Below are 282,493 nucleotides of genomic sequence, written 5' to 3'. Positions count from 1 at the left end.
AAGCATTCTGGCGCTGGATTATCTTATCAGTCATGTGTCGATTCTTCGGATACACGCTGAGGATATTTTATCTTCAAAGCATTATTTCTTTATACCTTGCAGTGTTTCTACGAAAGGATCGAGACCCCGGCAACACAAAGGCACCGTAAAAAATTGTGATTAAATCAGTTATTCAGATAACTTTACTTTGCTAGGAAAATTCGGTCCTAGCTCGCATGATTAATTCCCTCTGCACCGTTTCTACGAAGTTCTGATATTTACCCGCTGTATTCTTCCAATAAAAATTGGCGAGGAAATGATCGCTTCTTTGTTAAAACTCGCAAAACAGCGTAGATTCCGGCAGTAGACATAACTGCTGTGCGGTCGGGAGTCTGCGGCCCATCCGAACTATATATGGGAATGGAAGAAGTCTCAAATTCACAGAAAGGGTTCCCTCTCTGGTCCAGCAGCGAGGGTGTTTTTTCTTCATCGTCCTCTCTCCCCCCCCCCCCCGCTTGCCCCGCCCGCCAATGTTGCTGCGGAGGCTGGTGTGGGGATCCGTTGACCCAATTAACAGTCCCATGTCCAGCATCGCAGTCGCCTCCTCTGGCCTTGCCTTAAACTGCCTCGCTCCGCCGCGTGATTAACGGCCGGAGTTCGCCCCGAGGAGTGTCGCCGTGACGCAATCGAGTTTTCTCTCCCTCCCTCCCTCTCTCTCTCTCGCACTCTTCCACTTCTGCGTTTGGAGTTGGCCGAGAGTCTCACTTCCGAAAATTTGGTGTTTTTATAATTTTTTTCTTTTTTTTTCGTTTGGAGGGGAAGTTTGGGAGAGGAATCGGAAGCGTGCGGGGTCAAAAACCGCTTGCATTGATTCCTGGATCGCAATATCATGGGAAATCCAGGAACAAATTATAGTGGGAATTATGTGTCGAGAATGGAAAATATGTATTAAAATATTTGCATGAGGGACATCGGGCAACATTTTCCGCTAAAATCACACAGCAATAGTAGCAGTAGTAGTCAATTAGGGAAGGCGACGGACGGCCGAGGTCATTTGAGCCAGGAGGGATAGGTGGGTAATCTGGTTGGGGTAGGATGATCTGAGGGTGGAAAGAAACCTGGCGTTGGGATGAGCCTACTCTTGGCGTAAGGCGCCACAGTTTAACTGTCAACTCCGACGCACTCACTCAAAATGCTCTCTTTATATAGCACCCCAAACACGGTTCGGGATGCAACTGAAAAATACGGCCACCACCGGGGTTCGAACCTGTACACTCGGGGTGAGAGGCGAGTACATTTAGCCATTGTACCGTCCCGATCCCTTCAATCAACAACTGTTTAAAAAACAAAATATAACTCTTTATCAAGAGTGGAGTCGGGTTTTTGGAGTGGAATCATGATATTTCCGGAATACTCAATAAATATTGAGGAGATTTATATGCCATAATATTTCGCATTTCTGATTTTTTTTGGGATTATCTGAATTAAAAAAATTCTTTTCCTATTCATTGATGCATTAAAATAATTTGATAAAATGTATTTCAATTTTGAAATATGAAACCTAAGCTTTCGAAGCTTGTTTTTCGATGATGCCCTGTATTATTCGTCCGGCCTTACTCGAGAGTCGAAAGAAAAAAATGAAATGAAATCACATAATTCTTTAATGCCAGTCTGACCAGAATTGATTGCAGTTCATAAAAATAATATTTTTTGCCGAAAGGCGCTTCTGACTTATGAATTTTAGATGAATTAAAAATTAAGCAGTGAGATGTGTCCTCTGATGTGTAAATATGAAACATTTTTCATAAGTCTAAGATCATTTTTCTATGACTTAAAGGTGAGGAAATCAAACTGGCGGCCCTTTAATAGTTTTCCTCGCCCTTCCTGAAAACAAAACCATGCTTGTCAATTATTATGTAAAAATATTTAAATAAGTTAGAAAATGACGGAGATGAGTTGTTTAATAATGCCCATGTTGTCATAGATAAAAAATAGAAGTAAACACAAAAGTTTCATGTATAACTGTGTGCACTGGTTTATTGATTCATCAATGCCCGATGTAAATATTGGCAGACGGTCCAAAATCTAAATGTTAATAGAAAGAGTACCTTGAATGGAATTTTATTTTCTCCGATTCCCCATCCCTTGTTCTGGTATTTTAACACTCGGGTGGCTTATGTCAGCTGAAGTTGACTAAAAAATAGTTTAAGGTAATTAAAAATACAGCACTATTTCTTAAAGTAGTTTTATTATCTTATGCAGAAATGCCAAACAGTACTACATTATTTGAAAGCATCCAGTACTTAATACTTTACTTTTGAATTTGTACAAGAATTGAACTACGCTAGTCAATGGCTGAAGTGACCGAATCCCAGTATAGCTCCCGTTTTACCAAATCACCAGATAAATACAGGGAGTTCCGTTATATGAAACCATTTCAATGGGTAGCCAAGAAATCACAGTAGTTTAACATGGCATATTTCAAATAACACAGTTTCTGGCGTAGCATGGTGGAAATCCTTCAGGATGAAAGAAGACACTTTGCTTTTCCAAGTAGAAAATTGGTATTACGACCTAGGTTTCGTTACGGCGTTATATCTTCATGTGATCTGAAGATGTTACGCTGTAACCTAGGTCGTAATGAAAATACTCTACGCTGAAAAGCAAAGCGTCTTCTTTCATCATGGAATTTTTCTGATACAACATTATTCAAAAGTAAAATTCGAGTTTTAACGCAACATATTTATCACATAAACGACGACGACGCCTCAAGTGCTACTGCTATATTGCACGTGAACCTACTACACCTTACATATATTTTCTTGGAGTAAAACTCTAAGGAAAGAATGTTAATACGCAACACGAGAGTGGGAATTATTTATTGAGCACAATAGAAAGTGTTAATCCAAATGATGCGTTACACTGTTCGTTACTGGTATCCTGATCCGCACCCTTATTTTATTCAAATGCTCAAGTGTAAATATGGACAATGTTTTGACTCGCGATGGTTTATTTATATATTTGACGCGCAGCATTAATTCCCGAATGAAATCCTAAGGCAAGGGTGGGATGTTACGCTTTAATATTAATGCGATCAACAGTTTTGTAATGCTCATTAAAACCACATTTTTATCGAGTTTCCTCCTAATTATTTATTATTCTTTAATATTTGTCCATTCATCCATTCTGGCTGTTGACGGTGTTAATTAATTTCGTGTCAACACAGTAAATTTTACCAAAGTTTTCACTTCAATTCTCATTCATAATTTTAAATAAATTAATTAGTGCCCGGGGCTGACAAAATTTGACATGGATTTAATAATTGAAACCCTCGGATATGTAAGTGTCGAAAGGGAATCCTGGAAGATTTTGACGACCATGGCATGTCTCATATATAATATTAAGTGCTAAATGTTATCGTCCTTTCAATTCAACAATTTCAGAGTGTACAAATCATTCAACTTGACCGGGAAAGGCGAATGATTCTTACACTCTGAAATTGTTGCATTGAAATGCACATTAGAGGATGGCTCCGTTAAAAGTTACTCTTGCGGCATCTCCCGCAGTTTATTATGGTCCTGTTAAGGCATTATAATTTTCGACTACTTCCGATGGCTCTTTGCTCTGACTCATCATAAATCATCATCATATCCTTTAAAACCCTTTTATGAATAGGCATTATTTTTGTAAATTTGTAACTGGTAAATAATGCCATTAAAGCTGAATTAGTAACCTCCTCTTTTCCTAACAGAGCACCCTGTAAAACCCCTCAAAATACTAGCAATTGCCGATTTTTAAAAGCAGAATAATGTAAGAAGAGGTGGTAGTGCAATAATTTCTGCATGATATTTACAAAGCAAATCAATATACATGTTATAGTAAGCGTTTGGGGACAGATTCGACCAAGAAAAGACATACGAAATTGATTATAGGGATATCTGAAACTTCTCTGCCCATTACTAACTAATTCTCATACTCATTAACGAAGGAAATGCAAATTGATATGAACGATGAAGTGGAAATACATTGATATTGACGAAAAAAGTCCACAATTAAATGATTTTGGTTCCATAATTGCTTGATTGAAAACAATGGGGATAGACTCGAGCTTATAAGTGATTTATATAGATATATATATATATATATATATATATATTTATTTATTTATATATATATATAAACACGGATGTAGATTTGTAGAATATACATCCGTGTTTTTATATATTTGTGCGTCGCCGAAGAGCGTTCCATTTCGAAGATTTTATATATATATATATATATATATATATAACACAGATGTAGATTTTTAGAATATAGAGACACAAAGATGATGAAGACGACAGCCGTGCTGTCGAAACGTAAATAACAAATTGTGAGTGTCCTTTCTTTGTGTCTCTATATTCTAAAAATCTACATCTGTGTTTTTTATATATTTGTGTGTCGCCGAAGAGCGTTCCATTTCGAAGATATTTTATATATATATATATACAAAACATAAATGAAATTAAATTTTATGTGATTTCAACAGAAACTTAACTTTCATCCGTACTTTACTTTCTTTCCCGCGTTGTAACTTATTAAACTTCGGCAAATGGTGCAGTTTTGTCGCCTGAAGACAAGGGTGAGGAAGCGATTTGGCTCCAGGGATACTAGAGAGAAGTCACCTTCTTTGGTGCAAAGGAGAGAGACATGTTCCCCATCACATGGTTGCCGTGACTCATAATCCACCGGTGGAGGTTGGACACATTTCGTGTTCATAACTATTATCGGAGTGGGTAATCTGGCCCGCGGACGGGAGTAGGATGACAGTTTCCTCAGTCCCTGCTATTTATTTTTGTCGGCCGACTGCCTCACAGCATAATATCATAAAAGATATGCGAGGCAGGATAATGATTTTTTTAAAGCTCGAATTGGGCCTGTATTGGTTGACCACAGCCGATAGTATGCTAATAACCTTTGCTTATAGTTTTATCGAATCAGTTCCCTGCTACATTTTTGATCGAATTACTTCACCATTGAAAAATTTAAGTCCCAAGTTCAATCGATTCATTGCACTACCCGAATTTCCATATGGTGCAAGCATTTGATTCGAAAAGAAGCCAATGAAAAACAAAATGAAAGCCAAAAAAAAATGTTGCTATATAATTGATGGACGTCACCTGAAGATGACGTTGAACGTCGAAACCCGGGTCGTTTCGTTTTACATTTTCTGTGGAATGACAAAGTTACTATTTTTTCATTCCCAAGATTTTTTTGCTTCGAATGAGAGATGAAGTACATTTAATATTTGTCACGACCATAATTATCAAATTTCATGAAGGGCAACTGATCCCGAGAAGTAATTAATATCAGTTTACTGATGTCTATAAAGAGGCAGTATATTTATGCGTGTTTTTTAAATTATTATTTCTCCTTACTGCTCCAACTGCGGATTTTTTTTTCGACGCACGTTCTCTGACGATCGTCGGAAGCAAGATTTCAACACACAATAGAAATCATTTCGTTTCGCGTTTGGATTTTCGGGTGCGACCCCATCGCATGCGACGACGGCGCTCAGTCGCACCCGGCGTCCTCGTCTCCTTCTCCCGGGTGACTGCAATCCGAGACGGCGTTGACCGAACCGTGGACCTCCTTCCACAGCCCCCCACGCTCTTCCAGACCGTCGATCGCCATTCCCCTCGTCTCCGGAAGCAGTGCCGCCACGTACACTGCCCCGCCCGCCGAGAACATCGACATGAGGCACAGGCAGCCGGCCAGGCCCAAAGGAATAACGAGCCACGCGAAAAGCCTCAGGGTCACGAAGGCGAAGACGTAGGCCATCGCCGACAGGATCCCGAACCCGATGCCCCTGGTCCTGGCGGGGAGGAGCTCCGGGGGCAGCGCCCAGGGGAGCGGAAGGAGTCCCAGGGCCGCAGAGAACGCGTACGTGAGCAGGGCCGCCGTGGGGATCCACGCGTGCCAGGGGAGGTCGGTGAAGGAGACGACCTCCGTGGGGCCCGTGAGGTTATAGGAAGGCCCGTAGTCTCCAGAGGAATGGTTCCCATCGTTCGCCGTCGGCGTGGGTTGGCTGCCGTTGATGAGGTGCTGCCAGAAGGTGAAGTGCTTGCTGGGGTGCGGCAGCTCCGGAGTCGGTGACATCGTGTACACGTAGATGGCCAGCACTGCCATGCTGATGCACATGGCGGTGGCTGAGAAGATGGCCGCTGGTCGTCGTCCCAACCTGGAGAGGATGTAAATGGTGTGTTGGCGCACTTTAGCCAAGATTTGTTCCCTTTGGAGGGACACAGATAACCGATTAAATAAAATCTAAACGCCGAGCACGAAGCCTCTCGCGGTCATCGATACTCCAGAGGCTTTCACTTGGTGCCCACGAAGAGTTACTTAAAGGCAAATCATTCAAGGATCAAATACGTAAGGATCAGCTACGCAGTCGACATAAGTACGGCGGTGTAAATGAGTTCTGAAGATTACTTTGTTTAAGTCGGACTCCTCAAAAAGATCTTCAAAAGATAAGTGGAAAGAGAAGATAAGATCGGGCGATGAAGATCGTTTAATTCTAGCACACGTTCTAGATTGCATTTCGAAATGGTGTTCAAAATGGGGATTATCATTAAACCATAATAAATGTTCGGTGGTAAATTTCTTTAAAAGATCAAAGGGATTTGATTGTATACAAATTAGCTGGAGTTGACCTAGAAGTAGTTGATACGGTAAAATACCTAGGTGTTGCATTCACTGAAGACAACTTGGAGGACTCACATACGTAAAGTCTGCAGGAAATTATATAAAAAATTGGGATTTATTACACGCATTGTCAGCAGAAGTGACTGCAAGGTCAAGGAACGGTGTTACCACGCTCTTGTAAGGCCTCATTTAGAATACACATGTAACGTGTGGGATCCGAGTGAAAAATGCCTCATTTGGGAAATTGAGAAGGTTCAACGCCGGAAGCCCGTTTTGTTAAAAAATCTTACGATAGAACGCAAAGCGTCGCTGAAATGCCTCTGGAGTTGGGGTGGGAATCATTAGAAGAAAGACGATTCAATGCAAGATTGAAATTATTAAATAAATTCAGATCCGCATGTTTCAGCACCGAGGTCTCGCAAATTATCCGCACTCCAACGGTCGACTCCAATTGGTCGCTTGTGTCATGCATATAAAATTCGGGAAATATATGCCAGAACTAGCGGACTCAAGGACTCATTCTTCCCACGGACAATACGGGATTCCAACTGCAGGGTTATAGATAGCAAAAATTCAACTTGCTACCCTCAGCTTATAGGGGAATAATTAATACTTCTGCTCAATTGCTTGCACTTTCACTAACCTCGTTTCTTTTGCTGTCCAAACCCTTCCTTTCCGCATGACCGCATTGGAATGCCTTTAAATAATGAAGTGCTCTTCACAGTATTGCTTGCTCTACTTTGTTTGTTTTTAAGTTTTCCCTTCCATCCTTCGTGTCTCTCTCTGTGGGGGGGACCCTCCCGCTACCTGCAGCGTTGGGTCACATTCCCTACCTGTGTCCTTGGGGGAGGAGACCGTTGTATGTTGCATGTCCCTGTGGTAGTGGAATTTCGCCTTCTTACTTTTCAAATTCTAGCTTGCACGTGATTGGATAAATTTCTTACTGCATCCTAAGGTGCTATTATTTGTTGGATGATGTGGTATGCATATATTGGTGTATATGTATTGTAGTATGCATGAATATACGTATAATTTGCATGCATACGACACTATGGGTGTAGGTTAGCATAAATATGTTGATTTTTTGTACGTGGCTCTTCTAGGGATGTTAACCTAACGCTCCCCGCAGCCCTTGGCCACTTAGCCACACGCCCTTGCTGCGGGGCATTATGTAGATATAGACGGATAGGTAGAAAAACAAAAGAGAACAGCCCGCTTTTCGACGCTATACTTGTCCTCACATGATTATTTATGCGTGACTTTTGAGAATTAATAGAGAAAATTCTGGTTAATCATTGTACGTTTTTCCAAGGAAAAACTTCAAAAATCTTCATTCAATTAATAATTGGTTGAAAGTCAACTTAAAAATAGGTTTGAAGAACTTTGGGATAAATGTTGAACAAACAAATAATAACACTTTTCCTCAAGATATTGATTAATACACGACCGGCTGCAATGCACCACATCATAATCAGGTGATAATGGCGTAGTACTTGGAAAGAGGGCGTGTTTGAAATCAATATCAAGTGAAAAAGTTTTATTGTTCACTGATTATTATGATCGAATACCACCTCATCACGCCTGAAAATATGCAAATTGCACATAAGTGCAGGTCAGGTGACTCAGAAAGTTATCGGTTGGATTGTACATATCATGGTTAGGTGCAGATTTAGGAGCAGTGTGATCAATTCGCACAGTTTCCCGGGAGCAGATTGCGGGCTCTGAACACAATATATTAGGTATAAAGTGTAGTATCCGAAATTAGTCCGTCGAGGAAAATATTGAGTACTTGTACATCAAAAAAGGGATATTGAAAGCCGAAAGAAAAGAAACTATGTGAACCATTAATGGGAAAAGGACAAGGAAACCATGGATCATGGATGAGATGATTAGAAAGATAGATGAGAGAAGAAAATGGAAGAATGTAAACATTGAGATAGGCAAAATGAAGAACGAAGTGGTGTAAAATAGTGGATGTCTTTTCGAATACGATGTTCACCTGTCGATGAAGATGCAGACGAGGGATATCCCAAGGAGGGAGCACGCCCCAATGAGGATGGCAGTCATGCCACTGTTGATGATGGCGCCCTTGATCCCGGAGGCCGCAGCTATCTCCACGGCGTTGAAAGTCACCACGTAGATGCCGGAGGTCTGCTGGAAGAGGAACAGCCCGGCCAGGATGAGCAGCGGCCGCAGGGTCTTTGGCTCCAGGAGGAGACGGATTGATTCCATGACACCCTCAGCGCCCTGCAAACAGATTAAATATACGTATATGCGCATAAACATACACGAGCCATTATGAAAGTTGTGCGCAAGATTTTATTGTGACGCGACTATCCATGGCAGCGTGGTAAAATCGATTGGGAAATGTGGTCGGGGGCGTATGCCCTTCCAACGCAGCTGGTCGCCAATTTGGTCTGAGCAGTTTGAGAGGAAAGCCGTGCCTCCGAGTGAAGTGTGTTTTTCGACTTCGCATCACGCCGCGTTGGAGGGTCTGGCCACACGCCTCATGTCCCCAGTCACACGTCCTTCATCATTACCAACTTCCTGGTCCTGGTCCACCAGCCCCCTTAGGGTCCCCACTTGGCTCCGAGGGACTTTTATTTGTTTCCCCGATCGAAGAGAGAGTTGTTAGGAAATCATTGGGAGACCGTGGATTGAACATCCAAAAGCATTTTACTCCTGAGAGACATTCCCGTCGAGGAATTTCAGGGTGCATTCCAGGCGGTGCAAGCACGTCTGTGCAAGTGCACTGATTCAGGGGGAGAGTTATTATTATTAGGTAATCTACCGGTTAAGGTCGGTTTTTGGATGGACATAATTACTAATTAAATAATTTGTGACCCCTAGCAAAACACAACATCCCTCTCTGCATCAGGTCCCTCTTCAGCTCTGAGTACTTTCTTCCTCCCTTCATCCCGTCCAACATCCCTATCCCGTTCCTTCCCTTTCCTCGTTTGCCTAACATTCTCCCCTCAATTACAGTCTTCAACATCCCGCTGCCGGTCAACTTCATCCACTTTTCCTGCCTCCATTGGATTTCTCCCAACAAACCCCTCTCTTCGCCCACCATACCAAGTACTTCCTCGTTTGTTTTCTTCTCTGTCCATTTCACCATCTCAATTCTTCTCCACACCCACATTTCAAAAGCCTCCAGTCTGCGTCTGTCCTTCTGCTTCAATGACCACGTTTCCGCGCCGTACATTGCTACGCTCCATATCAAAGATTTTGCGAGTATTTTCTTGACATCCTTACTCAACGTCCCCGTCATCAACTCCTTCCTCCTTGTGAAAGCCTCTTTGCCTAGCGCAATTCTTCTCCTTACGTCCCCACTACCTTGACCGTGTTGGTCCAAAACACTTCCGATATACGTAAACTGTTCTACCTGCTCTAGTTTTTACCCTCCTATTCTAAAGTTAAGCTTAGTCTTTTTCTTTCTAGAAAATCGCATAATCTTTGTTTTATTAATATTGATTCTCATCCCTTACCTGTCGCACTGAATATCCAATTCACTAAGCAATGCTTGCAACCCCTTGGCTGACTGACAAACTAAAGCTTGGTCATCAGGAAACCTAACTGATTTTACGGATTCCCCGCCCACTTTCATTCCTACCTCCAGTTATTCCCACGCCTCTTCGTTCATTTCCTCTGCATTCAGGTTGAACAACAGCGATGATAATGGGCAACCCTGCCTTACACCTCTTCCCAACACTGCCCAACCTGACTCCCCGTTCCCCACTCGCACCTGAGCAGTCTGAGACATGTACGGGTTGCGGATTATCCTCCTTTACCTCCAATCTATTCCTATTTTCTGTGATACAGTCATTAGTTTTTCCCAATTCACTCTATCAAATGCTTTTTCGAAATCTACGAAACAGGCATATACCTACTGGTTGTGTCCTATATTCCTCTCGATTAAAAATCTCATTACTGCAATGGCATCACGCGTGCCTCTCCCCTTTCTAAACCCAAACTGATCATCCCCTAAGTAATCATTTGCCCTACACTCTATCCTTTTGTTTATGATCTAAGGACAACTTTAGCTGCGTGGGATATCAAACTAATTGTCCTATAGTCCTCACATGGTGTAGCCTTTACCTTTCTCGGAATAGGAAATAAAACTGATCTCACAAAGTCTTCCGGGCAGATTCCTTCCTCATAAATACTAGCAGCCCATATAGCCTCTTACTCCCACATTTTCCTAAGCATTTTAAAAGTTCCGCGGGAATGTTATCCACCCCCACGGCCTTATTTAGTTTCATCTCCCTTCATGCCAATTCTATCTCATCGTCTAGTATGCCTGGACCTAAGCTGTCTTCCTCTACGTCATTTTCTTTTTCAATGTCTAACTTTGTTGGTCTGAGTTCTTTACTATACAGTTCTTCTATATACTCCTTCCATCTCTCTTGGATCTTTCCTGCGTCAACTATTACCTTACCCGCCTTATGTCTAACTGTTAGCATAGCTCTTCCTTTCTTACTTCCCGATAACGATTTAACTTTGCTGTACAGCGGACCGATTTCACCCTTCCTCTGCAGATTTTCCATACCCTCGCACTGCGTCTTCCACTATGCTTCTTTTGCTTTATTTGTTGCCCGCCTCAATTTATTGTTTAATTCTTTGTACATCATTTTGCCTAACTCTGTATTTACATTCTTCGATTTTCTCCGCTCATCCATCTTTATAATCATCTCATCCGTGATCCATTGTTTCCTAATCCTTTTATCGTTAACGGTTCCAATAGTGTCTTTTGCGGCTTTCGATACTCCTTTCTTGATACTTTCCCGTTTATCTTCGATAGTACTTAGCTCTTTACCATCCTCCATGATTTTCTCTACCGCCTGTTTGTACTCCTTCCTTTTCAAACCATTCAATGCTTCTACATTTCATTTTCTAACCCTGCCTTATCTTTTTGAAACGCACTCTACATTTCATAGCAACTAAATTGTGGTCAGAGTCCGCATCAGCTCCCGGGAAGCTGTACGAGTTAATCACTATTCCTAAACCTGTGTCTAATCAGGATATAATCTAGCTGATACCTTTCTGAGTCACCTGGCATTTTCCATGTATACATGCGTCTTTTGTGGTGTCTAAACCAAGTGTTGGTGACGACTAGCCTCTGTCTCCTACAGAACTCAACTGCTTTCTCCCCGCGGTCATTCCTTGTGGCTAAACCGTAGTCCCCGACTTCGTCACCATCTCTTCCTTCGCCTACCGTCGCATTCCAATCCCCCATCACTATCAAATGTTTCCTTGCAGGAACACACGCAATTATGCCCTCTAACTGATCGTATATCTTATCGACCTCTTCTTCCTTATGGTTGCTCGGTGGCATATATACCTGAATAATAACCAAGTTCGTCGGTTCTGCTTTTATTTCTACTAGTAGTATTCTATCCGTTACCTGATCTATGTTGACAGTGCTTCTTCCTACCTCTTCATTTAATACTATGTCAACCCATCGTTGGCTCTCGTCCCCGCCGCTGTATATTATTCTATAATTATCACTCCAGTAATCCCCGCTATCCTTCCATCTCACCTCGCATAGACCTAAAATATCTATATTTCCTCTTTCCATCTCTCGCTTAACATTCTCCAATTTCCCTGTCCTCATCATTGTCCTAACATTCCACGTTCCTATTCTAACTAATGTGGTCTTCTTCTCCTGCATATTCTGTCCTGCTGCTGCCGGGTTTCCCTTGCAAGGGTTTCGCGGGATGACGACCGCGGAAGCCTTGCCACCCCCTTGCCGGACACGACACACGGCCAATTGGGCCGAGCCCCGTAGTTTCCAGGACTCAAAATCTCTGCATTGTCCATCATGTTAATTTTGGGAATGATAATTGAGGTGGTTTTCCGTTGCCTTCCTCAATAGTGTTTTTAACGTGACACCATCACTTACTGGCCGCCCCACTGGGGTCAGACGCCATTGCAGCCGCCTCACTGAGGAACAGACGCTGCGTGGACTACCTTTCGTCTGGCTCCTAACCTTCGACCTATCTGGCATGGGTGACCCTACCAGGAGCAATAATTATTACTCCCGCCAGCACAGCCTTAGGGGTCATCGGAACGCGCTAGCCCTTCTACCACGTCCGGGTTGTAGTCCGGGGATGGCACAGGGAGAGTATTTTAAAGAATTTTAAGCCTTTGTACAAGCACATAAATCAATTATCCATTTTCCCTTGAAAATATGCATTGCTTTTACAGTGGTCCCTGTACATGCGACATGTCATGTCGCCATACTAGATGAACATTTGTTGTTAAATGTAGCTTTGTATAGATCAGAAACATGGTCTTTTTGGAAAGCGTTATTGTTGTGTGTTTCTGAGGAGGAAGGAAGAGGATGGGCCGAGAGAAAAAAGCGGAAAGAAGTGATGGGAAATGTAAAAGAGAGGAAGTTGTCGATGGAAACGCGAAGGAGTTGGGGAAAGAGGATTGGTTGGGTGATAAAAGGTGAGATATGGAAGTATGTTAACCAAGTAAGGATGGAGAGAGAAAAGGAGAAGGCGTTTTAGACGGAGGCAAAAGGTATAAAAAGTAAACCCACAAAGCCTTGCAGTCACTCCGACGGGCAGACGTACATTATTGAGAGTATAAAACTTAAAAAAGTTACTGTGGCCTTGAAATCAATGACTCAGATAATTGCCAAAGGCTTCAAAGATAGTACGACCTATGGCAATCATTATTTGATGAGCGTTTAAAATATGTTAATCGGGCATCTGTATTTCCGTTAAGAGTATATTTTTTCCACGAAAACAACCTGCCCCATACTTCGTCCCTAGAGAAGTAAAAACGGAATACTTCCTCTCTCAGCTGATCTTAAAAAGAGGGAAATTATTTTACACGTACATTATGCGTTCGGTTATCTCTTTTCTCTCCAAATGGTTTTTAGGACTCGTAAAAGGGTATCGAACTGTAGTGAAGAAATGCCGTCATATGTTTAAGTAAAATGAGAATGCACATGGAATATGACTTTTGGAGCGGCCGTTACGGTTTCCATAAATTTGACACGGGATCATCAAATGCAAAAGCGGCAGTAGGTTTAAAGCTGCGGAAAGTCGATGCAATCAGAGTGAAGAGCTTCCTCCGATGGAATGGAGAAAACCTTCGCGTCATGGAACCATGGGAGTACTCACGGCCGGGGTCTCCGGGGCCCCTTTCCCACCCTGGCGATCACCGGACGCCGTCTTCAGCCCGAGTCGGTAGCAAACCCAATCGGCGTCGCCGTGCCGGCCCTTGGACCGCAGCCAGACGGGGCTCTCGGGCAGGAGCATCGCCGAGAGGAGGGCGACGAGGCCGGTGATGATGGCCCCGAAGGCGGCGATCATCCTCCAGCCGGACGCCACGTTCCCCAGGAAGTACACGAGCAGGATGCCGATGGAGATGAAGAGGGAGTTCATGCAGAGCACGGAGCCCCGGAAGCGGGGAGCGGTGGTCTCGCAGACGAGCACGGACGCGGGCGTGGAAGCCATCCCGATGGCGATGCCGTTGAAGGCGCGTCCCAGGATCATCTGCGAGACGACGGCCGCGGAGGAGTGCCCCGCGGCCCCGGCCGGGGTCATCGTGGGCACCGTGGCCAGCAGGATCCAGCCGACGATGCCAGGAACGGCGATCGACAGGAGAGACGCCTTCCGGCCGATCATGTCGATCAGATAGCCCGCGATGACGCATCCAAACGGAGTCGTCGCCATGGTGATGCTCACTGCAAATTAGACGGTGGAAAAAATACTGTCAACCTGTCAGCATGCATGCGTAACCTTAAAGGAAGAAGGCCAGTAAGGTCGGGAAAATGCCGGAATTTTTACGCACACTCTTAAATGATGTTCGAGAAGAAAATGGAATAAACGTTTGAGCTATTTGGCAATGCCGGGTGTTTAATGACCGAATCAAGAATTAGATATTTGCATCAGAAATTATTTATGAGAACTGAGTTCCTTTTGGTCGCGAGACAGCTTGGGGTTTGCATATAGGGCCACCACGCGCGTTCGGCCCTGGCAAAGGTGGGAACAATGGTGGTACCGGTGCCAGTGATGCCAGTGGCATGCAAAGGGTTCCCCAGCCCCAAAAATCAGCAGAAAAATTCCTAAGAGAAATATCTGGGGAAATGGCAGCATATTCATTGGTGAAATAGGGAAAATACGGGATTAGGAAACCATAATACGAGAAGCCTCCGCGTAATAATGAAACTCCATTGACAACGTAACTAACTACGTACCTTACGACGCAAGGACCATGAGCTGCTCAGGTTTTCAATAATAAATAGTAAAGCATAGATAAAAATGTATCACATATTATTGTCAGTCTTCAATACGAAAGCAATCAAATTTTGAAATGATATGTCATGGACTATATTTATTGATAAGAAGACAAATTAAGAATAATTGTTTAAGTAAAATACTAATTGAAAATAACACTTCCATTAGACCTAACGTGAATAAATTACATTAGGATCATCTGAAATGCGTCTTCAAAGAAACTTGGCTTCATTATGCGAATGGCTGGGAACAATTCCAATTACAAAGCTTGGGAAAGTTGCTTTGTCGTTAAACCGCCACTAAAACACGTGTCGAGCATTAAAACCTATGCGCATAAGGACCATATTACGATATTTCACAAGACTACATTAATGCTTAAGTTCATTGGGAAAACTGCCCCTTTTGTTGAAAATCTTTGTAAGCAAACTGAAAGCTCCAACTGTTCCGGGAAATCCTGAAATGAGAGCCATTGGAAACAAGATGATTACACACCCGGCGTGGACAAATAGATGGGTACGAATCCTATCATTCTAATGCAGATATAGAATAATTCTAGACGCAGACTCGATTTCATCAATTCCCAGTGATTAAGCATTCACCGATGCACGCTGCCTTGGTGGTTTATCGAGTAAATGCTCAATGAACTTAAACTTTAATGTAGTTATATCCGGCGTTGATTTCATTGCGATTGGCTTTCTGTGACATGAAAGTCTTTGTGCTAATATTAGCGGTTGTGCCGCGTATTTCGAAAAGTAGAGGAGAAGAAATTTGAAGCCGCAAAAACTGGCCGGGAATTAAAAAAAAAATAAAAAGGCCTGTGAGATCTTTAATAGAATTTGTATCCTGATATGGCCTCTGCCTCAATTAGGGAAAAACTAACGAGGGAAAAGGTGGGAAGGATGTGTTGGCTGTTCAGTCTTGAGGAGTTGTAAAAATGAGACCTATGAAGTATAGCATTTTTATTGGTGAATTCTAAAGACTTCACGATGCTTAGGAATATAATGAACGGGTATCATTGAAGCACAGTTTAGCCGTCTTATTTCTTTGGAACAGCCATTTAAGGGCACAGCGAATTCTCTCTTTGAGCAGAAGTCCTGTAAAGTTTCTTGAGATGAGGTAGCGTCAGTCGAGATGCTAATATTGCGGCCAACGGAGGTATTAAGACATTGTGTAATGAGAGTAAATTGTAAAACACGTGAATGTGCCGTGGAGTATGCCATCCTGGAAAACTATGGATAATTTCGATGTAAAAAACGCGTTTACGTCAATTACTGTGGGTAAAACCTTTGAAATCTATAACGGAAGATACATTTTATAAATCAACTGTTGATTCAGTTTCTTCAAACGAATTTTTTTCATTATTGAAAGTTTTCATTTATCAAAACTTTTTTATTTGATAAAAAATCTATATAGAGATAGACAGTGTGGCGATGATGTCACCTCTCTCCCCTTTGCCAGCAGAAATTTAAATGAATGACCTAGAAGAAAAGATCTTATAATTCAACATCGTAAAGAGTAAATTTTATTGTTGGAGATATTGTACGTGTATGTAGATTTCATTCTGTGCACACAGGAATTTATTTTACTATGGAGAAAGAGAACTTGAGTACCATTATTTATTTGAGCCTAGCTATTCTAAAGAAATACACCTGTATTTACTACATGTTTGAGATTTTAGGAAACCAACGGTCAGAGAATGTCATCCCAGTGAATTATATAAACGCAGCTTTTCAAATACTAGCTATCTTTCGTCGTTTTATTAATAGTTACATCAATTCCTCTATCCAAAAGTGTATAAACGAGATATCGTATTTAAGATCTAAAACGATCATATTGGATATTTTAGTGCCCTGCAAGCTACCTCTTCGGTGTATGGCAGGGGGTGAATACACGCCAGAATAATTTTGATCCAAATATGACCCTACCGCGGTCGGATAACGTTATTCTGATCCCTTATCGTTTGTGGAAAAAATGGCATTTTAAATTATCTGTCTCACCCTTAATCTCTCTAATTTTATTCACATGATCTCTCTTACCGTAGTATGATAGGGGTAATAATACATTTTCAGCATCACTGCTAAAGGAAGTACTTCCAATTTATGCAAGAGATTTAGTCTATAATTTAACCTTCGCTCCGTGAGTGATTCCCATTGATGTATATACTCGTGTGTGCATATACAGGTATATTTATATAATACTTGTACATATATATATATACCATACATGTGCACGAGTATATATATATATATATATATATATATATATATATATATATATATAAAATATCTTCGAAATGGAACGCTCTTCGGCGACGCACAAATATGTAAAAACACAGATTTAGATTTTTAGAATATAGAAACACAAAGAAAGGATACTCACAATTTGTTATTTGACGTTTCGACAGCACGGCTGTCGTCTTCAGAATCAAATCAAACGTCAAATAACAAATTGTGAGTGTCCTTTCTTTGTGTTTCTATATTCTAAAAATCTAAATCTGTGTTTATATATATATGTATATATATATATAATATATATATATATTATATATATAATATATATATTATATATATAATATATATATAATATATATATAATATATATATATTATATATATATTATATTATATTATATATATATATATTATACGAGGGTCATCCGGAAAGTAGTACCCGTTCGTGCCGCATGAAGTGCTGACGACGCGAGTAGCCGCTGGACGAGGTCAGATAGCTTCAGTGGCTTGTCTGCCTTCTCTGAGCCAAGTTGCGTGACGCTAGCATTGCCTGTGTTGTTTCTGTGATTGTTTACAATGTTTAAAAAAATTGAGAACGCCGCCAGTTGTGAAGTGAGGGCAGTGATTAAATTCCTCAATGCAAGAAACGTTCGCCCATGTGATATTCATCGCCAATTAAAGGAGGTGTATGGAGACAATGTAATGGACGAGTCGTCTGTTCGGCGGTGGTGTCGCAACTTCAACATGGGGAGGGGGAACACACACGACGATGAGCGTTCGGAGAGACCGTCTGTCATTACAGACCAACTGGTGAGCTCAGTTGACGAATTCGTGAGGAACGATCGGCGCGTCACAATTGATGACATCTGTGAGCATTTTCCCAATGTTTCTCGAACAATTGTTCATGAAATTGTTAAACACCATCTGCATTATGCAAAAATTTGTGCAAGATGGGTCCCTCGCGTATCTCAATGAGCTGGCGGCGAAGGACTATGCAGCAGGAATACAGAAACTTGTCACACGTTATGACAAATGCCTTAATTTGCTTGGAGATTATGTTGAGAAGTAGTTTAAAGTATCCTCTTTCAAATAAAATTTTTTATGTTTGTTAATATTTACTTTTGTCTTTTTATTTCACGAACGGGTACTACTTTCCGGATGACCCTCGTATTATTTATATATATATATATATATATATATATATATATATATATATATATAAACATGCATGGTTGTAAATATGTTGGTTGTTATATAACTTATAAAGAATGTCGTAATGAGCTGCTCAATCAGTTCACTAAAACATCTAATGGCTAAGCAATGTTACTATGACAGCCATATTCTATCATGAAAACTTCAGTTCACTTCTAAGAATGTCCGTCTGGGCGGTCAAGTGAACAGGGCGTTCTGATATTTGAGCAGAGTCTTTTCAAGATTCAAACCGGATTGAGACGCCGTCGTGCGTCAACACTGCCGTCCACGGGGTGCTATCACACGGGACTTCGAGACTTCATCCACTCTCCAGTACTCTTCATAACACAACGAACCAATCATTCAGAGTATTTTCTCGGAGGTCTGTGTAATAGTTTTGTTTTTGGACACCGTAGAAATAATTTCCCTGTGCATTCTGATTTTTTTTCATTAGCGTCAAGTATGTACTCGCTCATTTTTTTGTGACTGCAATAGTAAATTCTTTATCGCTACTGAAATTATTATTCCAGAATATAATTTAAGAAAAAATTGGCCAATGCCCTGGAAATCCAACAAATATATCTTTTGAGAACCTTGGCTAACCCGGGAATGTCTCAATGAATGAATAGAGTACATCTCGTTTAAGAATTCAGTCACGATCTGGTGGAAACAAGAGTTCAGTTTTTAGTCAAGCGACTGCAGTTCAACGCTAAATTCTTATGCAATTTTCTACTGAATAGCTGTCGTTCTTTGCAAAATGTCAAACCACTCATCATTCAAACTTCATCCTTGTGACCTAATGCGGCTCTTCTAACGCGAGAGAAGGCCTAACCATAATTCCCTGCGTGGGAATAAATCTGAGATGGTAGGCGTAAAAAAAATACCTATACATCTTTTCGCCGGGAAAACGGAGATACCGATATTTTTGACCATCGATACACAATTAAATCGCGTGACTGATAAGCACTGCGAAGTAAATCGGAGCATCCTGGCCACCTCATTTATCGGTGGCTTTTATTCAATGTACAGAATGAATTGGAGGCAGACGCATGGAATAAAGAAATAGTTCACAGAATATCCGCAGACAATTTAGCAGAAATTTTCATGCCACAGATAATTACGAGTATGTAATGGTGTCTTAATTATTGACAGTTTAATTATTGTGACCTACCGCTTTACATATAGGAAGCTGTTTTTCAGGGACTATATTTAGGAACAGGCCTGTCTTTTATAGCCATACTTTATCGCCTCATACATTGTACTGTATTGTATTGATCCCAATCCACGGTATTTCCTAGGACTACGTATTGAATCATTTCTTGAATACGAATCCGCATTCATTTCTGCCAGTGTCAGTCGGGTGTCTCCATCGCGTCTAAGATATCCCCAATAATCGCGGCATTGTTTTTAGTGCGTATTTCAGTATGTGAATTTCCCGCTGTTGTTTATCCATATGCGTGTACACAAAGGCAAATGTTAATGTGTATTAAATTTGGGAACGTTTTACTCAATCATGTTCTTATTATTTATTTGTATTTGCTAACGTCAATTTCACGGATGTGATTGCTAAAGGCTTGTGTAAATACAGTTGTCGAGTCAATCAAAAGGGAAATAAAACTAGGTAGGGTAACTAAATCATATTATTTCAAGAATATCCAAGGAAGAAAAAATATTCTCATATTTATGAATCCATCATTGATAATCCTACAAAAAATTTTGATATGCATGTTTTATTGCAATAATAAAGGTACCTGGAATTCATAACCATTTTTGATAATGATCAAAACTCTGAAGGTAATTATTTATACTATTAGCCATGATCTGTCAGGTGAAAATACATCTAGCAAAGACAAGCCAATATTCTATAAATCACTGACTTACATGGAAAAAATGTATCCTCAAACTCCATTCTAATTTATACCCTGACTCTTTTTGCTCTACATCCATCCTGTATTTGTTTAATTCTATCCAGAGTGCCCATTGCTTCACACCCCCTCCCTACATTTCCAATAATTACACTGTCTTGGCTGACTGGTTGACTGTGGTCGATCATCCTAAAATATAGCCGCAGTTATCTCTCCGTTAATGCGTGTACCACACGGCATACATGTACTCGAATTTCAAGGCATAGGTGGTAATGTACAGTTCCATCTTACTCTCCGGGACTACACTGCCCATCCCTATTCTCCAGTCCAAAGCAAACGTCTGCTTCTGAGACATGCCAAGGCTTCCAATAAGTAGTCTGACTTTCCTGTCTAGTCCTTTATGTTCTGGGAAATGTTCATTAATCGTGTCAAGATTGCTTTGCCCAGCGTCTTCTCAACATTCACAAAGCATACGAATACATTTTTGCTATACTCTATATTCCTCTCTGCTAGTGACCTCATTACTGTTGCATCACGCTTACCTTTCTAAACTCGGACATATCTTATCCTCATGTTACATTTATTTATTTCGCATTAATCCGAAAACAGCAATTTGGCCATTACATTGGTCTTTTTACAATTATAGCACTAAGCATGTGTATAAAATTGAAAAAAATACGAACACCCAAGCCCTAGTGGGAGGAGAAGCCACCTAGATGGGAATCGAAACCGCAGCCTCTGGGTTGGCAGGCGAGGACGTTGCCCTGCCGCCAACGGGGCCCGCGAGTAATATTATCCTTAGAAATTTGTCCTCTTTTCCATTCTGTTTTTAGATGACTCTAAATTCTAACTAACCTGCTCACGAAATTGAATTTACTCGGCCCTATATTCCTTACATACGGATGCTTTTCCTTTTTTGGGAATTGAATTAATGCACATTTAACGAATTAGCCCAGTAGCAACATTTTTCGACCACGAATTACCCCATTAGAAAATCTTTCTCGCACATTTTCCGAAACTCTCGAGTAGTCTGCGTGGATGTCATCTCTCTCCGCGGCCTGGTATGGCCACATATCTATTTATTACTCTTCCAACACACACTTAAGTATTTTTGTCCCCAAGCAGTCATTATCAACACAATTCTCCCTTTCTATTTCCGAACCCACTTGCGTAATACCTCTACCACGTAGTTCCTCTGGGCATTCTTTTCATTTTGTCAGATTCCTCTCCGCTTCGATTAGTCGTTGTAATACCTTTTTAATAATTTATAATAATCTTTACCTTGAATTTCCAATGGTGTAAATAAGTTTTTCATACTCACATTCTGGTATTCCCTCCACCGTTCACCCTGCCTCTCTCTGTCTTCACTCTGCGCATGCGCGCTCCTAGTCTTCCACTGCGTTCCCTTCATTTTTATTTCATTTACCTCTCATCACTTTGCTGTTACTAATGGCGAAAGTTAAATGTATCTGAAATCAAACCAATTATGACTCATGCTGACTTCTTCTTCTGGATAATTTATTCTAAAATTGACCCTAGCTTTGGTTTTTTGAAGAACTCATTCGTATTCCTTCAATTTCATTTATGAAACCGCACGTGTACCGGGCAGCAGTGCATACATGCCTTTCAAACATGTGCAGGATGGCAGCATATAAGGTTGTCAGATGTTAAATGTCGACGTCAAAAATTTAATCAGCTCTCTAATGAGGTCTGTACGTATTATTATTATTATTAGGTAATCTACCAGTTAAGGTAGGTTTTTGATGACACAGCTACAAAGTAAATATTTTGTAATTCCTAACAAAACACAAAATTCAGCATCCTACTCTACATCAGGTCCCTCTTCATTTCTGAATACTTTCTTCCTCCCTTCATCCCGTCCAACATCCCTATCCTGTTCCTTCCCTTTCCTCGTTTACCCAACATTCTCCCCCCTATCACAGTCTTCAACATCCCACTGCCGGTCAATACGCCCCTCCATCCACTTTTCCTGCCTCCATAGGATTTCTCCCAACAAACCCATCTCTTCGCCACCATACCAAGTACTTCCTCATTTGGTTTCTTCTCCGTCCATTTCACCTTCTCCATTCTTCTCCACGCTTACATTTCAAAAGCCCCCAATCTATGTTTATCCTCCTGCTTTAATGACCACGTTTCCGCGCCGTACATAGCTACGCTCCATATCCATGTTTTTACGCGTCTTTTCTTAACATCCTTACTCAGCGTCCCTGTCATTAACTCCCTCCTCCTCGTGAAAGCCTCTTTGTCTAGCGCAATTCTTCTCCTTACGTCCCTACTACTTTGATACCGTGTTGGTCCAAAACACTTCCGAGATACATATCGGGCCCATTCCCTGTGTCGGGAATTAAAAATAAACCGAGTAAAAACATAGGATTATAATAAAACTATTAAAATTTTTTTTTGTAAAAATATAAATATTATTATATATTCCCTTATGTTTTTACAGTATACTGACGCGCACTCCTCGATCGTGCGTCATGTAATACAATAAACGAATACCTCGGCACTGATTGTTCGGTATACTCGGTCTGAAATACGTTCAATCAATACAATCAATCCGTTGGCTTTCGACCTGGTATTATTTGAACTTGATAACCTCTGTCACAAATATAATATTCAATATATAGAGCAAAAAGAAACATTCTTTGCTGTTGAATGCATTTATTTTTCACTTACGTCTCTGTTGAGATGCGTAGATCACGTGACCAAATCTTTATTTTTTTTCCGGCCGTGAAGTTCGATATCTAATAATTATTAAAATCTCTGAGAATGAAAAGGAAAATATTCGCGGTGCACGTGGATTTCATGATTTAAGTTATCCACTTTCGGGTCCAAATAAATAAGTTCAAAAGTGTTTCACCGCGACACACATCTTTCTTTCCGTACTTTGGTTGCGTCATTTAAAATTACGAGGATAAACATATATGATTGTCTCGCATTGCAAGCATTTCTGAATCAATTGACAATCGAGCGTCGAAATGGTCTCTGCGCCTTCAATTTGAAATCCTGGCACGTGGCGCCCGCCATTGAAATGTGAAGAGGAGGACACGCACATGGCCATGCACATCCCGTGACCGCGCGCCTCCCAGACATCCCGTGACGCTGCCTTTTTGCTGAATCATTCATTTTGGAAACTAGCCAAAATGTGGATGTTAATTAAATGCTGGTAGTCGCTCAATGATTATTCACGATAAAAGCATGGGCGATGGGGTGAAGATGAATGAATGAATGAATTAGACACCCTCAACAGACGGTACGTATGAGAGGAGAGAGCGCCACGCTGGTTGGGTCATTTTAAGAGTTTGGATTAGAATCGATCACCAGACGGAAAGAGAAAGGTATAGTGGACCAAATATTGGAAATCTCATGAATAGACAATCATGTGTGGAGAGGTGCATGAACATGTCAAAGGGGAAAGCGGTATCCAAGGGCCGCATTGATGAAATTTTGAGGGTAGAAATGGAAACTTTGCACTTCCACATAAATATTAAATACGTCACACGACCGTGGTTTCGATTCAGGTTACGATGTGCAGCATCGAAACCACGGTCGTGTGACGTATTTATTATTTATGTGGAAGTGCAAAGTTTCCATTTCTACCCTCGTCGTTCAAGGAATTCCACGAAGTTAAGCCTGAAACCGTTAAGGAGTCCAGAGAGTAAGTTTTCCGTCATGACTTTTGCTTGCTGGCTTTTTTGACTTCCCAAACACCAAAAGGAAACCGCGAGAAGGCTATGTGGTAAACATTTTCGTTAATTGACGTTCTCGGTAGATTTGGCGTCGGTTAGTGCACACTCCCCTTCGTCAAGGGTTCATGCTCTCTCAACCTCCCTGCGTTAACCTCTGGTCGCCTCTTCCTCGCGAGGGCATTGTCTTGCACCTTATCGCGCCGACCGTCGCTTACGCAATAGGGTCATGCTTGGTGCATTTGTTTTGAAGTCCGTTTTGCCCTGACCATTGCGTGAAGCGAGACATGCTAAATTTGTATCATTCTTGACTACTCTTAATTTTTCAAGCTACGGGTGAGAAGTATGAAATATTTTCAAATTGGTCATCCCACAGCAATTAAGAGACATTCTCTACCAGCCGTTAAATCTGGTGGTGGTTGAAAAGAGCCATACTGTACGAATAGTGATTATTTTGGACTGCAGAAAAAGTATCCATAATGTACTAAAAATTAATGAATTGCCTTTTTAATCAATTTTCTGATGTTTTTCACCAAATACAAGAGTGCATAAAAGCCATTTAAGTTTAGAAGTTCACGCGGGCTTCATGAACGCTAATGTTAAATGTTGAGTTTCCCTGGACCCCTCTTCCTCTTTTAATTTCGATCTTCGTACACCTGTTCTGCCCTCTGTCATCAAGCTCCCTCAAGCAATAAATATTTCTTAATACAGCCATCATATGTACTGTTGTTTTGGTACCATCTTTGCATGTTATTCGTTAGCATTCAATATATTTTTCATGGCAAAGGAGAAGAAATCAACGTGCTCCGGTGTGCAGATGACATCGCAGTGGTGGCGGAAACGCGAGAGGACCTGCAAGCAAATCTAAGAGCTATGGACCAAGCACTGAGGGAAATATGATATGAACATCAACAAGAAGAAAATGGAAATCCTTGTGTGCGGGAGGAAAAAGCTGAATGCAGATATCACAATTCGAGGATTGAAACTAGAGCAAGGGGAATCCTTCATCTACCTGGGCAGCAGCATAACATGGGATGGTAGAAGTTCGGCCGACATCAAGCGAAGAATAGCCCAAGCTAAGAACGCAATCATGAAGAAGAGGAAGCAATTACTATGCTCCAAGTACCTAAGGCTGGAAACAAGGAAGCAGTTCGTCAAGACTTTCGTGTGGAGCATGGCGCTCTATGATTCTGAGACTAGGAACGTTGGAAAAGTGGACCAGCGAAGAATAGAAGCCTTTGAAACACGGTGATGGAGGAGAATGCTGAAGATTAAATGGACAGACAAAGAGAGAAACGAGGAATAATATATAAAAGAGCAGAAGAGGATAGGACCATATGTAGAACTCTACGACAAATAAGAAATGGATGGATTGGACACACATTGAGGCACAATGGATTAATTAGGAATATAATAGAAGGAGAAATAGAAGGGAAGATTCCACGAGGAAGACCAAGAGGCAAGTACATAGGACAAATTAAGAAGGACGTAAAACAGAGAAGGTATCAGTGGTTGAGGGAATTGACATTAAATAGAGTAAATGGAGGGCTGTAGTAAACCAATCCTAGGATTGAAATACTGATAGATAGAGAGATAGTCGTATTTACTTTGGGACGAGATTGAAACTATGGAGTATATTATACCACTTAACCCCTCGTCACTTATTTACAATATTAAACTTTAAATAAAATACACAAATTGTACATAAATATCAATGAAATTAATACATGTAATATCTTAGGATTAACATACAGCAAAGACAATACATTAGTAGGGTAGAGATTTCATGTCGCAATAAGCCTCACGAGGCGTTAAATTTACCCACAAAATTAACTCCCTGTGCCGCTGGCGGATTTTCGGGTGAATTGAAAACCCCAAACTTGATGCAGCGAGGGAGAAGAAGGGAGGAGTGCTCAGAAGAATCGCCGGGATCCCAACTCGAGATCCCAGGCAGTCTTAGTCTTTTACTCTATCCACTAAGCTAACTCTTCAACGGACATGTGAATGCTATTCACTTATTAAATAACAGTTTCGTCGGAAACTATCGACAGCAATCTAAAGGTAATAGTAGGTTTTTGGCGGATCCAAAGACCAAGTCTCGCCAAAACCTCCGAGAAATGGTCTCCACTACGGGATGCGACACACACGTCCCTTCATTCCGTCCAGCGTCACCTCTCCCCCCCCTCACTTCCCCCTCCTCTGTTTTTATCCTCTCCTTCTCCAAATATTTCTCGTGCCCACTCATCCATCTTACCTTCTTCGTCCGAAAGTTACAAATGTCTAAGCTACAGGTATGCTTGCAGCTAAATATATTCGAAGATGGCCTTGCTTTAAAGGTTCCTTTGCCATTTTTCAATGCCCCACCAATTCAACCTTTACAATGCCGTACCATGACTTTGTGTTCTTCCCAACCTTGATTCCAATCCTTTCCACCCTACTTGTCTCTCTCTCTCCTCCTCCGTCTGCCCTTGCTCCTCCGCTTCCTCTGCCACTCCTTGCAGTAATCGAGAGACTTACGCACCCCTCTCGCGTCCCGAACATCCGAGGGCAGAGTCGCAAGCACTCGGATGCGGAACATCCCAGGCCGGATTACGTCTTGCCTACCTATAAACATACGGATTTTTTTACATTTTCGTGGATAATTCCGTAAGCTAATTCCTTATGTTAATTTTATTACTTCATAAATTCAATCAAATTGAATAATGAAATTACCTAAATCACGAACGACTTGTTAGAACGGTGACGATTGAGAATCGAACAAGGTAAATTTATCGATGTTGTAGCAAGGAGTAACGGTTTTTTTGTCAGACGAAGACGGAGAGAGGGCGTAGATATTTATTTATTATCATTTCAGGCTTTATGTCCTTCGCAATTAGGTAATTTTCCTGGTGGCAACGGTCAAGTTTGGTCAATTGTCACTCTTACAATGGACACACATACGCACACAAGAAGAACAGATGAGAGACAAAAAGCACTTATGTGCAATGACCCTTAGAGATTACCATCCGCATCTTTGCCATTACACATTGGCTAGGTTCACACCATACGAGTAAATACTACGCACCGTATATGTGAGGAGGTGAAAACAAAGCAAGGGAGTTTTTAGTGTCATCGAAATGGCAACAAATCGAAGCGACTTACATTATTATTGATTCAATCAATTTTCAGAAGCTTAATGGATTTTAGAGGGTGTTATTTAGAAATTCGTTGTCAAACTATGCTCGTGTATAGGTGAGTGGCGAGGTGAACTTCGGATGTCTTTGACCCGTGCTAACAGATTGATGCGAGCCGATAGATTCTGCTCGCGCCGGTTTGGACGGTTCGATTCGATTCGCACCAAGTGGGCGATCGAAGTGTATGAGAGTGGCGGAAGCTCCAATCCACGCTCTCTGCCGGAAGTAATTTCGGAGGTTGACTAGTTGGCTTCTCGACTTACCTCATTCGGTGTCACATTGCTGACCTCGGCCGTCAAACATTTGATTGTGATTATAACCAGGAATATTGTTTTACAAGTATGGTTTGCACGTATTGGTAGGTGCAGGTATAGTATTTGTATGCATTGTATGTGTGTATGTTGTATGCTTGGTGTTATAGGTGTTGATTAATGAGTCAACTAATTATTATTGTGTTGCTGTATGTTAGTCATAAAATATTATATGTATCAATTTCATTGCCATTTATGTACAATTTGTGCAATTTATCTTAAAGTTTAATATTTTAAATGTGTGACGAGGAGTTAGGTGGTAAGAGAGACTCCATAGTCTCAATCTTGCCCCAAAATGAAGGCGAATATCTATCTATCTATCTACACTGAAATGCTTTGTACTTTTAGTTTATTGATATGGATAATACTCGTAAATAATTCCACGAAGTGAAGCCTGACACAGTAAAATGTATCTATCTATCCATCTACAGGGCACTCATTTCACGGCCACGGATTAAAAGTTGATGGTACTTGTATACTTACTAACTTCGCCAGAGTAAAAAACTGGAACTACTTTTGAATGTTTGAAGTTGAGCTAAATTCGGACGTGTGAAGGAGGTCCCCATAATTCAGTCTCTTCCTTCTCAGATCTACGTCTAATTGTGGAATTCCTACCAATCGTGGATCTAATGCACGTAGCTTTCAGTGTTCTACTGAAGCGCGAGCCAAGAAAGTGTAAGTGAATATCCTCAGTTAGACTATGGGCATAAAGAGTTGGCGCGGTTAATTCTAACTAAAGATGGGGACTCGATGACATTATATGAATAATAAATTCAAGCAAATTCGTCTTTGGTCATAACAGTGGAATGAAAAGAAACTATATGTTAAATTGTTCTGTTCTAAGATGGTCCCTAAATTCGACCCGTGATAAAATTAAAATACAAACCGATAGCAGTTAACCGAGTTTCATTTTGAAATCCAGCGAATAAATTTATTGTAGCTATTACCTTTTTTAAGCATTATGCACACGTTTTCCTATATAAAAATGTTTGCAAACTAAGAAGAATTTAGTTATCTTAGGAAATGCTTGTTCGTATGGCGTATAATGATAAGATATTTTTAGCGTTGTCGCGGCCTTCTAATAGTAATATATTTTATAGGTATAGCGCAATAGGTCGTGATTTGTCAGGCAAAGTATTACGACCGCTTAGTGATCATTCGAAACACTGCTATCTCACAGCGCGGAACTTTCCGTTGTGTTAAGATGAAGTTTCTCCTTAGTATAAGGACTTGGAAATCTTTAAACGAAACGTATTTGAGTGACAGGAAACCGCCGCGAAGTTTCAGCGACCATAGTCTTCCAATTTTTCTCGTTAATATTGTCTTCCTGGAAAAATGCCTCATTTGATGCCTCCGCTCTGCTGGCTGCATTTGCCATTTGCATCTTTTGCGATAGCTAGGTGTTCTGTGCACCACATGATAGTGTTTCACTTCACGTTTATATCCATTACTCCGTCACATACCAAGGCCAAATGGCAAAGAAATTATTGGGAATGCTGTTGGAATCCCGGTTTTGATTGAACGCCAACATTTTGTTGCCATGCGATGCTTGTCCAAGTTCACTTTGTTTCTCCAGTCCCCCATTAACTGGCTGTTGACATTCATGCCACAGGACTTGGTACCTATTACGAGGATTATTCCTATATTTTATTTTATCACTCTACTATAACTGAATTTTATTTCCAGGAATTCTCGGGACTCAACGAAAGTATATTCTTGGCCAAATAAACCTCATTGCTTTCCCCTTCATGATAGTTTACTGCGAGTGTTGCCAAAATCATTGTAACACATTCAATGATGGAATTATATAGGTCAAAATAACGTCAGTGAAAGTTCTGGCAATCGATTATTTTTCTAGCCCCGCTGAATATTTTAGACACTTGCATTTTGTTTCTCATGTCGTCTTCGTTTTGCCGATGAATTTCTAAACGCACCCGCCGTTTCTTCGTTTACCGCGGTAGGCCTTGAACCACCAATCCGTTTACGTCATTTGTTATATAACATGAGAAGAAATGTAAACCCTTCGATCGAAGCATATTAGATTAGAGAGAATCTCACATTTAAAGATATAATCTCATGTTAATTGAGAAATTCTTCAGAGAGGGATCACCAACGAATTTCCTAGCAGCGCCTTCAATCAATGATTTTGCAATGCGTACATTCGTCCGCTCATTCCTCGGAGTTTTGACGGCATATCCATTGCTGCGGATCAATAAACTTTCAAAACAAATGAGCTCATCCGTGCGTCATAAACGTTTCATACCAACTAAAAATTATTTTGTCACTTGGGCGCTTGAATTGAAAACCAGATACTTTGAAGGTAAAATTTCCATTTCTCTCTATTCGCGACTCTTACAGTGATGCTAAAAATGCATAGTTAGGTAAATATTGGGATGTAAGTGGGGACCATATCTAATTGATCGCGGTACCACTTTTGATCTATTTTGATTTATTTTTTCTTTATAATCTTCGACTTGGTTCATTCTTTTTTCCTCCGTACCGTTGTCGATCAGGAAGAATTTAAAGAACTTTGCAATTAAGATAAACTGAAGTCACGCTAAGAGTATAGAATCAAAATAGTATTTCTATATGATATAATAATATACTATTTTTCATTGAAACATAAATACTTCATCCTAAGCAAAAAAAAAAGAAATTTAGGAAGTAGAAATATCTTATAAAAATGAATGCCTTATTCGACGGCCTTTGCCTGACTCGCCCAAAGTCTCTTAATTATGGGGAAGACGTATTGTGTCTATTTGCGATCATGATTCCAGTCTAATACTTTGGCCTCTTTAATTATAAGGGAAGTCGAATGATTTTTCTGTACTCATGAATACACGCCATATAAAATTCTACGTAGTATATGTGCGTAGTATAGTACGTAGTATGTTTGTAACGTTTAAAAGATAATTTATTCTAAAACTTCTTCATATCCGTTGAAAATTGGTCAAAATAATTCCAATATTATCCTAGGGTGATATTTATTTCTGAATCAAAGTAATGTCATGATCGACTGTCGCTAAGGTCGCTTATCTTCTTACAGACTTGGGCCGGTGACGGCTTGAGTTAAACGATGGTGCTTAGGGTCGCGCCCGAATGACTCCGCCGATGAGGAAACTTGAGGAAAATTGAATTCAAAGTATGAGATGGTGAAGTTAAGTGGAGCAGTTATTAATAGCCGTTGTTACTAGGTGTACGCTATATTGGGATTTCGGTGATGTGCTGCGCTTTTTTTGGTGTTTCTCTATCAATTGAAGAGTGAGAGAGAAAGGGGGCTCTAATTGCTGATGCGTACTGAAGGACGGGATAGGGGCGAAGTACTTATGTGTATCAGGTATAAAATGAATGTATTAGGTCTAAAATGAATATAATGTGTGGCAAATGTTTTATTTTAATATAATTTGTTGGGGCATTCAGTGAATTATTAGTCGATGCTAAGAATTGTAGAACTGTTTTGTCCATGGATCCATCAAATTCAACCTCAATCGGTAAATTACTGCTTTTGGTGAATATTACTTCGACTTTTTTTCAATGGTTAATTGAAACGCTGTATAATCGAGTCAAAATTATGACTAATGAATGTTAGTTTGTAGGTTCATTATCGGGCAGAAATTGATTGAGAGATATTAATGAGAATAGAACAAATTGACAATCAGGAAATTAAATTTTGAAGTATGGCATAAGTTTAACAGGTACTTTATTTAAACGATCCTGGCGTCATGAATGTTCTCCGCCTCACTATTAAGAACTCATCTCGTTCAAATTGTCTTTCCTGTTTGGAGGAGAGAGCAGGGTTCCTTTCTGTGCGGTGGGCTTAATTATAATTTGTCTAGTTTTAATTACAGCAATTAGTGCTCATGGAAAAGAGAGTATGGAGCCCATCATGGTGAAGCGAAGCTTTTTGCCTTTCTTTTTTTTGGCGATTTTTTCTTCAAGCTTTTCTAGCATGTTCGTCGACTTGACCTATTACAACATACAAACGAAAAGGGAGAATACTATATTTTGCGTTAAGAGATTTATTTATCTGAGATTGCTGAAAATTGGAGATTTATCGAGCTTGAAACAACGTAAAGGACAATGACTTTCACCTAAGCACCTTTAAGGAAGCATATACTCTTCATTACCTCATCCCATGGCTCATAAACAAATTGATACGGGTAAAAGTCAAAGGCGTTGGTGAAAAGCTTCAGGATTTGGTGAAAAAGCTGGCACTGCGAATTAATTACTAGTTCATACTACTGGAATAGCTCCATGTTCTCACTGTACGTGTGCTGCATAACACATTGACACCGTGTCAAGGTATCGAAATTGAGAATTTTTTAAATTTAGAAATTTTCACAATCGAGTTTCTGTGGAAATCAACAGCAAAAAAATGAAAAGATTTTGAGGTCATTTTGCAGTAAATTGTAAATGTTTCTTTGTGCCCTTTAGTGATATCATTTGACGCTGATTTATTGAATGATCTGCGCCTGATGCTTTCAATCTTAATTAAGAAACATAAATCAAAGGCTAATTATAACCCTTCACTGTGGGTTTCGTTTGCATTCTGGAACACTCCGGACATCACTGACTTTTTTATTGTCTGTTCCACAAAACCTTGAAAGCATTAGTTTGAAATTTTAACTGGTCAACAAATCGCATTACCGTTGTAAATAATCGTCGCCATTGAGCTCCTAGAAAACTCCTACTAACGAAGTAATAATATTGGATAATTTTAAAACAAAACTCTGTTCAACATGAAAAATAAGCTTTATTGCGACCTAGTTTTCACTGCTCTGCAGTGTCATCAGTCAAAGAAGTTGAATTCACGCAGGTATTATATATGGCTTGGGGGTGGGTTGGAGAGGGATGGGTTGGGTGTAAAGGGAGGACACCATCCACGATCGGCCTTCGGAAGTTAGGGACAGAGTGAGGGGGTGGGATGGGGTGGAAATGGCAAAGTGACCCGTCAATATAGGAATGTTTTTCCCGAAAACCAACTGACATCCTTTTCGCTCACTCCTGTCGGAGAGACAAAGTTTATTTTGAAAATTACGGGTATTCTAAGAGTGAAGGAACTGACTGAAATGGCGAATGAAAATTTCGCTGAACGGACGGTGTCGGTGATTTTTCCGGTTTGCCAAGAAGGACCTCCAAGTGAAAAGCCTGGAATGTTGGCAAACATTTCAATTAAGCCAAAGTGCAGGGAATTCCAGTGCAGGCGATACGCTTCTTTCATGATATCTCCTCCACAAATACGTCGGTGAAAAAATTGATAAAGTAAAAGAAATGTTGGTCAATAACCGCAAATTAACCATCAGAGAAATAGCGGAGGACTTGAACATTGCCTATGGATCCGCCCAAGACATTGTGGTTAATGATTTGGGTTTCCGTCGTGTAGCAGCAAAGTTGGTGCCAAAAGACCTCAATTTCATGCAAAAAAGAGACCGTGTTGACGTCGCAAAAGACATGATTTGCGAGGCTGAATCCGATTCATCCACATTCATCAAAAGGATCATTACTGGAGACGAGACGTGGGTTTATGAGTACGACACGCAATCCAGACATCAGGCAAGTGAATGGCGTTCACCAAATGAGCCGAGACCAAAAAAACCACGTCGTTTTCAGTCAAAAAAGAAGGCAATGCTGACGGTTTTCATGGATTACAACGGTGTAGTGCATCATGAATTTTTGCCAGAAGGCCAGACAGTAAACAAAGAGTATTATTTGGGCGTTATGAGACGTTTGCGTGAAGAAATTCGCCGAAAGAGACCAGAAATGTGGGCAGAAAACTCGTGGATTTTGCACCATGATAACGCACCGTCGCACAGTGCTATCATTATTCGTAATTTTTTGACGAAAAATGCAACAAATACCATCCAACAGCCACCGAATTCACCTGATTTGGCTCCCTGTGACTTCTTTCTGTTCAATCGAGTTAAAAAACCATTACGGGGAACGCGTTTTAGCAGCCGAGAGGAAGTAATGGAAAAATCGCAGGAAGCACTGATGGACATACCGAAAACCGACCGTAACTTTTGCAAATGTCAAGTTATGACACTAAGATTTAAAGGGAATATCAACAACAGATGTACCAATTTAACAAAAAAAAACAGAACTCAAATCGGAACGATGGGAGTGCCACACGGTGGTTATTCCGGGAACTTTTTGATCAAGGTAGTATATGGCTTGGGGGTGGGTTGGAGAGGGATGGGTTGGGTGTAAAGGGAGGACACCATCCACGATCGGCCTTCGGAAGTTAGGGACAGAGTGAGGGGGTGGGATGGGGTGGAAATGGCAAAGTGACCCGTCAATATAGGAATGTTTTTCCCGAAAACCAACTGACATCCTTTTCGCTCACTCCTGTCGGAGAGACAAAGTTTATTTTGAAAATTACGGGTATTCTAAGAGTGAAGGAACTGACTGAAATGGCGAATGAAAATTTCGCTGAACGGACGGTGTCGGTGATTTTTCCGGTTTGCCAAGAAGGACCTCCAAGTGAAAAGCCTGGAATGTTGGCAAACATTTCAATTAGGCCATAGTGCAGGGAATTCCAGTGCAGGCGATACGCTTCTTTCATGATATCTCCTCCACAAATACGCCTGAGGATAAAAAATAGGACAATTTTAGCCAGGTGGTAAATTCTGATCCTGCAATATTGTTCGATCAAAATGTTATAACTTCCTACCTTAAACACCTTATATGCGTCAACCCACGATTTTCGTTTCTTGTTGGAATTTGTTCTTCAAGGCGAGAGACAAGGTCGGTGCAATAAATCATTTGCCTTTGCCGGGGCTCACCTAACCACCAGTAGTGTAATTAATTGCAGTTATTTTGATTTTATTCTCCGACACTCGAAATGAATGGGCCTGTCATGGAACATTTAAAACAATCGACTAATGCGTTTCCTATTTCCATGTTGGTACTCTCTATATCCATTCTCAGTATTCGCATGTCGAAATACCCAACAATTTTCGTCATAATTTTAAAAATTAGCAAGTTTTCGGCTCATCAAATCAATACTTCATATCTAAGTTAAGCTCTTACATTTAACTCCCTTCTCTTACGTGGGGTCGTGGCGAGAGGTTTCTCATTTTTATAAACTCCATTTTGGCAGAAAAATAATGGAAAACATACATATAATTAGAGAAGTGAATGAGTTGGAATATGACGGCTCTTCTAATGTCGCTCTGCAAACTTTCCCCACCAAATCAGTTGTCAATTTATTGATTTTCCCCCCTTCCCTTTGGCGTCAAAAATAAGTTGAAATAGCCGTAGCCAGCGTGGTCAACCACGAATTGGAGAAGCCGGGAGAAAGGAGGTGGATGGGAGGAGGCTGGGGCTTCAGTGGGAGGCGTTGTCGCTTTCTTGTATTTAATGGCTGTAAATGGCACAGGTTTCGATTCTGTATTTTGAATGCGAAAGGATAAAAATTTTATTTCGCTAACGTAATCGTTGGTAGGCGCGATATAGCGGTTAGAGAACGATGCTACCTCGCACTTGCTCGTGAACCCGATGACGAGTGTGCGCCCATGGGATCCGACCGAAGAAAGTTCAACTCGGGAAGGTTCAACGCAAAGCAGTATTGTTCGCCACAACCGGAATGCGAAACAATGAAAAACTTTCCCGCTGTGCTTCGAGAACTGGATTGCGATGAGTGAGGGAAATGAAGAGTTCTTGCTGGGGTGAAATTATTTCATTATAATGTCACCACTGGTTGTTCTGGATGTGCTTGAGGGTAAATATGTGAGAGATTAATGAATGAGTAAGGCAGGCGTACGAGATATAAATGCATGCCTTCTTCTCCCACCCACCCACATATCAGTGTTGCTGGCCGAGAGCCCAATGGCCTGCAGGGAGCACGAAGTAGCTTCCGCGAGGCAAAGGAGAGAATTAATTGTGATTCGTGCGCACGACGAATGTGATTTGTTCGATAAGAAGTAATGGAAGAATGTTTACACATTTAATGTGAACGGATAAATGGCTGAGCAAGTGGATAATTTTATATCTAAATGGGCCAATTGCTTTACCATTTAATGTTTGAGAAAAATGAGAGGATGAATGAGAATAGTGAAAGAAATGCGAAAGCCACAAGAAAGCTGGTTGACAGTATGAGATGCACATAGAACAGTGATTGATTACCAGCCCGATGCGGCAAAAATTGCAATGTATCAAAGTTGACTCCTCACAACATTATTTTTTGGAAACGAAACTTGAGTTGATCACGGCGCCTACTGAACGGAGGGAGCATGGGACGCATGAGGAGTTTTTGGAGGAAATTGGAGTTGGAGGGCGAGGAAGGGTTGTGGGTCGTGCGTTGACTGGATGCACTGGTAATATATGAAGGACAAAAGAATTGCACTTCTAGGGTTTGATCATTATTGAGAGAATCGATCCCAGTCTCGCTAAAGAGAAAATGAGAAGAGAAAATATTGTCCCAGGGGAAGTGGATGACCTCATAATGTCTTTGGTTAATGTGGTCGAAGAAAATCTACAAGATGAAAAATTCTACAAGTCTAGGTAGTCGGAGAGGACATATGACACATTTGATGAATGTGACAGAGCCGAAAGAAGTATTCATGGATAGGCCACTTTAGAAGAAATGAAGGAAAAGGATGAAGTCTTCAGAGTTCACTTTCAATGAGACCTTTTAGGGCGCTTATGTGAAGGAAGGATGAATGATGGAGGACGTGCATACATGAAATTATTTAGAAAGAATGGAGAGAAAGGGTTTGCGTCTGAAATACAGTCGACCATAAAAGAAGTGCTTGCTTCGAAATATTAGCGAATGAGATGTAGAGTAAGGATAATATAATAGCTAATGGGGTAGGTTCAAGGATGATATTTTCCTAAAACAATTATTAGGGGACCTTTAATGCCAAAGATTTGCTACGGAAACATCTGAAAAGACCCCACTGCCAGTCCAAGCCAGAAAAAATCCCTTTCCCACTTGACGTTACTTCTCATTTGTGGCGGGATCCAAGTTATACACGTAGATGTAGATGTTGCCAGCCAAAGATTTCTTCCTGTTTGAGTTTGCATGGCGTGGAGAGTAAAGAGAAAGACCTTTGCCAATGGAAGGTTAAGAAAATAACTGCACCTTCGACTACTTACCCTTTTCTGGTCCTTACGACCAGAAACAGGAAAATCTGCACAAAAGAAAATAGCTTCTGAGAAACCAATGGCAGTCCGTGTTGGAAGCATTATTTGGATGGCTAACCTTAAATGGGTTCTTGCTTCGTACGTATCTCAGCCGCGCTTCTTCACTTACTCTGCTGCCGTGAAGTTTCCTATGCGAACGTGAGCTCCCATAGAAGGGAGGAGAGGTTCGTTCCACACGGGAAAGGACTCGACAAAGAAGTCGAGCCTCAACAAACGACAGAGATTATGACGTCAGGGCGAAAAAGTCGGGAACTCTGATGTCACAACCTTGGTATTTTGCAAGGACCGATGATCCAAGAGTCTGTCCCGAATAATCGCCGAGATAACGTGCCCGGAGGAATGTTTGCCGCAGAATTCTGCGCCCATTTTTCCGAAGGTGGGAGGCCATAAGTGATGTACTCACTGAACCAGGCTGACTCGTCATTGGTGAGCGATACGTTCCTCGCGGATTCCTTCAAATCTGGCAGGAAGAGAGATTCTGTGGCGTTGTTGATCTCTTCGCTAGTGTTAAAATCAGCCAAGTGAAGGGGCGTGGGGCCCACTCTGGGTTTGGGCGAATGCGGCCGGAGCGAAGGGAGGGCCACGGCCGAGAACCCCATGCTCATTCCCGGCGCCAAGGACGACAGCCCCGCAGCGAAGGCCAGCAGAATCTAGGGAGATGGGTGGAATCCATTAGAATTGGGCTCGGGAAACATTGAACGAAAGAAAAGACCAAATAATGGGACAGAAAATGTTTCTGAAAGAACAATGATTATGTAAATGCACATAAGCCGCACGTATTTACCGCCTCTAGGGACTTGCACCAACGGGTATTTCGAGATCCGTGCAGATTGCATTCGCCGAAAGATGTCTGAAAAAACCACAGTTATTCGCCCAAAGGCTAGAGTGATAGGTGAGGAGTAGAGTCCACCATGTAATAAGTCCAACGGCGTGTGAAATTCACACATCAGGGTAGAGAGGACCAGTGACGTCATATCCCAATAACTGTATATTTAGGAGACATCTGAAATATGCATGTGCGTGCTCAATGTTGATCGGAGTAATCTTAAAGGGGCGGAGGGTAAATGGCTCATTTAATACTAAGCAATTAGAACTGAGCTCAGGAAACAATAAAAATATGACCAAATAATGTAACAAAAAAGGAAAAACAAAGAAAAAAACAAAAAATATATCGTCAATTGAATCTCTGAAAAAAGGCATACTCTCATAGCTTTTGCTATTTTAATTTCTAAATATGTCTACCATACCCGTAAAAGTTTTTTCTGAGGAATATTTGAGAGTAAAAGTTTAAAACTATTGAGTTAATTTTAACTCAATGTTGAAGGTTAAACCGAGCTTTATCGGAAATAAAGTGTAGAAATGCATAGTTATTGAGTGAAGCACCTATACGTCTGGGCACTTAACACACAAAAATCAGCAATCGCTATTGACACATACGAATACACACGTTGATTAAATATTGATAGAAGCAATATAAATTAGAGGATTGAGGCAAAGTTTTCTGGTTGCTAAATGTATTTGACAAATGCGAGTGAGCAGCAAATAGTTTTTGCTTCCAGCGCCCCGAGGAAGGCGGCAATGATATCCAGTGTCCTGATCATGCAATTGCGTCAAGGCCGAGTAGAAGGAGTTAAGAAGCATGGTCTTAGTGCCGGTTCTTCTAGACATTTCTTGTTTTCACGTCATCATTGAGTCGCGAATATCTTATTCATCGTCATATAAACTTGTCAAAAAATACTTAAGCATACGCATGCATTATAACAGACCGAGTATTTTTTGACGCCATTCTTTCGTAAATAAGATTTGGGAATTCTCCGTTCATTGTATTATCAGCCACGGTAATTAATCTTGAGGTAGGCGTGGTGCTCTCACGTCCATACGCCCCAATATGTGCGGGTGCAATTCCCAAGTGTGGGTGGGGGAAGAGTTCCCGTCCCCCTGTCTCAGAAATACTTGTGTTTTTTTTAAAATTAAACCTTTTGGTTGAAGTTTGAGGTATCAAAAGTCGTCGAAAAGCGAATTCGACGCTTCCTGTTCTCTGCTACACCCTTTTTTCTTCGACGCTTCCCTTTCACCTTTCATTCCATGGCATATGAACATCATATTGCATCCACTGCGTCCTTCGAAACGCTCAATGGCTTTCGAACTTTCGAAAGCCATTGACATTTAACGATTATTTTCGGTGCTAAGCGCACAATTTTTCAAAAATGTATGGCTGCATGGAGTAAGCCTGATAATTGTGGTAAGTAACGAATAATTTGAAACTGGAACGTGAGGTCACTTCGGATTTCCTGAACATTGGAGAACCTGAGCGTGAAAATTCGAAGAATTGGCCATATATGTTGGTAATTCGTGAATGAAATGACTCGTGAAAGGACGGAGCGGTAGAAAAGGGTCCATAACACAAAGGAACCCTGTGAAAGGGAATGCAGGATCGGGAATAACACTTGGGGAGACATTTAGAGCGTCCTGTGAAGCGTTGCCTACGGATGGTCGTGGTTGAAAGAGCAACGCAGCCCGCGAACACCTAAGTGGTTCAGGCGCACTTAGAATTCCTACGACGGACCACGAAGAGGAGGAAATAGGAAGTGGTCTGCGGAAGCATCACGGGAATAAAAACAAATACAAACGAAAAAAGACATTAAAAACCCCTGGGAATCGACACGTTAGAGTATAGCCAAGACAAAAACCTTGGAAAATATAGATTGAAAAACGGAGAGAAGTAGAAAACGTCTGATGAAGTTTCGTAACCAACAGGAAAAGTGGCACGATTCGCCTGAAAACAGTCGAGGAAGAATATATGCGAGGCATATAACCAAGAGGCAGAAGAATATTATAATTTGAACTCATTTCACCGAAGCAAATGGTGACCATATGAAGATTTTGAAATTCCTCCTTAAAGCCAAGGGAAGAAGTTGTCGGTAGAAATATGGTCATCAAGAAGTCACGGGCCATGGAGGATAAAGGGCAACTAATTGTACATCTACATCTACTTAATACCCCGCAAGCCGCCGCAGGGGCGTGTGGCGGGGGGTGTTAGGACACCACCCGTAATTTAGAAAAGAAAAATAACCGCATGCAAAAACCACAAATTCATACATCCGCATACAAAACATGGCATACATTCATGCAAGAACACTTACACCCCACACACATGCAAACACTCAAATTACCAACTAACATACACATGCACCTCAAAGTATACCTAACAGCTTTGCAGTGTTTAACTTTGCTCCGACTTGTGTAGAGAGAACAAGAACTGAGTGGAAGCATAAAAGATGTTATGCATCGCAAATTGTGCAATTATTAGCAAAACAATAAAGGCCGAAGAATTATGATTGAAGTATTACAATAGATCATGATTTGGAAAGGCTGAAGCCGTCTGAGGGACAATAAGAACACTTTAACTGAACAGTGTAATGTAAAATTCGCGCTGAGATAGAACGGGAAATTTTTCATTGAATATTACGAAATAGTGAAGAGATGGTAAGAATGCAAGGAGAAAATTTACCATGGAAGTGACCTCAGTGCAAAATATTTGAAGTTGAAGAAGACGGCGATGAGGCAGCTCAGGATCTGCGCATGTGTTAATATCGATTTTTGTTTCCAAAATTATTTCGTGGAGAGTAAGCTCTTACTAATTTGTGCACGATCATTTGTGGTCTATGGATAACAGAAATTGCACCATTGCACATTAAGAAGAACACATTTATCCCTATTTCCAAAAAAAGGGAAAGTAAATCTGAAAACTTTCGATCCACAAGCATGGCGACATTGTATCGAAGATGATCTTGGCTAGGATTGTTTACAGGAGAATGGAATGTTGAATGGCTGACTTCTGCGATGAAGACCAGTTTGGATAAAGGAAAAGTAGAAGGAAAGAAAAGTAAGGCAACAAGGCCCTAGGCTACATAGGGTGAAAACAAAAAGGGGCCCAACAAGGTAAAAGTTCGGGTGCAACTCGGGCATTTTTTTTATTTTTAGAAAGGCGAATATCTATACATTTTTAACGTGCTGTCCTACCCCAGCAGTTCTGATTGATCCCTTTTGACCCATGACCTTTTTGCCTTGGGGGAGAATAACGAAAATACTAGCTCTCTTAACGACACATTGTCGGAAGCCCCATTATTGCTAGGAGAAATGACCTCAAGTTCAAGGACAAATGGTCGAGAATCGCCCAATATTATTATTAGTGGACGACCAAAGAAATAAAAATGCTAATTAATCGTATAAAAACCGTTTCAACGTTCGGCGGAAACAATTATTACAGTATCCTCCGAAATAAAACCGCAAAATTCGTCAGGTTGTCCGACTCGCACCCAGCAATGTATCAAGATGCCCAATGACAATTTGGAAAAGAGGAAGGGGCAACAGTATTGGGTGCGATGAAGGTATTCGTCTTAAGAAAAGTGAAAGTGGAAGAACTGCAGAAGGAGACCCCAGATATGAGGTGTATGGATCGAATAAGGACATCTAAGAGAATAAATATTCAAACGGAGTCTGCCATGTGGACTTTAGGGGCTCTGATTGCTCTCACAACATCGGCTGCAAACGTATTCACTTCTGAAAGGCTTCAGTGTTTTGAGTTGGCATCAATGTGGAATGAATATCCTTGAAATATTATTAACACGTGGATAACTGCTTGCACCCGAGGCTGTGCTCGTTGTAAGTAGATATTCAAACTAGATTATGACATCCCATATTCTATTTCCTCCACCTGCGCGTGTTCGTTTTTTTCATTTGCCTGTCAATCAGTCACATTCATCGAAGGAAATCCCTTTCGTAGATCTCCATGTATTTGTGTGTTTTTCTATTTGACTTTCATTTTAGCTACGTTTACCACTATCACCGCGTGTCTAGTTATGGTAGATTCGTCGTCAATATACTCGCAATCGGATAAGAATGCCAGGGCTCACAGGAATAAATTATAAACCTTGAGGGGGGAGTAAAACGTTTGTGGTAAAAGAATTTGTCTAAGCAATGCATTGAAAATAAATTCATATAGCTTAGGTGAATTTTAGAGCTCTAAAGCAGATTAAACTACTGTTATCGTAGTTGCATTTCTTTTGACTTGATTGAAAATGTGTGGGTATGAATTATTTTAAATGATTTTTTCAATCTATTAATTTTATCAATTTAATCCTCATTTATTTTTATCATAGATTATGTATTCAACTAGATTATTGATGAATAGCTGCCATGTGATTGTTATAAGCAGCGAAGCGAGAGAAATATGGTGAAAGAAGACTGGTTTTACGATAAAGATAAGATTATTCTTCTTTGCGCAAATGTAAAGTATTAGAATTTTATTTGAATAGAATATGTGATGTGAAGTAGGAACATTATGCGCATTGATTCCCTCGGTAGAAATGCACGCGAATGACTTGAGAGGACAATTGAAATTAAAGAGCAATAAAATGCGTGGTGAGAATCGCCAAGTTTCTCTCCATGTCACGACGAAGAGGTAAATTTATAGTCCCCGAGTTAGGAAACAGCTGAGGAAAACTATTTCTAATTTCCACGATATCAATCGTCTTCCCCCAGTAAAAGAAGGCATAAAAACGATTAACTGAAACCTAATCTGAGCATTAAGGATGCGATGAAAGGGCTAAATGAGCGTTGGAGACTAGGAAATGAGCAAAAAGGGGAAAAATCAGTGAGCTGGCGGAGCCACGGAAAAGGGGCGCACGCAGTCAAATCAGACGACATGGTCTGTGGTCAGAAAGCGAGAGGTTTTTAGGAGAAGGAAAGAAAAAGCAATGAAATGAAGTCTTGGCAATAGTGTATATTTTAAGACAAAATCGCCTTATTAAAACAAAAAAGGCGAGAAATAAGAGAAAAGAAAATGATGCGGAGACTCGCAGTTGATCTCATAGGGTCTAACGCTCAATATTCATGACAAATACTTAACAATTCCGTCTTATTTATGCTTCAAATCTGGATCCCTGGGTCCATCTCTACAGCCCCTTTACAGCCGGACGTGATGGTTTCTCTCCCAAGCCAACGCCCCAGAACAGGCCCCAGTATGACAAAAGGGGGTGAGGTATTTAATTCCGGTCGAGTACCGATTAATGTCCCTCCCCCTGATTCATTGTCCCAACACAACCCACACCGTCAGGAATAATCAGTGTATTAGGATGCTTGAGCCCAATTGTGCAATGTATATTAAGGAGAGGTTTTGGCAAGGAATAGCTGAGACCCTATGTAGAGCTTGTTTATACGACAAAATTATCGTTTCATATACAATATTTATGACGTTCAAGTACTGTAAAGAATAATGAGAGAGTTAAAATAATTTTACAAACATATATACACAAGGGCGATTCAAAAAGTAATGTCTGCTATTTTTTTCATGAAAAATCAAATTTACTCTCAACTTTGTGTACATCGTCAGAAAGGCTGAGCATTTAGCTATTTCTCTACTTCGTCGCCTTGACGATCAACCAGTTTTTGCATCCTTGTAAGCAGCTTTTTAGTACCGGCGTCGTACCTTTCTCCCACCGCGTCACGAAGCCAACTGACGATTACCTAATATATTATATACTATATAATGCGTGGCAAATGTTTTATTTTAATATAATTTGTTGGGGCATTCAGTGAATTATTAGTCGATGCTAAGAATTGTAGAACTGTTTTGTCCATGGATCCATCAAATTCAACCTCAATCGGTAAATTACTGCTTTTGGTGAATATTACTTCGACTTTTTTTCAATGGTTAATTGAAACGCTGTATAATCGAGTCAAAATTATGACTAATGAATGTTAGTTTGTAGGTTCATTATCGGGCAGAAATTGATTGAGAGATATTAATGAGAATAGAACAAATTGACAATCAGGAAATTAAATTTTGAAGTATGGCATAAGTTTAACAGGTACTTTATTTAAACGATCCTGGCGTCATGAATGTTCTCCGCCTCACTATTAAGAACTCATCTCGTTCAAATTGTCTTTCCTGTTTGGAGGAGAGAGCAGGGTTCCTTTCTGTGCGGTGGGCTTAATTATAATTTGTCTAGTTTTAATTACAGCAATTAGTGCTCATGGAAAAGAGAGTATGGAGCCCATCATGGTGAAGCGAAGCTTTTTGCCTTTCTTTTTTTTGGCGATTTTTTCTTCAAGCTTTTCTAGCATGCTCGTCGACTTGACCTATTACAACATACAAACGAAAAGGGAGAATACTATATTTTGCGTTAAGAGATTTATTTATCTGAGATTGCTGAAAATTGGAGATTTATCGAGCTTGAAACAACGTGAAGGACAATGACTTTCACCTAAGCACCTTTAAGGAAGCATATACTCTTCATTACCTCATCCCATGGCTCATAAACAAATTGATACGGGTAAAAGTCAAAGGCGTTGGTGAAAAGCTTCAGGATTTGGTGAAAAAGCTGGCACTGCGAATTAATTACTAGTTCATACTACTGGAATAGCTCCATGTTCTCACTGTACGTGTGCTGCATAACACATTGACACCGTGTCAAGGTATCGAAATTGAGAATTTTTTAAATTTAGAAATTTTCACAATCGAGTTTCTGTGGAAATCAACAGCAAAAAAATGAAAAGATTTTGAGGTCATTTTGCAGTAAATTGTAAATGTTTCTTTGTGCCCTTTAGTGATATCATTTGACGCTGATTTATTGAATGATCTGCGCCTGATGCTTTCAATCTTAATTAAGAAACATAAATCAAAGGCTAATTATAACCCTTCACTGTGGGTTTCGTTTGCATTCTGGAACACTCCGGACATCACTGACTTTTTTATTGTCTGTTCCACAAAACCTTGAAAGCATTAGTTTGAAATTTTAACTGGTCAACAAATCGCATTACCGTTGTAAATAATCGTCGCCATTGAGCTCCTAGAAAACTCCTACTAACGAAGTAATAATATTGGATAATTTTAAAACAAAACTCTGTTCAACATGAAAAATAAGCTTTATTGCGACCTAGTTTTCACTGCTCTGCAGTGTCATCAGTCAAAGAAGTTGAATTCACGCAGGTATTATATATGGCTTGGGGGTGGGTTGGAGAGGGATGGGTTGGGTGTAAAGGGAGGACACCATCCACGATCGGCCTTCGGAAGTTAGGGACAGAGTGAGGGGGTGGGATGGGGTGGAAATGGCAAAGTGACCCGTCAATATAGGAATGTTTTTCCCGAAAACCAACTGACATCCTTTTCGCTCACTCCTGTCGGAGAGACAAAGTTTATTTTGAAAATTACGGGTATTCTAAGAGTGAAGGAACTGACTGAAATGGCGAATGAAAATTTCGCTGAACGGACGGTGTCGGTGATTTTTCCGGTTTGCCAAGAAGGACCTCCAAGTGAAAAGCCTGGAATGTTGGCAAACATTTCAATTAAGCCAAAGTGCAGGGAATTCCAGTGCAGGCGATACGCTTCTTTCATGATATCTCCTCCACAAATACGTCGGTGAAAAAATTGATAAAGTAAAAGAAATGTTGGTCAATAACCGCAAATTAACCATCAGAGAAATAGCGGAGGACTTGAACATTGCCTATGGATCCGCCCAAGACATTGTGGTTAATGATTTGGGTTTCCGTCGTGTAGCAGCAAAGTTGGTGCCAAAAGACCTCAATTTCATGCAAAAAAGAGACCGTGTTGACGTCGCAAAAGACATGATTTGCGAGGCTGAATCCGATCCCACATTCATCAAAAGGATCATTACTGGAGACGAGACGTGGGTTTATGAGTACGACACGCAATCCAGACATCAGGCAAGTGAATGGCGTTCACCAAATGAGCCGAGACCAAAAAAACCACGTCGTTTTCAGTCAAAAAAGAAGGCAATGCTGACGGTTTTCATGGATTACAACGGTGTAGTGCATCATGAATTTTTGCCAGAAGGCCAGACAGTAAACAAAGAGTATTATTTGGGCGTTATGAGACGTTTGCGTGAAGCAATTCGCCGAAAGAGACCAGAAATGTGGGCAGAAAACTCGTGGATTTTGCACCATGATAACGCACCGTCGCACAGTGCTATCATTATTCGTAATTTTTTGACGAAAAATGCAACAAATACCATCCAACAGCCACCGAATTCACCTGATTTGGCTCCCTGTGACTTCTTTCTGTTCAATCGAGTTAAAAAACCATTACGGGGAACGCGTTTTAGCAGCCGAGAGGAAGTAATGGAAAAATCGCAGGAAGCACTGATGGACATACCGAAAACCGAATATAAAAAATGTTTCGAGGATTGGATCAAGCGCTGGCATAAGTGTGTTGCAGTAGATGGGGATTACTTTGAAGGGGACAATATAGATTTAGATGAATAAACTTGTATTTTTAATTTTCTGAATAAATTCCGGGAAATTTTTGATCAAGGTATATATATAGCAAGTTATGCTTTCAAATTCGTTGTCAACCACGGTAAAAAGCCATTTCAATGGAAGTAAACGACCGAAATCGCCGCTCAAACTCACATCTGAATGAAAACAGATTAATTAACGAGCCCCTGGTGGTTCCCTCGACGATCACAGTTTCACTCGTGCTGTCTCCTCCATCATTCTTTGACCAAAAACCTCAAGTGTTGTTATTCACCTTAAATAAACCAAGCATATCGCTCACATTACTCATAATATCATTGAAGTCTAAAATGAATGCCGTGGCGAAGCAGAATTTTTTCACAATATCTCGCCCGTGATACAGTTACCATATCATCATGGGACGGTGGCCCACCAATTTCACTTGGATCAACCAGATCAATAGACACTAGTTTGCACGAAATAACACCATTACTACCTCACTCCTTCTCTCCTTTCTTCTTCGGAGATTCAGAAATGAATCCTGATCCAGGTTCCTTAGCTTTTGCGCGTGAGAAGACCGAAAGTTTCTTTCTTCTCATTTCAATTTGATGTATTACTATTCATGATTGAAAATCTTTAGTCCTGAGATAAGACACAAGATTAGGTAGACATCAGATTCTTTGGTACATATACCCAATGCTTTGGTAGCGAAGTGATATTAAATTTTAAAAATCAGCTTTCCGAATCTGCGGAACTATGTTATGAACGTAATTAGATGTTTCGTTCTTCATTGATTAGTATAATGTTAAGAAAGATTAGCGGATTTGAAATTAAAACGAGCGCAGTCCTTCCTTAGCTGTAATGAAGTAAAGTTGAACCCAATAATGAGTGCTGGCAAGGGAGGGGTCGTAAGACTGTAGCTGAAATATTATGATGTGCGGGAATGTTAAAGGTCTCCGGGGCGCTGACCCCCCTCTTCGTTCTGGATGGATGGATGGTAACTCGATGCCATGAACGTATCTGGCTGGCCAACTGGCCTCCGTCGGACGCGCGCCCGCGTCGGCAAGGACGTCGTGGGCCGACACCCCCAGACGTTGCTTGCTTCTGCTGGGTATGCCGTGATTCCGATCTTCCTCGTCCGACGTCCGTCCCCGCGTGAAAGTAAATAGTGATAGCAAATGATATTTAATGCCGAATTTTGGACGTATAATTCGCCTTAGTAATAGTTCAATCATCAGGAAATAGAATGTACGCCGTCTGGAATTCATTTGAAATATATATTTAACCTTGCAATCGATGTGAACTCAAATTTCATAGCTCATATTGGCTCATAGGAAAAGAAAGAAAATAGAAGCGTAAAAATGTGAACACATGTTCATTGGGAGTAGCCCTTATGCTGTTTATGAAGGACTCGGAGAAATCTTCTAAAAAGTTTCAACCGTGTTCGTTTCGTAACACCGCAACAGCATTCAATTTCCTTCAGTATATATCAGCGGAGTAAATTAAACTTAATACGTAATCGCATTAAGGCATGGTCGTAAAAGCAGTCCGTGCATCTGTTTTGTTGCTGCCACTTGCACCACAAAGGCGGTCTCTTCGGGTTTACGATGCCAATGCACGCTCGACTCGAAACGGGAAAATTTATTGACCCGGCCGGCCTACTGTGGTCCAGCGGCCGGGACTACTTTGAATGCCGGGAGGAGAGCGAAGGAGCAGAGATGGAAGGAGGCGTCCTTGAGGAAAGATAACTAAATGGCTCACACACCTACGGTGTCCCCCATAGCTACTCCGGCTCAGGTCAGCTGATCGGTTCGTGGAAATGGGCTGCGAGGGAGGAAGAGAAGTAGCAGCAGAGATAAGGAACAACAAAGGAAGATTCGCGACGAGCAAATGACGCAAGGAGTCGCCATGAAGGAGTGAGGAGGTCGACTGGGAATGGGATAGTAGATCTGCTACCAGTGCAAGCATATGGGTCGAACACATTTGATGGCAATGAGAACGACCAAATTAATGAATGCATAAAAATTGTCGATATTTTTTTAATGCAATTTTGCGGCAGGTATGTTCGGACGTCGTGGACGACACCATTTCTATGTCGGGGCAAGTTGGGCGCGCGGGGAAATTACCGAATGAGATCGATTCGTTTACTACGAGCGTTTTCTCCCGATGTCCTCAGACAGGAGGGAAACCCCGTGGCTGTTCCTCTCCTTTTTGCAATATCCCGCGCACCTGAAGCAGAACTCTCCGTTAGATGTCTATGGAATCACATGGTTTCCACTGCTCTCGAGTAGCTTCCGCGAGTGTACGGAGGCGAAGGCCACGAGATGGGAGGCTTGACTGCCATGGACACCTTTTATCTCCAAACGCTCGGATTTCAAAGCACCGCGTTACGCAGGAGCAGGTTTTTAAAAACTGTTGCACGAAACTTTAATCGCTTGAACATTTCATTCACTTATTACTGCTACAACTTCTTAAAATAAAGGATCTATAAATGAAATTTAATTGCTAAAATACCAAAGAAACTGCGGGAGATGCCACAACGGTCACTTTTTACAGAGTCATATGCTAATGTGCATTTCAATGCAACAATTTCAGAGTGTAAAAATCATTCGCCTTTTTACACTCTGAAATTGTTGCATTGAAATGCAAATTTAGCGGATGACTCCGTTAAAAATTACTGTTGTGCCATCTCCCGCAGTTTCTTTGGAACTTGTATAAGGTATAAACACCATAAGTGTTTAAAAGTTGGCTTTAACCTCGTGGACTGTGGCGCGTCTCGCACGACTACGAATGCCTGTGACATTGTATGTATGGTATTTCTTCCCAACATCTTGTTCCTTTAAAGCACCCAAAATTTCAAAGTTTAAGAGGACGCCTCGATAGCTTAACTGGCTAAAGTACTTGAGCGGAAATTGAGGGATCCGGGTTTGTATCCCGGTCAAGGTGAATGATTTTTACCCTGTGAAATTGTTGCATCACAATTGGTGAAATGTAACAGCAATATTTTTATTGACAACATACTAATATAGATTGAAAAATTATGTCCACCATATTCAGCTATTTGAAATTAGTATTCAGCGTAAAAATTAATTTAATTAACGTTGTGAAATATCTCTAAATTCTTTGGTGGAAGTTATTCCAAAAAAAGTGGTTTATTTCATCATTTTTCCATCGAAGCATTTTTTTCGGTGTAGATGGGCGGCGGGTAGCAGTGGATTAATTACCATTTGAAGCTGCTGTCAAATGGATCGAAAGGGGTTTTTGGACTGATATCGCTCCGGAAAAGAAGAGGTCCTGATCATGCGAATTGTCGCGATGCATGATTTCGAAGATTTCCATGCCCTCCCTCTCCGTACTTCGTGTTCAGAAAGGGATTAAGGCGCAGAGCGCGGGGTGCTTCCTCTATTACCCACGCCTTCATGACATACTCCTCCCGATATAATTATTTTATAGTATCGAGAAAATATGCATTTCGCAAAATGAAGAGGAGGAATAAAACAGGCGGGAAGGCATTCCTCCAATATCAAATGAATCGAGTCCTCAAAATATAGCTTCGAGACCAAGTGATACAGCTTCAGGCGCAACATGGTGGAAATCCTTCATGATGAAAGAACACACTTTTATTCCACATAGAATTTTTTAATTACGACCTAAATGGTCGGTCACGACATGAACATGTTGCGCTGTAACGATACCTAGGTCGTAATAATTTTTTCTTAATTCTGTTTGGGAAAGCAAACTGTCTTCTTTCATCAAGCCCAATTGTGTTCAATTTTTGTGCTGGTCATATTTATTTATTTTATTTATTTATTTATCGACTTAATTGGGCGAGGTTGGGACTAATAGTCCCTTCTTCCAACTAACCCTACATTACAGACATTTGACGACAATCACACACAACCAAGCCCTAGATGGAGGGAAATCCACCTAGGTGGGAATCGAACCCACGACCTCTGGGTTGGTAGGCCGAGGACGTTACCCCGCCGCCACCGGGGCCGGCATAGTGGTGATATTGAATTATTATTTTAATATCAAGACGGTGACGCTCATTCTTTTTACCGTCCCCGGTGGCGGCGGGGTAACGTCTTCGCCTGTCAACCAAGAGGTCGTGGGTTCGATTCCTGCCTAAGTAGGTTGTCCTCCACTCAATTAGTCTACCTCCACTCAGGATTTTGGTGTTTGCAATTGTTTCTATTATTACATATATATCATTGTTAAAAGTACAATGTAAATGCCAAAGTGCTGTTTAATGCGAAATAAAATAAGAGTGAGATGGAAGGGCGAGGGTGAGAGGATTTTCGTGACGGGGATGAAGGAATGAAAGGCAGGCGACGTGACTTCACAGAAATCGAAGCCAAAGATGAAGAAAAGCTGTCCAAGGAGATCCGCTTGGAATTCTCCTCCTCGGTGGACACTACCTCTAGCGAGGTTCCAAGTGGACATGAAGGATCGATCCAATGGAGACCTTGGAAGCCGAAATCCAATCGCTCCACCCTGCCCGGCCTTATCGCTCCCCTCCGCACCCTCGCCAATCCAATCCACTGCTTCCCACAATCCATTTCGCCATTTATTCCGAAGGCAAAGAAACAATTAAGCATTAGAGTCGACTCGGAGCGCAATCTAAACATTAAACTCAAGCATATAAATTTATCGCAAATAATTGGCTGTTGTTTGAAAATATTTTGCCACCCTCCTCCTCCAATTCTAGTTTCTTGAAACGCATCTAATATTTGGCATTCAAAAATGAAATTTACAAAATATTAATTTTTGAAACAAATTAAATAAGTTCAAGGAAGCAAACAAGATTTGCGAAGATTTTATATTCCTAAGCTGAAATATGAAGGAAGCAGGATATGAACTAGCGCGGAGAGCACAAAAGTACCAGTCTTCAATGATATTATTAATTTTAAATTATTTTCATATTTAAAAAATATCTTAATAAACTATTACTATATATACTGCCTAAATAAATAACATGTTTTCAATGCTAATTCTATTTTTATTAAATGGATGAGATCACTTATGATTATAATATATCCAGGGTGAATGTCAAGAATGAATTTCGGAAAGCGTTAAGGGAATACGAAAGGAAAAGGTAAGCGGAAACTTTGAAAGAGAATCTTAAAACATTTCGGTCATACGTCAGAGAAGTTCAGGGATATAAGTCAACTGTCAATTCACTCAAAAATGATGAAGCCGAAAGAGTAACCAGCAGTTTGGAAGGAGCTAACATATGAAATTCCTTCTTTCAAAGCGTCTTCACTAATATCTCAGAGGACACCCCCGATAGCTTACCAAATCGTGCCGATCAACCGATGCCCAAAATTGGAATCTCATATAATGGAATAGAACGTTTACTGAAAAATATTAAGCCTAATAAATCCTCCGGGCCCAATGAAATACCCGCTCGTATTTTTGAGGATCTAGTTTCCGGAATTGCCCCATATCTAGAAATAATATTTAAGAAGTCGCTGGTGGATCAAACATTTCCCAGAGATTGGAAAATGGCTAACGTAATGCCAATATTTAAAAGCAGAGGCAAGGAGAAATCGAGTAATAAAAGATCTATTTCCCTCATATCCATTTCGTGCAAGGTTATGGAACAAATAGTCGCTATTTCGAGCGAAAGAAACCTCGATAATCAGAAGTTATTGATGAACAATCAGCACGGTTTTCGAAAAGGAAGATTCTGCGAGAGACAACTTGCGCTTTTTGTTCATGAAATTCTTATTTCGGTAGTTAGCAATGTTCCAGTAGACGCGATTTCTCTAGATTTTAAGAAAGCCTTTGACAAAGTACCTCATAGTAAACTACTCACAAAGCTAGAAGCATATGGAATAGATAATAATATCCGGGGTAGGACTTCTTGAATGGTCGGGTTCAAAGAGTAGTCATAGATAAAGTTAATTCAAATTCAATAGAAGTTACTTCAGGTGTTCCCCAGGGAAGTGTCATCGGACCTATTTTATTCCTACTTTACGTTAACGACATTGACTCCGTAGTTACTACTAAGATACGTTTACTTGCCGACGATGAAGTGATTTACCGAGACGTCCGAGATCCGAGGATACAGGAGCGCTGTCAGATGACCTTAATGCGACACAATGCTGGTGCGACACTTGGTAATTAGCATTGAACTGAAAAAAGTGCGTATTCATAAATTTTTGGAAAAAAAGCAATGCCCTCCCGAACGCCCACTGCATAGGGAACACCGAAATGGAATGTCTAGACTCAATTTAATACCTAGGCGTTACCCTCACTCACGATCTCTCCTGAGTGAAACACGTACGAGAAATATGTGGACAAGCTAATAAAAAATTAGGATTTATTAAAAAGAGATTACTTGGTAAATATGATGAAAAGATCGTAGAGAAATGCTATCTTTCGTTGGTCAGGCCTCATTCAGAATATGCTGCTTGTGTATGGGATTCTCGCGAAGTTGGATTAATTACGGAATTGAATCACATGCAGCGCAGAGGAGCTAAATTTGTAAAACATTTTAATGGTAAAATTATTAGTGCATCCAAAATATTACGCTTTCACGCTTTTATTTCCTGTTAAATGAGAAGGGGGATGGAAGGTTTGCGATTGACGAGGAAGTTCGTTGGCTTTTTGTGCGCCAGCTACTCGTAGATTTTAACCTGTCGGCACTAGTGCTTCACTACCTGTCACGTATTTCCATTTGAATGACAACGATATAGACCATAGGTTACTCACCTTTTTAATGTATTTTTACCCAAGTTGTTCTTAAAAGCACAGCGGCCAAGTGAACGTCGCTATATTCATAAGCATCGCGTGTACACTGTCTGGACGTACATCCCACATTTCATACAGATTTTTTACATGATTTCCGAATGGGGTTAAGATTTAGATTCGTAACTAGATGGGTGCCCAACCTCTCTTGACCTTGGAGCACGAATCATCTCTTAAGTCCAATGGAAGTGACCTTTCACAACTGGTCTGTGATGGCAAATTAGACCTATCATTCGGAGGGACGTCATGACTTTGCTTTGAATGTTATTACTACTGACCTTCTACATTGGTGCATAATTCCGATTTATTTTATGAAGAATCATAATTATTGTAAAATATGTGTCGGCGACTGCTTTGTCATGTCCTTGGAAACATTAACTCATCGACTGTCATTCATTGTGGCTGATGGAAAGGCCACATACCCTTTAACTGTGTAAAAGACGCAGGCAAAGCGAAATGTCATTATTCGCGTATTGAAATGAATTCGTCCCGAAAAAATAAATCGAAAACTATCAGACAAGCGCCAAAACTAATCGATGCTTTTAAAGTCAAGGTCGTGGTTAATGCAAGTCATGTTGCAGCAGCCAATTAAATCACGTGCTTCAGCTTTTTACCTTGAGGGACGTGAAGTTGAGTCATTGCTTTGGGACAAAATCCTGCGAAGTTTAAAACGTGAGTATAATCACTTTAAAACACGTAGACCAGCAAATAATTCCTGATATAATTTACCTCGGATCTACTTTTGTGCATTTATTATTACTCTGTGCCCCGGTGCTTAGTTGCGCCAATTCGAACGCAATGACGACGCTGCCCTTGCTCGGTACGCACGTCAAATGCCCCGCGCTATCAAGGCCAGAGAAATAAGTGCCAACATGACGCTCCATTGCACTCTCTCCTGCTATGTACTTCAGATATGAACATTGAACATGAGTTGGTGTGATAAATACATGGAATGACGACATTCATAGTAGCACAGCGGGGTTATTCTTGCAAAAATTTAAGATGGAACGAAAAGAAAGAAAACGTTGCGGCTCCACGACACGCAGTCAATTTGCCAGACTGTCGGAAGACAAGCAGTTTGCTCTGGAAAGGAAATGAAATTATACTTGACGTGGTAACTCTATTCACGGGAATTAGGGATTTAACATGAATGAATAATAGAATATTCTCGTCCAAAATAAGTGTTTTCACCATCTGTTTTTGAATAATCAATATCGTATTAATTATTATTACAATGAAATCCTAATTTCCTAACTTGTAATAATAAAAATAAGCAGTATTGCATTTATTTTGACTGGTGTTACGGGCGGGGTCATGCAGCTTATTTCCTCCTTTTGCGTTTGATTGAATAATGTGTAAATGAGTGGCCGAGGCACAGTATGCAATGGCATTTGGAGTCGCAACCACAACCACGGTTAGTCGCTACATGGAATTAAATAAGGCTCTGCCTGCCTCTGAGTGCTTCGAATTTCTGAAATTGAACATTTTCCGCTTCGGGGCGTTTGCGAAGAGGTTGGCGGAATTATGTGGACATCAAAAGACCATAAATAGAACATAAATATGGGATTGAACACGTATGACTCTGATCCTATGCATTGCTATACGTACCATTATAAATTGGTAACATTGACGTACGTGGTCTATTCATCTAAATAAATAAATTGAATTAGTAAATAAGCATTTGCAAAGAGATCGGGGTTGATGACGTGCACCTAATTAGTAAGGGTTTAAAGAAACGGGCAGTGAAAACTTAAATATGGAAGAGCATTTTACATGGCTCAGAAACCTGGTCTTTGAGGCCGGAGAGGATAAAAGTTTGAGATTCGGGTGTGAAGAAGAAAAAATATAAAATGGAAAGAAAACAAAATATGAAGTTGTTGGGTACGAGAGAACGCCTTTGGGAGAAATTAGAAAAAGGTAGGGAAAGTAGTTTCAAGGGATACAGGATATTTTTTGTTACTTTAGTTGGGGCTTGCGAGTAGAGTAGTTCATAGTGCATGGATCCATCAAAAACCAACTATAAACCGGTATTCTTCTACTAATAATAATCTAGCAAGGTTTCCCATGCTCACATGTGGTCATTTGTGTGGATGGTTGCTACCCTGCATCACTGTGATTTCACCGCAGTGAAGTAATGAAGCTTTATGCTTTTTTGATGAAAATCATTTACTCATGACGAACTCATTGCCAGCGACACTTTCATTTGCTAAGGACTCGTTGCGGTCACTACCCTCTCTTTTTCTCTCCATCAAGTGATTGTAGTTTTTAGGGGAGGCGACCGACATTTGCTGAGGTCATTTGCGCCATTAGCGGTGGCCAGGGAAGGGCCAAGGGTGAAGAGAAACCCGGCGTCGGCATTGACCTACTCTCATCGAAAGGCGCCGAGGGGCCACACAGTTTAACGTCCCATCCGACGGACGGCGTACTCACTCAAAGTGCCCTCCGCAAAACACCTCAAGTGTCGGGATCGGGATACCACTGAAAATATATGTTTTCTCCAGGATTCGAACCCGTGCCCTCTCGGTGGGAAGCCAGTGCGTTAGCCACCGCACTATCCCTATCTCCCCTCTCCTTTAAGATGCTAATTTTTAAGAGCTTTATACAGATTTAAATGACCGGTCACATGGAATGCCAAAGGAAGCAAGAGCAGTTTCTTTTTACGAATAAAATCCCCTCCCTAATGGGTGGCGATGACGCTGAGAAAAAGACCCGTAATTTGGGTCCTCTTATCAGGAGTCGCGATTCTTTTCCGCGCACAGTACTCCGGTTCCGCGTTGTTTCCGTGTGGAGATCGCGTGTGCCCCCGTGGAACCCTCGGGCGCCTGTCGTCAAGGTCGCGGATGCTGAACGTCTACTGCCCCTCCTTACTCTTCCTCGCCCTCGTCTCTACCATATCCTAGATACTCGCTTATGGTAAACACTCGTAATAAAAGCCCATAACTCGCGAGACCACTCGCACTGACTGCGGCAAAGCGGACATTCTAGGTTTTGTAAAAACATCCAGAGAATTGCCAGTACTCCTGCGAGCTGATTGAACGCGTGCTCGCGGATTAAGAGATGAAAGGAACCATTCCTGATCGAGGCTCACGTTGCCGTCTTCATCTGAATATCCGTTGCAGGATGGCAAGTGGGTTGGTTCACTGTTAGGATACCCGGTCTTATTCTGTGATTACGACTGAATGCTATGCGATTTGCGACGGATATCATTCACATTCTATGAACGCATGAAAATGATGAGCTGACCCTTAATACGCTTGCTGTCGCAGTTTGCGTTTCACAACAGCGCCCCCTCCTCAAACGCTCGCCATGATCCGCACATCATTCGTACGACATGGCCATCAGGCTTTCACTCGGACTATTCTCGAGGAGGGAAAATTACAAATTTGACGAACTCTCGCGAAAATTCTGCATGCCCCTCATGGATATGATTTTGCATTTGTTTTTTACTACCTTTTAAGTCGAAAAATGTTTAATATTATGTTTTTTAAAGTTTAAAAGCCTCTCGTCGAAACGAAACGTATCCCTGAGGAAAACATTTCAAAGTCAACTTCTCAGTTTATATTTAATGAAGTAACAATCGCTGAGATTTTGTGTCGTCAACAAGTGATGTGTTCTCCAAGGTTAACCACGTGATTTGCTCGCCGTCGCCATTAGTTATTAGCATTATCTGTAATGATATCACATGCCTAGCACAAACTCAACTTTTCTCTCGTTTAAATGAGAGGAGGAGGAAGTACCTTGCGAAATTACTGACCGCAATGTTTTCTGTAAAATTAAAAGGCGGATTAGCGTACTTAATATTGCATGTACCATGTTTAAGAGTGACAACGGTGTTCTTTGCTTAAAAAAACTCTGAAATTTGGGTTATTCTAGTTTTACGCTGGACGAATCATAGAAGAATACTCAGTTTAACTTTATTCGAATTAAACTCGTTACACATGTATTAATAATTTAAGAAAATGACTCATATTTCCACGACGAGAGCGAAATGCGAACGCCACGGCATATGGTATAAAGTACGTAGTTATTCCCTGGAGTGGTTTTTAATTGCAAATCTAATGGCATGGTGCAAAGGTAGCAGGCATTTGTTGGACTCTACTGCAAGAGAAGCAAAATCCCAAATCAGGAAACTAATTCCATGGACTGGTAGGTAGTTATTGGTTCGTAGAGGTTTCCTTGGTTTGAGCGGCTTTGGCTCTCAATGCCTCATGCCATTGTGTGGTGGAATGAGACCTCGCCTGCTGTCGAATCAAGTGAATGTCTAGGAGATGTTCACCCACCCAACAATGTCGCCCTTTCACTTTGCGTCTCGTCGAACAAGCACAAGACACGGAAGAAATCGATCTTCTCTTGAGGGAATCGGTTTTTTTTGGAGTACCGCCGGACCGTGAGCTCGACTGGGCTTTTTCCTTCCGTAAAGATGAAATTAAAATGCGGTTCAAATATTGATCCTACCCGTAAGCAGGATCTCATGCCAACGCAAACACTGTTCTTGTCCCACCATGTCAATAATCAGAGAATACCTCTGTCCTTACTCATAGGCTTTGAATATCTTAACATCTTCTATTCACGTAAACTACATTTACTGAAACCAAAAAAAGGATTATTTTTTCCACATTTTCCGATATTTTAAAGGGTCTGGTTATAAAACTGCCGAAAATACTTGTGCATAACCTATGCATATTTTACGGTCCTTAAAAGGGCAAGTTGACGCGATAGGTAAATGTGGATAGCTGATAGTGAGTCAGCGCTTGTCCCAGAAAGTTAATATTTATGTATCAGTTAATAAGCGCAATTCCCAGCTACGCCTATACACGTTGAGCGCAACGTAAACTCACAAAGTACATTATATCCATCGCGGTCTGTTGAAGAACTCAAGATTACACCCAAACCTCAAAATATGTTCCAGGAAATTTCATGTTACCCCTAAAATAGAGGCAGAACTTTAACGAAAACGTAAAAAATAATAGCTAATAATTTTATTAAACCTTATCAGAAATAGAGTTATGTCCATATTAAAACAATCAAAAATATTATTTCGGTTTTCTCTACTTTACTTTGTCAGTATGAATTCATAATTTGAATAATGGACCACGAAGTAACTGACATTTAAGTTTTTCTGTTTATATTTTTGTTTATATGACTCCAAAGTTTTCCGCGCCGCAATTTACAAATATGTTATAAGGACACACAGACCAATAATTTATTATTTTTCGACTGCCTTAATGCCGCGTCTAACTTTAAGAGAGTTAATTAGTGTAAGCTATACTACTCATGCGCTGAGACGCACCCATATACGATTTTTCGCCAAATTGATTAGAGTTAATTAAATTTAATTATATTTTTCTAACAGCGCCCTCATCATCAATCTTTAGCTTTACTGCATACGAAAGGCAAGTCCTTCATCGAGAGAAATACTTGTACAAGAGTCTTGCGGTGACTGCTCAGTCACAGATTCAAATCACTCATATCCATATTCGTGCTTCAGTGACTAAGGCAAAGGTATAAATGCTGTTACGTCTTTCTTCTTATGCATCAATTATCTGTCATTTATTATTAGCGATCAAGTAAAAAAACTGCGTTTCCAGCCAACATATTTATACTACTGATATGGCGTCATATTTTTTTGCGTTTGAATGAAGTATTTTTCGTCGCTCAACTGGAAGGAAATCCACAATGCTGACACGGGAATCAGATTCTCCCTCCTTCCTTCTGTGGCCTCGGTTCTCCCACCCGATTGCATTCCTGTGCACGGATTACCACGCCAAGTTTCGATTGCCAATCAGCCATTAAATAGAAAAATCTTGCGAATGGGATGTGTCGCACTCAATATTGGCGTGGCACCCGAGAGAGGCAGGGCCAGGGGCGTAGTAATCGAGGGGGGGGAGGAGGAAGGAGAGGAGGGAGGAGAGGAGGAAGGAGGGAGGGCCTATCCTAAAAAGCCAATATATGACCCTGGGAGCAAATATATTAAGAAACCCGGCATGTAAAATCATTGGGAAACAGCTAAAGAGAACGAATACCTTTAAATACCTCGGCATACACATAGACGATAAACTTACCTTCCAACCTCACGTGAACTACACTTGCTCGAATGTTAAGACTATCTTTGGTGCCATAAGAAGGCTTTGCCGTTGTACATATGGCCTCAAACCGATGGAAAACATTTATGAGGGAGTAGTAATACCCATAGTCACTTATGGGTGCGAAATTCGGACCCACAGAGTCAATCTCGCAAGATTCGAGAGAAAGCTAAAGGAGACACAGCGTGCCTGCTTGATAGCGATGTGCAACAGCTAGTCCACCGTGAGCTGCGACGCACTCTGTATAGTGGCTGCAACTCCACCTCTAAAATACCGAATTTGGGAAAGAATTGCTCTAAACAAATGGAGGAAAAAATTAAATATAGAGTATTTCAACTTCTCGTTAGATGCAGAAAATGCAGTACAAAGATCAAGATTGAAAAGACTACTGAGACAGGAAACACATAGAGAATGGAACGACGAATGGAACAGAACAGAAAAGGGAGGGAAAACGCATCGTATATTTCCGAACATAGATGACCGGATAAAATTAAATATTAAACACTCCTCAGCAAGCACACAAGTATTAACTGGACATGGGAACTTCAACTCCTACTTACAATTCATAGGTAAATGTTTTACCCCTCTGTGTAACTGTGGGAAAGAAGACACAGCAGAACATAGAGTGGAGGATAGTGTATTCTATGAGACAGAGCGACAACTCTTATGGAACAGTATGGAAGAGAAGCTAAGAAGCATTAGAGAAATGATTACATTCTGCGTAAAGAACAACAATAAGCTGCTTGAAAAATTTGCAATAAGAAAACCGGCAAATACTGAACCACAACAAGTGAACGAACTGAAAAATATTCTTTGCAAAATATAGCAATGTATTCTCCCATTTGTCTATTGTGTGATTTTTTTTTCTTAAATTGTTTATCATTAGTTTAACTCCTAACATATATAAGCACCTATGGATGTTAAAATGTTAGAATAACTTATGTTGTTTCCTTATGTCTGGTTATTGTTTGTAAAAAGGGGAACTAAGATTCAAAGGAATCCCCAACTAACTGAAGTAAAATAAAAGTGGACCCAGGAAACCATTGGTCAAATGGGTCCAAAAATAAAAAAAATTGGATCTTCGCTGATATTTTTCCCTTCAAGACCAAGTTTTCGAGCTAAATAGAACTACGCACCTTGACGCAGTTCTCCCTATCTTCTCATTGCGTCTCACCTCGCAGCCCTGGTGATTAACCCCCGCATCTTTTCAAAAGCGTCTTTATATAATACCATTCATCTTTCCCATGTCTTTAATACTTTGCCTATCGCCATCTAAAACACTTCCTGAATATGTGAAACGTACCAACTTTCCTCGTAGTAGTTGTATTTAGGGGAGGCGACCGACAGCTGAGGTCATTTGCGCCAAAGGGGATGGACGGGGAAGGATGAAGGGTGGAGAGAAACCCGGCGTCGGCATTAGCCTTCTCTTTACGAAAGGCGCCAAGGGGTCCGCAGCTTAACGTCCAATCCGACGGACGGCGTACTCACTCATCGCCCTCCACAAAGCACCTCAAGTAGGGATCGAGATACCACTGAAAAATATTCAACACCGCTGGGATTTGAACCCAGGCCCTCTGGGTGGGAAGCCAGTACGATAGCCACCGCACCAATCCCGAACCCCTTCTCTCCTCGTCTACTCTCTCCAGCTTTATCATTTAACTTTTCCCAGTTTTCAATTTAACACTTCAAAGTTAAGTGTCGGATGTTTCTCAACAAATACCGTGTACTACATCTTGGATTTCCTCTTACTTGCCTTAGAGCATTACCTTCTTCAGCTCTTGTCTGCCTTCATTCCATCCAGACTGTCTTCTCTCTTCCTTCATCCATCCAACTTGCCCAACGCACTCCCTTATAATACGCTCTTTCATAATTCTCTACCTCTCGTTTCTTCCATCGGCTCCTGCTTCCTTCTTTCAGTATCACAGAGCTATTTCTTTTCTTCTTCTGAAGAATGATCTGGTATTTTCCCGGCGAATAATCTTGGAAAATTTTCTTCTTCTGTTTAAAGCGTCATCGTTGGTTTGCCTCTATGTCCAACTCATTTTATGATTTCTCCTCCTTACTCACATCCCAAAACTCTCCGATTTACATTCATAGATTAATTCTCTTGCCTAAAAAGCCAAGGTTTCGATTCAAATAGCGCTACGCTCCACGTAATAGCCTCGTAACATCTAGGTGTTTTGACAAATATCGCGACCGTGTAAAATCTAATACATTTCTAAACTAATACAAGAAAACTGGAATATTCTTGGAGACTAAACCATGAACAGACAGCTAATAGTACATCATTTTGCAAGTAAGTGTCTTCAGAATTAATGCTAGGAAAATCCACGAATTTCGAAGAGTAGAAATATTGGCGATAGTTGCGTTCGGGGAAATATTTTATTTTACTTTCAGTTTTCACGCATGAAAATATCCACGGCAGTATTCCCGCCCGCTGAGTCCATATTTAAGTGGCAGCGCAGGTGGGGCGGCGGGTGTTAGACAGGGGTGGGAGACAGGGTTGTCCATTATCACCTGCGTTTTTCTGCGGGGGAAAAGGTAAGAGAGGCAAGGGGGGGGAAGGCATGAAGGTTGGTGGAAGTAATTTCCATTCGCGGATGGATTATCGGGCTCCATTTGGTCAGTCAAGGGCAATCAATCATTGCGAGCGCATTGCAGAATCAGTGTGACTGGTAAGAAATGAAGGTCAATATACATAGCGAAGGTAATGAGGTTATCAAGGAATCGGAATGCTAAACTCTTCATTAAATTTGAAGGCTTCAACTAGAGATGCTAAAAGAGTTCACCCATTCGGAAGTATTTGAGCCGAAGGAGGGCAAAGTTGTAAAGGCATTAAAAAAGTAATGCCAGTCTATTGTGCCGTCCAAATATTATACTACTCGTGTGAGTATTTCTATATCATCGATATAGATATATATATATATATATATATATATATATATATATATATATATATATATATTCCCTCCCCGGACTACAACCTTGACGTGGTGGAAGGGCTTGTGCGTCCCGATGACCCCTAGAGCTGTGCTGGGGGGAGGAATAATAATTGCTCCTGGTAGGGTCACCCATGCCAGATAGGTCGAAGGTTAGGAGCCAGACGAAAGGTAGTCCACGCAGCGTCTGTTCCTCAGTGAGGCGGCTGCAATGGCGTCTGACGCCAGTGGAGCGGCCAGTAAGTGATGGTGTCACGTTAAAAACACTATTGAGGAGGGTAACGGGAAACCACCTCAATTATCATTCCCAAGATAAATATGATGGCCATTAGATAGAATATGAGTCCTGGCAACTACAGGGCTCGGCCCAATGAGGAGAGGGAAATTGGAGAATGTTAAGCGAGAGATAGAAAGGAGCAAAATAGATATTTTAGGTCTTGCGAGGTGAGATGGATGGGTAGCGGGGATTACTGGAGTGATAATTATAGAATAATATACAGCGGCGGGGACGGGAGCCAACGAGGGGTTGCCATAGTACTCAATGAAGAGGTGGGAAGAAGCGTAGTCAACATAGAGCAGGTAACGGATAGGTTATTACTAGTAGAGATAAAAGCAGAACCGACGAACATTGTTATTTTTCAGGTATACATGCCACGGAGCAACCATAAGGAAGAAGAGGTCGATAGGACATACGATCAGTTAGAGGACATGATCGCGTGTGTTCCTGCAGGGAAACATTTGATAGTGATGAGGGATTGGAATGCGACGGTAGGCGAAGGAAGAGATGGTGATGAGGGGGGCGACTACGGTTTAGGCACGAGGAATGACCGCGGGGAGAAAGCAGTTGAGTTCTGCAGGAGACAGGGGTTAGTCATCACCAACACTTGGTTTAGACACCACAAAAGACGCAGGTATACATGAAAAATGCCAGGTGACTCAGGAAGATATCAGCTAGATTATATCCTGGTTAGACACAGGTTTAGGAACAGAGTGATAAATTCCCACAGTTTCCCGGGAGCGGATGCGGACTCAGACCACAATTTAGTTGTTATGAAATGTAGCGTACGTTTCAAAAAGATAAGGCAGGGGCGGCGAGTTAGAAAATGGAATGTAGAAGCATTAAATGGGTTGAAAAGGAAGGAATACAAACAGGCGGTAGAGAAAATCATGGACGATGGTAAAGGGCTTAGTACTATCGAAGAAAAATGGGAAAGTATCACGAAAGGGTTATCGAAAGCCGCAAAAGATACTATTGGAACCCTTAACGCGAAAAGGACTAGGAAACAATGCATCACGAATGAAATGATTAAAAAGATGGATGAGAGGAGAAAATGGAAGAATGTACACACAGACATAGGCGAAATGAAGTACAAAGAGTTAAACAAAGAACTGAGGCGGGCAACAAATAGGGCAAGGGAAGCATGGTGGAAGACGCAGTGCGAGGATATGGAAAGCTTGCAGAGGAAGGGTGAAATTGGTGCGCTGTACATCAACGTTAAATCGTTATCGGGAAGTAAGAAAGGAAGATCTATGCTAACAATTAGAGATAAGGCGGGTAAGATAATAGTTGACGCAGGAAAGATCCAGGAGAGATGGAAGGAATATATAGAAGAACTGTATAGTAAAGAACGTAGACCAACAAAGTTAGGCATTGAAAAAAAATATGACGGAGAGAAAGATGGCTTAGGTCCAGGCATACTCGACGATGAGATATAAAGGGTATTAAGGGAGATGGAGCTAAATAAGGCCGTGGGGGTGGATAACATTCCTGCGGAATTACTGAAATATTTAGGAAAATGTGGGAGGAAGAGGCTATATGAGCTGATGCGTAGTATCTATGAGGAAGGAATCTGGCCGGAGGACTTTGCGAGATCATTGCTAGTCCCAATTCCGAAGAAGGTAAATGCTACATCATGTGAGGAATACAGGACCATGCGTTTAAGATCCCACGCAGCTAAATTTATTCTAAGGATCATAAACAAAAAGATAGAGAGTAGGGCAAATGATTACTTAGGGGATTATCAGTTTGGGTTTAGGAAGGGGAGAGGTACGCGTGATGCCATTGCAATAATGAGATTATTCATCGAGAGGATTATAGAAACCAACCAGGAGGTATTCGCCTGTTTCGTAGATTTCGAAAAAGCGTTCAATAGAGTGAATTGGGAAAAACTACTGAGCATATTTATAATAAATTTCTATCAATACTGAGCATATTGCAGAAAATAGGAATAGATTGGAGGGAAAGGAGGCTAATCCGCAACCTGTATATGTCTCAGACTGCTCAGGTGCGGGTGGGGAACGGGGAGTCCGGATGGGCAGTGTTAGGAAGAGGTGTAATGAAGGGTTGCCCATTATCACCGTTGCTGTTCAACCTGTATGCAGAGGAAATGATCAAAGAGGCATGGGAAGAACTGGAGGTAGGAATGAAAGTGGGTCGGGAATTCGTAAAATCTGTTAGGTTTGCTGATGACCCAGCTCATATTCGTCAGTCAGCCAAGTGGTTGCAAGCATTTCTGAGTGAATTGGAAATTCAGTGCGACAGGTATGGAATGAGAATCAATATTAATAAAACAAAGGTTATGCGATTTTCTAGAAAGAGAAAGGCTAAGCTAAACATTAAAATACGAGGGCAAAAACTAGAGCAGGTAGAACAGTTTGCGTATCTCGGAAGTGTTTTGGTCCAACACGGTCAAAGTAGTAGGGACGTAAGGAGAAGAATTGCGCTAGGCAAAGAGGCTTTCACAAGGAGGGAGTTGATGACAGGGACGTTGAGTAAGGATGTTAAGAAAAGACTCGCAAAAACTTTGATATGGAGTGTAGCTATGTGCGGCGCGGAAACGTGGTCAATGAAGTAGGAGGATAGACATAGACTGGAGGCTTTTGAAATGTGGGTGTGGAGAAGAATGGAGAAGGTGAAATGGACGGAGAAGAAACCAAATGAGGAAGTACTTGGTATGGTGGCGAAGAGATGGGTTTGTTGGGAGAAATCCAATGGAGGCAGGAAAAGTGGATAAAGGGGGTATTGACCGGCAGCGGGATGTTGAAGACTGTAATTGAGGGTAGAATGTTAGGCAAACGAGGAAAGGGAAGGAACAGGATAGGGATGTTGGACGGGATGAAGGGAGGAAGAAGGTACTCAGATATGAAGAGGGACCTGATATAGAGTAGGATGATGGATTTTGTATTTTGTTAGGAAGCGCAAAATATTTATCTAGTAGCTGTGGCAATCCAAAAACCTACCTTAACCGGTAGATTACCTAATAAAATAAAAGATAATAAATTCAAGAGACATCGTTTCAATTTCTTCAAGGGATTTAATCTATTCTCGGAATTTGTCATTTTTTTTCAGCCAGAATGCCGATCCACGGTAACCCTCCACTCTTCACTCTCGAATTTTAATCTAATATATCCTGACAGCTCCCTCCCTGTAACATCATCATCATTGGTCATATATGCCGTGGTTGGCAGGGCTCACCTTTGCCATGTTATCCTTTCCTGTGCCCCTGTCTTCATTTCCACATGCCCTCTTCCGCATCGCCCGTCATTCCCACCCCCCTCCTCTTGCCTGACCCTTCCACCTTCCTCCCTTCAAGAAGCATCCCCTTCTTAGCACGAGTCCAAGCCGGTTCGTTTTCCACTTTCTATGATTTCCAGACGTCTTCTCTCTTCGCCATCCCTCCTCATTTCCCCTTCATTCCTCCTCACCCAGTTTGTCCATTATATATTCCGCACTCACACCTCAAACGCCTATAGCCATTCCCAGTTCCTTTTTAACACAGTCCAGGTTCCTCAGCCGGATAACATAAGACTCCATTCATAACACTAGATGAAAATGTTGCTCTGTCCAATATCAATTTTGCTATATGTCACCTTTCTCTTCCTGTTGAAAGTTTCCTTGGCTTTCGCTATCCTGATTTAATATCCCATTCACTCCTCCAGCTTTTCGTTATCTCCCTGTATCACCTTCCTCTTAATAAGATCTATGTATATATTTGCCCTTTGAGCGCCCTCATAGGACACTTTCTTATATTATGTTCTGAATGCATTCAAACACACGCACACCCAAGTACTTGAAGGCAAAATGGATATCCTTGCCATTACGGTCGCAGGCACTCAGCGGCGTCACAGACAGCAGCTGGCTTCGTCAGCAGATTAAACACAGAGCGGAAAATGAGAACTTAAGGATTAGAAGCGCGAGAACACAGAATTTAGGTAAGTTTTAGTTCATTTTCTGTGTGATCCTGCCGCGTCCTGCGTCTTCACAACTTCTTATGTGTACTTAATATGCACTTCATTTCACATACACTTCAATTGGAAAAAAGTACTATTTTAAATCATTATAAGTTTAAAATAAAGGTTAGGATCATTATTTGATCGATTCGACTTTCATCTTTTTTCCTAAATAATAATGATTTTGTCACACAAATCATATTTTGATTTTCGATCCTTGGATTAAAAAAGGAATATAAAAACGGAAGATATAAACAAGGCTTTAAATAAGCCGCCATAATACTGATCTACACTCTGTATGCCGAACTCATTTATGTGTTTCAGATGGAAGAAAATTACTAATCGGTGCCAAATGCCAGTTCCTTCGAAGAATATTTGAGGAGTAGTTTGATGCACTAGTGTTCATACCGTGGCCATACTAATGGTTTGTGAAGGAAGAGCATAGAACGAGGAAATCAGATTTCTCCTCGGCCTTTTCTGGTTTTCTTTAATTCGGAGACACTGTAGTCACGTGAAAACTTTAATTATTTATATCGCACTGATTACCAGTCTATTGCAAGGAAATTGTCCGTTGCCATGGTTCTCGGCCACTGGCTCGATTTGAGTCCACCCATCGTCATCACTTTCTTCTCCATCCTGACTTCCTTTGGTTTAGTTCACATCAACTTTCTTTACCTGTGGACTCTGCATTTAACATTGTAACTTCACATCCAGGCAGGATGTGAAGTTACGATTGATCGCCGTGGCTATGCCCCCCCGCTTAGTTTTAAAATAGAGTTGTTTCATTTGGCTGAATGATGTGATTTCGGTGCTTCTGCCTCGCAGTATTTTTAATTTCATCCTGATCATTGGATAAATTCAAGTTTAATATTTTCCAGTCCGACTTTACCGGGGTATGGAAAATCTCAGCAAAAAGAAAAGTGAATACGTTTTTTCTTCCTCCCGTATTATTTCCGCATTCAAACCGGGAAGCGATCTTCAGGAAATGTAGACATGCTATTGAAAACAAATCAAATCGATTCAGATTATCAGAGTGATAGATTAATAGTATTAATTAGAAAAGAGGCTACAAAGAAGTATTGCATGATCTAGTATTGACCCTACACTAATAAATGTTTTATGAGTTTGTTGCGGCTTGGTTCTCACTTACTATTATTATAGTACATATATTAATGAGAGGCAAATGAGTAATGGAATACACGCAAGTTAGATGCTAAAAATTTGATTATTGTGGCTGATTGTAGTTCTATTGCCATGTAGAAAGTCAATTCAAAACTATCTCTAGATCCATGAAAAGCTACAATGTGCAATGCGAAAAATCGCGTACCCTCTCGGAAAAGTCATTCCTTGATGTAGTCTTTCATTAAAGCTGAAAAATGGCGGGGAAGGTTCCTGGAATTATTTGGTCGCCTTCGTTTCTCAGGCTTTCTGGTGACTCAAGGTCACAATTTATCCATACAACTTGTATTTGCTCACAAAAAGCTGCCCACAGTCTTTAGTGTAACCCCATAAACAATATTTTCTTCAGATGAAAATTTCCCTGATTGATGTTAATTGCATTGACAGCGTTGGCGAACCTCACGTTTGCATCAATTGCGGAAGGAAGATGGAGTTCCAAGGCTCATCGTTTTCTTTATCAGCCGTTTCAGATCCTCCACACATTTTAATATTCTAACGGGGCCCTTAGACATCGCCATTTAGGTTGCTCGACCCAAACAGCCATCATTCCCGAGGAGAACTGTTCGTCGTCTATTTACATAAAGGCGGCTCCTGCCAACTTTTGATTGCTCCATTATTATGGTGATTATAGCACCTTGATGGGTAAGGCGATTCGGCTAGGACCTGTTCCACCCCTTCGCTTTTTTAATTTTTTCGGTTATCTCACAGGATCACTCGCACAAAGTTTTATTCGCCTCAATGATCGCCCTCCCTGATGGACCACTCCGGACAAAATCTTCTAATTATTAAAAGTGTTCATTTTTGTACTTTTTTAAGTTTATGATTATACAACAATGATACAGCAAATGCTTTCAAAAATGTACTTAAAACTATTTCAGTATTTACGTTAGACGTTTGAGGATTCAAGCCTTTTCCCATCACTTGGACAATTCAGCCGGGACCTCCTCTTCCATGCATCATATATTTCAACAATAGGTGCAATGCTCTACGCTGTGACGTTTGGAGGAGGGGAAGGTTGTACAGGATAGTGAAAATAAGTGAGGAGGGGTTTGGGAGGCAGTCATACGTAGACGGCAGTCGAACACGCTCGGGTTTGTGACGCACAGTGACGACACCGGCCAATGTAATTTACACCAATCGTTGTTTTACGAGAGTAGTAATTTATTAAATTGTGTTAATAGACAGGGTGAAGAATGGAAAGAGTCAGAATAAATCACAGCATTTAGTCTAAAGTTGTTGCAATAAGTGATGGAAACAGATCATGAAATTTTTTTGACCATGGCGTGCCGACGTCACGTGTTTTCTATTTCTCTTCAGATTAATGAGATAATAAGCCTTGCAATAATCGGTTACAATATTACCGGCTACTTAGTATAAGTATCATGCCAGTGATAAGTATCACACAACTATCGCCTGTTCGCCTTGTCTGTCGTTTTAGTCACAATGGACTAATGTATATTTTAAGTATAGGTGAAATTAAAATCTGACATGGAGGATATACAGGTTCTTACCTGTAGATCATATTTGTAGTTCACCATATAAAGCTGGACGTTGATACACAATTCAACCAAAGTTTGTTGCTGTTCATGGGAGCTGAACTTTGTTAAACTCTGATAACCTTGCTCAAATTAAATTTGAAATATCGTGTAATCAATAAGAAATATCTTTCCTTCATGTGATATTACTTACGTGGCGCTACTTTTATTAAATTCGTTTTGAAATATGCATAATCCTGCGTGTATTACAATGAAAACAGTTACTCAAATATTCTCTGTGCTCGTGGACTCTTATACTGGCATACATAACTTTTGATCACTTAACAGAGGACAAAGTTGGTGAAATGTCACATTAGCTACATGGGATCTTCTCTGAAAATAGGCGTCATCTACGTCAAGTGCGTATGAAAGCAGAATTGAGGGAATGTCTCCAATGCCGAATAAAAATATCATAATTCATAAGAGGAAAGCTTTCCTTCAAAATTAAATAAATGAAATAATTTGTATTTTCTACAAATTACTTTTAGAGTACTTTTACCAAAAAAGACTACTGATTTTGAATTGAATTAAAAGGAATAGAAACTACAACCGTATGAATATTATGAGAAGAATCAACCCCAGCCGTTCTCTTAAAAAGAGTTCATTTCTTCCCATAGTAATTTTGACTTATCGCCACTTTGTCGCCACTCGTCGGAGTTGATTCTTCCCATAATAATTTTGACTTGTCGCCACTCATGAATTTCTCAATGTGGAGAATCTCTGCATTTGGTCATGCTTTGCCCAAACCTTTTCATAATGCTGCGACGTTGTGTTTTGTTGGAAAAAAATACTGAGCGCAAATTATGTCCATAGCAAATATCAGTGTAAAATAATGCAGGGGTTTGATACATTTCACATATAACTTTTCACAATTCTAATCGTTTTATAATCAGGGGCCAGATTCCAAATGTATGTAAAATAATGTGCAGCAGGAATTGCCAAGAAGGCCATTCCATTTTTTAAAAAATATTTCTATTAATGGCGGATTGAAGCCGACTGCCGAGCTATTTTTAATGTGTTCATCTAGATAATTTGATTAAAAAACTCTGGATGAATATCCATCGGAAGATCCTTTCCACGCAGAGAAAGTGGAAGCTCCTCCTCCTCGTCGCCAATGGGCGACCTCTCGTTGCTTTCTCTTCAGGAAATTCTGAAATGCTTGGCTTCAGAAAGAAAATGCTGAATTGAAAGAATACAAGCGGAAAGTAATTCCATTTTCTGGAGGGTTAATAATTGATGGCCGTGCCAAGCAAACGACAAACCGTATTGCATTCAAACTGGACTAATTCCTGTGTATTAATTTTTCTCGAAATATCCAATGATTTACTGAGTTACATGTAGTTAAACTGACTCTTTGAATGGCTATCTGAGAAATGTGCCAACCGCGACAGTGTTGCGCATAATTATGACATCAACGGTGTGGTCGCCAATGACGACGACTCCTTAAGTCCTCGCTGGATTACAAATTTCGTACCATAATGCCTTCCTTAAATACCTGGAGAGGTCACGTGAGACTTCGATGTTAGTCACTACGATTGCATTGTGCAGTCACAGGTCTCATACCTACTCCATATTGAAGCAGTCGCAAGCAGAGAAAAACGACTAGTTGAGAATTCATGGGAGTGCAAATGTGCCTCTACCTTACGTAATATGGTTCTGTCTGGAAAACATATTCCCTGGACTAGTTTGTTACGTAAACCATGGAGCGTGGAAGCAACTGTTGTTTCAGCCAGAGTACTTGAGGCCGGATGCGACGTGGTTGACATTTGTGATGCGTGAAATTCAAAACTTCGGGAAAAAGGAGGGGGGAGTGAAATTTGGTGACCTCCTGGCGTCACTTGTGGTTTCCCAAAAACTTCTGGTGCCCGTGTACTTTGGGTTTGGCTGCGGTTAAATGTTATTCAGGGACTCGAATTTTAACTTGGGCCCTCCTGTCGATTGCTGAACACTATATGCACTGGGTTAGCTCACCACACATAAGTATGCTATCAGTGGGGGAACGAAGTAATTGTTTCGGAAAATAAAATACCGTATTTTCCCATTGATAACGCGCACCCAGAATTTTGTAGTTATCATGAATTTGTATAAATACCGCGCGCCCAGGGCTTCATAGTTATCTTGAAGTTGTATTGATGCCGCGCATCTATGTGTATATACATGTGCATATGTATGAAATGGAATGCAATTAGAAAGGTATGCTTCCACACTAAATTATTTTTGCGAGACTCTTCTTTAAATTATTGTGCACATAGGTATGTAAATGTTGGGATTTATTCAATTTTCATTTTACATAACGCGCATCGTCATTTTTTTCGATCATCTTAACATTTTTGTATAGAAATTTCGCGCGCGTTATCGATGGGAAAATACGGTAATTTGTTCTTCCACATATGTGTCACTATGCACGAGCTAGGCTTCGACTTACAAAGTCATCGTCGAGCGATGTCACCTGATCATGACTGTCTAAGTCGAAACCTACATCGCTCACAATAAAATACATACGTAAGAACAAAGTATTTTCTTTTCCGATAAGAATCGCTTCCACAAAGTGACGCCTCAAACCATTCTACTCATCAAAGTAATTTTTCCTGAAAAACAAATATTTAGCAAATAATGTTGTTTATATTCCTTGTACTTTTAGTGAGTACGTCAACTCATTGACATGTTTAAAAATGTGGATGAGAAATTAAATTAATTAAAACCCTTTTCTTTTGACACTTAACCCAATTATTATTGATTTAATTCGGATATTTTAATTTTTCCTTCAACGCCCAGTTCAATGTTTTTATGAAACTTTATTCCGTTTTAATTTAATGCAATAAACACGTTCTTCCGTCATTTTTGTAATGTTTCAAACGTTGTGGATGGAGCTCGGTTCAACTTAAAACTCAGCTGTACGAGAAGTGTATCATTTAATCTTATATATAATGTATAACTCTTGAATAATTGGTTATTCGAAATTCCTAGTTTTGTCAAATTTTGCTCTCAATAATTAAATTTTAACCAGTATCTTCGTGCTTCTGTCACTTTTGCGCGTATAGATCCACAGGCATTTATTTAGCTTTCACATGTTTCATCAACCTGAACTAGTGATTAATAATGGAAAATCTCATGTTTATATTCATTTATCTCCATAAAAGTTCTAGTCTTACATAACTCAGGAACAAATACCGTTAAAGAAAACGACAAAAAGGAGGGCGCGGAAGGCTCGAAGTCACGAGGCATTTTCACGATCAAAGCACTGCCGTAGTTGGCTCTCTCTCTCTCTCACGGGGAGGGAGGGTTGCCTTCGACAAAGTGCGTTTATATAACAGAAAATGGTACAATAAAAATCTAACTGTTACGTAACAAACCAAGCCAATCAGTGTCAAAAATGATTTACCATATGCTAATATGTTCGTTATAATTTACCCTAATGTAGGAAACATTTCCAACTTATTTTAACGAACAATTTTAGCTATTGTTGAGCTCTACTATTTTGGGGTTCAGTTTGTAAAAGTGTTGAATATCAATTGAAATCGTACTCTTAATTTTTCTGTGGAATACTTCGTTTATTTTTTCTTAGGTTTCCAACCATATCTATTATGCTATGATAATTCGATAATAATAATAGCTTGTTACTCTCTACAGCTCCTAATAACAGAGTCTTCTGTAGCATCCCTGCTAAATAAATTAAGGAGGTTTAGGTAATAATCCTGTTTCTACTCCAAATATTATTCCGCATAACTAGCAGTAGTCTAGTCGCCTCGGTGTGCTTTTTAAGAATCGCAACTCTAAAACCTCTAAGCTCTGACTAAAATGTTACAAATAATCTTTAAATCCCAAACCATGTGTCAGAATAAATATTTTTTTACCTGCATACACTCCACCTCCCTTAAAACCATCCAAAATGCCTAATCTTGTCCTCCCCTGCCGCTTTTCCCAGTACCGCAGTCAGCATCCCATGGCCTCTTGAGTATCTACTACATCACTTTGAACTGTCTTTTAATGAGCATACGCCGAAAATTTAAAAAAACAAGGCGTTTTACGCATAATACTGGGCACCCCTTCCACGTGCGGATTTCAACTGTAAATGCTAATTGGCATGTCTATTTGTAGATACCTTAATAATGTAAATCGTGACCGTACTACGATAATACATCGCACATACTTTACCGTTTTGAAATAGTGGATTCACAATGAAGAGTTGTCATCGGACTCACCTGAAGTATGTTGTACTTGTTTGAATTTTCTCGCCATACCCTGGGTCCCTTTGTTTCTCGTTCAAATGGTCCGGGGATCGCCATATTTCACAGCCGCACGCCGTTTACAGCGGCACCCGGCATTGAAATCTCCACTCGCCGGTGAATGTCCTAGAAAGTAAGCGCCGAGTGTTGAAGCATCCGCGGGTCAAAAATTGTCAATCCCATTTACTAAGACACTGCTAACTCACTCAGACCGTGACGCCCTAGAAGACCGGGCGCAAACCGCGTGCTTCCGGTCTTCGCCTCACGCAGTTGCGGCTTGCGACCTCCGCTTCATTCCAAATCCAACGGGCAACTGGCTCGAGCCATTTGCTCGGCCTTCATCGCGCGCGCCCTCCGCCGGACTCCACTACCCTCCCCGTCCCCTCTCTGTCGTGCCTTAAATCTCACTCTTAGGAGCCTGGCCTTAACCAGCGTTTTGATTGGTGAGATGACTTAGGGTGGCAGAGTCAAGCGCCAAGGACCTCGCCTCGGGAGAGCAAATCATTGTTCATGGGAGAAGTGCGAAAGCATTTTTTCATTCGAAACAACATGATCGAAAAGTTTCTCATGGACATCGAAGGATGTCCATTACGGAGCGTTTTATCGTGGAGGTTCCGAGCGAAATGGCAATCTTGTTGTCATAACACATTCTGGCCTTCAGCTCGTGGAATAGATCAGGATTTACGGAGTAAGCGCTATTGAGCGCACTCAGTTTCATTCAATACGAGTCCATCGAAAACATTCGTAATAGAAGACCGGTTTTAACAGACTTGCACTACCTTCGTATTGCTTTTTATGTCTCAGCTAGGGTTCTTGAGGTATTTCATAGGATTCACAATGCTATCATTTCATGCTGCAGCTAAGATATAGTGTGTTTTCCTACCGAGACATTCTATTTTTAAAATAACTAATGCTGGTAAATATCGTATCATTAAGTTGATAAATCGCCACTTAATAATTAAAAGTACTTGTATGAAAGTTGTCATCGATTGAGAAGTTCCACCAACTAAATAAATTCTGTGACAGCGGATGGCAGGGACCTGAATGGATATCATCACTAGAACAAAACAGCTGACTTAAAAATCGTTCTTTTGCCGAGCATTCCTTTCATTTCACCTTCCCACCCCATGGGTGGCATGTATTGCAAATATTAGAAAATCACTCCCAAGAGTATGAAAGGTTTCCTCTAGTCACATTTTGAAATTGGTTGCCTTACAAAGCTCAAAAATATTGTGAATCAAAATGTAAACTATAGCCAATAGATTTTGTCCGAGTTTATTTTAACCTCACGTGTATAGCATCTCAATGGTTGGTCTTATTATTTCCTTGGAAGCGAACGTCTGAATTAATTGGATCCCTTTAACTATTTTGAATCTCCTACTTGTTCGACCTTCCTAAATTTAAGTGGCACGTCTTTGAAAATTATTTTAATATGAAGCAAAATAATATATTTGAGGCCTTGTAAATAGTCACCGAATTGACAAGCCATACTAAAAGCAATAAGCACCCCGAATGAAACCAGTTGGGGTGGGAGGTATTACACATTACCCCAATCTTTGCATAAGCTCTTAAGGTTACATAACAAGATTCAATTTCTCGCTAAAGGAATCCCCCAGTTTCACTGCACTGCATCTGTCCAATATTATTCTGCCAGATGGCAATGACAAATTTCATAGAGTTTGCCGACGTTCGAAGGGAAGAGTTGTAGTTCACAAGATGATTAAATCATTGGAAATACTAATACTTATTTGATGCTTTCTAGATTATTATATAGGACTATGATGGCCCAGTGGGGTATTGGCTAGTGACTGGTTGTGACAAGTTTAATTTTGGATAACTATGGACACTAACTGTGATATGGAGCGTAGCTATGTACGGCGCGGAAACGTGGTAATTGAAGCAGGAGGATAGACGTGGACTGGAGGCTTTTGAAATGTGGGTGTGGAGAAGAATGGAGAAGGTGAAATGGACAGAGAAGAAAACAAATGAGGAAGTACTTGGTATGGTGGGCGAAGAGAGGGGTTTGTTGGGAGCAATCCTGTGGAGGCAGGAAAAGTGGCTGAAGGGAGTATTGACCGGCAGCGGGATGTTGAAGACTGTAATTGAGGGGAGAATGTTAGGCAAACGAGGAAAGGGAAGGAACAGGATAGGGATGCTGGACGGGATGAAGGGAGGAAGAAAGTACTCAGAGCTGAAGAGGGACCTGATGTAGAGTAGGATGTTGTGTTTGCTAGGGGTCACAAATTATTTAATTAGGAATTTTGTCCATCCAAAAACCTACCTTAACCGTTAGATCACCTAATAAATAAAATATGGACACTACTCTCAGTTTCACCCAATATTTTTGATTTTTCTGGTTGCAGATATTATTGTGAAACTATGTATTGAAAGGAACTACTATGAAAAGAGCTGACACTTGTGCCTCAATATTTTAATATCTCAATTAGCTATGCTAATAGAGCTTAAATTAAATGAACTAATTCATAACCTACGAGGACTGCCCAATAAATACGCGAACTGAGGCCATAAAAACTTTATTTTGCAACATTTAGTCCACATCGATTTTTCCCCTTCAAAGTACTCTCCATTCGTTGCTATGCAATTATTCCATCATCTTTTCCACTGTTTAAAGCACCTTTGGAAGTCCTCGGCGGTTAGGCTTTTTAGTTTTCTCGTCGTTTCTTGCTTTATTATGTCCACATCTTCCCAGTGATGTCCACTCATCATATTTTTGCACTTTGAGAATAGGAAAAAGTCGCAGGAGGCGAGATCTGGCGATTAAGGAGAATGGTCAGGGATCAAGGTGATTGAATTCTTTGCCAGATATTGACGAACAATCAGTGCTGAATGTGTCGTTGTATTTGTCCTTCAGGAAGAAATGAATGATGAACAGCACCTTCGACATCAAAGAAAACCAGGAGCATGACTTTGATTGTCGATCTTTTTCTTAATTTTTTGGTTTGATTTAATCCACTTGAAAACGGACGTTTTCTTCAGAGCATTATCACCGTAAATTGCTGCCAACATTTCAGTAATTTATTGATTACATTTACCGCACTTCACCAAAAACTTGATATTGGTGCGTTGCTCCGTGATTTCGCCGATTTCCATTTTCGAAAAACAGTAAAACAACAGAAAAACAACAGAAACTAACATGACTGGCCCCATACGTACTGCTCGACGATCCGCCAAGCACAGACGGGTCTCAGGCAACTAGCGCCGATAGCGGGCGGGGCTATAGTCTGCGTCATGGCCGCCAGATTGCACCAGTTCGCGTATTTATTGCCTAAGATATGCCTCGTATTACCTCATGCATCAAAGTTATACCAAGATTGAAAATTTGGTGTTTTTCTGGTACGTTTGTAATGAAATCTTCGTGGATTTTCCAAGGAATCAGGGTTCCAGCTGCTGATGTTCGAACGACTAACTCTGCTGCTACTCGAATTATGTCTTCTCTTCTTAATGTCTTCATTTCCAGGTAAGAAAGATCCTTCAGCAAAGATCACCCAAAGGGAAAATAGGCTCAAAAAGAAAAACATCTGGCCCCAGAAAGGAGCTCGTAGGAGAGAAAACTGATTACCAGAGCATGTCACTCGTACATCTCCATCCTTGCAGGGAAAGGATATTGAGGATAAACAAAGTAGGGACTCCACAACCTTCTGAAGAAACTAAGATGCCATCCTGTCCGGGTGAAGGACCATCTGGGACTCAAGAATTCGGTAGTTTAACTCATCCCATGTGATTGCACAGAAGTTTACAAGAGATTCTCTTCGACAATGCTATTAGCAGAGTAAATAGAGACACGACCATCCGGAGAAGGAGGTGACAGAAATCTGCCTGGAGTGAAAAAACTTCAACTGAGATACAGCGTATGCCCACAGCCGAGTATGGAACTACAGTTCCAGAAATAAAGGCAGCAAGGGGAAGGATGGAGAACATGAGCAGCAGCCAATCTGGGGTGGCAAGAGCCCAAGCAAATAAAACCACTGCTATTGACCTGAAGGTAAGTTTGATAATTGAGGATAGGGCCACTGTAATACGAAATTCAACCGTGTGGGAAATTTTCAAATCAGAATAGATGGACCAATTCCTTTTTGTGTGTTGCCTAAGGTCTCCCAGGAAGATCTGGGACCCAAAAAATAACACAGCTTGGATGGAGGCTGCCCAAAAATGTCACCGAGACCCTCCGATCTGTAATCTAAAACTCTACGCTCTGGATTGCCATGTCTCCTATTACGAGGACAAAATGTGACCCTGTATCAATACCCTAATGCTGATGTGGGAGTTAGTCTTTCAAATATTGTCAGCTGAAACCCTCACCCAGTGGAAAACCCGAAAAGATTTCACCGTAACCCCAAGGTTTATTAACTTTGGTCATTGTTTAGGTATGTATCGTATGATTGATTTTCATAATAAAAAAGAGAGAGAAAATTGTACTTTTCCACAGCCTTTTGCATATTATCCATAGGTATTGCTAGTGTTCATCAGGGAATCAATTTCTATGGTAATCATCAAATGTATGTTGTTACCTCAATCTTGACCCATCATCAAATGCCTTAGGCCATATTTCAATTGGTGTTACTATTCACTTAAGGTTACCACCTATCATAGGAGGTCAGAGTGAATTGATATTCTGTAAAATTTCATCGAGATTCAAACAAAAGAAATAACGGTCTTTAAATCATATCAATCAATCAATCAAGAGAATGATTTGATGAGTGAGAGTAAAACTCATCACATACTGATTCCTATAAAGCAAGTGAAATTCAAACATCAGGACAGGAGTCTCAGTTCCTTTTTTTCCTATGCTTCCCATGGTTTCCTAAGAATATCAATAAAAAAGGTACTCCATTGATCAAACAACTGTAATGAAGCCGAGGATGCGTGGAGACATCCTGGGATCAAACCTGGGCCCTCCGCAGTCGGCAGCTCAGTGTGCCACCATCTCGACTGCCAATACTCTCGTAAATGCTGTGAATGCAATCATATTCTTTTGCATATCACCATTGGTGCCTTCACACCGGCATGCAAAAAAGGCATCGCTCAGAATTGAGCACAAAATGGCTTTACATGCTTGACACTGATGCCATGATAAAGGGTGTCTAAATTGGCTAAGTGCCATGGACTTGCTTCACATTTTCTCCAAAGGGTTATTAACAGTCTCGAGAAATATAATCCAGTTAATGGTTTCCGGCGTGACTTTATGGAATCGATTCATCTTGGAAATGAAAAATAATAACTTTGTGATTCCACAGAATTTTTATTGTGATACGACCCGGGTTTCGACGTTCAACGTCATACGCCACCTGAAGATGACGTTGAACGTCGAAACCCGGGTCGTATCACAATAAAAATTCTGTGGAATCACAAAGTTATTATTTTTCATTTCCAAATATAATCCAAAATAAAATTTTGAACTCTGTTTTCTTTACCAACACATTCTTCTCCATCAGAGTTCCAAGATTTTCATATTTCTTCTTCTGTTGGAGATACAAAATTAAAGTATACTTTAGTGGTCAAGTTTGTATTTTATCACATTATACTTATGTTTTATGATAAAATATCACTCAATCACATTAATTGGGTCTACTAATTTTGGCATGGAGTTCTGACCAACATACATCTCCAAAGTATGAGGTCAATTCTGATTGGTTTCAGATTATTTGTTGTGACCTGCATTATTACTTAATGAAACAATGTCTGCCTGAATGTTTAACTAGCCATAATCAAGCATAAAAAGCAGTGGGAATGCATCTCAATCGAGTAGTAAGAGCATGTAGTGTTGAGTTGGAAAGACACTTTGAGTATCAGAAGATACTCAGGAGTACTGATGACATCCTTATGAGGAGAGGAATCATTGCCTTTTTGAATGCATGCTTTTGAGATTTTTTTCATCAGAGCAATGTTAAAACCATCTTAAGCCCATTTATTCTCATCTATTGTTTGTGGGAAATGGTCTTTCAAAATATGCTGCAAAGAACTTCTGATTAAAAAGACATTCACCATATACCATAGATATTGACAACAGGTGCCTAATATAAATTATTGAAAATGTTCTTTATGTTAACCAATATTATTTTATGCTATGAATTATGTTGAGGCAGGTTTCTTACTTGGATTGAATAAAAGGATACAATTTTGAATCAACAAATTAAAGCTTCCATTGTCATTGTATGACAGTTTATATCACCCACATTGCATCAACCTTGTTTAAATCAAACAAGCTTTCCTGCAACTCATCCAAGTACACAAAATTTTACATAATAAAATACATATAGTACAGCAGTTATTTTAACAATCCTGTTCCGAGGTCACATCAAAGGATAGTTCAATCTGAAAATATCTATATGGGAAAATAACACCATCCTTGAATTTTTTCTATAAAATTTTCATTAATACTTTAAAACACTTGGTCCCAATGTAAGTCTTGATTATTAATGCAGACAGATGGTTTCATTGCCAGGAAAAGGAAAAGGTTCAAGCTTAAATATTTCATTTTAGTTTCATTTTACAACTTGAGGACTGCTATGTAATTCTGATGAATACCAATTATTACAATACCTTGAATTTTCTTCTTTGACACTGAATGGTACATTTGTGCCTCAAAATCGAATTTGTGTTTCCTTCAACAGCTTTCTTGTATGAAGTAGAGAGTTGATAGTTTGAATAAAATGATAATGGTTATATTGAAAAAATTTAAGGCCAGGTATTTTCTCTTTCCCTTTTCAAGGGGAAGTACCATTATCAATTACTCATGCAACAAAAACTTAATCAATAAAGTTTTCTTGATTGGCTAAGAAAAAATTCATGATGGTTGGATAACTGTATGTACCAGAAACTTAATAATTTCCTTCAATTTTTTTAAATTGAATTTTTGTTTATGTGAAGCATTGGAAGGAATTACTAATGGTTTTCATTTAGTTTATCATTCTTTAAATATACAAAGAAAATATGTATTTCACACCTGGGAAAATATTTTATCAGGCTTTTTCTGATAAGTTCACCGCCAAAACAAAGGCAAAAGATTGTTTCATCACTCTTATATACACATTTAAACTTCTTTTGCTTGCAATTCTATAATTCTTTCCTGCATAAAATGTATAACTCCATATAAATATGTCCTTCCCCTTTTAACATAATTTTATAATGGTAAATTCCCAGCAGTGAGACCAAGATAAAGAGTGTCCCATTTATTTTACAATAAGGAATAAACAGAGACACTTCATGCACCACCTGTTGCTTCCATCTGATTTCAATTTTGGAGATTCATTTGAAATAGTGAATGATTTAGTCAACCAACTCCATTCTTTGGGGTGGGCATTTGTTTTGAATTGTTTTTTGAGAAGGAGCTCAAGTGACATGGTTTGGATGCTTGAAGTCTTTGTAGGTTGGTCATTGTTAGCTGGTCACCAGGTTTCAAATTCAAGGCTCTCTCATAGCTCTTTCTGGCATCATCCAGTCGTCCCGTTAGGTGCAGGAGGGCTCCCAGATTAACGTGTGTAGAATGAAGCTGAGTTGAGAGGAAAGATTGGCAGCAATTAAAGGTTATCATAGAACTGAGTTTCTGCTTACTTATATTTATCTTATTGATTGTTTATGAACACTTGGGTAGCAGTTGATAGTTTACTCATAGCAGTCGCGAAGACTGAGTGGTGCCTGAGAAAAACCCATGCAATTCCGTATTTGAGCAGTAAAATCATGATGCCATTCCCTGCCCATTAATTTACTTAGAAAATCAACCCAAAGGCTAGCTAGAGTATCTATTTTTAGTTTCCATTTCACCTTGGCTATTTAATATGCAGAGAGAAGTTACTTGTTTAAGAAGTAATTATGTTTTCTTGTGTTGGGAGAAAATATATTGTCTTTATAATTAATGCATAAATTTTGCTGTGCTTAGTTACCCTGAATTGGCGAAAGATTTTGAAATGAACGATATTATTGTAGAGTAGCAGTTTTTCGATTGAGATGGTTTGAAGTTTATTTTTAGGCATATTTCAATATATCTACCCTAAAAAGTTCTAAAGAAACTGCGGGAGATGCCGCAACAGTAACTTTTAATGGAATCATCCGCTAATGCGCATTTGAATGCAACAATCTCAGAGTCCCTGGTTAAGTTGAATGATTTTTACACTCTGAAATTGTTGTTCCCTAAAAAGCATGAAAAATCTATGTTTTGTTCAGGGAGTGCTTTGCTTAGCTTTGGATTACATTAAAGCAAAATAATGAGGTTTTATAGTAGTCATTTAATGCCATTTAATCAGGAACTAAACAAAATGTCACCAAAATGTGCACTCCGTTGCCCGACACAACCAAGTATAAGCCACGAATGACAAATATGAGAAGCATGATAATATCCAGGGAATTTCTAAAGAGAGTTGGTTCATCACCTCGAATCATTGAGATCCAAAGAGTCAAGTCATGATTTAATGGCTTTGACACATTAGGAGTTTTCATGAGAAAGGCAACCAACAATGTGATGCCATTTATTAGAGGTATAATGAGTATGAATTTTACCAGCTTTTTTTAAAACCATTTATAAAATAACTGAATTTGATTAGGATTTTTGAAAGGCATACCTACGTCACCCTAAGTCATCAAGTCCATTGCAAATTAAGTAATTTAAGCCACCTTACTTTAATGCTCTTAATAACAGAAAGTTGTGCTTTCAGCATTATTTCTAATTACCATACATTTTCCTTGCACACATTTTTCTGTTATGCATTCACCTTATATCATGAGGATAAACACGTAGAAATAATCAACAAAAATGTGGTGTTTAGCCTTTGGGACGTTATTACACACCTGAGGCCGGAGTTGAACACCTTTCCTGTAGTAGACTTCAGCTTCCCTCAAATTTCCACAAAGTCGATAGCTAGTAGCAGCAGCCATAACGTCCTCAAACTGAGGTGGATCCAACACTTCTGTAGCTAATTTGAAATACTCAGCTGCCTCAGAATGTCTCCCCTGCTCTACAAGGAATCTTCCTGGATAAGCACAAGTGTACTTTGATAAGGACCAGTGTAATAAACTTTGAGTTTCATCAAAAAAATCTAAGTACATAATATTTCAGTACTATTAAAAGTCTGCACATTAAGTATATGAAATCCAGGTATGTTATTGTAAAATTTCCATACCTTTCTGGGCTGAAATCAACAGGCATCCCTATTTTAGCTACTAACTATCAGTGGGATTGTCAGCCTTTCAATTGACACTTAAGTTTGTAAATAGGGATCATGGAAGCTATTTAACAGTGATTTATATATTAAAAAATAAACTGCAATTATGATGAATGATGAAAATATATATAAAATATATATCTATCTATGAATATATATATATATATATATATATATATATATATATATATATATATATATATATATATATATATATATATATATATATATATATATATATATATAAAAACACAGATGTAGATTTTTAGAATATAGAGACACAAAGAAAGGACACTCACAATTAGTTATTTGACGTTTCGACAGCTCGGCTGTTGTCTTCACAATCTCTTAGAAGACGACAGCCGAGCTGTCGAAACGTCAAATAACAAATTGTGAGTGTCCTTTCTTTGTGTCTCTATATTCTAAAAATCTACATCTGTGTTTTTATATATTTGTGCGTTGCTGAAGAGCGTTCCATTTCGAAGATATTTATATATATATATATATATATATATATATATATATATATATATATATATATATATATATATATATATATATATATATATATATATATATATATATATGCTTTCGTAGACGTAACACGGAAGTGCCGAATAGTACAATACACAGTAACAAACAATATAAAAACACAAAAAAAGGAACACTCACACGGTATTTCTTGATAATTTCGATGGAATTCTACTCTGTCTTCATCGGAAGATAGAGAAGTAATGACTGCTGGAATAGTAGAGGTGAGGGGTGGGGGAGAAAGGGAAGGGGGCCAGGGGAAGGGGAGAACGGGAGGCAAAGGAGGGGTGATGGGAATGGTTGGGGAGAGGAAAGGGAGAGGCTAGAGGGGAGCGGAGATAGGGAAGGAGGGAGAGGGAGGAGGTGGAATCGACACAAAATCAGAAAAGGAAACAGTCTGCTCACCGCAACTATTGCAACCTCTGAGACCCAGGTTTCAACTTACAAAGTCTTGATCACGACCCTACCAGTCGAAACAAAGGCAACGCACACCAAAACTCATGCGGAAAAACAAAGTGTTCACCCCCCCGATATGCATCGCTTCCACAAAGTAACAATTTTAGGCCACTCCCATCAGTGAACAACATTGAGGCCCGGATGCTGACAGGCCATATAGATCTGTATGGCCTGTCAGCATCCGGGCCTCAATTTCGACTTGCGGAGTCTTGATCAAGACTTTGTAAGTTGAAACCATTCCATACCTGTCGTACTGAATTTCCGATGCACCCAGCGATGCTTGCAACCCCTTGGCTGACTGACAAACTAAAGCTTGGTCATCAGCTAACCTAACTGAGTTTACGAATTCCCCGCCCACTTTCATTCGTATCTCCAGTTGTTCCCATGCCTCTTCACTCATTTCCCCTGCATACAGGTTGAACAGCAGCGGTGATAATGGGCAACCCTGTCTTACACCTCTTCCTAACACTGCCCAACCAGACTCCCCGTTCCCCACTCGCACCTGAGCAGTCTGATACATGTACAGGTTGCGGATTAGCCTCTTTTCCCTCCAATCTATTAGTCTATTCCTATTTTCATCAATATACTCATTAGTTTATCCCAATTCACTCTATCGAATGCTTTTTCGAAATCTACGAAGGCAAATACCTCCTGGTTGTATTCTATATCCCTCTTGATTAATAATCTCATTACTACAATGGCATCACGCGTACCTCTGCCCTTCCTGAACCCAAGCTGATCATCCCCTAAGTAATCATTTGCCCTACTCTTTATCCTTTTGTTTATGATCCTGAGAACAACTTTAGCTGGGTGGGATATCAAACTTATTGTCCTGTAGTCCTCACATGATGTAGCCTTTACCTTTTTCGGAATAGGAACTAAAATTGATCTCACAAAGTCCTCCGGCCAGATTCCTTCCTCATAGATAGTACGAATCAAACAAAAGGTTATTGGATATACGATCAGTTAGAGGACATAATCGCGTGTGCTCCTGCAGGGAAACATGTGCTAGTGATGCGGGATTGGAATGCGACGGCAGGCGAAGGAAGTGATTGCGATTAGATTAGGGACTATGGTTTAGGCTGAGGAATGACCGTGGAGAGAAAGCAGTTGAGTTCTGCAGGAGACGGGGATTAGTCATTAACAACACTTGGTTTAGACACCACAAAAGACACAGGCATACATGGAAAATTCTAGGTTACTCAGCAAGGTATCAGCTACATTATATTTTAGGCAGGGGCGGCGGGTTAGAAAATGGAATGTAAAAGCATTAAATGGTTTGAAATGGAAGGAGTACCAACTGGCTGTAGAGGAAAACATGGGGGATGGTAAAGAGCTAAGTAATATTGAAGAAAAATGGGCAAGTATCAACAAAGGTTTACCTAAAGCCGCACAAGACACTACTGGAACCGTTAACGCGAAAAGGACTAGGAAACCATGGATCACGGATGAGATGATTACAAAGATGGATGAGTGGCGAAAATGGAAGAATATAAATACAGAGATAGGCAAAATGAAGTACAAAGAATCAAATAATAAATTGAGGCGGGCAACAAATAAAGCAAAAGAAGCATGGTGGAAGACGCAGTGTGAGCATATGGAAATTCTGCAGAGGAAGGGTGAAATTGGTGCGCTGTATAGCAAAGTTAAATCTTTATCAAGATGTAAGAAAGGGAGATCTATGCTAAGAGTTAGAGATAAGGCGGGTAAGGCAATAATTGACACAGGAAAGATCCAAGAGAAATGGAAGGAATATATAGAAGAACTGTATAGTAAAGAACTTAGACCAACAAGGTTAGACATAGAAGAGGAACATGACATAGGGGAAGATAGCTTAGGTCCAGGCATACTCGACGATGATATGGAAAGGGCATTAAGGGAGAGGAAATTAAATAAGGCCATGTGGGTGGATAACATTACTTGAAGAAGGCCTCGAAGATTTCTTAATTGAAGAAGGCCTTGGAGAAGGCCGAAAGCTGAAACATTTTTCCATGTGAGTGCCCTTTTAAATGCTACTATTTTATTTGTGCTCTATTGTGCTGTCCCATTAATATATATATATATATATATATATATATATATATATATATATATATATATATATATATATATAAAAACACAAAGAAAGGACACTCACAATTTGTTATTTGACATTTCGACAGCACAGCTGTCGTCTTCAGAATGGCGTTCTCGGGGAAGAGCGGAGAGGATGTGCGGGGGAGAGGTGGGGGAAGGAGAGGTAAAGGGACCAATAGGAAATGAACAAGGGGGTGGGGGGGATATGTAGGCAGCCAATTGATGCATTCAGTGGGCTTGGTTCAGCCCGGGCGGTTTGAATGATTGGGCCACCCAGATATGCGCCATCTCGTGGGTAGATTTGGGAAGGATTTCAATCACCGAAACGGAGAAGCAGTCGTCAAAAGATTGATTGTGGGAAGCGGTGTGAGTAGGGATGGGATAATTAAGAAAAGTGGGAGATTTGGTGGAATATCGGTGGTTATTCATGCGGAGGGAAAGTGCGGTCGTGCATTCGCCCACGTAGAAGGCAGGGCAGAAGTTACAGGAGAGGCGATATATAATATTTTTTGAGGTACAGGTGGCGAGTGGTTGGGAGTTGGTACTGAGTGAGGGGGAGGGTCTTAAAAGATGACAGCATTTGCAGCGTGGGCGGTTGCATGGTGCGGATAGGGGCGGGGGAGAGACGGGGGTGCTTGAAGTTGGATTTGTGGACTTGAAGATGTCTCGCAAGTTCGACGGGCGTTTAAACGAAACAGAGGGACAGTGTGGGAATAAAAGTGATGTGGACTGAGTGTTATTGATAATTGGGAAGAGGTCACGGATTAGATGTTTAATTTTGTGTGTTCCGGGGAAGAAAGTGGTGATAAGATTGGGGCATTTTGGGCGGTTTGGTTTGGGGAGGGGAATGTATTGGGTTGACGGTTTGAGGATTGTACTATTTAGTAATTTTTCAGGGTACCCACATTTTCTGAGGAATTCATGTAGCTGGTCCAAGTATTTCTGTTGGGAGGGGGTGTTGTTGCAGAGACGGAAGCCATTGACTGAGAGTGAGAATGGGATGGAGCACTTTGTGTGAGGTGGATGGCAGCTGTCGAAATGAAGATATTGTTGCTTGTTAGTTGGTTTAATGTGGACTGAAGTGTGAAACGTATTGTTTTGGAGGTGAATGTCGATATCTAGGAAGGTAATATTCGAGTCGGATATAGAAGAAGTGAATGATACTGAGGAGGAGGAGTTGAGAGAGGAAATGAAAGAGGATAAGGTTTCGCATCCGTGGGACCAAAGGAGGAAAATATCATTGATATAGCGGGCCCAGAAGAGTGGTTTTAGGGTTTGTTGTTGCAGAAAGTCGTGTTCTAGTTTACCCATAAAAAGATTGGCATATGCAGGAGCCATACGCGTGCCCATTGCAGTGCCTTTTATTTGTAAATATATTTTGTCATTGAATTGAAAAGCATTTTTGGTAAGAACGATTTGGCTCAATTCGATGAGGAAATCTGTGGATGAGGTGTGTGGTGTGGATCGTAGGGAGAGGTAATGTTTCAGGGCTTCTAAGCCTTCTTTGTGGGGAATGGAGGTGTACAGAGATGTGACGTCTATCGTGGCCATGAGAATGGTCGTGTTGTGCGGAATTGGGATTGAGTGTAGATGTTCCAGAAAGTGGTGCAAGTCTTTAATGTAAGAAGGGAGTGAAGTGGCTATTGGTTGAAGGTGGTGGTCTATTAATGCGGAGATTCGTTCAGTGGGTGAGTTGATGCTGGAGACAATAGGGCGTCCGGGGTTATTGGTTTTGTGGATTTTGGGTAGCAAATAAAAATGGGGAGTCTTAGGATTAGGTGGTGAAAGAATGGATATGTCTTTGGGGGAGAGACCGCCCGGGCTGAACCAAGCCCACTGAATGCATCAATTGGCTGCCTACATATCCCCCCCACCCCCTTGTTCATTTCCTATTGGTCCCTTTACCTCTCCTTCCCCCACCTCTCCCCCGCACATCCTCTCCGCTCTTCCCCGAGAACGCCATTCTGAAGACGACAGCCGTGCTGTCGAAACGTCAAATAACAAATTGTGAGTGTCCTTTCTTTGTGTTTCTATATTCTAAAAATCTAAATCTGTGTTTTTACATATTTGTGTGTCGCCGAAGAGCGTTCCATTTCGAAGATATTTTATATATATATATATATATATATATATATATATATATGATTTCGTCAAATGGAATGGTAACACAGAAGTTTTGAATAACAAGCTTTGACCGCAAGAAACAATGTAGCTGGTGGAGGAGGTATCACTGGGGGCAAACAATGTTAAGGAGGGGGGAAGATGAATTAAGTTGTGATGCCATTTAAGAGGGGAAGTGTTTTCTTTTTCCCCTCATTGCATTATTTCAACTTTCTGCAATGCATCTAACTTCTTGCCTTTATTTTGCAGAAGTAAATTTTGTAAAGTCAAAGCTACAGTCATGGTTGGACACAATTAAGTGTTTGGCTACCATGGGAGTTAAGTTTCCTAATGAGGTACTCTCTTTATGTTCTTTAATAAGGGTAGCAATATTCCTGCCCATTTGCCCTACAAAACTGCCATTGCACCCACTCGTTATTTTATATAAAACACTCATCCTGGATTTGTCAATTTTGAATTTTTGTGGAAAAATGAAATTAGAGAATTTTGAGGGAGTGTAAGAGGAGACATTAAATTCATCCTTTGGGACCAAGTTGTACATACGGTGGGATATATCGCTAGCATATGGGATTTTTACCCACTTGCCTGTATCCTTAGCCGAAATCCCTTCGAAGTGATGAACTTAAGCAAATGACCTGATTTTTTTCTTTTTATTCCTATTAAGTTGGTAACAATTTTCACTGCAGCCGATTTTGATGGCATTGTTCTTGATGGTTGCAAGTTTCAATTCAAAATTGTTAATGGGTATAGTAATGCTAAGAGTAACATTTTATTAAGAGTGGAATAGTGCATTATTATTTGCTATGAATCAATCAGCTTCCACAACATCATGACTGAATCCAAAAAAATTGCTTCCTTTAAATTATGAATTGAAATTTTCATCTTATTTCCATCCACATCACCTCTCACATACCATATTGGTGAAGGGCTGATACATCACGTGGAGCTATGTGCAATGCTTTTAAATACTGCTTTTCGGCTTCAGGGATTCGCGTTTTCTGAAATAAAATTTGCTTTGTTAGTAGATGGATATGAGTGAATTACTGTGCCCAGTGAAAGAAAACCAATATCCTTATGATTTTATATTCACTTACGTAATGTTATAATGGTGCCAATATTTACTCCGTTGGCTTTATTTCTTTGTTCCACATTTAGGAAGTGCAATTCTGACTATGATGCATGATTTTCTTAAATCTTAGAAACTTTCAGAAGTACGAATTCATGTTTACAATGCTGAGAGTTAATGGAATTCTTTTGGTGGTACTCACGTTATCAGCCAATAGACGAGCATAAGTCAAATGCGCAGGAATATGATCTGGCTTTGATTGCAATGAGGCACGGAACCATTCCTCAGCAGCATCCTCCTGCCCTAGTTGGCGATGTACTTCACCCAGCATATTCAGGAGTGACTGGGAAAAGATACGGGGCAGTTTCAGTGGAAAACTAAAGATGCTAGAAAATTTTTAAACCTGGAAATTATTGAAAACAGCAAGACAGAACTGGCATAGCAAAGCAGTGACGCTATATTCTTATTCTGTATATTCTTATTCTGTATATTCTTATTCTACGGCTATAAGTATGCTTAATGTTTACTACCACTACCATCAACAGTCAGATTTATCCCTGAAATATGAATCTATTGCCAATCATCGACAGCCATTTTCACGACTGTAATACGTTAAACAAATCTCACCCATGTATAATTTCTATTTGGTTTTTGCAGTTGCAGTTTTTTTAGTAATAACAGCATATGAATATGAAATATATATATATATACATACACACACACACATATATATATATATATATATATATATATATATATATATATATATATATACATATATATATATATACATATATATATATATATATATATATATATATATATATATATATATATATATACATATATATATATATACATATATATATATATATATATATATATATATATATATATATACATATATATATATATATATATATATATATATATATATATATATATATATACATTCAAACACGAAATCCCACCAAACGGCGAATAAATACTCATATATACAGAAACAGATATAAGGAAAAGGGATAGGAACACATATAAAGGACTAATACAATAAAGGTGGGGAAGGCGGAATCGAACAGATCACAAGAGTAAAAATATTTCCTTGACCGGGACTCGAACCTCGGATCTTTCCACTTGCTGGGCGGATGCTCTTAACCACTTGAGCTGACGTTTCCTCGATAGCTCAAGTGGTTAAGAGCATCCGCCCAGCAAGTGGAAAGATCCGAGGTTCGAGTCCCGGTCAAGGAAATATTTTTACTCTTGTGATCTGTTCGATTCCGCCTTCCCCACCTTTATTGTGTTTGTCCTTTATATGTGTTCCTATCCCTTTTCCTTATATCTGTTTCTGTATATATATATATATATATATATATATATATATATATATATATATATATATATATATATATATATATATATATATATATATATATATATATATATATATATATATATATATATATATATATATATATATATATATATATTGCACCAGATGCAACATACATGTGCATAGGACAACTGGTGCAATATGAGTTTTTCTGTACATTTGGATGCAATTGGTACCTGGGGTGAATAATGAGGGGGCATTCGATGTAGGGCATCCTGTAGTGTTTCCAAAGCTTCTGTAAGATGCCCTCTTTGAGCAAGCAGGCGTCCCAAATGGAAGCGAGCAGATGCCAGGGCTGCTTGGTGTGCTCTCGGGTCCTTGAGGAGGGAAGCATCTCCAACCTTCTCTCCTCCCCTCTCAGTCAGGAGCCGAAGCCTTTCCATGCCTTCCTCCCAGTTACCCACTCTCACCATGCTCAAACCCATATTTAAGTGGGCCACTGTAATGAGAGCATGATTTTTCTCAAAAAAATTTCTGTTGTATATTAAAGTTGATGAATCGCTAAGTTAAGCTCTTCCATTGCTCTTAGCAGTTCATTCATTTTTAGTATTTTGAAAATTTCTTGAGAGGATTCAGTGGGGACAAAGTTACCACAAACTCTACCATGGACAACCGATTATGTGCCAACAGGACATTCAACCCGTGGGTCAGTTTTGAATTAGTTCATGAGTTTTTTACTTACCAAGCCTACTGAACTTCCCATTTCAAGCGATTTTAATAATCAGAAGAAATCGAGAATATCTATTAGACATGTTTATCATCTTAACACGTCTAATATTCCATGATAGGTGTTAGGATCATGAAATAAATCCTCATACCCCAAAGAAAGTTTACCTCAGGCAATGCTATCTAAGTGTGATGCAGGCATGCAAATGAAGTTTATGTCAGAATATTTTGAAACTGGTACTTTGGTATATGCTTTATAAAAAACATTTGAGTAGCCTTGGATGATCAAAAGATAGGTCACATACTTTTATGTCATTCAATGAGAAATCTCTGCAGAGAACTATTTGGGCTCACTTCAAGTCCTTAATTAAGGCCTTATTCCTGAGCATCCATCCTAGATCTTATACAATGGCCTCAGTATTTTTCTGTTTAGCTATTTTATGTAATTGACAAGTTTCATTGGCAGATTTTGATTCACCATATTTATTTGTGTATTTCCCACCTATTTCTTTCTTTTTGAGAATGGAGGGACTGATGGTGAGTCTAGGGAATGAATGCCTGGAAAGGCCTAATCTCTTTAATGAATCCAGTTTTAGTGACTGCAACAATAATGTATTTTTATAGCGTTTTTGTACTGCATTTTGTGCTTTTAACAAATATTCGCCAGTGTAAGGAACTCTTTGTACATCTGTGTATAAATTTCTAACTATTCATGGATATGATCTTTCAATCAGTATGTGGTCTATGCTGTTAAAGTATAATATATATGTCAAAAGAGTGTGTCCATATTGTCACTGTTATCTTGCAAGTACTTGCATTAATGCTTAATAATTATTATAAAAGATTTTTAAATCCCTCTCGTTTCCTAATACTCAATTTTTAAATAAGATAAAGTTGATTGCTTCAGTATCTTCTTTCCTTCAAAGTAAACTTTCAAATAATCATTCCAGAAATGCTATTATCATTACAATATTGACAATAAATCATGAAATAAAGTAAAAAATGTTGTTTTACTATATTTTGCATTTGGATGTGATTATGTAAATCATTTAAACGGATATCAATTGCTGTCAATTTATAATTATTTTATAATTAGAGAGTGAACCAAAAGAAGATATTTTCACTCTATCAGATCTAGAGCATGAAATTTACTGTTTTATCAGCCAAGTGCTTCAGATAGATATTTAGCAAACAATAGTTAAGGGAAGGAAAACTTGCAATCAAGGGTACATTGAGTGGGAAGGATATTTGAGGGAGCAAGGGAAAATTTTAACCCTGATAATTTGGAAAATATCTTTGCCGTCAGGGATATTTTTAAAATATTAAATATTATTTCCCAAATGTGAATGTTAATACCTAGCCAATTTGGGTCCTTCATTCTTTTCAAACCCCTCCTAAGGATTACAACCTTGATGTGGTGGAAGGGCTGGTGAGTTCCAATAACCCCTAGAGCTGTTCAGGTGGGAGCAATGATAATTGCTCCTAGTTGGGTGGTCACCCATGCCACATAGGTTGTAGGTTATGAGCCAGCGAAAGGTAGTCCACGAAGTGTCAGTTCCTCAGTGAGGTGGCTGCAAAGGCATCTGACCCAATGGGGCAGCCATTGAGTGTTGGTGTCACATTAAAAACACTACTGAGGAAAGCAATGGGAAACCACCTCAATTATCATTCCCAAGATTTAAATGAGGGACAAAACAGAGATGTTGAGTCCTGGCAACTACGGGGCTTGGCCTAATGGGCCGTGCGTTGTGCCCGGCAGCGGGGGAGGCAAGGCTTCCGCGGTAGTCATCCCATGAAACCCTTGCAAAGGAAAACTGACAACAGCAGTACAGAAGACACAGAATAAGAACACCAAATTACCTAGGACAATGTTGAGGACAGGAAAATTAGAGAATATAAAGCAAGAAATGGAATGAGTAAGCATAGATATTTTAGGTCTATGCGAGGTGAGATGGAAGGATAGCGGTTATTACTGGAGTGATAGTTACATAGTAATATACAGTGGTGGGGATGACAGCCAATGAGGCCTTATTTATTTATTTATTTAGTAAAAATTGTGCACATACAGCAGGATTGCCAATTTATAGTGACACGTATAACAGCAACATATAAGGACACAAACATACAAACATCAACAAGGCTATACTATTGAGGGAGGTGTGAGAGATGTGTCAGAGAAAGGTTTATAAATGTGTTGGCTGGGAGTGAGAGGGGGTCAATGCTTTCGGGAAGGGAATTCAGTAAAGCGGGGAGACGGAAGAAAAGGGAACGTTTGGTGAGGGACAATCTGGGAACGGGTTGGTGGAATGAAGAGTGATCGCGGGTAACTCGGGGGGGAACTCTGAAATTGATAAGGGAAATTAGTTCAGGGCAGTCGTTAATGGAGTTAAGGGTGTTATGCATGAGTTTTAAATCGGATTGTAGACGTAGAGTGGAGAGATTACAAATCGAGAGCGAGGAAAGAAGTGATTCAGTGGGCGAGTCCCGAAGATAGGGGACTCTGTACTTGACAATTTTACTGAAAAAATTTGTTATCGTGTTAAGGGTATTAAGGTTAGATAGGGCAGACATGGACCATATAGGGGAGCAGTAGGTAATTAATGGTAAGATAATGGTTGAGAAATATGCGGTTAGAGATTGTACATCTTTTATTTCTGTATAGCGGTAAAGTAGACCTAGAAGAGACATGGCTTTGCATTTAACTGCTTTGATATGACCTGAGAAATTTAGTTTGCGATCAGTTAATACACCAAGATCCTTGACAGAAGCAACACGATTCAGAGGAACTGAATTAATTTTATAGTTAAACGTAAGAGGAGATTTTTTTAGGGAGAGAACTAGAGTATTGCATTTATTTGAGTTTAAATTTAGCATCCATGTTGAACAAAGAGGTAGGAAGAGGCATAGTAAACACAACAAGCAACAGATAGAATATTACTTGTAGAGATAAAAGCAGAACCAATGAACTTGGTCATTGTTCGGGTATACATGCCACAAAGAAATCATAAAGAAGAAGAATTCGATAGGATATACGATCAGTTAAGAGGACATAATTGCATGTGTTCTTACAGGAAAACATTTGATAGTGATGGGGGATTGGAATGCGACGGTAGGCGAAGGAAGAGATGGTGATGAGGTGGGGGACTACGGTTTAGGCACGAGGAATGACCGCGGGGAGAAAGCAATTGTATTCTGCAGGAGAGAGGGGTTAGTCATCACCAACATCTTTAGACATCACAGAAGGCGTAGGTATACATGGAAAATGCCAGGTGACTCAGAAAGGTATCAGTCAGATTATATTCTGTTAGAAACACATTTAGGACATTTATTTACGTTCCACAGGAGTTGATGCAGACTCTGAGCACAATTTAGCTGTTATGAAATGTAGCATCCGTTTCAAAAATATAAGGCAGGGGCGGCGGGTTAGAAAATGGAATGTAGAAGCATTAAATGGATTGAAAAGGAAGGAGTATCAGCAGGTGGTAAAGAAAATCATGAATGAGGGCAAGAGCAGAGTACTATTGAAGAAAAATGGAAATATATCAATTAAGGGATATCAAAAGCCACGAAAGAAACAATAGGAACTGTTAATGGGAAAAGGACAAGAAAACCTTCTATCATGGATGAGATGATTAGATAGATAGATGAGAGAAGAACATAGAAGACAGTAAACACAGAATTAGGAAAAATGAAGTACAAAGAGTTAAATAATAAATTGAGGCAGGCAACGAATAAAGCAAAAGAAGCATGGTGGAAGACGCAGTAAGTGGATATTGAAAGTTTGCAGAGGAAGGGTGAAATTGTTGCGCTGTGCAGCAAAGTTAAATCTTTATGGGGAAGTAAGATGTAGGATGTAGGAGTGTGGGGAAGATCTATGCTAGCAGTTAGAGATAAGGTGGGTAAGATAATAGTTGACACCGGAAAGATCCAAGGTAGATGGCAGGAATATATAGAAGAACTGTATAGTAAAGAGCTTAGACCAACAATGTTAGACATAGAGGAGGAACATGACATAGAGGAAGATAGCTTAGGTCCAGGTATACTCGACGATGAGATAGAAAGGGCCTTAAGGGAGATGAAACTAAATAAGGCCATGGGGGTGGATAACATTCCTACGGAACTACTGAAATGTTTAGGAAAATGTGGGAGGAAGAGGCTATATGGGCTGATTAGTAGTATTTATGAGGAAGGAGTCTGGCCGGAAGACTTTGTGAGACCAGTGTTAGTTCGTATTCCAAAAAAGGTAAAGGCTGCATCATGTGAGGACTAGAGAACACTAATTTTGATATCGCGCGCAACTAAAGTTTTTCTCAGGATCATAAACAAAAGGATAGAGAGTAGGGCAAATGATTACTTAGGGGATGATCAGTTTGGGTTTAGGAAAGGGAGAGGCACACGTGATGCCATTGCAGTAATGATATCACTAATCGAGAGGAATGTAGAATACAATTAGGATGTAATGGCCTGTTTTGTAGATTTTGAAAAAGCATTTGATAGAGTGAATTGGGAAAACCAATGAGTATATTGCAGAAGAAAGGAATAGTTTGGAGGGAAGGGAGGCTAATCCGCACCCTTTACAGTTCTCAGACTTCTCAGGTACGAGTGGGAGTCCGGATGGGCAGTGTTAGGAAGAGGTGTAAGGCAGGGTTGCCCATTAACACCGATGCTGTTCAACCTGTATGCAGAGGAAATGATTAAAGAGGCATGGGAAGAACTGGAGGTAGGAAGGAAAGTGGGTGCAGAATTCGTAAAATCAGTTAGGCTTGCTGATGACCAAGCTTTAGTTTGTCATTTAGCCAAGGGGTTGCAAGCATTGCTGAGTGATTTGGACATTCAGTGTGGTAAATATGGGGTGAGAATAAATATTAATAAAACAAAAGTTATGTAATGTTGCAGAAAAAATGGCTAAGCTCAATTTTAACATAGGAGGGTAAAAAATTGAGCTGGCAAAGCAGTTTACCAAAACTAGAGCAGGTGGGGCTTTTGCAATGTTGGTTGGGAGAAGAATGGAGAAGGTTAAATGGACCAAAAGGAAAACAAATGAGGAAATGCTAGATATGCTGGCCTAGGCTAGAGGATTGTTTTGAGAAATCATGAGGCAGGAAAAATAGATGAAGGGCGTATTGAGTGGGAAGATTTATGGAAGGAGATAGAAAAGCCTAACTTTAATGGAAAAAAGACCAGAGGGTCAAAATAAAAATAAGAATGAAGAAAACAAATAAGAAAAAAGACACTCTTTTTTAAATAGAACTATTGTTGATTGAAACCAGTTGCCTGGAGGTTTATTTGAGCCCCTTCCATCCAATTTTAGGAGTGTTAAGAATAAATGTAAAGCAGCCACTGGGTGATAAACTTCATGTTAGTTATTATTTGTAGGTGATGTGGATGGCATTTTGGATGTGATGTGGAAGTGTCATTGTATGTGAGAATATTTTGTCTCCTTTTTTTTTCTAGTGCATGTATGTATGTATTTTCGTTGTAAGAGTGATCATTGATCAAACGTTGCCGTTTCCACCAGGAAAATTGCCTAATTGCAACGTAATTATTAAATAAATAAATATTGATTGGCAGTGAGTTGTTGAAGATTGTAATGTTGGGTAGAATGTTGGGCAAATGAGGAAAGTGCAGGAATAGGAAGAAATAGGGATGTTGGATGGGATGAAGGGAGGAAGGAAGGGGGCATACTAGGTCTGTCCGACAAATACGCGAACTGAGGTTATAAAAACTTTTATTTTGCACAATTTAGTCCACATAGATTTTGTCCCCTTCAAAATCCTCTCCATTCGTTGCTATGCACTTATTCCATCTTTTTTTCCATTGTTTAAAGCACCCTTGGAAGTCCTCGGCAGATAGGGTTTTTAGTTTCCTCATCATTTCTTGCTTTATTGTGCCCACATCTTCCCAGTAATATCCCCTCATCACCTTTTTCCATTTCGGGAATAGGAAAAAGTCACAGGGGGTGAGATCTGGCAAATAAGGAGGATGAACAAGGATGGAGATTGAATTTTTGGTCAGAAACTGGCGACCAATCAATGCTGAATGTGCAGGTGCATTGTCATGGTGAAGGATCCATCCATCATGTTCGGTTAAAATAGTGTGCACTGTTGATTTTCCTAAATTCAGTTCATCATCTATCATTCGGACAGTTTTTTGGCGATCGGTAAGGTCAAGGGACCGCACACGATCAATGTTGTCGCCAACACAAGTGGTTAAAGGTCGTCCCGGCCTCCTTGCATCATCCGTGCCATCATGTCGGCCATCTTTATAACGCTCACTCCATTTGAAGAGCGTTTTTTCTCTTAACAGAGCATTACCACCCTAAACAGCTGTCAACATTTCAGTAATTTCTTGATAACTTTTACCGCACTTCACCACAAAAATTAATTCTCATTCCTTGCTTGCTCTGTGATTTTTTCAATTTCCATTTTTGACACCTAATGAAAACAAGGACAATAGAAAATGACATAACTGGCACCATACTCACAGCTTGACAATATCCACCAAGCACAAACGGCTCATTGGATCCCAGCACCACCACTAGTCCTCATCATGGCTGCCAGATTGCACCAGTTTGCTTATTTATTGGCAAGACCTCGTAGATGAAGAAGGACTCGATGTGGAGCAGGATATTGGGTTTCATTTTGTCAGGAGATATTTATTTGGTGGTTGTGTCCATCCAAACCTACCTTAACTGGTGGATTACTTAATAATAATACTTTTCCTAGTAGACTTACCTGCAAGACTTGGTCTAAATTGCACAGCTCTCTTGTAGCATTCAATGGCTTCTTTCAGCTCTCCTTTGTTTTGCAGCAGAAGTCCTCTGAAATAAGATAATGAAAATGCTAAACGCCATATGTGTACACGCGGTAGAAATCTGCCATAACTAATTCTGACTTAAGTCGTAAAATCACTTATTCTAAGTTTCAGTCCTTATTGAGTACACATGTTTTGGGTTAGATCGCTATGTAACATATTTGCACTGCACAAGTTTGTACACATTGCCAACATGAGAACTCTCATTAGAAGTGGACCTCTTTATTTTTTACAAAGTGCCGAATTAATAAATTACTATTTTTGCCAAAAAACCACGCTCACTAATAAAATTAACGTGATGGGAATTACTGAAATGGGACAAAATCGTGCTTTGCACTATATTGCTTGACAAAATATCTTTTACAATCAAATAGGCTTTGGGTGTTTAGTTTCACTTAACATTTGACTCTGGAGTGAAGTCCACTGATGTTCGTTCCCACGCAAAGATACATTTCATCCATTGGATCACCCTGTCCTTCCCAAAGTGTGCTGATATTCAGGTGGTCATACACAATTTTTGTAGAGTACAGCCTTAATGGGACAAAGCGAATTTACTTACTCATCTAGTGCTTGGTCTTGAACACACACTGCTTTTAACTCTTGAGGCCAGCTTTTTAACCATAACCAAAATTCTAGTGACATTCTTACCATCCTTGTATGGTTAGAAATGGGAATCTACATTATTTTGGTGTCCATTGGTCTATGGTGTTCACACCTTTGACCTAAAATTGTTTTAGCATGCCATCTTCAAGCTTGCAAAAGTTTGGTTATTCAATTATATATTATCTCATATTTATCCTTTTGATTTAAAAACTATCAAACAATCATGTTGACTTAATTCCTTAGTTCCCAATGAGTGATTCACTCGAGGAATATTACAGGCTTTTCTAATTCTCGTGCAATCTTGACGATACCTATTGCGTCATCAATTGGGAAGAATTAGGATGGATTTAGTGATGGGCGGGTGGGTGGGTGAGAGCTTCAAGCTTGAATGTGCAAGTCGGGTAGTTCTCATAGAAATATAATGTGCAAAAGTTTGCAGATGGAATATTTTGACCAAATGACTAGCGGGAACAATTGAATATGACTAGAACTTATTGGTAATAACTAATCTATTCTTCACATAGTTTCACATGAGCAAGGAAATGGTGTAGAAATTTAGAATTTCCCGAATCATTCACAACACTGTTGCTACTTTACATTTACGATACAATGATGAAAAATAATTTCTTCTCCTTAGATAGCCCTTTCAACATTACTGTGCAATAAATAGTATCAATTAAAACTTATACATATATCTTAGAAGTGCTATATGAATGTCTTACAAGTTAAAATGTGCATCAGCCATATTTGGTCGGTGAAGTAATGCCAGTCTGTAAGCTTTTTCTGCTTCAGTGGTTCTCCCTCGAGTGCTCAGGACATTTCCCAGGTTTCCATAAGCTGTTAAAAAATAAGGGCTCATTACTTCCCAGGGTCTGAAGTTTTTTAAAGTATTAGATTTTTATTACTAAAAATTAGAAAAATAGAAAAGGAGCTGTCTTCAACCTTCCTATATGGCTATATCCCAAAACTCCCCATTCAAAACCTTTGTCGTTTGTCATCCCTACTGTAATTATCAGATATTTTAGTATATTTTACAAAGCCAAGATCACAAAACTATTTTAAATATTAAATACACATGGTTTTAGATTAATATCTTCGCATTAGTCAATGAAGGTGAAGAAATAAAAAAATCAGAATTTTTAAAGTTTAAATTTTATATTGAAAATATTTGATAAAAAATATGGTATGATGAAAGAATGATACTATATACACCTACTGTGTTCAAATTTATATTATGTAATCCTTATTTTTTTGCTAATAGATTTATTGCCGAGTGAGTTTGAAATGAAAAAAAGTTATCACATTTTACCATCTGTCACACATGAAGAAAAACTCCTTAGTTCTATAAATAAGGAGTATTATGTTACAATGTAACTGAGTATATATAGCTATACAACTAAGGAGAACTTATATTATTATTAAACAGTTAAGGTTGGATTTTGATGGGTAGAACCTATACAGCTACTCAACCATACATTTCCTTGCCTCTCCAAACAAAATGCAACCTGATATCTGACCCCGCAATGAGCCCATCTTCAACTCTGAATAATTCCTTCATCCCTTCATGCTCTCCAACATTTCTATTCCTGCCCCTTACTAGTGTGCCTGACATTCAATTCCCTCTATAACAATGTTCAACATCCCATCACCAATCAAAATTCTCTGCATCCATCCTTCCTGCCCCCTCATGATTTCTCCCAGCAATCCCTTCTCCTCCCTTTTCACCTTGCCTAGGACTACCATGTTTGACTTCCTTCCTGACAGTTCCCTCATTTCCATTCTTCTCCACACACATTCCAAAAGCCTCCAATCAACACTTATCGTCTTACTCTAATGGCCATGTTTCCTCGCCAAAAAATATATCAGTTTTGACAAGCCCTTTCTTAATATCCTTACTCAGTGTCCCTGTCATAAGTTCCTTCCCCCCTTAAAAAATTTTTTACCTGATGTAATTATTCTCTATTTGTACCGTATTTACTTTGATCATTTTGGCCCAGAACATTACCAAGATAGGTGAGCTGTTCCACCTGGTTTTATGAACTCCTATTTTAATGTTTAACTTAGCCTTCCTATTTCTCAAAAACTGAATAACCTTTGTTTTGCTTACATTTATTCTTGTCCCACACTTAATGCACTGCTTTTCCAAGGCACTCAGCAATGTTTTGCAACCCCTTGGTTGAATGATATGACTGAAGCTTGATCATCTGCAAACCTAACTGATTTTATGGATTCCCCCATGACATTCATTCCTATCTCCACTTCCGATTGCCTTAAACGATTGCCTCCACATGTGCGTCGAACACTGCAGGTGATAAAGGACTCTGGTGTCTTACTTCTCTCGCTAAAATTGCCTGACTCTCCATCTGTCACTTGCACCCAAGCAGTTTGGCACGTGTGCAGGTTACAAATCACCTATCCAACCCACCTACTCCCTTTTTCTGCAACGCATTCTTTCATTCTGCCCAGTTCACTCTATCAAGCCTTCTTGTAATCTACAAAACAGATATATACATCCTGTCTGCATTCTATACTCCTCTCTAACAGTGACCTCATTACTGCAATAATGTCATGTGTACCTCTCCCCTACCTGAACCCAAAATTGAACATCATCCAAGTAATCATTTTTCCTTCTCTCTATTCTCTTCTTGATGATTCAAGGACCACTGTAGCTGTTCAAAAAATTGAACTAATTGTCCTCCAGTCCTCACATATGGCTGCATATCCCTTCTGAAAAAGGAACTAATACTGATCTGATGAAGTCTCCCTGCCCAGTTTCTCCCTCAGAAATGCTTTGAATTAGCCCGTGATCTTCCTCTCATGATTTCTCTTAGTAGTTCTGCTCAAGTGTTATGTATCTCAAATGCCTCTTTGATTTGAATTCCCTTGATGTCCTTTCTGATGGCCTAATGTCTTTAACATATAGTTCCTCTACATATTCCTTCCATCTCCCTTTGACCTTCCAGGTTGAATCGGCAATTTTTCTGAAAATTTGAAAAAAACTGTCATTGTTTGCAGAGATTTGTCCTCCATATTTCCTGATAGATCTTTCACTATCCTGTATTATGCACAGTTTTTATCCTTCCTTTGTAAACTTTTCATATCCCTGCACTGATCCTTCCAACCAAAATTCTTTTGCATCATTGATTTCCTTCTCAGTGTATTCTTGACACTTTCCTCTTCCTGACTCTGTATTTGGATTTTGACATTTTCTTCTCTCATCTATCTTTCTAGTCTTCTTGTCAATATTTCATGGTTTTATTACCCTTTTCCTATAGTTTCAAATGCCACTTTCTCCATCCATTTTATGATATGATACCATTTTTCTTCTATATTACCCAGCTCCCTGTCCTCGCCCATCATTTTCTCTTTAGTCAGCTGATTCTGCTTTCTGGTTTATGCTTCTACATTTCCTCATCAATCTTCCTTGTTTTTTCATCTTGAATTTGGCATCAAACTTTCCGGCTTAAGGAAATATTGCTTAATATAGTCAATCTGTGGGTCGTGGTAGTCCAGGGGGTTGAGCGTTGGACTACCAACCAGAGGGTCCTGGGTTTGATTCCCGGGCAAGTCTCTGGGCACCTGAAGCTCCACCCAAGTTATGTGATTTTTTGGGTACCAGGACTTCCTGGGAAACCATAACCCTCACAGGGAAAGGAACTGGCCCCCCTACCCTGATGTGTAAATTTCACATGTCGTGTAGGGCTAGGGTAACTTTACCATCCCCTACCAAACCGACCTTCGGGTTGATTACTGTGTTTATGGTTTTTTTATAGTCTATCTAAAAAGAGGCTGTAAGAAGTCCTCTTGTCCTTTTCATCACACTTATTTAGTAATCAGTTATGATCTGGATAGACATCTGCTCTGGGAAACTTTGCTAATTAATCATGCTGTCCCTAAATCTGCACCTAAATATAGTCTCACTGATGTCTTTCTGCATACCCTGGTATTTTCCATGCATGCCCACACCTATTGTGGTGCTTAAACCAAGTGTCTATTATGCTTGATTAAACACCATCTTTTGCAGAGCTCTATTGCTTTCTCTCCATGGCCATTCCTAATTAATAAACAATATTCCCCTACATTGCTACCTCCTGACCACCACGTTTCAATGCCCCATCACTATCAAATATTCTGTTTGAGGAACACCTGCAATTACTTCTTCTAATTAATCATATACCCTCTCTACTTTTGCTCCTAATGATTGCTTGGGGGGCATGTAGACCAGTACAATGTTCAGTCTTATTGGTTTAGATTTTACTTTCCTAATAATATTCTACAACTCAATGACTTTATGTTTACAATCCTTATTCAGATCTTTTTGTTCTGTACAACATCCACACCTTGCTGAATATCTTCCTGTCCGCTGTAAAATACTCTATAGCTATTGCTCCATCCATCCCATTTATCCTTCCATCTCATCTCGCACAATGCTAAAATATCTAAATTTTTTCTCTCCATTTCTCGCTTTATATTTTAAAATTTCTCTGACTATTCCTAGTGGTTGGTCCTCTTCTGTGCTGGTGCCGTCTATTTCCCTTTGCAATGATTTTGTGAGATGATGACTTAGGAAGCTAGCCTCTCCCACCACCAGGTCTGGCACATGGACCAATGGGCTGAATCTTGTAGTTGTCATATCTCATGCCCTGATCTATGATAGTGGTATGAGATATTTAATTGATTTGGTTTTCCGTTGCCTTCCTCAATAAATTTTAATGTGACACCACTACACCGGGATCAAACCCCTTAGTAGCTAGCTACCTTTCTGAGGATTGGATGCTGTGTGGACTACCTTTTGTCTGGCTCCTAGCCTTTGAACTATCTGGTATGGGTGAACATATCAGTAGAAACTGTGAATGCTCCCTCCAGCCTAGCTCTAGAGATCATCAGAGCTCCATCAGTGGCAGTAATTATTCCAACAGTGTAAGCATTAAATATTCTAGAAAGGATTGATAGAAGAATTCTATTGAGTAAATATTTTATCAGTGGAGGTAATTATATATTTTGAGTCTGAAAAATGTAACTCTAAGACCAAGTCATTTTCAATATAATAATATAAGTTAAATTTTGGCTGATAAACCCTGAATACATGGTTTTATTTTTTGTTAAAAATTGTAAGTTTAATAATCTAATGGAATAGTTTTAGTGATACCAATTCATTGGATATTTTATGAAGAGTATAGGTTTTGTTTTTAACAGTAAAATACTGGAAAGTGGGTGAGGGTCTATATTTTTTTAGCATGCCTAAACAATTTAGCTGTTTGAAGTTATTTCATTGAAACTTACCTTTAGCTGGATTAACCTTGATCCCAGATCGATATAGACTCTCTTCATCTCTCCAGTCCATGCTTCTCATCACTGTATGAGTAGTGAATGCAATCAAAAGTAGGATGGCACTGCACACAATAGCAACCTTCGGCACACAACCCCAACACTTTAAGGGAGGTATTGTGGTAGCCCTCAAGAGGTGACTGAACCCTAGCCCCAACAGCAAACAGTATCCCATCGATGGGGCATAAAGCACTCTTTCTGCAATCACGAATCCCACATAAGCTATCAAATTAGTACTGGGGAGGAATGGCAGAATTATCATTGACATAGCAAACAGGGTGATTGGAGCATCTGAGGAAGATTCAAAACACTGACTGGAGACACTTCCCTTCCTTCTCTTTGGCAGATTGTTGGCTTTGGTCCTCCAATACCCAAGGCAGTGTATCAGGGGGATGGCAGAGAAGATCAATCTGAGCAAAATGTAAGCCAAACACAAGTACAATGCAAGGGAAGCGATATTTCTTCTGTCTGCAATGGACTTCACAAGGGGCACTGCATCCATTGACCAGTCGAAACTGAGTGTTGTGGGGCAGAGCAGGAGCTTCATGTTGAGTGCCGGCAGGTAGAGGAAGGTGAGGGTTCGGACCAAGGTGGAGGTGGAGCGAGAGGCTGGGTTGTCGGCTGAGGAGAAGGTGGGCAAGCTCCCAGCGAGGGCTGCACATCTGACTGCCAGCAGCAATGAGGTGGCGATGCACACGAGGACAAAGCTCTGGTAAAACCCTCCACCTGGACTATCAGCTTGGGAATTCAGTTTCAGACAGGACTTCTGCAAAAGGAATATGAACATTAGGCAATATATGGAAAAGGAATGTATGCTACTTTTTCAAATATGAAACATTCTAGATGAAATATCTTTAAGAAAAGTCCATCAACCTTGATCAATCTTTTTGTATATTTTTATTGAATGGGTGAAATAGATATAACCTCTTTCTATCTCTGTAATTCATATTTTCAAGCCTCCATGAGAACAGATGGGTCCAAATAAAAAATAACGAATGAACTCTATGGAATAGTTCATGCAGTTTTTAGATTGTAAGTCAGCTCTCAGTTATAAGAATATATACTGAAAACACAATATAAAAATCCCCCTGGGTGGAATAAAAGCTCACATCCTAGTTCTTTCTGGTATTTTTCAACTGAGAGAGAGAGCATTAAGAATGAGTTCTTTCTAATTGAGGTATAATACTACTGAGGTTGAATTCTCTCATTTAAGAAATAATCCAAATAGATCATAAATCAAGGGAATCATTGCTGATAATATTTTTTTCATTGAAAGTTTCTCATGATTAACAGAAAAATTTAAGTAGCCCTTGATTTAAAGCATTAAAAAAATTAAATGCCAGGTTATTCCTGCATATTTATGAATTGTATGCATAAGTTTCAACTGTATTAGCATTGTATTTGTAGCACATGTGCAAAGACCTCAATAGAACCATACCATATCCAAAGTTTGAAGCTTTGATGTGTGAACATGCTGGCTGCTTGATATTGATGAAATATTATCACATTTAAGGGAACTTTTCTCATTAGAGCCAATGCTTAATGGACCAGGAATATTATTATATGCAGTCAGTTATAATTTGTCTCAGCATTTATCATCATTGAAATCGAAAAGCATAACTTGGTTTTTCATTGCACTATGAAGGAGTTAGCACTTAGGCGATAGTGCAATGTATTTAAAGCACTAACCGTTGGGGAGTGTTCCTGCGGTCCATGAGACCTGGTTTGCTGACTTGATGAGAACAATCCTGGGATGCTACAAGTCTTTGAGGAGCGTAGGCACTTCCGGAGAAACTTAGTCATAGGACTGCACCTACAATGAACTAGGGCATCGTAGGTGAGACACAAGGGCAGGGCAGCGAGGCCATGTTCCTTAGACAGCATTGCAGCCACACCAAATAGCACGGAGAGACCAAGGCAGGCCACACTGATGGCAGTTGAGCTACAAATACCGCCCTGAGAGGGTTTAGAATCACGTTCTATGGCATGACGACGGTAAGCCATGAGAGCCAGGAGGGAAAAGAGGGATGCAGCAATGTCAGCACGGCCCACCAGGCCACAAACTGCCTCTGTGTGCACAGGATGGCAAGCAAAAAGCAAACCAGTGAGCATCACTCCAGCCTGATTGCAGAATCCCTGGTCTCCGCCAACACCAACACCCTGACGGTCCTCCTGAAATAAATGGATGAGACATGTGCTGCAGATGTTTTGATTCTTTCTACAAGGAATAATGAAGGGCTACAAATAATGCCATCAGATAAGTAGATCTTATGAAATAAAAATATAAATAATTTTTCTGAAATGGAGGTGACACAGCATGAAGAAATTCATAATTCACTCCCGTCAATGGATAATCACTATGCAGATAGTTACAAGCCGAGGTCGAATTATCTCTGAAATTTTGACATGTATTTGTTTTTACAGGTGTCATCAACTAAAAGACAATTAACAGCACCTGTTGCCAAATGTCCTTAAACTCACGTAGCAACAAATACATCCTAAACCGAATTTGAAAGTCACATCCATTCTCTGCATTTCATTTGCTGAAAATTATTTTCAAAACCGATTAAGGCAGGAGAGAAATCTGCTTGTTTGAAAAGCTCTGTAGCAAAATCCTCCCAGACATAAAAAATATGCAAAAGGATTTTAGCATTCAAAATAATGAAAAAAGTATTTCTGAATAGGATTTTTTATTTTAAAGTTTACTGCATTCATGAATTGAAAACATGATGTAGGTATGGACCGAATCAAAAATATTTTCAAACGACTGATGCTACAAAAATTACAGGACAATGCGACATCAGGGGCTAAGTTGAATGGTGAGAGGTATTTTTTTCCCAATGAAACTCTCCAGTGCAAAACATTACCAATGCATTTTTCTGAATAAGTGTCATATTCTACATTAGGAATGGCCTGATTGGATTTGGAAGACAATCTGCATTCCTTTAATATGTATGTCTATAAAATCCATCATTACAAATAATATCACTTCGTTTAGAACTCTTGTTTAATTAAATCTTGTCTGAATAATTAAAAAATCTTAAAAATTGACAGTACTTTTAAAATTCGATTTTCGTATTTATATTTTTCGTATTTGCCGACCCCGGTGGTGGCGGGGTAACGTCCTCGGCTGCTATTCCAAGGGTCGCAGGTTCGATTCCCGCCTGGGTGAGTTTTCCTCCACCTAGGGCTTGGGTGTTTGTAAATGTGATCATTGTTATCGTTGTTAATAGTTCGATGTAAAGGCCAGAATGTGCTGTTTTCGGACTTATACTGAATAAATAAATAAATAAATAAATAAAAATAAATATTATAAGTTGTGCAAAATAATGTGAAGAGTAACGTTCATAAATGTTTGACAGCACAAATTTAAAGAGTATAGTATGTCTTGATGTTGAGGCTGAAGAATCGGTCACTTCATCAAAGTGCATCATACATGCAATAAATGTTCTTGACAACTCCACTCACCATTGAGGATGAAGATGATGTGGATGATGTTCTCTGCCTGTGGATTGGAGTGGCGGCTGACGACCTGGATAGCTCTAAATCCTGGGATCTCTCATGTACAGATGGACCTGATGCATCTGACTTCCAATGTTGCACACTGGAGAGGGCATCGCTGCTTATGCCACCATTGTTCCCAGAAGTCTGCATTTTTCCTCCCCTCCGGTCTGAGACCTTGTTCTGGGGACTGCTGGTGGCATTTTTGGGACAAACTTTCTGGTTAACCAGCAGTAAGAGGGCGGCAAAGTGTGTGAGAAGGGCTGTCACCATTGCGTGCAGAAGTGCATTGCCCAAGTGCAAAGGCCCAGGCTTCAAGGACCCTCCGGCCAAGGCTGCATTAAGGCGCAAGGTCAGAACGGCGAGGGGTCTGTAGGACTTGTGAGACCCAGCGTGCCAAATAGGTCTTCCCCAGAAGTCATGCTCCAGAAGGGCAGTTAGGGGTGTGCTCGGGAGAAGATCATCATTCGTCAGGATAGCTCGGCTAATCAAAAAAGTGGGAGAAGTGAGATCTTATTTAGATCAAAGGGTTTCTTTCGCAGTATTTCAGTGAAAAGATGCAAATTATATTGAATATTTCTAAAATATGCCATTTTATTTTACACTAGCTAATATTTTTTTTCCTAATGGCATCACCATTATACTATCGGTGAATATCTTGCTCTTAGAGCTTCTCAATTTCTGTCTTTCACGTCCTTAATTTTATATCTCATTAACTTGATTATACACTTGCAAAGAATATGAATGGAAATGTTTATTTATCCAAGTAAACATCTCATTTGATTTCATTTCGGCAATCTGATACCTCAAAAGAAAATTCTTTTTGGTTTGAAATCCAGGTTTGGAGTTCAGTATTTATGGGCCCATAAATTGTTACAGGCAATGAAAACCTGATGATTCATATCACGTTTTTGCAAGGTTTTGAATTTTTCTGTGCATTGAGATGCATTGTGTCTGCCCACATTTATGTTTGAAGAAATGAAAAAGCAAATCAATGAATTTGATTGAAGTGGAAAAATATTAAATTACATGGTATTCCTGAAGGATTGTGTGATTTGGTTTATGGTTTCTAGTTTCACCCTTAAGTGAGTCTCTTATTTTTAATCTATGTTTAGCATAAATCCTGGTGAAATTGATAGTTTAACATATCTGAGGGGCTAAAAAACATGACCATCCAATAGAGGGAAGCATGGATTGCAACGTAAACTTCTTGCCTCTGCATGAGCGAAAATAGGTGCAGGAATACTTGGCCATCTTCCAAATTTCGAACAAATGCTTTCATTTGTTTTTATCAGTTACATATGGTATGATTTGTATTTCGTAACAGTTTTTAAGGATTTTTGGAAATGTAGCAGGCGAATCCAAATGCTTTTTATAAGAGAGAATGCATGGAATAATCTGAGAATGTGATGATGGCTGATGAATAGAAAGTATGGTGATTATATTGCAATATTTTGAAGTTTAGTTATGGTGGCATGTGGAATCAGTGGAAATTGAAAAATTTTTGCTAATCATTGGGTTTACCAGGGCAATAGTTTAAGGGTTTCAATAATATCCCTGCCAGAGGCAGGGATCACAATCAAACATTAAACTACCGAGCAGGGGCATTGATCGCGAGATTAAACCACTCACAATGTAATTGCTTGAATATTAAAATTAATTTTTGGAAGCATATCAACTGATTCACTGTGCAGGTATATTTTATTATCATTAATTCCTCAGACAAATTGAAATTTCTTTTAATTGAATACCCTAATTAAAATAAATTCACTGTTTCGATTCATTTGTGTATATAGAAGTAGAGAGATGCCACAAACATCAGAGTACATATTGGGAAATGTGAAGCAATAAGTTTGGGCGAGCACCATTTGCCAACTGAACAAACCCATTCATCAAACAATCAACATGGACCATAAATGCTAAATTTCAAGAAACTGTGGGAGGTGCCACAGTAGTAACTTTTAATGGAGTCAACCACAAATACGCATTCCAATTCAGCAACATCAGAGTGTAAAAAGGCATTCCCTCTGACTGGGTCCGAATCCTAGTCAGTGCGAATGATTTATACCCTCTGAAATTATGGCACCGTATTTGCCTGCTGTGTTCAGTCATTGCTTACACATTAGACATGAATCAAATGGTAGTTGTCCAAATATAACCCTCTGTCAAGAGTTGTTTTGGAGAAAGTAAACTAATTCAGTTCTGCCACAAACTATTGGAATTATACGAGGGCGGTCCCAGAAGTACCCAACCCAACAGAGAAAACACAAAAGTTTTGGAAAAAAATGTATTTATTTTTCAACATAACCTCCTTTCAGCTCTATATACTTTTCACAGCGATTTGTAATAAGTTCGATACCCTTTTTATAATTAGAACTATCTTGCTCTTCAAAATAGCTATTAACTGCCGACATCACTTCTTCACGGTTGGAAAATCTTTGACCACCGAGCCATTTTTTCAAGTTTGTGAACAGAAATCCCATCCGAGTGGGCTAAATCTGGCGAATAGGGCACATAAAGTAGCTACTAAAACTTTAATTCATGAATTTTAGCAATTGCAACAACGGATTTGTGAGCTGGTGCATTATCTTGATGAAATAACACTTTCTTCTTAGCCCCATGCGGCCGCTTTTGCTTGATTTCTTCACTCAAACGTTGCAAAAATTTCGCGTTATACTCGCCGTTTATTTCCTTTTTCAAGGTATTCGATGAAAATTTTTCCACGTGCATCCCAAAAAACCGACGCCTGCAGATGAAATGGTCTTCGACTTCTTTAGAGGCGGTTCTCCCTTTTGGATATATGGTTTTTATTACTCTTTTGTGTCGATTGCGAAGCAATAGACCCATGTTTCATCCATGGTTATTAAATGGCGCAAAAACTCAGTTTTGTTTCTGTGAAACTTTGCCAAATACTCAATTGAAACATCTTGACGACACTGGTTTTGTTCGAGTGTGAGCAACCACGGCACCCATCTTGCACACAGCTTTCTCATGTCCAAATTCTCAGTTAATATGCGATGTAACGCACTCTTTGAAATGCCTACTGTGTCTACTAGCTCGCGCACTTTCAGTTGGCGGTCATCCAGTATCACTTGTTGAATTTCCTTCACCGTTTCTGGAGTCGTCACCTCATTTGGTCGAGCAATGTGCTGCTCATCTTGGCAGCTCGTACAACCTCGTTTTAACTCTGCTACCCAATATTTTAGAGTTGTAAACGAAGGAGTAGACTCACCGAGAGTAGAGTTCAGCTTTTTTATTGGTAGAGCCGAGGCCTTTCAAATAAAAGTACCGTATCAAATAACGATGACCAATTTTCTCCATTTTCATAAATTCACTGAAAACGTTCACTATTGAAGGCTGCTAAACAAATGCTAAACAACGTGGAGTCTTCAAACTTGAAATGTATGCTTTATAGATTGCGTACTTTCTCATACATTGATATTTTTCAAACCACTACCGCTATCTCTAAGTCAGGCCGGGTACTTATGGGACCACCCTCGTAAGTATGCTTTGAACATGTATGCATAGAATTTGGCTAAACTTTCTGGAATAATTATTGTTCTGAGCCCTTAAACTACGATTGGAATTGTTCCGATTCAGGTGCGAATGTTTTCCTCGTGAGTTTTCCATCAGGTTTGGACAAGATCGCCATAGCGCGGGTTGATAAGACATCACTTCACATTCTGATCATTCGCTGAATCCATCACTCGCCATCCTCTCCGGAGAGGGAGTGAGGGGGTAAGAAAGCAGGCGATAATTGGAGGGGTAGTAGATAATTACGTCCTAATCTTTAGTAAATGTAAAACCTTAATGATGTATAGGCAACTCATGTTGTCGCGCGAGAGCACCGTTGAGGCAAACATGGAATACGGGCGCCAAAAGATAATTTTTCCAAAAGCGAAGGAAAATGGCCAATCTAATTCGGAATTGCTGGGATTCTTCCTCCGTGAAACAATAGAAGCCAGAACAACCGCTGGCGAACCTCAGGACCTCGGTTGGAATCGATGGATTCTATAAAATCAGGAAGACAATGCATCAAAGATGTAAGTTGATGTCGGCTGTCGACCGACGCAGTCTCACTCGGAAGTGTGGGGAGACGCTGGTGCATAATACAGGAAGGAAAAATGGGAGGAAAAAAGAGTGAAATACGATTCAGGAGGGGATAAAAAAGAAGGGCGGTGTGGAAGGAAGAAGAGAATAGATCGACGCGTTGTTTGGCAGTGTAATGAGAGTGGATTCCGAGATGGAAGATTATGGGACGTCAGGAAGGCAATTGGATCCTGACGTTCGAGTTGGGTTGGGATGAACGAGGGAACGTTGGGAAACACGATGACTTCCTCTGTGGGATAAACTGCTTGAAAGGGCGATCGGGAATTCTCTAGGGTTACAAAGGACTGATTTTACGACTCGGAAAGTAATCAAAAGATCGATTGTTCCGCCATTGCGAGACTGAAGTGAAGCAGGGGCGGGAGGAGAGTGAGATGTATTTTTCGACGGATGAAGTATACGCACGCTCTCGGCGCCATTCGTGCGTGCGTCGCGAGTTAATACGTCCACATTTAGAGTGACCGTGATCGATTGTGGCAATGATTGATTGGGGGCGATGTTAAATGTGGGGTTAAATCGACAACTACATCCATCTGGGCCATTTCCATGGCACCCGGAAGACAAAGAGGCGAGCCTTCCCATCTATGTTTGAAATTCTCAGCAATTTTAATCCCACTATAAAACATCATAGTTATTTGGCTATTGAAGCCTACTCAGAATATTCGCTGGAAAAGAATGATGTAAATGTAAAAGGACTATGGTGGAAAAAGTGTGCAGTAATTTATAAGGAAGTTGTATTTGTCTTTCTTTCACCTACATAGATGTCATTCTGCAGACAACCTATTTCTTCGGCTACTCGCAAGTTCAAATAGTCCGAAACTATTTGAAAGAAATGATACTTTCCATACATTCTATGAGACTTCACAGGGCAAAACTTGTAATCGAGGTGGGAAATATACAGGAATGAAAGGAACTTACTTAGTCAATGGAAAACATACATTATTAATAACGTAATCACTATTGAAACTTGAGAAAACTCACGCCCCCGATTTTTGTAATTTATTGTTGTTACCCAATAATTTATGCAGGCGAAAAAAGAGAGATTGTGCTATTTTTAAGACTATTCCACTTTTATTAGTATATTCATTGAAACATGTCATATGCCGCATTCCGGAAGTTTTATGTGGATAGCGTAATTATTCACCCATTATGTTTACGTCATATGTCTGCGTCAAGAGATTTGGTAATGATATGTGAAGTGAAGTAGCCCACAATACTGTTACTATGTTGTTAGACGGACACCCTTGTCGTGGAAAAAGGAGATTTAATATCTAGCATTGACCACCACCGCCAATCAACTCGAAGGGTTTGGGGTTTCGTTGCGCAGAGCACTGGGATATTGACGGCATGTCTCGGGTTCGATTCCTGGCGACGCATCCGGGCACCCTCGGTTTCATTCAAGCTTGGTGATTTTTTTGGCTACCAGTTCTTCCTAGGAAAATACGAGCGGCTCAGGGAAAGGATCTGACCGCCTACCCTGATGCGTTGGGTATCCCATGGACATGGAACGTTGGAATGAAACTGAATGAAAGGGGAAATCTCCAAGGCGGTCGGGGTGGAGTGATTACGCCATTAACATTGCAGGAAGTAGAAATAATAAATTCAATCCATGGCCGATATTAAATCATTAAAGTAGAAAATACGACTTCCGATAGTTTTTCAATTCATTTACCAGTGGAGAAATGGAGAACAGGTTGCAAATAACGCTGTGTCTCCTGTACGAATATTCTAAAGCATAAACACTTGATAATAATCGATATTTTAAACAGTTGAAGGCCTAGCAAAGGAAGAAATAAATGGATTCACCGGTCGAGTGTCGAGACTGCTGGGATGCGGTTCGTTCCTCTTTCACGTCTCTGTAAAACTCTGCGGCAATAGTCGCGGTCGAAGGTGAAGTCAAAGAAAGGTCGCGTCGCGGGAAAAACAGAAAAAGAACTTCCCCTCGCAGGGCGCCTCGCGTCTCATTAAGCAAGACGCGCGGTCGTAATTGAGCTCTTCCCTGGGATGCGTCCCCCCTGCCCCAACTCCCTTTCGTTAGGCAGGGCATCTCCAACTTTGTGCTTCCGAATGCGAGTTTCGATCTTGGAAATTGTGCGACTTCGCTTTCAACGCCCGCTTTCCGCCGACTTGGCCCAGAATACTTTTGTCTCTTACTTTGGGCTTTTCCGGACTCCCTTCGGCGACGTGCGTACGTACCGCAGGTGACCAAGCTAAACAGTTAAACAGGAGATAACGTTGCGGCGTGACGCCTTTCGTTAATCCCCGACTCCCTTCCCGCTCGTACTGCTCAGTTTTTGGAAATCGTCGGCGTGCGGCAGGCGTCATCCTTGGGGAACTTGCGAAGGGCGCAGTTGTTCGTTCAACGTTAGGCTCTGGAGGAAGGCCTCGGAAATTCTAGGGAATTTTAGTGCCCCGATTAGCAAAATGATGAATATATTATTAATTGAGAGTCTATGAGGCCGACATTGTAGTGATCTCCGGCGACGGCCTGAATTCGGCCGGCCAAATTAAGCCCGTTCCAAATTAAGCAAGTCACGTGATACGCGAAGAGTGAATGATTGCGCAGATTCATTTTTGATGACTCCGGAATGGGAGAGTGCATTAAAAACGTCCTTTAGAAGATGTCCTAACCCCAGAGGCCAACTTGTTCCAGCAGACGAATATGGGTCGCTGCTTCACTGCACGGTTGTGTTCTGGACACTTAAGTTATCTAAATGTTCAGGGGTTAGCTATTTTCCGAGTACACTAACAAAGGCAAGAGAAAGTGACCGAGTCACCGATAATAATGCCTTTTTTACGAATGTTTTGCTGAAGTAATCCCTTTCTGTTTAAAATAAGAATATTCTGAAGAAGATTCAGTGCCTTGTTGGCTCTTTTCACCTCTTTTGTGTTCTATTGGCGGTCAATGTCAATCAACACTCTCAATATCGATGCGGTTTGACACTTAAGTCATTTTCAGCGATAGCATATTCTGTGCCATTTAATCTGTGATTCTAAATAATAGCAATATAATTTAAATAAAAAATAACTTAAATGATTTCATTAATAATTGATTAAACTTCTGCGTTAAGTAAATTGGTACACGATTTAAAGCTTCTGCAAACCACGTTTCACACATGTTTAATTCAGCGCTGAGAAAAATCTTGATTTGTTAATAAAATTTTAGCGAAAGTAACTAATTAGAAATTCAGTCATTAACAGTTGGTTTATTAATCAATTTAATTAGTCTTAAAAGTGACAAAAATAAGAGGCAAATAATTTAAACTTTTTCTCATTATTGTGTTCTCCTAATGGAAAGTGAAAGTTTTGAACGAACAGATTCGGGACTATAATGCAAAAAAATCAAAATTGATGAGGGGATTACTGTGATAAATCATGGAAACATTTTATAGTAATCTTAATTTCCAGTTTCAAGCATTTCATTTTTGAAGAAAGCATAAATAGGAAATCCAATGATATCGTAGGAACAGTTCCCCGCTGCAACAGCGTCATTTGTTTTGACACATAACGCTGACAATGACATTACCTTAGGTTAGCTGTTTAAAATCTCTGATTTAAACAAGCCGCGATATGCAGCAATAAGATTTCAATTCACATTATTTTCTCCTTTACCACTGGTCACACCTATGTGGTTTATATAAATTCAGCGCACAGTTCTATACGTATGTACTGGCTTGGATATTTACAAGTTTCAGCTATATACTCTGCATCGAAAAAATGTAACTCTGTTTTCCTTCGAGTGAAATGAAGCGATTGCTATAATTGCAATATTTTTAAGTTTTTAATATACGACGAGGGTCATCCGGAAAGTAGTACCCGTTCGTGAAATAAAGACACAAAAGTAAATATTAACAAACATAAAAAATTTTATTTGAAAGAGGATACTTTAAACTACTCCTCAACATAATCTCCAAGCAAATTAAGGCATTTGTCATAACGTGTGACAAGTTTCTGTATTCCTGCTGCATAGTCCTTCGCCGCCAGCTCATTGAGATACGCGAGGGACCCATCTTGCACAAATTTTTGCATAATGCAGATGGTGTTTAACAATTTCATGAACAATTGTTCGAGAAACATTGGGAAAATGCTCACAGATGTCATCAATTGTGACGCGCCGATCGTTCCTCACGAATTCGTCAACTGAGCTCACCAGTTGGTCTGTAATGACAGACGGTCTCTCCGAACGCTCATCGTCGTGTGTGTTCCCCCTCCCCATGTTGAAGTTGCGACACCACCGCCGAACAGACGACTCGTCCATTACATTGTCTCCATACACCTCCTTTAATTGGCGATGAATATCACATGGGCGAATGTTTCTTGCATTGAGGAATTTAATCACTGCCCTCACTTCACAACTGGCGGCGTTCTCAATTTTTTTAAACATTGTAAACAATCACAGAAACAACACAGGCAATGCTAGCGTCACGCAACTTGGCTCAGAGAAGGCAGACAAGCCACTGAAGCTATCTGACCTCGTCCAGCGGCTACTCGCGTCGTCAGCACTTCATGCGGCACGAACGGGTACTACTTTCCGGATGACCCTCGTACTTCATTAGACATACAGTTCATTTATAAATCCTTAATTTTATACCAATATAGTTTATATTAAGAGTAGACTTGTAGTGGCTACACACAATTTGACCTACCGAGGGTACATTTAGAAAAATACACGTACCTTATGCAATTTTATTTCGGGCAGTGTGCCAGTCATGGCTAGTTTTTGATCGATTTTGTGATTAAGATCCCATACATTCCTAACCTGTACTTAACACGGCACTAAATAAGTAGGTACCATGAAATCTGCATAATTATAAACCATTCTTTAATTGCACTGATTTCCCAACTCATTCATTCCGTTCGACACACCTATTCTTTTCCTGCCTCTTCCTCATATCCCCAATACTTTCCCTCTATCACAACCTTCCTCATTCATTCCTTTGCCGCTCAATATGCCACCTTTTACAATGCGTGTAATTCTCTCTCTGTATCGAATACTATGGCTATTTTCTAGGGATACTGAAATTTAAGAAAATTATCATGGGAATCCACGGAGATAACCGTTGTTATTTTCAGGATTTCCCATCTCTAAATGCGATCAAGTTTAAATGCACCTGCCCTCAACACAGACAGGGTGGACTCCGGGTTAATCATGTTTTCGAGCCCGTTTCTCTAATATAAGCAAAGATTCAACAGCACCAATCTAGTATAAACCCGATCTAATTACAGTGTCTTCATCATATTAAGCGATCTACTGATAAGGGGAATTTTTCGGGCGGACCCCAAAACTATTGCGTGATTATGTGTGCATCACGTGGACTTCCCCTCGTTGGTTTCGTATTTTTTTCTTCTTCATACCTTCAACCCTCTTCAGTGCCGTCCAAAGCCCTCTCCCATTTCTTCCTCCGACGCTGCCGGACGTCCTCCCCACTGTTTTGCGCCCTGCTGCATCTCACGGCCCTTCGCTATTTCTTTCACCCACTTCTGCATTCTTCAAATTTCGCCCATCTTCTCCGCTCTCACCATATTCAATAACCCTCGTCGCTCGTCGCCTCTCTGTCCAACTTGCGTTCTTCACCGCCACCCGCAGCTCAAAGGGCTCCATTTTCATTCATCTTCTTTCCTCAAACACCGGATGTCTGATGGCTCCATATAAAAGCCTTCAGTCATGTTCGCCCTAATTATTTACTTAGCGCGCCTGCCATTTATATAGTCCCTCATATTTACTTCATACTCCAAACATTCTTCTCAGGCCTAAGTCGTTACGCCCGTTAATCTCCAAAATGCTGACAGAACGTACTACGAACTGCTTTGCCTGCTCTAATACGAGATGACCTCTGCTTTTATGGTATTCGGCTTCACATTCCCACTGCTTGAGGATCTGAAGGCTGCGTTGCGCGCAAGGCATTGCTCGAGACATACAATGGCCTTTTTTGGAATATCGGGGGAGAAATACATCCCCTAAATCTTAGGTTACTAGCAAGTGCCGTTTCCTTAATTTTATCTACGCTTTATCCGTGCAAAGTAAAGGCATAGCAGACCGGGAGAAAGCCATCGAAAGGCAGAGCGGTCATTGCTAAGGTGCAGCATTATTCGGTAACCACGGAAGCTGAAATTTGCACAACTTTTGGACCTTTGGCGTGCTTATATTTCTTTGATGTCGGCAAGGGGAGAATGAAGATGATTCCGGAGCTGCCCTGGGTGGGGTGATATTCTTGAAAAAAAAAGAAAGCACCAATTACCGCATTCATTAAGGGGCACGCAGAAGTTACCCAATCACGGTGGTTTATCCCGGGATTCAGAAAAAATTTCGAATTCATGAAGGGCTGTGGACCCCGACTTCAAAAACGCCAGGGAATAGCCCCTTTGCCCCACTCCCTTCCCTCCTCGCAATCGACCCTCACACCACCGCGGGGGATCCCTTGTTGATTCGTCCAACCCCTAAGGCTTCTATTTACATTCCCCCCTTTGAATCCATCTCCGCCGCCTCGCCCGACTTACTGGTCGTCGTAAACGAATCCATACTCCACCGTGTTGACGTAGAGGAAGAAGGCGAAGAGGGCGCAGGCGATCTTGATCCACAGCGCGGAGTCTCCTCCGTGGCGGGGCGCGGGGCGTGGGGCCCTCGCGGTGGGCCGATGGCGGGCCCCCACCTTGGTATCCGAAGAGCCGTTGCGGCCGCCCTCGGCTGGAAGAGGAAACGGAATCAGAGTCACCAAGTGAGCTGATCTTTGGTCACCCCTCTCTCATGCCCCGGCCAAACAAACACGCCTCGTGCGTCGCGTGCTTCATCTGCGACGCAATCATATCCGCTTCATCGCGAATCGCGTCATCCGCACTCTTCTGCCAGTTTTCAATATTATACAAACTCACGACATGCATTTAGGATTTTTAGCATCATTTATCAGATACGGTACTTACTGAAATAATCTGAATAAATGGATTGGAACACTAACAAGTCGCATTTTTTTGGTGATGCTGAGAAACAAATATTTGCTACTATTTTGAGAAAATGGTTGAGTGGCACCCAATCAGTACTCAATGTTGACCATTGCTTTTTGTAGTCATTAATTATTAACACATTATTACAATACGGTATGTTTTTATTGTTTTATTAAATATTACTACGTTATATTTCCTGCATCATTTCACAGAGAAAGTGCAATATAAAGAACATGGAATTATTATTATTATCATTATAATTAGTATTGTATTCATGAACAATACTGCTAATAACGATTGCCTTTAGCGCTGGTCTTACACGAAAACGACCGTTTGAGTCGAAACCGTGTTATGCCGTGGGTTCGGTTGTGGAATAATGCAGTGCCAAGATTGGGGAAGGCAGATTTTTTTTCGGATCGGGATTTTGTTTTGATGTTCCCTCCGGCTTTATTTATAGCTTATTTGGGACGATTTAGGCATTGACGATTGTAAATAAATTATTTTAACTTAATGAATAAGTCCAGTCCGTTAAAGAGAGAGACGAGCAGTTATCATTTTTCACATTTGTAATATATTAGACGATGAAAACGAACCGCACTGCCGTTTCCGAAAATGTTCAGATTTTTATGGAAATTAGTTTTTATAGGTATTAATAGCTAATCACGGATTTCTTGTAATGAAGAATGCAAATTGGAAGTAATTTTTCAGCTTCATTGTTGAGGATAATAACAGCTGTTAAATGATTGCTGCGGAGGTATATTGCAGGAATATTTGGAAGAATTAAGAATTCTTTTTTTATTCATTTTTTTGGGTGAGGTGTGCAGGAATTTAGAGTGAATTGGGGGAATTTGGGGCGGGATGTGCAGGCATTTTGGATAGCATGTGTTGGATCATTAATAATGAAATAACGGACTTATTTGTAAAATATAAATGTAAAAAATTATGCAAATCATAATTTTTCAATGTCAGTTATAATTTAACATCTTGAGTCTCAACTTCGACCAAACTTTTTAAGAATAAATATTCCTTATTCTTATGTTATGTAAATGAATTGTTTGGGAATTTGTAATCCATTTTTAAGACTTTTAAAACCTGCCTCACGTATGTTTCGAGTTTTTAAAACAAACAATTTGTTTCAACCGTTCGAAATGTCGTAAAATTGAAAAGTCGGAGCGAGTTTTCATTGAAGGATAAATCAAGAAATAATGAGCTCTACGGCCTCTCAATTAAAGAAGAAAGGGGAAGAAAACTCCAATGGCCGTAAGAATTAGTTGCAAATCTCTCGTCAGACCAATTGTTGTGTTGGTTTGACGGTAACCACGCCAGGGACGAACCACGACCTCTCGACCAGAATACCCTCTGTGGTGGTTTACGGGATATTAATCCGCATCAGGGACACAGCCAAATGCACACTATCCTGACTGAAATCCTTCACGAGGCTGTGAGACCCCGTCAAAGAATTTCAGATGGAGATGGAATCCTTCGCGAGGCTGTAGAGTGCACCCCGTTAAAGATTCCAGGATATTCTCAAGCACACGTTTTGTGACTGGCACAGACCAATCACACACACAAGCACTCAAGAAACACACACACACACTCAAAAGGGCCCAGCTCCTGGGAGAATCTGGACACAGGTAAAGAGCACAAATGAGGATATGCGTCGAACACGCGTGTTTCGGCCACAAAGTGACCCTCTTCAGCGAATCGAAGGGAAAACACCTCCAAAACAAGGGAGGTGAAAGTGACTTCTCTCTCCCCTTCACTCACCTCCACGTGAAATATATATAATAACTGTGGGAGTTCCCACAGATTTGACGTTTGTCTCCGGTTGTTTAATTTCTTTCTTTGAAATCTTTTCGAGCTTTTACGAATACTCTCTGCGAAATTCCCACTTGTAGCTCGAATAATATCATTCAAAAAGTTGACAGTAAGTTCACCACTCTTATCAATGAGGTAATATTGATTTTTTTATTGTTAGAAGTGCGTACTAAGCTACACGTTTTATCTATTGTAATGTCTTGGGATGCGACGAAAATAGTGTAATTGACATATTTGCTTTCAAAGATATTACTTTATGTAATAAATGTGGCATAAAAGAATGTACACATCCCTCGTTTCAAAAATTTCATGCCAAGACACAAAATGTTTGCCACTCCTATAACTTGCTTTTCGAAGTTTTTCCATCTAATTCGTTTCATCTTAATGGTATGCACAGCCATGGAATGTCGATCCAATGTTTTGACCCCTCCTAAAGTGAAGGCCATTGATTCGAAAATTCTGTTGAGAGAGTTTTCGCTCACTCCGATGCGACTGGGGTACTCAATATCATGAATTTCGACTTGAAATATTTCCATGCCTCTTTGATCCAGAATGTTTGACCTCTATGGCGCTGAGTTCTTTTCCAGGGCATCCGTTGTTGAATTTGCAATCTGAATTTTCATGCGCGCGGCAGTTTTGGTGAGTGGGGACTATTTCTTCGAGGCAAGTCGAGTTATTTCGGGCTTCCAGATCTCTCTTTAACTTTTTGATCGCATTTCTGTTCTGGTTTCTCCGTTTTATCAATCATGATCTCCGAATGATCTCGAACGTGGTTCAGGGAGACACTGCATTGGATCGGCCATTCGTACAACCAATTGATTTTGAGGACGAATAATAAGAATTAGTTCATTTATTTCAGAAAGAAGATCAGTTCATGAAGGAATGTTTTTGCTGTCGGCCGCACATTCTGGAGTGGATAATGTCGCCACAATCAATATCTATCTCTTTAATACTTTCAATTCTCCTGTTTTTTAATCAGCAGTAGAGCTGGTTGAATTTGATTACCCATTTCCCGTTGCTGTTATCCTAACTAAATGGCAGTCTTCAGACCTGAAGATTAACCAAATTTATGTAAGATATCCTGATGACTAAATTGTGTCACCGGCTAATAGAATCGACCCCTTGTAGTCAGTGGAGTTCCTTTTTCAAACAACCGGATACAGTTTATGCTTTTCCTGATTCTTATTGACTTTCCAATATTCATCAACAAATGTGCGGAAATAAATAATACCCAAATAATTTAAACAACTATGGTTCCTGTAAAATAGCTCCAATTGTGAAGATTTTGGTTTCCTTTAAAAATCATCATAAAAGTTGTATGAAAGACTTCGATGTGGCAATTGGTTTTGTTGTTTCAGAATCCTCGCCGCTTTTCTTTCGAGTCGTCATCGGTACAACCGAATATTGATATAAAAGTCAGATTATAATTTTGGAGCACATTACTTTAGGAACAAGTGATAATTTACCTATTGTTATTACTTAAGTTATACTGGATTTTCAAACGACTGCGATTTCCGTGTGTTTTTAAATGTCGTCAGGTTTGACTGAGGCGGGTGAAACTTGTTCGACAAACAATGTCTGTCAGAAGAAACCCTCTCAATAACCATTCGGGTGTTATTCATCATTGCGTTATTGGTTTTATAGTTTATTGTGAAGTAACTCACCTAAACCAGTCTTTTAGGCTCTTTTTATTATTCAAGCACGCTTTCTTAATTAGTCAGACGAGTTACTTTGGGAGATGACTGCTTCCAGTCAAGTATTGCGATTCCGACACTTGCCTCGCAAATGAGTGTTGCGGAGTCTCTGTCAACTTGCTATCGAGGTAACTGGAAGATAAATTAGTTATCCTACGGAATCTCGTCAAGCTAAGACCATTGATTGCAGTTCAGTTACTCAGACATTCAGTTTCCACAATTTCATACGAAACGGACAATTAGCCAAATACATTTTTCATGACGGGGAGAGGTCACTAAAACCGAATTAAATAGGTCATCTAGTCTTACAGTCATTATATATTCCAAAAGCAGATATTTATCAGGTCAACTGTCATATTTTATCTAAAACTCAATAATTTGAAGAGTGGGGTATACTTTGCCAGCGGTATACCTTGGCTTGGCTTAAAGATATATTCAAATTACAAAATAGAAGTTTTTTTTAACTTTACCTGGATTATAATTATTCATCGCCTTAAAATGGGACGTAAAAATTGATTTGAGAGATTTTTTGCTCATCAGTAGACTTGCAGGTGACGAAGAGAAGTGATAATTTTGAGAAGTTGGGAGAACCTGTCATCATCACTTACGATTCGATCAAATCGTCTCCGGCTCTCCTCTCGTGAGCTCCGTCTTTGATTACAGCCTCCCGACGGATTTGTGTTTCGCCTCTACGTAACAAACGAAACAATTCCCGTAGAGATTAAGAATCGATATTTAATAAAAGGGAATTTTACACTATCGAAAATGGTAAAGCCGACTGTAGTATTTTCAGCAACATAAATATTCAGGAATAATAAAAATTCTTTGAACTTCAACACATAATTGACTTAAAATAAAACATAAAACATCCTTTGGTGAAGGGTGGAGATGAATGGCAAAAATGAAAAGTGAGACCTTTTTTTGGCATTTTTTGTGTTGTGAAGGGAGGGGGGTGATCCCATTGGGAAATAATTCAAAACGGAATTCGGTAATGCGAGGCGTATGAAGAGGAGAAGAATTTATCGGAATTCAATTCGTGCAGCTTTGATTGGCCTAACTGCCAGGACCTCGAATATTATTTCCATTTTCTTTCATTTACGATTCGGATTGAAATCACTATTTTAAATGAATGCACCATAAATGCAAGGGTTTCGTCAGCACATAAATTGAATGAGAAAATTAGGGGGATACTAGGGCAGCAGGGAAGAGCTTTAAAATTACTACTTCGCATATTTTTTTAACGGCTCAATGGTAAAAGAAAGCATTGCAGAAGACCATCGTAATGGAGTTTCCTGCACGGAAAAACCCAAATAGTTTATGAAAGTATATCAGATTATTCAAGAGATTCGATCATTATTAACTTTGTTTGATTTTTTGGAGTATATATATATATATATATATATATATATATATATATATATATATATACAAAGAATCTCTCCGGTAAAGTAATTACAACAAATTTCCCTGTCGATGCGGACGACTAAAGTGGGACAATTTGTGGCGGGAGAAATAGTGATAGGTCTTGGGAAAGCAACAAGACCCGCGTCAGCTGTCTGCGCGCCGTTGCAGCCTGTGGATTAAACTAAACTACTTCTGCTAGACTAAACCCCTGTTCGAGGATGGCGGCACAAATTCACGATGCCACTTTCCTAGGAGCTATGATTTGCGATAAAATTTTGTGTTCAACTTGAGAAATCGGGTTCAGAGACCGTAATTATGGTTAAGGATGCTTATGGAGATGAAACTTGTCCGATCCAAGGCAACGGACAAGTCCTTTACTGCAATCCATACAACCGACTCGACGAGACTTCAACTAAAGACTGCGGCTGATTATGCGGCCATAAAGCAGCTGTTGGTGCAGTCAAATGCACAATTCTCGACCTGGGGCCCGAAATCCCTACGAGCCAATTTCTACGCGGTTCGTGGACTTCCGTGCACCTACCCAGTTGAGCTACTGAAAGAAGATATGGACGCTATGGGGATTCCGGTGGAACGAGTGCATCTGGTGCGGCAGGGAACCTTCTTCCTTGTCGTTGTCAAGGAAAACCCTGAATGGCAAACAAAAGAAATGCTTGCCATAAGATACATCGGCAATTCCCGTGTCAGGGTGGCAAAATATCAGCACAGGGAGCCACAAATGTGTTACCGGTGCACCCGATTCGGACACGCATCTTCCAACTGCACGGCAGCCCCGCGATGCTACAAGTGTGCTGGTGCACATGAAGGCATCCAATGTCCGGATACGGAAAGGAAGAAGACTTGTTGCTGTAACTGCGGAGGAAAACATCCTGCATTTTTCAGGACCTGCCCTGTCTACGCCAAACAGAAGGAGATGAAGATGGCTAGCCTCCGGAGGAAAGGCGCACCAACCCAGGGGGCGAAGAACACCGCCGCTGAAACAGAGCTGCCTTCTCCTCAACAGAAGACGCTTGGTACCTTCAACGCGTCGAAGCCGGGAGACCCAACCAACGCAACCCAACGTCTGACCATGTGCAAGCATCTTGACTTTCCTCCACTCTCGACGCCGGCTCCGGTCGCCAGGGAGACAGCAGAAGAAATAAAAATTCCTCTTCTCCAGAAGAGGCGGGCTGCAGACTCGCAGATGCCGACTCCAACTTTGGCTACATCCCTCTCTTCCATCCTGGAAGCATTGACGTCCTCTGCTGCGCTATTGCAACAACAGCTGCAAGCTTTAACTGTCGCCCTTACCACTATTTTCCCAAACCAAAATGGACCATAGGCGAGAATTAAATAAATCTATCATCCTAGCCACATGGAATGTCGGCGGCGCATTGAAGCGAAAGACCCCTGAATTGCTTGCCTTTCTACGGAAGGCAAGAATCTCAATCGTCTGTCTGCAAGAGACTCATCTCCGTCCTGGAACTTCATACGGCGTCCCAGGCTATGCAGTTTACCGGGATGACCGGCAAACAAGAGGAGGGGGCACGGCGGTCCTCGTTTCGCTTGACCTGGCTGCGAGAAAAATTGACCTACCAGCTCGACTGCATCTAGAGGCGACAGCCATTGAAGTAGATACTTCGATCGGCTCTCTCACAGTGGGGTCACTCTATCTCCCCCCAAAACGACCTCTAGCCACACAGGATTTCGAAGTCATCTTCTCCGGGTCACGGCCGTCGCTTTTTCTCGGGGATCTAAATGCAAAGAATGCTGCATGGCATTCAATTACACCGAACCCTCGGGGTGAAGCGCTGCTCACATGGGCTCAGAACAACGGAGTACGCGTCGCGGGTCCACATGGGCCAACGCATCAGCATCACGGCAGGAGCGAAGACGTCTTAGATATTGCGCTGCACCGTAGGCTCACGAGTTCGCTTTCTCTCGTGGCGACACCGACGTTGGACAGCGACCACTACCCAGTCTGCGCCTATCTGGGATGCTGCCCAACGTTACTTCCCCCACGGCCGGTGCGATGCCTGGACAAAACAGACTGGACAGGGTACAGGCAGATCCTGTCCGACATTTTACCGGAACAGCCGCCATCACTGACGTCACAAGCTATGCTGGACGAATATGCTTCTGTCATAACAGCTGGCGTGGACCAAGCATTACAGAACACCGTGCCAATAAAACTGATCCGCCCTTCTGGACATCTGACGCTGCCTCATTCCATCCTTCGCCGCATCCGCGAAAGAAATCGGCTTCGACGACGATTTCAAAGAACCAAATGTCCCGCGGATGGGGCACGGTTTAGAAGAAAACGAGCCGAAGTGAGGCAGCTCATCCAGGACCACAGGCAGACGACGTGGGAAAGGAAGGTTGCTTCCCTCCGAACCGAAGATGGGAGCATCTGGAGAATGGCAGCTTCTCTTCGCCACAGCATTCGGATCGACCCACCGATCGACTCACCTGGTGGCCCTCTTATCACGGAAGACGAAAAGGCTGAATTTGCAGCAACTACGCTGGAGGCCACTTTCACGTCGACTCCGGATCCACTGGTACCGGATGATCCTAGCGACTTTCCTGAAGAGGATGAAACAACGGAGGAGGGCACCATGACGGTAACGAAGGTTACCGAAAACGACCTGAGAGCAGCCCTTGGACGACTACGCTGCAAGAAAGCACCAGGAGAGGACAACATCCCGAACGAGGCCCTTCGACAGATGCCTGTCTCGCTCGCAACTCACCTGATTACGCTCTTTACGGCCTGCTTCTCCATGGGACATTTTCCGGCCATCTGGCAATCGGCAAAAGTCATCCTATTGCCGAAGCCGCCGAAGTCCGCTAGGAACGTAGAGAACTACCGCCCGATCGCCCTGCTAGCGACCCTGGGAAAGCTGCTTGAGAGGGTACTGCTGCCACATCTCCTGAAGCACATCGCGGCCTACTCAATCTTGCCGGCATCACAGTACGGTTTTCGAGAGGAACACTCCACCACACACCAGCTCGTCCGTCTCGTGGAACAGGTGACGGCCGGATTCAATCGGCGATGCTGCTCAACGGCGGCGTTCTTTGACATCAGGAAAGCCTTCGACCGGGTATGGCACGCTGGTCTCAGGCGAAAACTTGCAATACAGCGGTTTCCAAATTGGCAGCGCCGCTTGCTAACATCATACCTGACAGGAAGGACTTTCCGTGTCGCCTGGGGACGCGCGCTGTCACAGCCGAAACAGGTCCACGCAGGCGTGCGGCAAGGATCGGTGCTCGGACCGATACTTTTTAATCTATATACGGCGGACCTCCCGGTAGACCTTGGACGACATACCATGGTTGCCCTGTATGCGGATGACGCAGCAATAGTGACCACTTCGCGGAGAGCACACATGGCGGCAACATACCTACAGCGAGCAGTAGACAAACTGCTGGAGTGGTACGCCCTGTGGCGAATCAGCGTCAACAGCGCAAAGACACAGACGATTCTTTTTTCACCTGGAGGACTGCGAGAACCAGGAGAAATCCTCGTGGGCACCGAGGAGGCGCCATGGAAGGAAGAGGTAACCTATCTAGGCGTGATACTGGATAAAAGACTGACATTCAAAAGTCACGCCCTCGCTGCCACCAGGAAGGCAAGAGGAAGACGACTACAACTCTCGCCGCTGCTGCGTTCACCGTCCCTCTCTATCAAGACAAAGACGTATCTGTACGTGGCGGCAATTCGCCCAATCTTGATGTACGCTTCACCGGCATGGAGTGGCAGAATGACTCAGACGGCCTTCCACCACTTGGAGGTAACGGAAAGAGGGGCACTCAACAGTGTACTTGGGCTTGGCTGGAACTATGCCGCAGAAATTCTCCACGCCTTAACTGAAACTGCGCCCATTGGAGATGTCATCAAGACTCGCGCGACGGCCTTTTACGAGGAGCTTGAAGGCAAAAAAGAAGAGCACTTGCGGTCGATCGGCGGCTTAAAACCTGTCTCCTGGGAAAGGCACAAACGCCCAAGAGCAGCAACGGGACGGGACGACGACCAACCACCATTGAAAAGGAAAAGGAGTTGATTGGACCTTCCTTCATCGACGGGCTAAGAAGCCGCAAACACAGCAGCTGAATGATTAAATCATCGGGCAGCTGCAAGCCAAGCGTCAAGAGGGAACGTTTTGGCAAAAAAAAAAGAAGACGGACGTTGGAAATGTTGGAAAAGTGTTTCGGCAACGATTCTCTAAAAAAAACGGTCGTTTACCAGTGGCACGAGCGGTTCAGAAGTGGTCGTGAGTCAATCGAAGATGATGAACGCAGTGGCAGACCATCGACATCGAAAGTCGGTGAAAAAATTGATAAAGTAAAAGAAATGTTGGTCAATAACCGCAAATTAACCATCAGAGAAATAGCGGAGGACTTGAACATTGCCTATGGATCCGCCCAAGACATTGTGGTTAATGATTTGGGTTTCCGTCGTGTAGCAGCAAAGTTGGTGCCAAAAGACCTCAATTTCATGCAAAAAAGAGACCGTGTTGACGTCGCAAAAGACATGATTTGCGAGGCTGAATCCGATCCCACATTCATCAAAAGGATCATTACTGGAGACGAGACGTGGGTTTATGAGTACGACACGCAATCCAGACATCAGGCAAGTGAATGGCGTTCACCAAATGAGCCGAGACCAAAAAAACCACGTCGTTTTCAGTCAAAAAAGAAGGCAATGCTGACGGTTTTCATGGATTACAACGGTGTAGTGCATCATGAATTTTTGCCAGAAGGCCAGACAGTAAACAAAGAGTATTATTTGGGCGTTATGAGACGTTTGCGTGAAGAAATTCGCCGAAAGAGACCAGAAATGTGGGCAGAAAACTCGTGGATTTTGCACCATGATAACGCACCGTCGCACAGTGCTATCATTATTCGTAATTTTTTGACGAAAAATGCAAACAAATACCATCCAACAGCCACCGAATTCACCTGATTTGGCTCCCTGTGACTTCTTTCTGTTCAATCGAGTTAAAAAACCATTACGGGGAACGCGTTTTAGCAGCCGAGAGGAAGTAATGGAAAAATCGCAGGAAGCACTGATGGACATACCGAAAACCGAATATAAAAAATGTTTCGAGGATTGGATCAAGCGCTGGCATAAGTGTGTTGCAGTCGATGGGGATTACTTTGAAGGGGACAATATATAGTAGATTTAGATGAATAAACTTGTATTTTTAATTTTCTGAATAAATTCCGGGAAATTTTTGATCAAGGTAGTATATATATATATATATATATATATATATATATATATATATATATATATATATATACACACACACATTATAAGATAATATACCGATTAATGTACGAGGGCGGGTCAATAAGTACCCGTGTTTGACGACAAAGGGCGTTCCTGAGGGAAGTTTATGCTATCATCGTGTGCTGCCATCTATCAAACGACGGTGAAACGAATTCCAGACTGATTTAAAGGCTAGTTTGGATTTGGCAGCCATTCGAGTAAGACGTGTTTCGTGATTTTCGCTAAGATGGAAAAAGAGCAGTATCGTTCGGTAATTCGCTTTTGTTTTTTGGATGGGAAGAAATGCGAGGAGATAAAAGCAAAGTTGGATACAGTTTATGGAGACACTTCGCCATCTATGACCACAGTTAGAAATTTGTTCAACGAATTTAAACGTGGGCGAACATCTGTTTTTGATGAGGTGCGACTAGGACGCCCGGCAGACGTGGTTGCCGTAGAAATCATTTAAAAAGTCCACGCCATGATTCTCGCTGATCGACGAACGAAAGTGCGCGAAGCAGCAGAGGCCGTGGGTGTGTCGACCGGAACGGCAATTAATATTTTACATGATAAGTTGGCGATGAAAAAATTGTCGCCCCGATGGGTGCCGCGATTGCTGTTTCGCCACGATAACGCACCAGCACATTCATCCGGAGTTGTCTCTGCATGAACTATATGACCTGCATGAACTACTTGCTGCCGAACCCCCCGTACGAGTATTCACCCGATCTGGCTCCCTGCGACTTTTTCTTATTCCCTAACATGAAGAAATGGCTCGCGGGAAAAAAAATTAGCTCAAACGAGGAAGTTATCGCCGAGACAGAGGCGTATTTTGGAGAGTTCGACAAATCCTACTTTTGGAGGGGTTAAAAAAATGGCCGCAACGTTGGGAGAAGTGTATCTTTCTAAAAGGGGACTATGTTGAAAAATGAAAAAAGTTTTTGAAAAAATGGTTTATTCATTTCTAACACGGGTACTTATTGAACCGCCCTCGTAAATACATGGCATGTATGAGAAGTTTAATTTGATTGATAATATAATCAGTAAAAAGTATCCAATCAGTCGGAAAATAGGGGACACCCGGCAAAAATGTTCTATTACTATATTTCTTCTTAAAATTCAGGAAAAGGGTATTTTTTTAAGTCGAGATTATGACATTTGATTCGGAAAATACTGGTGAAATCGTCTTGGCAATGAGACCAAGGGTCGGTTTTTAAATGCAATACAAAACTTCCGAATTCGCATACCTTGTGCAATGTAGCCAAGTAGTAAGTGCGGCACCATTTATTATTTAATACCATCGGCACACTCATTGTATGCAAATTTTCGCATTCGGCGCAAACCATCGCGTGGTCAAGCCCCAGTAAAAGCTAAAAATATAGCGGAACCAACTGCTATCATATCTACTCCTCGCACAACGATGTGAATTGATTCACAAAAGTGGCCAATCGGATTGCAAACACTCCGGAGAAAAATCGGAAGAAGGAAGGCATGTTCGTCCGGGAAAATTCGAGAATGGGAATGTACGGAATGGGTGGCCACCCTGCAAAGGGCACTCGAATAGTGGCATCGCAACTTAATCGTCGTTCAAAGGAAGAAGGCGACGCGCGGATCCAATCCTTTGGGTAGAGATGCGACGGGTTTAATCGGCTACCGAAAGAAAAACCATTATTAGAGTCGCGAATAAAAATCTCATCAGGCATTGGGTGACGGATACGTGAAAATTGAACATTTTTTTCCATGGTGCGTGATTTCTTCCATTGCTTTCTGTGGCAATGAGATTAATTCATCTCCAATAAAACCTCTCGTGTATTGGAAGCCCCTCAACATTTTGACAAACGAAACAGTTATGCCGAAATTATTTTAGTTTTTTTTTAAATCTAAATCCCTCTCAAAACCTTAATAAAACTTGGCGGTGGTGGGAAAAGAACCCCATCCGGTGATTGTCCCTTTTCGTATAGTTTGGCTTAAAGTGGTCCTCGAGAAGATGGCCATCCATCGCCGTAATGAATAAATGAAATGGCTCCTCTGCCCCTTTCTCCGCGAACCCTGACCCCATCCCTCGCCCCCCCACCCTCCTGCCTCTCCCCTTCCTCGCACCTCCTTCACCCCCCTCTCGGCCCCGCATATTCTGTTCTTACCTTATAATTTATTCGCTCCACTTCTCGAGAGTCGAATGAAGCGCTCAAAAATGAGAGGTTCTTAATAGCCTAGAGGAATTATTAATGGCTCGTGGTCCCCTTTCATTTCCCGATGCATATTTAAGAATTATTTTCCGGCGTCCACCACGAAGCGTCAATCAAAGGGAACTAAGGAGATGAGAGGGAGGTGGCCTTGAGAAGAAGACTGGGCAACCGTTTGATACGATTGAGGGAATCTCGGAGGGAAGGTAGCCGTGTAATGCACTATGCAATGCATTCACGATTGTATGTTTGCTAGGCCGTGGGAGTTTGCCGCGTAGTAGAGACAGCGTCGAATCACATTTCTCAACGGAAACTGAAAATTCAACGTCAGTTCCGGAAAGCATTCTCATGAAATTGGATGTTGTGAGAAGCATCCCCTCCACGAGGGAGGGCGACTCGAGCTCAGTTGAACATGGGCAAGGAAATAGGTGAGACGCATGGACCCTACAAGCGCACTCGTCTGAAACTCAATACGTTTCCTCTTGCTTCACCCAATCATTCCATCGAGCGGGAATGTCAATATTAAAGATCGAGAGCAATGAAAAACTAAATTTTATTATTTTCCCTTTCAAGCTCTCTACTTATTTGATACCGAATACCCAGTATCGCAGGTATAAAACTTGGTTACATCTTTAATAATTGCGAATGAGTGAAACATTATTGCCTGGTTTTCATCCATTATGGACATCGTATTCACGTGCTGAAATAGTCCTGCAAGTTTGGTATTTTAATGAAGTAATTAAAAAATCTAAATCACAAAAAAGGAACAAATTTTAGCGGAAAATCAATAGTATTCAGCTAATTCTATTGCGTAAATATTTTATTTTCATAATGAGTGTAGCTCTATGTACGGCGCGGAAACGTGATCATTGAAGCAGGAGGATAGACGTAGACTGGAGGATTTTGAAATGTGGGTGTGGAGAAGAATGGAGAAGGTGAAATGGACAGGGAAGAAAACAAATGAGGAAGTTCTTGGTATGGTGGGTGAAGAGAGGGGTTTGTTGGGAGAAATCCTATGGAGGCAAAAAAAGTGGATGAAGGGGGTTTTGACCGGCAGCGGGAACTTGAAGACTGTAATAGAGGGGAGAATGTTAGGCAAACGAGGAAAGGGAAGGAACAGGATAGGAATTTTGGACGGTATGTGGGGGGAAGAAAGTACTCAGAGATGAAGAAGGACCTGATATAGAGTAGGAGACTGGATTTTGTGTATTTTAGGAGTCCCAAAATATGCATTTAATCCCTGTGTCCATCCAAAAATCTACCTTAACGAGTTGATTAGTTTATAATAATAAGAAAAATAATATATATATATTTTTTTAATCTACGAAACAGGCTAACACGTCCTTTTTGTATTCTATATCCCTCTCGATTAGTGATCTCATTACTGCAATGGCATCACGCGTACCTCTGCCCTTCGTAAACCCTAACTGATCCCCTAAGTAATCATTTGCCCTACTCTCTATCCTTTTGTTTATTGTCCTAAGAATAACTTTAGCTGCGTGGGACATCAAACTTATTGTCCTGTAGTCCTCACATTATGTAGCCTTTACCATTTTCGGAATAGGAACTAAAACTGATCTCACAGTCTCCGGCCAGATACCTTCCTCATAAACACTACGAATGAGCCCATACTACCTTGATCAAAAATTTCCCGGAATTTATTCAGAAAATTAAAAATACAAGTTTATTCATCTAAATCTATATTGTCCCCTTCAAAGTAATCCCCATCGACTGCAACACACTTATGCCAGCGCTTGATCCAATCCTCGAAACATTTTTTATATTCGGTTTTCGGTATGTCCATCAGTGCTTCCTGCGATTTTTCCATTACTTCCTCTCGGCTGCTAAAACGCGTTCCCCGTAATGGTTTTTTAGCTCGATTGAACAGAAAGAAGTCACAGGGAGCCAAATCAGGTGAATTCGGTGGCTGTTGGATGGTATTTGTTTGCATTTTTCGTCAAAAAATTACGAATAATGATAGCACTGTGCGACGGTGCGTTATCATGGTGCAAAATCCACGAGTTTTCTGCCCACATTTCTGGTCTCTTTCGGCGAATTGCTTCACGCAAACGTCTCATAACGCCCAAATAATACTCTTTGTTTACTGTCTGGCCTTCTGGCAAAAATTCATGATGCACTACACCGTTGTAATCCATGAAAACCGTCAGCATTGCCTTCTTTTTTGACTGAAAACGACGTGGTTTTTTTGGTCTCGGCTCATTTGGTGAACGCCATTCACTTGCCTGATGTCTGGATTGCGTGTCGTACTCATAAACCCACGTCTCGTCTCCAGTAATGATCCTTTTGATGAATGTGGGATCGGATTCAGCCTCGCAAATCATGTCTTTTGCGACGTCAACACGGTCTCTTTTTTGCATGAAATTGAGGTCTTTTGGCACCAACTTTGCTGCTACACGACGGAAACCCAAATCATTAACCACAATGTCTTGGGCGGATCCATAGGCAATGTTCAAGTCCTCCGCTATTTCTCTGATGGTTAATTTGCGGTTATTGACCAACATTTCTTTTACTTTATCAATTTTTTCACCGACTTTCGATGTCGATGGTCTGCCACTGCGTTTATCATCTTCGATTGACTCACGACCACTTCTGAACCGCTCGTGCCACTGGTAAACGACCGTTTTTTTTAGAGAATCGTTGCCGAAACACTTTTCCAACATTTCCAACGTCCGTGCGCCACTAAATCCGTTTTTTACGCAAAATTTAATACAAGTTCGTTGTTGCAAATTTAAATCCATTTCTGCAATTGTAAAAAATCGCCAACACACACAGAGATAGATGTACTCTTGGCTACGTAACTTTTGCAAATGTCAAGTTATGACACTAAGATTTAAAGGGAATATCAACAACAGATGTACCAATGTAACAAAAAAACAGAACTCAAATCGGAACGATGGGAGCGCCACACGGTGGTTATTCCGGGAACCTTTTGATCAAGGTAGTATAGCCTCTTCCTCCCACATTTTCCTAAACATTTCAATAGTTCCGCGGTAATGTTATCACCCCCACGGCCTTATTTAGTTTCATTTCCCTTAATGCCCTTTCTATCTCATCGTCGAGTATGCCTGGATTTAAGCTATCTTCCTCCACGTCATATTCTTTTTCAATGTGTAACTTTGTTGGTCGAAGTTCTTTACTATACAGTTCTTCTATGTAAGTATTCCTTCCATTTCTCTTGGATCTTTCCTGTGTCAATTATTGCCTTACCCGCCTTATCTCTAACTCTTAGCATAGATCTCCCTTTCTTACTTCCCGATAAAGATTAAACTTTGCTATACAGCGCACCAATTTCACCCTTCCTCTGCAGACTTTCCATATGCTCGCACTGCGTCTTCCACCATGCTTCTTTTGCTTTATTTGTTGCCCGCCTCAATTTATTGTTCAATTCTTTGTACTTCATTTTGCCTAATTCTGTATTTATATTCTTCCATTTTCGCCGCTCATCCATCTTTGTAATCATCTCATCCGTGATCCATGGTTTCCTAGTCCTTTTCGCGTGAATAGTTCCAATAGTGTCTTTTGCGGCTTTAGACAACCCTTTCTTGATACTTCCCCATTTTTCTTCGATAGTACTTAGCTCTTTACCATCCTCCATTATTTCCTCTACCGCCTGTTGGTGCTCCTTCCTTTTCAAACCATTAAATGCTTCTACATTCCATTTTCTAGCTCGCCGCCCCTGCCTTATCTTTTTGAAACGGACGCTACATTTCATAACATCTAAATTGTGGTCAGAGTCCGCATCAGCTCCCGGGAAGCTGTGGGAATTTATCACACTGTTCCTAAACCTGTGTTTAACCAGGATATAATCTAGCTGATACCTTTCTGAGTCACCTGGTATTTTCCATGTATACCTGCGTCTTTTGTGGTGTCTAAACCAAGTGATGGTTATGACTAACCCCTGTCTCCTGCATAACTCAACTGCTTTCTCCCCGCGGTCATTCCTCGAGCCTAAACCATAGTCCCAGACCTCGTCACCATCTCTTCCTTCGCCTACCGTCGCATTCCAATTCCCCATAACTATCAAATGTTTCCCTGCAGGAACACACGCGATTATGTCCTCTAACTGATCGTATATCCTATCGACCTTTTCTTCCTTATGGTTGCTCGTTGGTATGTATACCTGAATAATAAGCAAGTTCGTCGGTATTGCTTTTATCTCTACTAGTAATAATCTATCCGATACCTTCTCTATGTTGACTACACTTCTTCCTACCTCTTCATTTAATACTATGGCCACCCCTCGTTGGGTCTCGTCCCCACCGCTGTATATTATTCTATAATTATCAATCCAATAATCTCCCCTATCCTTCCATCTCACCTTGTATAGACCTAAAATATCCACTTTTCCCTTTTCATCTCTCGCTTAATATTCTATTTCTTATAAAATATTCTTATAAAATAATTTCCCTGTCCTCATCATTGTCCTAACATTCTACAGTCCTATTCTAACTAATGCGGTCTTCTTCTCCTGCTTATTCTGTCCTGGTGCTGCCGGGTTTCCCTTACAAGGGTTTCGCGGGATGACGACCGCGGAAGCCTTGCCACCCCCTTGCCGGGCACGACACACGGCCTATTTGGCCGAGCCCCGTAGTTGCCAGGACTCAAAATATCTCTATTGTCCATCATTTAAATCTTGGGAGTGATAATTGAGGTGGTTTCCCGTTGCCTTCCTCAATAATGTTTTTAACGTGACACCATCACTTACTGGCCACCCCATTGGGGTCAGACGACAATGCAGCCGCCTCACTGAGGAACAGACGCTACGTGGGATACCTTTCGTCTGGCTCCTAACCTTCGACCTATCTGGCATGGGTACCCTACCAGGAGCAATATTATTAATACTCCCATCTTATTACTCCCATCAGCACAGTCCTAGGGGTCATCAGAACGCACAAGCCATTCCACCACGTCAAGGTGTAGTCCGGGGAGGGATGTATTTATATTATATATATATATATATATATATATAGCAGGAGGGATGTGTATATGTATATATATATATACACATCCCTTCTGCTATATCTTCTCTATATATTTTTTAGGAGACCATATGCTATTGTTAACGGGATCATCGAGTTTTACTAATATGCAATTCACAAGAGCTATAATTTCCACATAAGTGTGTTGGATGAAATTCGAAGAAAGAAATTCGGGATGGAGTAGATATTTCGAGGAATAGGGTGGAGGATGTTATGGTGGTGAATATCAGATGTGTACTGGTGGAGAGGGAGAGGCCATTTCAAAAGGTGGTACGAACGGGAGTAGGAAAAAATAGTCGTACTAGTTCGGGGAGATGCCGAGCAGCTGAGGTCATTTACCGCGAAAGAATGAAGGGACGAAGTTGGGAATTGCGAGTTCAATCAAGAGACGCTTGTGCTATGCGGAAGTTCTTCTTTTACTCGCCATCCATATGTGGCTATAATAATTGTGCCATTATGGAAATAGGTGTTGTTTGACGATGCTTTTAAAAAGACATTGTTTTACAATGTAAAATCCCTGATACTCGGAAGGTGGCCATCTTTGTCCAATAGAAGGGTCCTCACCCTCCTTCGGAAGGTAATTTAGAAGGCGCGTTTTCCAATGCTCCTTCATCTGCTGCAATGATTCAACATTTCACGTGGTTTGCTTAATGTTATGAGAGAACTTATCGAATTTGGGAGGGAAGAAATCTTTTTTGAAAGAAGTTTTTGGAAGGAATAAAAATGTATTACCTTTACGGTTCATAATGCCATGAATTACTGTTTATTATTTTTGTCGCTTGGACATAATACGGATGTTTCCAGACTCAAAATGAGGAGAACATTCAATCGGTGACCACGCAACCCCAAAAGGAATTTCATCAGAGAGTTCCGAGGAAACCGGAAAGAAATTTGTATCCCATTCCTGGAGGCCTTCTCTTTGAGAAATCTTACCTGCGCATCTCTGTAAGTTGTTATTCCTGGAGAGTAATAATGGTCCAAAATATATTATTCCCGATTTAACTCCCAGAGTGATGGTGATAAAAAGGTTACTAACTAATTGCGTCTGTCTGCCAATGGATCCATCCGCCTACATAAAAGTTCTATTCTTTAGCTGCAATTTGGCTTACATTTGACTCTTGACCTTACCATTTATTATTATTCTGACAATATACGTAGATATCAGTCGATGAATCTTGTGGTTTTTACATTATGGGTATTTTGAAGATGTAGAACTTCACAAAATCCCAATGCTCATGATTTGATTCGAAATATTTCCGTAAAATTCGACATATGGGATTATTTTTTTCATTCCATACAAGCAGTGGAATCACGTTTCTTTTCAATGTTTTCTTTTGATGCAGTGAGTACTTTTTACTAAGGTATTTCATTCAACTTATAATCATATAAAATCAACACGAGCCTAATACATCTCAACCATGAATGCATGACATTCAACTCCACTCTTTCCTTGCGACGTACCTGATAGCTTTTAATGGTGGGGGGTGTGGGGGGGGGTGTTTCCCTAGGGGAGTATTTGTGGCACTAGTGCTGATAATGTTTTCCATACGTGATTAGGAAAATTTTAATTCACTTATGGCTGTTTATGATTTCACATTCCCTGTTGATTGAGCCGGAGAAGGCACGCATAAATATATTAATATGGGCAACACTGTAATGAACATTCACATCAAACGAGTGAAATATCCTTGCCAAAGTGGAGGCTAAATTGATGCTGCGTACTCACAGAAGCTTTTTTCTTATAAAGCATTTTCATGATCAAAGTTGTTCGCATGTTTAACGTAGTATTCGATGGTATCGAAGTTAAGCACATATATTTTTGCCTTAGGTTCACCTCTCAGTCTAATTCTGGAAATAATGGTAAAAAAAATATCTTTAGTGCCGATGAGTTTCTCTTTGAGCGTACGAATGTTTACGTTTTCACGTTGACTATGTTACAATTTTCATTCGGTATTTACATTAATTAAATATATGCGCATTGAGCGTACAAAGTGTACATTTGATTTTCATGCTATGTGCCGCAAAGGGAAGCAAAAGGGATGTGATGCAGGGTGGTTATCCTCAATCATGAAAATATTCTTATTTTAGACTAAAATTTAGAATTGAGTTCATATCTCACGTATCGCGGATTCGAGGTTTTTTCCATCAAGTCGAATGATGCTCCCGTGAAGGGGGATCACTAATATAAATATGTCCGCCGACGTCACTTCCGGTCCTTGGCATCCGCCGCTGAAAGGCTCAAATATGGTCCTCCGTCCTTTCCCGTAAAAAAGGCCAGATTTATTTGCGTCGGCGTTCGTTGCGTGGGAGTTCAAGATTCGCGCGGATGGCATTCAGGGAACCTTATGTGTGCACCAGGCGAGAAATTCAAGGCCGGAAAAGATGGAAGGCGAGAGATAGGTAAATAGGATGCTCTTAATTACCTGCAATTTTGAGGTGATTCCAAGAGGAAGTGTTTTTGATGACGCCTAATGGCAAAGGGTACCGTTACTCCCTTGAAAGGGCATTCATAGCAGCTGCTTCGGGAATCATTAAAAAGATTGGGGAAATATTGATATTTTCAGGATATATCATAAACCACTTTATTTTGACTCATTGTTGATTAATTTAAAACAATTATGATGAATTATTCTCTGGATTTTCTACATGTATTTTTCTGCATAACCCAGTGGAAATTCCCAGAAGGATTCATCAAGAGCGTACGCATTCAAAAACATGAGACCATAATACAATTATGCTTATATTTTTTAATGAAAAAATACCGACTATATTTTAATAACTCGTGAAAGAATACCACACACACACACACATATATATATAGCGGCCTATATATAAGCGGCCAGTAAGTGATGGTGTCACGTAAAAAACACTATTGAGGAAGGCAACGTGAAACCACCTCAATTATCATTCCGAAGAAAAAATATGATGGACAATAGAGATATTTTGAGTCCTGGCAACCACGGGGCTCGGCCCAAGCGGCCGTGTGTCGTGCCCGACAGCGGGGGAGGCAAGGCTTCCGCGGTCGTCATCACACGAAACCCTTGCAAGGGAAAACCAGCAGCAGCAGGACAGAAAACGCAGGAGAAGAAGACCAAATTAGTTAGAATAGGAACGTGGAATGTTAGGACAATGATGAGGACAGGGAAATTGGAGAATGTTAAGCGAGAGATGGACAGGGGAAAAATAAATATTTTAGGTCTATGCGAGGTGAGATGGAAAGATAGTGGGGATTACTGGAGTGATAAGTATAGAATAATATACAGCGGTGGGGACGAGACCCAACGAGGGGTTGCCATAGTATTAAATGAAGAGGTAGGAAGAAGCGTAGTCAACATAGAGCAGGTAACGGATAGAATACTACTAGTGGAGATAAAAGCAGAACCGACGAACATAGTTATTATTCAGGTATACATGCCACCGAGCAACCATAAGGAAGAAGAGGTCGATAGGATATACGATCAGTTAGAGGACATGATCGCGTGTGTTCCAGCAGGGAAACATTTGATAGTGATGAGGGATTGGAATGCGACGGTAGGCGAAGGAAGAGATGGTGATGAGGTAGGGGACTACGGTTTAGGCACGAGGAATGACCGCGGGGAGAAAGCAGTTGAGTTCTGCAGGAGACAGGGGTTAGTCATCACCAACACTTGGTTTAGACACCACAAAAGACGCAGGTATACATGGAAAATGCCAGGTGACTCAGGAAGATATCAGCTAGATTATATCCTGGTTAGACACAAGTTTAGGAACAGTGTGATAAATTCCCACAGCTTCCCGGGAGCTGATGCGGACTCTGACCACAATTTAGTTGTTATGAAATGTAGCGTACGTTTCAAAAAGATAAGGCAGGGGCGGCGAGTTAGAAAATGGAATGTAGAAGCATTAAATGGGTTAAAAAGGAAGGAATACAAACAGGCGGTAGAGAAAATCATGGAGGATGGCAAAGGGCTTAGTACTATCGAAGAAAAATGGGAAATGATCAAGAAAGGGTTGTCTAAAGCCGCAAAAGACACTATTGGAACCGTTAACGCTAAAAGGACTAGGAAACCATGGATCACGGATGAAATGATTAAAAAGATGGATGAGAGGAGAAAATGGAAGAATGTACACACAGACATAGGCAAAATGAAGTACAAAGAGTTAAACAAAGAACTGAGGCGGGCAACAAATAGGGCAAGGGAAGCATGGTGGAAGACGCAGTGCGAGGATATGGAAAGTCCGCAGAGGAAGGGTGAAATCGTTGCGCTGTAGAGCAAAGTTAAATCGTTATCGGGAATTAAGAAAGGAAGATCTATGCTAACAGTTAGAGATAAGGCGGGTAAGGTAATAATTGACACAGGAAAGATCCAAGAGAGATGGAAGGAGTATATAGAAGAACTGTATAGTAGGGAACTCAGACCAACAAAGTTAGACATTGAAAAAGAAAATGACGTAGAGGAAGACAGCTTAGGTCCAGGCATACTAGACCATGAGATAGAAAGGGCATTAAGGGAGATGAAACTAAATAAGGCCGTGGGGGTCGATAACATTCCCGTGGAACTTTTAAAATGCTTAGGAAAATGTGGGAGGAAGAGGCTATATGGGCTGATCCGTAGCATTTATGAGGAGGGAATCTGGCCGGAAGACTTTGTGAGATCAGTTTTAGTTCCGATTCCGAAAAAGGTAAAGGCCACGTCATGTGAGAACTATAGGACAATTAGTTTGATATCCCTCGCAGCTAAAGTTGTTCTCAGGATCATAAACAAAAGGATAGAGATTAGGGCAAATGATTACTTAGGGGATGATCAGTATGGGTTTAGGAAGGGAAGAGGCACGCGTGAATCCATTGCAGTAATGATATCACTAATCGAGAGGAATATAGAATACAAATAGGACGTATTTGGCTGCTTCGTTGGCTTAAAAAAGGCGTTTGATAGAGTGAATTGGGAAAAACTAATGAGTATATTGAAGAAAATAGGAATAAATGGAGGGAAAGGAGGCTAATCCGCAACCTGTACATTTCTCAGACTGCTCAGGTGCGGGTCGGGAACGGGGAGTCCGGATGGGTACTGTCAGAAAGATGTGTAAGGCAGGGTTGCCCATTATCACCGTTGCTGTTCAACCTGTATGCAGAGGAAATGATCAAAGAGGCATGGGACGAACTCGAGGTAGGAATGAAAGTGGGCGGGGGATTCGTAAAATCAGTTAGGTTTGCTGATGACCAAGCTTTAGTTTGTCAGTTAGCCAAGGGGCTGCAAGCATTGCTGAGTGAATTGGAAATTCAGTGCGACAGGTATGGGATGAGAATCAATATTAAGAAAACAAAGGTTATGCGATTTTCCAGAAAGAAAAAGGCTAAGCTTAACATTAAAATAGGAGGGCAGAAACTAGAGCAGGTAGAACAGTTTACGTATCTCGGCAGTGTTTTGGACCAACACGGTCAAAGTAGTAGGGACGTAAGGAGAAGAATTGCGCTAGGCAAAGAGGCTTTTACAAGGAGGAAGGAGTTAATGACGGGGACGTTGAGTAAGGATGTTAAGAAAAGACTCGTAAAAACTTTGATATGGAGCGTAGCTATGTACGGCGCGGAAACGTGGTCAATGAAGCAGGAGGATAGACGTAGACTGGAAGCTTTTGAAATGTGGGTGTGGAGAAGAATGGAGAAGGTGAAATGGACAGAGAAGAAAACAAATGAGGAAGTACTTGGTATGGTGGGCGAAGAGAGGGGTTTGTTGGGAGCAATCCTATGGAGGCAGGAAAAGTGGATGGAGGGGGTATTGACCGGCAGTGGGATGTTGAAGACTGTAATTGAGGGGAGAATGTTAGGCAAACGAGGAAAGGGAAGGAACAGGATAGGGATGTTGGACGGGATGAAGGGAGGAAGAAAGTACTCAGAGCTGAAGTGGGACCTGATGTAAAGTAGGATGTTGTGTTTTGCTAGGGGTCACAAATTATTTAATTACTAATTCTGTCCATCCAAAAACCTACCTTAACCGGTAGATTACCTAATAAATAATTATATATATATATATATATATATATATATATATATATATATATATATATATATATATATATATATATAGATGATTTCGTCGACGTAACACGGAAGTGCCGAATAATAAATAGGACAATAACAAACCATATAGAAATACATGAAAAGATAACTCACACGTTATTTCTTGATCATTTTGACGGAATTCTTCTCCGTCTTCATCGGAAGATTCTACTTCTATATCTATTTATTGCCCTCTTGAGTGCTTCTACATATATGATGCAGAAGCACTCAAGAGGGCAATATAACATTTTGACGGCAAAATACTCGTAGAAGACAAAATAAAATAGATGTCTCACGCTTCGGAAGTGCTCGGATGATCAGCCGAAGAATGGAAGGAAGCTTCGAGGAAAACAAAATCGGATGCAGGAAAAACAGAGATAATTTAGCTTAAGGGTACTGACCGAGAAAATGATAGACGCGAATAAGCCATTATATGAGGTGTCGTTTGATCATTCGTGGACTTGGAGGAGGCCTTTTGCGACGTCGAATGAATGAAAATGTGCAAGATTGTAGAAGCGCTCGGGAAGGACTAAAACGACCGAAGAATACTCCATCACCTCTGCATGATTCAGTCAACGACTATGCAAATTAAAGACGAAAGTTATATAGAATCTAAAATAAGCAACGCACTTACACAAGGATTCAACCTCTCGCCAGAACATGTTCAACGCATACCGAGAGGAGCCAACGAAAGAAGCACGAGACTTGGGCATCGAACGAGTCAAGCTGACTGTCGAAAACATTATCATGCTTCAGTTAGAAGATGACATCGCAGTAGTGGCAGAAACGCGAGAGGACCAGGAAGTCTGAATGCTATGGAGAAAAATTACTTAGGGAATATAAAACTCGTATGAGCACCAAAAAGAAGAAACGTAAAATTTTCGTCTGTGGAAGAGAGACGCTGAAGGTAGATATCAAAATTTTACATGACAATGACGCGACCTCATCCTTACTACCCCAATGCCCATCTATCGCATACAGACGACCCGCCAATCTCAAAAACCTTCTGAGATCCACCAACCCTTTGGCGCCCCCCCGTGACAAATTTCCCAATATTTCCCCAACTTGCAACCGCCCCCGATGTAAAACCTGTCCTCTTATTATGCCTACTCCCCTCTCCCTACATCCCCTCATTGCCCCCTCACCTCGTTCCCACGCTAATTGCCTCTCAAAAAATATTATTTATCTTTTATCATGCAAACATTGCACTTCCTTTTACATAGGTGAATGCATTACCCCCTTATCCATCCGAATGAATAATCACCGGTATTCCTGCAATTCTGCCTCACTCTATTCTCTTCCTATCCCTTCAGACGCCAATTCCCACAACCTTTCATTCGACCAGTGTTTTGCTCTAAGCATCCTAGAATCCCTACCTGATTCAGCCACCAACATAGAGGTGAGAACTCGTGAATCCGCCTACATACTATCCTTCCGTTCCTTTAAAATTCCCACCCTAAACCGCCATATTTAATTTCCCTCCCAGCATTCCCTCCACACCTCCCCTCCACGCCCATAGCTCTTTCCCCTCTCCTCTGCAATAGCATATTTTCAGTCTCTCTTGAAGAAGGCCTCTGAGAGGGCCGAAAGCTCGAACAATTTACCGTGTGAGTGTTCTTTTAAATGTGTCTATTCTTTTCTATTTGTGTTATATTGTGTCAGCCTATTATATATATATATATATATATATATATATATATATATATATATATAATGGGCTGACATATATATATATATATATATATATATATATATATATATATATATATATGATTTCGTCGAAGTAACACGGAAGTGTTGAATAACAAGCTTTGACGGCAACAAAAAATATTAGAACACATAAAAAGATCACACACGTTGTTCCTCACTTCCATTTCTTCCAATGAAGCCAGAGTTGATTTCCGTCGAAATAATCAAAAAAATAACGTGTGAGTGTCTTTCTATGTGTTCTTATAATGTTTTTTGCTGTCAAAGCTTTTATATATATTTTTTTCCAAGATAAATATAACAAAAACTAAAGAGATTTGTCCTGACAACTACGGGGCCCAATCGGCCGTGTGTCCTGCCCGGCAGCGGGGGAGGCAAGGCTTCCGCGGTCGTCGTCATCCCACGAAACCCTTGCAAGGGAAACACGGCAGCAGCAGGGCAGAAGACGCAGAAAAAGAAGACCACATTAGCTAGAATAGGAACGAGGAATATTAGGACAATGATGAGGACAGGGAAATTGGAGAAAGTTAAGCAAGAGATGGAAAAGGGAAATACTACCTTGATCAAAACGTTCCCGGAATAACCACCGTGTGGCGCTCCCATCGTTCCGATTTGAGTTCTGTTTTTTTTGTTACATTGGTACATCTGTTGTTGATATTCCCTTTAAATCTTAGTGTCATAACTTGACATTTGCAAAAGTTACGTAGCCAAGAGTACATCTATCTCTGTGTGTGTTGGCGATTTTTTACAATTGCAGAAATGGATTTAAATTTGCAACAACGAACTTGTATTAAATTTTGCGTAAAAAACGGATTTAGTGGCGCACGGACGTTGGAAATGTTGGAAAAGTGTTTCGGCAACGATTCTCTAAAAAAAACGGTCGTTTACCAGTGGCACGAGCGGTTCAGAAGTGGTCGTGAGTCAATCGAAGATGATGAACGCAGTGGCAGACCATCGACATCGAAAGTCGGTGAAAAAATTGATAAAGTAAAAGAAATGTTGGTCAATAACCGCAAATTAACCATCAGAGAAATAGCGGAGGACTTGAACATTGCCTATGGATCCGCCCAAGACATTGTGGTTAATGATTTGGGTTTCCGTCGTGTAGCAGCAAAGTTGGTGCCAAAAGACCTCAATTTCATGCAAAAAAGAGACCGTGTTGACGTCGCAAAAGACATGATTTGCGAGGCTGAATCCGATCCCACATTCATCAAAAGGATCATTACTGGAGACGAGACGTGGGTTTATGAGTACGACACGCAATCCAGACATCAGGCAAGTGAATGGCGTTCACCAAATGAGCCGAGACCAAAAAAACCACGTCGTTTTCAGTCAAAAAAGAAGGCAATGCTGACGGTTTTCATGGATTACAACGGTGTAGTGCATCATGAATTTTTGCCAGAAGGCCAGACAGTAAACAAAGAGTATTATTTGGGCGTTATGAGACGTTTGCGTGAAGAAATTCGCCGAAAGAGACCAGAAATGTGGGCAGAAAACTCGTGGATTTTGCACCATGATAACGCACCGTCGCACAGTGCTATCATTATTCGTAATTTTTTGACGAAAAATGCAAACAAATACCATCCAACAGCCACCGAATTCACCTGATTTGGCTCCCTGTGACTTCTTTCTGTTCAATCGAGCTAAAAAACCATTACGGGGAACGCGTTTTAGCAGCCGAGAGGAAGTAATGGAAAAATCGCAGGAAGCACTGATGGACATACCGAAAACCGAATATAAAAAATGTTTCGAGGATTGGATCAAGCGCTGGCATAAGTGTGTTGCAGTCGATGGGGATTACTTTGAAGGGGACAATATAGATTTAGATGAATAAACTTGTATTTTTAATTTTCTGAATAAATTCCGGGAAATTTTTGATCAAGGTAGTATAGATATTTTAGGTCTACGCGAGGTGAGATGGAAGGATTGCGGGGATTACTGGAGTGATCAGTATAGAATAAAATACAGCGGTGGGGACGAGAGCCAACGAGGGGTTGCCATAGTATTAAATGAAGAGGTAGGAAGAAGCGTAGTAAACATAGAACAGGTAACGGATAGAATACTACTACAGAACTTAGTTATTATTCAGCTATACATGCCACCGAGCAACCATAAGGAAGAAGAGGTCGATAGGATATACGATCAGTTAGAGGACATAATCGCGTGTGTTCCTGCTGGGAAACATTTGATAGTGATGGGGGATTGGAATGCGACGGTAGGCGAAGGAAGACATGGTGATTAGGTGGGGGACTACGGTTTAGGAACGAGGAATGACTGTGGGGAGAAAGCAGTTGAGTTCTGCAGGAGACAGGGGTTAGTCGTCACACAGAGTTTTAACAGAGATAGATGTACTCTTGGCTACGTAACTTTTGCAAATGTCAAGTTATAACACTAAGATTTAAAGGGAATATCAACAACAGATGTACCAATTTAACAAAAAAAACAGAACTCAAATCGGAACGATGGGAGCGCCACACGGTGGTTATTCCGGGAACTTTTTGATCAAGGTAGTATATATAAATGGTAGTAGTTTTTAGGGGAGGCGACCGGCAGCTTATGTCTTTTGCGCCATAGGGGATGGACAGGAAAGGATGAAGGGTGGAGAGAAACCCGGCGTCGGCATTAGCCTACTTTTAATAAGGAAAGGCGCCAAGGGGTCCGCAGCTTAAAGTCCCATCCGACGGACGGCGTACTCACTCAAAGTGCCCTCCTCGAAGCACCTCAAGTAGGGATCGAGATACCTCTGAAAAATATTCAACACCGCCGGGATTTGAACCCGCGCCGTCAGGGTGGGCGCGACGCTCGGCAGCCAGTACGTTAGCCCCCGCACCATCTCGATCCCCTACGTATAAATATATATGTGTACATATATATATATATATATATATATATATATATATATATATATACATATATATATATATATATATATATATATATATATATATATATATATATATATATATATATATATATATATATATATATATACATATCTATATATATAAAGGAGAGTGTTTGTTTGTATGTATGTAATTTGTTTACTTTTTTGCTGTCATAGAAACAGCATTTTTCCAACTATGCCAGCAGGATACTTTTGCAAGAACACTATTGTATTCAGAATTGCCGAGATATTATACGTGGAATACATCAAGGAAAGTCTTTCGTAGAAGAAAAATGGGCAACTTTGATCCTGAGAATAATATTTATTCATGTGACGCATTGGGCCGAGTCTACCCAGTCCATCCTAACAACGCCGAATGTTATTTCTTAAGAATACTTCTACATACCATTAGAGGACCTCGCTCATTTGCAGAATTAAGAACGGTAAACGGAGAAATATGTGAGACATTCAGAGAAGCTTGCCAGAATTTAGGGTTGCTAGAAGGAGATCAACACTGGGATGACTCATTGCGAGAGGCCAGTTTGATTTCTCTTCCAGGACAAATCCGAATTTTGTTTGCCATCATAGTAACCTCCTGTAATCCATCTAACCCAAAAACATTATGGGAAAAATATAAAGAATCAATGAGTGAGGATATACTGGCTAAAGTTCGAAGTGAAAATCCTACATTGGATATTACGTTTAACTCCGACATTTTTAATAAAACTTTGATTATTTTGGTGGAAAAGTGTATCACCATGGTTAACAAGACTTTAGTGGAACTCGGTCTTTTTGCACCTGTACAAGATCAACAGGGTGTATTTTATCCAGATTATATACGTGAAACTAGCTACAATGTCTTAGACTTAGAAGCATACATCGCGGATAAATAGCCACTTCTTAATGGAGATCAGAAATTAGCGTATCAAACAATAATGGATCAAGTAGATAAACAAGAAGGAGGTATCATTTTTCTTGATGCTGCTGGTGGCACGGGAAAAACATTTTTAATTAATTTAGTTCTCGCTGAAATCAGGGTTCATGGAGAAATTGCTCTAGCCGTTGCATCTTCGATATTGCAGCGACATTAATGGAAGGAGGAAGAACAGCCCACTCTGCCCTTAAGTTGCCACTTAATATTTCCCGACAAGAAAATCCCACATGTCATATAAATAAAACAAGCGGCCAGGCACAAGTTCTTATAGAATGTAAATTGATAGTATGGGATGAGTGCACGATGGCTCATAAAAAATCTCTTGAGGCCCTCAACGCAACACTTCAAGATCTTAGAGGAAACTGCAGTTTAATGGGAGGAGCTCTGGTACTCCTGTGTGGAGACTTCCGTCAAACTCTGCCTGTCATTCCAAAATCGACTCCCGCCGATGAAATTTATGCCTGTTTTTAACATTCTGTTCTATGGAATCATGTCCAAGAAATTAGCCTTAAACAAAACATGCGAATCCTCTTAAGAGATGGGAATGCTCAAAATTTTGCAAATAAACTTTAGGATATTGGAGAAGATAGATTAGTTATTGAAGCATCTGTTATGATTAAACTGTCATCAGATTTATGTGTATCGGTGAAAACTGTCCGCGATATGATACAAGCAGTCTATCCTAACGTTAATCAAAATTATAAAAATTTAGAATGGTTGCGAGAAAGAGCCATTCTTGCTTCTAAGAACGATGATATGAACGATGAAGGAGATAATAACATGCTGCCAGGAGACGTGATTGAATATAAATCGGTTGATACCGTAGTGGATGCTGACGAAGCCGTCAATTATCCAACGGAATTCCTAAATTCACTTGATCCAGCTGGATTGCCACAACATCGCCTTATACTTAAAGTAGGATCTCCAATCATTTTATTGCGAAATTTAGATCCACCAAAACTCTGCAATGGGACACGATTGTGTGTGACATAATTAATGAAAAATATAATCCAGGCAGTCATTTTAACTGGAAAAGGAAAAGGTGAAATAATTTTTATTCCCCGGATACCTCTAATCCCAACTGATCTTCCCTTCAACTTTAAAAGATTTAAGTTTCCAGTCCGGCTAGCTTTTTCAATTACCATTAATAAATCACAGGGACAGTCTTTAAAGTTTTGTGGTGTTGATCTAAGATCGCCATGTTTTAGCCACGGGCAACTTTATGTTACTTGCTCCAGAGTAGGTTCGCCTAAAAATTTATATATTCTTCCTCCTGGATATGAAACAAAAAATGTAGTTTATAAACAGGTGTTAAATAAAAAAGATTCTTAAATTTGTATGAAGTAGTGTATTATTGTACTTTATAATTTGTTTTTTTTATTTATGTAGTATATTTATATTATTGTTTCTCCCTAACCCGTGCAAAGCCGGGTATTCAGCTAGTATATATATATATATATATATATATATATATATATATATATATATATATATATATATATATATATATATATACTCATACATATCAGGGGAAACAACATATTTATTTCATAGTTGTGTCCATTCAAGACTTACATGATTGGATTTACAGCGGTATTAAGTTATTACTTCGTTTATTTTCTCTTCAGAAGGTTAAAATATTCTAATAATAAAACAATGAATGTTTTTGGAATCATATTTAAGGTGCATTCGTCAGTTTGTGAAACTCTTGAGAAAAAATCATTTTTGTACAAAATATCTCTTGCGTTGAGGAGAATGCAAGGTTAAAGCAAAGCAACTTCCCTGAAATCGGATGGCCGCCGTTATTATGCCACTGCCATGCCAAAATGGACGCACTGTGAAATTAATCACGATTTTGGCTTTTTTTGTAATGTTTCCTGAGGAAAATATCGAATGTTCACTGCGCTAAAGAACCTTGGGTGGCAATTTATAAAATTATGAAAAACATTTTTTGAATTTGAATATTTTATGAAGGTCAGACAGTTTAACTTAAGTGTATATCCGCCGGACGTAATGGGATTTTCAATCAGGCTTAGGCAGAGATTTGAGTTTCTTTCGTCGATCCATTCTTTATCACCAATAATTGAATCGCTGGGTGGCGGAAAAATTGAATTAAGGGATTCAGATACCCAATTGAACAGCGTTTTGGGCTTTTCTTCTGTGTCGTGGTAAACTGCAGAAATTTAGCGGTTTAACCATTTATACCTCTTGTATACATACACACACGATACGATCTCACATTTTTATTTTTAAAAGACAGAAACACAAAGAATGGACACTTGCATACGAGTATGTAGTTGGGACGTTTCGATGCCAAGGACGTCTTCATCAGTATCTCATTATATACTATATATGTGTGTCTCCGAAGAGCGTTCTACATATATATATATATATATATATATACATATGTATATATATATACATATATATATATATATATATATATATATATACATATATATATATAATACACACACACACACCTTTTTACAATCAATGTTATTCTTTATTTCGGTTTCATTCACGTACTGTTATCACGAATGCCTAGCAGTAATTAGCCAGATTCTGAAATTTCTGGTTATTTCAGTCATTGAAAAATTTATGTTATTTGTAATGCCAAAAGCGATATGAATGTTAGTCTCGAATACATCGGTGGAGCAAAGGAAGACATTATGACTGGATTTCTAATTCGGTGTAAATTATTACAACAGCTTTGTAGTTTTTCCGCGGAGACGTTTTTATCTCAACAGTTTTTTTTAGAATCTCCAATCCACATAAATCCCTGCAGAACGAAGAAACAATTTACATGCAATCGATCGGATGAATTCTTTAATTAATATTAACGCCTATCAAAAGACTCCCATCTCAACGGCCGTTGGTTTGGTACGTCTATTCGGGTCGTCCAGTGCCCGAAAATCCATGTATACAAGATTTACGGCGCGGCCCTTCTGCTTTGAAATTTTTTAAACTAGGTCCACCAAACGTAGTCTAACGGAGTGGAATGTAGCCTGGTAAGTTTTAGCATTAAACCGAGGTCACCAAAAGTGTGATGTCGAACATGTTATGAGTGTTTCGGTACATGGCCAACAGCTTCCAGAAAACCACATCATCCCCGGCCATTTGAGTATTGAAATCACAATTCTGAATGTGTGCATCTCTCTGGAGAAACGTATTTGTAAATTCGACCAAAAAAATATTTCTTTTCATCCGGAGCAACGTTCGTTATTCCTCTTCTATATCGCCCAATGCCAGATGATTCAGCGTGGCTTGACCAATGTAAGTATCTCCCCAGGATTCCCTTCCAGCTTTTCTCCCACCATGTCACCGCAATCCGCCGCGCGGTTCGCCGGGCCGGGCCAGAATCAGTGGCCGAGAAATGGAGGAAAGTCCAAGGAAAGAAAATGTTGTGTCATTTCCCCACACCGGTGTTTCCAGAACAAAAGCAGTCGTTTCCGCCTTTCCCCGGGTTGACCCCGGTTGAAGGGAAGGGTCCCCTTTCAATAGTCACGCCTCCCTCCGCCCGCTCGGAGACAAATTCAAAGCGCGCGGGCGCCGCACACCGCAGAAGAAAGCGGCCTGGCGGGGGGGGGGGGGTGAATGTTCTCAGAACCACTTGGCGGGCGCTCCTCCTCTAAATAGAAGTGGCGGCCGGCCCTTCGTGATCCCCCGGTTCTCCCTCGATTGCTTCAGCCCCTCTCGGAGCCCGCCATCCTCAAATCAATTCGTTAAAAAATGTACGGGTGGTTGGGGTGGGGGGGTGGTCACTAGGGAGGAGGGAGGGCGGGGAGGAGGGGGGGGGCGAAGAGGGGGTGTGTGTATGTGCGCTCGTACTTATGCAATTAATTGAATTCCCCCCCGCCTCCCTTCGGCGCTCCTGTCGGCGATGAATCACTCACCCTCGCAATTGGAGCGGCCCCGAGGAAGACCGACCGCCCTGGCGTGCTCCACGACGTCCGCGGTCGGTATCCGTCCCGCGAGGCGGCGTTTTAATTTATTCAGCGGCGGCGGTGACAGTTCACGAGACCTCGACCATGTGGGAAATTTTGATCGAAGTCGATGGGTGTTTCATCGGATGGAGTCAATCACGCTTCGATCCAGCACGTGGCGCTCTCCAATCAATCAGAACAAAGGAAGGCGGAGAACGAGAAAAATCTCGAACATAAACCGGGAAAATAAACCCCGGGAGATGGGAATGAATTCTACCGTTGCGGAGATAACAAGATTGTTCGAGCATGCGATTGCGATGTCATCTGCGATTTTGCGCATTTTCGGAATAGCATGGGAATATTTGTTGTATTATTATTTGATAATACACATTCCAAAAACGCTATAAAACAGTGGTGCACAGATAAAATACTATTTAGTGAACCAGAGAATGATTTTGAGATAATTTCTTACGTTGTTTTAGAATGTAATTGCTTCAATAGCCTTCAAAGAAGATTATTAATATTAATAATCATGCGAATATTTGACAAACATTTTATGCAATATTTGACCAACACTTTTCGGAAGATACAAAAGAACAGATAGATCCACAGAAATGTTAGATATACTGAAATGGGAGAGTTTGAGAAATAGAAGAAAGAGGAGTAGGATAGGCGCGATGTATAGAATTGTTAAAAAGGACGAAGCGTGGGAAGATTTATGGAACGAGATAGAAAAGCGTAACTTTAAGGGGAAAAACGACCAGAGTTTCAAAATAAAAATAAGGACGCAAAAACAAATTGGAAAAAATACTCTTTTTTAAATAGAACTATAATTGATTGGAACCAGCTGCCTGGAGGTTTGTTTGAGCCCTTTCCATCCAATTTTAGAAGTTTTAAGTTCAAATGTAAAGCAGCCACTGGGTAATAAACTTCATTGCAGATATTAAAATATTGTTTGTATGTGATGTGGAAGTTTGTTTGCATGTGATGTGAAGCGTCATTTTATATAAGAATATTTTGTCTCTTATCTGTTTTTATAGTGCGTGTATGTATGTATTTTCGTTGTAAGAGTTATCTTTGACCGAACTTGACAGTTGCCACCAGGAAAATCTCCTAGTCGCAACGTAATTCTAAAATAAAAATAAAAAAATAATAATAAAATTTTAAAAGTCTAGAATGTCATTTAGAATTGTTCGCTCTCTCTTCCTTTTCATCCTCTCGCTGACTTCATGGCTTGGGCGCTATTTTATTTTGCTAGCTTACGTAAATATTTAATCGCATATTTCAGGTAGAAAAATATGAAGGATAAACATTTGACCGTGTCTCATTGAGGCTCATGTGAGATTCGCAAGCTCCGTGCATGTGATCTTATTCCATTACACGCTTTATGACTTAATGTTAAAACACAACTTTGCCGCGCGACGAATAACACGTGCCTAACATTGGTGGGATTTGTTGCTTATGCGTCCACCGAGCGAAATCTATTCAAACTGTGGATTTAACTGCTGCATCATAATTGAACCAGTCTGAATTTATCGTATTCATTGCAGCTAAAACCTAATTACAGCCGTCGTACCCTTGCCACGTGCAAATTATTCATGTGCAATTTAAGCAACAAGCGGTGTCTTCTGTGCTAACACCCACCCTGTTTTTTGCCATCAATAGTCATGCCTTACGCACATCGGGCTTAGCTGACACGTGATATAATATTCCGATGAAAAAAATGATCCGATGTGTAATAAACAAACGTGCACTCCCACTTTGCGGATTTTGGAATGCGCGCGAGTATTTCCCCATGAGCTTCGACGACAGGGATTTTTGCTCGCGTTTCGCAAAGGGGTAATCATCCAGAAATCACTCTGAATATAACTTTTGACGTTTATTGCTCTTCCTCCCGCTTTACCTAGCTTTTTTTACCGTTAAATTCATTTTTGAAGCGCCTTCTTCGGCTAAGCTGGGTTATAACTCTCCCGGGGAAGGGGGAAACGGAATACGGCATTCGTATGCCAATAACAAAAACGCTATCTTTCGTGAGAGTACTTAACTTACCCTGTCATCACAAATAAGTGAAATGAAGTGATCCAGTGGGTCAGGAGGTCAGAATGTCAAGGGGGGAAATTTCGGATTTCATTCTTTTGGAGAAAGGTTTAAAAAAATTCACACGGAACGATGAAAATAATTTCCGAATTCTTTATAGTTTTTCAAAATGTGCACTCACCTTTCATTACTCCTTCGTCCGTCAGGGCGCGGTCACTCTCAAATCCCCGACGAATCCATCGAAGGGCTGTTCTCCCCCAGTCTCCATGTCCCTGAGGCGTTTCACTTCCTCCTGTGGGCGGATGTGGCACCGGGACTGAACCCTTCACGAGACCTCTCCGATCAACCTAATGCGCGTCCCTACTCGTGCGCGCAGTTATATCATAGTCGACGTGAACTCGTCCTCCGCTTCCCGCCGGCGACTGGAGGGCCTGGCTCTTCCGAAAGTAGCGCCGTTGGCGTCCCGTCGCCGTTGGGCCGACCCCGTGGGGATCCCCCGGTCGGGGTAAGGGTGCCTCTCGGTGGCCGGGACGCTCCCCGCCGCACGCGCGATCCCCGTTCGCGAGGACTCTTCCTCCCCTCTCCAGGAGGAGTTCCCCTTTCGGTGCGTCCTCGCCCTGCTCGAGGGATCGAAAAGACTGAATGCGAAGGGTCACGGCAATGCTGAAGGGCGGAAGATAGAGGCCGAGCCGGGCCGCTCGAAAGCCGTGGGGGAAATGTGACAGTAGGGGGTTGGTGCGGACGGACTCGGATGGCTCTTGGGAGGGAGGGGAACGGGGGGAGGAGGAGAAAGGGGACTCTGGGGAGGGGGCGGGGACCTGGAAGGGGAGGGGGGAACGGCGTGGGGGAGAGAGGGGAGGGGGCGTAAGTGGGGTGTGTGTGCGGAAGAGAGGATATTAGGTGAGGGGGCGAGGGTTGGGGGATCGAGGGTTTAGGCGGGGGAGGGGGAGAGTCGAAAGGGGGGTGGCTCTGTGGCCGAGGGGAGGGAAAGGTGTCTGAGGGCAGTCTCTTCCCTCCCTCCACCCCCCGAGGGCCCCTCTTCTCCCTTCTCGCCTCCCCACGTTTCTCTCCACCCCCTCCGAGTCCTCTCCCTTGTCCGTCGCCCTATTCCCATCTCTAGGCATATCCCTCAGTCTTCCCACGCCTCCATCCCCTCCCTCCGCTCGCTGGACTTCCATCCCGTGGAAGGACGGGGCTTTCAAAGGACTGAAGGAGGTCCATTGGTCGGGATGGACCGCCATTCATGTGTGCTACACTAATCAACGTCCGTGCGACTGAGACTCGCGTTGACCACTTCAGCCATTTCGGCCATTGTCTATCAGTAAGAGCTTCTTTGTTTATTCGCCTGGTTTTTCATGGGTGTTTTTTCTTACCGTTGAGCAGACATCAATCTCGAACGGTATCTTGGGAATAATGTTAGATATTCTCTGGCAATTGATATAGATCAACCTCATGCTCATGTTTCCAAAATAATCGCGAGTAATGAAAATTAAGTATCACTTAGAAACCACTTTATTATATTTTTGAAATGATGAAAATAGACATATTGGGGCTGACCTGTGAACATCGTTGGAAAATAATTATGAAAAAAACATTCTTACAACGCCTGGCGTATTACAGGCTTATAGCAGTTTAATGAATGTGTATACTCTGTACTCATGTGATCGAAATCATATCTTGTGTTTACGACGGCATTCCAAGTGGGAGATTTCATTTTTTTCTCTCGCGCTTAGCTTCCCTTACGCAGACTAAATAAGCATAAGCGATAGGGTACCCAGAGTTTCCAGTCCATTAACTCCTGGCGGGTTGGCCATAGCGTCGTGAAAATGAATGAATTACATTTTGTTTGAAATTGTTCCTTCAAAAATGCTTTTAATGGATGCTTTTGGAAGTGATCCGTAGGGAAGGAATTAAGGAAGGGAAATGTCGGGAAAGAGTATAAAAGTCTAGGTACAGTGGATTGATTCGAAAGGCATTATTATTATTCAGCAATAAATTGGTAGCATTATTATAAAAAAAGCATGGGGTATGTGGTCAGTTCATTCGTATTTTGAATTGCCTGCCTGCCTTGTTCAACTTCTCAAAATTATCAGGTGAGTAATAAAGCTGACACATGCTAAGCATATAGGTAGGTACCCGCTTAATTTATATACTCGTATCAATAGGTAATCCTAAATGACTTGGAAATATACCATAAGCCAAGTCCATGAAAGTGACTATTTGCAGGATAAAATAGGTGGTCTCTGGACAGGCGTGTGTTTAAACTGAACATTTGTAATTGTCGAAAAATTCCCACAGGAAAAAAATCTAAGGTGTAGAAGCGAATGCGCGGGGTGAGATGCTTTCAGCATTGTTTGAATTGCTAGGAAACCGGGCGTATATTTCATGCCAGGGATGGGACGGGACGTCAATGGGGCGAGCGGGTCCACTGCCTGAGAAACGCCGAGCGCCTGTATTCCCTGGGAATGTACGTAAACAGCCAGGATTTCCCCTTCCTACGCGTCTCGCTGAATCACTCGGAAACCTTATCATAGTTGAATGTGGAGTTGAATCACAAAATTGCTTCACTATTTTCCTCCCTATGCATGTATCTTCTGGAATTATACGTGTAATTTCCTTCGGAACTGATTGTTTTAAACCGTCACATTGATCTCCACCGGGTTGCATTGGCCCACCGCCATTGTCAGGTTAAGGAAGTAGTGTTATAACATTCTTTGCAATCGGGAATTGACTGACAGTCGATCACTGAATGTCAGCAGCCTTCATGGGCGTTAATGGATGTTTCACACCGCTGATGGCTCGTTCGCCGCCTCGCAATCGATGCTACTCACTTCGCAGACTACGTCGAGGGAATTCGGGTGGAGAAAGGTGACTCTCAATATGATTCCATTAGCCATCTTACAGTGTAGGTATCGAACTACGAGCTCCTATATATCATGGTACTATATACGAACTCGTATATAGTACCATGATATATTTCAGGGGATTTTCAAGTTTGAATCCCACGAAATGCGTCAATAAATTATAAATACATAGATAGAATAGTTCAACGCGCGTCTCAGTTGGTCAGCTCAAATATTTTTCTAGTCACTTAAGGCAATTAGTTAAGGCTACGCCATCGCCGAAAAAGAAGATACTCGTTTTTACTATCGGAAATCTACCGGTTAAGGTAGGTCTTGGATGGACACGTGCGACCAAGCTGCAGATAGCTTGAATATTTCATTTCTGCCCGATTGTTTTGCTGCACAACTTAGGATGTCGGTGCCTTTACATAGGGTCGGAAACACAAGGGCAAAACATTAGCGTCATTTCGAGCCCCATGCTTTTATGTATTTTACAGATTTTTGCAGGGTATAGAATTCATATGTTTGCTACATCCTTAACTAGAGAAGTAACCGAATATCTATTTTTCCGCTGGGGAAAATGAGCCCCTTCACGAAAAACGGTCACGGCAAGGACCGTGATGAAGAGTTTCAATTCCCGTCGACTTACGATGCAGGAGGAGACCCCATGGTGCTCTCAATTTCGCACTAATGAATTCTTTTGTCTTGTCTCCTTCGGCAACTCCTTTTCCCCTCCCAATCCCACCCCCACGCACTTTCACCTCGGTCCAGCATTCGCCTCGCAACACCCCTCCCTCCCCTCCCCCGTCTCCAAACATGCCGACGCATCCCTCAGCATCATCCCCTTTCCCTCTCGTCCCCTTCATCCCCTCCCACGCACCACCCCATCCTTTCCTCCCAAGCGCTCTTAATTCCTCTCCCCCGCGCCAAGGGAAGAGCCCCCCGAAACGGTCTGATTCCTCTTTTATGACTTTTTTGTAATTTTCGATGTGCTCCCGACGTTTCCAGCGCGGAACACCATTCTTTTCCTCGTCGTTGTCGCATGGATTTCTTCATCTGTCTCGTGATTATTTGGGTCACGACGGCCAATGTGAAGTGAGTTTTGGGATGATCTTTCGTGCACGCTTTTCGACGATCAAATGGCAATGAAGTGGGAATATACCGGCTTCAATCAAATTTTAGGTGTGAAACATCAGATTGATGAAGAGATTTCTCGAACAATGGTGACCCGAGCTTACGCTTCTAAGCAAATTTAAATTTGGTGGACTTGGTGTGGTGTGAAGTCAGCAGAATGCACTACCTGAAATGCGAAATTGAATTTCATTAGTTACCCAAAACAGGAGGCTACCAATGGCCACATTTGACACTGGGCCTTACCCAAGGCACTTATGGGATACGGAAGGCTACTTTTGCTGACGTTCAGAAGTAAAGGGGTTTTAACAGATTCAAGTTCTCACGGCATCTGGTTGCCTCTACACCTGATGGTCACCTTAAAAAAATTTGACTTTCCCTTTTACATGGCTCTAAAATGATTTCTCATTTACCATAAAAACAACAAATGCTGAATGATTTGGATGACAAATTCAGCTACGATCCGGCACCTAGAAAGCAATAAATTGATTTTGTCGCGAGACAGAGGACACTTTGTAGTAAATTATTACTTCGGGAAAACGTATTTTAAGCTCCTCTTTTTTCGGATAATATTTCCCCCGTTGCTTAATTCATTGTGCATAGCACTCACGTAACCTCTGTGAGGTGTCGTGCTTACATATGGGTCAAGGCAATCCTTACTTCCGTTTCACACCGATATATTTTGTCTCATATCCGACTATGCATTGTGTAACTCGTCCATTGAAACGAATAGAATTTTTACGTTTGGTCGGTGTATGCAAATATGTAGTCATTCAACATTATCGACCATGGTTACACTAATTGTTAAGAAACCAAATGAAACGGAGGCATTTTTCTTGTCTTCAGTTCGCTGATTAATGAAGAAAACGAATGCATTAGAGATGGAACTCCCAGTTCGAACACCGCCTGGAAACGAAATGTCGCGCTAGGTTGGGGTCAGGGAGCTGCCAGTTTACCACCCTGTAGTATATGACTTGACAGTACTCGTAAAGTATTCCGTTTTGTGTTATTTACAGTGAGATTCGCAGCGGCGTGCAATAATTAACCAGTGAACTATTGCCCTCGGCAAAGGGTAGATGCTTACGCGGCGAAGCAATGGATGGATGGCTATTATGCCATAGGCCGGGGGCACCACGCCTCTTTTTTCACAGTTGCGAGTCATATTGGCGATGCCACCGCCCATGCTTCAACAGCGAGCGGTATAAATCGCCTGTTTATACATATATCCATCATCTTCCATCTCGTTCCCTCAGTCCGGATTGCCTCCTTTAGTTTACCCTGCATTTTCCAATTCGAGTCATCGTAGGCGATCGATGGCTGACTCCGGGCGTCGGTCGGGATTTTACGAGGGAAGGGAACAGTGTGCGTTTTATCGAAGTTTTACATCGAAGTTATGGAGAGTTTTATTTCGAGGGGTTGCAGTAGTTAATGTGGAAGGCACTCCATACAGCAGGGAGGTCATCTGTGCTTTTAAGGGTCACTTGGCATTTTCAACTGGGAAAAGGGGTCAAGAAGGTCAGGGGGTGTTTCCCGCCCCGGATATCGCCCATTCCTTCCCCGAGATAGTCGCAGGAGACGCCGAATCCGATGGATGTTCTGCACTTTTCATTCGTCCCCTGTCGAGTCGCTGCGGAAATCGCCCGTGCCGCATTGAATGAACGTGGGAGGCCATCACGGCGCGTAGTGCGTGATGGTCGTGCGTAGATGGTCGTGTTGGGGCGGCTTCGCGTCCGAACGCGAGAGATTGGTTTGGAACGGTGACCGGTGCGCCAGCCTCCAGCGGCGTAATCCGCCATTCGATCACCGGGGAGTGTCGCCGGGGAATTTTCTTGCTTTTACTGTACCACGCCGTGAGAGTTTCGCTTGGAAAAAATCAGACGAAATCCGTCGGACAGGTCGTTAAAACTGCGTAGCATCGCGCGTGCTCATTTTAGGTTAAGAATCTTGGCCTTGCCGACATTCTCGTCCTCCTGCCACGTATCTCACCTTATCCCTAAATACCTACCCTTTTTTCCCTTATGGTGATTCACACAGTGCCCTCAGGAGTTTGATCGCCTCCCTCGGCATCCATTCCGGACAATGGGTCGAAACGTTTGGAGTCGAGGCTCTTCCAATCGTCGGATACCCCTCGTATGAAGTCGTAGGGCATCTCAAGCCAACCCACCCACCTCCCGAATCTCCCCGCTCTCAATTATTTATGAATCCCCCATTTCGGGTGGAACGCGAAAGGTGACCATATGGTCATCATTTGGCCCTATTAACGCCGTTTGTTAGCCCCCCCCCCCCCCCACATCTGCACCACTCCCACCCTCTCCCATATTCGATCCCGCACGTCGCTACTCCCGTCCACCGCCACCCTCCTCTCCCCGCGTGCTGCCCTCATCATCCCCATTCGTCTCTTTCCCTGTCCCTATCAATCACTCGTCCCGTCCCATTATTTCCCCCGTCCCGTTCATCCTAAGCCAGAGAGTGAGTGGCATGGGGAGGGGGAGAGCTCATGCCTCGTGGGTGCCCCTCCCCTTCCCCGCCCTTCCGCCCGGGAAAGAGGAGATTGGTTTTTAAGGAGGTTAGATGGTGGTTTATGGAGAGCGTGAGGGAGGAAATGAGGGGAGGCTTCTGGGGAGGGGGGGCAGTGAAGAGGGCAGGAAGGAGTGAGGGATGCTGCTGGGAGGGTGCGGCCGCCTGCATATCCGCGAGTGCTTTACTCGCCATCCTTCCGTCTTCCAACGAGTCGAAAACTGTGGTCCACTTGCCCGTGATGCTGAACGATTACTGTCGGACGATGAAGCCACGGATGAAGAGAAGAAAACAATGCCGAGATACTATTCTTGCGACACACTAGTTTCGTGACGTCTTGGAGATCTTTGATCGTAAATGCGGAGAATTCAAATTCACAACTTTAAAGCTTTTTATTTCTAACTGGATATTTAGATAGTAGTACGAATTCCATGAAAATATTGTTTCCAGATACACTTTCCACAACTCCATTCAGTTTCTGAAGCGAATGTAATCCAAAATATTTAAAATTTTACACCGTACATCAAATATAAGTGTAAGTATAGTCAAACTTTCTGACGCATTGAATTTTTTAAATTTGTTTGAATAACTGATGAAATATTCTTCGTGGTTCTGCTCTTCGTCAAGCCATCCAAATTAAATCGCTTTTGAGGCAATCGGATAGCAAACAACGATAATCCATTAATTGCTTAAAACTAGACGTCTGTATGTGTTTGTGCGCCTTCAACATTTGATGGAGCAAGCTTAAAAGCGGAGTGTATTTTTAAGAATTCTTTCGATAAAATACTAAGCATCGGCACCCTTCACCGAAGTATATACCTGTAAAATCGAGGCTATTAGGAATGGAATATTTAAAATCGATAAAAGTGTTCACAGTCAATTGATAATTAAAAATCGGCCCTCCACCTTCGGGGTCACACCACAAAAAAGATCACTCACACCTTATTTCTTGATAATTTCGACGGTATTCTACTACGTCTTCATCGGAAGATAGAGAAGTAATGATTACTTCTCTATCTTCCGATGAAGACGTAGTAGAATACCGTCGAAATTATCAAGAAATAAGGTGTGAGTGATCATTTTTGTGTTTCTATAGTGTTTTTACTGTGTAATGTACTATTCGGCACTTCCGTGTTACGTCAACGAAATCATCTATATATATATATATGCTTTCGTAGACGTAACACGGAAGTGCCGAATAGTACAATACACAGTAACAGACAATATAGAAACACAAAAAAAGAACACTCACACGTATTTTCTTGATATTTCGACGGAAACAATCCGTCTTCCTCTGACGGATTGTTTCCGTCGAAATATCAAGAAAATACGTGTGAGTGTTCTTTTTTTGTTTCTATATTGTGTGTTACTGCGTATTATATATATATGTGTGTGTATATATTATATATATACATATATATATATATATATATATATATATATATATATATATATATATATATATATATATATATAATTCAATGCGACAGGTATGGGATGAAAATCAACATTAATATAACAAAGGTTATGCGATTTTATAGAAAGAAAAGGTTAAGCTAAACATTAAAATAGGAGGGCAAAAACTAGAGCTGGTAGAACAGTTTACGTATCCCGGTAGACTTTCGGACCAGCAGGGTCAAAGTAGTAGGGACGTAAGGAGAAGAATTGCGCTAGGCAAAGATACTTACACAAGGAGGAGCGAGTTGATGACATGGACTTTGAGGAAGGATGTTAAGAGCTATGTACAGCGCGGAAACGTGGTCATTGAAGCAAGAGCATAGCCGTAGACTGGAGGCTTTTGAAATGTGGGTGTGGAGTAGAATGGGGAGGATGAAATGGACCGAAAAGAAAACGAATGAGGAAGTACTTGGTATGGTGGGCGAGGAGAGGGGTGTGTTGGGAGAAATCCTATGGAGGCAGGAAAAGTGGATGAAGGGGGTATTGACCGGCAGTGGGATGTTGAAGACTGTGGTAGAGGGGAGAATTTTGGGAACACTGCCCTTCCGGACTCCCCGTTCCCCACCCGCACTTGAGCAGTCAGGGACATGTACAGGTTGCGGATTAGCCTCCTTTCCCTCCAATCTATTCCTATTTTCCATAATATACCCATTAGTTTTTGCCAATTCACTCTATCAAACGCTTTTTCGAAATCTTCGAAACACGCAAATACCTCCTGGTTGTGTTCTATATTCCTCTCGATTAATAATCTCATCACTGCAATGGCAACACGCGTACCTCTGCCCTTCCTAAACCCAAACCAAAAGCTTTTTCGAAATCTACTTAATTCTTACTTATTTATAATTACTTAATCTACTTATTAAAACTTATTGTCCTGTAGTCCTCACATGATGTAGCCTTTACCTTTTTGGGAATAGGAACTAATACTGATCACACAAAGTTTTCCGGCCAGATTCCCACCTCATAAATATACGGATCAGCCCATATAGCCTCTTCCTCCCACATTTTCCTAAGCATTTTAAATGTTCCACGGGAATGTTATCCACCCCCACGGCCTTATTTAGTTTAATCTCCCTTAATGCCCTTTCTATTTCATTGTCTAGTATGCCTGGACCTAAGCTATCGTCCTTGACATCTTATTCCTTTTCTATGTCTAACTTTGTTTGTCTAAGTTCTTTAATATTCAGTTCTTCAATATATTCCTTCCATCTCTCTTGGATCTTTTCTGTGTCACTATTATCTTACACGCCTTATCTCTGACTATTAGCATAGATCTTCCCTTTTCACTTTCCGATAACGATTTCACCTTACTGTAAAAAGCACCAATTTCACACTTCCTCTATTAACTTTCCATATCCTCACACTGCGTCTTCCACCATGCTTCTTTTGCTTTGTTTGTTGCCCGCATCAATTTATTGTTCGATCCTTTGTACTTCATTTTGCCGAATTCTGTATTTACAATCTCCCATTTTCGCCGCTCATCCATCTTTGTAATCATCTCATCCGTGATGCATGGTTTCCTAGTCCTTTTAGCGTAAACGGTTCCAATAGTGTCTTTTGCGGCTTTAGACAACCCTTTCTTGATACTTTCCCATTTTTCTTTGATAGCACTTAGCTGTTTATCATCCTCCATGATTTCATCTACCGCCTGTTTGTATTCCTTCCTTATCAATCCATTTAATGCTTCTACATTCTATTTTCTAACTCGCCGCCCCTGCCTTATCTTATAAATTATGGTCAGAGTCCGCATCCGGGAAGCTGTGCGAATTTATCACACTGTTCCTAAACCTGAGTCTAACCAGGATATAATCTAGCTGATACCTTTCTGAGTCACCGGGCATTTTCCATGTATACCTGCGTCTTTTGTGGTGTCTAAACCAAGTGTTGGCGACGACTAACCCCTGTCTCCTGCAGAATTCAACTGCTTTCTCCCCGCGGTCATTCCTCGTGCTTTAACCGTAGTCTTCCACCTCGTCACCATCTCTTCCTTCGCCTACCGTCGCATACCAATCCCCCATCACTATCAAATGTTTCCCTGCAGCAACACACGCGATTATGTCCTGTAACTGATCGTATATCCTATCGACCTCTTCTTCCTTATGGTTGCTCGGTGGCATGTATACCTGAATAATAACCAAGTTCGTCGGTTCTTCTTTTATCTATACTAGTATTATTCTATCCGTTATCTGATCTATGTTGACAGTGCTTCTTCCTACCTCTTCATTAAATACTATGGGAACCCCTCTTTGGCTCTCGGGTCCGCCGCTGAATATTATTCTATAATTATCACTCCAGTATTCCCCGCTATCCTTCCATCTCTACCTCGCATAGACCTAAAATATCTATATTTCCCCTTTCCATCTCTCGCTTAATATTCTCCAATTTCCCTGTCCTAATCATTGTCCTAACATTCCACGTTCCTATTATAACTAATGTGGTCTTCTTCTTCCCTTGCAAGGGTTTTTTGGGACGACGACCGCGGAAGCCTTGCCTCCCCCGCTGCCGGGCACGACACACGGCCGATTGGGCCGAACCCCGTAGTTGCCAGGACTCATATTTTCTGTGTTATCCATCATTTAAATCTTGGGAATGATAATTGAGGTGGTTTCCCGTTGCCTTCCTCAATGGTGTTTTTAACGTTTCACCATCACTTACTGGCCGCCCCACTGGGGTCAGACGACAATGCAGCCGCCTCACTGAGGAACAGACGCTGCGTGGACTACCTTTCGTCTGGCTCCTAGCCTACGACCTATCTGCCATGGGTGATTCTACCAAGAGCATTTATTATTGCTCCCGGTAGCACAGCCCTAGAGGTCATCGGAACGCCCAAGCCCTTCCACCACGCCAAGGTTGGATTCTGGGGAGGGATGTATATATATGTATATATATATATATATATATATATATATATATATATATATATATACATACATACATACATATATATATATATATATATATATATATATATATATATATTTATATACATCCCTCTCATAGGTATATATGAGTATAAACATATGTATTTATTTGCGTGTATATATATTTTTATAGAAATATATAAAAATATTTATATAGATACACACATTCAAACACGAAATCCCGCCGAGCGGCGAAAAAATACTCATTCACATAGAAATAGATATGAGGAAAATGGATAGGAACACATATAAAGGAGAAGTGGGGACGGCGGAACTAGGCAAATTACGGGTGGAAACATACTTCCTAGACCGGAAATCGAACTCCGGATCTTTCCACTTGCCGGGCGGACTCTCTTTACCTCTCTATATATCCAGGAAACGTAATTTGCGGAAACGTTGATTTAAGCATCCAAGTGCCCCGATTTTTTGGCCAAGAGATACCGTTAGGAAGGTTTTTCATTCACCAAAGGAGAAACAGACAACACATAAGAGTGTTCAGACGAACACGAATCAAGAGAGACAGACAAACACGATATTGTTCGCCGGTTGGCGTCGAAAAAATTCGTGTTTGATTGTTAATTAGGAATGTTTATTAGGCCATTTAATGCTCATTCACAGAGAAATAGATGCAAGGAAAGGAATAGGAACACCTAAAAGGACTGCCCCCTGCCGTACCCCTTTTCCTTAAATCTATTTCTATATGAATTAGTACATATAAAAAAATATTTATGTATGTGTATATATATACAAATATGCATATATATATATATATATATATATATATATATATATATATATATATATATATATATGTATGTGTATATATATACAAATATGCATATATATATATATATATATATATATATATATATATATACATAACGATTGTACGGAAAAACTCACACGAGCGGCACAATAATAAGCTGACAAAATATAGCACAAATAGAAAAGAATAGCAACATTTAAAAGGACACTCACACGGTAAATTGTTCGAGCTTTCGGCCCTCTCAGAGGCCTTCTTTTGCTATTCTAATCTATTTCTGTTATATTGTGTCAGCCCATTAGGTATATATATATTTATATTTATATATGGGGATGGAATAAGCCCGGCCGACATCAAGCGAAGAAGATTACCCCAAGTAAAGAAGTTTATAAAAGAGGAAAGGACCGTATGGACAGCTCTGCGGCTAGGAAGAAGTAGATGCATGGAACATGCCTTTTAGTGCAATGAACTTGTTAGAAACATAATGGTAGGGAAAATTGAAGGAAAGTTCAGTGAAGAAGAGAAAGGCCATGAGACCAGTGCAGAGGGCAAGTCAAGGAGGGATTAAAACAGGGAACCTATATAGGGAACCTAGGTATACGTATACATCTATTTCACACCCCCATTAGCCCGGTCCTTCTCCGTGCATCTATCCCGTCCAATCTCTCCTTCTCCCCTCCTGTCTCCCACTCGCCACATCTTCCCAAATCCCCCTTGAAGGCTTCTTTCTCCTCTCGTCCCCCCTCCCTTTCCCCACCTCCAAGCAGCACCCTCTTCGAATAATCTCGTATTGACACCACCGAGGCGTATTTCCCCCCTCGCTGCGAAACACATGCGAGTGGCGGGAGGGAAAGAAGACGTCTCCCCACAGCCCTTCCTGCCTTCGACTCTCCCACATTCATCATTCCCCCGCCTCCACCCCTCCCCTCTACACCCCTTTCCCTCCCGTCCCTTTTCTAAATTTCCACTCCGGATGTACCAAGCGGAACTGAGGGACAGGAGAAGGCGAATATTAGCCGAAATTTGTTGGGTGCGGGGGGCTGTCGTCGGATGATAGGGGCGTGAGACTCGAATATATATATATATATATATACATATATATATATATATATATATATATATATATATATATATATATATATATATGTGTGTATATATATGTATATGTATATATATATATATATATATATATATATATATATATATATATATATCTTCGAAATGGAACGCTCTTCGGCGACGCACAAATATATAAAAACACGGATGTAGATTTGTGCAATATAGAGACACATAGAAAGGACACACAAAATGTTATTTTCCGAAGACGACAGCCGTGCTGTCGAAACGTCAAATAACATATTGTGATTGTCCTTTCTATGTGTCTCTATATTCAACAAATCTACATCCGTGTTTATATATATATATATATATATACACACCATATATATATATATATATGGTATATATATATGGTATATATATATATATATATATATATATATATATATATATATATATATATATATATATATATATACCATAAACACAGTAGTCAACCCGAAGGTCGGTTTAGTAGGTGACGGTAGAGTTCACCCAGTACTAAGCCCTATGCGGCGTGTGATTTTCGCACATCAGGGTAGGGGGGGCAGTTCCTTTCCCTGTGCCGGTTGTGCCCAGTTCTCAGGATCATAAACAAAAGGATAGAGAGTAGGGCAAATGATTACCTAGGGGATGATCAGTTTGGGTTTAGGAACGGGAGAGGTACGCGTGATGCCATTGCAGTAATGAGATTATTAATCGAGAGGAATATAGAACACAACCAGGAGGTATTTACTGTTTCGTAGATTTCGAAAAAACGTTTGACAGAGTGAATTGGGAAAAACTAATGAGTATATTGCAGAAAAAAGGAATAGATTGGAGGGAAAGGAGGCTAATCCGCAACCTGTATATGTCTCAGACTGCTCAGGTGCGGGTGGGGAACGGGGAGTCCGGATGGGCAGTGTTAGGAAGGGGTGTAAGGCAGGGTTGCCCATTATCACCGTTGCTGTTCAACCTGTATGCAGAGGAAATGATCAAAGAGGAATGGGAAGAACTGGAGGTAGGAATGAAAGTGGGCGGGGAATTCGTAAAATCAGTTAGGTTTGCTGATGACCAAGCTTTAGTTTGTCAGTCAGCCAAGGGGTTGCAAGCATTGCTAAGTGAATTGGAAATTCATTGCGACGGATATGGAGTGAGAATCAATATTAATAAAACAAAGGTTATGCGATTTTCTAGAAAGAAAAAGGATAAGCTTAACATTAAAGTAGGAGGGCAAAAACTAGAGCAAGTAGAACAGTTTATGTATCTCGGTAGTGTTTTGGACCAACACGGTTAAAGTAGTAGGGACGTAAGGAGAAGAATTGCGCTAGGCAAAGAGGCTTTCACAAGGAGGAGGGAGTTAATGACAGGGACGTTGAGTAAGGATATTAAGAAGAGACTCGTAAAAACTTTGATATGGAGCGTAGCTATGTACGGTACAGAAACGTGTTCATTGAAGCAGGAGGATAGACGTAGATTGGAGGCTTTTGAAATGTGGGTTTGGAGAAGAATGGAGAAGGTGAAATGGACAGAGAAGAAAACAAATGAGGAAGTACTTGGTATGGTGGGCGATGAGAGGGGTTTGTTGGGAGAAATCCTATGGAGGCAGGAAAAGTGGCTGAAGGGAGTATTGACCGGCAGCGGGATGTTGAAGACTGTAATTGAGGGGAGAATGTTAGGCAAACGAGGAAAGGTAAGGAACAGGATAGGGATGTTGGACGGGATGAAGGGTGGAAGAAAGTGTACTCAGTGTTGAAGAGGGACCTGATAAAGAGTAGGATGGTGGATTTTGTGTTTTGTTAGGAGTAATGAAATATTTGTTTGGTAGTTGCGTCCATCCAAAAACCTACCTTAACCGGTAGATTACCTTTATATATATATATATATATATATATATATATATATATATATATATATATATATGCGTAAGCGCTGTCAGGCCTTCCGTCGAATATTTTGGCTCTTAATTTGACCTGCTTGCTCGTCCACTAGCCTTCGTCATGCCCGCTCCTTGCACTCTTCTCAGCAAACTTGCCTTATTTCGTGCTCTGCTCATTCCTTATAGTACTTCTTTTGCTTATCTTTCTCTATATATTCATATATGGATCCACTCCTCTGTTTACTCCTTCAGTTCTTATTTTATGCCTCCGTTTTGTCTTCACAATCCACAGGCATTGTCGCCAGTGTTCAGAGATGTCTATTTTAATCTGCTCTTATCTGATTTGATTTTCGAGACGTCTACGTCTCAAATTGATATCTTGACTCGCCTCAAATGAATCGTTTCACGTAACGCCGCCTTTTCAGTCAACGTATCTTCCTTCCGCACCTTCCTTTGCCCTTTTAATGAATGCCTTATCCTGTATTTCAAGCGAGGCAAAGTAAGGATTCGACTTGATTCAATTTATCTCCCATGCCTACACCTTGTCTCTTCCGCGTGCTAGGATTGTAGATGGTTGTGATATTTGGGAGTTTGGGAGGGATATATATATATATATATATATATATAAATAAATAAATAAATATATATATATATATATATATATATATATATATATATATATAAAATGTGTTTGTGGGGGTTTATTTAACTAACATTAATTATAATTTTCATAAAGAGGTAGTAAAGTGCGTAAATTATTTACAATAGGCATAGTATACAATTTATATTTAGGTACATGCACACGTGTACTTATTCGTTTTACTGCAAGTGCGAGTAGTGTACACAAAAACCATCAAACGTACGCAGATAAACCTCGCGCCGGCATTTAAACACACACACGAATGCATCCTACCTGACTTTTATGAAAAATATTTTCATCAGGAGGGAGAATGACCATTATTTTATCCCTTCCCTTAAAAAGACTGACGACCCAACATGCAAAACAGCGACTGTTTGGAGTAAAACGACAGGAAGCTCATTTCCAGGGAGTCGTGGAATACTTTTTTGCGCGAAAACATCGGAAGCCGAATGAAGAGATGCTTAACTCGTGGAAGGGAGAGGGAATGTCTCTTAACGTAGACGTTTTATTTGGCATACGTAAACAACAAATTATCCAGTCAATGAACCATACAGCAACTTGGTCATTTCTGATGGCAACTTTAAACTTTCCAATGTGTCGATAGTAATATCCAGCAAGAGAGAGATGTGTTGAAGTAATGCTCGTATCCATTTCATGCGCAATATTCACTTAGATTTAAAATAAAATGTAATATTGAAATAAGATAGTTCTAGAGGTCAATTTCGAAGGCAATACTTGTTAACGGCGGCGGATAAGGCAAGTAATAATTGAGGAGCAACTCTCTGTAACTAGAAATTTATCCAAATGCTGGGCTCCTCCGTCCTCTTGACGACCATGCCATATTCAAATTAAATTAACCCGTATTGATCCTGGAATACATTGACATTTTGCTATATAGCTTAAATATGTTGGGAGGAGTTGTTTTTCCAAAGGGAAAAATTGGACTCACATATTCGCAATCCGAACACACATATTGCGCGGAATAAAACAACTTCTTGTGACGTTCTCGACGTCGTCGTACTAGAAGCAATATCAGTGCTATATATGTGTATATATATATATATATATATATATATATATATATAGTTAAGGGGGTAGAGCGTTGGACTGCTGACCGGAGGGTCCCCGGTTCGATTCCCGGGCAAGGCACTCTGGGCACCTGTAGCCACCCAATCTATGTGATTTTTCGGGTACCAGGTCTTCCTGGGAAACCATACTGCCCTGGGGTCAGACGCCATTGCAGCCGCCTCGCTGAGGAACAGACGCTGCGTGGACTACCTTTCGTCTGGCTCCTAACCTTCGACCTATCTGGCATGGGTGACCCTACCAGGAGCAATTATGATTACTCCCACCAGCACAGCTCTAGGGGGATGATCGGAACACACAAGCCCTTCCACCACGTCAATGTTGTAGTCCGGGGAGGGATATATACGAGGGTCATCCGGAAAGTAGTACCCGTTCGTGAAATAAAGACACAAAAGTAAATATTAACAAACATAAAAAATTTTTATTTGAAAGAGGATACTTTAAACTACTTCTCAACATAATCTCCAAGCAAATTAAGGCATTTGTCATAACGTGTGACAAGTTTCTGTATTCCTGCTGCATAGTCCTTCGCCGCCAGCTCATTGAGATACGCGAGGGACCCATCTTGCACAAATTTTTGCATAATGCAGATGGTGTTTAACAATTTCATGAACAATTGTTCGAGAAACATTGGGAAAATGCTCACAGATGTCATCAATTGTGACGCGCCGATCGTTCCTCACGAATTCGTCAACTGAGCTCACCAGTTGGTCTGTAATGACAGACGGTCTCTCCGAACGCTCATCGTCGTGTGTGTTCCCCCTCCCCATGTTGAAGTTGCGACACCACCGCCGAACAGACGACTCGTCCATTACATTGTCTCCATACACCTCCTTTAATTGGCGATGAATATCACATGGGCGAACGTTTCTTGCATTGAGGAATTTAATCACTGCCCTCACTTCACAACTGGCGGCGTTCTCAATTTTTTTAAACATTGTAAACAATCACAGAAACAACACAGGCAATGCTAGCGTCACGCAACTTGGCTCAGAGAAGGCAGACAAGCCACTGAAGCTATCTGACCTCGTCCATCGGCTACTCGCGTCGTCAGCACTTCATGCGGCACGAACGGGTACTACTTTCCGGATGACCCTCGTATGTATATATATATATATATATATATATATATATATATATATATATATATATATATATATATATATATATATATATATATATATATATATATATATATATATTCAGGAACAAATAATATAGAAACACAAAAAAAGATCACTCACACGTTATTTCTTGATAATTTCGACCTAATTCTACTCCGTCTTCATCGGAAAATGGAGAAGTAATGACTGTAACGAGTCATTACTTCTCTATTTTCCGATGAAGACGGAGTAGAATTCCGTTGAAATTATCAAGAAATAACGTGTGAGTGATCTTTTTTTGTGTTTCTATATTGTTTGTTACTGTGTAATGTCCTATTCGGCACTTCCGTGTTACGTCGTGCTACGAAATCATATATATATATATATATATATATATATATATATATATATATATATATATATATATATATATATATATATATATATATATATAAGGTAATCTACCGGTTAAGATAGGTTTTTGGATGGGCACAAATATAAATATATATATATATTTATATATATATATTTTTTTTAAGGTAATCTACCGGTTAAGGTAGGTTTTTGGATGGACACAACTACCAAACAAACATTTCATTACTCATAACAAAACACAAAATCCACCATCCTACTCTTTATCAGGTCCCTCTTCAACTCTGAGTACTTTCTTCCTCCCTTCATCCCGTCCAACATTCCTATCCTGTTCCTTACCTTTCCTCGTTTGCCTAACATTCTCCCCTCCATTACAGTCTTCAACATCCCGCTGCCGGTCAATACTCCCTTCAGCCACTTTTCCTGCGTCCATCGGATTGCTCCCAACAAACCCATCTCTTCGCCCACCATACCAAGTACTTCCTCATTTGTTTTCTTCTCTATCCATTTCACCTTCTCCATTCTTCTCCACGCCCACATTTCAAAAGCCTCCAGTCTACGTCTGTCCTTCTGCTTCAATGACCACGTTTCCGCGCCGTTCATAGGTACGCTCCATATCCAAGAGTCCGCGTGGAGAGAAAAATAAAAAGATGGAAGTGGATGGGGTATTTCATAAACCAAAATAGCGGTTTTGAAGAATATTGCAGGTAGGGGAAGGTGATTCATGTTCAACCTATGAGGATATATACGTATAGAAAGTGATCTTAGGAATATCCTCTCCTCTTTCCCTCTATCTCTCTCACTCCTCCCCTCTCTCTCCTTTTTTTTGTTTCTCAATCCAAGCATTTGTAAATCGAAAACTGTCCTTTAGTTCGAAAAAAAAAATTAGAAATATATAAATGCAAGCTGCAGGGCTCACACTCTCGTATTAACTAAGGGGAAACATCGTTTTGGTTTCTTTGGGAAAGGGAGTTTACTCATCATGCTACCTCCGCAGTGTGAGCTCGCAATAAAAATAGAGAATGCTGCAAAAAATGCCCGTGAAAACGGATGTGAAAAGTGGACATTGATGGATATTGTTGCTGTTTACGGATTACTTACCATTGGTCTCGTATTCTGATGTAGCTAGTTTTGTAGATTGTTGCAAGCTCTAGCAAGTTTTTAAGCAATGGAATCGCCAAAGTTTCGACATTTAATGACTCTGCAGTACATTTCATTTGAGGTAAAAATCAGTCGTAGGTCACATCCCGAGTATATGCGTCGCCATAATGTGCGAGCGAATCGCAGGAGAGAGCAAACTGGAGGAAGGGTGAGTGTGGTCATTGGGGGTCGGGAGAGAGACCATTTACCGAGGGTTCTTGCAACCGTTTTCTTGAAGTTCCGCGCAGTAAATTTTTGTGGGCGTGAACATACGTCTTCTTACTTCCCCTTCCTGAAAAGTTCCCTCGAGTAAAGTTTTCTATCGTCAAAGAGCGCACAAACGGGCCCAAAAAGCGACTAACGGAATGTTTTGATGCACGACGCCCCGGCGTCTCAAACATAAAGAAGCCCGCGGGCTCCCACAGAACAGCGCTCGTATGGCAACCGGCTCGAGCGAATGGAAGCCGGAAAATCTCCAAGGATACTTGTATCTCATGAATTACTTTTTCTTTAAATTGAGGCGACCTAAATTTGAGGACTTGCACAGAAGGAACTTTCTTCAAGTAAGTGAACCTGACGGGACGGTTCGTTATTGATGCCCGGTTTAGAAAGGCCGAGAAATTTATCAAGACAAATTCAGATAAAACTTACAAAATTATGCATTCATGTTCGTAGTAATCTTTTATTTTTTCCTTAGATACAGAATGTTACGTTTTGTTGATATCAATTTACATTCCCCATCCTTAGTTGAGAAATTAATGTTATTTGGAAACGTTTCATCTACATCTACATAATACCCCGCAAGCCGCCGCAAGGGCGTGTGGCGGGGGGTGTTAGGTCACCAACCGTAAAAAAGAAAAATACCACATGCAAAAAAACAACACGGAAAATTACACCCACAGCAGCGCACACACTCATGCAAAAATCCCTTCATCCAATACTCATGCAAACACATATACCGCAAAACAACTAAAAAACTGCACCCCATGATGCAGCACGAAAGCCATCCTACAACACGGAAGCCAGGACACAACAAGCAAGAAATTGAAACATCACTTCCACATGAAAATGCACCACGAAACACTCTACCCCCAAAGAGTCTCAGGTATGTTTTGAATGCTGGGAGAAACCCAAAGGAGGCACGGCCGAATGAACATGCGTACATTTATTTATTAGCCTCAATTAACAAGACGAACCATGGCATCCCACACTACATTAACCTTTAACACTTGTCATTTCCTTCTCTCTGCCTCGCTTGACCAGTGTTCTCCACCCTATCGCAGTCTTCAACATCCCATCGCCGTTTAAAATGCTCTCTGCTCCCATCTTTCCTGCCTCCTTTGGGTCTCCCCCAGGAATCCTTACTCCTTCACTCGCCACAATGGCGAGTACTTCGTTTGTTTTCATTTCCGCCCATTTTACCTTTCCATCCTTCCTCACACCAGCATCTCGAAAATCTACGACTATTATTAAACGACCTAGTTTCCGAGCCTTACAAAACTAATCAATGCTGTGGAGCAGGAATAGGACTTTCCTCTCAATCGAATTGACAGAAAGGGTATGTTTAATATCTTCGGTAACTCACGAACAAATAAATGATTTCTTGAATATCTTATCGATACTGACTTTCAGAATAAACTAAGACCCTCGCCGGCGGTAGCGAAAAGTATCTGATGTGAGAAATACGAGTTTGTTCCCGAAATTGTGAAATCTACTTTAACAATTTTAGAATGAGAGCTGTTTGTGATTAGGTCCGTATTAGTGACGGGGGAAATGCATAAGATAGGCAGGGCAGTAGTGAACAAATGGATCACGAGGACATAGCACTGCGTCTATGTTGTCTCTGGGATTCATATTTAATGGTGAACGCAATCAACGTCACAAAATCTTCATTCCCATCTAACCGAGTTAAAAACTGCATTTCTCCCATAACATGAGAATCGAATTAAGGATAACTATCGATGAATCCACACAGTGTGATTACCCCGATATTACGATAGTTGGATAGTTTATTCGGCTCCTTATCGAACTTACTCATTTACGCTTTAGTACTTGGTAATTTAGCCTTCGATGGATATTTTTCGATATACTGTCGCCATATTGCTGAAGAAGACCCCTAGTTTACCTTGACGTTTTCTGACCGAACGATTCTTTTGAGCATCAGATTGGTGGCGCTTGTTATGACGTAAGCCGTAAGATTTCCACTGAATTAGATGATTCGGGAACGACATTGATGCGTTGCTCCTTTGGTGCTCCAGCAAGTTGATGCAGTCTATCAACTTCATTCCGATGCAAGCCCAAGGCAATGCGACATATGGACTCACATCGTAACGAAAATTATGTCCTCATCTATCTTAGATCCATCGGATATTTATTTCCTCGGCCTATCTTGAAGGTCGAGGACATTTCGGGTCACTTTAAATCTTCACTTCTAGATAATTGAGCCAGATCAGTATTAGAACAGGATCACTGGAATCATCGTTGAAAGTATTATGGGATACAGTACTGAAATTCTAAGAAAGATAATCTGTTCGGAGCAGCGAATATGGGACTTTTTCAGGGTAAAGGTTTCTCATTACGGTATTAAACGGTTTTATAGGAAACGCACAATTTTAGCCCGGGCGTCTCTAACGGGTCCATCTTGCTCCGTAAAAAATTCAATTCATGCCTCTTTTTTATGATAACACCCTTTTTTAATGCGATAAAAACACTTAGTGGGGCCCCGGGGTCGTGATGTGATATAAGGGAGAGAGCGGGGGGTGATATGGGAGGAGAGGGCGGACGGAATATCTCAGCTTAATGGTGTCATTGGTGGCTGGGGGGGGGGAGGGGGAAGCGGGTCCGCATCAGATAAAGGGGTTTCAAACAGCCGGGCGTCTTCAGAGCATGTCCCTCTGTGCGTGAGAAGGAGGAGGGCGACGTATGGGTGCAGATGCGATGCCCTTGCCCCTTCCTTCGCTAACCCTCTTCTGTCAACCCTGAGTCCCTCCCCTCCTCTCCCACACTGGGGGCTTCGTCGCCGGAAGTATTATGCCGGAGCGGCGGGGCTCCATCTCGAACAGAGATTAGCCCCTCGTCTGCCTACCGTGAGAAGGAAAGCAAGGAAGAGAGAGGAGAGGGCCATTGTTCGTTAAGTCTAACCCGTCGCAACGTCATGCCATGCAGCGAGAAGCTACCTTTTAAATGCTAATGAAGTATACGCAGTCACGGGAGCCGCGGAGGGCGCGAAGCTGTGCCTGGAAACCAAAGTTTAGGGTTTTCGTAAAAGGGGTTCTTTGGTTAACTCCCTCATTAAGATCGATGGATTTCCAGCACTTATGCTGTTTCGAATGTTATACATTTTATCATTTCCCGTTTAGTGGCGTGTTTTTTCCCAGGTGAGCGGTGGTGTGAAGGGAGATGAGAGGCAAGAAGGAATCACGTACTTGGGTTAATTCTTCTCTTTTCCAGCTCGTAACTGAGATGAAATCCTTGTGTACGAAATTATATGTTTTATATATATATATATATATATATATATACGAGGGTCATCCGGAAAGTAGTACCCGTTCGTGCCGCATGAAGTGCTGACGACGCGGGTAGCCGCTGGACGATATCAGATAGCTTCAGTGGCTTGTCTGCCTTCTCTGAGCCAAGTTGCGTGACGCTAGCATTGCCTGTGTTGTTTCTGTGATTGTTTACAATGTTTAAAAAAATTGAGAACGCCGCCAGTTGTGAAGTGAGGGCAGTGATTAAATTCCTCAATGCAAGAAACGTTCGCCCATGTGATATTCATCGCCAATTAAAGGAGGTGTATGGAGACAATGTAATGGACGAGTCGTCTGTTCGGCGGTGGTGTCGCAACTTCAACATGGGGAGGGGGAACACACACGACGATGAGCGTTCGGAGAGACCGTCTGTCATTACAGACCAACTGGTGAGCTCAGTTGACGAATTCGTGAGGAACGATCGGCGCGTCACAATTGATGACATCTGTGAGCATTTACCCAATGTTTCTCGAACAATTGTTCATGAAATTGTTAAACACCATCTGCATTATGCAAAAATTTGTGCAAGATGGGTCCCTCGCGTATCTCAATGAGCTGGCGGCGAAGGACTATGCAGCAGGAATACAGAAACTTGTCACACGTTATGACAAATGCCTTAATTTGCTTGGAGATTATGTTGAGGAGTAGTTTAAAGTATCCTCTTTCAAATAAAATTTTTTATGTTTGTTAATATTTACTTTTGTGTCTTTATTTCACGAACGGGTACTACTTTCCGGATGACCCTCGTATGTATATATATGTATATATATCCCCTCCCCGGACTACAACATTGACGTGGTGGAAGGGCTTGTGCGTTCCGATGATCCCCCTAGACCTGTGCTGGCGGGAGTAATAATAATTGCTCCTGGTAGGGCCACCCATGCCAGATAGGTCGAAGGTTAGGAGCCAGACGAAAGGTAGTCCACGCAGCGTCTGTTCCTCAGTGAGGCGGCTGCAATGGCGTCTGACCCCAGTGGGGCGGCCAATAAGTGATGGTGTCACGTTAAAAACACTATTGAGGAAGGTACCGGGAAACCACCTCAATTATTATTCCCAAGATTAACATGATGGACAAAAAAGAGATTTTGCGTCCTGGCAACTACGGGGCTCAGCCCAATCGGCCGGGTGTCGTGCCCGGCAGCGGGGGAGGCAAGGCTTCCGCGGTCGTCATCCCACGAAACCCTTGCAAGGGAAAACCAGCAGCAGCAGGACAGAAGACGCAGGAGAAGAAGACCAAATTAGTTAGAATAGGAACGTGGAATGATAGGACAATGATGAGGACAAGGAAATTGGAGAATGTTAAGCGATAGATGGGCAAAGAAAATATAGATATTTTAGGTCTATGCGAGGTGAGATGGAAAGATAGCGGGGATTACTGGAGTAATAAGTATAGAATAATATACAGCGGCGGGGACGAGAGCCAACGAGGGATTGCCATAGTATTAAATGAAGAGGTAGAAAGAAGCGTAGTCAACATAGAGCAGGTAACGGATAGATTATTACTAGTAGAGATAAAAGCAAAACCGACGAACTTGGTTATTATTCAGGTATACATGCCACCGAGCAACCATGAGGAAGAAGAGGTCGAAAGGATATACGATCAGTTAGAGGACTTAATGGCGTGTGTTCCTGCAGGGAAGCTTTTGATAGTGATGGGGGGGAGTGGAATGCGACGGTAGGCGTAGGAAGAGATGGTGATGACGTCGGGGACTACGGTTTAGGCACGAGGAATGACAGCGGGGAGAAAGCAGTTGAGTTCTGCAGGAGACAGGGGTTATTCATCACCAAAACTTGGTTTAGACACCACAAAAGACGCAGGTATACTTGGAAAATGCCAGGTGACTCAGAAAGGTATCAGCTAGATTATATCCTGGTTAGACACAGGTTTAGGAACAGTGTGATAAATTCGCACAGCTTCCCGGGAGCGGATGCGGACTCAGACCACAATTTAGTTGTTATGAAATGTAGCGTCCGTTTCAAAAAGATAAGGCAGGGGCGGCGAGTTAGAAAATGGAATGTAGAAGCATTAAATGGGTTGAAAAGGAAGGAATACAAACAGGCGGTAGAGAAAATCATGGAGGATGGTAAAGGGCTTAGTACTATCGAAGAAAAATGGGAAAGTATCACGAAAGGGTTATCGAAAGCCGCAAAAGATACTATTGGAACCCTTAACGCGAAAATGACTAGGAAACAATGCATCACGAATGAAATGATTAAAAAGATGGATGAGAGGAGAAAATGGAAGAATTTACACACAGACATAGGCAAAATGAAGTACAAAGAGTTAAACAAAGAACTGAGGCGGGCAACAAATAGGGCAAGGGAAGCATGGTGGAAGACGCAGTGCGAGGATATGGAAAGTTTCCAGAGGGAGGGTGAAATTGGTGCGCTGTACAGCAAAGTTAAATCTTTATCGGGAAGTAAGAAAGGAAGATCTATGCTAACAGTTAGAGATAAGGCGGGTAAGGTAATAGTTGACACAAGAAAGACCGAAGAGAGATGGAAGGAATATATAGAAGAACTGTATAGTAAAGAGCTTAGACCAACAATTTAGACATAGAAAAGGAACATGACGTAGAGGAGGATAGCTTAGGTCCAGGCATGGTGGAAGACGCAGTGCGAGGATATGGAAAGTCTGCAGAGGAAGGGGGAAATCGGTGCGCTGTACAGAAAAGTTAAATCTTTATCGGGGAGTAAGAAAGGAAGATCTATGCTAACAGTTAGAGATAAGGCGGTTCAGGTAATAGTTGACGCAGGAAAGATCCAAGAGAGATGGAAGGAATATATAGAAGAACTATATAGTAAAGAGCTTAGACCAACAAAGTTAGACATAGAAAAGGAACATGACGTAGAGGATGATAGCTTAGGTCCAGGCATACTAGACAATGAGATAGAAAGGGCATTAAGGGAGATGAAACTAAATAAGGCCGGGGGGTGGATAACATTCCCGCGGAACTTTTAAAATGCTTAGGAAAATGTGGGAGGAAGAGGCTATATGGGTTGATTGTTAGTGTCTATGAGGAAGGAATCTGGCCGGAAGACTTTGTGAGACATTTTTACTTCCTATTCCGGGAAGGGTAAAGGCTACATCATGTGAGGACTACAGGACAATAAGTTTAATATCCCACGTGGCTAAAGTTGTTCTCAGGATCATAAACAAAAGGATAGAGAGTAGGGCAAATGATTACTTAGGGAATGATCAGTTTGGGTTTAGGAAGGGAAGAGGCACGCGTGATTCCATTGCAGTAATGAGATCACTAATCGAGAGGAATATAGAATACAATCAGGATGTATTTGCCTGCTTCGTAGGCTTTAAAAAGGCGTTTGATAGAGTGAATTGGGAAAATCTAATGAGTATATTGAGGAAAATAGGATTAAATGGAGGGAAAGGAGGCTAATCCGCAACCTGTACATTTCTCAGGCTGCTCAGGTGCGAGTATGGAACGGGGAGTCCGGTTGGGCAGTGTTAGGAAGAGGTGTAAGACAGGGTTGCCCATTATCACCGTTGCTGTTCAACCGGTATGTAGAGAAAATGATTAAAGAGGCATGGGAAGAACTCGAGGTAGGAATGAAAATGGGCGAGGAATTCGTAAAATCAGATAGGTTCGTTGATGACCAAGCTTAAGTTTGAGAGTCAGCCTATGGGTCACAAGCATTGCTGAGTGAATTTGAAATTCAGTGCGACAGAAATAGAATGAGAATCAATATTAAAAAAACAAAGGTTATGCGATTTTCTAGAAGGAAAAAGGCTAAGCTAAATATGAAATTAGGAGGGCAGAAGTAGAGCAGGTTGAACAGTTTACGTATCTCGGAAGTGTTTTGGACCAACACGGTCAAAGTAGTAGGGACGTAAGGAGAAGAATTGCGCTGGGCAAAGAGGCTTTCACAAGGAGGAGGGAGTTGACGACGGGGACGTTGAGTAAGGATGTTAAGAAAAGACTCGTAAAAACTTTGATATGGAACGTAGCTATGTGCGGCGCGGAAACGTGATCATTGAAGCAGGAGGATAGACGTAGACTGGAGGCTTTTGAAACGTGGGTGTGGAGAAGAATGGAGAAGGTGGAATGGACAGAGAAGAAAACAGATGAGGAAGTACTTGGTATGGTGGGCGAAGGGAGGGGTTTGTTGGGAGAAATCCTATGGAGGCAGGAAAAGTGGATGAAGGGGCGTATTGACCGGCAGCCGGATGTTGCAAACGAGGAAAGGGAAGGAACAGGATAGGGATGTTGGACGGGATGAAGGGAGGAATAAAGTATTCAGAAATGAAGAGGGACCTGATGTAGAGTAGGATGCTGAATTTTGTGTTTTGTTAGGAATTACAAAATATTTACTTTGTAGCTGTGTCATCAAAAACCTACCTTAACTGGTAGATTACCTAATAATAATAATAATACGTACAGACTTCATTAGAGAGCTGGTTAAATTTTTGACGTCAACATTTAACATCTGACCCCCTTATATGCTGCCATCCTGCACATGTTTGAAAGGCATGTATGCATTTCTGTCCGGTACACGTGCTGTTTCATAAATGAAATTGAAGGCATACGAATGAATTCTTCAAAAACCAAAGCTAGGGTCAATTTTAGAATAAATTTTCCCGAAGAAGAAGTCAGCATGAGTCATAATTGAGGAAAGGGAAGGATTAGGAGAGGGATGTTGGACGGGATGAAGGGAGGAAGAAAGTACTCAGAGGTGAGGAGGGACCTGATATAGAGTGGGATGCTGGATTTAGTGTTTATTTAGGAGTCACAAAATGTTTTATTTACTAGCTTTGTCCATCCAAAAACCTACCTTAGCCGGTAGATTACCTAATAATAATATATATATATATATATATATATATATATATATATATATATATATATATATATATATACTATGTGTATGGTATATATATATGTATATATATATATATATATATATATATATATATGTTCTATGTATATAGTGTATAAGTATATGTGTACGTGCGTGTGTATATATAGATATATGTGTGTGTGTGTGTGTAAACTAAAATTAGAGCCAGTGGAATATTTAGTTATGTGGATAGCGAGAACTGCTTCATTATTCTGTTTTTAAAAACACAGATGTTGAGTTTCCGCTCGAGTGCTCGATATGGAAGTTTAATCAGACTGTCCCGTATGTTTTGGTATAGCTTTCGTGAGAGGAATGTTTAAAGCCTTCCAAGTTAATATTCTGGTCCTTTTTCCGATTAATCTACTGTTTTTAAAAACGTGATGCCATTACCGCTGTCTTCATGATCGTCCTCGTAACTGACTCGTTAAAATTTGCCGACTGGGCTGCTTGCCTGCCCAATTTAGATGTGCGGAGGGATCATGTCAGCTTACTCTTAATTTATAATCTGTTTTAGAAAATTAGCTATTTTATCGCAGGACAATTTTCTCCGGTTTAAATCATTTATCTCATCAGTTAGAAAAAATGTAAAATGAACCAATAATAAATATAAATACCGGCTGAACGCAATGAAAAGACGATTCATACGAACGAATTGTTTCCCTTTCCCTTTGGCAAGGGAATCGTTATTATTTATCAGAATTCGTAAAAGACCAATGAATTCCTTTCTTAACTTATTATTTTTTTAAGATATAGTGTTAATATTTTATATGTTTTTGAAATTCGAATACAAAATTAGCGGGAAACCTACGTTGGTCGAAATCCGCTCGTATGATTATGCAACTCATTTCATTTATCGCCTTTTAAACCTTTCTTCCATTCTTCGTTTTTATGAGAGCACCTATTATTTACCACTATAATATAATCCCATTTCGCGTGATTTTGAAGGAAAATGCGAGACAACAATGTAAGAAAGGGTAAAATTCACGTTACCCTACCTTTTCCCAGTTTTTATAATTGATATAAAATATATCGCCATCTTGGCTAATTTTTCTGAAAAATTCATAAATTAATCATAATATACCCATGACTCTGGTCCTTCTATAGTTTGATAGTTGACTACTCAGCATCATAGAGATTAAAAAAAGTTTTATTGAAGAAAAAAATGAAAAATTACTGGAACTGCGACATTCATCTCGCCAAAATACTTTTCACAAATTCTTGCGTAAGTTCAACCAGTGTGTAGGCGTCGGTAACTTGATGTCTCCAAATAGTTTTTTAATCAATGTATTATACAATTAATTAAATGCTTACGACTAATTATTGTGAAATTTGGTTAGAGCGGACCGTAACATAATCAATTTCTTCCGTCTTGGTTCATCTGTCCTCACTACAGCATTGGATTTGAAAACCATGTTGAAAATGTAAGAATCTCTCTATGTAATTATTATTCACCCTGCCTTCGATTAAATTCCCGCATTTCAGTGCGCATCAGCGGGTGACTCCGTTAAAATATCCGCCTTTTCAGGTGGTTACGCTTGGCTTGGTTTATTACGAATGAGAGTAAGTCTGCACCACTGAGGAAACCTCCGTAAAAGACTGACTCTGATTTTCGGAAGAGAGGGCTGCTAACGGTGTAATTCGAGAGGATGGTCAATCGAAGTCTTAAGAAACACAATGCTCGCGCGGGATATTTGGAACTCTCGAAGATAGGAGGTGGTGTGCCCACTTACTTTCTGAGAAGGGGTCTTGAATTGACACAGAATTTACTTCAGGGCTAAGGATTCATCCCGATCTGCTTCGCAGTCAGAATTGCATGCATTCCGGAACACTTCCTCGCGACTGATAAAATCCACAACCAAATCATTGGTTTGGTAACGCGGAGGACGGGGTGGGTCAGCTTAAGCCTTCTTGGCGTTACTCGAAGGGAAGATCGCGCAGTTGAAGAAGATTCCCTTGGATGGCACCGAATATTCGAAAAGCGGTACGACCGTCGTTTAATGGCACCGTGACTGGCATGGCTCCGTTGATCCTCGACCGCTCTTACTTTAAATACATATTCGCCGACTTCGTGCGTCCGCCCCCACCTTGTGGTCGCTCTCCATAACTTAGTTGATGTCTCCCACCGATGCGGCTTTCGAAGCGATACTGCGATCGGCTTAACTCCTTAAGATGGTGGGTGGGATCCGCCCGCTATGCATTAAAGATGAGGCTTATCGGCTTATATATTAGAACGGCCTGGCTCTCCACTCCTGGCGGACCCAGACGGGCGCGGTGCGGACGGCAACTGTTTTCTGTGGGTTTTTCAATGACTCGCTCGGACGATGGAAACTTCTTAATGCAAGGGAAGCGAAGCACAAATTTCGCCCAACCGGACGGGAGTGTTGCACACATCCGAGGACCGCAAATCATCGGTTGCCCTCGAGGGGTGGAGGAGGGGTCCTCGTGTCCATGGAATGGCCGTGTCAATGGGTGACCGAAGAAAGCTTCGATCAACCGTCCATCCACGAGGAATTTTTATTTTTCGTGCGTCATTCGAATGTGATGGAGGTTTCACGATGATTGCGTCCTAATATCAACTATTTTGAAAGATTTAAGTTTATATTTTATATAGAATTGAAATCTCAGGATCATGACTGAAATGTCCTCGTAACTTTTAACTTATTGTCCGAAATCTTACCGTTAATTTCTCGATTAGTCACCGACATGGGCATTGTTCTGGGTTTTTTTAGTCTCATCCGAACCGATTTTATAGTGTTCCAATGAGGAGCTCCGAGCTGCTAACAGATTTTGTACTAGCCTGTAAGTGTATTTTAGAAAGCAAATATAACTTCCGGGTGTTAAGAAACATCTATTTTAATGTATATTTCAAATAAAGGCGAGGCTACGTATTTATATGGCCGTTAAGGAATTAAGAAATATTATACTGAATAGATTCAGGTCAATAACTGCGATAAACTTACTAGCCTTTCCAAAATATTAGAGCAGCTAGGCTGCGAATCACTCACGGAGCGAAGGTTAAATTAAAGATTGAAGCTCTGGCATTAATTGGGAGTCTCTTTAGCAGTGATGTTGAAAACCTATTATTATCCCCATTACACTACGGTAGGAGAGGTCATATCAATAAAATTAGAGAGATTAAGTGTAGAACAGATAAAAGATGTCATTTTTTCCACGAACGATAGGGGTCAGATTAACATTTTCCGACTGCGGTAGGGTCATATTCGGGTCAAAATTAGTCTGGTGCCTGGTGTCCATTGCAACACACCCTAGCGGTGGCTTGCAGGGCCTTAAAATATCAAACTAGATCCAGTCCTTCCATTCCCATTAGGATATTTGTTCGAATCTAATGAATTACAGGCCATCATTATAAGTATTTCATTCCTAAGATTGATTACTGAAGCCTGGGGGGTCTCCATCTCCTGCGTGTATATTAAGCGTTGATTCCCTCACCCTCTCATAGCTTCTCTGTTTTACATCCTTCATAATTTGCCCTGCCTCTCGGTCTTCTTCGTGGTATCATCCCTTTAAGTTTTCCTTCTATTATGTTTCGAAGTGATGCATTGTACCTCTTTGACATTGAGTTACCCTTATGATATTTTCTTCTTCTGCTCTCTTATGTACGTACTTCATCGTTCCTCACTTAGTCTGGCCATATAACCTTAACCATTCTCCTCTACACGCTAGTTAAATATCGATATATACCTTCAAATTGTAACCAAAATTGGGCCGTGAATGGAGTATTGTTGACAAAGTAATTATACAGAAGGGAGAGTCATGCACGCCTAAATGTTGATAACATTTGTGACTATATGCTGTGTTCTTCGTTCACTCTCAGTTACGGACGTGGGTAAGTGAAATCACGACGTGGGGGAACATATGTTCTGGACTTTATCCTTCATACGAGACGAAAAAGACTTCCGCGGCGTACCATAATCCTATCCTCATCACGGGTCATTAATCCGAGGATTGAATTGTAGCAGCTCCCCGCGCTGTCCTGTTATGTTTCATTCTCTTCATTCCCTCATACCTCACATCTCCGACATTTTCCGTCGCCTGGTTCTCGTAGTTCATACCATAAATACATAGCTTTCAGTCACTAAATGTTTCCAGGATCAGTTAAAATCTTATTTTTAGTTAGTTACGCTCAAGCCCCCAGGAGCCCATCCCGAGCCCTCGGCTTCCCTTCGCCACTATCTCCCTAGCCTGATCGGCGGCATTGTTACCTTTCAAACTTTTTGTCCGGCCCCCAATGCGTTTGATTTCCGGCATATCTTCCGGAGTCCGTAATGGTTTCTTTCCGTGAGTGGGTGCGAGGGGCATCTGTGGCCCTTATTGTCTCCCGATGGGCGGGGGAAATTGGGAAGGTGAGGACAAAAGGGCCTCGGAGCAGAGTTGAAGTGCATGCGAGACCTCTCCTCTGGATGTGGGCGTGGCATAATGGAGGAAGGAGTGCAAAAGGGGGACGTAGTGCATTCTGGGTTTATGGGCGGGGGGGCGGCGGGGAAGGGCCGGCGCGGCATAAACAGGGGAAAGGTGAGAGGGGATGGATGCCCAGAGTGGAGGTGTACCGCAGGGGGTCCCAAGGAGGAAGAGGAGGAGTAGCCATTTTCGGAAGAGGGCTGGCAGGGCGGGGGAGGGAACTAATGGGATGGTCCGAGCGTTCGATGGACGGACGGGCTCTTTTATTTTTTTAGGAAGAACGGCATGAAAACGTAGGGTCGCTTTCGGCGCTCTGGGGCTTGTCTGGTATGCAGGCCACCTTCGAACCAGGATTTCGGGCTCATAAGGTTATTCAAAGGAAAATCATTGAAATGACATTTCATCAGACGTCAAATAACCAAAAGATACCGTTAAAACCTGACACTCGCAATGCAGATGGCACCATTGATTTACTGTTCCGGACGACGTATTTATTCAGAGCTGGCTGTCCGTGTACGACTACATTACGTCGCAAAAATGGTGTAGTGTGAGTCGCGTTTGGACGCGAAACGTGCTGAAATGTGAGTAGCGTTTGACGATGTGAGGATGAAGTAGTTTGCATGAGTGTTGGATGAAGGGATTTTTGCGTGAGTGTGTGCGCCGCTGTGGGTGTAGTTTTTCGTTGTTGAATTTGCATGTGGGATTGTTCCTATTTACGGGTGGCGACCTAACACCCCCCGCCACACGCCCTTGCGGCGGCTTGAGGGGTATTATGTAGATGTAGTTTCAGCGAGTGTAACGTCGCATGGAAAGCTTTTATCAATTGCACTATAAGCACTTCATATTCCAATGAAAAAATTAATTTGGTATACCATTGATTGGATGATATCTTCTCTATAAATGAAATAATACTCAGCGGTAATTATTAATTTTATTTTTCCTATTTGTAAAACGTTACGGAGGATGAACAATCCATTAGAGACTTGTGAGTAGGAGGTGAGAAAAGCAAAATATGGAAGTAGCACCCACTTCTTCGAGGTGAGGCCGAACGAGTGATTCATTCTTGTAAGGGTTAACAATATTTCCTTTCTCTCTGATCAATTTTGATTGAGTTTAAATAGTAATTGCTATTTCATGTTGACCCTGAGGGGATATTGCAAAATGTAGGAACTTTTAGGACGACGTCTGAACCAATTTGTGGATATATTTGGGTAGTGCCATCACAAATGAGGCGGTGTCGAGTCAAACGGAGAGGAGAGCCGGCAGAGAATGTGCGCGACTGCCTCGATGCCTGGGACATGCCCGCGTGTCGCATCGTCTGTCCCGATCGAAAGGTCGGGAGAGGAGGAGGATTGTGAGGGGCGGAGGGGAGTGCGGGAGGAGGGAATAGGGCGTGATGTGGAGGGGGAGGGCTGATGGCGGATTGTGTTCGTGGGAGAAGGCATGGGAGAGACGGGGCGAGAGGCATACCGCTGCTGTGCTATGTCATAACTGCCCCACACATATTCGTTGATGGTGCGGGGGTCGGCGTGGTGTGGATGGGTGTTGGATACGCGCATCGTCGAAAAGGGTGACGTGGTAAGCGGACGAGGTAACCCACTGGACGGAGCCACTGACCCCAGGATCCCGGGTTCATATCCCGGTGATTCCAGCACAGATACACCCAAGCAGTGTTTGTCTATGGGAATCTAATCTTCAGGGGAAAACGCCTACGAAATATGAAATGCAACTGCCTATCATTAAATTACATTATACAGGGTCCGTACAATAAGTATCGTGACTGGTTCGCTGTAGCCTCAGGGGATGGGTGGATGGGGGTCCGACCGGTCGGCTCGCTAGAGGGGTCCCCCACCACCCAGGCGCACTTAAGTTAAGTGGAAAAAAATAGCATCTTAAATCTATCTGTTCTACACTTCACCTCTCTAATTTTATTCGCATGATCTCTCCCACTGTTGCGCGATGGGGGTTATAATGCATTTTCAACATCACTGCTAAAGGGGCGTCCTTCCAATTAATACAGGAGCTTCAAATCTGTAATGCGACCTCCGCTCCGTGAGTGATTCCCAGCCTAGCTCCTATAATATTTTGGATACGCTATTAAGTTTATCATAACAACGTTTTACAAATCTAGCTCCTCTACGCTGCACGCGATCCGATTCAGCAATCAATCCAACTTCGTGAGGATCCCATATACTGTTTGCATGAGTGTTGGATGAAGGGATTTTTGCGTGAGTGAAACGCCGCCGTGGGTGTAGTTTGTCATGCTGTTGATTTTGCATGTGGTATTGTTCCTATTTACGGGTGGTGACCTGCCACCCCCCGCCACACGCCCTTGTGGCGGCTTGCGGGGTATTATGTAGATGTAGATGAACAGTATATTCTAAATGATGCGTGACGAGCGAAAGATGACGTTTCTCTTTGACCTTTTAGTGACATCATACCATGAATGTGTGTATTTCACACCCCTGAGGACCTATTCATGCTTAGTGAGCCATAACCTCAGCCAGCATACCAACCTTGTTTTCCTGATTCGGGTGAATGACGGTGGAAGAGGGTCCGGCCTCTGTGACCTCTTAATCGGGCGATTCAATCCGAGGGCACGGAATGCGTGCGCGGGGAGTAGAGAGCTCCGGACACAATTGAATTGCCATCATATTAGAATCCATGACATCAGCGATGCATGAACTCATTACGTCAGCACTGGTATGTTATTACCAAACGTAACAATAATTCTTAGGCTCGCATAGTTCAAACTCTGCAATCCAAAATGCACAAAGAAGACCCGAGAGACCATTTCTCAATACCGAGGCTCGCCAAGCGTTATTTGGAAAAACCCACCGCAAGGCAGCAAAAGTCGCTTGCTAGGGGTGGATGGGGAAAGAGGCCGAGGGTGGAATTTACGGGGGAGTAGGTTAAATGTTATCTTAAGATGCAGTGTCAAACGGAGCAATTCTTCATTTTTTTGTCTGCTTCACTTCAGTCGCAGAATTCGGGTGGGGCAACTGCTCCCTCGCTTCAAGGAAGCAAACTCGGCCGCGCCACCGCGTCTTTTTGTGAGCCCAGCGAATGAGCCAATGAATTGGAAAATTAAATGATTGCATTCGGGCTTAAGATTGAAGCTGGTCCGAGCAATGGATGGAGGAAGGAAGGGGGAGGTGACATTCGAAATGGGAACATTTGGTGCCAGTGGGGAAGCATACACTTTTTACCGCTCTATGTGCCTTGTAGTGATTAGTTGAACTTGTGCCGGTACCATGGCGATAGCAATGCGAGACGTACGCGAAGTCGTGCGCGGTCGTAATAACTGGTTCCGGTCCCGGGGACGTCGGCGCACCAACTCCTCCTCCGGACGTCCAAAACTCCTTTCTGTTTTAATGTGAGTAATGCATGAAAGATTCACGAGTCGTACGGGGGTCGAGGGGGTGTTTTTTAGGGGTGGATTTGGAAATGTGGATGCAAGAGGGTGTATTGCAAGAGGCTGGGCGAGGGGTGTGGGTGACTGGGGGTGCGGGTGTGCTGGAAGGCGTGCGGGAGGTGCTCGCTCGCTTGCGGCGAAGTGAAGGTGAGAAAAGCGGCGTGCGTGTGTGTGTGTGTGTGCGTGCGTGCGTCGTGTTTGCTCCGACTGAGGCGATCATCCACGGCATCCTGGAATGTCGAGCTTCGTCCGGTCAACGGGGGCTTAGTGGGCAATTTGCTGTGGGCAAAAAAATATATTTAGCTGTATTCTATCTAAAGAAGGTGTAAACACGTCAAAATCGTCTATTTTTAACATTATAGAAGATGTCCAAGATTAAACATAGAAACCAAGATGAATGAACAATTTAATTCTGTTTTCACATGCTGATAAGAAAAGTTTTATTTTTTTAACATACGCGTAAAATACACCAAACACACAACCATTTACCAGTAATCCAACAGGCACATCCCGTTATTGACTTATTCATCAGAAAGATACAGGGACATCAGGACGAGAAAAGACGTCTCCGCTACCCGGCAACTCCATCACGACAACGTGCTACGAGTCCGCGTGTTATTGGCCAAACACCAGGTGCCAACGCTGCCCCGCCCCCCCTATAGTCCTGACGTCACCCCAGCAGATTTCTTTTCGCTCCCTCGGATTAAGGCAGCTCTGAAAGGATTTTTCCCGTTTTTCGTCCACAGAAGAGATCCAACCAGCCGTGACGGAGACCTTCCAAAAGGTCCCCGAAGACGTCTTCCAGGGCGCGTACCGGTCACGGCAGAGTCGCTGGAAAATTTGAGTAGAGGCCCAAGGACAGTACTTTGGAGAATATAAAGTGTTTGTGCAAATATGTTCAAGAAATTACTTCTTAAAAATAATGGCACTACTTTTGGAAGGCACCATGTAAGTCTACTTTTTAGTTTATTCTGATTCCTGGCTTCAATGAGTTTTCAAAAAGTCGAAATAAAGCTATTTTATTTAAATTCATTAATGATTTGGGCGCCCGGGAACGGTAGATTCGCCTCATTTCGTCAAAAATCTTAGAGAGCAATGAGAGAGTATGACTGAATTCTTAGAGAAACTCAAAACTCTTAGAGAGTATGAGTGAATTCATTAGCAATAGTCCTGCACTTATTTATTTAGCAAAAGCAAAACGAGTTTCTACGGAATTCTTCTACCTCCCTTCGATTGATTTCCCCAAGTCGAAACGCAGCTACACATTTCTCGTCCGTGAAGCGGTAGGATGACCCATTTCGTCAAGGGCGACGGAGGATATACTGATCGTGAATAATGTCTAGGACTGGATTTGGATTGATGGGATCACCAATGAAGAGATTCGGAAAAGTGTGGTTGGAAAAATAAATTCAAGAAAGAACGGTCGACAAGGGGCCAGCGTATTATTGGGCATATTGGTATGGGCATGAGAGAGAGAGAGAGAGAGCCATGAAACAAAAGTGAATATGGGGGGAAAGAATTTGACGGGAGGACCAGGATCGGTGTAGAAACGTAAAAGGGAAAGTGAAAGGGTTACGAATTGAGATAATTAATCAGGAGAACTGAAACAATCTCGAGGACCGCAGCAAACAGTTCGTCTAAATTCATTATTTTGCACGATTATGGCCTTCAAAGAATTTAATTGAATGTCACTCTTCACCACGAGCAAGAGTCTGCCGCAGGTGCGAGTAAATTAGGGCATTTCACGACTCCACACCCTATTGGTGCAAATCCCAGGGGCCATGTCAAAGGTCAAAGGCCACGTCGAACTCCATTAGCGAGCTCACACTACAAGGGGCGCACCCACCTGTCTAACCCTCCGTGAGTCAAGTGGGAACACTTCCGTAACAGGTTCGAATCCCACGTGGCTGTGTAGCTGGTGGCTCAACTTATACCTCGACATGGACACACAAATGCCCCGCGGTGTGTGGCAGGGAGTGCAAGCATCAGGTGGGAAGGGTGAGTGATTAGGAAGGATATGGGAGAGGAAGGGAAAAGGGAATAACATATCCAGAAAAAAAACCACCTAATAACGCGTAAATTTGAGAAAATGCTGGAGAAAGACTTAATTCAAAGCAAGGGTTAATTCACCTAATAAAATTAGCTATTTGTTATGTGAAAAATGAAACACAGCCTTTTTTACGACAGGTCTCCACCGTCACAAGCAGGTCCTGCTGAATGGAATGGTGAGAATTGGGAATTCTACCATCGTTTCGACATGCAACTAATGGTCTCCGCCCATTAATTCACAAGTGGGGAATGTGATACACCGCCGGAGGCAGGGAGGCTGCGAGATGGCGACCCCCCCCCCTTTCCTCAGAGAGAGAGAGACCAGGGACCAGACAGGGACCGGGGACAGGTGAAAAGCCCGGAACGGCTCATCAGGATCTCAGGTAAGTACGTTCCAACAGGTGCGTTCGGAGAACAAAAAACGTTATTTACTATTAAATATTACTATTTAGTTATAAAAAAATTATGAAAAGTTCTCTAGATTCCGTTAAAATACAATGTACATTGAGTAGAGGATGAAAAATACTTCTAGCCTGAGAACCTTTCATTTCTCTGAGTCATTTCAATAATTAATATACGTATGAGAATGTTAATCACGTGATGTTCATTACTACAGTTCTTGCAGATGATTTTTCGAGCGTAAATTTCGTCTGACTCTCGTATTTTTTTTCTAACGATTTAAAAAATTTGTAATCGAAATTTTCAGTACTATTAGGTCGGTTTAATGGTTTTTATTTGGTTATTTTTTCCATTCTGTGATCATTGCCATTCGTATCTGGACATTTGTGAACATTTATGAGCTACGAGCTCATGAATTTTCCGGGAAATGGAGGCAATTCTTCAAAAGTTGCATTCATTTGGAGGGAGGATAGAAGCTGGAAGCAGTTATGATTTGGTTAGTTTTCGCATATTTTGGAGATTTCAATTAAAACTGACCGGATTAGTTCGGATGGCAATGCACTCGCCCGCCAAGGCTAAGGTCACGGGTTTGAGGTCGATGTTGAGTAAGCACCTGTATTTCGGCCCTAGGGATATCCAAAGGTAAGCGAAAGCTTGGCAGAATCCCAGATGGTCTTAGGGCCTCCCTCTGCAGTGAATTGAGCCCATGTTATCCGGCAGAATACCATGGGAATAATAATGCCACATCAACAGGCATTGATTCCGCCTCCGAGCACTCTCGTGAGATTGGCCGTGATTACGGGACAGAAGTAGAATTTCATCGCGAGCGTTGTATTCAAACGTAATAATATTATTCAAAGAGAAGGAAGCAGATATTCAATTGTTCCAGGCTCAACCTTGTGGAAATTCATTTTAATTAAATGAAGAATACAAAGTATCTTTCCACTGTCCTTTATTTGCGTACAACCGGTTTCAACGCTCAAGCGTCATCATCAGGTACATAAAGGACAGTGGAAAGATACATTGTATTCTTCATTTAATTAGAAGGAAGCAGAATTGGATTAATGCAGTGTGTATTAATCATAGCTTCAGGAAATGTCGAGCTCTTATGGCGTTACTCTAAACGGAAACAACACTATCACTATTGATCATGTGGCAGTGATGCTCTTCGCGATCCATTGGCAAAGCTCCATACTATTGCTGTTCTTTCAGATATAAGGAAACGTTGAGGGAGGAAGGATCTAGTCCTTTTCATGGGTAATTAAACGTTTTTCAGTATCATCACAATAATACGTATGTAGGGCGAGTCAGAATGAACTCCCTATTTTGAAAAAAATACTGAAGAGCGAGCAGGTAAATTAACGGAGTAAGAGTAGTGGCATTAGATGGAGAAAAAACGTCATTTTAGGTAGTCACCATGCAGTGGTCTGATAAGCATCGAGCCTCTGTCGTAGAAACGTTCTTCAAGAGCAATGACAGTGTGGTGGCGACGCAGAGGGCGCTTTGGTCCGGAGCTGAAGCGCATTTTCACATCTCCAGCTCAGTATATAAGCAAAATGTTCGTTACTGGGCGACTAGCAACCCTCGTGAACTTCACCCAAGACCTCTTCATGGGCCCAAAGGGACAGTTTGGTGCGCTGTATCCTCCATAGGCATTATTGGGCCTTAATTTTCTGAATCTCGATGTTCAACTGTGGCTGTGAACTCAGTGCGCTATTGTAAGATACTGAAGAACGTTTTACTCCCCAAAATGGAAGAGTATGGTGTATGACACAGAAGCCTTTTGGCTGCAACGGGATGGTTCCATGGCTCATACCGCCCGTGTTTAACGCCAAATCCTGCGAGAACAATTTCCCGGCCGCCTGATCTCCTCACGAAGAGGGGATGTTCCGTGGCCCCCTCGCACCTCGGATTTGAGCCCATGTGACTTTTTTCTTTGGGGATATTTCAAATTCGATGTTTACAAGGACCCTGGAATCTTTTAAGGAGGCAATTGCAGATGCTCTCTCGGGAATAACGCAAGATATACTCAGAAGAGTTTTCGAAAACTCTTTTAAAGGACTCAACGCGTGCATCGCTCACCAAGGTCGTCACCTGCACGAAATAACTATCGAAGCCCTGTGAAAATAAAATGATATTGGGCGTAGTTAACAGAAATTAAAATTTTTTTTAATTATCTTGTTCAGTTTTTTTACAATTTAACCGCCAAATCAGGGAGTCCATTCTGACTCACCCTGTTTTTGATTTTTTCTACTTTTGGAGCATTATTTTTCTTTTAAAATTTTCTGGCAAAATGTTTGACATACTCGCGTCACCAAGGTCTTAAACAGTCAGCAAACTCGTGTGTTTTTGTACCGGACGGTGTTCCTCGCCGCGAATCAACTGCGCATTCGTGGTAATTCTTTTTCGCCTACTTACAAACGTAATCCGTGGCGGGATTTGCGAATCTTCGTCTGCTCCAGGACGGTTAGTCTTGCCGAGGCAAGCGTCAAGTGTCCTCTGGTGGTTTCTCGTATGGCCTTAACGACCCTTCGCATTTGTTCCCCTCCACGCCAATCGAACGAACCCGAGAAGGCGGAAGGAAGTCTCTCGTCTCCCCGGCAGGGGTGCATGCGGAATGCATCGAGGACGCGGATTCGTTTGGGGAGCACCGTCTCTGGGAAATGGGGAGTTTGTTTTGTTCCTGGGGGGGGTGCATATTATTCGCAGAATGATTGATGGGCAACGGGCATGCGGGGGACAGAAAATTCCCCCGTCGTGAGAAGGGGGAGGAAGTGAGGCTGCAAAACAAATGACGCGCAATGGGGCGAGATTGTTTTCCCGTCCCACGCCATCGAACGTCTCCTCCGCTTTTTCCTCTTCTGCTCGATGCCACACTGGCGATGCTGCCTCATGCATCGATTTCTATAACGCTCGTTCGGCATTTAAAATGTATCCACCTATCACCATGTAAGATGATTCAATATATATGTGTAGATATATATATATATATATATATATATATATATATATATATATATATATATATATATATATATATGAATACAGGGATCCTTAGTACCGATAATCTTAAATATATCGAAACTTTTAAAATGTATCCTTGCATGTTACTCGGCTAATATATGTTGGGCCAGAACTAAATCGCTTTAGTTCAACTCTGCAGGAGAAAACCATTTTGTAGTTGCGTGCAGTCATTTCGACCAAGGGTTATTTTACATCATAAACTCAAAACGGAACTACGTCTTTGACCTCCCTGGTTAGGCAGTTTGTTACCCATTCCAAAACATAAAATTGCCTAAAATTCAATTAAACTCTTTCAATTAATTTCCCTGCCGAGCCGCACTATAACTTTTATGGCAGAGCGCGTAATAACTGGCAGCTGCTATGAGATAAACCTTAATATCGCATGAAATATCGTATTTTATGAATGTCATACTAATCAGTATTCGAGAGGTGATACAGAAATACTGTGGGCTGCCTCTCATAAAATGTTGTTATTATTGCAGTGGTATTAACATATCACTGCATTAATTACGATTTGAGGCAACTACCCAAAAATATAGGCGAGGGATGTGCGCACATTATATATATATATATTATATATATATATATATATATATATATATATATATATATATATATATACATATATATATATATATATAAATATCTACTAAATGGAACGCTCTTCGGCGACGCACAAATATACAAAAACACAGATGCAGATTTTTAGAATATAGAAACACAAAGAAAGGACACTCACAATATGTTATTTGACGTTTCGACAGCTCGGCTGTCGTCTTCAAAGACATGATGACAAATGATTGAATATAATATATATTCAATCATTTGTTAATTTTTCACCGTAGTGATTAGTTGATGGCAGCTGATCCTCTGAAATTCTATTTTTTTCACCGCTAATGATAATTGACCTTTTCCGCAACCACCTTTATTTCGTCTTAGTATTTCTCCATTTTTCGTATTCTTTGGGAATTTGATTCCGTTTTTCCTTTATGTATGGAACATTCAACGAGCGCATTTCACTCGCTCAATGTGTAATAAATATGTCAATTTATCTTTGGTTTTGGAGGCGACATTGAAAGAATGAATTGAAGTGGGCGGGCGTCTCTAAGTATCGATACACGTTTCCCACCCCTGCACGGTGTCTGACGATATCACTCCAGTCCGGAAGATGCTTCGCCCTGCTCCCTTGCCCTTGAACACGCCCATATTTCCCAAGTCTTCGCGTCAAATGAGGGGGAGAGAGAGGAAGGTTCACGGTCCATTTGGCTCGGGGGCGCTTATCGTCCTCAGCCGAGACGAGATTTGACCACCGTGAGGGTCGAATTTATTTCCTCACTCTTCGCATACACGGAGGGGAAAATTGCATCGGGCCTTTGAGGGGAGAGACGAGTGGGGAGGAGGCGGGGGGTGCCTGTGGTGTCCAAACGGATGACTCCTCCCTCCCCCGAGTGCAGCGGAAGATGGAGGGACGCACCAAATCGTTTGCGCTTCAAGGAGCGAAGACGCATCATTTTATCTCCGATTCTCTCTGTGATTCCGTGATTAATTCGGCGATTATGAAGAAAACGGAGCGAGACAGGAGCTGTGGACGACAGGGCGCCGGCGCTTGTGCACATGATCTATTGCGAGGGTGAGGGAGACGTCGATAGATATCGATCGACCCGACGATCATTTCCGGTTGGACTTGGGAACCTCTCCAAATGCCATTTTCTTCACTTGATGACTTTAAGAGTCTAGAGGCGAGACTTGTCCAACTTCCTCTCGGGCACTCAATTGTTAAGATGGGTCGAATAAATAAAACGGAAAAATGGAAAGAGTCCGCAATTATTGCCGCCATTACATATAGAGAAAGAGTGAAGCGGATTATGAATGGAAATACGATGTGCACTTTTCCTTCTGGTTACGGTTCGACTCTCGAGAATACTATCGGTTAGTCGAAAATTCAGTCCAGCTAATTAAGAACTTAATAAATGAATAACATGAAAGGAATATTACAATTTAATGACATGAAATGCCGTGACTCGTAATCTATAGTTATTCTTTAGTTTCAACTGACTCAATATCCTCCAAGACCATGTCAAATTGGAATAATTTATGAGCTGGGTTGTACAAATTTTTCATTTAACAAAGTTACAGCCATTTGGAAAAATTTTAATCGGTATGCTGCCCTCACAGAATATCGTACATATCATTTTATACATAAGCATCCGTGATTTCACTTTAATCATATAACTTAAGAATAGCGATGCGTGATCCTATACGAAAAGGCAACAAGAAGTTTTATTCGATGCATGAAGAAGATGATCGTTGAAGTCATTTGCGTCATGGCAAATGTATGGGTAGTTAGGGAACTGGGTGCGTTAGAAGAGGGATAGAGAAAGAAGAGATTCTCCTTTCTCCAGAAATCTTTTACCCCTTCACTCGGTGAAAGGGGCAAACTCCATTCTTTTGCCACGTCTGACATTCATTGGATTTCATTTTAAGTTATCTCTTTGGCCCAAGTAGATGCTGGAGCCCTTCGAAAAATAATGTCCTTACTGACGAGGGTAGAAAAAGAAACTTTGCACTTCCACTTGAAGATTTAATACCTCACACGACCATGGTTTCGATGCTGCATATCATCATCAGGTGACATATGAGTTATGAAAACTTTTTCAACTTATACTCGTGGAGCCAAGAGGGGAGGAAGGTAGGGGGAGTGAGGGAGGGAAGGCTAGAATCTACCGGATGTTGACCAATTCCATAAAGTTAAGCCTGAAACTGTTATTGTTAATGTTAATTTCCTTACCGTCTTGATTTTAGACAAGTTATAAACATGATTTTTCGGTCTTCTCCTCTGCAAGTGACAGCGGTCAGGAAGAATTGAGAGAACCTTGTACAATATATAAGTATAGGTACAGTACATGTAAAGGTTGCCAAGTAGTGTCCAGTGCAAAACGCCATTCATCATCAATGATGGTTTTACCGTCCATCTGTGGTTGCAGCTCTATTCCTGAACCGTGGAATCTTATTTTAAGGTTCGAATGGTTGATGAATTCATTATTTCATTCACGAAGAGACTTGAGCATCAAGCAAATTGAGAAATGGATGAGGGCTAATAAAAATAACACCGGGGGTTAACGCCCGTACTCTTTTCTGTAAACTTAATATGAGGCTCTCGAAAGGAATAACTCATTTTTATTCGGTTTTAAGTCACCGTAGAATAAAGGAAAACCTATGCATTCCCAGGAATCAGAATTTTTATTATCATGTAGGAAAATAATGAATGGACGAAAAAAAGTAGAAAAACCTGATATACATTCAATGGCGGAGGAGACCAATTTCTTTAATCTTACTTGAGTAAATTCGTCGGAATTATTTCCATCATTGCTGTATTCTTTCATTAAAGTGTGTGGCATTTAGGCAAGGCACCTCAAGTAGGGATCGGGATGACACTGAAAAATATCTGTCGCCTCAGGGATTCGAACCCGGCCCCTCTTGGTGGGAAACCAGTACGTTATCCAGCGCACCATGCCGATCCCCAATTTTGCCCGTCTCGTTTAGATTTCTCCCAACAATCCCATCTCCTTCCCCATCATGTCTGGCATTTCGTTTGTTTTCCTTTCCGTCCATTTCACCTTCTCCACCCCTCTCCGCACCCACATCTCGAAAGCCTCCAATCTACTTGTACGTATCACCCCGTTCCAAAGACTAAGTTTCCGCGCTGCACAAAATCACGCCTTTCGATCAAGTTTCTTTTCTCAACATCCTTACTCGAAGTCCCTGTCATCGACTCCTTCCTCGTAGTGAAAGCTTCTTTTCCTAACTCAATCCCTCTTACATCCATTCGACATCGGCCGTCTTGGTCCAAAACTTGTCCAAGATAGGCAAACTATTCCACCTGCTCCAGGGAAAACGGATGCGGAGCGTTTTGACTGGCGATGGGAGGTTGACGACGGAGGAGAACACGTCAGGGAAGTAGCATAGGTGGAGGAAAGGGATATGCACGGAATGAAAGGAGGTAGAACCTATGCCGAAGTGAAGAACTTCAATGTCGTCGGGATGTCGTGGATCGGGGCGAAACACTGCGGCGGTGTCGCCAGCGTCTATCGAACACCTACCTAAAACAGCAGACGATCAAACAAACAAAAATGAATGTCGCCTTTCAAAGTCGTCTCTACCAATGATGTCTTCTTTGGTCTGCTGATTAATTCCTCAAACATTTTCATTTAGACACACCACATCTTTTTTTGTGAACTCGTCGAATGGTCTAGCGACGATTGCATCCTATCAAAGGAAAAGTCCACTCTCTACCGCAGGGAGCACATCTCTTGATGAGGATTGAAACGGATCCGATTGGAAGATATTTGCTCGGGTTATGTGAAATGAAAGAGAGAGGAGAGAAGGCTTCAAGTGATTGAAATGAAGTATTAGGGAAAATTATGAAGACTAAGTGGACGGAACGAATCACCGAAGGGAATGTCCCAGTGGTGAGAAAATGTTTATTGAAAAATCTGCCTTGGAGAGACTGACTTGGTGAACATGCTGTAAGGACTACCAACAGCCTCCTGTAAAGAATGATGTGCGTGAGTAAGAAATGGATGAGGAGAATGAGAGGGATCACCGTTGCAGGAAAGTTTCGATAAGGAATTGAAGGAAGCAAGATGCGCATGCGAAAAGATAAACAGGCCGGTCGATAAGCGAACCGAATGTAGGCTTGGGCCTTAGCCAATCTTCGTATTGATCAATGTTACTGGTTATGAAGATATTAAGGTGGTATCTCGGCTGGGTGTGCAGTTTCGGGTCATTCCGAACGCATTTGAGGACGACGGGGCATTTCGGGAACGGCTAACCGTCCCCTATCGCATGGAGATGCAGCTCAAAAGAGATGCCCTCGTCGTTGACGGCCCACACACACATCCAGGGAAGCGGTCAGTAATATCCCGTGGAGGCGGCGGTGATTGGCGGAGCCACCGGTTGTCGAAGAATGCAAAATGTATCCGCTTAAAAGAATTAACTTCGAATCATAGATTATGTACGCCTATGTCAGGCAGGCAGAATGGTTCAGCGATGAATTCATCCTTCCAGATAAAAATTTCACTTGCAGCCATCCACTCAAACCTCGGAGAAGCAAAAGAACGCCTTAAAACATGTAATTGGAAAAACATTCTACGGTAATGTATAATGAGTGGCAGGCCTAATTACATCTACAAATGTGGAAAAATAGAAAAATCCAGTGAAATTAGAGTTATCATTTGAAAAACCTAGAAGCTAAGTTAAAATGTATTTTAGCATCTGGAAGTAATAAGATGCATGGATTTTATTCTTTATTTACCACACCATTGGCTAAATGATTTGAAAATATTAGTTGACTTAATCCTTTCTTAAAAATGAAGCGAGGTAAAACATTAATATTACATTACACGTACATACTATTAGAACCTCATCCGTTTGAATATACTGAAAGTGACTGCAGAGGAATCAACTTTTTGCAGCTGTAAACGTAAAGTTGTAAAAGATGTACTTGTAAGTACTCCGATTTGCTCCTTGATTTACCCTTGCTAATATCTCCATCTTGCCATATAATATCTCCACAACCGTACGGTGCGGAATCGCAAAAATTGATATATTTTCTGTAACTCCTACTCGTATCTTCACATCTTTCGTCGCCCAATCGGCACTTTCCTATCTTCATATTCCACCCAAGGTCATCGCAACCATTCACGAACATCTTCAGAAGAGTGTCGTGAGTTGGAGCATGTCGGGCGAATTAATATGCTACATTTTTTGCAAGTCAATGAATAGTTAATTTGTTAGGTAAAATTTTTAAACTTGAAATTGAAAGTCAAATAAAGTTAAAAATAACTAATTAAATAAATTAATTTAAATAATAATTGAAATATGAATGTTCTTTTAACTGACTTTAAAGGAGTCAGTTAAAAGAACATTCATATTCACCTGTCACCTCTCCTTTTTAAAGGAGTCAGGTGGTCGAAGATACTCCATAGTCACAATCTCGCCCCAAAATTAAGACGACTGCCTATCTATCTAAGAGCATCTCTCCTCATAATCCCGTTTCCCCAGGAAACAGGGAAACTCCCTCTCTCCAACTGACTCCACCCTCCGTGGATGTTCCCATCCAACCACCCACCCCCACTACCCTCCACCCTCAGTTTCGTGTCGAGCAACTCCTCCGCACTCTTTCCCCCCCTCCCCCCTTCCTCAAACATGCGTAAATATGATGTGCTCCCTATTTGAATCTTTCCTTGTACCTGAAGATGGTTCGATGAACGTTTCCAATGCACCTGTGGGAAAGTGCACGTTTGTTTTTCCTCATTAAAAATAACTGTTTGACGAGAGATTATGTGACGCAGTGCTACCAACATATTGAGTAGATTCAGGCGTGATGCAGTGGAAGTCAAAAATCATGAATAACTGATCGAAGCACTTTTCCACTTCATACATTCCTTTTATTTTACGACCGGGTTTCGATATATTACATCGCATACCCGCGTTACATACCATCTGATGATGATATAATATATCGAAACCCGGTCGTAAAATTAAAAAAAAATGTCAAGTGGAAAAGTGCCTCGATCAGTTATCCATTCAGTGCTACCATTCATAGAATTGAATGAATTTCAAGGCTTAAAAATATTCTCGTCACTTTAAACTCCAAGGTATGAAAATGACGCGAGGAAACAAGCGCATTGTTGTCAGATTGATGTTTGGAGGAAAGAGCCTTTTTTTAAATTCTGAACAGTTCAAATGAGTCCCCGATGTTGAACTTGTTTCCTATCAAGAGTGCTGCCGAAAGCTAGGGACCCTGAGGGCATTTTCAGCGCCCTGAAGCCCTCAAATGTGTGTAGTGTATTGAAAGGAGAGACCGCATGTATCTAGGTGTGAAATATCACATCATTTCGATGCCGACCCTCGCTGAGGGATCATCATGAACGACGGATCTCATTTGATGCCCGGCCGTCTCGATGCCCCGCTGGCGTGTTGCCTGTTGATGACAGAAGCCGGGCACGTTCCGCACGCGTCATGTGACTCACTCGCCCTCAAAACTCTTGACACCCAGCCGCCCGGTTCGGATGACGCCGACGCACGCACGCGTGTGGTCCTTAGAAGGGGGTGGGGGTGGAAGGGCTGGAGGGATAGAGGGGGGGGAGAGGGGAGGTAGAGTTGGAAAAAAAATCGAACGTGTTGGGAAAGCGAGATCAGCGCCACCGCGCTTTACGGTTCCGAAGCTCCAATTATGCTAATGCATGCGGCCTGGCTTCGACGAGATTAACCCAATCCGCGTTGTCTGGGGCTGGTCCGGAGGGTTTGGGGAAAATTGCCGATTCTATCCCCCCCTGACCTCCCTCCCTCCTCTCCCGTAAGCCAACAGACTTGGCCAACCCTTTTCATGATTCGTCCATCCCCCTGGGGCTATCGTTCCACCCACGGGGGGGACACGGGGAGGGTGAGCGGGGCGGAGGGGGGGAGGGGGTCGGCTTCCCTTCGAATCATCCCCCTCTCTCCGGCCGGAACCCCACTTTCCCCCTTCCCCCATCTCACATGTATATCCTCCTCTAATGTTCACATTTAATTGTTCAAAGTCGCTCCTCAATGTTTATGACAACGCTCAAGGCAAAGTGCAAACCGCTCGAGAGTATTGAATCCCTCTCCGCGAGTGTACGGTGGTGGCGGGGTAACGTCCTCGTCTGCCATTCCAAGGATCAAGGGTTCGATTCCCGCCTGGATGGGTTTTCCTCCACCTTGGGCTTGGGTGTTTGTAAATGTGACCATTGTTAATAGTCCGATGTAAAGGCCAAAATGTGCTGTTTTCGGACTGATTCTGAATAAGTAAATAAAAATAAAGAATATGAACTTTTTAACTTTGTGCTGTGGATTATATTAAATCGAGGCCTCAAGGGCCGTAGACAATTAACTGAATTCGGACCATTTCTGTGGTCCGAGTACTGGAGAATAGTGTGGTAGTCGTAAGGGATAATGTAACTGGGACGAATGCCGTAATCAGATTCGGGATGAGGCGTGTAATACGAGTGATATCAAAAATCTTGGCAATTGGGCCATTTTGTTTAAAGTTATATTTTTTTATTGGTTAATAAATGACAGATAAGTACTCCTGGTGGATAGGGTATAAAGGAGCACAATGAAAATCCAAATGGAGAGAATATGTGATGGCTGCAGAAACGATCCCACCGGATGCTATGGGAAAGCACATGCGAATACAAATCGGTGAAAGATGAGAAGTGGATTTAGTACTCTGAGTCATGGACCATTGGAAAAGGAGATCAGAGAAGAATAGAAGAAGTCTTAGCAAGTGGTGCTGCTGAGGATGAATGCTGAAGATCGAATGTATGGAAAGTACCCGGGAAGAAAGAGTGGAGGTACTGAAGGGCGGTGGAGCAAGGTGAGGGGAACCAGATGGCCATACCCGGAGACATGGCTTGTTCGTTCGGGACGCAGTAGAGGCCGAACGAGGGGAAAGAGCCGGGGACAGATACGTGGGAAAAGCGAAGAGGAATGATGGGCGAAGGACTTAAAGGGAGTTAGCATGGAGGGCTACAGTCTCCCGATCTCCGGAATGAGTAACTGATGCTGATGTGGAAGGAGGGTGAAGAGACCAAGGACGATTAGCATGCGTCTGGGCCTGATGCTGAATGGAAGAAGAATTGGAATGATAATTCGGAAGAGTTCCACGAAACATATCCCCGGATCATTCTTGCATAGAACACGTTTATTATGGTTTCATTGGAGATCCTAGTCAAGTCCCGAGTCAAATAAAATTTTGATGGAAAGGAAACAAACTATGCAAATTTCACTTGAATAGAGATTTATTCACGACCCGGGTTTCAAACACTTAATGTCATCTTCAGGTTCATCACCTTCATCACCTGAAGATGACATTAAGTGTTTGAAACCCGGGTCGTGAATAAATCTCTATTCAAGTGAAATTTGCATAGTTTGTTTCCTTTCCATCATGGATAAATTTCACAGGGTTAACCCTAACACCGTTCGGTTTGTTAAATAAAATTTTATTTTCTAGGAAAAAGTGGCATCCATTTTCATATTTCAGATGCGTGCATTGGTAAACGGCCGGCTTCATTGAGTTCCCACCTCGACTCCTTGCGAAAGAAATCATTGCAATTAAATCCTGACCTCCAAACTGGACTATTCCTAAAATTTTGGGGCTTTTAAAGGAACAAGATGCTGTGACGAAATACGGTACGTACAATGTCACAAGCATTCGTTGTCGTGCGCGACGCGCCACAGCCCACGAGGTTAAAGTCAACTTTAAACACTTAGGCTGTTTATACCTTAGACAAATTTTAAAGAAACTGCGGAAGATGCCAAAACATTTCAGAGTTTAAGAGGACGCCTCGATAGCTTAACTGGCGGAAGCACTCGGCCGGAGATCGAGGGGTCCGGGTTCGAATCCCGGTCAAGGCGAATGATTTTTTTCACTCTGAAATTTTTGCATTGAAATGCATATTAGCGGATGGCTCCGTCAAAGGTTACTGTTGCGGCATCTCTCGCAGTTTCTTGGAATTTCGACTAATCCTGTTAGTATAATACATAGGAAGACGAATCGATAAACAAACTTTCTCGGAAAGCTCGGAAATATTTAATGGACGTCACGAAGTACAATTGCACATCCGTTATTCCTAAACCATGGGAGACGAGTAATAACTATTTAGCGTAGAGCATAACGTGAGGTTAACTCCTTCCTCAACTGATGTCATTTTTGATCCCGTTACCCCTTAGTTTTACCCCTGGCATGAGATCGAACCTGAGCCATTTGCCAAAATTACCTGTAATGTGCACAAGGTGAAAATTTGAGATGCAAACCAAAATCAGCTTTTGTTTGGGCGATGACGTAAGGGAAAACACAAAGCAAATTTTAAACTTTTGCTTGGCCAATAAATTTTGCTGTTTTTTGCACTTGTCAGTAATTCACTTTAGTTTAAACTTACTCAGTCATTTGGATAAAACCATGGGTAAAAGTCATTAATTTGGACCAAACCACATCACCCACCAACTTCTGGACCGGACGCCGAAACAAGTCTCTCGTTCGCGCTCGGGAGGAAGTTCTGAGTAATTTGATTACTTTGAGATTACTCTACACGACTTTATGTTTATTAACTCTGCACGTACACCTTAAAGTGAAAGAGGTGTCATTTTTGGACGTTGAAATAAAGCCATGCATCCGTAAGTAGCCCTTGGGTCCACATTTCTTCCGCTGCGCAGTAAAATATTCTAGTCTAAGTCATTCATTACCTTGCGCTGTATTTGGTAACATATGTAAAAGAAATAAGTGCGAGCTGGCAGTGGGTGGAATATGGCTGTTGAAGAGAAAAGTTATCGCATCTCCCGTGGAGAACCAGCTGGACGCCCCTTCTTATATATTTGCTCACTTTTGGTGTGCATTTATAATTTGCAATTTCGGCGTCCGGAGAGTAAATAATGTGGAAAGAGATTCGGTGCGTCATTCGAATGCATCTTGCAACAATATGGCTTCAAGAGGTTGTTTCATGAGTCGTCGTCGAAGCTAAAATTTATGACCGCATTTGATGAACTGCCATGAAAACCTTGGCACTGCATACTTTGTGTATTTTTTCATGGGAGCTTTTCAGTTTCCCTAGCAATAAATCTAAATATGCCCTTTTATCCCTAGTAAGTTCACCGCCTCTTTCCCTCCCCCCTCCCGCCCGCCCGCCCCCGACACTTCGCCCCTTCTGCCTCTACGCAGCGTGGCCCGCTTCTCCCCCCCCCCTTCCATTCGCCCCCTTCCACCCCCCTCACGCCAAATCCCCCGACACACCCCTTTCGCCCCCCATCGCTCTGCCCGCTTGCCCCCACCCCCTCCACTCTCCCTCCCGCGGACCTCTTCCCTCCAGCCTCACTCGATCACACACCCACAACCCCTTTCTCCGGCCCCTCCCTTAATCCACTCTCTTTCGTGCCCTCCTTTCCTCTCGCCGTAATGCACATAGTACACGTTTGGGGGGTCTATATTGCGCCCCTGTCCAATACCGTCGATGCCCCTATACTCCCCCCTCCACTCTCTCCCTCCTCCCTCGATCTTACCCCTTTCACGTCTCCCGATTTTCCCTAGTTAGACATTCTAATTGAACCTTATCGCGTCTTCAGCTGACCCCATTACATTGGAGCGCACCTCCGGCTTATATTGTCATTTCTCGAAGCTTAATGTACAAATAACGGTGGTTTTCTCGTTCTGTCAGTGGTGTGCATTGGAGATGTTGGATATTGAGTTCGCCACTCACCGCAGATGCGTACGTATGGTTTGGTGCGTGCATAATCTCTCTCGCTTCCTGGATTGGGACTTAAGAGGTTTGCATAGTCAGGGAGCGTTTCTAGCCTAGACGGCCCACCCCCCTTTAATCCTAGGAATACTAATGGTGGACTCATTCACTGGGTAATGCACGGCCACTCACTCGCTCTCCCCACTTTGCGAGGCGTTTTTAACAAATTATTAGGGTAACATGGAAATGGACCAGAAGCCATCCTGTCCTGTAAATAGTTTTCCCGTCAAATCCATTTGTTGATTAATAGTATATATATATACATATTATGATGCCGATCTTTTATTATTTTTCCTCTTAATTTTCATGGAAAGATATTTTGAATGAAAGGAAACGATTGGCTTTTTGGATCTTCCAATGGAGATTCAGTGAAGTGGGAACGTGTGATTGGAGAGAGCTTTATGCAAATGTGTTTGTGGATAAATTTGTACCTCTCAGGGAGGAACAAAATATGAAAATTCAATCAAACGCTGGAATAATTGAACTACTGCCTGCATTTCAAACAGCTTTGGTGTTTCCGTGTGATTCCGTGTTGTAAATTTCATCAGTCATGCGGTCGTCGAAGAGTGCCGTCCAAACTAGCTTCTCTCTCGGGGAAGCCTCATGCTCTGTTCTGATGGAAGTATGGCCATGCAATTTATTTTCCAGCGTTAATTATAGTTCACCAATATGATGCTTTAAAAGTAGCCAAGAACCGTTCACCCAAGCTTTGTGGTGCATTTGTCTTTCTCTCCCTTTTGCATGTAGTATGCATACATGAATACTAAACAAACGCTGTCCGTTCGTGCCGCGGGGGCAGTGTTTTCGTGACGCGGGCCAACAACCAAAGTTGAAACGATGAATACTGGAAAAAAAGAATTGCCTCGCAATAGTGCCCCAGGAAGGGAAAAAGACATTACGAATAAATGGCAATGGGCATACTTTACGCCTAACTTGAATCTACCGCGGAAAGATCTGCATATAAGGGAACAAAAACAGTGGATCATGCATATTCATGCAGAGTCGATTTGTTTACGGCAAGTATTCCATGGCGTAGATGACACTTCTTTTGGGTTATTTCTTTCGAATCGGGTCGCCACCGTTAAATATCACTCATGCGGAATCAGTGTTTAACTTTTGCAAGAGATTGCACTCATTCGCTTTTTAACAAATATATTTTTAACAATTATTCTTAAATACCACGAAAATCCATTGAAATCAATGCCGTTTGACTCGATAGTAATAGGCGTTCAATTCATATCAACGTTTCGCTCCAATCGCCACGAAATGTCTCATAAATTAAGAACAGAGAAGACATCTAGGCTTAAATATTTTAGGGAGGAGGAAAAAATACAAATCAGGCTGTTGAAATACGAATGGGCGTTTGAAATACCATGCCACAAAACCTAATAGAGATGAATGCTGAAAGCGCTCACTTTGATCAGCACAGCTGTAATTGAATTGAAAATGACCAAATGTGGGACGTCGAAGATTACAATGGAAGGAATAAATCAATCGTGTCTAAGCGGAGAACGGGCAGTTGGAGAAAAGGCAGTTGGATCAACACGTAAGGGATGGGACGAGTGAAAGGCTGAAGGAGGAAATAGGGTGGGAAAAATATGTAAAAGCTGTGGAGACGTGTTTTAGAATTCTCCAAATATGTACACGTTTTCTGCTACCGTCTGAAGCTTGCCTGTGCTCAATGTATTGCCTAAAGAAGGGGATACCTTTCCCTCTTATGTCTGTGAAAAGAATGCTGAAGACTGAATGGGCGGACAAAGTGAGGGAGGAGGAAGAAGTGCATGGAAGAAGGAAAGAAGAAGGAACAATATGAATAACTCCACGGTAAAGAAGAGCTAGATGAGTTGGGCTCACCCTAAAGCGTGAAGGATTAGTTGGAAACATAATAGAACGGGAAAATTGAAGGGAAGATCCCGCGAGGAGGCAGAGTTCCATATGAAAGTATTCATATGTTTCATAAACCTCAGGCGACCACAGAGGTTGGTTGTGGACGTACGTATTTTGATAGACGATAGATGAGTTATTCAGTTTTATCATGATTAATTATATAGTTCCACGATAGTCCTCATCTAAGACTTTGAGTTAGAAATGTGTTTTTGAAACGTTGACGATGACATCTGATTAAGTGTGCCTGAATGACTTAGACAATTTGTATTGCGACTCCGCGCAGTTTTAATGTTATCTAATTTTTAAGGTGTGTTTCCGATGAATCGCCAATTGAACGCCAAGTTGTAACAGTTTTCCGCAATTTTCGATCATAGCCGAGTCACCATTGCCAAATGTCAATGAACGGAGCGTCCAATTAAGCATTTCCCAAGACCGCATCTGCATGGCTCCCATTCGCCAGAAACCTCCCTCTCCCCCACCCCTTTCCTTGCCTTCGGATATTTCTCCTCTTCCCCACTCCGGGGCAGCGTTCGCAATGCAACCCCCAAACGACAGTTCTCCTGCCCTCATGCCTCCCCCCCTCCCGATCCCATCCACCTACCCCCCTCCCCTCAACTTCACGCCACTCCCCCACTCATCGTCCATTACACTACATCCCCTCCATGGACCGAGCAGATGCGACTTGTGCTGATAAAAGTGAGGTTTGGCCCTGGGATAGGGATAGGGGGCGGGAGGAAGTGGATGTGGTGGGTTATATGGGGGGGGGGGGTGAAGATGGCTCCGCCGTGTGCGGGGGGTTGATGCGGGGAGGGTTGGGAAGGAGAGACGGAGGGAAGGGTGGCACAATGGATGCTGAACACAAGAGGGTAGCACGGTCATGGACACCAATGGGGTGCGTGTGAGCGCCCCCCCCTTCCGTGGTCCTCTCGGGGAGTCGCCCCGTAAAATTGTTTTGTTGGGGCAAATTATTCCGAGGAGGGACGGTGCGTGTGCACTAAGGTTCGCCGTGGTGGAGGTCGCACTGGGCCAGGCTTCGTGGGCCTAGAAGTTGAAAGAGTTCGCGTGCTCTACGCATGTACGACGGCGCTTTCTCGCAAAGCTGAACCCGGACGGTTGCTGATGGCCCACACTCGGGAAGGGTAAATGCCCCGTTATGGACGTCTACTGAATTTCTGGCAGGATTCAAGAAGAGTCTAGATATCGTCTTGTGTTTTCCCGTTCTTCATTGAAAATTCCGTGTTCTCATAATGAGTTCATGAATTAAATAAGTAAATTGTATTTTTGGGTTTCTCGTCCCCCCACCCCCCCCGTTGGCAATGCAGTGCTTGCCAAAACAGCATGAATTGCATCGACGAGAATCATCGTCACAGCTGCTGACCTTCAACAATTCCACACAGGAGGCATCGGCAAAATCAGTTATTTCTTGAAAAAGGTCAAGTACGATGCGTGCGTTGTTTTGGGCATCGCAGATCTTGTGCGATGGTGAGTTTTAGCACGCTCGATCTTAACACTATCCCATGGAGCACTTTTTTTGGGGTCAATCTAGTATTTAGCATGAAGAATGTGACGTACTTGAAAATGTTTTTTCTCCAATAGTAATAGTACAATATTCAAAAAGCAAAACTTTCAAAATTCTTTTCGTTTTCAAACTTAAGAACTTGAATTTGAATCCATCATTAGTCACATAGTTTACATGCGTCTGGTGGATACGACAAATTAAAAATAGATTAAAAACAATTCTCTCCAACTTTTTCAGTGACCTTAATGAGTTTCTTGAATATGGAGTCCAAGCAATCGACGTGGTTCCAATTTACTTCTAATGAAGAAATGTAATATTTTTAACATGCTATCTGATTTGGTCGAACATTCTGTTGTCATCAAAACACACTTTTCACATGTTCAACGTCTGGGTGTCGATCTCAAAGAAATTCATCGTCAATAAATTGAATCGCAAACATCGTGGTAGCAAAATAAGTTAATCTGTGTTGTGCTGACTTTTAATATGGATTAAGTAAGCTATACAAGCCGTCAAAACTTGAACCACACGTGCCAACCTCTGAACCGGTATATCAATGAAAAGACTTGGGATTACAAAGAAAAGACTTGGGCCATGGATATCACCGCCCGCGAGTTTCAAATGGCAGAGTGACCGACAGCCAGCAGATAGTCGGGCCGGACAAACAACTAACAGGGAGCTATTTTCCAAACCCAAAGAAAAAAAGCCTAAAAGGGTTCTGAGCACAAAATGATTCAAAATATTACTTAATCATGCAACCCTCCAGATGTCTAAAAGGAAATTTTTGATTGCTATTATATTTCGAAACCTTTACGCTATCTGTATGTTCGTCATCGAACCAGTAGAATAAGTTAGTGCATTCAGATTTTTGTTATACAACTTAGTAATAAAATTAATAAGTTATAAATGGTGAATTTTCATGAATTTTGCATTAATACCACGCAAATCACACATTATATTGGCAATATAATATTTGAATACCATGCAATACTGTGGATAATACTTCATTTGATTAAAAATAAAAGTTTACTCACATGCTCAAATTAAAAGTAGGTATATATGTCATTCGCCACGCAAACATTTTAGCCGTTCTTGGTATTTCCCTCCTGCTTCTGAACCTGTTGTACTTTTAGACGTTCTTGCAGGGTTAGCCTAAAAACAAAATTAATTGGCCTCGTCCGCTGTCTGTCGTTTGGCAATAGTGATGCACGGTGTAGATGAAACTCACGGCTCTAATGATTATGCGATGCCACTGGAAAGAGAACACAGTCACATTTGCAGCTGTTGCTGTAATTATACTAATCTCACGTGACCCAACGCTGCGCAGAATCCGAGCTCTGTTAGTCCGTAGGCTGTAACTAAAACCAAGAGGTCAGGCCCGATTATTTGACGATTCATCTTTCTCAGATTTGCGAACGTTGGAATGATACTGTTTCTTTGTCATCTACCGCCAATCAATTGTAACATTTTGTAGTTTTTAATTAAAAACCCATCTACAACTCCCTTCTTTTGTGACCTCCGGGCCCACTCCATGCAATATTCGTGTTGAATTTTGCATTATGTGTCGCAGGACGCTGCAACGCAGGAGGCATGTCGATTGGGGGGGTGGGCGTGAGACGTAAATGGAGTGGCCGGGGGGAGGGGGAAGGGTGCGGAGGGGCGAGGGGAAGGGGAGGGGTGCTCTAATTCACCCGCTCGTGCCAGGCACCCCCAAAAGGGACGGAGAGAGAAAGATCCACGGACCCTTCCGGAAAATTCCCTTTCCCCCCTCGCCTCCTACAGTTTCATTCTCTCCATTCATCATGAAGTGCATTCATTACCAATGGCCATTAATCAAGTCAATTTCTTATTAACTCGGCTCTCCCCTCGTTTGTTTCGCCGTTGTTTCTGCCGCTCGCAATCTAGCGGTCACCGGGTTTCTTTTGTCAAGTTAATGGAGGATGAAATTAAATGCGGAAACGGTTGCCACTCGGAATGACATTCGGGATCCTCAAAACCTCCACCTCCGGCCCTCGGCGCGCGAAAAAGGCGGATTTGCGACGGCCCACGAAGCTCGCGTTAATGACCGCGAGATTGGAGAACTCTATCCTAGTCTAAAGATAATGCGATTTTAACCCCAAGGATGTTATTGCCGCCCTCGCCCGGATGTTCCAATCCGAATTTTTGGGTCAGCGGAATCGGTTAACGTCCTCCCTCCATCCATTAATTCCACAGCAAATGCTAATTGCTGCGAATCGTTCCGATTGGAGATTGAAAAGGCTCAACGGCCACTCTTGAGACGATTATTGTGGTCCCATTGATTTGACTGTGTTGTTTGTTTTCATTGATGGATTGAACTCGCGCTGGCTGTTGAACATCCCCTAAAAGTTTCATTGTTGCGAAATTAAGTCGCAGTCCGTGTTTCAAACGTAAGGAGGGCGCTCGGTATTTTGTTGAAAAATCCGGAATTAATCGTTTCGGAATACTCTTATCCACGTTTAGATGAGCACTTCCCTGCAGAAGGGCGACTGTGATGGAAAGGATCATCGGCATGATTTCAAACCGAGTCTGCGTGAACGCGTGCTTCGCTCCCTCCTTGACTCCCCGCTCATTTCACCGTGTCGTCGCCTCCTGCGGCCACTTGAGTTCCGCACTCGCCGGACGGTATCGCCTTGACTCAGCAACTCTACGTACGTACTGTTTTCAGCATCATAACTCGTTAAATTAATGGTTTGCAGATCGTTACGCGTCCATATTGCAATTTATCCCTAAAGCTGTTTTTATTTGGTGATTTTCTTTGTCGCATTCAAATGTCGAAAATGCATTTAAAGATGCCAAATCAAAGCTATGTTCTCTCATGTGGTAGCATTAAGATAGTCCTACCAGCAGCTTGTTCTTATGTCATTTCTTGAAAACATCATTCTTTCCATTTCGTCCAGCATTAAATTTTAAGTTGAATAGCTGCATGAAATTCCAATTGAAAATCAATCAATATAGATTGATTCTATAACTATTTGTCAACAATTAATAATACCTGATAGCTGATAAATTATTGGCTAAGTGATTGGGCTTCATCTTCGAGGGTTCAATGGAAGAAGGGACCTTATAGTCTAAATTTTTCCCGATTAAAGACGTTTATCGATATGGAGTCGTGGACCAGGCTCTTGCTGCCATGACGGCCAACGTTATTTGGCGGTGCAAATGCAGTCGTGTAAGCTTAGATAACGTAGTTAACGTATTATTATGGCTTATATCTTTCTTTTTCCATTGAGTAATAAGAGGATAGATTCTTGCAGCAATGCATAGATGTTTACTTAAACATGTGCACGAAATGAAAATTCATTCCTTTGGGCTTTTTCGACGGCTCGTTTTGCCAACGCTAACTCAGGAGGGTTTATCGTTTTTCGGTCAACACATTCACATGGGGTCACATTCAAACCCTTCCGATCTGTCCGTGTGCATGGAGGCCATTGACTATAACTGTGAACCCAGTTCTGGTGGACAACATCGGTTTGCGGGCACTTTTCTCATTAGCGCCTGAATACTAATCGAGTTAGCACCAGACGCCACCTTCACTCAAATGCGGAAATTTGTGCGCTCGTATAGACCGCAACTCCCTTTTTTAACCCAACGTTCACCGTTAACTTAAGTTTGTGGGAAGTCCATTCATTATAACATATTTGTAGTCGCCAGAGGTTTGCCCGTTTCCCATCGACGAATTTGATCATTATTAGTTTATCTATATTGGTGAAATATTCTTAAGCACTCATGCCTCGCCTCCGAATGTGGCTGCTTTAAATCACGAACAAGCACAGTGAGTCCGTTCGACAATGATTCTTTTGTTTGGAACCGTTGTTCCGGTACTAGATACAACGATGTTCATTTTCAAACGTAGTTGCGACCTCCAAACACACCTATGCCCAGCTCCTTACATTTTGGCATCATTGAATGAACTGCAATTTAGCCATGACTAACCTATTCTAACGCCAAAATTAGTCTTTAGGCGCTTTAAAGTAATTTTTTTTAAATTTTTTATTTATTTATGTACCATACAAGCCACCGCTAGGGTGCATGGCAGGGAGTAAATACACACCAGAATAATTTTACCCGAATATGACCCTACCGCTGTCGAACAATGTTATTACGATCCCCTATTTTTCGTGGAAAAAATGACATCTTAAATCTAACTGTTCTACCCTTATTCTCTCTAATTCTATTAGCAAGATCTCTCATACCGTAGCACAGGTCTGCTGGGTGTAATAATACATTTTGAACATCACTGCTAAAGGGACGTCCTTCCAATTCATGCAGGAGTTACAGGCCGTAATTTAACCTTCGCTCCGTGAGAGATTCCATGCCTAGCTCCTATTATATTTTGGATACGCTATTAAGTTTATCATAACGACGTTTTACAAATCTAGCTCCTCTACCCTGCACTTGATCCAATTCGGCAATTAATCCAACTTCGTGAGGATCCCATATACTTGCAGCATATTCCAAATGAGTCCTAACCAACGACAGATAACATGTCTCTTTGACCTTTTCATCACATTTACCCAGTACTCTTCTAATAAATCCTAATTTTTTGTTAGCCTGTTCATTTATTCCCTGTATGTGTTTCACCTAGGAGAGATCGTGAGTGAGGGTAGCTCCTAGGTATTTCATCGAGTCCACACATTCCATTTTGGTGTTCCCAATGCGGTAGACGTTCGGGTGGGAATTGCTCTTTTTCCAAAAATTTATGACTACGCACTTTTTTCAGTTCAATTCTAATTGCCAAGTGTTGCATAGCATTAAGGCCATCTGACAAAGCTACTGTGTCCTCAGGATCACGGATATCACGGTAAACCCTTGCATCGTCGGCAAATAAACGTATCTTACGTATCTGACTACGGAGTCAATATCGATTACGTAAAGTAGGAATAAAAGAGGTCCGATGACACTTCCCTGGGGAACACCTGAAGTAACTTCCATTGCATTTCAGCTAACTCCATCTATCACCACTCTCGTGTACAAAGTATATTACAGTGACATGAGGCATTGTTCGTCCAATGAAATACTCCATAGCTATCTGACAGAACTTGGAGCGTAAGAAGAATAGCATTCATTTACTTAATCTTACTGCTAGACAATTCGTGAGACATGATTTGTTTGCGTGCGTCATTTCAAGAGGAAAGTTATACCGTATGATAGTCAAACTTTGTTAAGTGTAGCATTTCACGAGCTTGTTTTGTGAAAAATGAAGATGGCATGCCGCATATCCACGCATTGGAGCCATATTTTCCCCAATCAATCCAATTGGGAGTAAGCGGTTGGTCCACGATCGTTTTAATGCTGTGCAAGGGATTTTTGGGTGGGTTGGGTTTCGTGAAAGTTCGAAGAGCGTTGCCTAGCTTACGCCGGAGTCCTATTATGCGTATCTTGGAGGTAATACTTTCGGAAGGATAAGAAGCCGGAGGATTGGGGGTGTGGGGTGAAGGATGAGCGGTCTTTACCGCGCAGTCGAATATCCAGTACAATGTCCGGGAGTCTTATCGGGGCACATTTTCTTGTGACGTACAGCCATTAAGTCAGCATCCATCGCGATGTCGATAAGCGCCCCCCATGTTCCCCGTGCAGTGAGTGCCTCGTCTCTGTGGACCGAGGGCGGGCGGGTGCTATTCCCTTCAGGAACTCTAAAACGCCAGCGCCTCGGCAATAGCCACACCTAAAAAGGAGGTCTTCTTTACAAAACGAAGCTCTTAGTTTAAAAAAGGCACAGTGGACTTTTTGGTAAGACGACAATTTTGGGGGAATATATGATACTTTAATAACTGCACTTTTTAGACTTGGCTCGATTATTTAAACCTTTAGAAATACCGTCGAGCTGTGCGCATGGAGCCAGTTATGTTAGTTTCTATTTTTCTGGTTTATAACATTTGCCGAAAATGGAAATTAACAAAAATCACGGAGCAAAGCATCAAGTTTTTTGGTGAAGTGCGGTAAAAATTATCAATAAATTACTGAAACGTTGACAGCTATTTACGATGATAATACTTTGAGGAAAACAACCTTTTGCAGGTCGATTACGCATTTTAAAGATTGCCGACAAGACGCCACGGATGACGCAAGGCTGGGACGACCTTCAACTACCTCTGTTGACGACAACATTGATCGTGTGCGGTCCCTTGTCCTTACTGATCGTCGAAAAACTGTCCGAATGATAGCTCATGAACTAAATTTAAGAAAATCAACAGTGCACACTAATTTAGCCGAACATTTGGGGTTATTTTAAAAAATGTGCGGAAAAATCTTGCCCAAGCTGCATTGATTGCTCGCTAGTTTCTGGGAAAATATTCAATCATCATCCTTGATTATCCTCCTTACTTACTCAACCTCGCCCCCTGCGACTTTTTCTAATACCAAAAATGCAAAAATGTGAAGAGGAGACTTCACTGGGAAGATGTGGAAAAGACAATATAGCAAGAAACGACGAGAAAACTAAAAAGCCTAAACTGCTGAGGACTTGAAAGGGTGCTTTAAACAGGGGAAAAGAAGAAGAAGGAATAAGTGCATCGCAACGAATGGAGAATACTTCGAAGGGGAAAAAATCGATGTAGACTAAAATTTACAAGATAAAGTTTTATGGCCCCAGTTCGCGTATTTATTGGACATGGAGTATTAATCGAGATAATGCTATCAACCTTCAAGTATCTAAAGAATCCGAAAAATCTTCTCCTCTATATTTTGCCTGTGTGTCTGCTCTACATGGGTGATTTATTTGGTTTCTGATATTTGTTCAACCCTTTTCAGAGGCATTAATATCATTATGCAATTATTTCATCAATAACCTTCAACATGAATTTTATTTCGCATTTATAATAATGAATTACGAGTTATGTTAGGTCCTCATTCACATGTATCCATTTCATTTATCAAGTGTGTTCGATACCACTTCTGACACGATAACGACCAGTATTTATGGAATGCACATAACACCTCAAATCATTAACTCCGAAGTTAATTTGCAAAGTATTCACTCCATTTAATTATCGAAATTGTATGCTGCAAATTTCTGGTTGACTTACGAGCCACTGTAGCGTATTTACCCATCACATTTACTAAATTAAGTCAGTTCAAGGAAAATCGTGATTAATAAAATACAGAATGAGTCTAATGGTATGCAAAACAGTTAATATAGAGTTAACGGTAAATTAAATACGTCGCATAAGTCATGCAATGGCATTCCAATGCTGCAATCGGATAGGGATTTAAAAGCAAAGACGAACAAAGTAAAATCTGATGACAGTGTATAATTTAATATTAATGTCTTAATTTAATTTCAATTCAGCCAAGTAGAAACCATTGTAATCTTCTGGAAAGAAAGAAACTCGTTCCTGTAGCACGATTGGCTCTTAAGACTTGAAGTTGAATGTATTTACGTGGTTATATAAGTGCCAATAACATGCACTGAGAAAGTCATAAAAATCGAGCACCAAGGGAAATGCACGTTTCGGGAAGCCATGTGGCCACCCTTCACGCTGCGCTAGCGCAGGCCGGGGAATGGGAAGAAGCAGTCCCGCACCAAGTGTGACAAATAACGTTGAAGATACGATCCCGGAGTTTCTTCATCGTGTAGGAAAGGAATCTTCTGAGGACATTCTATTCAACCACAAGAAGCGGTGTAGGGAGAGAGAGAGAGAGAAAGAGAGTTTTGAACAAAACCTTAATCTCAGATGTAGTAATGATCAACTGCGTGTTAGGACAGCAACTCGACCATGACTCAATACACTCCCAGACATCAACTTTGAAGTCATTCCTTGCGTAAGAAATTATTAATTACAGCAACAACCATCATCAAGGAGCAATTTGAAAATGTTCACTCTAGCATTGTAGCAACATGAGGAGTAATGAACAGAGAAATGTGTACCAATCTCCCCCTGGCAAATTTCCTCCTCTATATTTTTATTCCTCCCAATGGCGATTCACGACGTTATGTGTATATGTGGTATACCTATTTGTTCTGACATTAGTCTTTTGCTATCTTTCTACATGGACCCACCCATTTTTACCCGCTATCGCACACATTCCAAAATGTTAAAACAGAGCTTACAAAGCTTTCAGAGCTACAGAGCTCATAAATAAATGTTTGTTAAATAGATTGAAATAGATGAATGAGTATTGAGATAGTGCCAGTAAAAGCCTTCATTTATATTTTTTGCTACTTTTCAAAATTGATAAGAGATTCGAATTGGCGTGAAAACCGTCGATTCCAACATTGCGTCCCTGCGAGAATTCCTAGATCACTGACGCCGATCAATTCACCGATTTTGGGGTGGACATGAGCAAGGAACGAAATCAAGGAGGCTCTGGTAAAAAATAAGGGAAAGGGCACTAGTTGATAATTTATTGAACTTTTTAAATGCTAAAATAGTTATAAATGAAGCTTTAAATTTTTTGTTATTACCTTATTTCGATGAGAATTGAGTTTCTACGCGCCACTATAACATTAAGAGCGTGAGAATACCGATTGAAAATTTGGAATCCTTATTCGAGGGATCTGGTGTAATTGAAAATAAATATTGCATTTCTCATTTCGGATCGACATATCGTAAATATGCTTTCCCTATTTCTAAATAAATAGATTAAGCATCTCATAGTTAGTGATGAAAGCAAATTATTTCATTGAGTCCAATTTGAAATCTAATTATCGGTCGATTGGCCTTCTACGTATTTGCCCTCAAAGATGGGAGAATACTAGCGCGTTCGCCGGTTGATTGGCAGGCCACCGGGCGGAATCCGAAGGCTGAGCTTCATGGCGACGACTGAACGGTAATATAGCGCCCGCCAGGACGTCATGAAACACACACGAATATCTATAGCAATCTTCCATGAATGCAAGTTGCCATCTCGTCAAGTCTGACAGTGGCAATATCTCATCGCGACTCACTCGCGAGTTATGTCCACCATTTCAACGACGCGGCGAGAGCGAAAATACGGATACTACGATCGCATGGTCATGTGGGGTGGAGAGATCAGAAAGGGGGGAGGGGAGGGATTGGGTGGTGGGCTGGGTGGGGGGCGGGCGTTTCCCGGGGGCTCGCCGGGGGGGTTAGGATGCCAACCGTGTCGGATGTGTGTATATTGGGACGTGGGGGAGAAGGGGGGAATGATGCTGCTACGTGCGCAACCAACCCATAGAAGAAGCCCTCGAAATCATTGGTGTCGTTCGGGAGGAGGGAAATGTGTTTCGGGCGATACCCCCGGGCTGTGCCTCCGCTGCGGAGGGAGGACAAAAGGGAGGGACCTAGGGAGGGGTAGGGAGTCCCGCCAAACCGTTCCCCGCTCTCCCCTTCCCATTTCGTATGTTGGCCGCACTCATAATGGGATCTCCCTCTGCCACATGCATGCATAACGCACGGCTGGCGGAAGCTCCGAGTGAATTGTCGAATTTAAGCCACCGATTGCGATCATTCTCTCCCTTTCAACCCACTCGACCCCCCACTCACACCCTCACCCCCTTCCCCATTCGTTCGACTCCGAGGAATTGGGACTCGGATAGCCGCCCTCGCCGCACCAATGAAGGTAAGATGGTTGGGCACTTCGGGTTGGGTGGAGAAGCGGGAGCCTGGAGGCTGAAAAATATGAATGCGAGCGAGCCACTTTCCATGGCAACGTACCATTTGGATACTCTCTTCCTCTCTTTCTTTCTTTCTTCTCCGGGTTCCTGAATCGTCAAACGATGCGCGTGATCGATCAGCGTCAGGCCTGAACCTTCTTTTAGCGGAGCGATATCCAAAATCAAATCCGCGGAAGCGCGGCCCATGTGTTGGGTTTAAGGATAATACGTACAAATAATGAGGATGGGAGGAGGGCTGGAACGAGTGGAGCGATATTAGTAGAGCAATGCAAGCGGAGGAAAAGGAAGAAAGCCAGCGAGGCGCTGAAATGACGTCGCACAGAAAGGCAGGAAGAAGCGCAGAAAACAGAGTAGGTGGTTGGTGGGAGGTGAAGGAATATTATCAGAAGTAAAAGCTAATACAACAAACGTGCTCAATGTTCAAGTCTACATCCCACCAAGCAGTAATAGGGCGGGGGGAGGGGGTAAGAAGATATAAGAACAGTTGGAGGACATAATCGCGTGTGTTCCTGGAAGGAAACATTTGATAGTGATGGGGGATAGGAGCGGGACAGTAGGCGAAGGAAGAGATGGTGACTAGGTGGGGGACTACGGTTCAGGTACGAGGAATGGCTGCGGGGAGAAAGCAATAGTGTTCTGAAGGCGACAGGGTTTTATCATAACGAGCCCTTGGTGTAAACACCACACGTATCATAGGTATGATGGGAGCTACCCGGGATTAGGAAGTATGTCAGATGGTATAATGGCTAGGCACCCGTTTAAGAACGGCGTGATTGATTCGCCAAGTTAACCGGAATAGGATGGAGATTCAGACCATAATTTAGTCCTAATGAAGTGTAGCGTCAAATTCAAAAGGATAGGACAGGTGGGGCGGTGAGGAAATGGAATGCAGAAACATTAACCGGAACGACATGAAATGAGTATCATTAGGCTTTGGAAAAAATTATTAGTGAGGAAAGGGAACAATGCAATATACAGGGTTCGTCCGGAAAATAAGTGTACTGAGCTCAGGAAAAAAAATTATCACACTTTTACATATCTTAAGCTGATATTCCTCAAAATAGGACCCTTGTGAGTCGATACACTTGTTCCAGCGGCGTTCCATTCCTGGAACGCTCCCGCGAAGGCATCATCGGGAACCTCTCGAAGACACGTCGTCACGGCCTCTTTGACGGCGTCCAAAGTCCCGTATCGCGTTCTTTTCAAACTCCTCTTTATCTTCGGGAACAGAAAGAAGTCCGGTGGTGCCAAGTCCGGGCTGTAGGGCGGCTGCGGCAGCGTTGCCACGCCGTGCTTGGCCAAGAAGTCCGACACGACAAGCGCGGTGTGAGACGGCGCATTGTCGTGATGCAGCCGCCAGATGTTTTTGATCGCTGGCCGGACGCGGGCGACTCGTTTTCGAAGCCTGTCGAGCACTTGGACGTAAAATGCAGCATTTAGAGTTTGTCGTTCAGGTACAAATTCGTAGTGGACGACTCCCTTTTTGTCAAAAAAGACAATGAGCATCGCCTTGATCCGAGATTTGCTCATGCGAGCTTTCTTTTGACGGGGTGATGATGGGGTGTGCCACTCCGCACTTTGTCTCTTCGACTCCGGGTCGTACTCAAAGATCCACGTCTCGTCACCCGAAACAACGTTCTCTAAAAAATGTGGATCATTTTTGCAGTGATCCACAAGTTGTGTCGCGATTTCCAAACGATTGAGTCTTTGATCATCACTGAGCACTTTCGGCACCAACTTTGCACAAATGTTTCGCATCTGTAATTGCTCCCTAATAATCTCGTGCACTATTGTTTTTGGCACATTACACTGCTCTGCTATCATCCGAACACTAAGATGACGATCAGAGTTCAGTACATCGCGAACTTTTCGCACATTTTCGTCGGTGAGTGTCGTTGATGGGCGTCCAGGCCGTGGTTCGTCGTCGACCTCTTCTCTGCCCTCGACGAACATCTTGTGCCACCGAAAGATCATGTTTCTGGAAATGGCTGACTCCCCGTAAGCCTGGTTAATCATACCGACAGTTTTGGTAGACGATTTCCCAAGCTTTATCGCAAATTTGATGGAATAACGCTGCTCCAAAAACTTCGGCATCGCGTTCCGTGACGTGTGTCGAGCGTGGAGGTTCGCGTTAACAGAGCTCCTCACTACACCACAGCTCAGAGCCGACTGCCTTTTTCAGCGTCGCTTGCCAACATACCCCCCTCCAATCGCAGCCCGTCAGAGCGGTGCTGGGCGCGCCTGGAGCGGCGGGAAAAATCAGTACACTTATTTTCCGGACGAACCCTGTAGAAGAAAAATGGGAACATGTCAAACAAGTGTCATCGGGCGCCGCCAACGAAACTATGGAAAGAGGCAAGAAAACCATGGATAACGTACGAGATAATTAAGGAAAAAGAAAGAATGGGAGAAGGAAATGGAAGAATGCAAGCACAGAATGAGGTGGAAGGAAGCACGGTGGATGTATTTGCCTGTTTCGTAGATTGTGAGAAGGCGTTCGATAAACTGACTAGGGTGGAATTAGGGAATGTATTCCAGATAGGATGAGTATATCGGAGGGATAGGAGACATATCCGCAACCAGAGCATACCCATGTCTCGGGCTGGAGGTGCGAGTGGCGGATGGAGGGTCGGGATGGGCAGTGCTAGGAAGAGCGAGAGGGGCACGCGTGTCGATTATCACCCGTGCTTTTCATCGGAGGAAGAAGGCATGGGAAGAACTGGAGATAGGAATGAATGTCGGTGAACAATTCATAAAATCAGGTTTCTTTTACATCTACATAATACCCCGCAAGCCGCCGCAAGGGCGTGTGGCGGGGGGGTGTTAGGTCACGACCCCTAACAAGGAACACAACCACATGCAAAATCAACGCATACGCTTGTACATGCAAAAAATTTTGATCGGCGGATGATCAAGCTTTAGTTTATTAGTTAGCTTGTATGGTTGCAAACTCTGCTGAGTGTATTGGAAGGTTAGTGCGTTAGGTATGGGGTGAGAGTAATGTACATAGTAAAATACGGTTCATGCGGTTACCCATGTTATCCACCCCCACGGCCCTATTTAGTTTCATCTCCCTTAATGCCTTTTCTATCTCATCGTCGAGTATGCCTGGACCTAAGGTATCTTCCTCTACGTCATGTTCCTTTTCTATGTCTAACTTTGTCGGTCTAAATTCTTTACTATACAGTTCTTCTATATACTCCTTCCATCCTTCTTGGATCTTTTCTGTGCCACCTAATGTCTTACCCGACTTATATAATTGTTTCCACGGATCTTCACTTCTCACTTACCGATAGTGATTTAGCCTTGCTGTATAGCGCACCAATTTCACCCTTCCTCTGCAAACGTTCCATATCTTGCACGTCGTCTTCCGCCATGCTTCTTTTGCTTTATTTGTTGCCCGCCTAAATGTATTGTTTAATTCTTTGTACTTCATTTTGCCTAATTCTGTATTTATATTCTTCTATTTCCTTCTCTCATCTATCTTTCTAATCATCTCATCCGTGATTTATGGTTTCCTTGTCCGTTTCCCATTTACGGTTGCTATAGTTTCTTTTGCAGCTTTCGATATCCTTTTCTTGATACATTCAATGTTTACCTCGATAGTACTCACTTCTTTATGTCATCTCAGATTTTCTGTACAGCCTGCTGGTACTCCTTCCTTATCAATCTATTTAATGCTCCTACATTTCATTTCCTAACCCGCCACCCATGCCTTATCTTTTTGAAACGGACGCTACATTTCATAACAACAAATTTGTGGTCAGAGACCGCATCCGCTCCCGGGAAGCTGTGCGAATTGATCACACTGTTCCTTAATCAGTGCCTAACCATAATATTATCTAACTGATGCCTTTCTGAGTCATCATGGGCCGGAAAACCATGTAACCATTCAAGAATCTGTCGCTTTCCCAAACATAAATGGGAATCAGAACAAATTATATGCGGCCTAACTGCGGCCGAAAAGGGCGTTAAGTAAAAATGAAATGAAATATTAGTGAGTAGGAAAAAGCGGAGATGGAACCTTTTCCAGGAAAATGCCAAAGGGTCGTTTTCTTAAGGAGTGTAGCTGCATATTGATCGTTGAAGTATTAGGAGTGAGTCGGAGGCTTTTGAGATGTGGAGAGAGTATGCAACAGAATGGAAAAAGTGAAATGGACGGAAAGAAAAAGCAAACGAAGGCTTTCTGGGCATGTTTTCGCGGACGAGATGTTTGATAAAATTTCGAAGGAAGCAGGAGTAATTGATTGGAGGGGTTATGGAATTTCGTCGGAATTTTGAAGACTATGACAGAGTGGAGAGTGCTTGTTAAGTGAGTCACGGGGGGTAAAAGTGCAGGCGGGCATTATGGATGGAATTAAGGGAGTTAGGAAGCATGTGAACCTGAATAATTGTTCATTGAAGGGTCCAGTTTTGGGATATTTGGTGTCGTATTCGTTGTAGTGCATTGTCCCTGGGTACATCAAATGCGTGCCTTGACTGGTGATCTACTCTTATTATAAATCATTCCAATTAGAATTTTCCAATTAGAAGGGAGATCTCGCAAGCAACATGAGCACTCGTGAGCAGAATTTGCGAACGAGTCGAAAACCCACGAAGTCCACATCTCGCTTTGACGCCCGCAACATGTTCAGCGGCAGCCGCCTCAACCGGTCGCCATTAGCTGCGTTCGCGCGTCGCACTGGGAAAGAAACACGACGGAACTCCATTTGAATGGGCGCTAGGAGAGCACTCCTAAGGGAGCGATGCGGAAGAAAATAACCGGGTAGATGATGCACAAAGCAGGCGGCCCACCACCAACCACCCTCAGCCCCTCGGAAACTTTCCTTTTGCATCGGAGAATGGTGTTTTCACCTTTCACCCTTGAGACGTAGACATGTATTTTTTTTTATGTATCTGAAACGGTGGCGCGGACAGACGAGTGGTCACAAGGGCCTTTTATTCGCTCCGGCCCACGCTCCTAACGCCACCTCCCTCCTCTCCCCAAGGAAGGGCGCACAAAGAAAAGGTACGCGGCGGGGAGGGTGAAGGGGGATTTTTCGCGCCTCCTCCCGCGCCCCTTCTCGGTACGAGATAACCCCTTTGCCCACCCCCACCGATGTATATCGCCAGAAAAAAGGGCAATAGGATAAAAGTTATGCTGGATCCGAGTGAGGCGTTCAAAAAGGTCACGGGGGTGGGAAGCGGTTGCAGCAGCACTCGACTCTCAAGAGGGGTGTCTCAGAAGTGGGGAGGGAGGAGACCACTCCCCCTCCGTGGCCACCCTCCCGCCATATGGCCTCCACCCCCCCCCCCCCGCCACGAAATGCACTCGACCTCTCTCTCGGAGCACGAGAGGCCACTCCTGCCTTTCTCAAACCACCTCTTTCGTCCACCCCGCGTGAAAAGGCTTTGCGAACCCTCCATCCACACGCCTGTCTCTCTCTCGCTTTCTCCGGGAAGGGTCGCCGGTTTGAGGAGGGGGCGAAGGATGTGGGTGGGAGGGAGATTTTGAAGGGCGCGTGGGAGGCGAGTCATTCTTCTTTCCTCCGTTCACTCCCTCGGGGAGGAACTCTCCTCCCCTGCCATCGCCGAATTCGAGCGGCCGAATGGAGATGCACCCGCGGCTGAGGCTTCGTCCGCTCTGCCGTCTCGGGAAGGTTCCTTTCATCCCGTCCCATTCCGGTCGCCTCCCGCCTGCGCTCGACGACCGATATGCGAAGGAAAAAATCTCGCCTTCTCCATTTGGAATAAATGAGCAGCTGGTCTCCGGAAGTTGCTTCAGAGGGAATCCCTCGAGTGCCGTCGAACGCGGATCGGAAGGGGATGAATGGTTAATGCACGTCTCCTCAACATTCCCTCACTTAATTATTGAATAGAAGTATCGTTTAAGGCTTCTGTATTTCCTCACGTCAACATGGAATATTATTATACTGACGCGAAATAAGGCTTGACCCGAGAACATTTCCGTGAAGACTCAACCGAATGACTCCGAGGAAGCTAATTTTTGTCATGCAATTCTTTAGCCCTCGGATATTTAACTGCTTGAGAACGTATGTCGTATAGATCACGTTATGAACGAGTTAATCGTTATTGGATATGGCAGTTGAGGTTTGTTTTCACCAACTCTCTCCAAAATATCCCGCGACTCCCTCATAGCTCCTTGCTTAACCGAAATTTACATTTGAATGCTTCTCGCATTCCATCCTTGGGCACCCTTTGAGGTTCCTCCCCTCTATCTTCCCTTCAATTATGATCGTCACCACGCAATTGTGTTTCGGGATGCGTCCAATGTAAGTGCCGTTCAAAATGTTCTCTAATCACTCACTCTTCGAAGCACTTGTTCATTTGTTACCCTTGCCTGTGCGTATTGCATTCATCATTCTTCAGTGTGACCACAGTTTCATTGCCTCCAGTCTTCTTTCCTCTGCCACCCTTATTTCACGCGTCTCACATCGCAAGAGTTGGCTAACTCCAAAATTAGGCCACAGAATCTTATTTTGATCGTTAACGAATTTTTTTCTACTCCAAGAACTTTGTATCATTTAAGTTGAACGTGTTTGATAAATTGGATGAAATTTATTGAAGACAATTTCCAAAGGTATATTAGAAGAAGGAAATGATCATTCAAAGAAAATCATTAAAAACAGATTTTTTATCCAACTTTTCTTCTTTTTGTCATCTCTCTATATATCTCTCCATACATCTCGCTGGTTACGCTAAGATAGGGCAAAAATAAAAAGAGACGTTTCAGGCGTGATATGGTGGAATATCATGATTAATTAAAAATAGCAATTTTCCACAAAAAGTTTTGTGGAAAATTGCTATTTTTAATTAACTAAGATAGGGCAGTATTTTATCGTATAATTTGACTGGATTATGCATGGATTTAAGCGAAAAGAATTATAATTCTTTCGCCCTACGACTTTTACTTTAGAATGAGAACCCGTAATTTTTTAAATCGAATCTCTTGGAGTACATTTTTTCAAATTTGGAGTGGGAAAATTATAAATTTCAATCCAATGACAACATACATAGACGAAGGTGAATTGACCGAAACCGTGGAGAAATTTGAAGTCATTATGAAATTTTCGACTTTGAAGTGCTTCGTTACGGATTTTTTATCGTGACAAAGTTTCATAATAATCAGTACTGGCGGGAAGTACTGTATTAACACTTTAATGCTCCCAAGAATTCCCGAAGAACTCTCTTCTTAGATCAATCTCTTTCCACTTCACTCATAAAGTGACCAAATGCTTCCAGGGAATCTCCCATGCACTCGACCATCGAGTCGACAGTCGAGTGCCAGCCAGTAATCATATTGGTTGGGCGCTAACCCTTACATGAAATTCGCTGCTTCGGTGTGACAATTGTCAAGCCCTTCAGCGTCAATGTTTGTGCAAACGGCACTTAAAGGAAACAGTGGCGATCGAATGTGTAAATGACGAGCGTGTACCTTTCCAGTGTTAGTGAAGGAGAAAAGGAAAGAAAGACTTCTAGTGAGTTGGCAATTGGCCATGACAAGTTAGAGGGAGATTTAAATTAATTTGAGCAAAAACATGGTGCTCGAAACATCGTCAATCGGACGGAGATAAACTAGTGACTAAATGTATACATTCACTTTTTATTGGTAATAGCACTGGTCTTGGACTGATTTATTATTATTATTATTATTTTTATTTATTTTTTGGAGGAATTTATTTTGAAGTTTTTTATTTTTTTAGCAATATATGTATTTTTTTAATGCTTATCAACAACGACATCGGGTCGTGCCGGGGCCAGGGGCTCCTAGGTTATATAGAGGTCGGCGACAATGGAGCCATCCCATACATAAACCTGATATATTTACCCTTTCCAAAATAATTATAGCCAAGCCTATGAACCTTAATTAATAATAACTATAACCTAAGGACACTGAATACTATGAAAAGAAAGTCATAGGGAAGAATTCGGTTTCGTTTCTGATTTCTGTTATCGGGACGAGTTTTCGTTGGTTCGTGAGGTAGCGAAGAGTTTTATTCTGGAATGTTTCTAATCATTTTCTGTCTTCTTTTGTATCGTTCCCGAATACTATTTCGCAACCGAACAGCATCCTGGGACGGACGTAGGAAAGGTATAACCTAATTTAGTTATTTCGTCTGAGGCGCGATCTGAAGCACAAGAGTGGAGACAGAAGTGCTCTTTTCCCTCGGGCTATCTGTAAGGCACGCTGTTGGTGCTTGGCCCATGTCAGTCTGTAATCGAAGTGTATCCCTAAGACTTAGGGTGAGGAATTTGTTGGAATACGCACGGTTTGGAAGGTTAAAGGTTTCTTTGGGAAATAGCTTCGTTTCCTCCGAAAGTCGACGACTACGCTTTTCTCGGCATTGATCGTGACTTTCGGGTTAACGGTCCACTTTTCAAGTAAAGAGAGGTGATTTTGGATCTTTCGGAAGGCGCAGGTGCCGCTCCAAGGTCTCGCAGCGATGGCAGTATCGTCTGCGAACATGAAAGTGAGAGTTAGTGGAGAGAAAGGAAGATCATTCACATGACAGTTGAAGAGGATAGGGGATAATATGGCTCCCTGAGGAACGCCGTAGTTTATGTTTCCCGACTGACATAGCTCCATTTCCGACGACATGTATTACTCGTGAAGCGAGAAAGCTTTTACAGATTTTAATGAAATGTATCGGTACCCCAAGACGAGTTAACTTTAGCAATAATCCATCATGCCAGACTTGGTCGAATGCCTTATATACTCTGCAAGTATATAAGGATTTGCAGAGATGTGTAATGCCCCTCCCTGAATCCCATTTGCTCATGACGTAGTACATTATTAGTGCGCAAGAAAAGGTCTAGACGGGATTTCAAAATTAATTCGAAGACTTAAGAGATAGAGGAAAGTAAAGACATAGGTCTGCGGTTAAGAGGAATGGTCGGATCTTTGCCAGTCGACAGGCGAGTGCGGTGGTCAAATAAAATATATAGGCTCGAGTGATTTCCTGCGAACGAAATTTGTCGTGAAAGGCAGGTAGGTGCGTTGCGAGGAATGGAAATGCTTCTCCCCATACTCAGAATTCGTGTATTTATGGGACTCGTGGCCATCGGTGAGGCCCCACCTCTCACCTAGAAAATCAGTTTCTGGGCTAATGGCTGCCGTTTTTTTACACCCATGGGTATTACCGCCCAACCCTTTTTTCCATATCCTCGGGTTTGAGTCGCGCGGATCCATGTTACTCTTAGCGTCTTCCATTTTACGACCCTTCGTTTATTCGGTGCTCGTACCAAGTTTCCAGCACCCTTATAAATTCTCCCTTCTCTTTATTATTTCTATGCTTTCGGTATTGGCACAAATAAAATGGCTAGAGTTCATCAAATGAGGCTGTAGGCTGTTATACACCGAGTGCACTATGCTAGTAGGAAATGGTTGGTACCAGAGTGAAATGGAACTTGGAGAACTGTCAAAAAAATGACGATTTTATTATTGAAATGAAATGTATGCGTACTATTCCGTCTGCCGTCTGGGATTGAAGTTGGAAATGAAATGGAATCTCTGGCGGACGAGTTACACACCCGTAATGAGATGCGTGGACTTACAATGGCGTTAATGTTAAATGGAAAACATCGGTGAGCGCTCTTTGACGTGTTCATCATCGTTCCTCACCGGGAAATAAGAACAGGATTGCAGGGCCGTGGTAAGAAATTAGAACAGAATTACTCTCTCATGTAAAATTGCCAGGAAGGCATACACTCCTGTACAAAGCGCCGTTCATCTGAACTTCAAGCTGTGTAATCCTTGCAGCAGTTGCACCCCAGAACTATTTTTTGCGTGGCTGCGTCTCGTCCGTATCCGCCGCCCTTCACAACGCCCGAGCTCCTACAAAACACCCAGGCAAGTCATTTCCCTTCAGCTTTAAAATTCTTATTGCTGCACTCCATTTATTGTGTTTCCCACCGTTTTGTGGATGCATTTTCGATTTTTTTCGCCCCCTCAACCCTTTTTGTGGACTTGGCTTTTAAGAGCGCGGCGTGCATATGGCTTGGATTCCCGAGCGGAGAGGCAAGCGTGGCCGAGGGGCATCTGGCACCACTTCCCCGGTCAGATAAGGCAGGGAGCCGCTCTCGGGGAAACAGATTTCCCCTCTCGAAAGATGGGGACGGGAGGGGGGGTTCGGGAGGCAGGGGATCGTCGCCTTTTTATTGAGTTAAGGGTCTTAAATTTCACGCATTACGCGGGCACTAACTTTTGCCTCCCACCCCCACCGAAAGGCCTCTGAAGTCAAACGGAGTCTAGCGTAACATAGTAACTGTGCTTGGTCGACGCAGAGAACTGAGCCGAAATACGTTTAATCATGAACCATTTCTCGAAACTTTGGATGGTAAAACAAAATGAAATTGTAGATTAAGGGTTAAAGCAGAAAAGTATTCGAACGCCGGGAAACTATAGTGATAGAAAAATTGCTAAATATCTATTAATTCGAAAAACCAATAATAGCACTGAAAATCGAGAGATTTGGTAGCTCACGTATTTTATTAAAAAATTATGGGAAGAAAAGAGTAATTTTGTAAATTCTGATATTAGTGTACAATTTTTGTAGCAAATAATAATGGAGACTCGTCTATAAACTTAGAAAAAAACACTTCTCCGGACAGAATCTTAGATCGTAGTTGGATTTACTCAAGATGATTTAAGAACTTTTGAGCACATGAGAAGTGTAGGTTTTAGGTTTACTTCTGGTCGGGTATGGGTAATTGAAGATGGTTTCAGGGCTTCGTTTCCTTGATAAATTAGGTCTCCTAGTTCAACACGAAGAAAACAGCAAGGCAAAGTAGAGATATTTTGGGTTTATTATAATATCTAATCGATGAAATTTTGCCCTCTCGGAAAATTTCTATCTCATAGGGAGGAGACTGAAAGGTGACAATTACGCATTCATTTTACATAACCTCTGCTCCTATTCAGTCGGTTGCAATCGTAGGGCAAATCGGAGATAACCAAAGAGAAATTATGTTAATGATAGAAAATCAATTTCTCCAGTGGTGAACTGCTAATAATTATACGCAGATATTGTACGTTGATGAAGGATCTCAGGTTTTCCCGGCGTATGGTATTCAAGAAGTTCTCTCGGGTTTCCCACCGGGTCAGGTTGCAGTACACCGACTTTTCGAAGGTTGACTCTGCCATCGTCTTTAGTGTGAAGTCGCTCATCACCCTGAAGACGATGGCAGAGTCAGTCTTCGAAACGTCGGTGTACTGCAACCTGACCCGGTGGGAAACCCGAGAGAACTTCTTGAATTGTACGTTGAGTTTCTGAGTTTTTTGTCAATACACCAAAATCTTCCCTACACTTATTTCCCACGTGCAATTTTTGAGTTTAAAAACATATCCCACGAATTTCTAATCCTCTTCTACCCTAAATATCCTGTAATATTCCTTTTTATTAGTCATTTTAGTGGTGTTCTTATTCTAAAATCGACATAATGATTCCCAGAGGGCCAAGACGAAGTGGAGTGATTGCGCCCTCAATGGCAAAATTGATCGAATTGTTCGCACGAGGAGCTCAGGTCTATGTTTGAATTTCTTTTTGCGAGTGCATCTTCTGATAGTCGACCAAGTAGTCCCAATCGTGTGTTCAAAACGCCCTGAATCCCACGTGGGGTCTTCGGGGTGATCTACAGGGTTCGTCCGGAAAATAAGTGTACTGAGCTCAGGAAAAAAAATTTATTACACTTTTACATATCTTAAGCTAATATTCCTCAAAATAGGACCCTTGTGAGTCGATACACTTGTTCCAGCGGCGTTCCCATTCCTATAACGCTCCCGCGAAGGCATCATCGGGAACCTCTCGAAGACTCGTCGTCGACCTCTTCTCTGCCCTCCATGAACATCTTGTGCCACCGAAAGATCATGTTTCTGGACATGGCTGACTCCCCGTAAGCCTGGTTAATCATACCGACAGTTTCGGTAGACGATTTCCCAAGCTTTACCGCAAATTTGATGGAATAACGCAGCTCCAAAAACTTCGGCATCGCGTTCCGTGACGTGGGTCGAGCGTGGAGGTTCGCGTTAACAGAGCTCCTCACTACACCACAGCTCAGAGCCGACTGCCTTTTTCAGCGTCGCTTGCCAACATACCCCCCTCCAATCGCAGCCCGTCAGAGCGGTGATGGGCGCGCCTGGAGCGGCGCGCCCAGCCCAGGAGTCAGTACACTTATTTTCCGGACGAACCCTGTAAGACCGTGTAATACGAGGTCTGCCCAATACATACGCGAACTGAGGCCATTAAAACTTTATTTTGCAAAATTTAGTCACATCGATTTTCTCCCCTTTAAATTACTCTCCATTCGTTGCTATGCACTTATTCCATCTTCTTTTCCATTTTTTAAAGCACCCTTGAAAGTCCTCGGCGATTAGGCTTTCTAGTTTCATCGTCGTTTCTTCCTTTATTGGGTCCACATCTTCCCGGTGATGTCCTCTCATCACGTTTTTGCATTTTGGGAATAGGAAAAAAGTCGCAGGGGGTGAGATCTGGCGAATAAGGAGGATGAACAAGGATGGAGATTGAATTTTTGGCCGGAAACTGGCGAACAATCAATGCTGAATGTGCAGGTTCATTGTCATGGTGAAGGATCCATCCATTATGCTCGGTTAAATTGTGTGCGCTGTAGATTTTCCTAAATTCAGTTCATCAGCTATCATTCGGACAGCTTTGCGACGATCGGTAAGGACAGGGCACCGCACACGATCAATGATGTCAATTTCCATTTTTCACACATAATGTAAACAAGGACAACAGAAACTAACGTGAATGGCACCATGCGCACAACTCGACGATCTGCCAAGCACAGGCGGCTGCTCATTTGGTCTCAGGCAGCTAGCGTCGCTAATGGGCTACAGTCCGTGTCATGGCCGTCAGATTGCACCAGTTCGCGTATTTATTGCACAGACCACGGACAATGTATTGCCATCTTTACGTATCGAAATCTTTATTTTGCGAAATAGCGTCCATCGCTGTCGAATTTCGCATCACACGTCGTAGGGGTCATAGAGCAGACCGGTGTGGTTGGAAAAACGCGACGACTATGGATGGCACTCCATTCAAAGACCATCCGTTGAAATGATCCAGAGCACTGGAAGCCCAGGTTGCCCTTCTCCATCTTAGGCCTTTCATTCTCCATTTATGACATTGGAGTGCTGGTCAGAAATCAAAGCAAAATGCCCCTCTTCCCCTCAATTGCTGAGGCGATTGAAATAAAATACAACTCACGAAATTCAATGGAGACGATCGATGCCACCTTTCCCATTTCTGGTGCGGCTTTTGCCTTTACACCTGAAAGTATTCAGTTGAATTGCATCCATTGTAATGTTGGTTAACTGGTGGCGTTTTATAAGGAAAGGTGAAGGGATTTGCCGTTTTTTAGTCGGTTTCCTACCAACACCCACCAAAAACGGTAGACTGACTGCCTTTTAAATGAAAATTGTTGCCTTTTGTCCCGTAAACCTTGAATTTATATCCGAAATGAAGGCAATAAGGTTTGAAATTGACAATTTTAGTGGCGCTTTCGTCGAGAATGTGCAAGGCGAAAACTTGCACTAAAATAGACACGTTGGACATCCTTCATTTCCATGGAAAATGGCACTCAATAAATATTCGTCACCCTCCGACGTCCGATTGGCTTCGTTGGCGGGGGTCAACGGTGTGAATGTTGGTCTGCAAATCCTCTTTTCTGATTGGATGACGGGTGTAAAAAGTCATCGTGGCGACAAATCTACGAGGTAGATGTTGGGAAATCATTACATCCGGAAACATATCTCATGTGAGAGCACTAATCACGAGAGGTTAGACTGCCACTTTATTAGATCGGATGAATGCTGATCGAATGAAGTTGATGCTGATATTGAGGGAAAAACTCTCACCCCCAAAATATTAGAGATGCGAGATTTTAATGAGAATATAGCCGAAATATGCTCTTCTGAAATCCACATCAGTAACCTCTTTCATCCTGCTTCGTGGCCACGACAGTAGAATTTAAAAGGCGCAGTAATTTTAAACTTTACGTTTTAGTTTATGTGGTACTCTCGACCTTAATTAAAAGAAAATTAGTCGAAAAAAAAGTTTTAATTCCCGAATCAGGTTTGGAAATAATCAGCATTAATGTTCAGGCGAAATGATTAGAATTTTTAAACAAACAATATCCTAAACAATCGAAAATGAAATATTATCTGTAATCTACTATATATTTTAACATCGTGATCCAATCATAATTCCCCTAGTGGCTGATAATTCAACTACCTCTGATGCATGTTTAGAAAGTAGCCAGCAGTAAAATGTAGCATTTACCCTTCAGTAGATGAGGTACCGATGTCGCGATGTAAAATTTGTTAATTTATGTATCTACGTTGAAGATCTGTAGATCAAACACATTGGCCGACAAAAAATCCAACTGGATGAAAAATCAAAATTTGGTGCCGGAGGTGGACCTGAAACGGAGAGATCAAAGGAGGAACGATGCAGAAGAGAAGAGGCCAAAGGAAAAGCAGGACCAAACGAGTTGGGCCCAGCTTGCGGCAGATGAATTTGTTGGTATAAGCGGAGGTTATTTATATGAATAACGATTCCACGGGCAAGGGTGACGGACGATAAGGTACGATGTTTTTTGTTTGGTATTTCGAAAAAAAAATATCACACCGTTATTTCGTTCCACATTTGAAAATAATTTGCCGCATTGCAGTGGAACCTCAAATTTCCGTGCCTTAATAGCCGATGGAAATACCTGTCTACGATGGGCGTGATCGTAATGCCTGTGATTAATGTGCGTTTCGAGATAAGCATTGATGTATGGAGCCGGGGGGGGAGGGGCATCTGAGAACGGGGAACTCAAAGAAAAATTGTGGAATATATGTTTTACTGCGTAATGGTCGAGTTAGAAGGAGGGATGGAAATGCTAGGTCCAGAAAACGATAAAACAGCATCCCACTTTCACAGCAAACCCTAGAAAGCACATTACTTGCTGTTATTTTAGCCCACATACATTTTACCGAGCGGTGCCGCCCTTTTCGACGAGGAAGACCGAGGGGCGATGGCATGGACGAAAGGAGCAAACGAGAAAGATGCGTCAGGGACCGAGTCGTCAAGGATGAGGCATACGAAGAAGGGTTTTAGCCAACTAAGGTTCGGATTAAAACACCGATGAAATGAATGAGTGGATGATTGATTGGTAAAATTAAACAAACGTTTCGACTGCTACGTATATTGGTGTCCGTGGTGCTCCAGGGAGGCTAATGCCACGCGGCGTATTCGAGGAGGATGAGACGACTCAGTAACGCATGCACAAGGAGAGAGGGAAGGGAGGGGCGCAGCGTTTCCGCCGAGATCCGGTGACGAATCTGTGCGGCGAGGCGAACGGCGGCGAGAAGGGAGCGAAGTGCGTGACACCCGACGGCGGCCTCTCGCGGGCAATCCCCTCTGCCCCCCCGCCGCCCCCTCGTACGTATGGGCATCCGGCCCCCACCGCCTCCTCCTCCCCCCCCCCACCGCCTCAGCGATGCGATGAACTCCGTGCTGCTGCTCCCTGCCGTGCGAAGGAGGGAGATGGACCAAGTCTCCTTCCCAAGATCCTCCGCTCATGCCATTTCCTCCCCACTCTACGCCATCCGAGCGAAAAAAATTCACCCCTCACCGCTCATCGTCCCTTCAGCTTCGCATCAAAAAGGATCCCCACCCACCCACCCTCTCCGCCCACAAGGGGATGAGAGGGTGTGGAGTTTGAGAGGGTCGGGGAGGTGGAATTCCCCTTTTTTATTACGCCACTCACTTCCACGCACTCCTCCCTCCTCTCCCCCGTAAACGACGTCGTCCCCTCTCTCCGCATTCCTTCCACCCCTCCTCTTCGCCTTCCCCTCCCTCCTCCACCCCCTCTTCTCGCTCCCCCTTTCATATATATATATATATATATATATATATATATATATATATATATATATATATATAGATATAAAATTCCCCTGCCTGCGCGTGTGTAGGATCCCCTTCTCCCGCTTTGTGCGAATTCGTTTTACAAAAAAAGCGAATTCGCTTACGTGCGACGAGCTTATTTACATGGGAAATTTGCTTTGTGTTCGAGAAGGGGGAGGAGGGATCGATTCCGCGCGTACGCCGAGGGAGGGAGGGCACTGATGCGAGTTGCATGCGAGCAGATCGGGGAGAGCCGCCGCCTCCGTCATGCCTCACGCCGCCCTCTTCATTTCTTCAGACGACACCGTCACGAGAATCAAGCTCCACTTTTTCAATCCTCCGCCACCGCCTCCCTTGTGGAGCATGGGATATCACCTCTAATTTCAAAGTTAATTATATTTTCAAGGGCATCAGAGCGTAGGGATTTTGGTGATGTGAAAATACATGAGGTTCTGCACATTTAAACCATTCTTAATATTTTTACGACTGACCTCTGTCATTTTTGCGACTGCCTCCACCACTCTCTCTCTTTCTTTTAGAATATCATCGCGAAAATTTGAATGTTAATGCAAGTTTGAACGGTGAGACCTAAACACTTGCAAATGCTTACCAGTGGGTGAGTAAGTTTTGAATCCTTCCAATAATGTAACGCCGTTTACTACGGTAGTGCGCATCGAAATTACGTCGCTTGAGGTTGATTTAGTGCACGCGGCTCTTGACTTCGCAGTATGAGACTTAGATTTATTGCCATGAATGTATCCCGAGAGAAGAGGGTAAAAAATGAAGGGGAAGTGATAAATGACAGAAATAAACACTTAGCCGTTCAGTCCCCGTAGAGTCATGAGTTCCTGTGACTTCGTTGTTGAGCACGGAGCGAGAAAAATGATGGAAGAACTGCAGGAAATCCTCAATGTTTTTTATACGTACCTGCTTAGCCAGTATGCGGCTATCACAAAAGCCCCGAGTAGCTGCCAACCCAGCCCATACCCTTTACTGTTAAATGAAAATTTTTTAAATTAAAATTTACTCTTTTATCTTCAGGTTGAATATATTGGCCGGTTTATGTTTTCACTAGCCAAACAAGCTCTCTGCATGTTGCCTTTCCAAGTATTTTTACATTTCATCTTTGTTGTCGTAGTGATTTATCAGCAGTTACGAAGATAGCCTACAAAGGGGAGCCTTTGATGGGATTATGTATATTTTAATAAGAGATTTTCATTCACATTAAATCATAGGTTGCCAAATTTTTAATATTAGAAATTGCAAACATCAGTTGATGACTGTCCAAAATCGCCAATCTTTGGTATTTGATCTTTTAATGTTTTTTGATTTAAGTTCCCTTATCGCGCATGTTCTTTGTGCCATTGCTGTAAATGGAGGTATTGCTTTTAAAATCAATACTCGATACATTACATTCACACCATTGATATCTGCTTTCAAATTATCCTTCTCTTGTGATACTTTAGGGGAAATTACGTGTAAAATAAACTCGCGAGATGCCGGGAAATTGAATTTAACTGAGTCATCCGCAGATGTGAACCGTATTTCGCGAGAGTCACCCAGCGTAAAAATGTGCCCCGTTAAGTCGAGGGATTCGTACGCTATGCAATTCGTGCATTTGAAGGGAATAATTAGACACTCAGGAATTGAATTACAAGTAATAAAGTACCTTCTCCTCTTACGATACGATACGTTCCCTGCTTTGACGACTATTCTTTGGACCGCGTTGTTTTCCATTGGCACATAAGTTTTGCATCCATTTCCATCATTTTTTCGTCGATTTCGTCATTTCGAGACTATCGATTGCTCACGAGATGCATGCGTGATTCCCATGATTCAAGTCTTCGCTTCAATCTCCTGGTCCATCCCACTCTCTGCTCCGAAGTCCATTGCTTCCCCACGCGCGCCATTCCATTCGTCGTGTTTTCTCTCGCATTTCGTGAGGGGAAACTAACGGCTGCCTAAGGTCCTATTTTCGCCCGACTATAATTCTAAATCCCCCTTTCGGCCGTGAGTCTCCCCACCCCTCCCCTCTCCAACCGCTCTTATCCACCCTTCCCTCTCGCCACTCATCATTTCCTTATCCCTCGCGACGACCCCCCCCCCCACTATCCAGCTCCCCTCACCCCCATTTCGCAGCTTCAGTGGCTTCGCACATGGCTCGTCGAGTGATCCGACACTTCGCCAATAACCCTGCGGTGGGATCAAGAGCACCCCGAAGGAGGGTTTGAGAAGAGGGGCGCGCGGGGGTGGCGGTTCCTGACGTTTATGCCTTCGCAGCTTCCCCTTCCACAAACGCCCTTTTCCCCTGCTCTCCAGATGCATTCCAGATCCTCCCCTCCCCGCTTCCATGCAAGGAGGAAGGATTAGTTTAACCCCGCTTCTCTATTCCGATGTTTGTCCTGGAATTTCACGGATAGATTTATGTTTTCTGGTCGGAGAGGGGTCCGCGAGGGAGGCGGGCTATTATATCCCAGGAAGTTTCGATCATTAGGCAAGGATTGGTTGTTAGCCGAGCCGCTCCAATCTCTGGGTGCACTGCCCTCCTTTTAAACAAAGTTTGGAGGATTCGGATCGGTGCGCAATCATAGTTTCCCATCTGGTGCGTAGATAAGAGTTTTTTGGTCTTAAAACACGTGAAGGTACAGGGAAAGAACTACTCTTTTAATTAACCCGGTGAGTAACAAATTAAAATCAGCATACATCAAATTAAAATTGTTCTCTCTCTACTATGAAAATGTTACAGTTGTGTGCTTATAATTTAAATGCTTAAAGATGTCGCTTATATTGCTGAAAGATTATTTATTCTATGCTATCGCAAGTGTTGGCGTGACTCCTGTGTACCATAGCGTAATTCGATGATGAGGAATTCATTTTGAGCCAGTGAACAGTGTTCGGTGTGTGTGAAAAAAGGTTTGACGGATACTGTTGTATCAATATGAGTCCAAATATATTCTTAAATTATGCTGCATTCGAATGATTTGAGTAAGAAAAAACGACGGTCCATGGGCAAAGAATGGGTAAAAGATGCCTTTAAAGGTGAACTGAGAAAAAAATGGCAAGCGTTATGTCGTCATTGATTCCACCGCGGGGAGGAGGTGGAATATATTGGGTTAGAAGACAGTATCCAATTAAGGTAGCAAAGGAAAGTACATTTTTGCATGAATAAAAACAATGCAATCATTTGTTAAAATTAGTTTGTTGTAAAAAAGCGAGGATTTATTTATACCTTTTCTGTTAACGGTTTTTAATGAAATCAGTATCTTTCGAACGGGCTCATATTAAGCATTATAGTTTTTGGAAAACACCACGGTAAAAATGACATGGAAGGAACAATATTGAAACTTCCGTTAAATAAATATCTCGGTGTTCATATCATATGCTGTCTAAAGGTTATTTGCAGTCCACAATAGTGCGTTATTATTTGATTGAAAATGAACAATATTTTAACTGAATACATACCATTTACAAGCGTAAAATATTTAACAGAACTTTTATGAGTTAATGCAATCGCTTTACAATCTCTTTATTAAAAAAATGATTTCTTGACTAGCAATTAACTTCCATAACATGATTGCATAGCTTTAAATAATTTTTCGAAAAAAACATCATAATTTTTTGTTTCATAACCTCCATCATCTTTCTGCAAAATACGTTGGAGACAAATAATCACAGTTTCCATACATTTTCTTAAACGGTTTGTAATTTTAACGGCGCCCACAATTATTTGGTTCAATTAAAATAAGCTGTGAGTACGTACCCTCACGAAGTTGGATCAATTGCCGAATTGCATCGCGTGCAGCGTAGAGGAGCTAGATTTGTTAAACGTTGTTATGATAAACTGAGTAGCGTATCCAAAATATTAGAGGAGCTAGGCTGGGAATCACTCACGGAGCGAAGGTTAAATTACGGCCTACTCGTATAACTCTTGCATTAATTGGAAGGACGTCCCTTTAGCAGTGATGCTGCAAATGTATTATTACTCCCATCGCACTACGGAAGGAGAGGTCTTGTTAATGAAATTAGAGAGTTAAATTGTAGAACAGACAGATTTAAGATGCCATTTTTTCTATGAACAATAGGGGATCGTAATAACATTGTTCGACCGCGATTGGGAAATGTTCGGGTACAATTATTCTGGTGTGTATTCACCCGCTACCACAGGCCCTGGCGATGGCTTGCAGTATATATATATATATATTTATTATATATTATATATGTATATATATATTTATATTTATATATACTGCAAGCCATCGCCAGGGTCAGCCATATCAATAAATAAATAAATAAATAAATATATATATATATATATGTATATGTATATATATATATATATATATATAGACCGTGGCGATGGCTTGCAGTATATATATATAAATATATGTATATACATATATATATATATATATATATATATATATATATATATATATATATATATATATATATATATATATAGACCGTGGCGATGGCTTGCAGTATATATATATATATATATATATATATATATATATATATATATATATATATATATATATATATATATATATATATATATATATATGTATATACATATATATGTATGTATATATATATACACGTATATATATATATAGCGAGTGGATTGCCGGCTTGTTATTGCAACCGATGTCGTCAATTGTTCTGTGTGCAATTTGATCCTCCCGCCACCATTTAGGACACAGAGGACAAGTTCTGAATGATCAGATCAAGTTCCTGTCTTTAGACGCGACAGTCGTTTCTTCGGTCCGAATAATTTCGTCTAATTCCTTCGCAATCATGTAAATCAAGCAGGGAAAGCCATATTATCATTGTTTGCTCCTGTAATCAATGCAGAAACGTACACGTTTGCCGCTTGGTAATCGTTTCAGAAAAAACATTTTTTTCCTGTAGACAGCATGCGACGACACGAATACCACACACGAAAACTCTCCTTGGGATGCGAAATTTCAAGCCGCCGTGATGTCACTGAGTTAGGCAATTCTTATTGGATTTTAGGAGGGAATGACCTTGAGATGGTGGCGAGTTTTCCTGGGGGCGAATGCCTTGCAGAAGATCTCGTAATCTCAGTCCTCGTCATGGTAATTGGGATCAAGGATCACGATTATCATTTGGGATGCAGCGTACTTGCTCCTCTCTGAAGCGACTTATTTCCGAACAGGGGTTTTTTTCAACGAGATCTGAGAGCCAAGGTGAAATAGCTGAAACGCGCCTCTCACGAAGGTAATTGTTGTTTTTTTCCGAGCAAATAACTGTTTAGCATGCATGAGCGTTCTGACCCATTGCTAAGCGACACCAGCCTCATATCTAGCATAATCAACTTCCCGCTCACTCTTAATTTTTTTCCCAGAGTTTAATATTTAATCACGTACTAACTCGCATTTGCGTAATTTTCTGATGCCGAGTCTTAATTAATCCCTTAATAAAAATTGTTGTATCCGGCGTGACTTTATGGAGCTTGCATAACATATTGAAATGAAATCATTCACTTTGTAATTCCACACACTTTATTTAAAAATATCTCTCCCACTTCCCACTGCTGGACCGAACACGCTTCCAAGTCAACGATTGACACCGAAATATTTAATCATCTTTTCCTCCCACATTTTAACCTTTTTCCCCCTTCGCCCTCCCTCCCTCTCCGACCAACATATCAGAAGGTATACGCTATGTACCAAGTTCGCTGCTATTAGGACCACCTGATGATGACGTTCAACGTCGAAACATGGGTCATGTTTATAAATAAAGTGTATAGAATTGCAGAGTATATAATTTCATTTCAATTAACTAATCCCGTCTGTAATAACAAAAGTGTCATGCCAAAAACTAATGCAATGTAATTTATTTACGATAACAGTAGGTTCACCTTTATTCCTGGACTTGTGCGTACATTTAAGATGCTGTTAAAATTGATAATGTTTGATGAAATATTTTCTAGCTAAGAAATATTTTTTAGGCTAATAGTCACGGGGTGGCAAATGATCACAATTAGTTTTATTCCATTTTAATAGCGAATGGGATAGGTTTAGTATATGCGTTAATGAGAGAATGGAGTTGGGGGAGCCCTATTGTGTCTCTCCAAAAACTCTTAAGGGTATATTTTAAGGTGCAAATCCCTCAGGCGTAGACGCCGGTGCCCCCTGAAGTGCGCGTGTCCTTGGGGGAGGGTGCCTCCAAGCTGGGGGATTTCCATTCCTAAAAAAAGAAGGCGAGGAGTATTGGGAACTGCGGGAGGTGGGAAGGTGGAAACCGGCTCCGTGACCTTGGGGAGTTTGGGTCACTCCTCTCGTTGCCCCTCCAGCGTTTTCAATTGGAGTCGGTGCATCCATGTTTGGTCCACGGTTATGTATCGACGCGGGAACGCGTCAGGATTGCGAAAGAAATGCGCCAAACCAGCATCCGAATCGGCAATACGATTGCGTTTATTCTCAACTGAGGGCAAATACGGCACTAATATTTGCGAGATTTTTTTCACACACAATTTCTCGAACAAAATTGAAAACACTGTTGTTCGTGAAATGCGCGTGGCCTCAACTATTTCACGAACTTTGATTCGTCGATCACTCAAAACCATTTCGTGGATTTTGCCAAACATCTCGGAGGAAGGCTCTTCCACAGGACGTCCCGAAGGATTTTCATCATTCGTGGACGTGCGGCCACGTTTAAACCCATTCACCCAATCGTGAACAGTCGCAAACACGGGGGCACATACATTTCCATGAACAAGTTCATGCTTCTAAACGGGAGCATGAACTTCATCCAACTCGGCTTTGATCACTCTCCGGAATTGTCTTTTGAATAAAATGTTTAATCACCGCATGAAATTCATTTTTTCCATTTTTATAAATAAATAAAAGTTCTTTACTCCTTTTACCTATGAAAATCAATCCACAACATGGATATAGCTGAAACGTCAACAGCAGCCTAGGGATATATGAGGCTTACTGAAAGAAAACCTTTTACGATAATACACGTAGATCACTTGAATTTTCTGAGGAATTATTAATGGACCCACGCATTAGTAATCGTTTCCCAAAAATAAATATTAAAAAATGTGCTCATAAGTCATTCCCAGCAAGTTCATTGATTCTTTGTTTTATAATATTTGACTCAAATAATGTACAGTAATTCAATTATAGTTCCCAGTCCTCCAGTAATTTACCAGTGTAATCCAAATGCCCCGACATTGAGACATGGTCTTCTTTGCCACATATTTTCTTTGGACTCCTGTTCAACGCGCCGTGATCCCGAGGTCACAGCAGCTTTGTCAGATGTCCATAATTCCATACAACGTTGGTGCGACACCTGGCAATTAGAATCAAACTTGAAAAAGTTCGTAGTGATGAATTATTGGAAAAATAACACTTCCCCGTACGCCTAAAGCATTTGAAACACCGAAATGGAATGCGTAGACTCGATTAAGTACCTAGGCGTTACCCTCACTCACAATCTCTCCTAGGTGAAACACATACGCAGAATATGTGGACCAGCTACCAAAATTTAGGATATATTAGAAGAGTACTTGATAAATGTAATGAAAAGGTCAAAGAGATATGTTATCTGTCCTTGGTTTGGCCTCATTAAGAATATGCTGCAAGTGTATGGGATCCTCACAATGTTGGATTAACTGCCAAATTGGATCCTAGGCGTGCAGCCTAGAGGAGCTAGATTTTTAAAACGTTGCTGTGATAAACATCGTAGTTTATCGAAAATATTAGAGCAGCTAGACTGGGAATCACTCTCGGAGCGAAGGTTAAATTTCGGCCTACAGGTATAACTCTTGCATGAATTGGAAGGAGGTCTCTTTAGCAGTGATTTTGAAAACGTATTGCTACCCCTATCGTACTACGGAAGGAGAGGTCATGTTAATGAAATGAGAGAGTTTAATTATATAACAGATGGATTTAAGATGTCATTTTTTCCACGAAAAATGGGGGATCATAATAACATTACTCGACTGCAGTAGGTTCATGTTCGGGAAAAATTATTCTGATGTGGATTCACCCCCTGCCACACACCCTAGCGGTGGCTTGCAGAGTATATACAAGTAAATAAATGTGGTGGGGGGGCAACTACTTCTTAGAAATGATTTGTAATGGCAAGACCCCCTAAGTGTATTCGCCACCGTATATGCAATGTTCACTGCCTTTTGACGTTTTGTTGAAACATTGATCCTCAAAGTGCGCGGTGTGTACTACATGGAATTGATAGCAGAGTAGAAGAAGGGATTAAGGTTAGACGGAGGTTTTCCCAACCTCGATAAGATTTTAGGTTAACAAGACATTAAATCTGTTGTCATATGAAGATGAGCTTCCACATTTTTAAATTTCCAATGCCTAAGAAAGAAATGAACCAAAGGTATTCCCTCGAAACGAAATTCTGAACGACAATGCGGGGCATGTCGTTTAGGGCATGTTGGGCAATCAATTAAAAGGGGAAACCATTTTTATTTGGTACCGGTACATTTGAATCTCGGGTCTGGTAAGCATACACTCGGAGGCACGTATTTTCGTATTGTTCCAAGGGGGTGAATCAAGAATTCAGGATTTGTTCGGATAAAAACGGAAGGTTGATTCAGGGAGGATTTTTCAGCGGGAAAGAATTCGTTGAATGAGCCACGGGATCGTGATATCTCAATGTAATGGCGATTACTTTAAGAAGTTCCTCGCGATTCGCAGAAAATTAAATGAAAATTGAAGAAACGTCCTCGCACCAGTCATTCGCATGCATAGGAATTTAAAACCTCGCCGGAGTTACCGACGGGCGTTCGGGAGGGGTCGCGGGCGATTTTATAGCGGTTAGAATACGTATTCCTGATGCAACTCTTTGAATAGTGAGGCAAAGCTCTTTCAAACAAAAAGAAATATATGCATAATGACGCTACACATCCATTAGCACCAATTACTTAGAAAGCAACTCCTTAACTCATTTCGCTCAGCACGTGCACCCTCGCGTCGTGCGTGAGGATGGGTGGGAGGAATAATTCTTTCCACCACCGATATGGCATGTTTTCCGCGCCCTAACCCACTCCCCAACATGCGATGCAAGAATAATGTCTCCCCCCCCCCATGACGACGCGTGGTGCGTCAGGTCACGTGTGTCACGGAGCAAAGGAAGGAAAAAAAACACACCGTCACCGCGGGAATGCGTGTTCGGCGAGGAGTGGGGTGGGGGTGTTCGAGTGAAAATCCGTCCCGAAGCCCCTGAAGGGGTAGGTGAGGTTGGGGGGGGGGAGGGTGGTGCTTCACGGACCGTGAAGATGAGGCCGATTAGCGACTCTCGGGCGGAGGGGAGGAGGGGAGATGTACACGCGCCTGGATCTCATTAATTTACGCTCCCTTTCAGTTGGCTGTTTCCTGTACGGCCAACTGACGCTCTCCCTTACACTTACATCTCACACCCTCATCCCTCGTCTCCATCCGCATTCCCCTCCCTCCTCGCGCTTTGGTTATTTTTTAATGTGATTCATGAAGAAATAATTATACAAAATTTATTATGTTATTTTGATCCCTGCTAATGCTGTATCATTTTCAGTGACGTCGTGTATGTCTTTAGGCCTACCGTTTCGTAAAATACGTGTACACACTTTTTACGGGATAGAATAAATCGCCGAATGAAGCAAATACTTATTTCTTCCTGAAAGGGAAGAGCGTATGAGATCCAGAGTAATTTTAGATCAGTTGAGCGCAGTGCGATGAACTTGATTCCTTCCAGGCAGGATTTAGATTATGATTGATAATGTAAGAAAACTATGCGGCCGCGAGACATCACCACTTATTACCACAATAAGAAAAAGTTAAGTGCACGTTTAATATCCACCATGGCAATGAATACGAGTGTTTGTTCAGCACAAGAGGATAGGGGAGGTTCTTTCCCCTCCGTCACCTCAGGAATTTTGAAAATATTCTGCCATTCAGAAAAGCCATTTTGGATTTTTAGCCGGGTTTCCCCGAGTTTCCATCTGGTGCACTTGAATCTGTGGTTCAACTGAGCTACCAAACATATTAATACTGGAACTATTAACGCATTATAGGCCATGACGGACTCATTTCTTCGTCAAATAATTTTTAAAAGAAAAAATGTCGTTCCGAATATATATTTATGCTATACGACAGCTCCTAGATAAACATGTCCACTATTTTGAGTTCATTGTCTCGTGTTCCTCTTGGTATCTCCACCCCCATTTGGATAAGGGACAATGATTACTTGATGGGGGTCGCGGGAGAAAAAACCGCGATGTCTGTTGCCAAGCAAATTTTCTTCCAAATCGATCCTCCCACTTCCAGTGCTTATCGCCGAATAGTATGACAGCCTTTTCAAGACAAGTTGACAAGTCAACCTTTACAGGACATCAGGTTTTGTAGGACTGGTTTTCGGCTTATCTGCAGATACGTAATAAAGTGGGTGTGCTCATTTTCCAGCCTCGATCGAGAATTGCTATAATTACGGTCAATTGATAACGGAAAGGAAATAGGATAGCTGAATAATAAATGAATTAGTCTGGAGGGCTAATTAGTCTGGTTTGTATTCGCCCCTTACCGCACGCCCTAGCGGTGGCTTGCATGGTACTAAAATATCGCATATCAATATCAGATATTGCTAAATCAAAGTATGGTTGACAATAATTATCTTTCAATATATTCTGGCAATTATCGTTCATTTCGTCTATACATATTTCCACCAAGTTGTAGTAGTGTTGAGGGGAGGCGACCGACAGCTGAGGTCATTTGCGCCATTAGGGATGGATGGAAAAGGAAGGGTGGAGAGAAACCCGGCGTCGGCATGAGCCTACACGTGTCGAAAGGCGCCAAGGGGTCCGCAGTTTAACGTCCCATCCGACGGACGTCATACTCACTCAAAGTGCTCTCCACAAAGCAAAGTAGGGGTCGGAATGCCACTGAAAAATATTTGTTATCTCCAGGATTTAAACCCGCACCCTCTCGGTGGGATGCGTATACGTTAGCCACTGCACCATCCCGATCCCCTCTCTCCACCAAGGAGGATGTTTACACAACATATGAGGTATAAAAATTCCCACCAAATTGTAGAAGCATATGTTTGGAAGACTATATATATATGTATATATATATATATATATATATATATATATATATATATATATATATAACACTTTTTGAAAGTCTCACGGACGTGAATAATAATGTATAACACTTAGCACTAGTGGACACAGACAAAAACACAGAAAAACACAAAAAAGAGACTCACTATTTTTCGAATTTTCGGTGGTCGTTGCCACCTTTATCAAGGAAGAGAGGGACAGAACTGAAGGGAATACGAGGGCTGGAGCGATGGATGGAAGGGGAAGGTGGGGAGAGAATTCCGAAGGGACGGGTTTGGAGGGGCAGCGTTAGAAGGGTGGGGAAAATGTAGAAGGTGATGGGGGTGGAAGGGGATGAAAATATAATTAGAGCAGGGTAATTAGTGCCTGATATTGATTCCTGGCCAGTTCCAGGACTCCAAGAGCCAGATGAAGGATTGCTCTAATGTTTTCAGTTTCAGTGGAGGATCAGAGGGTGGGAGGGATACTATGATGGATACACTATAGCATTTATCAAAGGGAGTGCTGTGTTCGGAGGCGTGTTTGGGGATAGGGAGCATATCAATTAAGGAAGAGTTTTTGCATGAGGCTCGGTGGTTGTTGATTCTGATATTGAGGGGTGTGGTGGTCTGCCCAATATAATAGGCAGGGCAAAGTTGGCACTTCAGAAGGTACACTACATTGCTAGATGTGCAAGTAGAGGAGGGAATTGGTGGGAGAGAGTTAAAAAGCGGGTGGGAAAGGGATGGGATTTTGGTTTTGAAAATAGGGCATGGCATGCAAAACCAACATCCCATCCCTCTCCCACCCGCTTTTTAACTCTCTCCCACCAATTCCCTCCTCTACTTGCACATCTAGCAATGTAGTGTACCTTCTGAAGTGCCAACTTTGCCCTGCCTATTATATTGGGCAGACCACCACACCCCTCAATATCAGAATCAACAACCACCGAGGCTCATGCAAAAACTCTTCCTTAATTGATATGCTCCCTATCCCCAACAACGCCTCCGAACACAGCACCCCCTTTGATAAATGCTATAGTGTATCCATCATAGTATCCCTCCCACCCTCTGATCCTCCACTGAAACTGAAAACATTAGAGCAATCCTTCATCTGGCTCTTGGAGTCCTGGAACTGGCCAGGAATCAATATTAGGCACTAATTACCCTGCTCTAATTATATTTTCATCCCCCTTCCACCCCCATCACCTTCTACATTTTCCCATCCCTTCTAACGCTGCCCCTCCAAACCCGTCCCTTCGGCATTCTCTCCCCACCTTCCCCTTCCATCCATCGCTCCAGCCCTCGTATTCCCTTCAGTTCTGTCCCTCTCTTCCTTGATAAAGGTGGCAACGACCACCGAAAATTCGAAAAATAGTGAGTCTCTTTTTTGTGTGTTTCTGTGTTTTTGTCTGTGTCCACTAGTGCTAATATATATATATATATATATATATATATATATATATATATATATATATATATATATATATATATATATATATATATATATAAGAATTCTTTGGATATCACAGCGAGGAATTGAGGGACGTAATACCAACTCTATCCTAGGATTTACAAGGCTCTTTCCCTAAAATCCCAACAACTGCCGATATCATCTTAATTCTGAATTGTTATGTTGCTTGCGAAATCAATTGCAAAGCTTCAGTGCTCATGTCTCTTATATTTCTGAATGTATTCAGTGCTCAGCGCTCTGCCCTCTTTCATTATTCCATTTAATGCTTCTCTCTCCCTCGCCCTCACGTGTGTCCAGCGAAGGACGAATGAAAACGAAGAGCTAAAGCTAAGGGACAGATAATGTATTCAGTAACGATGACTTCGAATGGACAGTTAGCGATATTTAAGACCATTGGCACTCGGAATTGCGAAGCAGAATAAATCTGCGGTGGAGCGAAATTCGATTATCTTCCATGCAAATAAATACTGTATTATGCATCAGCGGATTTCGTGTAACACAAATAGACCGCATGGAATTATCTGCGGTTAACGTCGAAAATTTGCAAACACAAGGTTATAACCATTAATTTGAGGTTGAGTTGGGGGCGCAACAAACAATATATTTAGAAGTTTAGCGAATATTTACCTATTTTTGTCTCAATAACAATGACCCTGGAATATCACTGTACTTACGTACATCTATTCAAAAAATGAATGTCCCAAGGAAAAATGACCCCGTTTCAATTGAAAGGCGTAGTTAATGCAAGAGAGAGTACGGGGAAAGTGCTGGTGTAAATAGATGAGGTAATCCACGCAGAAGATCACGGTCGTATGCCCGGGAAAGAAAGAACAAATTCATGCAGCTTACTTAAAAACTATGGTACTTGTGCCTGCGAAGCCTTTCCATGAGTCATTATAGGATATTCTAAGAAAAATATGGTTTTTACATTTATCACGATAAGCAGAGATTCAAGCGCGAATTTAACTCTAGATATATCGTTAGAAGTTATGTGTATCAGCAGTTTCCGTAGATTGAGCGTACATTTCTTGTAATATTTATACTTAAAATATGGCTCCCTCCTTGACATTGTGTCGCCATGGTTATACGAGCCGTTTCCTATTCCACAGAGCGTGGTCAATCATAAGATGTCAGCTGTTTCCCGCAGCTGTCAATACGTGCGCCTTTGCTTGAGTCAGGTGAAGAGGCGTCTTTCGTGCCCCCCCCCCCCCCCCAATCGCACAAGAATAATTGTTTCTCCAAGAAATGGGGTCGAATCCGAAGATTACGCCTTGCGTAGTTCGTTGGCAAGGTGACGTGGGGAGGGGGGAGGGGGAGAGGGGTGGTGGACCCACGTTAAGACGTCTCGCCTCGGCGTCCCTCACATTTACGCAAATGGCTCGGGGGGAGAGGCGCCGTGGGGTGGTGGGGTGGATGGAAGCATCCACCCCTGGAGGGGAAAGAAGGTATAAGAGGCCCCCCCCCCGACTAAAAATATTTTTTTTATTAACAGAATGAGGGAAAGGGAGGTAACGCTGTTGAGAGGGATGAAATGGCCTAGCCGTCTGCGCCGCCACGGAGGAGGGGTTCGAAGGGTCCCCGCGGGGGCGGGAGAGTGAGGAGTGGAGGGTAGATGGTGGGGGTTACGCAGGGTCCCGGACCCCTACCCTCTTTGTATGCAAATCGCGGACCCGGTGGGGTGGGAGGAAGTGGGTTTGGTTAGGAGGGGATGGGGTGTGAGGAGAGGGCTGGGCGGGGGCTCAGAGAGGGGGATGTTGAATGTGGGGGATTAATGTGAAATTCCGTCGAACGCACACCGCTCTCTCATTCGCACGCACGCTTGTACACACGCACACACGAACAAGCACGCTCCCGGTCGCATCGCGTCGGAAAAGACGAGGAAATCACACAAATTAGAAATGTTTCCATTTGGACCGCCTGCCCTCCTCTTCCCTCTCCCCATGTCTTGGGAAGTTTCATTCCTCCCTGATCCGAGTCGGGGGCGAAGGAGTGGGGGTTGACCCTGGGGGCGGCCGCGCGGGAAGCCTGCGGGGTCGGCGGCGGAAGATGACGTTTCAGTCGTCTGGGCGAAGGAGGCGGGCCGTGGTCGAAGCTCAGCAGCTGAGAAGGGTGCGCTGGTCACTGAAATAGCCTGTGGAAAGTGGGGTAAATCAAATCGAACCCTGATGGAGCGTGGGAAGTCGGGTCGGTGGATTCTGGGAAAAATGTTTGATTTCTCAGGCTATGGGACAAAAATCCTCAAATTTGTACTCTAATGATGATGTGGTCCAATTATTTTAATTTAATGAGCATTTTAGAAGTATTTAAAAAGCATTTTCGCCATAAAAAAACAAAGAAAAAGGTGTGTCAACATTACTTCTTGAAAAAGTGGAAGAAATATTTGGAAAAAAATGAAATTTTTTAGAGATTGGAATAAAACCCGAATTTAAAAAAAATTGGAATGATGTGATGGTTCCACAACCTATTGAAGGTAGAATATTTTTTTCAATGGTTACTCTCATATTTTCGATTGCAGCTGATACATTTTTGCTTCTGCTGCCTAACTGCCTGTGTCGGCATTAATTCAGATGTGCTAAGTATAAATAGTGAGAGCGTCATATTAATTTGAGTCACAGTCGTAAATCAATTGAGTGACAATTTTTTGTTAATTTCCTTTTTTCCTGAAATGCTGAAATCCTGGTTCCTTAAATTTTCACCTGAAAATAATTGAATCTTGGTAAAAATGGGATATTAGGAAAAACTCATAAAATATAGAATCGAAGAAACTTTGGAGGGGCATTGGGGTCGCGGTGTGCTTGATTCTTTAGCATGAATCTTCCGGCCAGTCAGTCGGTGGGTGGTAGGCTACTAGTTAGTTAGTCGTTGCTAAGCCAAACCTCTGGATCCGACGGACTGACTGCCCGGTGGTGGCGTGACATTCGGGAAAATGTAATTCCCTCTCTCCTTCGCTTGTGAGTAGACGAGGATTGTGGTTTTCGAGGCAAAAAGAGGAGAGAACGTGTATCTAAGTAAAATCGCGTAGGAAGAATCATCAATACGTATCATTAGACGTTGGAAAAACCTGCTTTCTTCTTTCCTCAACAAAGTGTTACGTAAAATGTAAATTTCGTCACTCGGGGTCATCATGTGTCGAAGGCAATTGTTTCAAACATCTCCGTATTCGTGAGGTTGCACAATCACGTGTCTCTCGTGCACGCCCGCTCGGGCCTTCGAGATACGCACCATTCTTTCCAAAGAATATGATTGTTTCCAGAATCAGTGCAATTACGTTATTAAAGGAAAATCCCAGCGACATCGCCCGTTTCCCTTGTCCTAAGTCTATCTTCGAGAGGCTTAGCGAACGTTCACGCTTATGACGTGCATTAAGTTTTTTTGAAAGAGTCATTCGAAACAAAGAGAACAAAAAACAATTTATATTATGTCACTGCGTTTCCTGAGAAAGGCTATTCGAGAGAAGTACTAACACACTCGTTTCTACCAGCCCTATCATCTTTTCACGGAATAAACACCCTAAGAAAGCACAGTGAGTGTTGAGTACAGGCAGGCAGGGCATCGAGGACACATCAACCAAAAGAGAAAAAAAAATATTATTTAAACAAATGAGTCGGCGCCATAATTCCTTCTATTACACCTTTCTCAATATTTAGACAGAGATTCTAAAAGAAAACCATACTAAGAAAAGCATGATCTCCATGCTACTGTAATAATGTGTATATGTTTGAGAATTAAAACGAATGACTTGCGTTGATCTAATGTCACGTGCCTATTTCAAAGTGTATAAATATACTTTTAAATCTAAAGAAAGTATGTAAAAATAACTGTTTTTAAAGAATACTGTAAACTTTCCTCATGATAATACGTTCTTATTTTTGCTGGGTAACTCTTTATTAAAGTATTTCGTGATGCAGTGAATTAATTATTCCTATCATGCATTACCAATATATCCAAATCCTTGTGAGCATGGTTTCCAGCAAAGAATTTTATCTTCCTTCTCTTCGTTACCACTTTGAAACTATGGTATATCACTCGTGTGTATAAATTATTACCCTGGAAGACCTCATTGTTCTTGTGTTTCAACATAGAGGTTTCAATTTACCATTTCTTTCCAATCTATAAATGTGTCATTCAAATGATTTACGACTGTGACTCAAATGACAAGACACTGACTATTTATACGAGTACTTAGCACATCTGAATTAATGCCGAAACATGCAGTTAGGCCACAGAAGTATGAATGTATGCGCGGCAATTGGCAATATGTGAGTGACCATTAAAAATAATATCCGATCTTCCATAGGTTGTGGAACCGTCACGCCATTTGAATGCTTTCCTCCGGGTTTTATTCCAATCTCTTTAAAGTATCATTTCTTCCTATTATTTCTTGTGTTGAATATGAAACTCTTATATGAATACTATGAATTCTATAGGAACAATAATATTTAAAGGAGGTGATTGACAGCTGAGGCCATTCGCGGATATCCCTAGTTCTATGGTGCATAACGTAAGGAGTTGTACATTGCCGATTCAATGCTATTGCATAAAAATTTCCAGACTTTCAAGCTTGAGTACATCATGATGACTTCGTGAGCCGAAACATTCAATAATTTTTTTAAATCGGAGAAATACTGCCATTTCCTTTCCATTTCTTCCGTGAATGATCATTTTACACTGCCATTTGCTCTTGGTGACGTTTTTAATGCAATTTCAAAATGCAGTACTCCAGCTGGCATTCCATCGCGAGCATCATATCGTCTAATAGATGGTTTTTCCGGCCCCTAAACATTTTTACGCTCGCTTCTATAGCTTGGAGAATGAATATATTACCGTGCAATGTCGCCTCCATCAACTCCTCTTAGCGTCTACTTCCCCCAACGTCATCAGAAGCTCCATTCTCTTCCCCACACTTGCCCCGCACTCCACCACCGACTCCAACCTGCCTCTCCCTCTCTACATCTGCTCCATCCATTTTTTATGCCCTAGTTTCTGTTCACCCTCCGACTTCTTCTCTTGCCCAGCCATAGCCAAGGCCTTTTTCGTTTGCCTTCTACAATATCCGGCTTGCATCCTTCTTTCTGTGCTAAACTCTTCCCTGTTGTTTTATTTACGGCTTCACCCAGAATTCAGGCTAATTAGTTTCCTCTATTTTTTGCCATTGCTACTTCTTGGAGAGAAAATGCTTCACCTGCTGCCCCAACTACTCCCTACTTTTCGTTGAAAATGCTTCTGCAATTGGTGACCCGTTCCACCAACTTGAATCTATGCTCTCCCATTTGTATGTTACATCTATCTCGTGAGAGGCTCATCGGTTTCTATTTCTTCATATTAGTATTCAGTACACTCACTTCTCTCTGATCTTTTCCATTTAAAAATGCCAATCCTAAAAACCTTTCAGGACTAAGGGAATGAATGGAGCAGAATGGAGGGCTGCACTAAAACTATCTTTGGATTGAAAATCTGATGATGACGGTGATCGCTAAAAACTTATGATGTGCATATGCAATTAATCAAAATCATGCTTTGTTTTGGCCGTGTTCAAAATCCAGGGACGGGTAAGATCTCCCTCAGATCTCCAATATTCGAATATTTTTCAAAGTGAAATACGACCGCCTGCGTGCTGCTTTTAGGAATTTCAAAGATACTGAGGAAAGCGTCACCCTACTGCTCCTTTACCTACTGCCATGTCACCTTTCTGCTCCTTTACCTACCGCCATCTCACCTTTCTGCTCCTTTGCCTACTGCCATGTCACCTTCCTGCTCCTTTTGCTATTGCCATGTCTCCCTCCTGCTCCTTTGCCTACTGCCATGTCGCCTTACTGCTCCTTTTGCTATTGCCATGTCTCCCTCCTGCTCCTTTGCCTATTGCCATGTCTCCCTCCTGCTCCTTTGCCTATTGCTATGTCTCCCTCCTGCTCCTTTGCCTATTGCTATGTCTCCCTCCTGCTCCTTTGCCTACTGCCATGTCACCCTGCTGCTCCCTTGCCATCTCAAGGGCATCCCATTGCACTCCCCCCTCCCCCACCCCGTATCACTTTTCCTTTCGGTCCTTCAATCAACCGGAAGCGGCCATCATGCGCGAGGGAAAACAATCTCTACACCTCCAAATAGGACGTTCCTTCTTCTTTCCCCCCCTGCCACCCCCTGCCGCCCTTCGAGGTCGTGCTGGGCGGGAGGGTTGCAGGCGGCATTTCCTTCCGCTAAGCGAACGCATCGCTCGCAATCCCAATCTATTTTCCCACAATTCTTAGCATCGGGAGGGAGAGAGGAGAAGAGAAACGGGCTGTGGGTTTCCCTTAGAGACGAGCGCCCTCTGTTGCCTCCAAATAAAAGGGGAGTGAGGCGCACGGACCCTTGCGAGGGCGGGGATTGTCGGCTGCAAGTAGGGGGGGGGGGGTCTTTCCGCTTCGTGCGGAGGAGGGAGGGAGCCAATGCAGTGACTAATCCGGGAGCCTAGGGGGTCGTGCGCTACACAGCCATCGACTCTCCGCGAGGCCACTCGTCCCGGGGGCAATCTCGCCTACCAAACCTATCCGCTCCCCTCCCCTACCGCCCTCCCAACCCACGTCACCTTTCCTCTTTGCCCTAACCCTAAAGCACCCACCCCCAACCACCCTTGAATTCCCATCGACCCTCCTTTTTCCGCCCCCTTTCCGAATATTCGCTTCTTCCCTCCTCTAGGGGGATTTGTTCGTCGGAAAAGCCTTTGCTCCTAATTTCCCACCCTGTTTGTTTCTCCCCAGTCGGCGTCTTCGGTGGCCATTGTGAGGACTCATCCATTAAAAAAATCCAAGCGAATGCTGCTCATTTGCGACCCCCACCCTCGGGCGTGACTCGCCTTCGACGTCGTCGTGTTATGATACGTGATGCTCGCACCGAGCGCCTCTTCTCATGCGTGGTGCTCGCACCTAGCGCCTCTTCTGAAACTCGGCAGTCGAGAGGAGACGCAAACGGCGACGCCAGGGCTCTCTCATTCTGATTCTGGGGAAAAGGTGTGCTCCATTGGCGCATTGCCCCAATCTTCCCCTCCCAATCCTCCCCCTTCCCTCCCACATCCTGCATGATTGCGTGGATACATATCTCGCTAGTTTATTAATCGCACCGGGGTTGTAAATATTTTAGATACGAGAGTAGGCTGGAAACTAATGCACACTTGCTTGTAGACTACAAACAAAATAACCTCCAGAAGCACATCCGGTGGCATGTGGAGGTAACGTTCCCCCTCAACATGCATGCGCAGGTTTGAGGTCGCAACGTTCATCCAGTTTATTTTGAGAAGCGGAAGAAAGGAGACGTGTTCTAGTGTCATGTCAGTGCGAATAAAACAGCGAGCTATTATCGAATTTTTGCTTTTACCTCATCGTCCGAGGGGTAATTATTACCCTTGAGGTGTCTCTTGAGTTGATGAAAAAAATGAAAATCGCAAGGCGCAAGTTCTGGGGAATAAGGAGGGTTTTGAAGGATCTCAGGTTTTCCCGGCGTATTGTATTCAAGAGGTTCTCTCGGGTTTCCCACCGGGTCACGTTGCAGTACACCGACGTTTTGATGGCTGACTCTGCCATCGTCTTCAGGGTGAAGTTCAGAACTACCCAGCGAAATCTGCGGTCGCCGAACATTGCCTCAATAACGACCATAGAATCAACTTAACCGGCACGAAGAGGCTATGCCACGCCAACGGCTACTGGGATAGCGTGATGAAAGAAGCCGTTGAAATCCGATTAGACACTAATACTTTCAACGGAGACAACGGCTTCCAAATCAGTAACACTTGGAAGCCAGTGCTAAAGAAAATAATAAATGCATGGGAACGCAAACTATTGGCCGTAGCGGAGTACATTAACGCTTTCGACCAATCAGGGCACACCTGAGCCTTGGCGGAGAGTACAAATACCAGGCCTTTTTTTTGCTCTGAACTTCACCCTGAAGACGATGGCATATTCAGCCATCAAAACGTCAGTGTACTGCAACCTGACCCGGTGGGAAACCCGAGAGAACTTCTTGAAAAGTAGGGTTTTGTTTGCTCTCATTCGTGAGATGGCGTGGTACCCATCGTGCACAGATTTTACGGCATCCCAATTGTTCAACAATGAAGCCGACTCGTGCCTTAAATATTTCAATAAGGTTTGCGATACGCTTTCGAGTGATTCGCCGGTCATTTTGGACGAAATATTCGAGGAGTTTGCGATATTTATCGTCTGTGCCAGTGATCGGACGTCCGCTGCGTGTTCAATGAACAATTATGGCTTTTCCAGGCTCGCAACCACGAAATTCAACAACCCATCGATTTAAAATAGACCTATTGACAGTATTTACACCATAAACATCCTTTAAACGACGATGAATCTCAGTAGGAGTCAGTTTTTCAAAAGTTAAAAATTCGAGACGCATAAAAAAATTAAACTTCGTAATTACGCATAAAACTTAGCCGTTCCTCACGCCGTCTTTTCCACTCTTAGCAATGGATTTGGAAGCAATGATAATGGAAACTTCGCCAGAAGGAATAAGCAACTAATTTATCCTAAGCTAAGAGAAGATGACGCATCGTACGTACACCACCGCCCCCAACGTGACTTTTTGTGAATGCTGCAATGCCTTCCCCCCCCCCCACAAAACCGAGTCCCACAATTTACAAATAATCAATGACCCTCTGCCGTCATTATGGAAAATAAGATAAGAAAAAAGTGCCAGCGAACGGGTAAATTAAAAAAAATAAAGTTTCGTCCAATCACCGTTTTGAGAACGTGCCGGTATCATAAATGTCAAAGACCTACTGCCCAGGATAATACGATCTATTTATTTTGCTTTTATTTTTACTTTTGAACTGCATTTATCTCTTAAGTTAAGCCCTTCAAGTTTCTTACTATTGTGCCGTCGCAGTGTGGTACCTACTTATTGCGGGGTAATTTATCACCCCTGTCATGTTTTCCTCAATTTTCTCTCGAATCTTTTGCAAAGTTTATTTCTTTCCGTTTTTGTCGGTTTTTAACGACTTCTGTCCTCGCTTAATTTGCTCCGAGCTTATGCTGGTCTTTTTAACTCCCATTGTTCTGCAGCACCTCAATTTGCTCACCTTTACTCTTTGAAACATTTTGTGGGACTGTTGTTCCGACATATACTATCTCTCCCGCTATGGCAACTGCATGTCTTAATGGCCCAACTCAATAAATCATTTCTTTTCCACCAGTTCGCTGATTTTGTACTTTGTGACTTCATCGGTTCCTCGGGTGTTTTTAGATTACTTCCAATACTTCATGAATGCAGAAATTATTTTCACTTTTTAAACCGCTTAAAAATTGATACGGAAGAAGAAAAACAAGGAAGAGAAATTGTTAATAGCATGTGACAACAAATCTTCCTTTTCATTTCTTTGTTTTTATTGGAACATAGTGGAAGTGCAGTATTCTAGAATGATCCCATGCGATGAGGATGGAGCATATCTGGATGTATAACTGAATCCTCAGGTAAGACCAATGGAATTTCTGCATTGCTGACCTCAATATTTCAGGGTAAAATTCAAATAGAAAGAACTGCAAACTACTAACTGTAACGCAAAAAGAATGCGATGCCATAGGTTCTCAATAAGAGGTCCTGGTTTAAATCCAGGTGTTGATATATTTTTCTATATTGCGATCTCTACGTTCGCATTCCTTGGTTGGTTCCTCAACTGCGTTCATTCCGTCTAACAGGTGGAATGTTTAACCGCGGTTTCATTGATGCCTCCCTCCTCTAAGAGTAAATTAAAGACTCGTCGACTTTCCCAGATTCCCTCAGCCCCCCAACAAGTTTTCCCACCTCTACCTTTGGGCACTGACCGTCTCTGCTGCTAAGCCGAAGCCGCTCTCATAACCGAAGCAGATAAGTCCAAGGGGTGCCCAAGAGGGGGAATTTCGGGGCTCGATCCCGAGTGAAAGATGGGTGTGGAATGAACAGTGAACACCCTTGCTGCTGAACACACAAACGCGTGGACTCCCGTCGTGTTCACTGAGGAGGAGGGCAAGGGAGGGCGATCTACAAACCTTCCCCCGCCGCCCCTCATCGTGTGCCCTCCCCTTGCGGTGCGACACAGTGGTGAATGGATCGTATTAGGACGCTCCCCCGCAGACAGCGACGACGGAAGCTTTCAGACACCGCCCTGCATCGCTAATAAATCAATATTCGCTCATAAATCCGCGAACATAAAACTACCCCTTGCGTGCTTTTGTCAAGGGCACCAAGCATGGAAGTGGCACCACCTCGCGCTGGTGCCGCCCTTCCCAGTCTCCTGACCCTTGCTCAGCCCGAGGAATTTGGATGGTGGTGGCTTGCCCGCGCATATCGCTCGGGATGGGTCCGCTGGCCCTTTGATTCACAGAGCGAACATAAATTGTTATTCATTTTACAGGATTATCTTGCGTCGCACGTCAAATAATATTACACCCCTAAAACATGGTTTTCCGTTGCATTATTAATAGAGTATGTATGTCTCCTCAGTCCCCAGCCTAGTGCGTCAGGATTAGTCCTGATGGGGGTATCGGCTTACGGCGGTCAGTTGGCGCTTCACCTTCCCCTTCGGTACGTGTGACGCATCGCCATCCTTCTTCATTCAATAACGCCATTGGTGCCACGATTTATTTAACCCATAGTCGACGCCAATTATGTTGGGCATGTATTACAACCTCCATTATTGATTCCTTTTCACAAGGCATATGTCTATTATTTTCTCGAGTTCAGAGGAACGATAGTTTAATCGAAAATTTGGATTCCTGGATTTCAGATGAAAATTAGTGCTTTAAATTCTCTAAAAATAGTTTGATCATTTCCCTGTAGAACAAATATATACATATATAATGTATATATTATTATTAGGTAATCTACCGGTTAGGGTAGGTTTTTGGATGGATAAAAATACTAATTCAACACTTTATGGCCCCTAGAAAAACAAAACATCCCACTCTACATTAGGTCCCTCTTCATCTCTGAGTACCTTCTTCCTCCCTTCATCCCGTCCAACATTCCTATCCTGTTCGTTCCCTTTCCTCGTTTGCCTAACATTCCCCCCTCAATTATAGTCTTCAACATCCCAATGCCGGTCAGTACACCCTTCATCCATTTTTCCTGACTCCATAGGATTTCTCCCAACAAACCCCTCCCTTCGCCCACCATACCAAGTACTTCCTCATTTATTTTCTTCTCGGTCCATTTTACCCTCTCCATTCTACTCCACACCCACATTTCAAAAGCCTCCAATCTACGTCTATCCTCCTGCTTCGATGACCACGTTTCCATAGCCACACATAGCTACGCTCCATATCAAAGTTTTTACGAGTCTTTTCTTAACATCCGTACTCAACGTCCCTGTCATCAACTCCCTCCTCCTTGTGAAAGCCTCTTTGCCAAGCGCAATTCTTCTCCTTACGTCCCTACTACTTTGACCGTGCTGGTGCAAAACACAACCGAGATACGTAAACTATTCTACCTGCTCTAGTTTTTGCCCTCCTATTTTAATGTTTAGCTTAGCCTTTTTCTTTCTAGATAATCGCATAACCTTTGTTTTATTACTATTGATTCTCATCCCGTACCTGTCGCACTGAATTTCCAATGTGGTGGCCAAAGTGCCAATGGTGGCCAAAGTGCCAATGGTGGCCAAAGTGAAGAAGGTTTTGGACTCGTAGAGCCGTTTAACCTTTGCCCTTATCATTGAGGAGACCAGCCTTTCAGTCGGAACCGTCCACACCAATGTAACAAAGGATCTTGGGATGAGGAAAGTGTGCGAGTTACTGGTGCCGAAAGTCTTGAGGGAGGAACAAAAACTGTCGCAATTGGAATTTTCGAAAAAAATTTTGAACTGCATCCAGGAAGATGAAGATTTTCTCGACAACGTTATTAACTCAAAGGATAGCTCAAAGGGAGCTCAAAGGATATCGGTTCGACTCCATCAAGGCGGTTCAAGCGGCGACGACAAAGGCTCTCAAGGAATGTGTTTTGAAGATTTTAAGTAATTGTAATGATAACTGGAATCAATTTATGATTTTTGGATCCACTCCCGATAATTATTGCACGGATCCTTTTTATATATATGTACATTGACATATTGAAATTTTCCCCAACCGTTTTTTGCATCCTCTCAAACCCTTAATGAATACGTTCTTCCCCTTCATTCTCCAAACTGCGTATGTCTCAATATCTCTCAGATGTCTTTCATTTTGTGAGAGTGTTGCCACTCCTGTGTTCATTTGAATCTTAATTGTCGTTCGCAATTGGAGTTGATGAAGGTTGACAATCTGAGGTGGGAAGGGCAGTGATCTCAATTCCGTCCGAATGATACCCTTTCTGTCTCATCCCTTTCGCCCATTTCCCCCGGCCACATCTCCTCGACCACATCCCACCCATCTCCTTCGTTTCTTCCGATTCCTTCCCTCCTCCTCACTCATCCTTACCCCCTCATCCCATCACGCGGACAGGGTCCGCCTCACGCATACGCTGCATCACCCCCGAACCCCCTCCCTGCAAGCCCCTATTGGCCAACACGAGTGCAGTCGGCCCTTTTATAACTTGGATGCATCCCTTCGCCCCCCCCCCATGGCATTTGCCTCCCTCCCGCGGGACCCTTGTTCCATCCTGCTCGAAATAGTGATGCGAGTCCCCCCCCCCATTCTTCCCTCCTACACCGGCTCGCTTCGTCCTCCTCCGTGGGGGCGGGTGGGGGAATGGAAGGTAGGGTGTGCGACTGTTTGGATGGGGTCCATACGAATTTCGGAAGGGAGTGGAGCGGGCGCGTGTGGGATGGGGTGTGCCTCCACACTGGGTGCAGAGGACGATGATGACACGAGAGGGAGACTCCGGAGAAGAGTGAGTTGCTGGGAGCGCTCTTGGGGCTGGTAGCGGATTGATTAGTCCTCTCGGAAGGGACGAGGGTGAGGAGGGAGGAATGGGAACGGGGCGCCTGGGACGATTGCGAGGATGGAATCGATTCAGTTTCGTCGAACCGGATCCCGGAATCCGCACTCACCACAATCGCCCATTGAAACACACTCCCCATGGTTCCATCCACGGTTGATGGGATCTGCGCGTAGGAGACGGAAGAATTATGCTGAACTTCGGGATTAACTCGGATATTTCACCACCGCACTTGTCGTTACCTTGTGTTCTCTGGGTACTACCGTCACCAGTCGTCCTTAAATTAATCCCTACTTTGGTTGTAAAAAATGTTTTGCCACTTGCTGAATCTTATGGACGTGAGTTTTATCTTGAGAAAGTCACGAAAAGTTTGGAAGATTATCAATTCAACGGAATGGCTAGAAAAAGTCTTAATATTTTACGATGGGAGTGAACAGTAAGACCAAATATTGTCTGCAATAGAAACATTAATGATAATGAATACCATAAAGCTATATTTTAAATGAGGAATCGAGCATAAGGTCGGAAAATGGTACAGAAAATCGTATTTCTGTTAATATAAACTGTATTTCTGGTGAATGCGAAATGAAGAAAAAGCGAGAGAAGCCTACGCTCGGTGTTTCGAAAGATATTTAGTTTGTCAATACTTTGAAGCTGAGTAAATATTAGTAAACGTTTCGACAAAATCCTTTTTATGCTGCTTCAGCTAGCACAGTTGACTTCCGCACCACCGAATCTCAAATCTCTTCATGGAAATGCCAAACATTTATTGAATTAATTACAGATGTTTCGAAATGTTCTTTGCTCGGGAAGTCTCGGGAGTGAATTGTTTCGAGATTTCAAAGGGAAACTGTTTTTTGAATGCTAAATAGCTTAGAGAAGAAATTGACACGGATGTGTAAATCAGCGGCTTAGGGGTTCGCTTGTTATCATAGTGTCTTCGAATGCTGGGGTAGTTATTTCCGTGCCCATTACTTACCACCTATTGCATGTCGAGCAATTATAAGGTGTCCACCATTGGAATTTAGGTTTTGGACGGCCTCTTTGGATTTCCTATTCTTATAGTCTTAATAAAGACTTCTGGATATGATTTAATACTTACTCCAACACTACACCACTGTCTTGGTTTGCTCCTCCTCGGTTGCTACGTCCCCCACCGTCGAATAAGTTCACACTTCCCTGATAAGTTGCCCATCCCCTGCCTTCTCCTCTTCGCAATTAACGTTCAGTATCTCCCATCACTACATATTTTCTACAATTTGCTTCCAAGAATGGAATCGTTCCATAAAAGACTGTGCTATTAGAATAAACAGTGTCTTCACCGACCGTTTTATCCTTTTTTATAAACTGTTCCTGTGCTAATGTAATGTTCTCTCTGTCCAAAAAAGCAAATCAAATGCTCTCACTTCTATGTCCATTTTCATGCAAAATACTGATCGGTAATCGCTGGTTAATCTGGAATCTGGTTATTGCTTTGTTTCGGAAGCGACGAGGAGGGAAGTACTTTGGTGGGAAAATTCGAAGAAGTGAGATGAAGAGAATGGATGGAGCGGTACCAATGGCTCTGGTCGAAGGGGGAACGTTTTTGGACGGACGGAGGGAGGAGTCACTGTGAGCGGCAAGAGGGGAATATTCGTGCGTTTATAAAAGATATATAAAAGATTTTTGAATTTGTACCTATGAACCGTTGAAACCCACCCACTTTCCTCCGCCAATGGGAGGAACGCTCCTCATAGGGTGCCTCATGTTTCCACCCTTCCCTCCAACTACCATTGCTCAATTTCCTCCCCCATCCACCCTCCGACCCTCCCCACCCCCACCGGAGTGTAATATATATAGATGGATGTCCGTCAGAGTTGTCACCTGAAGATGACGTTGAACGTCGAATCCCGGGTCGTCTCGTAATAAAAACATTTTTCAGTGGAATCACAAAGTTACTACTTTTCATTTCCAATATGAATCGATTCCATAAAATTACGCCGGAAACCATTCATGATTCACTACTCGTAATAGAAATGAGACGCTTACACGTTTAGGATGTATTTTGTCTTGCAAATATTATAACCTGGAAAACCTTGAGCAAGCTTTGTCCAGTTATGATGGATTGATTGCTCATGCCATTCTCCGCAAAAACCATTGTGTATTACCTTGCTGTTTCAATAAGGTAATCATTAAGCCAAAAAACTAGATTAATGATGTGAGACGAATCGTCGACCAATTAAGAATCGATATCGATGCCAAGGCGATTGATAAATTCTATTTTTTTTAGAAATAGTTATCATAAAAGTTTAATTTTATAAAGTAATCATCGAAATCCTTCTTGTTCAGAAAAATTTGAGCAGCGGCACGGTATTAGTTGATTCTAACTTTCGCGAGGCTGATCGCCCTGGTTCAGCAACAGTTCCACTCCTTCATTATCTGACGACAGGCGTATCGATTATTTTCTTAAATTCTGTTAACAATCTCCTGAATGAGCTTTTCGTAAGTCGAGACCTAGTCGATTCGCTCCCTCGCTTTCTAAAACTGTAAATTCTGACTTTTTCATCGCAATTTCAATGCCCACTTTCAAAATTAAATTTGCAATACTTTTTATTGCAAGAAATATCTCTATGGTATTGGATTAAGGCCTTCAGTTATTGCTAAGCGGTGTTTGTTGACACTTGACCTAAGGCCACTTAGAGAGCGCAAACCTTTAAATCATTTAGATACATCAAGAATCGAGAAAAAATATTGCTATAAGAGTGAGTGATGCTTGTATATCGAGGGATTAATTTTACGTTCTCCAGGGTGTCGATTCATGTTGCACACCCCCGAAAGCGGTGGGCCGGGGGTGGCTGGTCCCCCGGGGTGCGGTCGGTTGGCAGTTGCGTGCATTTGGTGCGGGCGGAGAGGGCAGCTTTCGTGGGTGCGCCAGCCGACGCCAGAAGACGAGGAGGGGAGCGTCGGTCGGTCACGGTGTGGACGGCGAGGGTGAATCTCAGGCTGTTCCGAGGAGATCCCGGTCCTTTCCCGCCCGCCCCTCTCCAACTACGTACGCAATTGCCGATGAGGGAGCCCGTCCCGTCTTCGACCCTCTCCTCCCATTCCTCTTCCCACGCGCCCCTACTCTCTCCCCCTCTTGTTCCTCCGAGAAACCGAAACACTCTCCGTCCCGGACCACTCCGAACGCTAACTCCCTCTCTCCCCCTTCCATCTCCGCCGCTGCACCGCGCGCAGCAGACAGACATCGGTCCCCATCCAGAATTCCGTCTGGCCATTCCGTTCCCGCGCCCCTCAGCCGACGCCCGTCCCGCCTCCCGTGGCGGTCCCCCTCCGAAATTCCCTTCACATCTACGCACGGTGCTTCCTCCATAAACGTGCCCCAAACGCGACTGATATTAAAATTGCTAATGCTGAGAGCAGACGTTTTGTTTTTATTGTTCTAGACGCGCAGGAGGGTAAGCGTCGTGCATGCCATTGCCCTGCAAAAAGTCGCCACAATAGGAAGGAAAAGATTGAGAGCAGGGAATCCGTATCGTGTTTTCCTATCCATCTCTACAGGTACATCTCTGAAGCCCGAATACCTATCGCAAGACTTCACTACGATTTTTTCGTGAGCGTTGTGCGTGCAGTAGGCTAGCGGCTAAGTCCTAAGATCGATATGTTTATTTTTAGATTTCATTCTTGGATAGAGATCAGTTCTCAAGAAATTGATTGTTAGAAAATTTAAATAGTAGAAGTGAAGATTATAATATTAAAATAGATATAAATTGTGTAGTGCAAAAGAAGTTAAGATAAAATGGGCGCACAGGTGATTAATGAACTCTGGCGCGATCAAGTATCTTCTTATCGCACGAGTGTTATGATTATTTGCGCGAGGATTGTACCAAATCTTCTTCAAGTTGGGCGATATCGCGTAATCCAGGAAAAAGCGTTATGCCTGATGCTGCTACGACTGAAACTGGGCCGCAAGTCCCGTGGTAACCAAGCGTGCCACAGGGGTATATCATACAGGTATTGTGGCTTGCGGGGTATTATGTAGATTTAGACAATGCCATGGCAATAACGTAGTCACTAGTAGAAATAACAATAGAGATGAACCCCGGATATGTTCGTGTGTTTCGCAGATTTTCAGAAGGCGTTCGATAGGGTAAACTAAGCAAAATGAAATGAAAATTTTGCAGAAAATTAGACTAGACCGAAGGGGTAGACAAATTATCCGGAAGCTGTCCATCTCTCAGACTGCACGGGTGCGGATGGCAAAATGGATAGCCAGGATGTAATTGTTAAGTAGGGATATAAGTCAGGAATGCCCATTATCACACAAGGATTCCAATGCACACATCTGCGGAAGAAATGGTTGGCAAGGTATGGGACGGGGTTAAATTAGGATGGTAAGTCATCAAAGCATTTAGATTTACGGGGGATCAAGCGTTAGTTAGCCATTCAGCCATAGTGTTGTAATGATTACTTAGTGCATTGCAGAAGCAGTGCGATGATAGGCATGGGCTGAGAATTGATCTTAAGAGAACGAAGTAGTAGGAAGGCTAAGAGAAACATTGCAGCCATTTAGGAAGTGTTTTAGAGAGGGTTGGACGGAGTTGCAGGGATATTAAAAAAAGATTGCTTTGGTATATTGCGTTGACGTTGGTTTTGCGAGGTTGACCGCAGGCATTCCTGAGTAAAGGCGTTCAGAAAAGATAAATGAAAACTTTAATATGGAGCATATGGACACTTTGTCGTTAGGGCAAGAAGATGAGCTTATATTTGAGGCTTTCGCGGTGTAGAGAAGAAAAGAGTAAATAAAATAGGGGAAAACGAAAACCGACCATGAAGTTCTAGAGATGGTAGGGGAGACAGGCGGCTGGCTGTTGAGAGAAATTCCTAGGAGGTAGGGGAAGACGATGCGGAAGATACTAAGATACTGGGATGCCGGAAGTAGTGCTATAGGGGAGAATGCTGGGAAAGCGAGGAATGGGGAGGAAAATAATGTGCATTTTGGATTGAATGAAGGAAAGTAGACAGTATGCAAGATTATAGAATGACTTATTGTTATACGTTAAACTGGATATATAGATTTTTTTTCAGGTTAGGCGGGCTTACGAGTACAGCAGTGCATAGAGATATACTCCATAAAAACCTGCCCTACGTTGGTATACTGCTGCTAATTATTATTATTAGGTAATCTACCGGTTAAGGTAGGTTTTTGGATGGACGTAATTACTAATTAAATAATTTATGACCCCTAGCAAAACACCACATCCTACTCCACATCAGGTCCCTCTTCAGCTTTGAGTACTTTCCTCCTCCCTTCATCCCGTTCAACATCCCTATCCTGTTCCTTCCCTTTCCTCGGTTGCCTAACATTCTACCCTCAATTACAGTCTTCAACATCCCGCTGCCGGTCAATACCCCCTCCATCCACTTTTCCTGCCTCCATAGGATTTCTCCCAACAAACCCCTCTCTTCGCCCACCATACCAAGTACTTCCTCATTTGTTTTCTTCTCTGTCCATTTCACCTTCTCCATTCTCCTCCACACCCACATTTCAAAAGCCTCCAGTCTACGTCTTTCCTCCTTCTTCCATGACCACGTTTCCGCGCCGCGTATAGCTACGCTCCATATCAATGTTTTTACGAGTCTTTTCTTAACATCCTTACTCAGCGTCCCCGTCATCAACCCCCTCCTCCTCGTGAAAGCCTCTTTGCCTAGCGCAATTCTTCTCCTTACGTCGCTACTACTTTGACCGTGTTGGTCCAAAACACTACCGAGATACGTAAACTTTCTACCTGCTCTAGTTTTTGCCCTCCTATTATAATGTTAAGGTTAGCCTTTTTCTTTCTAGAAAATCGCATAACCTTTGTTATATTAATATTGGTTCTCATTCCATACCTGTCGCACTGAATTTCCAATTCACTCAGCAATGCTTGCAACCCCTTGGCTGACTGACAAACTAAAGCCTGATCATAGGCAACCCTAACTGATTTTACGAATTCCCCGCCCACTTTCATTCTTACATCCAGTTCTTCCCATGCCTCTTTAATCATTTCCTCTGCATACAGGTTAAAAAGCGACGGTGATAATGGGAAACCCTGCCTTACACCTCTTCCTAACACTGCCCATCCGGACTCCCCGTTCCCCACTCGTACCTGAGCAGTCTGAGACATGTACGGGTTGCGGATTAGCCTCCTTTCCCTCCAATCTACTCCTATTTTCTGTATTATCCTCATTAGTTTTTCCCAATTCACTCTATCAAACGCTTTTTCGAAATCTACGAACAGGCAAATACCTCCTGGTTGTGTTCTATATTCCTCTCGATTAATAATCTCATTACTGCAATGGCATCATGCGTACCTCTCCCCTTCCTAAACACAAACCCGTCATTCCCTAAGTAATCATTTGCCCTACTCTCTATCCTTTTGTTTATTATCCTGAGAAAAACTTTAGGTTCGTGGGATATCAAACTTATCGTCCTGTAGTCCTCGCATTATGTAGTCTTTACCTTTTTCGGAATAGGAACTAAAACTCATCTCACAAAGTCTTCCGGCCAGATTCCTTCCACATGAATACTACGGATCAGCCCATATAGCCTCTTCCTCCCACATTTTCCTAAGCCTTTTAAAAGTTCCGCGGGAATGTTATCCACCTCCACGGCCTTATTTAGTTTCATCTCCCTCAATGCCCTTTCTATCTCATTGTCTAGTATGCCTGGACCTAAGCTATCTTCCTCTACGTCAAGTTCCTTTTCTATGTCTAACTTTGTTGGTCTAAGCTCTTTGTTGGTCTAAGCTATCATTGATCTCTCTTTCTTACTTCCCGATTAAGATTTAACTATGCTGTATAGCGCACCGATTTCACCCTTCCTCTGGAGACTTTCCATATCCTCGCACTGCGTCTTCCACTATGCTTCTTTTGTTTTATTTTCTGCACGCCTCAATTCATTGTTTTATTCTTTGTAATTCATTTTGCCTAATTCTGTATTTAAAATCTTCCATTTTCGCCGCTCATCCATCTTTGTAATCATCTCATCCGTGATCCATGGTTTCCTAGTCCTTTTAGCCTTAACGGTTCCAATAGTGTCTTTTGCGGCTTTAGATAACCCTTCCACCACGTCAAGGTTGTAGTCCGAGGAGGGTTTCTCTCTCTCTCTCTCTCTCTCTCTCTCTCTCTCTCTCTCTCTCTCTCTATATATATATATATATATATATATATATATATATATATATATATATATATATATATATAATTATTATTATTAGGTACTCTACCGGTTAAGGTAGGTTTTTGGATAGACAAAGTTGCTAAATAATACATTTATTTACTCCTAACAAAACACAAAATCCAGTATCCTACTCTATATAAGGTCCCTCTTCATCTCTGAGTACTTTCTTCCTCCCTTCATCCCGTCCAACATCCCTATCCTGTACCTTCCCATTTCTCGTTTGCCTAACATTCTCCTCTCTATCAGTCTTCAACATCCCGCTGCCAGTCAATACCCTCTTTATCCACTTCCCCAGCCTCCACAGGATTTCTCCCAACAAACCCCACTCTTCGCCCCCTATACCAAGTACTTCCTCATGTGTTTTCTTCTCTGTTTTTGTTTTTTTTAAGTTTTTACGAGTCTTTTCACAAAATCCTTACTCAACGTCACTCTCATCAACTCCCTCCTCCTTGTGAAAGCCTCTTTCCCTAGCGCAATTCTCCTCCTTACGGCCCTACTACTTTGTCCGTGTTGGTCCAAAACACTTCCTAGATACGTAAGCTGTTCTACCTGCTCTAGTTTTTACCCTGCTATTTTAATGTTTAGCTTAGCCTTTTTCTTTCTAGAAAATCGCCCTTAATGCCCTTCCCATCTCATCGTCGATTATGCCTGGACCTCTCTTCCTCTAGGTCTTGTTCTTTTTCTATGTCTAAAGTTATTGGTCTAAGTTCTTTACTATACAGTTCTTCTATATACTCCTTCCATCTCTCTTGGATCTTTCCTGCGTCAACTATTACCTTACCCGCCTTATCTCTAACTGCTATCGTTGATCTCCCTTTCTTACTTCCCGATAACGATTTAACTTTGCCGTACAGCGCACCAATTTCACCCTTCTGCGAAGGGTCTTCTGCAAACTTTCCATATCCTCACACAGGGTCTTCCACCATCCTTCTTTTGGTTTATTTGTTGCCCGCCTCATTTTATTGTTTAATTCTTTGTACATCATTTTTCCCCACTCCATATTTACATTCTTAGATTTTCTCCGCTCATCCATCTTTGTAATCATCTCATCCGTGATCCATGGTTTCCTAATCCTTTTAGCGTTAACGGTTCCAATAGTGTCTTTTGCGGCTTTCGATACTCCTTTCTTGATACTTTCCCATTTTTCTTCGATAGTACTTAGCTCTTTACCATCATCCCTGATTTACTCTACCGTCTGTTTGTACTCCTTCCTTTCAAACCATTTAATGCTTCAACATTCCATTTTCTGACTCGCCGCCCCTGCCTTATCTTTTTGAAGCGGACGCTACATTTCATAACGACTAAATTGTGGTCAGAGTCCGCATCGGCTCCGGGGAAGCTGTACGAATTTATCACACTGTTCCTAAACCTGTGTCTAACCAGGATATAATCTAGCTGATACCTTTGTAAGTCACCTGGCATTTTCCATGTATACCTTCTTTTGTGGTGTCTAAACCAAGTGTTGGTTATGACTAACCCCTGTCTCCTGCATAACTCAACTGCTTTCTCCCCGCGGTCATTCCTCGAGCCTAAACCATAGTCCCAGACCTCGTCACCATCTCTTCCTTCGCCTACCGTCGCATTCCAATTCCCCATAACTATCAAATGTTTCCCTGCAGGAACACACGCGATTATGTCCTCTAACTGATCGTATATCCTATCGACCTCTTCTTCCTTATGGTTGCTCGGTGGCATGTATACCTGAATAATATCCAAGTTCGTCGGTTTTGCTTTTATCTCTACTAGTAATATTCTATCCGTTACATGTTCTATGTTGACTACGCTTCTTTCTACCTCTTCATTTAATACTATGGCCACCCCTTGTTGGCTCTCGTCCCCGCCGCTGAATATTATTCTATACTTATCACTCCAGTAATCCCCGATATCCTTCCATCTCACCTCGCATAGACCTAAAATATCCATATTTCCCCTTTCCATCTCTCGCTTAACATTCTCCAATTTCCCTGTCCTCATCATTGTCCTAACATTCCACGTACCTATTCTAACTAATGTGGTCTTCTTCTCATGCATATTCTGTCCTGCTGCTGTTTGTTTTCCTTGCAAGGTTTTCGTGGGATGACGACCGCGGAAGCCTTGCCTCCCCCGCTGCCGGGCTCGACACACGGACGATTGGGCCGATCCCCGTAGTTGCCAGGACCCAAAATCTCTGTATTGTCCATCATGTTAATCTTGGGAATAATAATTGAGGTGGTTTCCTGGTACCTTCCTCAATAGTGATTTTAACGTGACACCATCACTTATTAGCCGCCCCACTGGGGTCAGACGCCATTGCAGCCGCCTCACTGAGGAACAGACGCTGCGTGGACTACCTTCCGTCTGGCTCCTAACCTTCGACCTATCTGGCATGGGTGACCCTACCAGGAGCAATTATTATTGCTCCCGCCCGCACAACTCTAGGGGTCATTTGAACGCACAAGCCCTTCCGCCACGTCAAGGTTGTAGTCTTTGGAGGGCAAGTAAAAAAATGTATTTAAAAAAAAAATATATATATATATATATATATATATATACATATATCCCTCCCCGGACTACAACCTAACGTGGTGGAGGGGCTTGTGCTTTCCGATGACGTTAGGTTGTAGGGATGTTGGACGGGATGAAGGGAGGAAGAAAGCACCCCATAATTTTTTGGGTGTTAATGTATCATTGAGGAGTGTTAAGAAGATAACAGGAAGAAAAGAAACCTACTGAATAAAATTTATCATAAAAAAGAACGTTTTTGGGACACACACTCATATATATTATTACTATCAGGTAATCTACCTGATAATAGAGATGAAGAGGGGTCTGATGTAGAGTAGGATACTGGATTTTTTGTTTTGTTATGAGTGACAAAATATTTATTTGATAGCTGTGTCCATCCAAAAACCTCCTTCAACCGGTAGATTACCTAATGATAATAATATATATGTGTGTGTGTCCCAAAGACGTTCTTTTTTATGATAAATTTTATTCAGTAGGTTTATTTTCTTCCTATTATCTTCTTAACAGTCCTCAATAATGCATTAACACCCAACAAATTATGGGGTGCTTTCTTTTTCAAATCTGCATTTGCGAGTATCCTTTCTTTCTCCTACTTTTAAGTTCTTCAACTGTTTACACCCGTTGCAAAAAATCACTGAACTATCATGCTTATTTATTACAAATTTGTAGCATTGGTAAACTTTTATTTCTGTGAGAGAAAGTCTTTTTTTCAATAGAGAAAGAGAGAAGGTTATTTCTTTCCTTTTTCGCACATATTCCTCAAAGCATCTTTTATTACTCACGAGGACAATTTAAAACGCAAATAATTTAACAGCGGCCTGTGGAAAATAAATTAAGTTTAAACTAAATCCTCGTCCGCGACGGCCGACAGTTGGAATGGGTGTAGTAATAAATATCCCCGCTGTGGAAGCTATTTTGAGTTTACTAACCACTATATTGATCACTTGCTCAAACGTTAGCTTATCTCTTCATTAGAGCCTCTTATTGACTTTGAAATCGGCGTTCCTTTCTCCTGTCAACCAACCCACCTTCCGCCGCCAAAACGCTAACTCTCGCTTTCCCTTGAATCAAAGAATATTCAAACTTGCCCGCCTCCACAGGACCGAAGAGCTTGTCCCGTAAAAGTGACGGGTCGTCTTAAAGTTTTTGTCTCTTCGAATTTCAATCTTGGGCAACTGCAAAAAGGAACACAGTGCATTTTTAGGCTGGGATGGCTCAACATAGAAGCTTTGAGTCACGTTCGGTATTGTTCGTCCCGATGCTCAAATGCCCTTTGAATATTCAAATTGGTAGTTCCAAACTGTACCGCATGTTTCGCAATAATGCACGTGAAAAATGGGCGGCCAAACAATGGGAGAAATCGTGAGATGCGAATTCCCGAAAACAAAAGTGGCCATGGGCATTCTCCACCCGAACAGCAATGCGATGAAACATCCACTTTAATAGAATATGTGAGATTTGTGAACCAATAATTTAGCATTAAAAGTTTAAAAAATGGAGCAATTACTTTGGATTTTCCTTTAAATTATGCTGCTGAATTTTCCAGCCAGAGAAGTAGTGTCGTAACTACGTTCTTTGGAGGCACGAGGAAATTCCAAAAAATATCGACCTCTCTCCCAAAACATACACATACAGGGAATTGTGATTTCAGAAATTTGCTTTTCTCGCCGTTATAAATTGTCAAGTACGATTGCTGCCATGCCAACCCCATCATGAGAGCGAAGGCATAGTGGCGATTGATCCGATGACCATCTGATTAATGCGTGATATATTTGCATGTTACAATGATGGGTTAGCATCATACTCTGCAGGTCTATATATCAGTACTTCATTAATCAAACCGAAGATTAGTTTTGATTGGCAAAAAGGCTTAATCCCGAACTAAGTCCTCATGCGTGCGAATTTCGCACATCCATGTTAGAGGGGCAGTTCCTTCTGCTCCTTTGGCACCTGCGATTTCCCACGGAGATCTGGTGGCCAGGAAATCGCACTCCTGGGGATTTAGATGGGGTTGCTCCCAAGCAATCCAAGGGATGGACCGCTAGGCAGTCTCCAGCGCTATTCTGGCGCTCTTTTATTTCTCAGGAACGGAACCAGCATGATTGCAATATATTTGAGAAATGAATGGACAGATGAATAATTAATTAGTTCTTCTTGAATCCACTTGTGAGAATTCATGCGTTATCTTACGCAGGAGACATTTTTCCTCGTAAAATAATTATCCTATCTCGTTTAATTAAACTGCAAACTACAGCTAAACAACTCGCTCACCCCTCAATTAATGAAATTCGCAGAAATGATATGTTATTTAAAAACTAATATTGCAAATGACTTCCCGTCTTGAATGAAGTAAAGAGAATATTTAGGGAAATGATATTCCCAGTGCCATGCATCCGAAAGCATTTTAAAAAATGATTATACATCCTGACCTATAATTATATTTACTTTTTTCAGCATTGACGCTCCATGAAGCTTTGACAGAGAGCATAAAAAGAGAAATTTTGTCGAAAAATCCATATGTTCATTCCCTTTTCGTGATCTGTCCTAGTCGAAATGGATGAATGTACAGACTAGAGTACTTCTGCATGTAGTGAGCTTGTGTACTACTTGTATGCTTTTCATTCTGATAAAACCTATTTTACCTTTCTCCAATGTGATCTATTGTGATTCAAATGTTGACATTGAGCAGGTTGTAAGAGTTGAGAACCCTTTTCTCTGCATTCCACGTCCCTGATGCTCAATCCTAACCGGCAACATTTCCCCCCTTTCAGGGCTACTTCTCTTCCTGGGAAACAATGGCTATCAAAAACAGCAGCGCCTTCTTGTCACTGACACCTCTGACACTCACTACGACTTCTTTGTTTGTTGCTCAACTCCAGCCAAGTACTTAGAAGAGGAATATGCCATACAATTATTCTTTCTCGCTTTGAACGATGATTTTGATATTCAATCCATATCCAGATAAATGCGGCACATCAAGATAAAGCCTGTGAAAACATTGAGTCTCGCAGTCGAAGCGCGAGTCGAGGTCTGTCGAGGTTGCTGGAAGAAACGTGATGCCGACGTCGCAGCGGCTAGAAACGTTTTTTGCTCGCGGCTAGTTTTTTTGGCCAATCTTTCCGGAAGACCCGCCGTTCATGCTTATATTTTGGGTCCCGGGTCACTTTTTCTTAGGCGTCGGTGACTAATGACAAAATTTCCGGCGACCCCGGGGCATTGCCCTGCCAGGTTGAAGGAGGTAGTTGAATAATTTCCTCCTGTTCCTTCGCGACTTGAGCATCGTTATGCACCTATCATGGTCGCGCATATGGCATGCACAGCACAGCATTAATTCGGAATGCATGCTCTCATGCACGATGCACGGCGCATATAACACAAAATCCAATCAGAATTATAGGATTAAGATCGTCGGCATAACCACATGAATGACAACTGGTCGCATAAAAATAGGAAATGGTTTTACGTGTGAATTAAAATTGAACGAATCTGATTGCAAAACATAGCAGAAAAAATGACTTGAAAACGTGGTTTATTGATTTTTTCCAATATTCGATCCTCATACAATCCCTCATCAGACGAAAAAGCCTGATTTAAAACTGATGAACACTGTGCATATTCATTGAGAGAACTCTTAGTTTGAAATAAGGAATTTCTCTAATAGCAACACATTAAAGTTCCAGCCTCAACTTTTGCTTTCCCATTAAACAGCAGCGCCTTCTATCTAGATACTATTACTTGGTAATTTACCGCTTAAGGTAGGTTTTTGGATGAACACAGCTTCTAAATTAATATTTTGTGGCTCCTAACAAAACAGAAAATCCAGTATCCTACTCTGTATCCGGTCCCTCTTCATCTCTGAGTACTTTCTGCCTCCCTTCATCCCGTTCAACATCCCTATCCTCTACCTTCCCTTCGCTCGTTCTCCCCTCCCCTCTATCACAGTCTTCAACATCCCACTGCTGTTCCATGCGCCCTTCATCAATTTTCCTGCCTCCAGCGGATTTCTCCCAACAAACCCCTCTCTTCGCCCACCATACCGAAAATATCCTCATTTGTTTTCCTCTCTGTCCATTTCACCTCCATTCTTCTCCACACCCACAGTTCAAAAGCCTCCAGTCTACGTCTATCCTCCTGCTTCAATGATCACGTTTCCACGCCGTACATAGCTACGCTCCATATCAAAGTTTTTACGAGTCTTTTCTTAATATCCTTACTCAACGCCGCTCTTATCTACTCCTCTACTTCCTTCTAAAAGCCTCATTGCCTAGCGCAATTCTACTCCTTATGTCCCTACTACTTTGGCCGTGTTCGTCCAGAACACTTCCGAGATACGTAAACTGTTCCACCTGCTCTAGTTTTTGCCCTCCTATTTTTTAATGTTTAGCTTAGCCTTTTTCTTTCTAGAAAATCGCATAACCTTTGTATTGTTAATATTGATTCTCATCCCATCCTTGTCACACTGAATTTCCAATTCACTCAGCAATGCTTGCAACCCCTTGGCAGGGTGCCAAACTAAAGCTTGGTCATGAGCAAACCTAACTGATTTTACGAATTCCCCGCCCACTTACATTCCTACCTCCAGTACCTCCCATGCCTCTTTAATCATTTTCTCTGCATACTGGTTGAACAGCAACGGTGATAATGGGCAACCCTGCCTTACACCTCTTCCTAACACTGCCCATCCGGGCTCCCCGTTCCACACTCGCACTTGAGCAGTCTGAGACATGTACAGGTTACGGATTAGCCTCCTGTCCCTCCAATCTATTCCTATTTTCTTCAATATACTCATTAGTTTTTCCCAATTCACTCTTTTAAACGCTTTTTCGAAATCTACGATACAGGCATATACCTCCTGGTTGTATTCTATATTCCTCTCGATTAATTATCTCTTTACTGCAATGGTATCACGCGTACCTCTCCCCTTCCTAAACCCAAACGGATGATACGTTTCATAACAACTAAATTGTGCTCAGAGTCCGCATCCGCTCCCGGGAAGCTGTGGGAATTTATCACACTGTTCCTAAACCTTTGTCTAACCAGGATATAATCTAGCTTATACCTTTCTGAGTCACCTGGCATTTTCCATGTATACCTGCGTCTTTTGTGGGGTATAAACCAAGTGTTGGTGATGACTAACCCCTGTCTCCTGCAGAACTCAACTGCTTTCTCCCCGCGGTCATTCCTCGTGCCTAAACCGTAGTCCCCGACCTCATCACCATCTCTTCCTTCGGCTACTGTCGCATTCCAATCCCCCATCACTATCAAATGTATTCTGCAGAAACACACGCGATTACGTCCTGTAATTGTTCGTACATCGTATCGACCTACAGGTATTCCTCCGTATGGTTGCTCGGTGGCATGTATACCTTAATAATAACCAAGTTCATCGGTTCTGCTTTTATCTCTACTAGTAATAATCTATCCGTTACCTGCTGTATGTTGACTACACTTCTTCCTACCTCTTTATTTAATACTATGGCAACCCCTCGTTGGTTCTTGTCCCCGCCGCTGTTTATTATTCTATAATTATCAATCCAATAATCTTCCCTATCCTTCCATCTCACCTTGCATAGACCTAAAATATCCACTTTTCCCCTTTCCATCCCTCGCTTAACATTCTCCAATTCCCCTATCCTCACCATTGTTCTAACATTCCACGTTCCTATTCTAACTAATGTGGTTTTCTACTTCTGCGTCTTCTGCCCTGCTGCTGCTGGTTTTCTCTTGCAAGGGCTTCGTGGGATAACGACCGCGGAAGCCTTGCCTCCCCCGCTGCGCTCGACACACGGACGATTGGACCGATCCCCGTAGTTGCCAGGACTCATATTCTTTCTATTGTCCCTCATTTAAATCTTGGGCATGATAATTGAGGTGGTTTCCCGTTGCCTTCCCCAATAGTGTTTTTAACGTGACACCATCACTTACTGGCCGCCCCACTGGGGTCAGACGCCATTGCAGCCGCCTCACTGAGGAACAGACGCTGCGTGGACTACCTTTCGTCTGGTTCCTAACCTTCGACCTATCTGGCATGGGTGACCCTACCAGGAGGAATTATTATTACTCCCGCCAGCACAGCTCTAGGGGTCATCGGAACGCACAAGCCCTTCCACCACGTCAAAGTTGTAGTCCAAGGAGGGGAATTTGGAGTGTGGTTCTGAATTTCATTTAAGTGAGTATTAGTGCTTGCGATGCTCTGTGCTCGACTATGGCATGATATAAGAAAAGATGAAGCATGATTGGGCTGGAACTCGTAAATGTAACTTTAAAATTATGAGAAAATAAAGACTTAGAACATTGAGTCGACGTTGAGCCACTTAAAGCAGCCTCGTGTTTCGATCATTGCCTCTCTTTTATTTTTCTAAAGGTTTCCGTTCAAGCAACCATCTATAAATACTGGTGCTGCATTTATTAACGAATCAAGATGAAGGTTCTAATGTTAGAAATAGATTAATTGCTCCAATAAAAAAACGATTTAAGATCATTACGAGGCAGAGTGGGCACCGTAGTATTTATAAGCGATTCTACTTCTGTGGTTCCTTGATATTCCGCTGCGTTTTAGTTAGGTGTGAATGGTTTGAGGGTGACCAACTAAATACACACGATGGTATTCTGCTCTAATGTTCCTCCCTGGCACAAGGGTGGGAATGAAAATTGTCTAATAATGTTATTAAGACAAGAATGGCAAATAACCTTCTTAGCAAAACATTTCAGGAAGAAAACACTGATATCAATCGTTATTTTGTTGGGTAACACACACGATATGAATTCACATCCCGGGCCTGGTTTCGACACTGCATATTCCTTTCGCAACTTTCGCAAATCCATTTCAACATTCTCTCTAGGACCAGCGATGACTCGAGAACATCAAAACTGACTTGAGGAATATCCTCAAATTATTTTTCCACGTCATATTGGCCAAATTTACGTTAAGAAATAATGAGTGTACTGCGGGCTTAATGAAACAAATGAGACTTCGGATAGCGTAAATAAAGTGAATTCTCGTTCGAAACATGTACGCGATGCATGTTTAATCATAATTTACAACACTGTTTTGAGTGAAACCATTTTCAGAATACTTCGACTTGAATGTAGTTTAGAACCAGATTTTGCGAAACAGAGAGCAGAATGGCTCGCAACCACTAAATGGAAGTAGTCGCGTGAGATGCATCCGGAATATCACACGGAAAATAACGGGCCACCCTTCTTGATAATTTCAGGTCTAAACTAGAACCTTATGCATCGAGAAACATTCATTACGCTATATTGAAGTACGTGGCCAACGTATCTCTCGTAGTGGCGGAAGCACATGGGGCAGGTGTTGGGCGATGTCTCTCATTCCCCCACCTGTTTCCCGTCATTTACACTTCCAGGGCGACGTGAGCGAGATAGCTTATTTTTGAGGCTCGGGTGAAAGGAACCGCCGGAGTCAGGCGGGGTAGAGCCCCCTCCCTCGGCCAGCAAGCGTCCCGGCGAAGATGGGAGAGAAGAGCTCGTGTCCTGCAGCAAACCCTGAAGGCCTGCGCTATTCCAGTGGCGAGAGTTTGTTCGTTGTGTGCAAGTCAAACGGAAGAGAATTGTGATAAGTTGTGGTGACACCTTTTGCAATTCTGCAGGAGTCACCGAAGAAATTAATCATTCCAAGAGCCCGTGGTGAGTTGTCTGGGCTCGCGATCTTTAATCACATACCTTCCGATACTTAATTTCTTCCGAATCGTAGATGCGAAGCCAAATGACAGGAGGATGCGGAAATCTGACATCGAGCGTTAGACATTCATTTTTTAGTATAGTTACAATTTATTAGTATACTTAAATACAACGAGCACTGCATGAGGAAACAGATTTGGTTTCAAATTTGAAACTTCGTCTGATCCCCGCTAGAAATTAATCAATCTGAAATTGACTTGTGGGTATCCGAACACACTTCACTTGATTTATTTGTGAACTGAATATATCATCACCAAAAGTTTCCCACGAAGCAGCAAGTACCTTTGCGTGCGTGTTTAGGATCACTTTTTAACAAAATTTAAAATAAAACCCTCCTTGAATGTGTCCAATAGTCTTAATTGATATGTAACCTACTATGATTATTTAAAACTATCCATTTCCATAAATTACCATGCGCTATTCCATCTCGATGAAGATCGAATGAAACGAATATTTTCGTTATACCATGCATGCGGACGGAAATATTTTCCTAAAAATAGTCGAATGAGGATATAAAATGAGAGATTTGTCCTTCTTTGAATTGGAAGGATTAAAAGGACTATTTATGGGGTTTACGGTTGACCCTGGACGTCACTATGACAAAAAAGTCAATATTTCCACTCCAAATAACTTTAAGTCTCCTTTGACTTCATTCAAACGTAAGCTTGGCTTTTGAGCTAATTTCCAACGCACACTATTTGAACAGTAACGGAGCGCCGAATTGATTTCTACCTCGGTTCTCATGTGGGATACCCAACCAATAATCAATCGGTTGAAGGTCACGTCGAATGGCTTAGGGAGGCCCTTGCAGAGGGGAAGGGTGGGAACTCTTATCCTTACATATGCCTCCGATCCTTACTTGAAAAGGGTTTCCAAAAGACCCCGTCTCCGTTTATTATTCCCGAGCCTCTTCGACTAACACAAGACTTTCAAAGCACTTGTGTCAACACGCTCCTCCTTTGACTCGAATAGCCCGGGGGGGGGAGCAAACATTCGGGAGGGCGGTCCCGAAGAGGACCACGCGGACAGAGACCGGATCGTCCCCACGGATAAACCTCGGATCTATTTCGGAAGCCCTCGAAACATTCAAGACATCCAAACAGACATCTCCTCCGTGAGCGCACTACTTAAACATCGATGACATTTGAACATTTTCCGGATTGACTGACTGGAAGATGGATTCACGACGGTCTGAATTATTTGCTTCCCGTGTTTCCCTCCTGAGTCACGACGGCGCCAGAGCACTCACTCACTCTTGGTTGTTCTTAATGCGTCGATGGGTGAAGGCAGTGATGAAGAGTTTATGCTTCAGCGAGGCGTGTTATACTTTCCTTGGTGATGAGTTCGAATTAAATAACTGGTTTCAAGGGTGTTTTTGTAGAGTGGTGTTATTTTCAGCAATATTTTTCCGGGCGATAAAGAAATCTTCCCAAGGTAATACACTTAATGATACTTTGATATGATTTTAGGAATTCGGGTAGTATTACAACGCCTCACCAAACCTGTATAAAGCCTCAATTACGCATATTTTTTATCATTTTAATGACTTTATGTTATTTTATTACGTAGTAGCTGGTGTGTGTGTTTGCTGACCTCAAAGTTATTTTACCGGTTTTGAATCCTGGTGCTGGCTAATTTTTGTGGATAAACACCGAACCTTATTTGATATGCATGCTACGTTGAGAAAATTTGAATCCTCACAGTTCTACTTTCCAATGATTTATTATGCCGTAGCAAATCGACTCAACTCTCGGCTAATTCTCCTAATGAGTTGAATCACTTGAGTGAAATTTAGTAGTTATATCCTGTTGAGAGATGGCGAAAATATTATTCCATTTAATTAATTTGATAAAAAGTAAAATATAAATAGCGTTAAGTGCGAGATTTAGTTCAATTGCTTCAGCGCATTTAGAGTTCTACAGGATAGAGTACTACTTTGCAGCAACATTTTTGTTTTTTATATTCAGCTATTACCACTGTAATTAACCTAAAGGTGAGTTTGATGGGAGAGAGTAAAACTAGATCACCTCGCACTAAGACACCTGTATGGCATGTAAAATTCAAAATCAGGATGGGGGGTCGGGTCGTTTCCCAGAGACGCCTATGATTCCCCGGAGGATCTGGTATCCGAAACGTCACAGCCTTGGTGAATATCAGGGTGGGGGCGAAACTCGGGTCACCCGGCCAGCGATCTACTCCCTGGAATGATCGCATCCGCGTTCAGGATCCCACGTTCCTGTGACCTGATGTTAAAAAAAGGTACATTTTTAGCTGCGACTGATGTACTAATCATTAACCTGAAAAAAGCCATTTACGGCCTTTGCATAAGATTTAAAAAAATTAAAATAAGAGCCAGGTCAATCATAAACACCGTAACTCTAGGAGGAGAAAAGCCCTGATAGGCGGGGGTCGACCCAGCGGCGAAGACGTTACCCCGCCGCCACCGATGGAATTCGATAGATGAAAGGCTCGATGATTAACCTAGCGCCAGGCATATCTTACGCTGGGGATATTAATATTTTCCTTATTATTAATTCCTTCCAAGACTCCGAGAATTTGAAGTTTATATTTTCCATCTTACTTCAGCTTTTGAGAGACTATTTTTATGTTTCGTATGCACGTTATACGACACAAATTCCTCGGAAAGCAATCCAGCAGTTGGTGGTAGTCGACAACCCTGAAGAAAGACCACGTAATAAGGGACCTGCGTTAACAAGTAGCCGGACAGGCTGTTATGAATGAATCGAATGCAAGCGACCTTATTGTAGCTAGCGCCTACTGAATCCAGCTAAGATTGATTTACTTCGACCGTCAACATTACGGGATTTCCGGGCGCTACATTGCACGAATCCATGTACTCCTAATACTCAATTGCCGACGCGGTGAGCAATGAAAGAAAACGCACCTACTTTCGCAAATTATTGCATTTATTCTCTTCGGATTCACCCTCTCAACGCTTCTGCACGTCTATTACGAAATTGGTCACGTTGCCTTGAAACAGATCGACCACGGTCGGTTTTCCACTCGATGATGAGATAAGAGATCAAAACGGCTTACACCAGTTTTTAGGGAGATAACAAAACGAAGTTGTTGAAAAAGGGTTAAACGAGAGACAATCAGCTACTTGAAATGATGGCACTTTCATTTACATCACGAATTTTTGCGGCGGACTCATCATCGGCATGATTTTGATGACTCTCGGAGACAGGGAAGGGCGCTATATTTTTGCAAGAATTGTCTCAATTTCCATGTTTTTTGTAACTATGGCAAATGGTGCAGCACCTGCATCAATCATGATTTGTCAAAGTTTCAAATACGGCGTCCATAAAAAAAACGCTTGGTCAGGCATTCCATGATTTCCACCCAGTGCGCGCTTGAGAGATACGACACTCAATATTTTTTACACCTCTGTACTTCCAAACAGGGGCACGAACATTTTAAAGCAATCACTTGCGAGAAGACTTAGTTGTTTAAAGATAGGTTAGTAAATATCCTGAATTAATGCGCAAATTTGTTGCATGGGCTAAAAATGTTATCGAGACGAAAACTCCCAGTTTTTCACTCTATAAATTGTATTAGCTGTGCTTAGACTTCTATTAAATGATACTCGACGAATATTTAATATAACTCCAAGTGTAGAAGAATGGAGAGAAACCCGGCGTCGGTATTAGCTGGCTCTTTACGAAAGGCGCCAAGGGGTCCGCAGCTTTACGTCCCATCCGACGGACGGGACGTAGTCACTCTCCTCAAAGCACCTCAAGTAGGGATCGGGATACCACTGAAAAATATCTGCCGTGTCCAGGATTCGAACCCGGACTCTCAGGGTGGTAAGTCACCACAAGGTATGGTGGTGGCCTCCGCAAAATCCCGATCCCCCTTAAGAATAATGCATGTTATTTTTGTAATAATTAATAAAAATAAAACAATCACTCCATAAGCTCATGGGAAGTAGAAGAGTGAATTATGGTAGCATGGATCAATGGATAGTTTACGTAGATAGAGTTTGATTGAATGCGAAGCACTAACTCACATTCTTGCAAATTATCAATTAATTTTTGTGTGACCTGATCTTATAATCCATCCATTTGGTTTCCTTGATATTTTACCAGAGTATGTGAACCAAACAAACAGCAATTATTCGTATCAAGAGACGCAATGTTTTACGGATTTCATTTACAACCTATCTATTGAAACTATATCTAATATTTTCTGTCTGAAAATGAGCAGACATACAAAAAACAGGAGTTCTTTCGCTAGGAGTGCAATTACACCTAAAAATAAAACACATGCAGTGAGCACTCCGGAAGGTTCTACTTTTTGCGGGGACGTTTTTTCTCAGTTTAGTTTTCTCCATCAATCTGCTGGTTGAACAAAGTGAAGGAAATGCTTCCAAGATATCTTCTGTCGCCGCTTTGCGTCGATCTAAACTTGGACAAAATTCAATGTTTCGGACCTCTATTCCTCCCTGCGAGATGCCCTGAATGCAAGGGCGAGGAAAGCTGAAGACAATCCCTCTTTAAGTTTCACAGCTTGATTCGCTTGGACGACAATAGTTGCTAACTCATTCCTCCATTTTACCTTTCAGCTCGGCCTTGGCAATATTTTTAGGGTTTCTCTTTTGTTATCGCAGCGGAGGACATTTAGACTCGGCCAAGGACGAGCGATCGAGCCGAGCGGATGCACCGTCAAAAGAGGGAAGCAACTGCCTGCCAATGGACCCGTGTCGTCACCACACCATTCGCACACACTTACCTCGTCCTTGTTACAGAATATGCCGCATTTGCATGATGGGAATACCCCTGTCGACAACGCCCCTGGAAATGAGGGATAGGGAAGCGAAAACCAGTCGTAAGCGGGGTGGAGGTAGGTTTCTTACTCCAAAGCAGTGTCTTTTTCCCGCCACCAACTCTTTCCTATCCGAGTTTGACCATTTAAGAGCAATTAGAGCAGTATAGTAGAACTTTGCCCCGGCTCGCTGTCTCCTCACGCACTCGTTAGCCTTCGCAACTGTTTTTTGGGGCGTGTTTCGGTGAATGTTGTCTCTCTCACCACTCGCGTGCTAAAGAAACGGGGGACGCCCCAAAATAGAAGAATACGACACCGGATTCAAGAGGGAATCGTGGTTTTGTTGTGAAGCGTAGTTTGTGCCGATCCCACGCCCTCTCCCACCAAGTTGAGTCAAGGTCGGAACTGGGCAGACTTGTCAAGGACGTGCAAAGCTAGCACGAACGGCAAGAGGCACGCAAAGCATTCCACCACCCTCGTTGGTTCCATTGATGTCGATTTTTATGTTTGTGCGACAAGAATTAAGAGAGAGGGTGAGAGGGGGGTGGAGGGAGATGGGTTGGGGAGGACGATAGACGATGGGGAGAGAAGGAAATTCAACGTTGAAGATGCAGAATTCGCTGGGATGGAGAGGAATTAAGATATTCCGCACTCCATTGGAAATGCATCATGGTCGGAATGTTTTACAGAAGCAAAGGCCTCGGAGGAAATGAGCCCATAAGCTAAAAGTTTGAGATTCTCACAATGTCATTCGAAAAAATTACCATTCGGGGCAAATGAAATGACTACAGGTCAATCAAAATTGTATGCCTATTTATTGAAAAGTTGGACCTTGTATTAAAATACTTTTATTTTCATTAGGAACCAATGTTTACAATTATAATTCAGGGATTAGGAATGTTTCTCAATGAGATTTCATATTATGAACATAATTCATGTTACATACTAATGTTAATACTTACATGTGCAAACTTAAGTTGCTTGTTTAAAAGACGTACTCAATTTGCCATACTGGACAAATAAAATATGACGGAGCTTATTTCACTTCTGGATCCCTATTTACTACGATAACCAATGAATGGTCAGGGAGGTGGTGAGTTTAATGGGCCAACTTGCTGTTGGTGGGGAACCCCATGGACATGACAACGTAAGTCCTTCCTGTTGGAATCATTGCAAAATATTTCGGTCAAATTTAAGATTTATCATAACAACAAATTGTCATCCTATTATATTAATGTAGGGATGGACTTTAACGGTCGTATCATGTGTGATAAAAGGTAAAAATAGCGCAAATTTCTCAAACAAGTAGTCGAATGTGTACGTTGGCGCCTGAGGATATCACTTTCGGATGTCAACATCGCCAAAATACGACCTCGCACTTAGTTCGCGCCTAAAAATATTATTACCCATGCATTCTAAAAATGAGCATGAAACATGAACGCGGTTGGAAACATTTTATTTTACGAAGAAGTCTCGATGAACGTCGGTTATGCTATGTGACATAATCCTCTTCATTCGGTAACTACTCTGAAACTCCTCGGTAATTACGCGTTGCGCCCTCACTTTAGAGCCTGGACGTGCGATGGGAGAGGAGGGGGAACTTCGATACAGTTTCTTGGTGAG

The 282,493-nt window shown here is 41.9% G+C and overlaps 2 protein-coding genes across 2 annotated transcripts; both read right to left on the bottom strand.

The window, feature by feature from the left end:
* Positions 1–4,363: 4,363 nt before the first annotated feature.
* Positions 4,364–73,137, bottom strand: LOC139689895 (facilitated trehalose transporter Tret1-like). The gene is made up of 6 exons (XM_071587013.1): positions 72,946–73,137; positions 72,716–72,865; positions 36,943–37,189; positions 13,800–14,365; positions 8,663–8,910; positions 4,364–6,199 (listed from the first exon to the last, which is right to left on the bottom strand). Exons 2-6 carry the CDS (start codon positions 72,797–72,799, stop codon positions 5,533–5,535), a joined length of 1,812 nt encoding a protein of 603 aa, XP_071443114.1. The 5' UTR covers positions 72,800–72,865; positions 72,946–73,137; the 3' UTR covers positions 4,364–5,532.
* Positions 73,138–79,531: 6,394 nt separating this feature from the next.
* On the bottom strand, positions 79,532–250,771 carry LOC139689933 (protein O-mannosyl-transferase TMTC2-like). Its single transcript, XM_071587081.1, has 12 exons — positions 250,669–250,771; positions 117,072–117,258; positions 106,434–106,950; positions 104,655–105,137; positions 102,921–103,731; positions 98,360–98,474; positions 96,956–97,041; positions 89,732–89,994; positions 88,368–88,508; positions 88,013–88,097; positions 81,542–81,723; positions 79,532–80,249 (listed from the first exon to the last, which is right to left on the bottom strand). The coding sequence occupies exons 1-12, from the start codon at positions 250,769–250,771 to the stop codon at positions 80,031–80,033; spliced, it is 3,192 nt and encodes a 1,063-aa protein (XP_071443182.1). The 3' UTR covers positions 79,532–80,030.
* Positions 250,772–282,493: the final 31,722 nt, after the last annotated feature.

The sequence above is a fragment of the Hetaerina americana genome, unplaced genomic scaffold (genome assembly GCF_022747635.1).
Source record: "Hetaerina americana unplaced genomic scaffold, ioHetAmer1.1.p SCAF_29, whole genome shotgun sequence".
Lineage (NCBI taxonomy): Eukaryota > Metazoa > Arthropoda > Insecta > Odonata > Calopterygidae > Hetaerina > Hetaerina americana.
The sequence above is the reverse complement of the archived record's forward strand: the minus strand, read 5'-3'. Positions and strand labels throughout refer to the sequence as shown.

Bases quoted from the DNA above. Each gene is read 5' to 3' on its own strand.
- LOC139689895 (XM_071587013.1), bottom strand. From the start codon at position 72,799: ATGGCGATCCCCGGACCATTTGAACGAGAAACAAAGGGACCCAGGGTA. The intron at 14,366-36,942 runs GTGAGTACATCA...TCTAATTTGCAG, and splicing joins TGACGAGTCAGCCTGGTTCA to TGAGCATCACCATGGCGACG. The intron at 6,200-8,662 runs GTGAACATCGTA...CATCCTCTCCAG, and splicing joins GTCTGCATCTTCATCGACAG to GTTGGGACGACGACCAGCGG.
- LOC139689933 (XM_071587081.1), bottom strand. From the start codon at position 250,771: ATGGATGGAGCAGATGTAGAGAGGGAGAGGCAGGTTGGAGTCGGTGGT. The intron at 105,138-106,433 runs GTGAGTGGAGTT...CATTTATTTCAG, and splicing joins CATCATCTTCATCCTCAATG to GAGGACCGTCAGGGTGTTGG. The intron at 98,475-102,920 runs GTAAGTTTCAAT...ATTTTTTAACAG, and splicing joins CAAGGTTAATCCAGCTAAAG to CTTATGGAAACCTGGGAAAT.